This window comes from Haliotis cracherodii, unplaced genomic scaffold, assembly GCF_022045235.1.
Source record: "Haliotis cracherodii isolate W230 unplaced genomic scaffold, xgHalCrac1.p SCAF_20, whole genome shotgun sequence".
Taxonomy (NCBI): Eukaryota; Metazoa; Mollusca; class Gastropoda; order Lepetellida; family Haliotidae; genus Haliotis; species Haliotis cracherodii.
In genome coordinates, this window is record NW_027266276.1 from 4,638,759 (window position 1) to 4,912,500 (window position 273,742).

General features: G+C 42.2%; 4 protein-coding genes across 6 annotated transcripts; all 4 read left to right on the forward strand.

Annotated features, from left to right (window-relative positions):
• Positions 1–13,617: 13,617 nt before the first annotated feature.
• LOC139470160 (transmembrane protein 106B-like) lies at positions 13,618–29,093 on the forward strand. Its single transcript, XM_071252461.1, has 7 exons — positions 13,618–13,691; positions 15,718–15,879; positions 17,002–17,065; positions 19,420–19,585; positions 20,291–20,487; positions 27,866–27,919; positions 28,763–29,093. The coding sequence occupies exons 2-7, from the start codon at positions 15,720–15,722 to the stop codon at positions 28,854–28,856; spliced, it is 735 nt and encodes a 244-aa protein (XP_071108562.1). The 5' UTR covers positions 13,618–13,691; positions 15,718–15,719; the 3' UTR covers positions 28,857–29,093.
• An 8,381-nt stretch (positions 29,094–37,474) lies between these two features.
• Positions 37,475–203,076, forward strand: LOC139470235 (extracellular matrix-binding protein ebh-like). Of its 3 annotated transcripts, XM_071252558.1 has the most exons (62): positions 37,475–37,580; positions 45,199–45,327; positions 47,134–47,184; positions 47,805–47,960; positions 49,245–49,313; positions 49,819–49,983; positions 59,206–66,264; positions 66,905–69,328; positions 115,568–115,684; positions 117,165–117,284; positions 118,165–118,351; positions 119,190–119,260; positions 120,819–120,918; positions 122,796–123,008; positions 123,402–124,814; positions 125,888–125,991; positions 134,508–134,859; positions 136,241–136,434; positions 137,073–137,192; positions 137,349–137,576; positions 138,027–138,178; positions 138,833–139,077; positions 139,937–140,083; positions 140,778–141,008; positions 141,642–141,854; positions 147,872–147,913; positions 155,856–156,088; positions 156,666–156,785; positions 157,514–157,699; positions 157,984–158,172; positions 159,340–159,528; positions 159,811–159,966; positions 160,198–160,374; positions 161,958–162,122; positions 162,484–163,737; positions 169,318–169,446; positions 169,930–170,043; positions 170,435–171,853; positions 174,241–174,629; positions 176,549–176,717; positions 177,326–177,712; positions 178,183–178,459; positions 179,837–180,027; positions 180,782–181,000; positions 181,821–181,985; positions 182,974–183,169; positions 183,676–183,898; positions 185,171–185,191; positions 189,284–189,434; positions 190,340–190,551; positions 190,816–191,110; positions 191,373–191,582; positions 192,259–192,417; positions 192,648–192,902; positions 193,743–193,916; positions 194,509–194,700; positions 195,082–195,320; positions 195,825–195,907; positions 196,415–196,670; positions 199,145–199,293; positions 200,243–200,421; positions 200,470–203,076. In XM_071252558.1, exons 1-61 carry the CDS (start codon positions 37,533–37,535, stop codon positions 200,275–200,277), a joined length of 23,328 nt encoding a protein of 7,775 aa, XP_071108659.1. In that variant the 5' UTR covers positions 37,475–37,532; the 3' UTR covers positions 200,278–200,421; positions 200,470–203,076. The 3 variants fall into 3 exon arrangements, with proteins under 3 accessions (XP_071108659.1, XP_071108660.1, XP_071108661.1); XM_071252559.1 differs by lacking the exon at positions 147,872–147,913; XM_071252560.1 differs by lacking the exon at positions 47,134–47,184.
• Positions 203,077–210,704: 7,628 nt separating this feature from the next.
• On the forward strand, positions 210,705–223,031 carry LOC139470454 (uncharacterized). The gene is made up of 2 exons (XM_071252860.1): positions 210,705–210,710; positions 222,585–223,031. Exons 1-2 carry the CDS (start codon positions 210,705–210,707, stop codon positions 223,029–223,031), a joined length of 453 nt encoding a protein of 150 aa, XP_071108961.1.
• A 12,081-nt stretch (positions 223,032–235,112) lies between these two features.
• On the forward strand, positions 235,113–236,054 carry LOC139470455 (cGMP-specific 3',5'-cyclic phosphodiesterase alpha-like). The gene has a single exon (XM_071252861.1). It carries the CDS (start codon positions 235,113–235,115, stop codon positions 236,052–236,054), a length of 942 nt encoding a protein of 313 aa, XP_071108962.1.
• The last annotated feature ends 37,688 nt before the right edge of the window (positions 236,055–273,742 follow it).

A 273,742-nucleotide genomic window follows, 5' to 3' on the forward strand; every position in this document is an offset into this window, starting at 1 on the left:
ATTGAAAATGAAGTTAATGGATGATGATATATGCTCATTTTGTGTCTCTGAATCTGAAAACTTATACCTACCCGGGTATCCACTGTAGGTCTCATAAGATAGGTACAAAATGTCCGATTTGGAAAAGTCTGCCCTGGCAAAATATATTTAGATACACGTATCTGCAAACACTCGTTAATAAAAGTGGAAAAAAAATCCTCGGCAAACCTCGGAGTCTTTCCATTTTTATCAACTCGTGTTGATATATTTGATATCAAAAGACACTCGGGTGAGATTCTCTGTATAAAACTAATGCAATAATACTTGCTGTGTTGACATCCACAAACCACACACGCACCTCGATGTTTTGATGCCGAGCAGCCTATATTCCAATCCAGCTCTCGCCAACACGGGACACAATAGTGTCGTTTGATTGCGAAATATATTTTCTGTCGCGATTTAGTTGTGATATGATTTGTTTTGTCAGTAAATCATTCTGATGACATTGTGACAGCTGTCATCCGGCATGGATACTCTTTAGTATTTGTTTCCTTCTGATCAACTAATACAAAATACCCCTGAAAATGTACATTATTTTAATTAAACCCATAAATAACGAAGTATTTTAGCAATTTTGTGTTGAGGCAACAGAACATAGAATCATAAAATAATTTTAAAAATCCCTAACGTATTTTACATCTCCCATTAGAATAGGTCTCCAGCAACCCATGATTGCCGTAAGAGGCGATTATGCTTGTAAGAGGCGACTGACGGGATCGGGTCGTGATGCTCGCGGACGCGGTTGAAGCATGTCATCGTATTACGTGGATTGATGCTCATGATGTCAGTCACTGGATTGTCTGGTCGAGACTCGATTATTTACAGACCCGCTGTCATATAGCTGGAATATTGCTGAATACTAGTCGTGGATGTTGATTTTGTGAAACGTTCTCAGAATGCACTATTGATTTTTGCAATAACCTTCCAATCATATTTAGCACAGGGAAGTGGGCTTGATGTGGCAAGGGGGGGACACAAGACTTTGATAAAAACGCTAGTGGATGCTCTTAACTCGGGAAGATGCGGGCTGAGTTCACTTGGTCTGTTTCGTGGTTTTCTGTTCTATATACTGTTCTCGTTTGTTTGTCATTTTAGTTTTGGACGTAAAGTATTTGCAAATATATCCAGGGACAGGGGGTGGACTTTGTACCCATGTTTAGCTTAAGGCGTTTCCTCTGACAGTTTCTTCCGCTGAAAATGCGTGAATGTTTTATAGTCTCTTGTCATTAACCCTGGAAACCAACATCCACATTTATGACATAACATGATATAAGAGGCCAGGGGAAATGGGGTTGAATGTGTGTGTAAGAGATACAATGCTGCAGTTTATCACGAATACCCTACGCTGTCACCGCCAATCAGTCATTGTTTTATCCTCTTAACCCCGAGTGCCAGGCACGGCAGCAACAAGTACCATCATTTAACGTCTTTTGGTAGGACGCGACCCATAAGTTTCCGTTCTGCGGAAAGACACTCTATCCACTAGACCACGGAGGCGGTCTCAATGATATCAGATTTACTTACCCAAAAAACGATTATCCCAATAAAACTCTTTTCTTTTGTTTATTTTTTTCAAAATCAAGTCTCAGCTATGATAGAAAAATACTAGTTTGAATGTTAAACGCCTTAAAACGCAGATAATAGGTATTGTGTATGTAAGATGTTTTACCTGAATTTTTTTGCTTTGAACATCGGAGGCTTAACAATATTTATAGTGAGTGAGTGAGATAAAATTTAACGTCGCATCGGCATTATTTAAGCCATCTAGCGACAAGAACAAGTTGATATACAGAAAACTACGTTTATAACGAAGAACCGACGGATATAACGAACTTAAGTTCCAATTGCATAGATCGATGCTCATGGTGTTAATCACTGGATTGTCTGGTCCAGACTCGATTATTTACAGAACGCCGTCATATAGCTGGAATATTGCAACAACAAACAAGCAAACAAACAAACAAACAACAATAAGTTCACCTGTACGGTCAGTTGCACGTGTGTTCACAATGTCTTCATTCATAAGGCGGACTAGGTACTGACGTATTATGCCTCGACAGGACCGAGCGACGTAAGCCCCTTGTTTAGATAAAAGTTAAAGTGAGGAGACTGAGTGAGTAAGGTTTTACGCCGCTTTTAGCAATATTCCAGCAGTATCACGGCGGGGGACACCAGAAATGGGCTTCACACATTGTACCTTCGTTGGGAATCGAATCCGGGTCTTCGGCGTAGCGAGCGAACGCTTTAAACACTAGGCTACCCGACCGCCCCTAAAGTGTGGAGAAGGGTATTTTTCACGACGTATGGCATACAGTATCAGCCAGGTATGAATAGAGTTGAGAAAACAGTTCATGAAACTAAAATCTACTTAAGCACGTGTAAGCTCGATGGTTCTTCTGATTACTTTTAACAAGAAAAATCTTACATTTTTATCGAAATAGACCGAGTTGATTGGCTATATACGACTCAAGACTCGTGGTGATGGATAATTAATTTGTTTTCCTCGACAAGCTATACTCATTCACCATGGGGCGTCCACGTTCGCCTACAGTTCGTTCGAATGCAGTATAACCCAAACAAAGTTATGCACTGACCGTAGACGAAATAAACTGAAGTAGAAAGAAGGCTCCACCTTCTCCAGTGGGTCGCGCACCCGGTCGGTTAAAAAAGCGCCATTGTTAAATTCAGAGGCCAGACCAGTGCGCGGATCTTTCAAACTCCATTCATATCGGCGTCATAGTTCTTCCTTATATGGAATTAATTTCTATCCCTTGTTCTCGCTTCATCGAGGGTGGAACAAAAATGTCTAAACACATATACTTTGCAACAAAAAAGGAACGCAACAGTGATTTTATTTGTATATATTGTATATCATATAAATAATTTAAATTTGTCTTTGAAAGGCATTTAGAAGTGATACACATAAGGAGGAGAATATATGGATGTCAGCTTCTTTATTATGAGGAACACAACGTTTCGGAGTATATGCTTACTCCTTCATCAGGTGAATGGATGCCATGGGGCTTTGAACATATACATGTACATGTAAGGTCATGTAAGGACAACAAGCTTAATAAGATAACAAAAGGTGGAAAATAAGAAAGGGTATAGAAACTAACAAGGGAAGCCAATAGAAGCCAACACTTAACAGTAATAAGCGTTGATAGTATGGAAGCCAGTAAGTTATCATAGATAAGTAATAGGCAATGGACACTGGGCAAGCGGGAGGCCGGGGGTAATTAGCACTGATAAGTGAAAGAATGGACCTAACAAAGGGCAAATGGTAGCCAGGTAGGTAGTTAGCGCCGACAAAGATAAAAGCAATAAGTCCCAAGCACTAGGCAGTATCCTCAGCCCCACCCTCTTCAATATAATGATAAACGATCTATTCGACGGCCTATCCCCTAATGTAATCACATCAAAATTCGCGGATGATGGAGCCATCTGGATCCGCACTAAAAGCATGAAAATGGTCCAAAATTTACTCCAAAAATCTCTTAATAAAATACAACAATGGGCTGACAAATGGAGCTTCTCCCTTAACTCAGAAAAAACAACAGGAATAGTATTCAAACATAAAAACATGAAACCCGCCTCCCCAATCCTCCAGCTAAACAATCAAACAATCAAATTTCAAAAACAAACCAAATTCTTAGGACTTATTTTCGATGAAAATCTCACCTGGGATGCTCACATCCAAAACCTAACAACTAAATGCAGTAAAGACCTAAACACCCTAAGATGCCTAACTGGCTCTAACTGGGGAGCCTCCAAAGATACCCTCCTCTCTCTCTACATATCACTAATTAGATCAAAACTAGACTACGGCTGCGCCATATACAACACCCTAAACAACTCTCTATCTAAAAAACTTGACTCAATACAATATCAGGCTCTCAAACTAATTACACGCACCCAACATGGCACCTCCAACACCTCACTTCAGGCCTTAACAGGAGAGATGCCACTAAGTCTACGCAGGGAACAGCTAAGCTTAAATTTCTGGGCTGCGTCCCAATCAAACCCTCTCATCCAAAACTTAATAAACCAAAACATCAGCCCCAAAAACCAATCAAACCCTCTCATCCAAAACTTAATAAACCAAAACATCAGCCCCAAAAACCAAGCTCTAGCTCGTAAACACCCCTTACTTACCCCAATATCCCAAAGAATAACAAACTACCTAAATGAACACCAAATTAAAAATCTTAAACAAAACTGCAAACAATCAAATATCTTCACCCCTAAACTTAAAATATCCAAAATAGACACAACACTAGCTAGCCAAATAAATAAACAAACCGACCCAAACATAGCTAACACTACCACACTAGCATACATTTTGGCCAAATTGGTGTCACATTTACACGGACGAATCCTCAGATCCGACCTCCAAACACACAGGTTTCGGAGTCCATACCACACAACCAACTAAAACCACACAATCCTTCCGACTCCCAAACAACCAATCAATATTCACGGCAGAACTAATGGGCATGGCCTCAGCCTCCATAATCAAGCATCCAAAAACCACAAAACAAATACTTACCGACTTCCTAAGTGGACTGCAAGCCCTCCAAAACAAAAATACCAAAAACCGACCTAAATTAATAAATCAAATACTTAAAAGCTCCAACGACCTAACTAAGGCAGGCGAACAAATAACCTTCTTGTGGATACCCGCCCACGTAGGAATATATGGTAATGAAAACGCCGATAAAGCAGCTAAACTATCCCTCAAAATCCCAGAAATAAGCTTAAATTTACAATCTCAAAATCAGAAATTAAAAGTGTAAACAAGCAAAAAATCACAAAAATGGCATAACCTATATCTAAACTCAAATAGCCAAATCAAAAAAGTGCTCAGCAAACCACTAACCAAACCAAAAATTCTCCATCCATCAAAAAAAATCGACAGAGTAATCACTAAACTCCAAACAGGACACACCAACCTAAATAACCACCTAAAAAATTTAAAAAACACACTACAGGTAACTGCCCACACTGCAAGCAACCAGTAACCCCAGAACACGCACTCATCCACTGCACACACTACCTAACACATCGAACCGCATTACAAACCACCCTCAATCTAAACAAGGCTCTCACTCTAGAAGCAATACGAAACCCACAAAATAAACTACAAAACTTCATGCCTTAGGCGTATTCTTAATAAAAACGGAACTAATAAAACGCATCTAAAAACACAATAACCTACCAAATCAAAATCACATAAACAAACAAACATCCACCATACCCAGCTCCCTTAGTTCTCCTCCCCAACCCCATCGGCATCTATTCCAAATCTCAAAATTCCCAAATTCTATATAAGCAGCCCCAACACCCCCCTCTTGGGTTGCACAGACCACTTTCGCCCCTTTCGGAAACACATTAAATGGCCTGGCCGGGCCCGTGTGCGAAATACGCATCAGTCGGAAAGCGTAAGTAAGTAAGTAAGTAAGTAAGCAGATAGGTTCCCTGGTCACGGTTCATGGCTGGCTGGTGTCTCCTGATGTCAATGGTTTCTTGTAGTCTTCTTTGTCACCAGTTGTCGTTGTCGGTAGACACAACTTTGGTGGCTTCCCACATTATGTTATGCTTTTGGTTCTTCAGGATGTGTTCGGAAATTGCGGATTTCAGGTCGAGTTTGTCAACAGAGGTCCGATGTTCTTTGAATCTGGTGTTGAGGGGTCTGAGGGTTTCTCCAATGCACTGGTGGCCACAGTTGCAGGGGATCTGGTATCCTCGGGGGTTGAGACTTATCCTGCTTGTGCTTCTGCCCCTGGCTTGTAGATGGGTCTTGATGGACTTACCGCTGGAGAAAGTGACATCTATGTTGGCTGTGTTCTTGATGTAGTGATATGTGATCGACTGGGCCGGGAAAGGTCCCGTGGTGTCCCGTGCGTCTGATAATGGCTCCACAGTCATGTAATGGTACTTGGTGCTACGTGGGAAATCTAGATACAGCTGAAGATGATTCTCCTGTTTGCAGTCGACCGATGGCGTTGTAGCCTTGGGATTTCGTCGCTTTTCGCCTTCTGTAAGATTGTGATGGCTTGCAAATGAAAACCCAACGCGTTTATAACCCAACAAGTGATGTTACACGTGCATGTCATGTTAGTGCGTTTCGGCGCCAGGCTCTCACGTCGTTGTGTTTTGGGGATGTTTCCAATTTTTCACCAAATGTCTGCAGTACCGCATGTCCCCATCAAATTCAGTCCCAATCTATGCAGAAATGATCAATTATTTTTTTCATTTTGTATGAATGTCGGCAAGACTCTGTCAGATATTTACGATTTTACTACTTTTGCGCTTTTATTTTCGCAGAGTATACAACACAAATACCAGTCATTCACAAAATGGGGTAATCCCTGTTTCTATCTATGACGTCATCACTCTCGTGTTAGAGTAAATGAGTATTTATTGTGGTTTAGTGGTAGAGCGTCCGCCCGGAGAACGGAAGGTCCGGGGTTCGATCGCCGCCCGCTTCATACCAAAAGACGTTAAAAGATGGAACTTGTTGTTACCCTGTCTGGCGCTCGGCATTAAGGGGGCTAAAACAAGGACTGGTCGGCTCGACTGTGTCTGAGGTATACATGTTAAACTGCGGCATGGTATATCAGTGAGCTAGCACTATAAATCGGCATCAGTCCGGACTGGTACAAGCAGCCACACAAACACACACACGTACATGCACGTCGCTATATCAGTCCAATAATCTTTGACGCGACGTTAAACCCCATTTCACCTCACCTCACCTAATGATTTCTTATCGACGTATTAGCAATCCTGCACAATCTGACCACATTTAAACATAACAAAAGTGATGCTGAAAATCACTAAAACCTCAGTCAAATATCACATTCAACGGTGAAAATTGAACTTCATATATCTATACTTTGGTATGGACATTAGAAAGAATGATGTCTGACATGTGCAAAGTCAACACATTCAAGCAGCATGTGCTTCATAGTGATTGGACACTTGCAGGGGACGCATTGAGGTGGATCTTCCTTTAATAAAAATGAATGTGTAAAGTAAATATGTCGAAGAGTGAGTGAGCTTAATGTGGGAGGAAAGCCCGAAGTGATACAGGTCTCACATGTTTACCACTTCGGTGAAACCCACGAGCACGGGTATGGTGCTGACAAACCTAGAAACATAATCGGGGCGAACCGGGATTCGAACCCACAATCATAGGTTTCTGGCGTGACCAAGGGACGCAACTCTGCACAGCGAATCAGCATTTTTCTATGATTACCGTACGGCATGAACCCTTTTTATAACTATGCACCAAATAGTTGGGAGAATTTAATTACATAAAACACAGTCCCCGCGCCATTGCCCCTGGAGATACAGAACAAAAATACGTTGTTTAGTAAACTCAAACCTTTTCCCAAGTCTTATCTTAATAAATACATCAAGGGTTGCGTTGACACATAGCGGAACGTGACGCTCGGGTGGCTAAAGAAGAAATCAATTACAAGCAGCTGACATTCATGTTTCGAAGAAGTTTTCAGTTGTTGTTTTTAATAGAACAACAAATGGATGCATGTCCTTGTAAGTTGTGATGTGATGCAGATGACCCCAGGCGGGCGGGAACGCTGACGAGGGCGCATTACCGCCTCCACACTGTGAGCATGGGGAACGCTACACAGAGGTGGAACCCACGATGCAAATGTACAAGTAAGAATCGATATTTTCTTCTTTCTTTTTAATAACTTAAACATAACACTTAATGACTTAAACATAACTTGTTTGGACCTCTAACTAAACCGAGCCCCTGTCTCTATGTTAAGGCTCTATGAAAACATACATTCACCCCTCGTATATACCAGCACAGATTAGCCGTCATATAGCTGGAATATTGCATCGGTAAACGGCGGTAAACAACAAACAAACAAACAAACAAACCCACACAGATTAAGTCTTTAAAAAACAATCTTATTAATATCCGATCTTAGTGCTCGCTACCGCTGAGAAATATGATCTGATTGATGACATTAGTTATTCAAGAACACAGAGCTTAATAATAAGATAGACTTATATGGCAAGCATCCAGTGATAGTCCTGCGCCATGACTGTGGAATTTATACGCTAGTATATATATCTTTGTTTTAACTAAAAGCCAAGGAATGTCTAGATCAAACTAACATTCCACATACGAAAACAGCAGAAAAGGAAAGGTTCCTTTGAAAACAAAATACAATTATTTTAAAGAATTTTTTTCATTGTGACACCGCCATGCATGGGAGCTTCCCAGGCTACAATACAGGACGTAAGAAACGAGGCGACAACATGTCTCTTTGTGACATTGAGGTCAACAGAGAACGCGTGTTACGAGAACTATAACACAGTGATATATTTGAAACAAGTCGTGTTACGGCATACATTGTCACCGGGACATATATAGTCGCCAGCGACAGTATAAGCCAACGTTCACGGCACATGTTGTCAACAATCGCCAGTTATATTCGCCGGCGACGATATATCCCGGGGTTGCATTGATTTGAAATACAATTATGATAGATTTTAGATGACCCAGGATATCGTAAAAGCCGATACCATTATGAAGATGTTTTACATTATTTTTGATTTGCCTTCACTTCAGAAATAAAAATCAAGACTAACATGTTTTCTATAAACGTTATGATGATGATCATCATCAACATCGTCCGTTCGATCGTCACGCCGAAGACCCAGGTTCGATTCCCGACATGGGTACAGTGTGTGAAGCCCATTTCTGGTGCCCCCCGCCGTGATATTGCTGGAATATTGCTAAAAGCGGCGTAAAACCATACTCACTCACTCACTCAACATCGTCATCTCCAATAGGGGCACGGGTGGCCCAGTCGTCTAAGGCGCCGCGATTCGATATGCAGAGTTACGTCACTGGGGCACGCCAGAAACCTATGATTGTGGTTCTCCCCGATTATTTTTCTAGGTTTGTCAGCACCATACCTTGTCGTGGGTTTCATCGAAGTGGTAAACGTCTGAGACCTGCATCACTTCGGGCTTTCCTCCCACATTAAGCTGACACGCCGTGATATAACTGGAATAATGTTAACATCGGCGTTAAACCCAACTCACTCATTTCCAAAAATGTTTTGGTTTGCTCTGACGAATGCCGACAATGTGTACCGGATGACAATATATACCGTGATAAGCCGTCTCATAAGAATTGTGTTCACTGCGAGAAGTTGCAAGAATTCGGATTATAAATGACTACATTTCTCGCTATTATGGTAGGACACAAAAATATTGCCGAAAGTCAAGGTGTGTGTGTGTGCGTGCGTGCTTGCGTGCATGCTTGCGTGTGCGTGCTTTGAGTATAGATTGTTTTGATGTGGGACAACGACAATATGGGTCGTTACTGCATGATCAGGGACGTTGGTAGCCAAGTGGTTACAGCTGATACAGGGTTCGGCTCCCAAAATAGGTACAATTAGTGACACCAGTCCCTGGCGTCGTTCAACCCAACACCTTTTGAAACAAATACAAATAAATACACATGTAGGTCCCCACCCACATTCAGTGTGTCGCACCCAGGTACAAACCAGTTTTGTTTTGTTTGCTTGTTTGATGTTTAACGCCAAGTTCTGCAATTTTCCAGCTATATATGTACATAATCGGGCCTGGACCACACAATCCACTGATTGACATCATGAGCATCGATCTACGAAATTCACACACAATGACATGCATCAATCAAGTCAGTGAAACTGACCACCCGATCCCGCTAGTTGCCTCTTACCACAAGCATAGTCGACTTTTACGGCATGCATAAATTGCTAAAAACATATTCTGACACATATATTTTCAGGGGTATTTACCAACCAGTGATCTGGCTGGCCCGGGCTCTAACTTTGTTTTCCTTCCTTGGATCAATTATAAAATATGTATCGTAGAAATAATTGTGTGCGGCAATTATACACAAAATGGACTTTGCGGCTTCGTTCTAAATATTACTTTCCGTTGTCGCCCCTCTACCAGGCTTGCAAAGACTTAATTCTTAATTCTTTGCCTTTCAAAGACTTCTTACTAGCTATATTTTTTCTCACATGTGTAGGTCAAAATTTAGGTAGCTATTCGTCACGCAAAGCATGATGGGTCCCGGGGAGAAGTAAGTATGCACCCATGTTTGATGGTTGCTAAATGAAACAAAGAAGAAAGGGTTATTCGACTTAAATATATAACCCTACGGTGCTAATTGTTCAACTGAAGCATGACAAATATATACCCAAATAAATCAAACAGTAATCTTTTTCTAAAATATTAAAAACTTTAATACGTATAATTACCATACCTCCATGTATGAGATCTGATTGGTCCATGTGATCTTGACATAATACTATGTATCCCGCCTTGGAGAGAAATAACTTGCTCAGCGGGAGAATAAATCCCTTATACCCCACCACGAACAAGTCAGGCTGCACGTGGATTTCTGAGAGGCGGAATACATCCGTTATACCCGATTTAAAGCAAAAATCCGCACTCTTTTCCCCGAGACAATGAAAGCCACGTGACACAGTACAAGTTAACCTCAGCTCAATCCATCAGCTGTTTTCTATCAATTTTGGATTTGTTTTAATCCTTTACAACATCATATTAATACATGCCGATAAGATAAATTCGTTGTAACACTATAAATCGGGGGACATGGGGTTTTATGCGTCCCACGTTAGGTTTTATACCCCCAGTCGGGGGGGGGGGGGGGGGGGGGGGGGGGTAAAAAACCTAACGAGGAACACATAAAACCCCGTGTCCTCCTCGTAATATAGCTACAACGTATAGCGCACTTATACTCTGATGGTACATTTCTTGAACCCTCGGCACTGTTCGCTCAGCAAAGAGGCCCCTTCTTGTAACGCTTCAGAGCACGAGAGATTAAGAGGAGCCCCCACCATGTGACACCGTGCCCTCAGCTATTTTTAGTATATGTTGTTTGTTGTTTAACGCCGCACTCAACAATATTCCAGCCATATGACGGTTGTCTTTAAAAAATCGAGTCTGGACCAGACAATCCAGTGATTGACATCATGAGCATCGATCCACGCAATTGGGATACGATGACATGCATCAACCAAGTCAGCGAGCCTGACCACCCGATCATGTTAGTTATAAATCTCCCTCTGTTGTGTTGTATTTATGATAACAGAATTGATACGGACACCAAAAACTACCTTATATGCATCCGAAGTGTGAATGGAGGCAATTAATTTACCCTTCGACGCAACTAATTGTCTCTAATCCGAATTTTAAATTGCATGTGACATGTAAACGGCTGTACATAGTCCATGGTTTGGTAGCTGTGTTGGTTTTCCTTGGTTGGCCTGATGTAATTGATAACCCACAGAAACAAATTCAGGGTATCAGAGTCGTCGGTATAAAAGCATGAAGACACTACATGCAACTGAAGCGTGCACGTGTGTCCTTGACCTCATACATGACCCGTGGGGTTCCTGGCTAGAACTGACCCCTAGAAATCCATACACTTGTCGTTAGAGGCGACGAAATGGATCGGGATGTCAGGCTAATTGCCTTAGTTGATAAATGTCATCGTAACCCAACTGTGAAAATCAATGCTTGAGATATCAATCACCGGATTGTCTGATCAGACCAGATTAGTTATATAGCTGGAATATTTCTGAGTGAGTCGTTAACCAACAAACAAACTAACCTGTAGATGGACCCATTGTTCATGCCTTGCCTTGTGGTACAGAATATATATGGTAGGTGGAGGAAACTACCGGAAGCTGTCCACAATCTCCCCCACAAGCCATCAAATAGAGGTAGGATGCTGGTGATGGTTGTCTCCAAGGATAGTTAGGATGCTGGCATTGTTGATGTGCATAAGGGTGGAAGTCGTCGCATCAGCAACATATACTTTTATATAATATACAGCAGGCATCAGTCTTCTCCATTTTCACATCCATCGACCAAACATGGACATTCGCATTGGTGTCCACACGGACCTATATAACCGTTATACAAGTCCGGGGTGTCCATGGAAGTTTGTAGTGGATCTTTGATCGATTACATTTAAAATGTTGGGAATATATTTCATGAACACAAAACACTAGCAAACACAAGGAATATGCTGAATGCATTTAAAGAAACGATGCATCAAATTATATCTGGTGCAATGTGTGAATAAATCAATGAAGCAGAGATACTGGAGTTGTCCGTACAATAGTACATACAGGAGCAGATGTCGTTAGCCCATGTTTGCATGTAATTATCCAACACACTGAAGCAGTGAAATAAAATAATGTGTGCATCAATGAGTGAATAAATCATGGAAGCTCGGATAAGGATAATTTGAGTACAGGTGCAGAAACGTAAATCTCATATGTATGTCGCCATAAAAAACACTGACAACCAATGAATAAGTACAACTTAAGCAAACTGAATATGGTGAAGTGAGGTGAGGTGAGGTGAGGTGAAATGGGGTTTAACGTCTAAGATTATTGCACTTATATAGCGACGTACATCTACGTGTGTGTGTTTGTGTGGCTGCTTGTACTAGTCCGGACTGATGCCGATTTAAAGTGCTAGCTCACTGAGATACCATGCCGCAGTTTAACATGAATACCCCACTCAGACACAGTTTACTGACTCCGAGCCGACCAGTCCTTGTTTTAGCCCCTTAATGCCGAGCGCCAGACAGGGTAACAACAAGTACCATCTTTTAACGTCTTTTGGTATGACGCGGCCGGGGATCGAACCGGGCTCTCCGGGCGGACGCTCTACCACTAGACCGCGGAGGCGGTTCTGAATATAGTGAAGCCCCATTACAGTTTTGTCATAAACGTTCATAATGACTGCACGAAAAATCTGAGCAGATATTTGAGTATGAGGGTATATCTGTAGTGATTGAAAATAAGATGTGAATATAGAACATGGAAATTTAAAGAGATTTGATATTATGAATTGTGTACAAATATTGCGAGTGTTTATATGAGCAGGGGCTTTCTCACAATTTTATCTGTCATTTATTCCGGGCCTAATGAGCGATAACCAGGCAAGCTTTGCTATAACCCCTGATTTTGACACGAGCCAGCTGTGGCCTTTTCTGTGATCATGGAGTATCAAATTTCAAAAGTTTCCATCTAGCTTTTGGCTGATATAATGGGTCGGGAACAGATCCTGGCCCAAAAATGCTGAAGCAAGGGTATCATTGACTTGGTGCCGTCTAGAATGTAAACCCGAGCGACTGATTACTTGAGCGCACAGACACGAAACTAGTCTAACTTAAAACGGTGAAGGACAATATGCTGACCTTCGTGTCACATGCAACATTATCACAGCAATAAAAGTATCATTTACTAATTTATTACAGACATGAAGAGACAAGGGCTTTACTATATGCTTTAACGTGATGGGCCATTGGCACTACAGATATAAAACAAGTTTATTCAAATAATAGTTTAAAAGATGGCATATATAATACGAAGGTAACTATTTTTGTTGAACACCGGCATGTTTATTGGTTGACACCAAAGCTCCTAACAGTGATTATAAATACTAGAAAAAAGTTGCGGTGGCAGTAATTCATACACGTGCTGCTGTGGAGTACATTACATCCATCAGTCATGTCCAGAATGGGCGAGTCACTGCTGCGCTGACACGAGTTTGTTGTGTAAGATTTGGTAAGTTTTTTGGAGACTCCGACAATCTAGTTGCTGTGAAATGATTCTGAGACGAAAGCGAAATTACAAGAGTTGTCATAGTGACCGAAAATGTGCAATGTCACAGCAAGAGTTTGTTGACAAACACAGAGACACACGCTGTTGATCTCGTGACTCTTTCAAATTTGAGACCAAATTTGTAGAGAGTATTACAAACGCCCCAAACGGTACAAAGTCTTTCACGAGGATATATATCAGGAATTCCACATTCCTTTTGGTGTTATTGAAAACTATAACGTTAAGTTCCAATGTTTACATCTTGTCAGTAGCCCCAACACGGGGCACAGGGCCATGTCACACTACTGCTACTACTAGCCACCTATATCTACTTCTATAAATAAACAAACTCCCACAAAAATTTGTATAAGAGTCCTGTATTGTATATTTTCAGAGACTAAGCGTGAGTCTAGGGGTAATTCTGAAGCTGGGAATGTCTAGAAGTGACCTAACTTGTCAGTTCATACTGGTATAGGTGGGTATGCTGGCTAAAACAGACCCATTCATCTGCAGCTAAAACATCACCCTAACATTAATGACAACAAATATGATTTATATTATGAAAATTATATTCAACCCTGTCACTCTTAGTCTCTATATTTCAAACAGTTCCATGTGTCTGTTTTCATGCATGTACTGCTAGTCAGTCAATGCCTATATTGTTTCCAATATATTGTAGACTGGTAGACATTCTTATGCAAAGCTCGAAATCTGAGAGTTAATTCCCTTTGCTTCCCATCAAGCACTCATGCTGACATTACACAGAGATTTCGTGCATCAGGCTACGGGCATTCAAAAACTATAACTTATCGCTTCAGGGGAACGAACAGAAGGATCGATAACAAACTTGGTCAATGAAAATGTGAAAATTACCTTAAAACATCACTAGACCATTTCAGTTATTTTTCCTGTCCTGCTAGGCATTGTTTTCTATGCAGAGATTAAGATTACCGTGTGTATTTGTCATATAAACTAAGCCAGTAAGAGCAATCAGCTATACACACATTTTCTCCCGGATCTATCAGTGACTCGGTTGAAAGATACCCTATGATATAACTTGAAGATATTTTGATGCAGTGATCGGAACTAATTATAGCTGAAACTTCATTTTTCCAGCAGTGGTATGTTCCAATGTCGGTTACGTCGGTTGCAGCTTTATAAATTTAACAATATAAATTAATATTAACAGATGGCCCGTTAAGTGTAGCTCTTAATATACAGACGTGATTATTTTATGGAACAGTTTGGTGGGTCACCGATACAGCCTTCCTGTGTTTTTCTTATTCGATCACAAAAAGACTATGTTGACATGTAATAGTCAAACTACAACAATATGACTTTTAACAAGTCAAAATATGGCATTTATGACATATGTTTCCATTCTCTGTCAACTAGCGGCGTCGTGATTCGCTGTGCAGAGTTGCGTCCCTTGGGCACGCCAGGAACCTATGATTGTGGGTTCGAATCCTGGTTCAGCTTGACCACCTGATCCCGTTAGTCGCCTCTTACACGCCATTTTGTAATGTTGCGTACAACAACATCTTTATTTGCTCATAAATCATCACGAAATGAGGCAAATGGAAGCCATGATTTCACCCCAGGGTGCAGGAAAAAACATTATGGGGATGAGGCGTTCTAAAATGTTCAGAGCCCCGCTAGGTGGCTACGTGACCTCAGGTTCAGCAACTTTGCGGCTTCCACCATTCAGTTGTAGGCCAGTTAGTTTGGAGAAGGGCCAGTTACTTTTAAGAGAAACAAGCCCTGCTGGCTACATACAGATTTGTTGTTACATCTACCCCTGGTGAAAGGTTGCAAAGAAATAACTCCAGACTGAGAGGAGTACAGGTCATGAAAAAATATGACATGGTATAAAATAATATTTGAAAAATATGTATATTTGTACAATACATAAAACGACCAAATTTGTGATGTCGCACAAAGTGCTTGAGTTCGCAGTATAATGTGGAGTGTTTATGTTGATGGTTTCAAGGAATGGCGTTTAGTGATGATGAAAACACGCCCTTGAGGAGAAACGTTCATGGAATTGTGGGTAATGGAATCGTCAACTCAAGAGACACATCCACCTATGAGGAGCTGTTTAAGGACAGCGAGCCGTGCCCCACGTGTCGAGGCCTGGGGCGTGTCACAAAAGGTATGTTATCATTGTCAGCACTTCACCAGTTTGTGCCATGTTTTTACATCGTCCATGAATAGGTATGTCTTCTTTGCAGTGCAGTCAGTATTTGTAACCATGGCCTGGTACGTTATCATTGTCAGCACTTCACGAGTTTGTGCCATGTTTTTACATCGTCCATGAATAGGTATGTCTTCTTTGCAGTGCAGTCAGTATTTGTAACCATGGCCTGGTACGTTATCATTGTCAGCACTTCACGAGTTTGTGCCATGTTTTTACATCGTCCATGAATAGGTATGTGATTTAAATCACTGCATCATAACCTGAGGCGACAATGGATAATTTGACAGAAACGGGTACCATAGTCTAAGTTAAAGCCAAATTTTTTAGGATTTTCTGTTGTGGTGATACATTTAGTGAAGTCATATACAGTATATTTTGACTGAACATTATCCGGTAATTCATTCCACGTTCACACTGTGTTGAGCATGGACAAATAATTTATGGTAGTTAACTGTTCTAGCGCTATCACATTGCATAGAGTCTGTATGTTTGATTTGTTTGTTAGTTGTTTAATGCCATGCTCAGCAATATTCAAGCTATATGATGACAGTCTGTAAATAATCGGGTCTGGATCAGCCAATCCAGTGATTGACAACATGAGCAATATTGAGCATCGATCTACACAATTTGGATACAATGACATGCATCAACCAAGTCAGCGAGCCTGACCACCCGATCCAGTTTGTTGCCTCTTACAACAAGCATAGTCGCCTATTAAGGCAAGCATGGGTTGCTGAAGACCTATTCTACCCTGGATCTTCACAGGTCCTGTAAGGGGTGGTTGGGTAGCCTGGTGGTTAAAGCGTTCTCTTGTCATGCCGAAGACCCGGGTTCGATTTACCTTGATCTTTCAATTGATCCTGGATGATGACGATGATTTTAATGATGATGATGATGATGATGATGATGATGATGGTGGTGGCATGCAATTTGGAATTGATCTTATCTGTCTGCTTTAATTGTGCTGTTTCAGGGTTGTTTATCAAATGTGTCTGTTGATGTGGAGGGAATGATGATGATGATGATGATGATGACGATGATGATGATGATGATGATGATGACGATGATTCTTTTCAGAACAAAAAGGCGAGCTAGTGGCGTTAATTCCCCTCAAGGACAAAAGATTGAAGCCGAGACGAACGTAAGAAAACAAATTTCTCCTGAGTTGTTGAATATCTTGGCAGACTCTTATCTGACATAATTTACTTTCTATCAGAACAATCTGCCCGAATGGAAGGTATCTTTCAGCAAGTTAAGGTGTCCTTGTCGTAACACTAGTGTTCAAAATGAAAGCTTTAGGGGGCCCTAGATTCAAACACTGACAGAAAACCTCAACATGCTCAAGGTCACCATGACCCCTCTTTATTTCTAACACTATCAGGGCGATCGGGTAGCCTTGTGGTTAAAGTGTTCGCTTGTCATGCTAAGGCTGGGTTCGATTCCCAACATAGGTACAATGTGTCAAGCCCATATCGAGTGTCCTCCATCGTGATATTGCTGGAACATTGCTAAAAGCGACGTAAAACCAAACTCACTCTAACACTGCAATGTATCTGCAATCATTATTTGGCCAAGCGCAAGCTGTGTTTTCTCAGTAATTTGATATCTATCAGGAACAATTTTAATTGTTTTCATATTAATATGTAGCTTTCATTTTGATTTATGTGGTTTTGAACACAATATCATGCCTGCTGCAATATGGATCTCACGCCTGGCTGAGCATGGATATTAGTAAATTTGAATGAGTTTGGTCAGCACACCAGGTATCAGGAGCAGGTTCTGATGTCAGTTTGTAACCATGGTAACTATTGGTGTCTCTTTACTGAGACCTGTTAATTGCTAGCAGTGTCTGACTACAATCAGCAGAGATGATGGATGTGGAAGTCATGATGTTGAAGTCCTATAGATATGTTTAAGGAAGAAGGCAAAGCAGCCATGGGTGTGTCCTCAATGTTGTAGCCTGTTCTGGAAGTAGGAATCTGGGGCAGTGTGTCTTCGTGGCAGGTCACCAGTACCGCAATATACCATATTCTACGTAATAAGCGATCTTTCAACTCTGTTTTTTTTTTCACCAAAATTACATTCTAATAAGAGCCCCCTATTTCTAATTTTGAGAGCCCCCTGGGCGCTTATTACGTCGAACACAGTATGTAGTTCTTAGGCCACTGCAGAGAACATCATTGTATACTCGGACCCCATGGTACCACGGCATTCGTCATATCGAGGCATTTGTGATTTCCGGTAGTTCACGCAGGACACGCCTCTTAGCAGCTGTCTATTAATGAAAATCAGTAACCAGGACGTGCACACTTCTAAACAATTTCAATTTCCTCGGAATGTTCCGTCTGCTGTAAGTAAGGAGTTATTAATGCGTTGATACATATTTCTGGCATCTGTTGTAATATTGCCTTACCCCCATCTATCAATGGCCAATGATATAACCCGCAGGTCCCCAAGTAAACTTTCTCTATCGACCTGAACTAGATGATCTGCATATTCATGGCGACTAATAAGGTAACGGAAGTTACGTAGTCCGCACATTTTTTCCCGCTGTGTGCCCAGAATCTATTGGGAGATCATAAGGGCCATAATGCCAAACTTAGAAATACCTTCTTCACTAGTATCCAAAACATAAATACATACTTTGGGCATACTAGAAGTGTTTTTTATATATTTATTGTTAACGTTTAACAATTTTTCCATTATGTGACAAATTATTGTCATATAATTTTTTTTTATAAACAATCTTAGAATATCATTTCTGATATTTTGTTGTTGAATTTTAAAATATTTTTCTCTTACTTTTCTGTAAATATGCATTGAAAACCCATTACAGATAACACATTTAGAATTTTACTTGTGCTTTCTTTGCACTTGTCTGGTCATATCACTGATATCTGGCATGATCATACCAAGTGGTTGGTAGAATTATGTCCTCTTTTTGTCCAATTCCATACACATACACTTTTCTCTGTACCGAGATACGATGGAGTTCTCTCCCTTGTCAAACAGAGCGCAAGGCCGGGCTTTTACTCGGAGCTACTAATGTAAATAATGAACTTTTATCAGTAAAATATGCATTGTTTGATAACATGAATGATATCTGATACAGAGAACACGAATAATCAAAAAGGTTAGTGAGTGCATTTTGTTCCGTTCAGCGTACATGACAAGTACCACGATACCCCGAGGTTGCAGGCTATATCTGGTATTTTACCCCAAAATGAAACTTTTTCTGCTTTGAAAGAACAGAAATCAGTCTTGCTCGCTTCAATCAAATTTGAAGGTGTTCTTTTCAAAGTTTGAACTTCAAATTTAAGAGTTTTAGTACAGTGGCCAGATATTCCATGTTCTGTCTCCTTGTGTGGCTGGTCTGTATTTTCTATAATTATGTTATGTCTGCTTGTGTGGCTGGTCAGTATTTTCTATAATTATGTTCTGTCTGCTTGTGTGGCCGGTCTGTATTTTCTATAATCATGTTCTGTCTACTTCCAGGGTCCAGTATGTAGCACTGGCCATTCTGCTGTGTGCTATAACGGCAGGTCTCATACTGTTCTTCCTGTACCCACGGGACGTGAACGTCTGCAGCAGTAGGGGTCTCCTCAATCCAGTCAGTCTGTTTGTGGACCAAAAGAAGGTCTTTGCCAACCTCACGATACTGGTGAGTAGGGGCGGATTCTGCTGTAGGGGTGGATCCTGCTGTTGGTTGGGTAGAGGTTGGATCCTGCTGTGGGGGTGGATCCTGCTGTTGGTTGGGTAGGGATGGATCCTGCTGTTGGTTGGGTAGAGGTTGGATCCTGCTGTTGGGGTGGATCCTGCTGTGGGCGATGTGGAGGTGGATCCTGCTGTGGGGGTGGATCCTGCTTTAGGGGTGGATCCTGCTTTAGGGGTGGATCCTGCTTTAGGGGTGGATCCTTCTTTGGGTTGGGTAGGGATGGATCCTGCTGTTGGGGTGGATCCTGCTGTGGGTAAGGTAGGGGTGGATCCTGCTGTGGGTTGGGTAGTGGTGGATCCTGCTGTGGGTTGGGTAGGGGTGGATCCTGCTGTGGGTTGGGTAGGGGTGGATCCTGCTGTGGGTTGGGTAAGGATGGATCCTGCTGTGGGTTGGGTAAGGGTGGATCCTGCTGTGGGTTGGGTAGGGATTGATCCTGCTGTGGGGGATGTAGGGGTGGATCCTGCTGTGGGGATGGATTGTGCTGTGGGAGTTGGATCCTGCTGTGGGGGCTACTAAGTAAAAATGATTTGTAAAACAAGTCTGGAAGCAATGGTCATCATGCTGCCAAGTTACTTGGACCGTGCCTTGTCTGACACCGTTTGCCTTGACTGATTGTGTTAAAAAAGCCCACCATCTTTTCTTTGTTTTCAGAATTCTTACAACTTCACCAACAACAACTTTTTCCCTGTGGAAGTGACAGGAGCACTGATGGTGTCGCTGTATGACAACAAACAGATTGCCGTGGCAAAAAACAAGACCACTGTGGACCTCCCCACTCGCGGTGTCGGAAGATACGATGTGGTTATGAATTTGATATTTGAGAAGGAAAACGACTGGGATTTCCTGGTGTAAGTTTCTGTCATGTTTTATTTATGTCTGCGATGAGAGATTTCCATTTTAGTTTTGAGTTCGAAAGTTTTGGTGTAGATGAGAGACCTTTAGTATACAGCACATTGAAATTGTTGGAGTTCCCTCGCAAACAATTCATTGTTTCTTATCCTGATACAATCATTGCAAATTCCATCTCTATTCCATGCAGCAAGCACCGCCTCCGTGGTCTAATGATGGAGCGTCCGCCTGGAGAGCGAAAGGTCCAGGGTTCCATCCCCGGCCGCGTCATACCTTAAGATGTTAAAAGATGGTACTTGTTGTTACCCTGTCTGGCGCTCGGCATTAAGGGGCTAAAACAAGGACTGGTTGGCTCGGAGTCAGTATACTGTGTCTGAGTGTATTCATGTTAAACTGCGGCATGGTATCTCAGTGGGCTTGCACTATAAATCGGCATCAGTCCGGACTAGTACAAGCAGCCCCACAAACACACACACGTACATGCACGTCGCTATATAAGTGCAATAATCTTGGACGCGACGTTAAACCCAATTTCACCTCACCATGCAGCAAAACCCAGATTGTATCTCTCTGCCAGTGGGGCTGCCCCCAAGGTCACTGATGCAGGATTGGGGTTCTCTGTGTCCCCGAGGTCAATGATGCAGGATTGGGGTTCTGTGTGTCCTCGAGGTCACTGATGCAGGATTTGGGTTCTGTGTGTCCCTGAGGTCACTGATGCAGGATTGGGGTTCTGTGTTTCGGGTTTAAAGAGAGTGGAAACTTTCAATATGTTGTATCAGGATCAGTATATTATTATCATAAATATTTTATTTTATGTAATATTCAAATTATCACTTTAACGTAAATTCATGTTTAAATTTTGGATTTGACATTGAGAAGACATAATGGTGATAGTCATATTGGTCTCTAACACTGGGACTGGTTTCCTCACAGGCGCTACAGCAAGTGGTGCTGGACTGTTCTAGGATCAAATCTGTAGACAAGTAGACATGAGACTGTAGACAAGTAGACATGAAACTGTAGACAAGGAGATGTGAGACTGTAGATAAGTAGACGTGAGAAGTAGATTAGTAAACGTGAAACTAGACACGTTGACACGAGACTGTAGACAAGTAGACGTGAGACTGTAGACAATTAGACAGTAGATGTGAGACTAGACAAGTAGACAGTAGACGTGAGAATGTAGACAAGTTGACGTGAGACTGTAGACAAGTAGACTGTAGACAAGTAGACGTGAGACTGAAGACAAGTAGACGTGAGACTGTAGACAAGTAGACATGACACTGTAGACATGAGACTAGACAAGTTGACGCGAGACTGAAGACATGTAGACAGTAGATGTGAGACTGTAGACAAGTAGACAGTAGACGTGAGACTGTAGACAAGTTGATGTGAGACTGTAAACAAGTAGACGTTAGACTGTAAACAAGTAGATGTGAGACTATAGACAAGGACTCGTGAGACTCTAGACAAGTAGACAAGTAGACCTGAGACTGTAGATAAGTAGACGTGAGACTGTAGACAAGTAGACATGAGACCGTAGACAAGTAGACCTGAGACTGAAGGCAAGTAGACAGTAGACGTGAGACTGTAGACAAGTAGACGTGAGACTGTAGACAAGTAGACATGAGACTGTAGACAAGTTGATGTGAGACTGTAGACAAGTAGACATGAGACTGTAGACAAGTTGATGTGAGACTGTAGACAAGTAGACATGAGACTGTAGACAAGTAGATGTGAGACCGTAGACAAGAAGACGTGAATCTGTAGACAAGTAGACGTGAGACTGTAGACAAGTTGATGTGAGACTGTAGACAAGTTGACATGAGACTGAAGACAAGTAGACGTTATACTGTAGACAAGTAGACGTTATACTGTAGACAAGTAGACATGAGACTGTAGACAAGTTGATGTGAGACTGTAGACAAGTAGACATGAGACTGTAGACAAGTTGATGTGAGACTGTAGACAAGTAGACATGAGACTGTAGACAAGTAGATGTGAGACTGTAGACAAGTAGACGTGAGACTGTAGACAAGTAGACGTTATACTGTAGACAAGTAGACGTTATACTGTAGACAAGTAGACATGAGACTGTAGACAAGTAGACGTGAGACTGTAGACAAGTAGACATGAGACTGTAGACAAGTTGATGTGAGACTGTAGACAAGTAGACATGAGACTGAAGACAAGTAGATGTGAGACTGTAGACAAGTAGACGTGAGACTGTAGACAAGTAGACGTGAGACTGTAGACAAGTTGATGTGAGACTGTAGACAAGTAGACATGAGACTGTAGACAAGTAGACGTTATACTGTAGACAAGTAGACGTTATACTGTAGACAAGGAGACTTGAGACTATAGACAAGTAGACGTGAGACTGAAGACAAGTAGACGTGAGTCTGTAGACATTTGACGTGAGACTGTCGACAAGTTGATGTGAGACTGTAGACAAGTAGACGTGAGACTTTAGACAAGTAGATGTGAGACTGTAGACAAGGAGACGTGAGACCTCAGACAAGTAGACGTGAGACTGTAGACATGAGACTGTGGACAAGTAGACGTGAGACTGTAGACAAGTAGACGTGAGACCGTAGACAAGTCGATGTGAGACTGTAGACAAGTAGACGTGAGACTGTAGACAAGTAGACGTGAGACCTCAGACAAGTAGACGTGAGACTGTAGACAAGTAGACGTGAGACTGGAGACAAGTAGACGTGAGACTGTAGACAAGTAGACATGAGACTGTAGACAAGTAGACGTGAAACTGAAGACAGTAGACATGACTGTAGACAAGTAGACTTGAGACTGTAAACAAGTAGAAGTGAGACTGTAGACAAGTAGACGTGAGACTGTAGACAAGTAGATAGTAGATGTGAGACTGTAGACAAGTAGACGTGAGACTGTAGACAAGTAGACGTGAGACTGTAGACAAGTAGATGTGAGACTGTAGACAAGTAGACGTGAGACTGTAGACAAGTAGACGTGAGACTGTAGACAAGTAGACTTGAGACTGTAGACAAGAAGACGTGAGACTGTAGACAAGTAGACACGAAACTGTAGACAAGTAGATGTGAGACTGTAGACAAGAAGACGTGAGACTGAAGACAAGTGGAAGTGAGACTGTAGACAAGAAGACTTGAGACTGTAGACAAAAAGACTTGAGACTGTAGACAAGAAGACATGAGACTGTAGACAAGTAGACCTGAGACTGTAGACAAGTAGACAGTAGACACGAAACTGTAGACAAGTAGTAGTGAGACTGTAGACAAGTAGACGTGAGACTGTAGACAAGTAGACTGTAGTCTGTAGACAAGAAGACGTGAGACTGTAGACAAATAGACGTGAGACTGTAGACAAGTAGATGTGAGACTGTAGACAAGTAGATGTGAGACTGTAGACAAGTAGACAGTAGACACGAAACTGTAGACAAGTTGATGTGAGACTGTAGACAAGTAGATGTGAGACTGTAGACAAGTAGATGTGAGACTGTAGACAAGTAGATGTGAGACTGTAGACAAGAAGACGTGAGACTGTAGACAAGTGGACGTGAGACTGTAGACAAGTAGACTTGAGACTGTGGACAAGAAGACTTGAGACTGTAGACAAGTAGACTTGAGACTGTAGACAAGTGGACTTGTCACTGTTTCCTTACAGACACTACAGCAAGTAGTGCCGGACTGTTCTAGAATCTAAGCTGTAGACAAGTTGACACGAGACTGTAGATAAGTAGACGTGAGACTGTATACAAGTAGACTCTGTAAAGGACTGTACTGTATGTCGGACAATGTTTTATACAAAGATATTAAGGTTACATGTTTATTTGTCGGAAAGACGGAAATAGGAACCAGTTGTTCACACATTTACCGGTAGTTTGAAAAATACTTAATACTTAAAGGGGCACTGATCTAACGCAATTCCCGGGACTGGTTGTTGCCTTTGTTATTGGTTTTTCCCCAGTGAGTACCCGGATGATACGCAATGCAACTGAGCGTGACCAGAGACTGGGCTACCGTCTGCAAGGATAGCTAAATAAACTTGGAGGCTGGAGGCAATATTTGTTTTACGAATTTTTGCATAAACACTGATTGGTTAACTGTTATCTATAAAGATTTCGACAAAGGGGCCGTGTTAATTAATTTCTTCAGCCTAAACAAACAGACAAAAAGAACGGCGGAGCTCATTGGATGTCCTTATTTGGAAATACCCCAGATGGTTATAGTTTAATACTAAAAAAAGTATCTATGCAGTGAAAGCATTTTCGGATTTCGATAATACGATTACTAATCCCTTGTTGTCATCCACGTTTTCTCGTATAACCCTTCACTTGTGTATTTGTCGTCATTCACTTGATGCTCAGTTAATGAATTTATTACAGGTACAATTAGCGGTAGCACCACTTAGATTACCTGACAAAGGTTCCCATTTGGCATTTATTGTGTCTGGGGTAATTATTCAATCTAAATCCAGGTTTGAAGTGAGGTGAAATGTGTGTTATGTAATATGCACGTGGCAGACCAGCAAGAGGTGAATGATCAGTTGATTTACTTTTTTTGTAAATCAACGGATCGTTCCTAGTCATCAAAGGATTAACAGAAAATACGTTGATTGATTAATCACTCATATCATGGCGTGAAGTGCCGATGTAAAAACAACATACTTTGTTCAAAGGGTTAACTGATAATTCATTGATTGATTGCTCATTGTTATCTATCACTCAATAGATTTTTTAGGAACCGTGGACGTTATGAAAATAGTTGTCACGTGGGCTTTCTCAGCCGACCCTTGAGACTTGACACCTATGTGAAACACCTGCAACAATCCAAGTGATCAGTTGAGAAACGAACACGGGTTATAATATCCCGAAACGATATATATCTTTTAAAATATTTGATTGTTACAGAGACACGTGACATCAAATAAGTTTCTTTGTACAGCTGCAGACGAGTGGGATATTGTTCCTTTGTGTGGATATTCACGGATACATTCCTCGAACAAGGAAGCTCCTAAAATTTATACACATAAATTTTGTAGGTTGCAATTATGGTATTTGCATTTTGTTTTCATTCATTTGAACCGATTCGGTCTTGTTTCTCTCCGTCTTGGTTGGGAAATTCTTCAATGCGAGATAGACGTTGTTTTCACAGGTCTTTTCCTTTGTAAGCGTGTATATATTACCGTCAATATGTAAAATGTGATTCTCTCAGGCAATTTATAAAATGTGTAAATATTTCAGTCATTTTGACTAAAAAATCTGTCCAGATTGATTAAGATGATCAAAAGGGCCTACAAACATCACAACAGATTATTATGTAGGATTAGAAGCCAAACAACATAGACATGTACTTTTCAAGTAACATTTTCAGTCTCTTGGTGATGACATTAAACATCAAAATGTTTGGAATTCGTTATCATAATAATACAGATGGAAATGTTTTTCAGTCACTTTGTAAAATAACTCAATATTTAGACTTTAAATTAATTTGAAAATATTACACATTTTGACAGTAAAAACATATACACACTATAAAAAAAGCAATGCTCAGGTGAAATATTTACTTTGTGTTGCAAGTCAAAATCGTGTGAACGAAAATCGCAAAATTACCAAGCAAGTGACTTATCAAAACTTCGTCAACATTACCGATGCTACCCACAAAGATACCTACATTTCCGTATTATCTCGAGAACTGTATTTCATTTTGTCGATCAATGTGACCATACGTCCTTATTACTACCCATGAAAGTGACTGATGCGCTTACGAATTGCGCAGCAGAGGTCGCGAACTAGTCTAGGTTTCTGCTATACATCCGGGTACTCTCTGGGAAAAAACAATAACAAAGGCAACAACCAGTCCCGGGGAATTGCGTTAGATCAGTGCCCCTTTAAGGTGATTGTATAAGAGAGTATCGTTTTAGGTTTTCTCTTAAATGAATTACGTTACGGTCACATATGGTTATTTGTTCTTTAACTCGACTCGCCCATGCATGTTTTGGGGGGACATGAGAATAGGTGGTGTAGGTGTTTATATCATTATTGAGTTCATACTTGTTTACTAGTGAAAGCATGTGGTATAAGGGTGACATTTTACGTTTATCATCTTTTTCTTTAATTGTATCGAGTTCATACCGAACAAGTCTGTGCTGCAATAGTTTTTTAAATGCAAAGTTAATGTCACTATTACATAGTCTTCCAAGGAATAAGAGAGCTCGTTGATCAATGTACGCCTGGAGAGAAATTAAACCCAGACAATTTCTGGTGACGACGACGGAAGGAGTGTATCTAGAGAATCCTGAATCTTTTTACAAAAATAACGTTGAATGATTTCAAACATTTCACATTCCTTTGGTGACAGTTTACCAGCCAGCCAGCATAGTACCTCTGCCACAGGCCAGCGCCATGTGACGATTCGTCACATCTTTCACAGTCCATTCAAGATTGAATATGCTTTTCATCCGTTTCATGTTTGACAAGTCTACACATTTTCATAAACAAATGTCAAAGAATGGTTACGGTTCATTAAGAAAGTAGCCTAATACGTGAAAATCTACTTGTTTTTGCGTAGTTCTCCTTTGTCTACATTGGTTGTACAGCTCCACGTGCTGTCATCGGAGCCCAATGGAGTGCTAGCGATACGGTCACTTTGGTGTATAAATATATGTTGTCATGAAATTCACTGTCGCAGTTGTAGTAACATATCTTTATAATTATGCAGAACAATACGTTCAGTGCCCCCAAATACTTGCATTAGTCTGTTCAATACTGATTTGTTTGTTTACAAACAAGAGAAAAGACCGGTCACATGATATGCAAATAAGCTTGTGGCAGTGGTGTTATGCTGAGTCACCGCTGCGCCGGAGTGTGCCGACAAGTGATGATACTGATCTGCATGTGCTCCATGTGCAGTCCGTGATACTGGTGTCAGGACTACTCTTACCTTCTGTTGACAGCCTAACATGGTCGCACTCGTCAGTTCTATGAATGTTTTACTTGTCAAGTAAATAATATAGAATTAAAGTATTTTCAAGTAATTACAAGTACAACACCAAGTAGTAAGTGAGTTAAAATTTAACGTCGCATTGGCATTATTTCAGCCATATGGTGAAAAGACCAAGTTGATATATACACAATTTATTCATGAATACAAAGTTATATTTAAAAACAACATCATGAAGTAATATGGCCTGGTAGGTAATCATTTTGTTTCTGTGTCCAGTAGGATCAGAATTTATTCCCTGATCAAGTCATATTTATAACTTGCTAATGGCAACATATGTGACAGCGGCGAACTTGGATGTATCTGGACATGGTCGTTAACTTGAAGTCAGGTGATGTATCCAGGTATTGTGATTATTATGATTATTCTTTTGATGTTGCAGACATTTCTGTGAAGATCCAAGGCCATGGGTGCACAATCTCCCTATAACATTCCAGTAAGTTGTCATGGAAACCCATCAGTTCTCTTCCTTTTGGTTCTGCTATACAAATGAAAATGTCTGGTTTAATTGCCACAATTTATATTTAGTCCTCGTTCGCGGTTTCCTGCAGAAGATTGGTAGAGTTGTATTTATTATCCAACGCTGCTTTAACAAGAGATATCGCTCTGTGAGATCAAGTGATATCTCATAGGAGATATCGTTACCAAGGAGATACTGCTTCAGTAAAAACTTGCATCCCAAGTTGTGGTGCCGAGGTCTGCTATGAGTGGCTGGGGTCCGGATTCTCCCTGTTATGAATGTGGCACAGTTGGCTGTGCAGAGTTACTTCCCCCAACCGTGCCGGGATACTGTACTGATCGTGAGAGATTACCTTGATAATGGTCTGTCGGCACCTGATCTTGTGGGTTTAACCAAGCATAAAAAGTCAAAACCCGCATCACCCCCGGTTTTCCTCCCACATGGATGGAACTGACATACTTCTGAAGTGGCTTTAACTCTGCTCAGAAGTTCAACTTTTGCCACTCTAGAAATATGGCATCAGATCCTTCACCGTCAAGTCTCTTCCAGTTGTGGGGATTCCGAGTTGGACAGGATCCCTAACAACCTATGCTGGTTATAAGAGGCACCTTTGTGGATCGGGTGGTCAGACTGGCGACCTGCTTGATTGAAGGTCATCGTACCAGACGATTGTTGCTCATAACATCAATCACTGGACTGTCTGGTCCAGCCACTTGAACATACATGGATATTGATGATTTCAGCATTAAACAACAAACAAACAAACACTCTTCTAAAAATGTATTTGTTCAGCTAATTTACTTTCCTTTACTTTTCTAGATTAACAGCAAACTACAGCTATCTCGGCCACATCGAGCAGACGACGCTCACCACGTTCCAACCTGTTTCCTGCTCTAACGCCACAGAGGTCTGACCCACGGAGTCGGGATTTTCCACATGAAACATGTGACCACAGTGCTGGTGCATCCTGGGACACTGGAGCAGACGTCAATCTGTGGCTATGAACAAACTGAGTGAAGAACAAGTGTTGTCAGACAAGAGGCTCCATGTATTGAGTGATGTCTCTTCATCGAGTGTTTTCTTGCTGACTCATCGCATCTCTCTCTGTTGAATCTGTAAGGTCATGTATGCCTTGAAGACTTCAAACCAATTTGATAATTATTTTTAACGATACCATGTGAGACTGCTACATGAAGCATTATATTTTCAGTTGAAATATTGATCAAACAACCCAAAGCTTCTTGTATTTGGAGTAAAACAAAATTTGAGAGCATTCTTGTATAATTACTGGCAAAACAATGAACTCACGTAGATTATCAGTAACAGAGAAAAAAAGGAGGGAAATATGGTAAGGGAGGTAACTCTTTTGGCTTGTCATTTTTAGAATAAATATTTTCAACACATTATTGTAATTTTGACCCCGGCCCTTATATTTTGGAAACAAACTTTCACCAAGTAACAAAAATAGAATCCTTCCTTGGATATGACCGTAGATTTTTCACTGAGTTTTGGGATTGAGGCATCTTCCTGAGGCAAGGGCGTTAACTGACTATAAAAGTCCAGTTTGAACTTTTGCCTAACTGGGCTGGTAGCCTGGAGTTACAGAGTCTATGTATAGTCCAAACAAAATCACATAACCAACTAGACTAACCAGTTTCATTACAATATAGATCTTGATTATCAATCAGATCACCTTGACTGGGTGCCGCCATTTTGTTTGAAGCAAATGCATGTGACATGTGAGGTGGAATCTGACTGGTCAGTAGGAGGGACATAGAAGGGACATTACTGGTAATAGCCACTGGTGGCGCTACGAAAGAGTCTGACATAGAAGGGACATTACTGGTAATAGCCACTAGTGGCGCTACGATAGAGTCTAGAAATTCCAGCCTAGTTCAGCAAGGGTGGAAACTGGACTTGTACAGTCAGTTAACTCCCTTGCCTCAGGAAGATGGATTGAGGTGTCTCACTTTTTAATCATATAAAACCAATTTTAGAGGGAGTCAGTTGCTTGCTCAAAACAAGTTGGGCTTCACTGACTACGCTGTGTTTGGGATGTTGCCATGTTGTTCTTGTGAGATTTCATTGAATCAAGGAGCTCTAGAGATGGCAGCTGACTTCCTGTGTGTTCCTCACGTAAAGGAGAGATACAGATTGTGGTTGCTTAGCAACTGAAATAATTAGACTACAGTTTGAGCTCCTGCTTTCCTGCTTCCATTGACCGTTTACAACTAGGTACTCTGCATTAGATCAATTAAATAGAAAACGGTAATAGTTTCTTTTGTTTGGATTTCAGTAGTTTTATCTTGTTTGGATTTCTCATCCCTCAAAGATAGAGGGTCGTTAAAATAAGCATAACTTTATAAATCAGTCTCATCAGTAAACTAAGAAATCTTTAATTTCGCAGTTGAATTAGTCTCACTACAATTACTCCACAACACATTCTAACCTGAATCTCTCACTTTATCTCCCACATTATGCTGACTGTGATTTTACTGAAATACTGTTTGAAGCAGCATAAAACCAACTCACTCACTCACTCCCACATTGAACTGACACACTGTGATTTAACTGAAAAAACTGTTCAAAGCGGCATTAAACCCAACTCACTCACTCACTCCCACATTAAACTGACACACTGTGATATAACTGAAAAAAAATGTTCAAAGCGGCAATAACAACTTTCACTTCCACTTTTATTTCATACTTGTGATATTATTTGTTTTACTATCCTAATGTCCTGACAGATATATGTTCTCAATTTCATGTCATTAATATGTGTAACATTTGGAAGGAACATGGTCAGATTGAGATATCTATATTGCAAGTGATTCCATGGTGTTTGATTGGCGAACTAAGCAACTGTTTTGCGTTTGTGTTTCCATGAAGCTAAAAACAATTAGGTCAAGCCCACGAATGAACAACTGTTTCTGAGTACCGGTAGGGGGCATGGGTGGCTCAGTCGTCTAAGGCGCCGCGATTCGCTGTGCAGAGTTGCGTCCCTTGGGCACGCCTGAAACCTATGATTGTGGGTTCGGAACCCGGTTCGCCCCAATTATGTTTCTAGGTTTGTCAGCACCATACCCGTGCTCGTGGTTTTCACTGAAGTGGTAAACATGTGAGACCTGTATCACTTCGGGCTTTCCTCCCACATTAAGCTGACATGCCGTGATATAACTGGAATACTGTTAAAAGCAGCGTTAAACCCAACTCACTCACTCACTTACTGAGTACTGGTATCACTGTGGTTGCCTGTGGTGGCTTGTGGTGGCCTGTGGTGGCCTGTGGTGGCTTGTGGTGCAATATGGGCTGAACCATGTCACTGAGTTTTCGATTGTTGTCTTCAGTTGTTTTTTTGGTTAATGTTTCAGTAAACAGTCTGTGAAGTTATTATTGTGGACATGTTTATTTACATGAATTGACTTCAGTATGTTTTGTGTTCATGAAATTATGAAGTTAAAAACCAGTGTGCACACTTTACTTTAGTTCCACTTTATGGGCAGCTACACTGTAAGCTATATAACTATACCTCCATATACGCAAAAACATATTAAAGTCAATTCTTTATGTTACCATGAAATTGGAAAATACTTGACTATGATTGGTCAATCAGAGGTATCAAATCACAGTAAACCCCCTCTGATTGAAACAGTCAATGTGACATCCACATCACAGCAGAAGCTAGTATTTTTAGAATCTTGATTATCAGTCAGATCTCCTTGACTGGATGCGACCGTTTTGTTTGAAGCAAATGCATGTGATATGAGAGATGGAATATGATTGGTCAATTGGGGCAACATAGAAGGGACATAATTCTTAATAGCCACTGGTGGCACTACGACCAAGCCCAGAAATTCCAGCCTAGTTCGGCAAGGGTGGAAACTGGACTTTTACTGTTAGTTAACTCCCTTGCCTCATGAAGTTGGGGATTGCAGTCAAGATGATGTTGTGTACATAGTCAGAAAGAGTACGCACAATGTTGTGTACATGGTCTGATAGAGTACGTACAATGTTATGTACATTGTACGCTGTAAATAATCATGAAATTTTGCATTATTTGACACCATAATGGAAGTTCATGCACAATATTTTTTTCAAAATGAGATTGATAAATAAAAAAGATGACATGGGTTTTATTCTGTGTAGGGATATATGGGCCGAATAGTCTCCAGTCCCCATGCTGGATGTATGAGTTGACGATATAGGACAGGTTAAATTGAGACCTGGCTGATTGTCGTTGTTTGGTGCTCACGCTGTCGACCACTGGTTTGCACCACCATGACATGGTTTGTTTACAGATGGCCTCGATATAGCTGGAACATTGCTAACTGGCGGAAAACAACACTCGTTCTGTATCATATTTATTATTATTTATCAATATTTACCATTATCATGCGAGTTGTTTTCTCAATAGTGATGCTGAAATAATGTGGATGGATAATTGATGTCTTCAGATCTGTAGGAGTTTATTTCACTATTCAGGGGTTTATCTAGACTTCCTTAAAGGCCCCTATTTGGCCAATGTCATGAAAATTCCCAAATTGAAATTAAAAATAAATAAAATCATGTTACTGAATTATGTAACTTTATAGAGATAACTTACAACAGGGACAATAAAGTGGAAGGGGCATTAATGCCTCAATTTAAACTACCTCCAAATTTAGAAAAATGAACATGTTATAAAAGAATCAAATTTTGAACAAAATAATATTTTTTTTATAATTTGTCTGCCATGGACACTGAATTTAGCCTCCCAGATACATCCCTACTGTTTCCAGTACATATAGTTTTAACATCTGATTGTCCTCATGGTTCACAAGACACGTGAAGAGAGTAGCTGCGCATTCTACTTAGTAGGGCACCTGTTCATGACCACACCCAACACCATGCCGGCAGGGACATACCCCACTGTGTAAAATAGTTTGGCATAAAGCATCATTGTTAGTATTTACCTTTTTGGAAGACATTATCCAAATGTTGTTAAAATATTCATCTATATTTTAACATACATCATGAAATATTTGCTTTCGTTACCTGGCTAGTCATAGTTGTACATTAAAAGATGTTGACCCTGTTTAAGAACTGCTTGTTTTTAGACCTGATATGAACAATTATATATTTCTCTTTATCTTATATTCTCCTTCTACACCCACCTACGCAGGTATATATTATATACTACTCACAAGAAGTTAAAGAACAACATTACTATGAAAGTCTGGTGTTCTGTAACTTTTTAGCCCCCGCCACCAAGTGGAAGGGGGATATAGGAATGGGCTGTCCGTCCATCCGTCACATTTCGTTTCCGGAGCAGATCTTGAAAACCGTACCATATTTCTTCAACAAACTTGGCCCATAGATAGATCTAGTGGTGAACTGGTGACTTTTGATAGTTTGTGATTTTTAAAAACAATATTTTTCGAGTTTCCATGGCAACGACTTTGATTTAGACTGAAAATGGTAGTAGTCCTCGTTTCCGGAGCAGATCTTGAAAATCGTACCATATTTCTTCGTCATACTTGGCACATAGATAGGTCTAGTGGTGAACTGGTGTCTTTTGATAGTTTGTGATTTTTAGAAACAATATTTTTCGAGTTTCCATGGCAACGACTTTGATTTAGACTGAAAATGGTGGTAGTCCTCGTTTCCGGAGATCTTGAAAACCGTACCATTTTTCTTCACCATATTTTGCACATTGATAGGTCTAGTGGTGAACTGGTGCCTTTGATAGTTTTGGAATTTTTTTTAAAGTTAATTTTTCGTTTTTCGATGGCAACGACCTTTGATTTAGACTGAAAATGGAGGTAGTCCTCGTTTCCGGAGCAGATCTTGAAAAACATACTATATTTCTTTACAAAAAGGCCCAGTGAACATAGTTCACAGGAGCTAATGCATTGCACACACCCGACATGTCATACTGGCGGGGGATGTGAGTATTTCATGCTTGTTTTTATTAGGATACATTGCCTTATGTATATTTGTGTTTTATGTTCACTTGTATATTTATCCACAATGTTTTATGAAAATAAAGAATTTATTGCAAGGTCTGTCATTGGCTTCATTTTAAATGAGATGATAGGGACAAGAGGCTTATCTTCTCCTTTATCCACCTGATGCAACAGATGCCCTGAATAGTCACACATCAGAGGGCAAATAATCGAGTCTGGACCAGACAATCCAGTGATTGATATCATGAGCATCGATCCAGGCAATTGGGATCGATGACTTGCTTCAACCATGTCGCACTCAGCAATATTCCAGCTATATGACGGCGGTCTGTAAATAAGGAGTCTGGACCAGACAGTCCAGTGATTGATATCATGAGCATCGATCCAGGCAATTGGTATCGATGACTTGCTTCAACCATGTCGCACTCAGCAATATTCCAGCTATATGACGGCGGTCTGTAAATAATCGAGTCTGGACCAGACAATCCAGTGATTGATATCATGAGCATCGATCCAGGCAATTGGGATCGATGACTTGCTTCAACCATGTCGCACTCAGCAATATTCCAGCTATATGATGGCGGTCTGTAAATAATCGAGCAAACCCATTCTTGACGTAAAAGGCGACTATGCTTGTCGTAAGGGGCGACTAAGGGGATGGGGTGGTCAGGCTCGCCAACATGGTTGAAGCAAGTCATCGATCCCAGCTGCGTGGGTTGATGCTCATGATATCAATCACTGGATTGTCTGATCCAGACTCGATTATTTACAGACTGGCGACATATAGCTGGAATACTGCTGAGTGCAGCCTTAAACAACAAACAGTGGCACGGGTGGCCCAGTCGTCTAAGGCGCCGCGATTCGCTGTGCAGAGTTGCGTCCCTTGGGCACGCCAGAAACCTATGATTGTGGGTTTGAATCCCGGTTCGCCCCAATTATTATGTCTCTAGGTTTGTCAGCACCATACCCGTGCTCGTGGGTTTCACCGAAGTGGTAAACGTCTGAGACCTGCATCACTTCGGGCTTTCCTCCCACATTAAGCTGACACACCACGATATAACTGGAATACTGTTAAAAGCAGCGTTAAACCCAATTCACTCACTCACTCACTCACTAAACAACAAACAATCACTACAATCCCGACAGATTTCCATGTGTTCCTAAACAAGGAGAAAGCTCCAGTCGGAACTTGTTCCAGACGAACGATGACGTCATAGCAGCTGTGGGTAACTTTTCGGACAGCCAAGACAGGACTTCTAGGAAACTGGGATAAACACCTTCAGACATCGTTGTCAAAAGTATCAAGTGAAAGGGGAGAATGGTGAAAACAATATCGTTTTAATCTCTTTAGGCCAAGTCTATCTATGTGAGGCCCAGAACCCTCGTAGGCACAAGACCTCCTCCGTGGTCTAGTGGTATAGCGTCTTCCGGGAGAGCGGAAGGTCGGAGTTCGATCCCCGGCCGCGTCATACCAAAAGACGTTAAAAGATGGTACTTGTCATGACCCTGCCTAGTGCCCGGCGTTGAGGGGCTGAAACAAGGACTGGTCGACTCGGAGTCAGTATACTGTGTCTGAGTGGGGTATTCATGTTAAACTGCGGCATGGTATCTCAGTGGACTAGCACTATAAAATCGGCATCAGTCCGGACTAGTACAAGCAGCGAATCACCACGAACACGCGCATCTATATAAGTGCAATAATCTCGAACGCGACGTAAACCCCATTTCACCTCATTGTCTTCCCATGAAGAAAACATTGGTTTCTTTGGAACCGTTATTCCTTCAAAACACACACACACACACACACACACACAAAAACTTTACCTCTAATATTTAAATGATTTCTACTGGCTCTGTAAAATGTAACAAACACATCCACGTTAACCTAACTATAAGTTGGTTTTTTTTCACTTATAAATGAGGTGACAGGATATGAAACTTGGAAAATACACGTGTCACACCTTCCTCGGTGTAGTCTGGCGTATGGTCTGTGACAGGTCATAACCAACATTCATCTGATCTATGACCCGTGAAGATTCCGGGGTAGAATAGGTCTTAAGCAACCCATGCTTGCCGTAAAAGGTGACTATGCTTCTCGTAAAAGGCGACTAACGGGATCAGGTGCCCAGGCTCGCTGACCTGGTTGATGCATGCCATCGATCCCAATTGCGTGGATCGATGCTCATGATATCAATCACTGGATTGTCTGGCCCAGACTCGATTATTTACAGACCGCCGTCATATAGCTGGAATATTGCTGAGTGCGGCGTTAAACAACAAACCAACCAACAACCAAATCATCTGATCTATAATGACTTAAAAATGTTGAACAACAAATTTTGGTAGCAATTTTGAATTCTTTAACAATACCTCTTGGCTAAACATATGGAAATAAAAGATGAGTGGGAGTTGTTTATCGTACAATAAAACACCACAGGGAGAATAAACCATGAGGGGTGCAGTTTTATTGTACGATGAACAACGACCACAAGTCGCTTAATTATTTCCTATATATGCGATAACAACATTACGTACAGCCTCTTAAATAGTAGTGTTAGTAAAAAGTACACGCTTTAAATATATCTACCCGTATTAAAATAATTGACTTCCTGAAAAGAATCCGACCGCGACAATGCGGGAAAAGTCCATTTCATTCACAAGTTGGTATTTCCCGTATATTCTCACAATCCTCACGTCGATTACCTGTACCCTTACCGATTGTCATATCTCTCCCGCTTTTGGCCAATTACGTTTATCTGCGTTGCACAGCTACATCTATAGGGAACAACTCACGTGACACCCCCCTCTCAAAAACAGTGGTGAAATGTATACGACGTCATCAAGTTTCGAGGGCATGTTCGAATCTCCTGAAATGACGTCATGATAGGATAATGTTTTATCGTGAAATAAACCCCACTTCGTTCTCCATTGTTCTTTGCGATTTATCGAGCAGTTGTCTAATGTATATTTTTACTATCTTGGGCTTTACAATCAAAATATAGGCCAAACCTGTCTGAAATTATTGAAGTTGTCCCATCAGATACCTGGTATATACTGCCATGCTTAATATGTGTTTTGAACATTGAGTAGCAGCAATGGTACATCGTCTAGGGCTTTTACATCATGGAAAATAATGACCACCCATTTATCTTGTCTGCGATATCTCTTTACGCTTCGAACTTTTTCTGTGTATTTTCTGAAAGGGTATCCCCAAATCCCACTGCTAGTAGTAACTGTTTAAGAGAAATATCTTTCCTGCTGTCAAACAATGGCTAGCCAGGCCAAGACAAATATAAAGTACGTGTCACCGTGATTTAGCTGAGATGTATATTGTTCAAGAAACGATGCTGTTTGTGAACTATTTAATACGAACGTTTCACAAACTTGACATGATGTCGAAAAGAGCTATAATTCAGAGAAGTCAAAGTTCTAAATTCCAGGCAATGTACTAGTACACCCCCCCCCCCCCCCCCCCCCCCCCAACCCCCACACACACTCCCCCATCTATCAATTTTCCTAGAGACTCGGCGAGTCTAGACAAAGGGGGGTAACTCTATATATTTGTGTCACTTCTAAGCGACGCGATGGAAGAAAATGGCCGCAGATGTTTTTGTTGACAAAATCGCTACAATAAACCAATAAAGATGGAAGAAGAGCAAAGAAAGAAGAAACTAGAAGCGGGAAAAGAGAAGGTGATTAATTTATACACAATTTGCAATTGCTTGTATTGTTTCATGAGCGATATATTCGTTAAATGGCGTTCGAGACATGTTGGCACCGGTACGGCCAACGTGTCAAAGTAAGTGATTTGTGCATATGCTTGCGATAAAAGTTTACAAGAACGGCATCGAACAGAGAAAAGTCGCCAGGTTTGATATATTTTAGTATGTTGGTTTTATGTTTGTGAAATACGGACTGTAATGGAGAGAGTTCTGCCTGGAAACGAAAATAACGTGCATTTCCGGTTCGCCTGTTGATTTTGATTGACAGACTGTCATGCTTCATTTCACCGCTAGTCACGTTTGGCTTCGATCATCATGGCATCGTGCAGCCACAGCATCCCGGCTGTTGCACACAAAACTGAAATATGGACCTGTCAACATTAAATAAGATCTTGAAGATTTTACTTTCCCTTTCTGCAGCAGAATGGGGGGGGGGGGGGGGGGGGGGGGGGGGGATTGTTGTGTGTGTGTGTGTGTAGAAATGCCCCCTACAACCTTGAATGATAGCCTTATCTTGGAGGTCTGTAACTTGACACCCATTATCAGAGTTACAGCAGATGTGCTTCCTAATGTTGATACAGGTGTACATGTTGAGTTGCACCGGGGGGAGATTAGTTACAGATTACCCAAGAGTGCATCACAAAGACCAGTGGCCAGCTTGGCCTGAAACAGATTCGGAAGATTTGTATTTCTTCACTTTCATTTCGGTGCCTTCTTTTCTTTGAAATCTAAAAATAAAAATGAGTTAAATAAAGCTCACTTCATGTCATGCATCCATTCTGTTGCATGCTGAAGTCTGTGACTCAGACACTTTCAGGCTTGGATGATGTGGATTGCACTGTGTGAACTCTTCAAGGCATGGAATAGATAGTGGCGGAGAAGTGTAGAGCAAGAATCAAGATTGTTTTGTGATTATCTTGTGTATTTCATAATCAGCGTAAGTGGATACAAGTCTGGAATGTACTTAAAAATTTTTCTTTATTCTGTACATTTTGTACAAGTAAAATTTGGTACTTGTAAAAGTTACTGAAATATAATGTAGAGAATAAATGAGGGGTGTTGGGAGCTCCGCAAGAATGCCCTTTTGTTCTCTTCACCTTCATTAGATCTGAGACAACATGGCATTCATCATGTTCATCTTTGTTCTTCAGTTGGTTCGCGGATCAGATGAACATCTTTCTGTTATCTCCCGTCAACATCAAAAGCGCTAAAGATATAATGAATTTAAGGGACTGTTCAGAACATATTTGTTGCAATCACCTACAACTCTCATTGAACTCTCTCTTTGACCACTAGATTCATGCAAAAGCGCCTTTGAGCAGATCCAATCTGGGAATTGGCACTATTCAATTTAATGTATAATATTATCTCCCATCGTGGTCTCTGTCACTATGTTTATGGTGCCAGGGATTTACCTATGATTATAATGAAGTGCCCCTGGCAGGCAAATTAGGAAATTGTTATTTTGTTCAAAATTGGGATTTTAAAAAGTTAATATTTTCTTAAATTCAGAGATATTTTGAGATTGCTTTAAATGCAATGATATAATATACATTATCACATGACCGGAAAGTAAACAAACGCACATATTCTGAAATAAGAAGAGACGGGCCTAATGCATGCCTTTCGGTGCATACATATTGTTTTTCATAATTATAGGGATATCCTACTGCAACTGCAACAGTGAGGTGCATGACACTATATCTTTGCCAGTGGTCTGGTTTACCGGTAATATTAGGCTTGGACTGGTAATTCATGTGGTTGCCAGTCCATGTGGACTGGCAAATAAAGTATGTTATTAATCTTTGTTGTTGAACAAAACATTGACGATATTCATATTAGTATATTTTCTGAACGAAGTCAGCTTGTCTGTTACCATCAGGGTTTCCCCTTGTCTATTTTTTGTGCAAGGAAATAACATTTCGCTTTACTTCGTGGTTAAACGACCCGTTTTGAAATATTCAACAAGAAAAGAAGAGAAAATTGTGTCTGAAATTTGTGCGAATGACATGTAGATTTAACTAAGTTACTGAAGCGATGATGTCATTGCATTGAACATGATTTTCAAAGAATTAAGACCAGGTAATTTTCATTTCATTTTTCATTTTGTTGAAAGTTGATATTGGCACAATTTAGGGGGAACTGGTAATTATTAGAGTTGTCAGTCCTCGAGGACTGGCAGTTTCAAAAGCCAGCAGAAACACTGCTAATGGTGATATCTTTTGCGTATTTTAAACAAATATGCATCTAATCCGTTTCTTTGAATGGTAGATTTAGTAGTAGATATCGATCTTCTTATGGGAGGGAATGAAACGCCAACTCGTCAGATACACGCCGACACATGTTTCACCCTATGTCACCTGCTATCTTTAACATGTAGAACTTAGCTCCCAATGCAAAACACTCATCTGTGTGTACTTTAAGGAATCCTTGAGTATTGATCAGTCGTGACATGCAGGAATCAATGTGACTGTTCATGTCCTTTGTGTTAGTCCAGCATGTTGCACACATCAATAAGAAGGAATACATTTCACCACTGCAGTGATTGTGTGCTGGATAGGTGATGGAGTCTCCGAGCTGTTAGTCTCGTACAGCGAGCAGGATGGCGGATACAGTAGGTTACATTGGTTATGTTGTTACATGGGTTATGGTGTTACATAGGTCACTGTGTTACATTGGTTTCAGTGTTAAATTGGTTACCACATTACATCGGTTATGGTGTTACATCGGTCACAGTGTTACATGGGTTACAGTGTTACATGGCTTACAGTGTTACATCGGTTACAGTGTTACATCGGTTACAGTGTTACATTGGTTATGGTGTTACATGGGTTACTGTGTTACATGGGTTACGGTGTTACATCGGTTACGGTGTTACATCGGTTACGGTGTTACATGGGTTACGGTGTTACATCGGTTACGGTGTTACATCGGTTACAGTGTTACATGGATTACGGTGTTACATCGGTTACGGTGTTACATCGGTTACAGTGTTACATGGCTTACAGTGTTACATGGGTTACGGTGTTACATCGGTTACAGTGTTACATCGGTTACAGTGTTACATTGGTTACAGTGTTACATCAGTTACGGTGTTACATGGGTTACAGTGTTACATGGCTTACAGTGTTACATCGGTTACAGTGTTACATCTGTTACAGTGTTACATGGCTTACAGTGTTACATGGGTTACGGTGTTACATCGGTTACAGTGTTACATCGGTTACAGTGTTACATTGGTTACAGTGTTACATCAGTTACGGTGTTACATGGGTTACTGTGTTACATCGGTCACAGTGTTACATGGGTAACAGTGTTACATTGGTTATGGTGTTACATCAGTTACAGTGTTACATTGGTCACAGTGTTACATGGGTTATGGTGTTACATGGGTTATAGTGTTACATGGGTTATGGTGTTACATGGGTTACGTTGTTACATGGGTTACGGTGTTACATCGGTTACAGTGTTACATCAGTTACGGTGTAACATGGGTCACAGTGTTACATGGGTGACAGTGTTACATTGGTTACAGTGTGACATCGGTTACGGTGCTTAATTGGTTACAGTGTTACAGTGTTGATTGTGTGCTGGAGAGGATGATGTCTCTGAGCTGTTAGTCTTGCACAGCGAGTCCGGATGGCGGATGCAGTAGGTAACATTGGTTACGTTGTTACATGGGTTACAGTGTTACATGAGTTATAGTGTTACATTGGTTACAGTGTTACATCGGTCACATAGTTACATGGGTTACAGTGTCACATGGGTTACAGTGTTACATTGGTTACAGTGTTACATCGGTCACATAGTTACATGGGTTACAGTGTTACATCGGTTATGGTGTTACATCAGTTACAGTGTTACATCGGTCACAGTGTTACATGGGTTACGTTGTTACATGGGTTACAGTGTTACATGGGTTACAGTTTTACATGGGTTACAGTTTTACATCGGTTACGGTGTTACATTGGTTACAGTGTTACAACGGCTATGTTGTTATATCGGTTACGCTGTTACATTGGTCACAGTGTTACATGGGTTACAGTGTTACATCAGCTATGGTGTTAAATCGGTTACGCTGTTACATCGGTTACACTGTTACATCGGTTACACTGTTACATGGGTTACGTTGTTACATGGGTTACGCTGTTACATCGGTTACACTGTTACATGGGTTACAGTGTTACAGTAGCCGTCAGTGTACATGTGTTGACCCTATGCTGTGTCAGGGTGACTTGGACCTGTTTCAGAACTGAGAGCAACGTTGTGGAAATGGTAGGAGATTTCTGTGATAGGTTTCTGGTATTTGAAATTTAACACGAGAGTCAAGGGGTCCTTGTCATAACCCAACTGGGATTTCTTTGAATAAATATCATCAGAAGGAATTGAAACAATGTTTTACAGACAAGATGTTGTGGAAACTTCTGCATTGTTTAGCTCCTCCCTTCAGAGTAAAGTTTATGTGTCTTGATGCAATGGCAGCGTTAGAAATTGGCACTAGTCCTGTAGTCCTTGCCAAACTGCCCAATAGTTAAGGTATCTTAATGACTGATAGAAATTTGCCAGTACTGTATTAGACATAATAAGCGCCCAGAGCGCTCTCAAAATTAGAAATATGGGGCTCTTATTAGAATATTATTTTGGTGGAAAAAAACAGAGTTGAAAGATAAATTTTGTGGTTTATGCTGACAGCCTGAACTGTTAATATACGACAGATATATTTTTCCAGAATTTAATTGCCCATAATTAAGGGTGCATATAACACACGAGTGCATATTATACACGAATGAATAAGTCTTGTGTACTTTGATCAATCGGAAGGGGTGCTAATTGGGATTGTTCACTTGCCAATGTATTAGCAAATATCGCCGTGGGCTCTTATTAGAGCGGGGCGCTTATTACGGTATACGAATACTTCGAATACGGTATTAATGGTTTTGCTATATGTTATCATTATAAGGACCAGTGGACTAAAAATGTTACTTGTTACCACTGGATGTCTCATTAAATATTCTGTCTCCAGTTAAAGTCCCAGCCACCAAACAGTATTTGTTGTTCTCTTATCATGCTTATGATAGTCATCAATTATTGGTGGCCTTGATCCAATAACATGATTATAAGATCCAGTCTTGCCTCAAGTAGCTGTAAAATTGCTGATATGGCAGAAAGCAATATTTATTATTCATTATAGGACCCTGTGTCTTCAGAGGCTTGTCACGATTCAGTGATTATTTCATGATGCAGCTGTTATTCTCTCAATTCAGTTGTTATTGTCACAATTCTATGGTTATTCTCTCAATTCTGGGGTTATTGTCACAATTCAGTTGTTATCATCGCGATTCAGTTTTTATTGTCACAATTCAGTGGTTATTGTGAAGGCATGTCTATTGACAGTGTTTTCAGAATTTCCATGTTGTTAAGTAGGATGGCTCATTGCTTGGTGTGTTTCTTTCAGTGGATACTTCCTGGGTTCTATTTGACTCTACTTGTAACCAGAGGGCGTGTTTGATATTTTTTGGTAGACCCTAGAGAATATATTAAAAAAGGAATCCAACTCAAGTCTAGAATTAATTATTTTTTATTTTGTAGATTTCTGTGGCTGAATGTCTGTGTACATTCTTTGGCATTATATTAGTATGCCCCCTGTCTCTGGATGAAAATTGGTCCCAAGTAGCACATTCTTTAAAGGCTTTGTCACTTGGTTGTGTGTGTCATCGTACCCTCAATAACAGGCATTGTTGCTCATTATATCAATCACTGGTTTGTTCCATATCAATTGTTCCATGGTCTAGTGGTAGAGCATCTGCCCTGATGGTGGAAGGTCCGGGGTTTCGATCCCGGGTCACGTTATATCAAAAGATGTTAAAGGATGGTACTTGTTGTTATTCTGTCTGGTGCTCGGCATCAAGGGGCTAACAACACGTGTCGGTCTGACGTTGATTAATGAACAATTTGCATACTCGTATATGCAAGGGACCGACGTATGGTTCTCAGTAGGAAGTGACAACTTGGTGACGATGGCTTGCAGTATATACAGTTTTACTTTATACATGTAGATATATACATACAAATGACACTATGTGCCAAGTCAGCACATAGTTGTAGTGCTTGTTGTCTTGGTGCCCCGGAGCACCCAGCCTAACCCTAGCTAGGCTAAGGGTAAGACCTTTCTTCTTTCTCTTCTCTCTGGACCAAGGCTTATATAGCCAAGATCACCTGACATTTAGTAAGTAATAAATATAAATGTAAACAGTAAATCATCAGTGACATACTTGCACATCCTGTTCAGGATGGCAGAACATCCTGGTCGATGTACACAAAAATGGGGATTAACAAATAGGATTAGCATCTTATAAATAACAGCGATTAAGTGTTTCAAGGCATATAGATGTCATGGCTCCAGGGTAATGAGCCTTTGCAATCAAATGTTCTTCAGACAATGGGTGTCGTAAATCAGTCACCATGACAGGGCTAAAACAAGGACTGGCCGACTCGGAGTCAGTATACTGTGTCTGAGTGGGATATTCATGTTAAACTGCGACATGGTATCTCAAGCAGGCACACATGCACACACACACGCATGCACTCACATCGCTATAATCTTGGACGCAATGTTAAACCCCATTTTACCTTAACTGACGTCAGCTCCATATGAATTGATTAGCTAAAGTGTTTGATAGTGATTCACACTGATTGTAAAGTCAGATGCTATTTTCTACACACAATATCACTCAGTATGGTAAGTTCCTGCTATTTTGGGGGCGGTCGGGTAGCCTAGTGGTGAAAGCGTTTGCTCGTCACGCCGAAGAACGGTGTTCGATTCCCGACATGGGTACAATGTGTGAAGCCCATTTCTGGTGTCCCATGCCGTGATATTGCTGGAATATTGCTAAAAGCAGCGTAAAACCATACTCACTCACTCACTCACTCACTCACTCACTCCTGCCATTTTGTAGTCATGGATACAGGGGAGATAACAATGCACAAAAAATGAGAGAAAATTCCCTTTCCCATTTCTGCTTTTTTCTGTCAATCAAATTCAAAGGGAAAAATCATGTGTGAATGAATGAATGTCTGTGTAGATTTCTGGTGAAACGATACAAATGATATCAAAACTTGTTATATATTTTTAGCCCAATATACCATAATATACCAGAACAGAAAAAAATATTTCAATATGTATCGTTAGAAAAACGTATTTCAGAATACCGGTATACCCTGCAGTCCTAGTAGGCTGAGAGTCTCTGAAACAACTATGTACAAGACGTTCCCAGTAAAGTTGATACGTGGGTCGACACCAGTGGGCAACTCCAACTAGTCTGCATTTTGTTTCAGACTAGTGGTTTATGTATAGCTAGATTTTGTCTGAAAAGAACTAGTCCCTCTGGATTTTCACTATTTTCGGACGTATTATTGGTTGTGTATATCCTTGTCTAGATTCCTTCAGTTTCTGAAAATGAGGAGGTTATCTACACTTCTTTCCATTATAAATCAAATGACAATTTAAACCCCAAATCATTAAATATTTTACTTGACGGACTAAATGTGTGTGCAGCAGCTAATATGAGAATGTTTCTCTTTTCTACAGTTGGCTGCGTTCCGAAAGAAAAAAGCTAAGAAGAGACGGAAGCCGACAGACGACGATGCGAGCAGCCAGCGCAGCGGCAACATGGCTGATGCGTCGTCGTGTAGTGATGTGCAGTCCCTCACAGGAGATGTACGTGTTGCCATGGTTACACTCAACCGATGTGAAGTAGTTGCATGAATGTGTGCACTGTGGTGTATGCACGATGTTTTGTATGTTGAAGTTACTTTGATTTTGACATTTGTTTTTGATACTTATTTCTTTGTCCTATTTGTCATTTCACCCCAAATTGATGCAGGGCTGATTTCCAAGCTCATCAAGATGAGATCCTAGTGTTCGCCACCACTATGCCAAGAACTGAGAACATCCCATAACGGGTCATGTCGTGATGACCTCTCGTGAACTTATCGTGACTTTCATGACTGATCAAGACTAATGAGAAGTCAACATCACCCAACCAGAAAGCAGCCGTCTTGAGCTTCATGACACCGTCAACTTCCATCCCAGAAAAATATTATTTCTAAATTTGAAAACGTCTACAAGTATTTGAAAAGTTTGGAATGTCTAATAGATGGCCAATGTAAGGCAGTCCCTCCAACAGACTTTGGAGGGGCTCTTCCTTTTTAAATGTTTATCCCATTGAAGCGAGAAATAGAGGATGATTTTGATGGACTCAGTCGTACAATTCTGCAACTGTTGTTCGGAATATCCTGTGTTAACCTTTTCAAAGTTACATGATTAGAAACATATTCCAACTGTCACTTTCCTGATCTGGTCAGCGACTCGTTCTTCAGATCGTTGTTTAGCAGTAGTGAGAACTAAGGTCTGATTTTAATGATTTTAATTTTAAATTAAGGATTTTTATCCAAATATTAGGAAAATTAGAAAGTAGATAATTTAACTCTTATATCGTATTTTATTTATTTGAAACAAACTGTTCAACTTGCAAAGCCTCTCTGTGTATGAACAGTCACCAGGTGTGATTCACAGGAAGCAGGAATGTTAGATAGATGACGTATATGGTGTATTTCATCACATAAAGGGGGGCACGGGTGACCCAGTCGTCTGAGGCGGCACAATTCGCTGTGCAGAGTTGCGGCCACTGGGCACGCCAGAAATTGATTGTGGGTTCGAATCCCGGTTCACAGTGATCATGTTTTAGGTTTGTCAGCACCATACCCGTGCGCGTGGGTTTCATCTAGGTAAATGTCTCAGATCTGCACCACTTTCAGGCTTTCCTCCCCCAATAAGCTGACATGCCATGATATAACTGGAATACTGTTCAAAGCGGCATAACACTCACTCACTCATCACTTAAAGATAGACGGCAACACAAGTCCCGATTTACGTCATTTGTAGGTACTTGGGGACAATCAACGGATGTGAGGCTAGGTGTTTAGTATTAAGGCGGACAAGAAAGAAAGGTCTAATAATTTATTTGTAAATAACCCATGTTAAAAGTTGAATAACCTAAGTTATTTAACAATAATCCATGATCTTTCAGAATATTGCTGACTCCATCATTATATAATTTTTCACTCACAGTTTCCTTATTTGCATAAATGTTGGTCAGCTGTATATTCTCACTGTTGTTTTTACACTGTTGTTTTTCACTGTTGTTTTACTGTTGTTTAAAAGGGCATGGGTGGCCCAGTTGTCAAAGGCACCGTAATTTGTTGAACAGAGTTGCTGCCCTTGGGAACGCCAGAAACATATGGGTTCGAATCCTGGTTCATTATGTTTCTTGGTTTGTCAGCACCATACCATGCTTGTGGATTTCATCAAAGTGGTAAACGTCGGAGACCTGCATCACTTCGGGCTTTCCTCCCACACTAAGCTGCCAAGCCGGGCTATAGCTGGAATACCCACCTCACTCACTCACTCACTGTTGTTGTGTGGCATGTTTTGCATGTGCATGTTGTGTGTTGTTTATTGCAGAGTGACCAGGGCTCATTGGTCAGCTACAGCGGGGAGGAGTGGTCAGGAGAGGTAGGTCAGGAGGGGCACCTGCTCTGGGCACTAGCGGCATGGCACTGATCTGTCACTAACACATTATACAGCTTGAACACATTCTCACTTTATCTTATGTTAAATAGAGGCCAGAAGGGAGTTAAATGTCAGGCTTGTTGGGGGTGTTAAAGGGAGGAAACTGACTATAAGAGTCCTGTTTCCTCCCTTGTTGAATAATATGTGGAAAGAAAAGTCTTACCATGAGTGGCATATTAATACAGAAAACAAATTGTCTGTCTCATGCAAATTTTGTAATGTTGTGTACAACAACTTCTTTATTTGCGCATAAATCATCAAAATTTGTATGAATCACCATGAAAATTGAAATGAAGCAAATGGGAGTCAAGATTAAATCTCAGAGAACAGGAAAATACGTTTTGAGGGTTAGGAGTTCTAAAATTTTCAGAGACATACTCAGTGGCTACATGACCTAAGTTTCAGCCACTTCGCAGTCTCCACCATTTAGTTGTAGGTCAGTTAGTTTGGAGAAGGGCCAGTAACTTTTGAAAGGAGCAAGCTCTGCTGGCTACATATAGATTGGTTACATCTACCCCTGTGACACTGTGTGAGTGACACGCCCTGATGTTCTGGGGTTGCAGGAGGCGGACATGCACTCCTCCGTGTACTACCAGACGAAGCTGGTGGATGCCACGCGCCGAGTTGCTGAGCTTGAGGAGATGATGGAAGGGAAGCAGCTCGCTCTGGACAAGGTGGTGCAGGAGAACGACCAGCTCCGACAGCAGCCCAAACATCAGGTCAGGCTCCATGCCTCCAGGGAAACATGGAGAGAACAGGCCTCCATTTCCTTTCATTATAGCTGTTATCAGAAATGAGCGGGACACTGTAACTTGATGATGCCCTCAAATTGTTTGATGATGGGCCATTATCCCGCCCATTGTTAGGTGACGTCATCTGGTTTGTTCTAGGACGTTTCCATACATTTTCCATATATTTATAAAAGTGGGTCAGAGACATTCATTGTCTGGCAGTTAATGGAAGACCTTGGGCTTCTGCAACTGATAATTCCCTGAAAAATAGTGCTACCCTTATTATAACTACCAAATGCCCAAAATGTTTTGTATTTATTTTGAAAATGTGATTTCTTCCTTAAATCATACAAATAATATGCCAGTCTATCATGGAACTTATCACTAGGACTATATTGCACAAAATACGCCTTCAGAAGAATGAGATTGTGGGTTCGAATCCCGTTTCCCCCCGATTATGTTTCTAGGTTTGTCAGCACCATACCCGTGCTCGTGGGTTTCACTGAAGTAGTAAACGTCCGAGACCTGCATCACTTCGGGCTTTCCTCCCACATTAAAGTGACAAGCCCTGATATAACTGGAATACTGTTAAAAGCGGCGTTAACCCCAACTCACTCACTCACTCACTCAGAACCATGAATCATGCAGTGGGAGGGAGGAGCATTCTTCAATGAAGTCAAGCCCTGGTGTGTCTGACCCAGCTTATCAATTACAGGCCACTGGGATACAGCTGGAATAGTGCTACCATATTCCCCGTACTAAGCACCCTGATCCAATAGGCGCCACCTGACTGCCTCCCATACAAATCTTTACATGATTTTAACAAGCGCCCACTACTAAAACACAAAATGTACATGACAGTTGGTATTAGCTTGTGTATATTACAGATTTGTTACAGATTTGTTACAGACAACAGCAGTGTCGAATACATGTATGATTGCCTTGTATGCATTATTGTAAAATTATTTTCACTGACATTTGAACAAAATTCATTTGCTACCCCTCAAATTTTGACAAGTTTAACTGTTTAGGTTTAAATAAAAGCACATTCTCCTTTCCTATGGGATAGGAACTTGTCAATAAGTCAAACCTCTCTCTAGGATGTCAAGCAGATGTAGATGATATGGAAATGGAGAACATGTAACAGTTATATGTGTGTGATGCTTGAAGTTGACAATGAAATCGATAGTTTGTCAACCATTGTACGGATGTTACCATAGTTACATGTGTCTTTCTCTCTCTTACCTGTATGTAATCAATACATGTTCACAGCAAACACCGGACAATGTAGACAAGGAAAACAACATAGCAGAAGGCAGAGAGGGCGTCGCTGAACCAAGGGTAAGGAGTAGATTCACATTTTGATTACAAAGCATTCTCAAAGCAAACCTGACTCTGTTCTTGAATCCGGAATAGAGTTGTAAGCTGGCATATATTTGGTGTTTTTCAGATAGGTACCCAATCTGCACTTGGCAAGTAGATAAGACACAAGTCAGGTCCATAAATGCTTCAATTAGCCCTCACATTACTCTTATGTAGGTACAGCAAGCCTTCCAGAACAGTCCCATCCTTAAATCTTTTAATGATCAAATTTGTCATCCTTGTTTACATCGACCAAGGGAGGTAACTCCCAACAACCATCGACAGGGCTTCCATGATTTGCTGCCAATCAAACACTGCAAATACGCTAACAACAATCTTTTCTGCCATATAACAATATGTGATTTTTGTTTATAACATCCTCTTGGTCTGTGTTCAACTACATTCATCACTCAATACACAAGAATTGCTTGGGTTAGGACTAAGTCTATCACACTTTGTTAAAAGCATGAAATCCATTTTCCAGGTACATTTAGGTGATCTGCATTCAGCGTTGGCGCAGAGGGACCTCATCATTCAACAACTGACCTCCCGACTCAAAGCGACGGCTGAGAAGTCTTCACATGACTATACACAAGAAACGCAAACACTAGCCCACCAGGTGTCTCTGCTTCAGCAACAACTTCAGCAGGTAGGCCTCAAGGTTTGAAATGATTCTCGGTATCCAGATGTACCACAGATTGTCACTCGGTGCCATTTTGGATAATTGCCTGGCACTGTCTTGGATAGTTGCCTGGCGCTGTCTTGGAAAGTTGCCTGGCGCCGTTTTGGATAGTTGCCTGGCGCCATCTTGGATAGTTGCCTGGCGCCGTCTTGGATAGTTGCCTGGCGCTGTCTTGGATAGTTTCCAGGCGCTGTCTTTGATAGTTGCCTGGCGCTGTCTTTGATAGTTGCCTGGCGCTGTCTTGCATTATAACCTAGTGCCTTCTTGGATTGTGTTTATTGTTTCTGCTGTGATATTGAGTTCTGCTCCTGCTTATTCTTTTCTTTAGAGAAAATACTTTTTATACTTATCTGACTTTCTCTATGTCCAGGACATTATCTAGAATTTCTGCTTTGAACAGGTCATTAACGCTTTGCAATGAAACAGAATGCATTTTTCTAGTTGGATTTCTTTGTGGATTAGAATTCAGTTCAATTACTGAAACGGTTGTGAAGAGATTTTGCTACAGCTCATGTGATTGATGAAAACGGGGCACATTTAATTGGTGTGGTTGGTAAATAAAATTATTGATCTCCAATGGTTTCAATTTGTATCAAGACATAGTATACAAGTTTTGGGAACACTGATCTGCCAGTTTGATTCTAATGGGGCTGAAACTGATTCAAACCAGCAGCCAAGGGAGTTAACTCAGTGGCACTTCAGCTTACTCAGACACCACCCCTCTATTGTTGAATAACCATTATTTTATTGTACTGAAAACAATGTTTGCAAAGTGCCTTTATATGGTATTACCATAATCCATGATATCAGTCATTCCCAGTGTTCATGCACAACGTATTGGTTGTCGTGGTTACGGGGAAGTGCTGTCGGTGGAATGGTACATGTGGTTCAGCTTCGTAATTTGTGTATACTTTTTTCTGTCAAGGCACAGAAGACATAGGAACTGACTGAATCAGTTATTTTTTCAAACTTTGTTCATGAAGAGAAATTATACAATGATATCGTCTAACAAATATATCATGGGAGACTTAGGTTGATATGTCTCCAAATTTTTCTGTAGGATTTTAGAAGTAAGGTTTGGGAAATTTAAAAAAACACAAACATGCGTTATAACATTTATTTCCACTTTAAGCAAGAATACGACATGATAAAATATGGATATGAGCTGTGATTAGATTTTCATCAGAATTAGTTATATGTTTTGACAAGAAAACATGGACAATACCCTGTGTTCTGTGGTTTGTGTCCACCTTCCTCAGTTCTGTATGGCATGTCATCACACAAGCTGCCACTGATTCCCGTCATTTCCCATGGAGAAACCAATCCCCGTCATCACACAAGCTGCCACTGATTCCCGTCATTTCCCATGGAGAAACCAATCCCCGTCATCACACAAGCTGCCACTGATTCCCGTCATTTCCCAGGGTGAAACCAATCCCCGTCATCACACAAGCTGCCACTGATTCACGTCATTTCCCAGGGTGAAACCAATCCCCGTCATCACACAAGCTGCCACTGATTCCCGTCATTTCCCAGGGTGAAACCAATCCCCGTCATCACACAAGCTGCCACTGATTCACGTCATTTCCCAGGGTGAAACCAATCCCCGTCATCACACAAGCTGCCACTGATTCCCGTCATTTCCCAGGGTGAAACCAATCACCGTCATCACACAAGCTGCCACTGATTCACGTCATTTCCCAGGGTGAAACCAATCACCGTCATTTCCCATGGTGAAACCAATCCCCGTCATTTCCCATGGTGAAACCAATCCCCGTCATTTCCCAGGGTGAAACCAATCCCCGTCATTTCCCAGGGTGAAACCAATCACCGTCATTTCCCATGGTGAAACCAATCACTGTCATTTCCCAGGGTGAAACCAATCACCGTCATTTCCCATGGTGAAACCAATCACCGTCATTTCCCATAGTGAAACTAATCTCCATAATTTCACATCGTGAAACAAATCCCCATCATTTTCCAAGGTGAAACATTTCCGTCATTTCTCAAGGTGGAACAAATTCCCATCATTTCCCATGGTGAATGTTGTCGTCATTTCTCATCTTTTGTTTTTTTCGCGAATGTTTGTCGGGTGATATTTGAGTCGATTCCCTGCTGTTTCCAATGCAAAGATGGACTGTACCGAGCAACATGAACATTGAGGTGACTGGGTTTGTATACAGTGTCTAGTTCTAGTTTGCATTGAAATCCTACGTCATTTGAATATCAACCCTGTTTCAGATCGACTTTAGGCTAAAAAAAAAAGCCTTGGTTCTCAGGCATCGCCTGCTTCATCTTAAAGTTCGCCGCACGTTTCGTTTTACATGTATTTCCATTTTAAAAAATGAACAAAAATATCTTTAAATATTCCAAGTCCAACGGTGGTAAAATTCTGTATTCCAGTATTTTACACATCAAGGAATACATTTATGTCGGGAGGCCCTTTCCGAGGTAGTTTGTACACAACTATTTATTTGGTTACATAACTGTTTATTTGGTTACCTACTAATTTGAACAAAAAGAAAAAAGGAAATACAGGCACCACCCGCCCGCACTATAGTTTCAAAAAACGTTGCCTGAGAACCAATTCTTTTATTTTTTTAAGCCTTCTTGAAATATTTGTTTAACAGATTTGTGACTGTTTATGCACAATAATATTTTTCAGAAATCTCTGTGATACATTCCTTATCAATATTGATGTTTTCCAAAGTTTGATCAAATTTGTTTAGGATACCAGACGGATTGTATGTTTTATTACTTTTCACATCAAATTTGGCAGATTTAAAAGATGAAGCTTGTTTTGATCTTATTATTAACAAGATATCAATTACAGTTAAAAAACATCTTAATGTAATATTTTTTAAAAAGAGTTTGAAAAATTCAAAGTTTCACTTCAACAAAAATCTCTTAAAGCTGTGTTTTTATAAGTAAGTAAAGATTTCAAAGGGTTGCTATTCAAATAGTTCTTGTTATGACCAAGTGCAGTTACTTCCCCTTGTTTGTCACAATCAGACATTCTTCAGGTTCCCTGTAATGATGCTTGGAAATTACTACTGCGTGTTGCTCAGTCCAGTCTTTGCTTGGGTTCTAACACCACCTGGTGATGAGGATGCATATACTCCGGCACTCAACTGGGAGAAAGTTTGTCAAATAATTTGGGATACAATTTGCCAACTATCAAAAATACAAAATCAATGTCCCTTAATATGTGAGCCTAACCCCCTGGTTAAAATATTGTTGGCGTTCTCTTCTTCCGATTTGGCATTGCTTATAAAGTGAATTCTTGAAGAAAAACATTCTTGTCAAAAATATATTTTAAAAATTGAAGATTTAGGGCGTCTCTTGGTTCTATAATATGGCAGAATCCAGTGGCATCTTTTGTTTCTGGGACTGAATTTCCTGTGTGCAGAAAAGCTCCTTGATGGGTACCCGGGGGTACATGCTAGTCCTCATCATCATTATTCATCCTCCCCTGCTTCAGTGCCTGGCTGATACTTGCATGAGTTGCATCTAGACTGATATCAGTACATCCCTACTGCCCACATCACTTTGACTGTGGGAGAACAAGGATCAGTGACTAGGACGACCAGTTTGTAAAGATTTATTCATGAATGGACAGGCAAAAATATTTTTTTGAGATAATTTCAGTGTTAGGAATGATCAGTTTCAGACAAGATGAAAGGGAACAGGCTTCTGACTAAGTCAGGATAAGATATATGGATGAACAACTTCCTTATTACAATGGGGAGTGACGTTTCAGTGTAGGTTCTAACAAGTGATCGCTTGCTCGAACCTACATCGAAAGTGTACAATAAGTCGTATTGATCAGTAATCATATTGAACAGTAAGTCGTATTGATCAGTTAGTCATGTATTGGTCAGTAAGTCGTATTGATCAGAAAATCGTATTGAACAGTAAGATGTATTGATCAGTAAGTCATATTGAACAGTAAGTCGTATTGATAAGTAAGTCATGTATTAATCAGTAAGTCGTATTGATCAGTTATCATATTGAACAGTAAGTCGTATTGATAAGTAAGTCATATTGAACAGTAAATTGTATTGAACAGTAAGTCTTATTGAACAGTAAGTCCTATTGATCAGTAAGTCATGTATTGAACAGTAAGTCATGTATTGGTCAGTAACTCGTTTTGATCAGAAAATCGTATTGAACAGTAAGATGTATTGATCAGTAAGTCATATTGAACAGTAAGTCATATTGATCAGTAAGTCATGTATTAATCAGTAAGTCATGTATTGATCAGTAAGTCATATTGATCAGTTAGTCATGTATTGATCAGTAAGTCGCATTGAACAGTAAGTTGTATTGGTCAGTAAGTCATGTATTGATCAGTAAGTCATGCATCTCAGCTACCCATTGCCTGCTACATTGCACGCTTCATCAGTTTCATGTCAGTGACCTTCTGACTGATCTCTTACTCATTGCATGTTATTTGGCCTGTTACCATCTTTTGTGCTGTTTTCATTTCATTTTTGGTTGTGTCCTTTCTTTGCATGGTTTTCGTTTGGTGATGTGCAAGTTTCATTTCCTGTGCACACTGTTGGATGTTGTGATTCACTACATTTTCCGTGTCCTGTTGTTGCTGTATGTAGTTTCTGATTGTCCTTCATCCACAAATATCCTGGCGAGACTGCCTTCACAAAGTTCCAGTCAGGGACTTAACACACTTCTAGAAATGTCCTGGAAATGAGTTGTGTGTGAGTTGATTTATATGCAGTTTTTTGCAATATTCCAGCAGTATCATGACCCAAGTCGATAATCAAATGCAGGCCTTCAGTGTAACAAGTGAATGGTTAACCATCATGTTATCCACTTGACATTCAGGTCACGACCCCACTTGACATTCAGGTCATGACCCCACTTGACATTCAGGTTACGACCTCACTTGACATTCAGGTCACGACCTCACTTGATATTCAGGTCATGACCTCACTTGTCATTCAGGTCATGACCCCACTTGACATTCAGGTCACGACCTCACTTGACATTCAGGTCATGACCTCACTTGTCATTCAGGTCATGACCCAACGGGACATTCAGGTCACAACCCCACTTGACATTCAGGTGAAGTTCAGGTCATGACCTCACTTGACATTCAGGTGACATTCAGGTCATGACCGGGCTTGACATTCCGGTTATGACTCTGCTTGACATTCAGGTCACAACCCCGCTTGACATTCAGGTCACGACCTCACTTGTCATTCAGGTCACGACCCGACTTGACATTCAGGTCATGACCCTACTTGACATTCAGGTCATGACCCTGCTTGACATTCAGGTCATGACCTGACTTGACATTCAGGTCATGACCCGACTTGACATTCAGGTCATGACCCTGCTTGACATTCAGGTCATGACCCTGCTTGACACTCAGGTCATGACCTGACTTGACATTCAGGTCATGACCCTGCTTGACATTCAGGTCATGACCTGACTTGACATTCAGGTCATGACCCTGCTTGACATTCAGGTCATGACCCTGCTTGACATTCAGGTCATGACCTGACTTGACATTCAGGTCATGACCGGGCTTGACATTCAGGTCATGACCCTGCTTGACATTCAGGTCATGACCTGACTTGACGTTCAGGTCATGACCCTGCTTGAAATTCAGGACATGACCTCACTTGCCATTCAGGTCATGACCGGGCTTGACATTCAGGTTATGACCCTGCTTGACATTCAGGTCATGACCTGACTTGACGTTCAGGTCACATCCCCACTTGACATTCAGGTCATGACCTGACTTGACATTCAGGTCACAACCCCACTTGACATTCAGGTCATGACCCTGCTTGACATTCAGGTCACGACCCAGTTTGACATTCAGGACACCACCTCACTTGACATGCAGATCGCAACCTCTCTTGAGTCATTCAGGTCTTGACCCTGCTTGACATTCAGGGGCTGAAAGGTGGGGGTGGGGCTGTTAACCTAGAAGAAAAACATCAGCATCAATTTAACAAATGCTGCTGTGTTCATTTTCTAATAATTGCACAGCCAAGTAACAGTGGTAACACTGAAGGGTAGCCATAAGCAACATATAACACTAAAATTAATATTGTTATATTTTGCCTCAGGGAAAGTGCTTGCCTGTCTGAGGTATGTCAGGATCTGCTGATGATAGGTGTGACTCTCTGTATCTTTGGTCAGTCAGCAAGATGCTGGTGGTAGATGTCTGATGTTCCTCCTTCATAAGGGTGAAGGGGTAGCCTAGTGGTTAAAGAGTTAGCTCGTCACACAGAAGACCCGGGTTTGATTCCCTGCCATGGGTACAATGTGTGAAGCCCATTTCTGGTGTCCCCTGCCGTGATATTGCTGGAATATTGCTAACGCAGCGTAAAACCAAACTCACTCATTAGGGTGAAACACTGTGATGTGTGCTGAAACACTAATCCAAGTGCCATTTAACCAGAACCCCTTCTCTCGCTATGGCAGGTGGCTTGTACCTGGCCTGCATTACATGTTCCATGGTAGACATCGACTTCAGTGCCTAGTTTGCTATGAGGAAAGAAACCTTGCTGTTTGGTAGAATAAGAGACCAGTACCTCACAAGTGGGGATTCACAACAGAATAGGTACCCAATAGTTCACCAAGTGGGGATTCACAACAGAATAGGTATCCAATGGTTCACCCAGTGGTGATTCACAACAGAATAGGTACCCAATGGTTCACCAAGTGGGGATTCACAACAGAATAGGTACCCAATAGTTCACCAAGTGCGGATTCACAACCAGAATAGGTCCCCAATAGTTCACCCCGTGGGGATTCTCAAGAGAATAGGTATCCAGTAGTTCACCCAGTGGGGATTCACAACAGAATAGGTATCCAGTAGTTCACCCAGTGGGGATTCACAACAGAATAGGTATCCAATAGTTCACCCAGTGGGGATTCACAACAGAATAGGTCCCCAATAGTTCACCAAGTGGGGATTCACAAGAGAATAGGTATCCAGTAGTTCACCTAGTGAGGATTCACAACCAGAATAGGTACCCAATAGTCCACCTAGTTGGGATTCACAACCAGAATAGGTATCCAGTAGTTCACCTAGTGGGGATTCACAACAGAATAGGTCCCCAATAGTTCACCCAGTGGGGATTCACAACCAGAATAGGTACCCAATAGTTCACCAAGTGGGGATTCACAACAGAATAGGTCCCCAATAGTTCACCCAGTGGGAATTCACAACATAATAGGTACCCAGTAGTTCACCCAGTGGGGATTCACAACAGAATAGGTATCCAGTAGTTCACCCAGTGGGAATTCACAACAGAATAGGTCCCCAATAGTTCACCCAGTGGGGATTCACAACAGAATAGGTCCCCAATAGTTCACCCAGTGGGAATTCACAACATAATAGGTACCCAGTAGTTCACCCAGTGGGGATTCACAACAGAATAGGTAGCCAATAGTTCACCCAGTGGGGATTCACAACAGAATAGGTACCCAATAGTTCACCCAGTGGGGATTCACAACAGAATAGGTATCCAGTAGTTCACCTAGTGGGGATTCACAACCAGAATAGGTACCCAATAGTTCACCTAGTTGGGATTCACAACAGAATAGGTATCCAGTAGTTCACCTAGTGGGGATTCACAACCAGAATAGGTACCCAATAGTTCACCAAGTGGGGATTCACAACAGAATAGGTATCCAGTAGTTCACCTAGTGGGGATTCACAACAGAATAGGTACCCAATAGTTCACCCAATGGGGATTCACTACAGAATAGGTATCCAATAGTTCACCTAGTGGGGATTCACAACAGAATAGGTACCCAATAGTTCACCCAGTGGGGATTCACAACAGAATAGGTCCCCAATAGTTCACCCAGTGGGGATTACCATGCAGAATATGAACTTGTAGCTTGTATGCTTGTAGCATAAAGCTTGTATGTTAAGATGAAAAAGGGAATCCTGTCTCCCCCAACCGTTCTATGGTCCAGGTTTTGATAGTTTACAAGCCACCATGATTCCAAGGCAAAATGGTTTTCAATATTTCTCTTTGGTGATATTAGGGAATAATAGGTCCCCAGTAGGTCAGGCCTCCCTACAGGACCAAGAACTCAAGTGTTTTATTTTTTACAGGCCACATTGAAAGGGCTGTAAAAGTAGTCACTGTAATGTTGCATAAAACAACTCACTCACTCTCCCACTGTGTTTACTGACACTATCTCACATTGGTTAATTTAAATTATGCTACTCAACTTTTGAGAGGGATTGAGAGTATCCAGCACGTCCATGTTGGGTCTGAATGTGGGATGGTCAATAGCCTTGTGGATAAAGCGTTTGCTCAGCACGCCAGAGACCCAGTTTCGATTCCCGACATGGTTCCAATGTGTGAAGCCCATTTCTGGTGTCCCCCGCCCTGATATTGCTGGAATATTACTAAAAGCTCACTCACTGGGTCTGAATGTGACTGATTGCTTGGATATGTTGTCATGTGTATAGTATCTCAATATTGCCATGGAACTGAAGCACGTGCAACTTCATGTCCGGATGATTAAACATAACTATGCGTGTACACACTTCAATAAGTTGTCGTGTTGCATGAAATATGATAATAACTCAATATCCCTATCGAATGTTGAGTGGTATATTTTGGTCTATATCTGGCATGGTTGCACAGTTACAGACCACTAATTGTGAGATATGTCACTGACTGGAACGTTAGGAAGGCAAAGACGTTTGAACATTGTTCTGCCAGAAATAGTGCAAATGTCTCAGGAAAATTTTGGAAACTAAATCAAATGAATCTGATACTCTCAGATGACGGCTGCAGGCTGCAGTTGTAGGATTGCTTCATGTAGAAACCACAAAAGTAAAAAATTGTCAATTTGATATGTCTAAGCCTGAGATGTTTTGCAAAAAACATGGTTTGAAGTCCGTGGAATTAAAGGTCACGGTTTTGTTGAATTGTTATGCACATGAGTAATTTTCCATACAGTGTCAAAATTTCATATTGACTGTCAAACTTGAAAACAGCAGCTTCTACTTACATTGACTTACAACTAAACTAGAATCTTCTGAAACAAGTGCAAAGAATTTCAGAATGAAGGGAATTTTGCATGAAATTCCATTAGTCTGTAAATGTTCCTTTTTCTTTTTCATGTGAATTATGCTCTTAACCATTCTCTCTAACCTAAAATATATTTTTCTCTTCTTTCCAGGCTGGTGAAACGCTACGGACTCAGCTGAACCAACACAATGTCTCTGCACAAGCTTTGCAGGAAGCCAAGGCTGAGATCCTGGCACTGCAGAGCCTACTCCAGGAGAAGGAACAGGTGCTTGCTCAGCTCAGGCAGACCAAGATGGAAGATCCACAGAGACTTGAGCAGAGGGAGAAGGAACTGGAATCATCTGTCCACGGATTTGAATCAAAGACCAAGGAATTGGAAGCTTCAGTTAGTCAGTATGAAATAAGGACGCAGGAGCTTGTTGAAAGGTATGAATTGAGGGAGAAGGAGTTGGTGCTGTGTGTACAACAACATGAGGTCAGGGAGCAGGAGTTGGTTCTGTGTGTTCAGCAACATGAGGTCAGGGAGAAAGAGCTGGAGGTGTTTGTGCAGCAGTACGCAAGCAAAGAAGCCACTCTACAGGAGACCGTCACCATGCTTGAGACACAGCTAGCAACAGCAGTCAGTGAGAGGGAAGCTGTTATGTCCTCCCTAGAATCTGGTGAGCAGCAGAAGATTGCTGAGTTGACGTTACAGGTGCAGAATCTGAACCAAGAAAAGGACATGGTTGTTTCTGAGTTGGATCAAGTGAAAACAAGAAATGTTGAGCTTGAAGAGCTGTGTAAGCAATTGGAGGAGTTGCAGGAGGAATGTTTGTTGAAGCAGTCTGAGAATGATGAACTGAGGAACCGGATTAATGACCAGCAGGGTGAGACTATGGCTCTCAAGTCCCAGGTGGAGGTCCTGCTACAGGATGGGGACCAAAGCAGCCAGGATCTGGATGTGCTCCGGGATCTCCTGGAGAACAAGGAACAGGATCAGGAGATGGAACTCCAGGAAAAGAATGCATTCATTCTGCAGTTAGAGACAGACATTAAGAAGCTGCAAAATGAAAACAGCTCATATGTGTCCAATATTGAATCTCTGAATTCACAGATATTGCTGTTGCAAGCAGATCTCAATGCATCTGTGAGTGAGAGCAAATCGTTTAAGACTTTAGCAGAGAGGTTTAAAACTGAGTTGATGAAAGCTGGGAAGGATCCTGAAAGTGTTTCTGGAGATACTGTGGCTGAAGATGGGGATGATGAATTAGATGGGTCTGATGTGTTTGCTGTGGAGTCTGAACTGGAAGTACGAAGAATCTCTGCAAATGATCAGACAAATGTGGAACTCAAAGGTTTTGTTATGGAGTCGGTGACTCTGAGTGAAAGTGAAGTGAGAAAAGAATTTGTAACTGAAGTTTCCCAAAGGGTTTTAGATGAAGGAGTTGTAAGAACTGAAAATATACAGTCTTTGGGTTCAGCCTTCTATTCCATTGTTGGAGGAGGTAGTGTGACAAGGACTCCTGAGACTGATTCACAGATTGTGACTCTGAACAAAGAGATTGCCTTGTTGAAGGATGTGTGTAAGGGGCATGAGGAAAAAGTAACACATTTGCTGAATGATAATTCAGTATTAAAGACTGAAGTGAACAATTTCAAAACTCAGTCAGCAGCATTAGAGGCTAAGATGGGTGAAATAGAAAGTCAGAATGGTATCCTTGTGAATCAACAACAAGAATCATATTCAGTGTTACAAAGTCTTTCATCAGAGCTACAAATAACCTGTGATAAACTGAAGGAGAGCAAGCACAAGTATGAACATGTATCACAACAGCTATCAGATCATCTCGAGGAAAATGCCGCTCTTGTGGCCAAATTGAGTGAGACTGGAGAAGAAGTGAAGCTAATCCAACACAAACTGGATGAATCTGAAAAGAAGCTTACGGCCCTTGAATTGGAATCGAAACAGATCAAGGCAGAACTTGAAGGCAAATGTTTGGAGTATGAGAACCAGTTAAGTGAAATGCAGCAGACTAAGATTGTGCCTGAGTCTGCAGAGTCAAGGGAGCATGATGCAGAGATCCAGAGACTTCAGAAGGAGCTGGAGGAAGCAAAAGCTGGATTGGAAGAAGTGTGTCTTGGTGCTGAAAGGGGTGCCGAAGCCTTACAGAATCAATGTGATAGATATGCAGCTGAGGCTGCTGCACTGCAGACAGAGTTATCTCAGGCCAATAAAGACCTATCTCAGGCCAGGGAAGAACTATCTCAGGCCAGGGAAGACCTATCTCAGGCCAGGGAAGACCTATCTCAGGCCAGGGAAGAACTATCACAGGCCAGGGAAGAACAATCTCAGGCCAGGGAAGACCTATCTCAGGCCAATGAAGACTTATCTCAGGCCAATGAAGACCTATCTAAGGTCAGGGAAGAACTATCTCAGGCCAATGAAGAACTATCACAGAGTCAGGAAAGGATTGTGGCTTTTGAACATGAGCAAAAAGAGTTGTTAGCAAAAACAGAATCATTGCAGCAAGAGCTTACAACAACAAATGTTGAATTTTGTCATGTTAGAGACATGTTAGAGAAAGGTCAAGAAGAGTCTAAGAGTTTGGAGTCTGACAAAGATAGATATGACGATGAGGTACAGTCACTCAAACAAAAACTGGACATAGCTAGAGCAGAGCTGCAGCAAGAACAGGAAAAATCCATCAGTCTTCAATGTGAAGTTTCCAGCATGAAAAAGGAAATGGAAAATGTACATGAAGTTATGGCAAAGAATAAACAAGAAGTGACATCGTTAAGAGAACAATATGATTCACAGTCAGAAGGGTTTGAGAAAGAAAAGAAGCAAATTATTGAGACACTGGAAATGAATCTAAAAGAATCTGAATCTCAGAGAGACATTCTTAGTGAAGAAGTAGCCTCCACCACACAACGACTCCACAGCGCCTTGTCTGAGATTGGGAAAGTGAATCTGAGCCTACAACAAACTGAGGAACTGACAGAACAGAGTCTGAAAGAACTTCAGGACAAATGTAAATCATATGAAGAAACGATCAAAACACTTCAGACTGAGACTGAACATTTACATGAGTTAGAGAAGCAGGTTGTTGAACTGAAGAAGGAACAGGAATTAATGAAAACTGACTTGGATAGCAGGGAATTGCAGATATCCAACCTTAGAGGTGAAGTGGAACAAAGGGATGTGGAGTTGTGTTCTGTGAAGGAAATGTCCGAGTCCAAAGTGAGAGAGGATCAACTACAGATAACACAATTACAGGAAGAGCTTCAGAAGCTTCAAATCGAACTTGAAGAATCAGCTCTGAAGTTTGCAAGTACCCAAGACACCTCAGAGAAGGTATCCACTGAACTGAATGACACAAAATCTTTACTGTTGACCAAACAGAGTGAACTCGATCAAACTGTTGCTAAGCTGCAGGAGCTGACTTTTGGAGCTGAACAGAGCCAAGTGGAGCTGCAGATGAAGTGTGCAGACCAAGCTGCAGAGATTTCTAAACTTGGATTAGATAAGGAGAGAGTGATGAAGGAACTCGAGAAGGTTGTTGCTGAGGCTGAAACAACAAGAACTGCACTTGTGACGGACATTGAGAAGTTTAGGATGGAAGCAGGAAGTCTTCAAACTGAGCTTCAACAAGTGAAGTTGGAACATGACAATCGTCTCACTGAGGAGCGACATGTCAGATCTGAATTTAAGTCACAACTTGATGTTGCTTCAAGTGAAACTACCCAGTTGCAGACTGCTTTAGACAAGGCAAATAAGGAAGTGGAAGAGACCAAGTGTGAGATGCAGAAGTTGAGGTGTGAGTACGAGGTTCAGTTGGAACAATATGAAAAACATGTGGATGACCTCAAGAATCAAAATAGAGCAAATAAAACAGAGGTCGAGCATTTGCAAAGAAATTCCCAATGCGAAGAGGAAACGAAAATGGAATTGCAAAATCTTATCGAGCATTCTATGGCAGAAATTAAGAGCCTGCAGGATGACAAGAAATTAAGCAAAGAAGAACTGGAGGATGTTCAGACCAAGAATCAATCTTTGGAAGAGGCACTGTACATTGAGCAGGCTGCTAGGGTAGAAGTACAGTCTCAGTATGATAGCATATCATCTGAGTTTGACAGAGTAAATGCAAGTGAAAAGAAACTAAAAAAAGACTTTGTTAATTATGTTCAAAGAATTGAGTTTTTGATTACACTGACAAACTTGAACAACGAAAATATTCAACATGTTGATGTGTCAAATATTGGAACTGGTTTGGGTTTATTGGAAGAATATTTGAACAGGATGAAGGTTTATCTTGAAGAACAGACAGCAATCCAGGAAGGCTTGACAGAAAAGGTTACTTGTCTTGAAGCTAGCAACACTGAACTGAACCACTGGATATCATCACTGTCCGGTTCAGAAGAAGCTTTGAAGACGGCCGTGGAGGACCTGAAGGAACACCTGGAGCAGGCTGAGGTGCAGGGGTCATCGGCACTGGCGGAGATGAAGTCCTGTCAGCAGAGGGTGGAAACTCTGCAGGAAGAGAAAGAAATACTGAAAGCCAACTTTGACTCCTGCATGGTGGACATGCAGCAGAAATTATCTGAGCAGGATATGAGGACAAGAAAACTTCAAGGAGAGATGATGGAGACTGCCAAAGAAAAAGACCGAGATATCAATGAGACGAAAATGATGTATGATGCCCATATATCTCAGCTGGAAGAAAAACAGCTTGTGGTTGAGGCTGAGCTTGCTCGGGCAAAGAAGATCATCTCTGAATCTACAGACACTAAGAGCAGTGACCTGGAAACCTATGAGAACAAAGTTTCTGAGATGGAGGAAAGCATCAGTCGATTGGAGTTTGAGAAAACAAAACTACAGGACCAGCTGGCTAAATGCAGTGAAAACTTTCAACAAGAGAAGGAGGAGATCAAGAGTATTTTTGAGTCTCAGATTACCGAACTGGAAGAGAACTGCAAAGCACTGGAGTCTACAATGTTCAGACTCAAGGATCAGTTGTCTGATGCAGCTAAGGCTCATGAACAGGAGAAAGAAGACATAGAGAAGAACTTTGACATGCAGCTGTCAGAATGGGAAGACAGATGTAGAATATTCGAAATGGATAATGGAAAGTTAAAGAGACAGATGGATGAAATGGATAAAGATTTCAAATCTGAGAAAGAGGAAATGGAGAAGATGTATGAAAGACAACTTATTGATTTGGAGGACAGATGTAGTCAGAGTGAACTGACAGCCAACAAGTCAAAGCGGAATATGGCAGATATTTCCGTAGACTTTGATGATGCAAAAGTTTCTTATCAGATACAGGTTCAAGAACTGGAAGAAAGGTGTGTGGAGCTTGAGAAGAGCAGACTGGAAGTTCAAGAAAGACTTGAATTGGTGAGTGAAAGTGCCCAGCAAGAGAGGAAGAGTCTTCAGGGATCCATGTCTTCTCAAATCAGTGATATTCAGAAGCGTTATACCGTATTGGAAACAGAGTATGCAGCATTGAAAGATGTTTTTGAACAGACTCAGATTAGTCACAAAGATGAAGTAGATCAGCTGAAGCTTGATTGTCAGAGGAAGATGGCAGGTTTGGAACAGCCTTCGGTTCAGATGGTGCAAGAGAGTTTGCAAGTAGAAACTGCTTTCTCAGGAAAGGAAGAAATTCAGAGCCTGAGAACAAACACTGAAGTATACAAACTGGAGATTGATAGATTGAGAAAGGAAAAGGAGGATATTCAGACAGAGCTTGAAGTTGAGAGAGAGCATGTGAAAGAGGTAACTCAGAAACTTGAGAATTTGAACACCAATCACAAAAGAGAGACTGAAAATTATAGAATGCAGATTGAAAGTATGGCCTCAGGGGAAGGTTCAGAAGCAGTTAAGGAGAATATGGATAGAATGAGATCCGAAATAGACAAACTTACACTGGAAATTGCTTCTTCAAAACAGGACATGAAAAAAGAAAAGCAAAAATTGAAAGCAGCCAAACTTGCAGGTGAGAAGAGCAAGAAGGAAGCCCAAATGATGAAGGCATCATCTGATCAGGAGGTCCAGTCTCTGAAGCTGAGGCTAGAAGCCTGGGAGGTTGAGCTCATCCAGAGGAGGAAGTTTGTGGAACAGGACCAAACTGGGGTGGACAGTGAGGGAGCAGGGTCTGATGCCGGTTCTAAGAGACAAGCAGAGCTTGAGACACTTGTGAAGAATTATGAAAGAAAGGTTGATGATCTCACACGCAAACTGAAGCAGCATGAGACTGACCCAAGGCAGCTGAATGTTGTCCAAGGATCAACTGAACCAAGACAGGAAGGTTTTGAGGCTTTAGAAGAACCACCATTTACAGATGCCTTTGAACCTGAGCCTTTAACTCCAGATATGTTACAAAATCAACCTAGATTTCCTTCCGATGGAGGTTACATTCCTAAGGAAACAGTTGTTCCAATAATGCAAGGATTCCAGCCCGAACTTGAAGGTCATGGTGAAGGTTTTGTACCTGAGGCTGTTCATCCATTGAGTCACAACTTAACATTAAATATGCCCAAAGAACAGCAAGCCAATGTTCAAACTGAGTCACATTCTGCCCAGCCCAATGATAACCTCACCAGTGGAGATGGCTTCCAGCCAGAGGTGGATGATTCCAAAACTGACACATTCCAACCTGAAGCTGCTGGTGAATTTAAACCAGATCACATACAATCTAAAACCCACCTGACTCTCAGCACCCTTCCTCAATTGTCTACCCTTACAACTGAAGCAAAGTCGTCTGCCAATACAACTGGAACACAAACTGAGGCCTCCGATTTACTGTCGCCCAGTACCACAGAGCTTGACTTACACGGACCAACATTAACATCTTCTGCTAGTGATTCATCAATGTCTGAAGATCTCCAGCTGATGAAGAGGCAGCATGAACATGAGAAAGATCTTCTAGAGGAAGAGTATAGCAGGAAAATGAAGAGTCTTGAGGTGGAGCTGCAACACAAGCATCAGACTGCCATGGAGGAGTACCAAAAGTCTGTTGATCAGAAGATGCAGCAGGACTTATCAATTAGGACACAGAAGAAACATCAGGAATTCATCATGGAATTGAGGAAAGCAAGGAAGAAACTGGAGGCCAAACACAAGTCTGAAGTGGAGAAGGTGAAGCATGAGATGTCCTCCAGACTTGAGGCAGCAGTTGTAGAGCAGTCTGAGTCTGAGCTTCTCAAGCAACTCCACAAGGAGAACCAGGTAATGGCTTGATCTATTGTGTCTTTGCATTTTCCTTTTGAATGTCAGAAAAGAAAGTTCTCTAAAACTCATCTGTAATCAGTATGGACACTTCTGGATAGATGGAGGGGCAGTGTGTAATGTGCTGGTCACTCTGATTACCTGGAATTGATTCCCCTATAGTTACAATGTTTGAATCAAATCTTGTCCTCTGCTGTTATGTAGCTTAAATAATGCTTAAAGCAGTATTTAACTCAACTCACTCATTTGGAAGATGAAGCGTCCCAGGCAAAAGTTGTCACTTTAGCAAAGATTAGATCAAGAGCTTGTGTATGCATGAACTAAATTAAAATGATGGTGTTTGTAAGAATCATTACATCATTTTAGCCCTGTAATTTCCTTTGTTTTCCAAACAAGGAATTTTTTTGGAAATATTTCATTGATTGACATGATAACTTTCTGTTAAATGAGCTTAAAGAATGGGAATGGTTCATGTATAATTCATGGCTATAATGTCGGAAGCCCATATGTTATTGTCCCCTACTGATATGTTATTGGAATATTGCAGAAAGATGCATACAACCCAGCTCACTAACTGTTATGTATAATTTTCTGAGTGTGGTGTATGATGTGTATACACAACTCTTTGACTTTATTGCAGGAACTTGCTGAGGCAAGAGATGCTCTGCTGCAAGAGATCTCACAGAACCAGCAGAGTCGTGAGGAGCAGGAATCGTGGCAGACAAAGCCAGAAATTAAAACCTCCTCACCTAAAGCTGATCAATCGACTGATGAATCCCAGAGAGACAGCTCTGATCGACACCAATCAGACAGATTCCTTGAAGAGCTGGAGAGTTTGTCTCAGAGATCAGGTAGTGAATTGCCCCTTGAGTGGGAAATGGCCATGTCCGTAGAGGATGGAGTGTTTGACAGAGAACTGGATGGAGATGGATACTGTGCCAGGCATGAGTGCCTCGAGATGAAACAAAGGTATCAGAGACTTCTTGAATTGTACCAGCGGGCTCAAGGTGACACTGAGAGTGTTTTCATTGTGGAACATAGTCCAGAGAGGAACCCAAGCTCAAGTCTTGGAAGGAGAAGCCGTATTGATAGTAGTGAGCAAGGAAGTGAGAACACAGGATCTAGCTATCCAAGACATGAAGGTGTGGACACTTCACAAGAAGTCAGTGAGGGTGACTTTGAGGATAGCTTCAAGGATCGGATTCAGAAACTGGAAGCAGAGAATATTGCTTTGGAGAAGAAGCTGTGTGACCAGCTTGAGAAGTTCAGCGTGGAGAAACATCATTTGGAGAAGAGATGCGAACATCTTCAGATAAACTTGAACAACACAGCATTTTCTCGCCAGGAAGTTGAGGACAAGCTAGTGCAACAGAATGAAATACTCCAGAGCTCACTGTCCCAGCTTAGGACCGAGTTCAAGTCGCCTATTGATGAGGAAATATTGGAGGAAGTTGTTGATCAATCTACTTGTGCCTTTGGGATGGCTTCTGTTCAAACACAGACTGAAATAAGTGGGGACACTTTAGTGACAATATTGAACGAACAGATTGAGGCCAGTCAGGGATCCTTTGTAGGGGAAAATGACTCAGCTGATGACATACTGGAAAAGACTTTGTCAGCGAAGAAGGAAGGTGAAAGTTGTAACCCAGATGCAAGAATGAGCACACCGAAGAGTGAGAAGAAGAATGTACGAACTGAGCTCAGCTTCACTGACAGTGAAGCAGGAACGTCAGGATTTGAACAGCCTGGAATATCTTCTGCATCCTCACCAGGTGACAGTTTCCTTTTGCCAAGTATAGATCACATGGAAAGCATGATCTTCTCAGATTCACGGAGCTCGCTGAGTCCGACCAGCAGGGGGAGGAAGAAGAAGGAGCCCCCGATTGAGATCTCATTCAACACGACCTCGGTTGTCTCGATGAAAAGTACAGAAGGAGGGACGTCTGTAAACCAGGAACAGATAGAAATTACAGGGACTGTGAAGTCGGCTGGAACTATCGTACCAGAAGATTATGCCAAGGTTGCCCTGGAGATTCATCATACTGAGCTTGTAGAGGAGATCACACGACTGAAGCGTGATCTTCATGAAACTAAGGCCATGTATGCACGTGAGAATGCCTTGCTGCAAGAACAGGTTGAGAGGGAGAAGATAGCTCGACAGTTGTGGCTGGAAAAGAGGGTTCCCGATGACCAGCTCATCAAGGAGCTGCCTCTACAGACTGATGTGATAGAACTACGCCAAGAAGTGGCTTTGCTAAAGGAGAATAATAAGATGGTTATGAGTGACAACAAACATCTGATGGAGCAGGTAAGGGAGAAGGAGTGTGTCCTGTTGCATTTCCGGGATAAGTATGATCTGCAGGCTATCGAGCCAGAAGAGTTTTCTCATGGGTCTGACACCCAGCTGCTGATCATACAGAAGCAGAGGGATGAGTTGTTGGAGGAGCTCAAGGACTTCCATTCGGAACATGAAAGACTCTTGTCAGTTCTGGATGCTCGAACAATCATGGAAGAGACCCTGAGACGAGAGAAAGAGATGCTGCTGGAGAAGTTGGTCCAACATGAAGATGTTCAGAACATCTCCACGCAGAAGCACCTGGAACTGGAGTTCATTCGGGGAGAGCAGAGAAGGCTTGAGCAGCTTCTGCTCCTGAAGGATGAGAATGAGCAGCAACTGCTGAAACAGAAGCGAATCCTAGAAGGGGAGTTGTACGACATTGAAGGTAGATTGAGAGAAAGGGAAGCATTCCTGGAAGAAGAGAAGCACAGATTGTTGAGGGAAGTGAAAGAAAAGAACCTGACCATCATGAAGCTTGAGACAATGACCGGAGGATCCACAGATGGCCACAGTGGACATGGTGCACGACGAGCCTCGACAGGACACGTGCCCAGTGGTACCAAGTCAGGTGTGAGTTCCAGTCTGGTGGCATCGGACACTCCCTACGATGAGGCGATCGAGATTCTGAGAGAGAAGCTAAAGCTGGAGTATGAAGTCAAGGAGGCCGTGATTCAGGAACAACACGCCGGACAGACAGCAGCGTTCTGGCAGCAACAGAACAAGAAGGTGCCTTAGTGTTCTGCTCCTGTTGTTGTGTGGGGAGTGCAGAGTTCATTCAAGCCATGGGTCAGAACAAAAATAATGTCAAGTTCATCCATCCGTGATTCGTTCACCCATCTTGAATTAGTTCTGCAAGGGTAGAGCTGTGGTTAAGGCTTTTTTCTTTACCTCGTCTTTCTATAAAATATGTCTGAACCAGGAAAGATAAGGCCTTATTAGTTATGTTCTACTTGACAGCCAACAAATATCTAACAAAGAATGTAAATATTATAAAAACAAGAGTAAAACTATAAAAGGAATGATAATTATTTATATCTGTTGATACATTTCATGTAAGAAAACCACCTTTTTCATTTTGTTTTGAGCCTCATTTCATTGTACTTGATTACTGAAAATGTGATTTTAAACATAGCTGATGCCTCTTGCATGAATTAGAGAAACTGGTCACAGTTCTTCCAGCATGCTTTCCTGGTTCAAGTGGGATTTTTTGAATTTTTGAAACTTAATGACATGTACACTGAAACTCCACAATGAGGTTGATGTGTCTATCCTGTGCCCTGCGAAGTCCTCAGATCTCAGTTTCAGTTCACAGCTACTGCAGGTGGTGCTATCGTTTGCTTGGAAGCTCTGGAACTTGTCTATGCACATATTTATGGAGAAAATATTTTTGGATGATATGAATTTTTTCACAGAGATGTGAATGTATAGGATGTATTGTTCATAATGCTGTTGTTTACAGTGTTAGTTCCTACTATATGTTTTCTGGTATTGAGAATTTTTATTTTTGAATATTTTTTCATCATATGAATCAGTAACAGCTAAAATGCAGAACTAATACTTTTCTTGGTTATAGTGTTATTTTGTGATATATTTAACACAGTTTTTGCAGTAGTTGCTGAGCGCTGTAGACAGAGTGAATGCAGAGTTTTTTTATATTGTTTATTTCATCCAATAAGCTCACTGTGATAGTTGCATAGAGCATAGTTTTAATATTAGATGTTTTATCTTGATAGCTCTAACAATAGTTATAATTGTACATAGTTGATAACAAGCCCACAGCAGATGGGACATATTTTATTAATATGATATTTTGCTTAAACCACTTGTCTTGATGGAATAATTGTTGTGACAGTTACCATGGGTACTAAGATTATGACAATGACGCCACTGCTGATGCACAAGTCTGACAGTGACATCATCTGACCATTCTCTAGAATGTATTTTATTTGAAACATTTCTGAAAAGGAAATGACTCAAGTGAAAAGCCTAGTTGTACTTGCCTAAACAGTTGTCTAGTCTAACCAATCATTGTTTAGGACCCCTCATAGCCTTTGATAACCTAGATGTAGCCTCAATATGTTAATGTCAGTATCATGGTTACCTAATTATCATTGGGAGAAGGATTATAAATATGATTATTAACCAATAATACCAAACTTATTTTGTTCTTTTAAACCTCCCTCCTTACTATCGAGTAGTTTCTGCTGGAGTAATTAGCATACTCGGATGCTACAAATACAATACATTCAGTCATGTGACTAGGAAATAGTAGAATAGAAAGTAGTATCTATGTGGTATTTGTGCATTGAAAAACAACTAGTCAGTAACATTTCAAAAACTGATGCTGTCAAAACAGATTATCCTCATCATGTGTTACAGTTTATGGCAGCTTCTTTCAAGTCATGTTGAAGTCTAGAATTTCAGTTTATTCTCAGGGAAACAATTATGAAACTATTTCTTGTAGATACAGATTGATATGTAGGATCACAGTTTGTGAAAAAACACAACTCACGAACATCAGTAGTTACCTTGGTCACTGTAGGAGCAGAACAAGCAGAAATTCTTCAAACTTCGTAGAGTGAGAGACTCGCACATCTTTTTGTTATGTTAATATACATAAACTGATATGTTTTGTTTAATTCTTTGTCATTATTTCTGGTCTCTATATTGCACATAGTGTGCATCTATCTAACCCTCTAATCTGTGTGTATTGTGTGTTTCCACCTGCACGCTGTTGTAGGAGTGTTTGCACCATATACTTGCCATAACCCGGACCTCAATAATTACAGTACTGAAGCTCATCCTGTCCTCGGTCCTGGGTAATTACCGTCAGTTAGCAGCAGGTACTGAAGCTCACCGACCTCGGTCCTAGGTTATTACCATCAGTTAGTAGCAGGTACTGAAGCTCACCGACCTCGGTCCTAGGTTATTACCATCAGTTAGTGGCAGGTACTGAAGCTCACCTGACCTGGGTCCTAGGTTATTACCATCAATTTGTGGCAGGTACTGAAGCTCTCCTGACCTGGGTCCAAGTTTATTACCATCAATTTGTGGCAAGTACTAAAGCTTACCTAGACTAGGTAATTACCGTCAGATAGTAGCAGGTACTGAAGCTCACTGACCTCGGTCCTAGGTAATTACAGTCAAGTAATGAAGCTCACCTGACCTGGTCCTAGGTTATTACCATCAGTTAGTAGCAGGTACTGAAGCTCACCTGACCTGGGTCCTAGGTTATTACCATCAGTTAGTAGCAGGTACTGAAGCTCATCGACCTCGGTCCTAGGTAATTACAGTCAAGTAATGAAGCTCACCTGATATAGGTCCTAGGTTATTACCGTCAGGTAGTAGCAGGTACTGAAGCTCACTGACCTTGGTCCTAGGTAATTACAGTCAATTAATGAAGCTCACCTGACCTGGGTCCTAGGTAATTACCGTCAGTTAGTGGCAGGTACGGAAGCTCACCTTAACCCAATTATGGTCAGTTACAACAATGCTTCATAAATTCACATGGATGAATCTTGGATTTACACCAGATGACAGGCTACCCGTGATGAGCCTAATTATTTATTGTTTAATTCTGTATAATTTCAACAGTAATATTTTCTGAGGTGGTGGAATAACCTGACCTGATAATTAGGGCTGCAATGAATACACTATGAGGCGAATATGATTCGTATCACGAATATAGGGTAATGAATACAAATATTAAATCACGAATACAATAATAAGTCAGCAGTTGATTTATTATTTGTTATATTCAGTGAAACAATAACAACGTAAATTATTTTACATGGTTTGTTAATTATTAAAATATTATACATTTATATACTGCACTTATCAAGGTACTAGTATCTGCTCAAATGCGACAATGACCAGTGACCACAGTAATGTCAACATAAATATTATAAGAGTGTTGTCTTTGAAGAAATCTATGCATATAATATGTTCTTATGGATGTTTTAGGTAGAGGGTATGTAAATGCACATGATTGCATATTCATAAATATTCGATTCTAGTGGCCACTAATAACGAACTCAATTCATAATGGATACGGTTTGATTCACCGAATACGCTAGTGAATCGTAACAGCCCTACTGATAACACTAAGACTGACCTGACCTGAATGCCAATCACAGAGTGCTTAGTCTTGCTGCCTGCACTGTCCGAACAATCCCAAGATAAATGGTCAGGCAGCACTGACTGGATGATGGCAACGACCTCTTGGCAGCTGGGCAGGGTGGGCCAGGGAGAATTTCATGCAAATGAATCCACGTATCATGATACACACACATTGTAGGGTGGGACATTAGAGATCAGTTTTTGAAGTGCAGCTAAATGGGAGATAACTCTGGTTGCCTTATCACAAGAAATTCTTGCCACAAGCTGGAGATGAGTGGCATAGAGTAGAAATAGTATTTGCATTTATTTCATTTGAATATGTGTCAAAGTATATGTGAAATGATTATAAGGTTTGAATTTTTTTATTGTTAACTTGTTCAAAGAGAGTTTAAGTTGAACTCGATATTTACTAGAAAATACACTTATCCTCTATATCATTGTCCCTTTGCAGTGTTCAATAAGTGTTTTTGACGACCTGTTATAGTAGTGGTTATTGTGATTTGACCAATCAGGATCGGGTAATTTCCAAGTTTATGGTTGAATATCTAATAACTTTATGCATGGACTTTGTTTACATCAATTTGCGGCATCACCTGACTATGTGACAAGGTAGTTGTATCATTAATGTGTGAAGCCCATTTCTGGTGTTCCCTGCCATGATGTTGTTGAAATATTGCTAGAAGCGGCGTAAAACCATACTCACTCACTCACTCACTATAATGATAACATATAGCCAAACCCTTAAACATTGCAAATGTCTACTTGTCCTTATGATGCATTTACTATTGGGCAGTTTGGTTAGTCATTAGACAACCTGATAATGTCTGTCAATTTTTGTTTTGTACTTTCCTGAACACTGTTTTTTTCAACTGGGTTGGTATCAGCCAGTGATGACCAGTGTTAACGGCGCTAGTTGGCGCTGGTGTCAGTGCTGTTCAGGTCGGAGGTCAGTTGTTGACCACGATCATTTCGTGATGTGCTGCTTGTGTCAGTGAAATAACATGGGTGTTTGCATCATTGATGAATGGGTTCTCAGTTATTACCTGTTTTGTTTTGAATAAATATGACTTTGACTGGTTTTGTTGTAATAGGTATGAAGAAAATTTTGAACAATGAAAATATTGGGCTGGATGCTCTGCAAATCAATAGATCTACTTTCTGTTTTTCATATACAGTATTCGACGTAATAAGCACCTAGGGCGCTCTCAAAATTAGAATGGGCTCTTATCTGAATATAATTTTGATAAGAAGAAAAAACAGAGTTGAAAGATAGTAAATTTTATGGTTTATGCTGACAGCCTGAAATGATACAAAAGAAAAGTCTGCGTATTATACACGACAGATATATTTTCCAGAATTTACTTGCCCATACTTAAGGGTGCATATAACACAGGAGTGCATATTATGCACGAATAAATAAGTCATGTGCACATTGATCAATCGAAAGGGGTGCTAATTGGGATTGTTCAATAACCAGTATATTAGCAAATATCGCCATGGGCGCTTATTAGAGCGGGGTGCTTATTATGTCGAATACGGTAAGAGTTTATCATACCAGTATGGACCACTGGGTGAAATTCTGATGAGATTAGGGCTTTATGTCAAGTTGTGAGTGCAATAATCTAAATTCAAAGCTGGTGCAATATTTATATCGCTGTTGTCGCCAAACAGAATGTTGTTCTGAAGTCTTGCACCCGTTTCCCTGTCCCCTGCTTGTTTAGTCCTAGGATCATGGGATTCCAAAATGTGATCGTAAGTCTATCTTAAGGTTTGGGAGTTACGATCATTGCAGTGCTAAGATTGCTTTGTGGAAGTGGATCCTGGCTGATTGTGTCGTCGTACCCAACATGTGAGGACAGATGCTCAATCAGTCACTCACGGGTTTGCCCAAACTAATTAAAATTCTCTTTGTTTTGCTGGGATATTGCTGACTGCGGCAGAAAACAACATTCACTTTTTTTGCTTGCATGTGTTGGAGTTTGCACGTGACTTGAGTTTTAATTTAGCATTTTCCTTTATGGCTGATCTCAGGGCGTACTACCAGTGTGAATCTGCATTCTACTAACCAGTACCATCCTCTTCAGTCAGGGGTAGTTTATTGGCAGCATATTTAACCAACATGTTTGACACAAGTGGTAATCTATAGAGACAAATGAAATTGCGATAAAGCTTTTGAGATTAAATTGTGATCCCAATATTCCTGAAGTTAGTGTTATTCATAAGCTAAATTTATATTTATGATCATGATAATAAGTTGTGATATATTCAAAATAGGAGGATTAATTTCAGGTAATATTTCAGAATCACTTTGTCGAACGAATTTATAATCTGCTTGAGGTTTCCGCTCATATTCTGATCGTTGAATCAACATTAACACAAATGTGATATGTTTCACATGATGTATATTTCAGTATAAATCATTGGATGTGAAGGAAAAGCTTAATTGTTTTTGAAATGTACATTTCTATTTTCTATAATGTCAATCAATGAACGTTGGCTATTGTACATAACAATCATAGTCATAGTTCACAAACATTATTAATATTATTATTATTAAGTCATTGCTGTTTGTGCCTTTCATAAAGTTCTGTTTTCTACTTTGGTGTAAATATGTTTCCTTTTTGTATTCAACCCAAAGCATTGTTTTACAAGCAGTGTCACCTGATTTAGTAAACTTTGTCAAACACTCTTTTCTTTTGTTTTTATTTTGTCAGCTTGTACATCAGCTTTCATAATGTGCTTTTACTGACAATTTAAGGAAAGGTTCCCATGGTTACAACTTTGCTTATTTAGTTGAGATCTAACACCAGGGAGAAGGAATTGTTGCCATTATTTCAAACTTTGTCCCCAAATTCTAGAATTTCTGAAATTTCAGATTTGAATTTGACAGAAGTTATTGTTTTGGGGCTGTTTTTACCTACTGATTGCTTCTATTTGTCACTTCTTGGCACTTTTGTTTGTAGTGTTTCGGCAACGGCATGTTAATATGAATATTTTTATTCATGAGTTTTGCAGATTCACACTACATATAGTTGTCCCTTGTGTATCAGACACATCATGGCTTTCCACCCAATCAACACGTAGCAATGTAATCCATCCAATCAACAGCTAGCTAGGTATTCTACTCAATCAACAGGTAAACAAGGTAGTCCACCCAACCAACTGGTGACAATCCACAGACTGCTAATAGCTCCTTGTTAAAACTTTTCAGAAGTGCAGTTTGCTGTGCGGAGTTGCTTCCCTTACCCATGGCCTGGATACACTGATAATCATGGTCTGATTGTGATCCTTTGTCAGTATATTTATGCTACAGTGCAGTAGCTTCGTGGTGTTCTAATTATGATTCTATTTACAAAAGGGCGACCAGTGGCAACAAATGTGGTTGGTGATGTCTTCAACTACTTTGTCGCCAGGTACTGTGTTGATCTTGGAGAAGGGTCTCCCTCACTCCAGTTTACCTGATGCTAAACAGTGTTCAAAACTAACATGCATCAACTGTTTTAGTCCACTAGTCCTTAAAATGATGACATGTAGCAAAACCCTTAATAATGGCAAATTTCTACTAGTCCTTATTATACCTTAACTATTTGGCCATTTGCCCAAGGACAATAGGACTAGTGACAATTTCTAACGCTGGTTACTATAATTGAGGAAGGACTTATGACATTTCCTTGTGGACTGCCACTTTTACCATTTTGTTGATGGCAGCTGATGTAACAGATCAACTGATGAAAATATAAATACAATTCTCACCCTGTGAAATGTAAATTATGATGACACTGAATTTCACCCTCACCCTACTCAGTTCAAACACGAGCATCCTTATCACGCATTGCGCAGTTAATGATACTTCCCAGGGAGCTGAGAATGAGATATGAATGCACTGTGATTACCTTGGTAATATGACATATGCTTTAAACATCCTGTGTGGAGTTGAACGCTAGAGAAACTGACAACTGGGTTCATAGTATTTGTTATTTCCTTGATGGCCATTTAGCAACCTAATCTGTGTCCTCATTACCAGTAGGTGTCACTTTGGTCAGTTAAGCTTATGTAACCATGGTAACACAACGAAACTTGACCTATTCTTTTGCCAGTGGCCACAATTCATAACTGTGCACCTTTTCATTGTGTGACGTTGGCTCATTCAAGAACAACACTCAGACTCATTGATAATAAAAAATATTCTAAAACAAGAAATCATGAAAGTAACAGCAGGGAAAGTAATAGCATAAATTAAGAACAATTTGTACCGACTTGCTGCTACATCTAAAGTCTTAGAATTTCCTTTTTTAATTCATCTTATCCGAGTTTATACTTTTATAGCTTGTCAGGCTTACATGAGATCAAAATGTTATGTTACATTTCCTATCAGTGTGATACGGTTCCTATTTATAACACAATTGAAGCATTGAGAACTGGGTCAGAATTAGAACACTCAATGAGGATGACAATCGTTGGCTTTCTACTTGTCCTCAGCACTCTTTAGTGGTCTCGGGCTAGCAGACTAGTGTGCATTTTGAAGGCTGCATCTTGTATATTAGCATGTCACAGGGTTAGAACTAAACTCCAAACATTTTCTAGCTCGGATAAAGATAAGAAGCTCTTGTAATGTCAAAACAATGGGGAAATTTGTACTAGCCCACAGGTATTTGTGCTAGCCCCAGGCTAGCAGCCTAGTGCAAAGTTGGCACTAGTTCTGTAGTCCTTGCAAAACTGTCAAATAGTTGAGGTGTCCAAAGGACGAGTACAAATGTGTCCTTTTTAAGGGTTTTGCTATATGTTGTCATTATAAGGATTAGACGACAGAATCTGTTAGTTTCTGCCGCTACATGCATATCTATCAACATCCTTATCATCCTCAACATCAACATCCTCAACATCATCAACATCATCATTTAGTGGGCTACAAATGTTAGTATCTATCGCTGTAGTGTTAAGTTCTAACCCTGTGTCACTGTTGACATGGATCATCCCTGTCGGCTGCTTCTCTGGGTAATTTTTAATGTTGGTCATATTTTTAATATCAATACATGTAACAACTATATGTGCCTCAGTTGTTGCTTTGATGTTGAAATGCATGCTGTGTTCATGCGGGAACTACACTGGGTTCATGCACGGAATCTACGTACGTAGTGCATGTGTAATTGACACAATACTGCAATCAATCCGATTTTTCTCTGTGTGAGGCTGCAACCAATGAAAGATGTCTTTAGTTGTCTGACATGAACCTAGAACTTTTAGTTTGTAAATATTCAAGGCAGAACTATATTTCTTTGTGTGAGAATGTATTTTCCATAATTGCAGGGTTGATGATCACAGAAAACAAAATAAAAAATATAAGCATGGTATTTCTAAAATTCTTTTGGCAGGGGGGCGGTCGGGTAGCCTAGTGGTTAAAGCGTTCGCTCGTCACGCCGAAGACCCGGGTTCGATTCCCGACATGGGTACAATGTGTGAAGCCCATTTCTGGTGTCCCCCGCCATGATATTACTGGAATATTGCTAAAAGCGTCGTAAAACCATACCTTTAACTCACTCTTTTGGCAGGGTGAAAAAGTACAAAAAAATAATAATAAATAAGAGTTGTTTTAATGACCTTGATTACAAGTGAAAGGTTGTTTCCCTTTTGTCACTGACTCCTTTGACTATTTAGATGTCATTTGAGATTCATTAACAGCTAAGGGAAGACAAATTTGAAATTTAATCAGATTCGAGAAATTTTACATCCGTAAATCAAGTAAATATTTTGGATGTGAAATATTGGTCCATTTAAGAACTTTCAATCCATGTAAAATCTCCACTGAATTAAACGTTGAGAAAACTGACTTGTACTTTCCTCTTATCGTCATGCATGATTATACATGAAGCAGACACCAGGTCCGACAGATCGGTGACCTGCTTGCAGGTGCCCCTTGTCATTGATCTGTATTGATTGGTGATTGGAATGATTGATTTCCCCTGTATTGTCCCAGGCAGTCACAGGGCTCAGATAGTGTCATGTGATATACAGCCGGTAACAATGGGGGAATCTCCTGTGATCTTTTCATGGAATGGGAATTGAATACCTAGTGAAAGATATTTTATGTTATATGATTAAATGGTATGGTTGAAGTGAAATGTGAACTTTTTTCAGTCATGCAATATTGTAGATTAATCAGATTCAGTCGGAATTAAATGTGGTTATTTCTTGTTGTAGTGAACAAGGCATGCCCACTCACCTGCACTTTCAGGAAACATTTGTACCTACTAAATTAAATAACCAGGTGGCATTTGCATATTTTAGAAAATAGATGTTTGAAACCTTGCAGGACAAAAATATCCCCATCCTTAATGGTAAATAATATTATGCATTTGATTTGGAATGAAGTATTTATTACTTAAATTGTTTTGCAGGTTTAAAACTGATAAGGTCATAATTCCTTTGAATCCCCTCCCTCTATTACATCACAACAATAACTTCCCTATCTTGGCTGTCATCACACTATACAATCTTTCAGATTGTCAACAGATGGCTTCTTCACTGCCAAGCTATCTAATAGTAGTTTTCAAAACTCATGTTATGTTTTTGGCCGGAAGGAAAGTAGCATTTGTCTAGGAGAGGAAATAGCATTTGTCTCTGAGAGGGAAGTAGTATTTGTCATGGAGAGGGAAGTAGCATTTGTCTCTGAGGGGGATGTAGCATTTGTCTAGGAGAGGAAATAGCATTTGTCTCTAAAAGGGAAATAGCATTTGTCTCTGAGTGTTAAGTAGTATTTGTCTTGGAGAGGGAAGTAGCATTTGTCTCTGAGAGGGAAGTAGCATTTGTCTCTGAGAGGGAAGTAGCATTTGTCTCGGAGAGGGAAGTAGTATTTGTCTTAGAGAGGGAATAGTATTTGTGTTGGAGGGGGAAGTAGCATTTGTCTCTGAGAGGGAAGTAGTATTTGTCATGGAGAGGGAAGTAGCATTTGTCTCTGAGGGGGATGTAGCATTTGTCTTGGAGAGGAAATAGCATTTGTCTCTAAAAGGGAAGTAGCATTTGTCTCGGAGAGGGAAGTAGTAGTTGTCTTAGAGAGGGAATAGTATTTGTGTTGGAGAGGGAAGTAGCATTTGTCTCTGAGAGGGAAGTAGTATTTGTCATGGAGAGGGAAGTAGCATTTGTCTCTGAGGGGGATGTAGCATTTGTCTAGGAGAGGAAATAGCATTTGTCTCTAAAAGGGAAGTAGCATTTGTCTCTGAGTGTTAAGTAGTATTTGTCTTGGAGAGGGAAGTAGCATTTGTCTTTGAGAGGAAAGTAGCATTTGTCTCTGAGAGGGAAGTAGCATTTGTCTCTGAGAGGGAAGTAGCATTTGTCTCGGAGAGGGAAGTAGTATTTGTCTTAGAGAGGGAATAGTATTTGTGTTGGAGAGGGAAGTAGCATTTGTCTCTGAGAGGGAAGTAGTATTTGTCATGGAGAGGGAAGTAGCATTTGTCTCTGAGGGGGATGTAGCATTTGTTTTGGAGAGGGAAAGAGCATTTGTCTCAGAGAGGAAAGTAGTATTTGTCTCTGTCAGTCAAGTAGGGATGGAACATCAATGAGAAGTAGAGTTAGTGGCTGCTGGGAAAATAGTATCTGATTGCATGAAAAAAGAAAATTAACATTTGTTTCGGTTTTGGATTTGAAATTGACACTTGTGCTCATTGAAAAGCTGAAATGTCATTTTAAGAAAGAAGTATGTGTGTGGTATATGTGTAAAGTTAAGATGTGTTTGATATAAAATCAATAGCAGTATAAGCACAGTTTGGTACACGTCCTTGAATTTTATGCTCGTAAACATACATGAGTTGCCTTAACCAAAGTGCTAGTGCCGTGATATAACTGGAATAATGTTAAAAGCGGCATTAAATCCAACTCACTTACTCACTAATCAAAGTGCTTCATAAACAAACTGTATTACAAACCAAGCAGCTCAGCATATTTCCATCTTTAGTCAGTTGTACTGTACAAGAGCCACTTGGCTGACAAACATTGTACTGCAGATATTGAACACTGAAGTAGAAGACAGCCATATTGAGTGGTTGAGTCAACAAGAACCAAACTGACTTTGTGAACTGATCTATGCTTCTACCTAAGTGTCTGTGTCAACACAGACTGTCGGTGAGAGCTGAGGACTGTGTGAGACAGTAAGGCTTCATGATGTGTAAACTGTTGTTTAGAAATATAGGAACAGGACAGTATATTCTATGGGTTTAATTGAAAGCATTTGTAACTTACTCCACTGTGGTAAGACTGCCTCTGCACAATGTGACAGTCGTTGCCAGGGAAAGGGATATTCTTGACTCGTACATTGAAATTCTTACATGAACAAATAAAACTTTACTGAAAGTAGCCAAGTGCAATCTCAGATGTGCAAAGGGAATTCTTTGGCAGGCAAGTAAGGTCACGATGTTTTTCAGTGAGTGAACTTTCAAGCATCTCCCCAAACCTGTGAAACAAGTGTGTAGACCTTTGAGGCTCATTACATCCCTGAGTACTTCTCAGGGCACCTGCTGGAGGGGGAGAGGGGAGGGGGGATGTGGGATGTAGGAAAGGTACAAGTTAAAGGACACTGCGAGGGTATGTGTGTTTGTTGATGGGGTGAGGACACTGAATGTTGAGGGTTGGGGTCGGTGGGGTGGGGGTGGGGTGGGGTGGGGTTACACTGGAAGGAGGGAGAATCTGGAGCAGGATGAGGACAGTGACAGTGGAGGGGGCGGGGGCGGGGGCGGGGGAGGGGGCGGTGTAGTGAGGTAGTTTTATTGGAGGGGTCAGTGCAGGGTAGGGGTGAGACACTGTTACTAACTCTATGTTCTCAAGCCAGACAAAACAGAGTCACTTTGAAGTGTGGTCCAGTCTGGTACATATTTTGACTCAGGGCAGTGATATAGCTGGAGGCAATGGTCATCAGGACATTTTCATGATTTCAGCAAGGTTTGACAGGACATTCTCTGTATCATGTACGTCACTAGCAAAGTGTATAAGTATCTTCAGGACATTCAGAATGGCAGTCAGTGTCCCACTGATCTCGGGCCCAGCAGGGGGTCACCAGTTTTGTAATTAAAACAACACAAACATATATGTTTCAAAGAGATTGATGCCGGTGGTTATGGAGTTGTAGCACGAGTACAGTATAACTCTATCTCCAGGACGTGACTCTGGTTTAACTGAAACATAATAAACCTTCTTTGTGGTGAGAACCAAGCTGTTTCTCAAGTTCGGTCACACTGCAGTGGAGAGTGAGACTGATAGGGGATTAGTTGGTCTACATAGTTGGAGATTGGACGGTGTTCCAGTCATATCTAAGCTTGTCAGCTTAATGTAGACTTAGGCGAGTTTGGATAACACCTTTGAACAGTATTTCAGTTACATCACGGCATGGCAGCTTAAGGTGGGAGTGAGTGAGTGAGTGAGTTGGGTTTTAACTGCTTTGAACAGCAGTACAGTTGTATCACGGCATGTCAGCTTAAGGTGGGAGTGAGTGAGTGAGTTGGGTTTTAACTGCTTTGAACTGTAGTACAGTTGTATCGCGGCATGTCAGCTTAAGGTGGGAGTGAGTGAGTGAGTGAGTGAGTTGGGTTTTAACTGCTTTGAACTGTAGTACAGTTGTATCGCGGCATGTCAGCTTAAGGTGGGAGTGAGTGAGTGAGTGAGTTGGGTTTTAACTGCTTTGAACTGTAGTACAGTTGTATCGCGGCATGGCAGCTTAAGGTGGGAGTGAGTGAGTGAGTGAGTTGGGTTTTAACTGCTTTGAACTGTAGTACAGTTGTATCGTGGCATGTCAGCTTAAGGTGGGAGTGAGTGAGTGAGTGAGTTGGGTTTTAACTGCTTTGAACTGTAGTACAGTTGTATCGCGGCATGTCAGCTTAAGGTGGGAGTGAGTGAGTTGGGTTTTAACTGCTTTGAACAGTAGTACAGTTGTATCGCGGCATGTCAGCTTAAGGTGGGAGTGAGTGAGTGAGTGAGTGAGTTGGGTTTTAACTGCTTTGAACTGTAGTACAGTTGTATCACAGCATGTCAGCTTAAGGTGGGAGTGAGTGAGTGAGTGAGTTGGGTTTTAACTGCTTTGAACTGTAGTACAGTTGTATCGCGGCATGGCAGCTTAAGGTGGGAGTGAGTGAGTGAGTGAGTTGGGTTTTAACTGCTTTGAACTGTAGTACAGTTGTATCGCGGCATGTCAGCTTAAGGTGGGAGTGAGTGAGTGAGTGAGTTGGGTTTTAACTGCTTTGAACTGTAGTACAGTTGTATCGCGGCATGTCAGCTTAAGGTGGGAGTGAGTGAGTTGGGTTTTAACTGCTTTGAACAGTAGTACAGTTGTATCGCGGCATGTCAGCTTAAGGTGGGAGTGAGTGAGTGAGTGAGTGAGTTGGGTTTTAACTGCTTTGAACTGTAGTACAGTTGTATCACAGCATGTCAGCTCAAGGTTGGAGTGAGTGAGTGAGTTGGGGAGCTGGGGATTACAGCTTTAAACATTACAGGGTTGGCTGTATATGTGTGTCATTAGTTTAGGGAAGGGCAAGTGTAACAGGTTTTTGGTTTAACCTTTGGTTTTTTACATCAGGATTCCACAGATTCATCGCCTTGCATTCTAAAGTTCCAACACTGATTTGGCGTTCTTCAGGATTGAGGATGGAATTGGTAGTCTAGCGGTGAAGGCGTCTCTTCAAAGCAAGTCCTAGGTTTTAATCCCACATGATGCACTTTGTGAAGTCTGTGTGGAATAATGGTTATAGAGGGTTAAAAACTTGCTCACTCTCTCACTCACAGTTTTGAATCAGTCTTTATTTCCTTGTCCTACTTCATGGACGGTGAGGGGGTGGTCGGGTAGCCTAGTGGTTACAGCGTTCGCTCGTCATGCCGAAGACCCGGGTTCGATTCCCGACATGGGTACAATGTGTGAAGCCCATTTCTGGTGTCCCCCGCTGTGATATTGCTGGAATATTGCTAAAATCGGCATAAAACCATATTCACTCACTCATGGACAGTGGAAGAAGTAAAGAAATCCTTAGCGCATGGATGTTGAATTGTAGATGATTTGACTTTTCTGTTTGTTTCATGTGACAATATCGTGTTGCTGTCAGGCTTCATTTAAGAATTACTTGCAAGTGATTTCAGGGCATTGATTGAGTAACCATGTATTTTTGTTTGCAATTCCTTCCATAAACTGATATAAAGTTGGCCATGCCCTCTATCGGACCACTGTTTCCTGATTGGCTGAATATGGAATGGGTGGGGCTTGTCTTGCATTATTGGGTTCAACGATGCACTGATTTCATATTGTTGTCTAGAGGTTTTAGTGTGTGGGTGATTAAATAATCAGTCTTTGAAGTTTTTATTGTTGATAAGTATTGATATATCGTGTGAATGTATAGAAGTTAATACCTATGAACTGGTGTGCACACATTTTGTTACTTTTTAACTCTATAACTGGAAAAAATATATTGAAGTCAATTCTTAATTATTTTCTTTATTGGAAATCTGATTGTGACCATCTTTTCCTTATATCAAAAGACTTAAGAATAAATTTACAACTGTGTAATATGAAAATGAACTATATGAATTTCTCTTGTGAAAGTAAACATGTCACTTTTAGTAATGAATGTGACAATCTAACATAGCATGAGTTCCTGAACAATGAGCTTGGTATCTGAGATTGTCAAACATTGACATGGAGGAAATACATTAGAACAAAAACAACTTATATGTCCTTTATCCACTCAAACACACTTGTATTACCTGCGTGGCCGGCCACTGATCTCTGTCAACAGAACAATTACGGCCAGTATTTGTCACATGGACGTTCGCCAACTGGACAAATTGAAACTTCATGGACTAACAATAATACACACTCGCCTCCACGAACACTGTCCCTCGTAGATGACAGGCTGTAGACTCGGTGTGGGGAGACTGACACAGAATTAGAGAGGCCTAGAAGGCTTAGGTCGGTATTAGCAAGTCATGTTTAGGCAGGCTCGCAGTGGAGGGAAACCATGGCTTAGGATCACAGGAGTGAATTGTGGTGATTTCTACACGGCCTGTGTTGCAGTGTGTCCTGTTTTTAAACTCCAGCTGGACTTGAGGGAATTGGAGGATGGTTTGGAGGAGTTCCCAGCTGGGCATTGTGGTGATCTGCTCGTGGACGTGTGAAGATGTTTGATGATTACATTGTGTTTTTAAGTTTGGATGTTTAAAGAGAATATGATGATTTTCTGACTGTTCATGTTTTGAATAAGCTGGAGGTATTTTTGGTGTGTGAACTTTGATAGACCAATTTGAGATTGTTATCTGCTTCGTGGACTTACGGTGAATTGAAGGAACAAGATGTCTGGGATGTGGATTTGATTTGATTGTTGCGGTGTAATCTACACTGGATGATAAGTGACCAGGTGCTTTCTGACCAGTTGGTACCACCACACAAGGTAATTCTCCTACGTCTCAATTGTTGTACTCTTAGACCAGGATGGTATGCTTTGTCTTGTTCTTGTGTAACGTCACTCCAGCTATATGATTGTGGTCTGTAAATAATTGAGTTTGGGACAGACAATCTAGTGATTGATATTGTGAGCAACGATACCCGCTGAGTCTGACCACCCGGTCCATTAAGTTGCCTCTATGACCAACATAGGTTATTGGAAACCAATTCTAACCCGGAATCCCCACGGGGAGGCCAACACAGGTTATTGGCAACCAATTCTAACCTGGAATCCCCACATGGGTAAGGGATTGCATACTTTCTAAGGATAAATTTACTGTTGTTTTCAGATCCTTGATACAATCGTCTCATTTTGTATGACTGTATACAATCCAACACACTGTCTACTAATGTTATTGTCAATATTAGGACAGCTTTAAAAGTACTCCTTAAAAGTGTTTGTTTGTACATGTCAATACCCATTCACATTTCTTTAAGACTATGCACACATTCCTCCGGACTTTAATATGTTTGAGTAAAGATAAGGTTTCAGTCAACTTCAGTGTATGCATGATCAGATCATTTTTTATGTGTTTCTAATTATTTTTTGCCAGGGCTCAGGTGCAAAATGTCTGATTGGGAATTGTTTTACCAAACTCTTGAGACCTACAGCTGGTACCTGGGTGGGGTTGGGTAATTTATTATTGAAGAAACTGTTTCATTATTGTATTGATTGTATAATGTTGTATTGCAAGTAACCGCTTCATGGATACATCCCGACTTCTCCAGCTAAAAACACAATTAGTGTGCTACAAATGTGAATGGCCGTATTTACAGTAATAAGTGCCCTGGGCCCATAGAAAATAGACAAAGGGGGATGCGTGTTATCAGCATAAGAACGAGTTAATTTTGTTTTCAGTGATTGAGCGATGTCGAAGAAACTAAAACTTTAAAAAATAGTTACAAGGCTATTTTGAACTTCTTCTACGCTGCTCTTTTTTTTTGGTTAAAAATCTGTACTATGCACAGTAAAATATGCACTGTTATGTAATTTTTTGTTCTCATAATGGGGCACTTATCTGGAAGTTAGTTAAGGGTGCTCATTGGAGCAGGGTGCCTAATATGGTGACTACGGTAGTTCTACTACCAAGGTTAATCCCCCAGCTGGTTAGTGCACTAGTTGGCTAGGTGGTTATTAGCATCAGAATCTCTGGGACAACATTACATGGATAATCCTTTAAGCAGATTAGTCCAATCCCTCATTAAGCCAAGTGGAAGGTGACAATTGTTAATGTCTGTTGATCGTCAGTGGAGTGAGTCAGCCTTCAGTCACACAGCAGGGATCCAGGGCCCAGTTCAACTCCGTCATCGTAGCACTAGGGTGATCGTTACTCCCATATTTTAACATGGTTGGAGATCATCGTAACGCTAATGTGATTGTACCTGCCATTTTTTTACGTCAGCTTATGATCATCGTAGCCTTAAGGTGGTCGTAGCTCCCATACATTAACACGGCTTACGATCATCATAGTGGTAAGGTGATCGTAACTCCCATACTTTAACATCGGCTTATGATCATCGTAGCCCTAAGGTGGTTGTAGCTCCCATACATTAACAGGACTTACGATCATCATAGTGGTGAGGTGATCGTAACTCCCATACATTAACATCGGCTTATGATCATCGTAGCCCTAAGGTTGTTGCAGCTCCCATACATTAACAGGGCTTACGATCATCATAGTGGTGAGGTGATCGTAACTCCCATACATTAACATCGCCTTATGATCATCGTAGCCCTAAGGTGGTCGTAGCTCCTATACTTTTATATCGGCTTGCGATCGTCATACATACTTCAACATTGGCTTGCGAGCACCGTAGTGCTAGGATTGCTTTGTGGGACGGGTCCCAGGTTGATATTTCTAATACCACTTGTCACCAGACGCTATGGATTGTGTCCTGTACTCATTAATTCGAGAATTTAAACTGAGATTCTGCAGGACACAAAGAAATATGACCATTTAGATTCTTGAATTTTGTGTGTTACATATTACTGACAATTCATTTCTGGTAAGAAATACTCAGCATGTCAGTGGACGACTTTTATCAATCTAACTGGCTTCTGAGCTTCACTTGCATCTGAATTGGTCCTGATCAGAATAGGGCCCACTTGCACAAAGTGATCTTAGCGCTTAGATGATTGTAACTCCCATACTTTGACATAGACTTATGATAGTCTTAGTGCTAAGATCGCTTTGTGCAAGTGGGCCTTGGTCTCCATTGCTTGTTAAAAGAAAGTCAGTGAAGAAGATGATCAGCCTCGGTGTCGGACGTTGGTCATAATGTAGACATTGGTTTGCACTGTCTAGACTTGATTATGGACAGGCTGCCATGATGGAGCCAGAATAGTGCTGAGTGTGCATTAAACACCAATACTTTCCTTCTAAAGACAAACTGGCTGAAGAAAGCTAAATGCAATGTTAAATTGTCCTCGACTCAGAAATACACTTACAGTCTATCCTGAAGCCCGAGGCTAGTAAGCTCAGCTTGTGATGGTCTAACAATAACATCAACATGTCCACAATATGATACTTATAGCCAGGTGTCGGCGAGTAGTCTCAAAAGTTTAGGGCACAGACTGCATTTACAGACAAAAATCATTCCCATCTTCAGTATACCTCGTACCATTTGATGGATCAGTGTATGAGATAGTCTCCGAGAACATTCTTTCAGCCTTTGGTGCAGTACCATGTATTTAATAATCTTGATAATTGGAAGCCCTTGTCATAACATGTGTAAAATATTTAGGGGGTCTCTAGGTTCAAATCAAGCTGTAACAAACCTCAAGGACCCAAGGACACCCCAGGACACCCCAGTACACCCCAGGACACTTAGGACACCCTAGGATACCCCTGTACTTCCAGTACATCCCAGGACACCCCAGGACACCTAGGACACCCCAGTACACCCCAGGACACCTAGGGCACCCTAGGACACCCCCATACAGCCAGCACACCCTAGGACACCCTAGGACACCCCAGTACACCCAGTACACCCTAGGACACCCCACTACACCCAGTACACCCAATGACAACCCAGGACACCCCAGGACACCCTAGGACACCCCACTACACCCAGTACACCCTAGGACACCCAGGACACCCTAGGACACCCCTGTACACCCAGTACACCCTAGGACACCCCAGTACACCCAGTACACCCCAGTACACCCAGGACACCTTTCATTTCGAACACTACAAAACTATCTGTCACTTTTTGAGAAATGTTTACAATAACAAAACTTTCTATGTATCCTCTGGGAATAATATTGGAAAACAATTTGTTGTGAATGTATTGCATATTACATTGTCATGATAAGGGTTTGAGAGGAATTGTTGCAGCTTCAGTGACCTTGTAGATATTTCCATGCACAGTTGTTTACAGGCAGAAAACACCAGAAAACAGACTGACTGCGCCTTACAGATAGCTTCATTAAGAAAAATAGCTGCCTGTCCTTGGTGTGTGGATCATGTAGGAAGGCTGGAGGAGATTTCATCATTAATACGTAACTGGAGGCTATTCCTATGAAGCCTCCCTAGCTGTGAGGCTTACATGGACAGAAGGCCTTCACTGAATCTATATCTACGTGTACTTATCCTCACCTCTTCAACTTAGTGTCACCCCTTCAATAACATACCTAGTTTATATGCTTCCAATGTTGGTTGGCAGAATGAATATTGACCGACGTTATTTACTGTGTTCATTTCAACATGTTCGTGCTGCTCATATATTACTGCTTGCATGAAGGCAGTGTTAGATATTGGCACTAGTCCTATAGTCCTTGACAAACTGGTCAATAATTAAGGTATCATAAGTACTAGTAGAAATTTACTCTTTTTAAGGGTTTTGCTGTATGTTATTATCATAAGAACTAGTGGACTAAAACTGTTAGTTTCTATTGCTGGTAGGTGTTGTCAGATTGTCAGATATTCATGTACAGTATCTTTGGCATTGTAAAGTGGGTGAGACAATTCCAAATACCAGGTACTGTGTTTGCAGGATTGCAGGTTTTGTTTCTACAAGGACCCGAATATTTTTTAACTACACCGAACGTGTGTAGTGCATAACTGTCACTTCGCATGTGGGCCCGATCATGCTCAGCTCGCACTCCTTAGGGTTCTTCAACTTATGTTGCTTCTGCAACTACAGCTTCCTTGAATAAAAGGAGACGGGTCCAACTCAGTCAAAAAGTTTGTTCTGTAAACCGGTTGAAAAACCGTACGAAACTGCGCGTGTGTGCGTGCGTGCGTGCGTGCGTGCGTGCGTGCGTGCGTGCGTGCGTGGGTGTAATGACTGACTGTTTTTCTGCTCACCCTCACTCAAACTCCAATCATGTTACATCCCCCGCTCCATGATCACATGATCACTGGGTCTAATTATAACTTGACCATTTGGCTGCTACAAGGAGTACCACACGTCCACTGTTGAAGGTAACACACAGGCCTTCTTTGTACTTCAAGTATCTACAGCTCCACCACATTGAACCAAGTGGAAACTCTGTTGTTAAATAACTTAATAAGTACCTAGCCTAAAATATTTGTCTCCTTTGTTCAAGTACTTGGTCTTTGTATGAAGAAACTTGATGAGACTACTTATAATTATTGACCAAACATAGTTGAAACATTTGCACAGAAGTGGGTCTTTCTGGTTGGGATCTTGAAATACAAATGTACTAATGAATGAAATTGATGGATATTTTTGCTTGAGTGTTGCCTTGTAAACCAACCAACCAGCACACCAAATAATCAATGAATCCAATAAAATCAATCAGTCAGTAAGATCAATCAATGAAATCACATTGACAGACGTAAGAATACTGTCCATCTGTTATACTGTTAGTGGCTGTTTGTTCAACACAACAGAGGTACGCTACCTAGACGTATATCGCAATACCTACAAAAATATTTATTACAGTGTAGACCTTGCAATGAAAGATCAACGCTAGATATTGATTTCATTGCCAAAAGCGCCTAGGGAGTTTCCAGGATATACAGGGCTCGAACAATCTCTTAAACCCAACATGTCCTGCAGGGCAGGTAGGTCATATTTTGTGTTTGATGGTGCAATTAGTTTTCTCAACCACGATCTTATGACATAAGTTCTAGATGTCATGCCTGTTATACCTCCATATGCCCCTGGGGAATGTTCCTGACATTTGATTGGATGATACTGAAGGTCAAGGTCACATAGTGAGTTTGACATGAAATGTACACAATAAAACTGGAGTATTTTTTATTGGAATTTTTATGAAACTTGGTATACATGATTTCTAAGCTGAAATTTCGATTACCTCAACTTTTCAGTGTCATGGGTCAAAGTTAAAAAGATTATTTCATGAAAAGTTCTTATGATTATGTAGTCATTTAAGATGAAGTCAATATCTTGAGCATCTGTCACTGACATTTGACAAAACTGTATTTTCATCATACCTCTAGGTACTTCATGACTGACATTGTTAATGAGTAGGTACAGCATTAGGATTTTCTGCTTCAAAGTTCTGCTGTATTGGGTATGTGTGAGTCACCTGATTTGGTCAAGTCAAACTGGTTTTTGATCTATGTTCCTGCTGGGAAGGTTTTGGGACATTCAGGAACACAACCTCGTCAGGACCTATTCTGAGCAGAAACTCTCACAAGTGCTAACAGCTCTCCAGCTAGTATTATTTATCAATGTTTGTGATGTTATTGACACAGTTGTGAAACAATTGTAATAAACAAGTGAAAGTGTTGTGAGTACTTGTGTAGGTCAGCAGACTTGTTCACATATCTGACATTTTGTGTTCAGTTGACGACTGGGGAAGGTGTTGTGGAGTAAGGGAGGTAACTCTGATTATTTTATAGAGGTATATGGTACAATTACTGCTAGACATGCTAGTTATCAGTGTTTTACTTTCTTTATGTCTACTGTTACTATGGATATGATAGAATGGTTTTGATTTCACCTATTGTCAGCTGCTGACCAATTTGCCATTGTATTGGAATGTTAAACAAACTTTAATATTCTTCTGTGAACATAACAACTTTCAAAAACACTATTTTGAATGCAATAACAGTTTTCCCATTTTGCCTGCCAAGGTCACTTAGTTTGGAATTCTTGATTCTGTAGACTAAACTGTAAAAGACATACTGTATTCGACATAATAAGCGCCCAGGGCGCTCTCAAAATTATAAATAGGGGGCTCTTATTAGAATATTATGTTGGTGAAAAAGTTGAGTTGAAAGATAAATTTCGTGGTTTATGCTGAGAGCCTGAAATGTTTATGTATGACAGATATATTTTTCCAGAATTTAATTGCCCATAATTAAGGGTGCATATAACACACGAGTGTGTATCATACGCGAATAAATAAGTCTTGTGTACATTGATCAATCAGAAGGGGTGCTAATTGGGATTGTTCACTAGCCATTATATCAGCAAATATCGCCATGGGCGCTTATTAGAGCGGGGCGCTTATTACGTCGAATACGGTACATCAGGTAACTAATACAGGCTTCTACAGGGATTTATCTGGACCTGCTCCGGGTCCAATATTCAGACCCAAGTCTGCAGCAAATGTCATCACAAATTGTCCATTTGGAACTAAAACTTTTCCAATTCATGTTACAGTGCATCAAGATATAAAACTGATAACAATTTTGTAGTTCTGTAGAAGTAGTCTGTATTCACTAATAACAAGACCAATAAATAGGAACATTTTATAACATTTATAGTATTGCTTTAAATGCAATCTCAAACTACCTCTGAATTTATTGAATTATTAAGGAAAATATGAACTGCAAAATAACGATTTCCCTCTCTCCCCTAACCCCCCCCCCCCCCCTACACACACACACACACTCACACACACACACACACACAAATTGCCTGCAAGGGGCACTTACCGGTAGTTAGGAATGGCAGGTCAGTGGTTCAATCTCCGGCCCCATCATACCAAAAGACATTAAGAGATGGTTCTTGTAACCCTGCCTGCACTGTTTGTCATGGGCTGGCTAAAACAAGGACTGGTCGGCGAGGAGTCAGTAGAATGTGTCTGAGTGGGGTATCCATCTCAAAGTGCAGCATGTCTCTGAGGACTGTTGCTATCACCCGGGACCAGCAGTCACACACTTGCATGCATGTTGCAGCAATAGAAACTAACAGTTTTAGTCCACTAGTCCTTATCATGATAACATATAGCAAAACTCTTAAAAATGACAAATTTCTACTAGTCCTCATGATACCTTAACCATTGGGCAGTTTGGCAAGGACTACAGAACAAGTGCCAATTTCTATCTCTGTGTTGCTGAATAAGTACAATAATCTTTGAAATCGACATAACCCCATTTCACTTCACTTCAGACTTTTATTCTGAAACATTTACGGTAATCTCGCTGGGTCTTTCGTCAGGCTTTGACCAGCCAGGCATTTCTTGGTATAGCAGCTACCCAGGGGTTCTGACTTTGTACAAATCAGCTATTGACGAGCGATTGACGACTGAATGATCAGTGTTTATTTCACTGAAAGGTACGACGGGTAATACAGGCTTGTATTACATGGGAGCCTTTCTTCCTGGAGGCCTGGTGCTATAGCTCCTGGGTTGGGTTGGCGCGTTACAATGGGGAAGTGGGTAAAGAGTGTTTGCAATAGATTCCTGATTGACAATAGTCACACTTCATGCTGATAGGTTAAGTAGGGAAATTGACGAGAGATCTTGGGCAATGTGATAAGCTGGGTTGACGTTTCTGATTTATCTGTGTGGTGAGGATTTGTTCCAGGAGTAACTTTGGTATAAATGAAAGGTATTTCACTTTCACATTATGATGGAATACACATTATTCAGCCCATCGTTGATTCAGATAAATATGAACTTGTTGAATTTGCTATATATCTATATGTCACTATGTTGGATTGATCGTTGTGTTTTGCTTGTACCATGAAGTGTTCGGGGCTCTACTGTTGTAGTATTATTGCTGTGGTTCCAACTTACTAGTGCAACAGTTGTACCAGTATTGTGGCAGTACTGCTACAGTACTGATACAGTACTGATACAGTACTGATACTACACACTCAGTACCATCACATCCTGCAGATTCGTTGGTAGATTCAACATGGTGTCAAAGTGAAACATGTCTGCCATTGCTAAGGTTCTGTTGCTAAGGTTCCGTCGCTAGGGAACTTCATAGCTCTCTTTTTTGCCTGATATAAAAGTAAATGTTTTTGTATTTTGTTTAAATAAAGATGGGAGTGTATTTACTTGAGGTATTAAAGTCTGAATAGTTTGATAGACATTCCTTTGAAGTTGATGGATCACAAAGTAGACAAACGTTTATGGATAACAACATCTTTATTCTACAGAGATAGCGACATTTCTGTATACCATAATTTCTTGAGTATAGTGCACACTTTTTCTCTCCAAAAAACACAGCTGTGTAGAAGGTTGTGCGTATTATACACGCCATAATGAGTTTTGATGTGTTTATTTCCCCCAATGCAAAGACATTACCGTGAGCACGTATCACCGAAATACCATGTCAACAAATCCATACTGAAGTACGCAGATTAATCATGTAATTACACTGTCTGGTTATAAAAAGTGTTCTTTGTATGTCTGGACTTATGTTTTTAACTTATTTCATTAATTTTATTCCTAATTCATTTTGATATTGTTTTAATTAATTTCGGCGAAATCGTGTGTGAAACGATCGGAAAATCGCACAACTCACCGTTAATAACAGCAACACGGTCAGATATACAGCTATTGACGCATTGAAACGAACTTTAGTTGACAGAGAATGGGATACTTATATCATAAATGCCATACTTTGCCTCATTAAAAGTCATATTTGTTGTAGTTTGATGATTCTATGTCAACATGTAGTTCTCGCGATCACGTGCGCGGGAGCCTAGAAGGTGACTGGTCAAATTGTTCCATGTGAAAAAAATAACAGGCAATAGCGATCAGCTGCACCGAAGTGCTATGCTTAGGGTTATTATTATTTGAAATATATTTAGTAAAAGCCGCAACTAAAATTACAAGATATTGGAATATATTATTCATGATAAAGAAATAGTTTTCAGATACAATTTTTCCTTCAAAATCCTTTAAAGTTAAATTATACTATTGGGTAAGTTTTAACTGAATCACCAGTAGATTCCAAAAAATGTGTGTACAGCTGATTGCTGTTTCTGGCTTAGTTTATGAGGAAATACACAAGGTAATCTTAATCTGTGGATGTAAAACAATGCCTAGCAGAACAAAGATTACAATTTAAATGGTAAATCAACATGTCTGGTGATTTTTTATCTCAAATTTTAAAATTTATACTGACAAAGTTTATTATCACCTGTTCGTTTACCAGAATTCGCTGATGGGGTACGGTGTAATTTTTTTCTGCGCATAATATTCGAAATATCTAAAAAAATAAAATATATCTGAATCCGCTAGAGGGGTGTGTGCATTATACTTGGCTGCGCACTATACTCAAGAAAATACGGGAGATCCTTATACCAAAACAGTCTTATTCAGTCTTGGTTGACAATGGTACAAGGATCTGTACCAAACTGTTGCTATTGCAGTGTAATAAAGAAGTTGTTGTCCATAAACTTTGTCGACTTGAAATAGGTTCTAATTTCTTCCCATATAAGTATTAGCTACGTGGATCATTCTGTCTTGTTTGTTATAAATTCGTTGAAATCTGGTAAGTGGCAGTATGTCAGTGAAGCTTTCAGTGGGAGACAGTGACTAGAATGCCTGCAGTGTTTGTTTGTTTGTTGGTTAACGCCGCACTCAGCAATATTCCTGCTATATGACGGCAGTCTGTAAATAATTGAGTCTGGACCAGACAATCCAGTGATTGATATCATCAGCATTGACCCACGCAATTAGGATACGATGTCATGTATCAACCGAGTCTGCGAGCCTGACCACGTGATCCCATTAGTTGCCTCTTACGACAAGCAGTCGCCACTCACAGCAAGCATGGGTTGCTGAAGACCTAGTCTACCCTGGATCTTGTGGCATTAAGTACTGACAATGTTGGGGTGGTCATCACAGCTATGGTGCACTTTGAGTAAGACAGACAAAAGTTTTTGTGATGGGGCTCCAGTTTTGTCTTGCTTTGGAAAACTGAAACAGTATCATATTTCTCTAAGCACAGACACAGCGCTTATTACGTTGAATACAGTATTTGTTTTAGGTCTTACCATTGTGTCTGTGTTTTTTAATCGCTGCCTGCTAATCAATGAAGCATGATATCAACAAGGAATTCTGTGTGTTTATTGGACAAATAATAATTGGCCCCCTTCAGTTGTTTAATTTGCACAGCGTCTTGTTTCGGACAGGGTTCCGCTTGGTAGCAGTAGAAAAACTGTTTGTATTTGATTATGAGTAATTGTGATTGATCGATTCTTGGATTATCTCCATTAATCACAACACCTCTGACTGAAATTACCTGCATGGTTGCCAGTAACTTTCTGTATCAATGCAGTAATGGACAATCCCCCAGAAACAGTTATCAGTCAAAACTAGCTATGTGAGATGTGCTCAAGAAGTGATATGTGGACAACAGATTTGTAATAAACGTCCGATTATATTTTACATAAGAGTTTAATTTTACAAACATTTCAAACTGAAGTGATAGCATATACTTGCAGTGAAATGACAGAAATGGGATTGTGTCGAGATGATGTGTCAGCGATAGATATTGGCAAAAGTCCTGTAGTCCCTGCCAAACTGCCCAAGGATTAAGGTATCATAAGAACAAGTGGAGATTAGCCATTTTTAAGGGTTTTATTATATGTTATCATTATTTGGACCAGTGGACTGAAACAATGACTTTCTACAGCTGTGTGTGTGTGTGTGGTGTGGTGTGGTGTGGTGTGGTGTGGTGGTGTGGTGTGGTGTGGTGTGGTGTGGTGTGGTGTGGTGTGGTGTGGTGTGGCGTGGCATGTGTGGTGTGTGTGGTGTGTGTGTGTGGTGTGGTGTGGTGTGGTGTGGTGTGTGTGGCGTGGGGTGGCGTGGCGTGGTGTGTGTTTGTTTGTTTAACGCTCCCACCGTACAAGATGGTAGGAATGAATGACCATGGTTAGAGTTACTTCCCTTTCCTCTGGAGTTTTTGTTGTTGCTAAAGGGTGTTGGCAGACGTTTGAAGAAAAAATATCTTTGATCTATTTTCCATTTGTGATCCACAACAACCGTCTATACAAACATCCTCCACTGCTGGAACAATCATTTCGGTACTTAAGAAATAAATTGCAAGTGATTCTATGTACATGATTGGCTAACCAACATGAAAAAACGGTGTGCACACTTTGCGGAATGCCACTACGTAGATACTGATGTCAATTTTTAAATTCAAAATTCAAAACAAGTGTCAAATAAGAAGAAACATTAAATATTCGTAGGGCAAAGTTTAATCCAGTTTGATACATACTGACAACTGTGGTTTGTGCAACATTCTGAAGTATGGGATAAGAAGTCATTGAAGTGTAATAAGGGGCGGTCGGGTAGCCTAGTGGTTGAAGCGTTAGCTCGTCACGCCGAAGACCCGGGTTCGATTCCCGATGTGGGTACAATGTGTGAAGCCCATTACTGGTGTCCCCGGCCGTGATATTGCTGGAATATTGCTAAAAGCGGTGTAAAACCATACACACTCACTCACTCACTGAAGTGTAATACTGCTGATATGTTGTGCCAGGCATGAACGTGTTGTCCACAAGCAAGTAGAGCTGGCCTTGATCTTTACTAAATAGAAGCTGTTTGCTGTACAACTAATCCTATGTGTTGAGAGACCCTACAACAGCCGACGGTAGCCTGGGTATTGTGCAGGAACCTGTGAGTAATGTACGTGACCTGCACGCCATTGTCGGGTGTTACCCCGGATCACACCCCACGTAACACTAAGTTCCCTTGTAACACTCTACAGTCATGCCAAGGTGGGATGGACGTGCCCTTCATTTGGCCTCCTTGTGTTTGCTCTTCCTCTTATTGGGATTGAATTGTGTTTGATTTCTGTTACCATGGTTACAGTGTTGTCTTCAGTTACCATGACAACGCAGCATTAGAAATTGGCACTTCCTTGCCAAACTGCCCAATAGTTAAGGTATCATAAGGACCATTTTTAAGGGTTTTGCTCAAATTTATCATTATAAGGACTTATGGACCAAAAATGTTAATTTCTACCTGGTAAAGTGTCTCAAAGGATATAATGTACACGATGGACGTAGGTTAAGTTTCCCTTAATTGATGAAGATGTTCACACATTTCCTTCTCTTTAGCAAAAGGTTGTGTCATCAAAATATGATCAAATAATATTGTTTTGTTTTGAGTATGCTGCTAATCTGAAATTATTGTTTCATGGAAAGTCAGATGCATACCTTGGGATCTTATTCTAATAATGAGATTTAGTGCACTGTTGTATTTTATTTTGCAATGTTGATGCGTAATTTGAAGTAAAATATTTTTCACAGAACCTGCTTACAGTTTGGTTGGACTGTTCGTCATTGAAATATGCAATCATTCATTTCACTCACACTATACCTGATCACTGTAATGGGATAGACCCGTGAAGATCCGGGGTAGAATATGTCTTCAGCAACCCATTCTTGCTGTCAAAGGTGACTATGCTTGTCGTAAGAGGCGACTAACAGGATCGGGTGGTCAGACTCGCTTACTTGGTTGAAGCATGTCATCGATCCCAATTGCGTAGATCGATGCAGATGATATCAATTACTGGATTGTCTGGTCCAGACTCGATTATTTACAGACCGCCGTCATATAGCTGGAATATTGCTGGTGTAAAACAACAAACCAACCAACCATTGTAAGGGCTCGTGTAAATTAAAGACTAGCCCTGATCATGCATATTCAACTTCCACAATTTGGATCAACAGTAGGCCAGTGAAAGAAACAGACTTACTGCAATGTCTGTCTGTATTGTCCAATAATCACACAGTTTGGGCCCAAAGAGTTATTGACTCGCCCATATCATGTATAAATGCTTCATCATAAATTGGTTTGGCTGTAAACCAATGAAAGACACCAATCTAATTGCGGTGACATACATGTGCACAGTTCGGGCTCCTAAGTGTTATAGACTAGCCCCAATCAAAGGAAAGGTTCTTCCCAGGTTGGTATGACTATAGGTCATTGAAGCGTTGAGAGAGCGAGATCAATCTGTCAAACACTTTACTTACCCCACACCTACCTGTCGTCAGCCTCTCTGTTCACCATGTGGTAGCATGCTCGGACACTTTCACACATGGACTCGTTATGCAACATTCTTTTCGTGGTCATTTCGCCGTGATGTAAGTGTTGTGATACATTTTTCGTAACCTGTCTGATTTGTTGTTGCCTTGACATCACTGCTTTCATTGATTGCTGAACTGAAAAGGTTTGGGAGTGATGGATGCATACACTTGTAGTGACCATTGTTGACGTTGACAACTGATTTGTCGTACATTTCATGCTGTGTGATATGAATATGTTACATGTGGCAGTGTATATTTCATGATCTGCAGTGTGATATGGATGTATATCTGACATTGGGAGACTCAAGGTTGAAATGTCGGCAGCTGAGCGTGACCAGGGATAGTTTGCATCTCATGCTGTTCAAGTCACAAACAGAGCGTTTATTGTTTTTATAACTTTAGGCTATTGACACCTTTCTCTTTACTGCATCTGTTGAAGCTCAGAGTTGCACTAATTATGTTGTTTGGTTTGTCAGCCCAGAGTTGCCCTAATTATGTTGGTTAGTTTGTAAACCCACAGTTGCCCTAATTATGTTGGTTAGTTTCTCAGCCCACAGTTGCCCTAATTATGTTGGTAGGTTGTCAGCCCACAGTTGCCCTAATGATGTTGGTTAGTTTGTCAGCACCATGCTCATACTGTTGGGTTTGGCCAAAGAAGTAAATTCCTTGCACCTGCATCACTTCAAGATCTTCCTCCCACTTTAAGCCGACACGCCGTGATATAACTGTCACTTAAAGATCTTCCTCCAACGTTAAGCCGACACGCCGTGATATAACTGTCACTTAAAGATCTTCCTCCCACTTTAAGCCGACACAGCGTGATATAACTGTCACTTAAAGATCTTCCTCCAACGTTAAGCCAACACGCCGTGATATAACTGTCACTTAAAGATCTTCCTCCCACACCGTGATATAACTGTCACTTAAAGATCTTCTTCCAACGTTAAACATACACAGCGTGATATAACTGTCACTTAAAGATCTTCCTCCCACGTTAAGCCGACATGCCGTGATATAACTGGAATACCACATAGCATTAGACTCTCACCTTCTGATTACTGAATACTTGACAAGTTGTGTTATGATTTTTAATGATGGCTTATGATTATAGAACTGAAATACGATACCAAATTACAGAAATTGACATGAAGGACATCTTTTTTAACTAATAACTTAAAAAAATGTTGTCTTCATACATTATCTGCATTTTTTAATTAGGGAACAGTTCTTGTTGGCTCAAAACTTAAATTAGTGTTTGAAACAGTCACTTATAAATTTGACCAACAGAACAAGAAATAATAATACTGTCGACAGCTGAAAGCTGTGGAGCTTTGTGCAGTGTAGCCATGAACAGCTGAATACTTGGATGTATCAATCACTCAAGGGTCAAGGGAAATGTTGCAGTGGTTGGGACAGAGATGTAATAATTGGTATGTTATTTGTTTGTACATGGAACTGACACTATCAGTGTAATGAAGTCTGTGTGTCCACTTGATCTGGGTTAAAATTGGTCCCAAAGCTAGCTACCAATGGATCCAGTGGTCAGGCGCAGAGACTTAGTCGCCTGTGTCATTGTTCCCATACAGGGGGCATGGGTGGCCCCGTCGTCTAAGGCGCCGCGATTCGCTGTGCAGTGTTGCATCCCTTGGGCACGCCAGAAACCTATGATTGTGGGTTCGAATCCCGGTTCGCCCCAATTATGTTTCTAGGTTTGTCAGCACCATACCCGTGGTATGGTTTCGCCGAAGTGTTAAACGTCCGAGACCTGCATCGCTTTGGGCTTTCCTCCCACATTAAGCTGACACGCCATGATATAACTGGAATACTGTTAAAAGCGGCGTTAAAACCCAATTCACTCACTCACTCAAGTTCCCATACAATTGCTTTATTTCTTTTGTTATTTAATGTCACATTCAGCAATATTCCAGCTATATGACAGCGTTCTGTAATTAAGTTAGCCTGGACCAGACAGTCCAGTGATTGACATCATGAGCATCGATCCACGCAATTTGGATACGATGACATGCATCAACCAAGTCAGCGAGGCTGACCACCCGATCCTTGTAGCTACCTCTAAATGACAAGACTACGTTGCTGGGGACCTGTATTCTGACTTGGATCCCCCAATGGTTTGATCGCTTTGTGACGTTTCCCTGACTAAACCCCTACCCTACACACGCAGGTTATGTGGCCCCGGTCATATCAAGCCATTATTCGTACTACGTAATGATCTTAACAGTAAACATTGAGGTAAATGCCCTCTTGTTATTGGAGGTCAACAGTAAGACCAATCCTGGTTACAATTACAAGCCAATCTTGTTACTGGCAACTGATTGCACATGGGACAATTACGTAGATTTTGTAAAGTACGGACTCTGTGTTTTCATGATGTTAGATTGTCCAGAATAGACGTCATTACTGGACTTGATGTCATCATTGACAAGTACAATTACTACGTTAACAGTGAAGTAACACTACAGGAAAAGCTGTACTAAAAGAAATCTGGGAAGTTAATGTGATTGTGGTTCTTTGAGGGGCTGAGTGGTCTAAGGTTCTCCATGTAACATCCAGAGTTACATCCCTTTTGCGTGCCAGGATCCACTGTTTTCCCCCAAAATATTCCCTGATCATGATCCTTGGCCTTTTAGCACCATACACCTATGTGTAAGTTTTCGAGAAATATAAATTACCTCACTTTAGACTTTTCTCCGGTATTTAGCCAACATGCCCTGATCTGACTGACACACTGTGTCATTAGCGACTCATGTCTCATCCAGAGTTACTTCCCGTCTCCATGCCAGGATCCGCTGTATCCTTCCAAGAGACACTGAGACACCTTGGCATTATGAGGTTGCCCATCATTCATAAATCTGTTGACAGCTGCAGTTGTACATTGCTGCCTTGACACTGGGAAGATTACTTTGTCAGTAGCACACACTGTTTAAAAGAGGGGCGGTCGGGTAGCCTAGTGGTTTAAGCATTCGCTCGTCACGCCGAAGACCCGGGTTCGATTCCCGACATGGGTACAATGTGTGAAGCCAATTATTGGTGTCCCCCCGCCGTGATATTGCTGGAATATTGCTTAAAGTGGCGTAAAACCATACTCACTCACTGTTTAAAAGAATTTTGTTTTGACCAAGAATAACAGTTATTTCAAATTTGATGGGATAATATTGGAAAGGTTGAGTGACTGGTCATTAATTAACCTTGTATATGTATGGCTTGTAATCCTTTGCACTGCTTATAAAGTTTCACAAATATCTTCCACGGCACTATAATTACGGACGTCATCGTATATTGCGATACCAATCAGGTATTTAGGTAATTAAGTTAGCCTGGACCAGACAGTCCAGTGATTGACATCATGAGCATCGATCCACGCAATTTGGATACGATGACATGCATCAGCCAAGTCAGCTAGGCTGACTACCCGATCCTTGTAGCTACCTCTAAATGACAATACTACGTCGCTGGGGACCTGTATTCTGACCTGGATCCCCCAATGGTTTGATCGCTTTGTGACGTTTCCCTGACTAAACCCCCAACCTACACACACAGGTTATGTAGCCCCGGTCATATCAAGCCATTATTCGTAATACGTAATGATCTTAACAGTAAACATTGACGTAAATGCCCTCTTGTTATTGGAGGTCAACAGTAAGACCAATCCTGGTTACAGTTACAAGCCAATCTTGTTACTGGCAACTGATTGCACATGGGACAATTACGTAGATTTTGTAAAGTACGGACTCTGTGTTTTCATGATGTTAGATTGTCCAGAATAGACGTCATTACTGGACTTGATGTCATCATTGACAAGTACAATTACTACGTTAACAGTGAAGTAACACTACAGGAAAAGCTGTACTAAAAGAAATCTGGGAAGTTAATGTGATTGTGGTTCTTTGAGGGGCTGAGTGGTCTAAGGTTCTCCATGTAACATCCAGAGTTACATCCCTTTTGCGTGCCAGGATCCACTGTTTTCCCCCAAAATATTCCCTGATCATGATCCTTGGCCTTTTAGCACCATACACCTATGTGTAAGTTTTCGAGAAATATAAATTACCTCACTTTAGACTTTTCTCCGGTATTTAGCCAACATGCCCTGATCTGACTGACACACTGTGTCATTAGCGACTCATGTCTCATCCAGAGTTACTTCCCGTCTCCATGCCAGGATCCGCTGTATCCTTCCAAGAGACACTGAGACACCTTGGCATTATGAGGTTGCCCATCATTCATAAATCTGTTGACAGCTGCAGTTGTACATTGCTGCCTTGACACTGGGAAGATTACTTTGTCAGTAGCACACACTGTTTAAAAGAGGGGCGGTCGGGTAGCCTAGTGGTTTAAGCGTTCGCTCGTCACGCCGAAGACCCGGGTTCGATTCCCGACATGGGTACAATGTGTGAAGCCAATTATTGGTGTCCCCCCGCCGTGATATTGCTGGAATATTGCTTAAAGTGGCGTAAAACCATACTCACTCACTGTTTAAAAGAATTTTGTTTTGACCAAGAATAACAGTTATTTCAAATTTGATGGGATAATATTGGGAAGGTTGCGTGACTGGTCATTAATTAACCTTGTATATGTATGGCTTGTAATCCTTTGCACTGCTTATAAATTTTCACAAATATCTTCCACGGCACTATAATTAGGGACGTCATCGTATATTGCGATACCAATCAGAAACCACAGAAACGTTTACATTTGTTACCATGGTTCACAAGAACAGTAAGAAGGCAGATAACTCCATGTTGAACCAGTGATTAATTGCAGGTCCAGATAGGAATTATATGTGTACACAAACAGAACAATTGTTTTGTTTGTAATCTATATCGTCATACTTGTGAGACGATCGATCCATGCTAAGCTGTCCAATCAGCAACACTTCTAAGTATAATGCCATTGATCAGTGTGGAATAACTGCATTTTATTTGATAAATACACCATAACAGAAATAATAACATGGCAAGTGGGTTGACCACTGAAACAAGAAGAGAGGAATGTACAGTGTAATATTATAATTCATGGGTCGTAATGCCATTGTTCAAGAGGCCTGGCTCCATGTTTATCAATGCACACAGATAATACCTGGAGCATGCTGGCCGGCTCTGCCCAAACATGTCAATCAAAGCCTGTCAATGTACATTTCAATCACGGCATATCACTGACAAGATCAATGCACATTTCACAGTAGGAATTAAGCTGAGTGACAGTCACCTGGAGCTTGGCTTATGTATGGCTATGCATTGGTCAAAGGTTACAGTGTTGACTGGTGTGTACATTTCATTATAAGAATATTAGGGTTCTTTCAGTTGGGACTTGGGTTGAGGATGGATAACTGGGTAACTGGGTGTCGTGTTTGGATAAGGTTTAATACGTTCAAACACTGTCATTAGCTTCATATATGATCTGTTAACCTTTTTGGGTTGATCGTGTTATGTATAAATTAATATTGAACAATAGTTTGGTATATAGCAGAATATATTTCCATGGTTGATGCTAAATAATTTTAGAAATCTGAAGTTTTTGAACAATAGGATGAGCGTTTACTTAACATTTTACCCCGCATTACACACGTCCTGATGAGTAAATAGTTCTTAGTTAGGATAGTTTTCTATGTGTTATTATTTGGGTGAGTGCTTGAAATATGAGTTATTTATGGAACTTTGATGAAATTATCATCGACAATCAAAACTTAATAACATCAGTGTTGCTAATTACAATTTTTTTTCTTGTTTTGTGGTCAGGGTGGATTAGCATGATTACAGAATAATTTACTTTATGAGATTCTTTAAATAAACATTTTTACTACTACTGACATGTTTAAGTTAAATGAAGCAAAAAAATTTAAAAAATTACATAATAAAAAAGAAAATATATTGTCTCGCCTTGGAAAGCCAATACAACACTTGTCCCAGAGGTAACCTTGTAGTTAAGGTATCCACTCACTCACTCACTCACTCACTCACTCACTCAGCTATATAATGGTGCGTCAACACATTGTTTATCATACATACAAGACACCCTCAAGTGCCACAATACATAAGGTCCTCGTTGTGTACCATGTTATGCTTCTGGCCATGTCACCTCATGACGTCATGAGCAGGTCGAGCCAGTAATTACACCACCCATTGCTCCCGAGGACATGACGATTTTGATGCAAGCTGGGTCTAAATCTGTCGGTAAATCACCTTATCTTTTGTAAGATTACTATTTTGTCTTGTTTTTGTTTGTTTTTGTAAACAAAATCTTCCCATTTCTGTTCGTTTGGGGATACTGATTATGATTAATTTATAATGTTAGGTTCTTGGATCTCCACAAGACATTTGAGGTTTTCTCTTTATCAAAGGGGGCACGGGTGGCCCAGTGGCCCAGTCGTCTAAGGTGCTGCGATTCGCTGTGCAGAGTTGCGTCCCTTGGGCACGCCAGAAACCTATGATTGTGGGTTCGAATCCCGTTTCGCCCCAATTATGTTTCTAGGTTTGTCAGCACCATACCAGTGCTTGTGGGTTTCACCGAAGTGGTAAACGTCTGAGACCTGCATCACTTCGGGCTTTCCTCCCACATTAAGCTGACACGCCGTGATATAACTGGAATACTGTTAAAAGCGGCGTTAAACCGAACTCACTCACTCACTCTTTGTCCAAGATCTGCCTGATGCAGTGAGTGACTGTTGTTTTACGTCACTGCATTATGACGGCCTGAAAATGATCAATAATTCCTTGACAAATCCACTTTCGTCCCATGAACAAAAACATTGGTTTGAAAAGTGGCTCCTCTATTGCTTGGTCCTCTGGGGCATTGTGGGTAATTAATGTGACTGAATTGACAGGTGTGTGGATGGAATATTTATGAACAAAGGACTGATTGTCTACAACCTTGTATGGATCTTCCAGGAGTCCCAGGTAACAAATACTAGGTAGCAAGTTTAAGGAGTGAGTGAGTAAGTGAGTTGGTTCGTGGGTGGGTGGGTGGGTGGGTAAGTGAGTGAGAGAATTGAGGGACACTCACTCACTCACTCACTCACTCACTCACTCACTCACTCACTCACTCACTTACCAACCTACCCACTCACTGATAACTCACTGATAGAATTAAGACAAGATATCAAACAAGTTTATTTATGATGAAAATAGTTCAAAATGTCAGATCTGTGAAATGTGGGGATTCTGGGAAATATGGGGATCTTGGGAAATGTGGATGTGCACCTGGATGTGATAATCCTCAGGCGGCCATGATTCCTGACACTTATTTGGTAAAGATTGTCATTAGCATGGTGAAAGCACCTCAATAGGTGTGCATGTTGATTTCAGCCCTAATTAGATTCCATCTGGGCTGTTGTTTTGCCTTCTGAGACCAAGGTAGCCCACTACTGCTAATTTATTGAATATTTAATAAGGATTTCGCTGGAAGCCAGAACGATACAACATGGCTATTCTTGCTGGTGTTTCCCAGACATGAGAAGATTTCATTGGCTTGTCATTGGCACCATTGAATAAGAATTGGCATTGTAGACCAAGGTTCTCTGCCACATGTCAGCTGTTTGTCAGTGGTCAGTGCACGAGTTGACCGGAAGAACCAGGAGTCGGAAATGGGAATGATATGGAACACTTTGGGACTTTGAAGAATTCAATGTTTGATTTCGGATTCATGATCTTTAGATCATATGGATGATCATGACATGATTTGTCACAGCTTGTGTGTCAGCTTCTTAATTTGAAGAAACTACTTTTGGATATGTCATGTGATTTGATGTCAAGTTCTTGTATTTGTGAAGGAAACGATTATTGACCTTGACCTTGGGAGTGTCCTCGGAAGAAAGTGTTCACAGGTGTCGTGTGTTGTGTAACTGAGGACATCGTGGATTCACATGTTATGTTGTCTTCTTCAGAAATTTATGATGAAATCAATTTGATATTATCAAACATTTAATGCTGTTTATTTCAGTAGATGGTGTCATGGGTCTAAGAAATGTCCAGTTGAACAGAATTATTTTTTTAACTTGACTCAGAACCAATAGTTTGAAAGAAATTGGATTGCTTAAAGTAATTCCCGCTCAGTTTTGAATATTGAGAAGAGAAAAAGCTTCTTTGAAATTCTTTTATTAGAATGTTTTTCATGCAATGTCATTATGACCAAGATTACTTTGTGACCAGAACGTGACCTGATCGATGTCTAGCATGTTCCCTGTTTCATTCCTGCAGAATAATTGAGTTGTCTGGAGATTCAGGATGCATCATTGATAAATTCTTGAACTCTCATATGCTGAATTTGCTTGCCTCAGGTCTTAGTTAACGTTCTTTCCCCAAAAAGCTTGCAACGATTTTTCCTCCCGCAGTCCTTCCGAGAGACGTTGGTGGCAGTGTTATAAAATAAAAATGAAGAATCAATATCAGTTGTGTCTTCGATGAAGAATTCTGACAAAAAAAATAATTTTCAAGTTCGGCAAACTTGTGAGGATGAAAAACAATGATCATTATCATTAATCTATTTTTGGCAAAGACCCAGGAGGAATTGGTGAAAAATATTGATTGACAAATTTTTGTGAGTACGCACACATCCTACGTTTTCTACCTCATTCAATTGAAGAGTTCCGGTCTAGCCGAATCAATATTTCGGACATACAACATAGACACGTTATTACGTGGAATGGTCAACTAGGCTGTGAGTGACCGTTTGACAGAGGTTATGACTGGGCAGTGTTTCGGCTGGATGCTGCGGTCAAGCAAGACACATGGAGCTACTGGAACGTGCATGATTCTTGGAGACCATGTCAGGAGTTTGTGTGATGATATCCTTCATGGAGAGAGGCTGTAACAAGACCAGTAACAATCATTTTGGTATCTGTGAAATTTGAATTGTTCTGTCATAAATAGGGAGATTTTTAGAAATATGAAATCTTTTCTTCACATAGTGGCGTTAATTCAACAGCATCAACTCCAACAAATTTAGTTTAATTTATCGTTATGTTTTTTTCACATTGTCATTTGATTTTTTTCCAATTACGTCAAATATTTACTGAACTAATTATTTTGGGGGGGATAGTTTAATAAGGAATCATTATTGATTTGAATTTTGGACAGTAAAACATTTCCCCATTTTTATTAGTATCTCCACCAGGAAGCATTCAGTCGCTGTTTTTCGAGGACAGAAGTTTGTGCACTGCAGGCTCATGAAATTATGGGTATTTGTGGTTTATAAATAGCTCAGGCCTCACGTGGAGATCTTCAACGTCATACAAGGAAATAACAACTCATAATTTTGTCAAGAAATACGATCTTACCTCATCAGCTGGTCTATCATTCACAGGAAATTAATAAGATTTAAAAAAAAGCATGGATGTTTCTGCGTAGATGTAAAGAAACTTGTGAATGTTAATAGATCATGGTGGAATAATCAGGTGTATCTTTCTGATATTATTAATTATCAGGGTAGGACAGGAAGTAGTAATGCCAACATCTACTGGAGTGCTGATGAGATTGGTTGTTGAGCAGCAAGGTTGTAGCCTGTACAAGATATGATGTCGAGCGGCAAGGTTGTAGCCGGTGTGAGATTGGTTGTTGAGCAGCAAGGTTGTAGCCTGTACAAGATATGATGTCGAGCAGCAAGGTTGTAGCCGGTGTGAGATTGGTTGTTGAGCAGCAAGGTTGTAGCCTGTAGGAGATTGGTTGTTCAGCAGCAAGGTTGTAGCCTGTACGAGATTGGTTGTTGAGCAGCAAGGTTGTAGCCTGTAGGAGATTGGTTGTTCAGCAGCAAGGTTGTAGCCTGTACAAGATTGGTTGTTGAGGGGCAAGGTTGTAGCCGGTATGAGATCGGTTGTTGAGGGGCAAGGTTGTAGCCGGTATGAGGCTGATCATTGAGGGGCAAGGTTGTAGCCAGTATGAGATTGGTTGTTGAGGGGCAAGGTTGTAGCCGGTATTAGATTGGTTGTTGAGCAGCAAGGTTGTAGCCGGTATTAGGTTTGGATGTTGAGCAGCAAGGTTGTAGCCGGTATGAGGCTGGTCATTGAGGGGCAAGGTTGTAGCCAGTATGAGATTGGTTGTTGAGGGGCAAGGTTGTAGCCGGTATTAGGTTGGTTGTTGAGCAGCAAGGTTGTAGCCGGTATGAGGCTGATCATTGAGGGGCAAGGTTGTAGTCCGTACTGAGTGTGGACTGCCACCCTCTCATGTCAGTGAGGGACGTCAGGTCCGTGTTTAGTCAGTATGTAAATTTACATTGATTTTACAAGGAAATGACTCCCAAACACATGTTGGTTGGAAGATATGTTTTTGTTTCACATGACTGAGTTGTGTTTGAAATATTCATAGCACTGGCTGTAGCGTTGATTTGGAAACACCTGTTGTTACAACTGGGTACATATCTAGATTTATACGACTTTCAGAAAGTAGATAGTCGTTTCTTATGATCTCACTTTGTCCTTGTAGCTGATGACTAATTTCCTTATTCAGCACTGGTCAGTTTCAGTACCTGAGCTGACGGAAGATTCAATGAAATTAATGAGAGGGATACAGTTCAGAGGCCGCGATTTATTGATTAGCATTGAGATCAATAATTGATTGTTCACTGTGCTGGTCTGACCGAGCCCCTGATGCAACTTTGGGGGGGATGCACAGGAGCAACACTTGGTGCGTGTACTTCGTCATGACAAGTTGGTCTTAACACAACACTGGAGTTGATCTGTTTCGGTCAATCATGTGAAATAGATTTCGGATATTGACAATGGATGGATTATTGTCAATTTCACTGAGTCAAAATGAAGGATTGTTCGTGCGATGGATGCCAGAGGGGCTGGTCTTGGAGACTTCAGAACAAAAGGTATATTTACTTCGTGGCAATAGTGCCTCCATGTAGGGTAGTTGTAGTGGTTTAGCAACATAATAACAGCAGTATGAATTTCCCTTGGGATAATAAAGTCGTAACTTATCTCATAGGTCGTAGTTTTTGCTAACAATATTATGACAATTAAGTTTAAAAAATGATTGAAACAGACAAACCTATAAACATTTGTGTGAAGATCAGGGATAAATAATGTGAGATATTTCCAACTTGCAGGGTTAGAAATTGGCACTAGTCCTACAGTCCTTGCCAAACTGCTCAATAGTAAAGGTTAAAAGGACTAGTAGATATTTGCCATTTTTAAGGATTTTGCTATATATTATCATTATAAGGACTAGTGGACTAAAAATGTTAGTTTCTACTGCTGACTTGTACATTCATTTTAGACGCCTAGTTTTGTAATATTAATTTTTCTAATTTTGAGAGAAACTACTGATGATAAGCGGCGGGATGAAATAATTACTGACATTATATCTCCGGTGGACATTGTAGCAGAACGATACATGACATGACATACATGTCAGAACTTGACCTGTATTGTGGCTGTGGTCAACTGTGGTCAGTGGTGGTCAGTTTCAGTGTATTCAGGTGTTAGTCAGTGTTTACAAGTTTGTCGCCATGTTTGGTCAATTTCCACAAAACACGTGCACTATGAACTGAAACACTACGGGTGTAGGCCCATCACGTGACCAGACTTTTCTCTTGTTTGTAAACAGACACTCTTATTTTGAAATAAGAACAGATGGCTTTATGCAAACCTTTTGGTGTGCTTTACATATTGTTGTGCATAATTATATAGACATACCATACAACTGTGACAGTGAGGTGCATGACGATATAGCAATACACAAAGTGACCCTAGGCGTTAGATGACAGCACTTGGAGGATAAATACGCAAATGGATATATTTTTACACATTTTGGGATATTTTCACAATGAAAGTTAAACATTTCAGGGAATATGTTTTATTAATTGGTGCGCTGGTCAAAATGAAACTGATGAGAAACATATGAGTGGACTGTGTAAGATGTGACAATGTGACAGAGGGACTAACTGCCGTAGGGGCGGTCAGGTAGCCTCGTGATTAAAGCGTTCGCTCGTCACGCCAAAGACCCGGGTAGGATTCCCGACATGGGTACAATGTGTGAAGCCCAATTCTGGTGTCCCCCGCCGTGATATTGCTGGAATATTGCTAAAAGCGGCGTAAAACCATACTCACTCACTCACTCACTCACTAACTGCTGTAAGGTACCTTAACCCTGAAAGACCAGCGTGGTATGATACTGGCACTCGTGTCTCGGACTGAGTTGGAATAGTGGGAGTCAGTATGGTTTTACCTTCTTTTAGCAATATCCCAACAATATCACAATGGGGGCACCAGAAATAGGCTTGACACATTTAACCCATATGGGAAATCGAACCCAGGCCTTCGGTAAGATGAGCAAACGCTTTAACCACTCGGCTACTCCACAATCGCTTTGGATAAATGAACTTGATCAGTTTATTTGGACTTTTTATCATCAAGTATGAACAATATAAATTCAAATATCAAAGAATATTAATTTAGGTTCGTGATAACTTCATGAGTTAAATATTTGATATTTGTAAGAAATTGAGATGTATGTTGAAACTTATTGTTGCATATGTCAATATTAGGAGGAAATTGTATCACAGTGTCCAATTTAATTAGGTAATAGACATACCTTGCAATAACATATGTGCCTTACCTGGGAGAAAACGGACTACAGCTGAATTATTTAGTTGGCTGCAAATTAGATCCTTCCTAATCTAAATCACCAGTAGCGACTAGTGACAATACCTCATTATAACGCCAATATCAGTATCCTGTCTGCCATGCAGAAAATGTTATCTCAATGTGCAGAAAGGAACAGAGAGCTATCACCCCTCAAGTTAAAAGCTTGTCTGATCCTGATTGTGAGTGTTAAGTGGTGTAAGAGCTGTGACGAATAGGGCCGCGGTATAATGGGGTTTGTTTGGAAACATCACTGAGGTCGGCCATTCAAGCATGTATTTCAAGTTGAGCGGGAGACTGACTCCAATGTGATATTTAAACATGTCACCTGCAGGTAATCTACAGTGAATGTTCAGATATACACGACAGTGGTATTCTCTGTCGTCAAATCTGGATGTTTCCTTTGAAATATATGCCTAATTTTGCCCTACAATGAAATAGACGCGAGCTGGTTGGAGTGTGTGTGTTTCGTCCAGGTGGACATGATATTGATTGCATACCTGAGACCAGGCCACTATATGGCACCGTGAGATCACCCTGGTGTACATTGCGTGTATATCGGGAAGCTACAATGGTGGGACACATCGTTTGATTGGCAGTTTGCATGTAAATAACATCTGTCTGGTGCATGTCAGTGTCAGGAATGGGGGACGTGTCGACTCTCAACACACTGTCAACACAAAGGTAGTGCTACCCACGTCTACCACATAGAACCACCCCTCTCTCACTATACTCATGGTGTGAAATATAGGGTTGACTTTATTAAAATTGTGTGATGTTTCTTGAATATCAGCTGTCATGGTGATATTTTGGTATTAGATACTTGTTTGTGCATAGGAAATAATTCATATGAATGCAATTAATATTAGTCTTTTAATAGATTTTCACTGTATATACAGAGGGAATATTTTTACATTGAATGGGTTAATTTAAATAATGTATTTAGTAGCAGTTAAATAATGCTGAAATTATACGTGAACGATGTCGGTTGAAACATGATAATTACAACAGCAATATATAGGCATGTAATATTAACAATAAAACTACAGTAAACTACAGTTATAACAAACTCAAAGGGACCACTTAGTTTAGTTCATTATAGGCATGTATACATATTGTATACATCATATATACAGCAAAAGGCTGGGGCTGAAAGACCACTTCGTTATGTCTGTTGGTTCGTTATAAGCATGGTCGTTATGAACATACTGTAATAGTAATATTAACCATGAAACTAATAGTAATATTAACAATAAATGTAAGAATGGTATTGACAATAAGCAATGACAGTGTCCTAAGATTGCTTCAACGCCGACTTCAAATCTGTACATTGATACGAGGCATGAGAAGTGGTGACAACTTCCTGTCTCACAGGAAACCACGCCCTAACTACACAACAGCTTCATGAAGAAGGATTTTTAAAAAATCAATTAGCTCTCAATGACTTAAATAGGGCTTATGTTTTTGTTTATTGATTTCAAAACATTCTGGCCTAAAAGTCACTGTTGGTGGTTGAAAAAATAGATATTGATAATTCAACTTACAGATTGTTACTGCTACTAATTAATGAAAACAAGTTCTGACATAGCAAGTAACCAAGGTTATTATTTTTTTCTGTGTTTGTTAGAATGAAGATTGTTATACATATTGTTCAGTATTTTTTATATCGGTGTGTTTTTTTCATTTCATCTGATTATGGGTTCGAATCCCTGTTCGCTCTGATTATGTTTCTATGTTTGTCACCACCATACCTGTGCCCATTGGTTTCACCAAAGTAATAAATGTCCGAGAGCCAAGCTGGCACGGAAAGATATAACTGGAATACTGTTCAAAGTGGTGTTGAACCCAACTCAACCCCGCACTAGTCATAAAGCAGATTCCTAAAAAAAAATTATTTTGTCAAATATTATTTTGCTTTTTCTTCTAATTTTAGGAATTTTTTGTCAGTCATTCTCATAAGCCAACTGAAAAAAAAGATAAGGCCTTACAATGGGATGTGTAATGAAAACATTATCATAGAAACTCACTGTTTCAAATCACTTGTAAATTGACAGATGAACCTGGAAACAAAATTTCACATAAATTGAATAATGTTTTACATGTTTATATCAGCATTTAATAGTTTCCTGCCCGGAAAGTCCATCTCTGACGGTCAACTTCCAAGTCATATGTGTCCAGTGATGTTGTTGATTGATGTTTGAGATATCGTGAGTGGCATTAAGATGATGGTCAAGCAGAAAACTTGCCATCATTTTTCTACAAAGATGCAGGACCAGATGATGTACTGAGACCCGTGAAGATCCGGGGTAGAATAGGTCTTCAGCAACCCATGCTTCCCGTAAAAGGCGACTAGGCTTGTTGTAAGAGGCGATTAACGGGAATGGGTGGTCAGACCCGCTGACTTGGTTGATGTATGTCATCGTATCCCAAATGAGTAGATCGATGCTCATGATGTCAATCACTGGACTGTCTGGTCCACAATCGATTATTTACAGACTGTCATCATATGGCTGGAATATTGCTGAGTGCGGCATTAAACAACAAACAAACAAACATACAGTTTGTACTGAGGTTTGTTGGCCAACAGATAGCAATGTCTTCTCAAACAGTCAGAGATGATAAGATATGTGTTGCCGTAGTGTTAAGGTCAGCTGATGTCAGATATAGTTTAAATTGTGAAAAACATTGCGGCCTGCAACTGGAGGCAAGTGAGCTAGGCTATAGATAGACAGTCTCGAGCATTCACTGATAACTGTTTCAATTTCCATGTTGTATAATTATGTTAATCATGGTGTTGTTGCCATGTCCTTGTTTAATTCTTCTTCTCAAACATTTTACTTTATCTTGAGGTGAAATAAGTTTGAAATTTGGAATATATCTTTACAATATTATCAAAGCTTCAGCCGGAGTTAACATTGATGGAACTCTGATCCTTTAGACCATACGTGTTTAACTAACAGTTTAAGATTATTAACCTGAGGTAACACCTTGAAAACATTTTCAAATATTGAAAATATTTTTACATTTTTCCTGCAATACCGAAATGACATTCTAAGTACCATTGAAGGAACTTTTAGAAATCCATGTGTTTAAAGCTGGGAGGGTCGGGTTGGTACTGAGTAGGATCAAGGTACCCCAGGACTACCCGAACCCGTGGTTAGTCATGTGATATATTGTTGAAATGACAAAAATTATCTAGACCTCCATGGTTAGGTCATAGAGGGTTGGGTACCCGGATAGGGTTAGGTTATAGAGGGTTGGGTACCCGGGTAGGGTTAGGTTATAGAGGGTTGGGTACCCGGATAAGGTTAGGTTATAGAGGGTTGGGTACCTGGGTAGGGTTAAGTTATAGAGGGTTGGGTACCCGTGTAGGGTTAGGTCATAGAGGGTTGGGTACCCGGGTAGGGTTAGGTTATAGAGGGTTGGGTACCCGGGTAGGGTTAGGTTATAGAGGGTTGGGTACCTGGGTAGGGTTAGGTTATAGAGGGTTGGGTACCCGTGTAGGGTTAGGTCATAGAGGGTTGGGTACCTGGGTAGGGTTAGGTTATAGAGGGTTGGGTACCTCTATAACCTAGGGTTAGGTTATAGAGGGTTGGGTACCCGGATAGGGTTAGGTTATAGAGGGTTGGGTACCCAGGTAGGGTTAGGTTATAGAGGGTTGGGTACCCGGATAGGGTTAGGTTGGAAACCTGGGTAGGGTCAGGTTATAGAGGGTTGGGTACCTGGGTAGTACATCTGGACCCATCCCAGCCCTGGTCTCTGGGATGTTGGTACAGAAGGAGCAAACAGAAAATGTATCAGGTTTATGTTGGGTCTGTGATGTAGCAGATGGTGACAAGGGAATGATGAGGTACTGAGGTCCGAATTAATTAATGATGTCCCACCTGGAGCAGCCTTGACGTGGGATGAGTTTCCTGAGGTGAAGGAGACAGACATGACATGTATTGATTGACAGCATGTAGACATAATACAGATACATGTAATGTAAGCAGATTGATTCAGTGGCTGGTGGAGCATTATAAAGGCAACATCTACACTGTCTATACTGTGTTTGTGTGTTCGTGGAGTGTTTGTGGACATAATGGTGACGGACAAAGGTACTGAACGCTGTTGCTAATTCTCTGTGGTCCAGTAGGTAGAGTGTCTGCCCAGAGACCGTCTCCGTGGTCTAGTTGGCAGAGTGTCTGCTCGGAGACCGTCTCCGTGGTCACGACTTGACGTTAGGCCCCATTTTACGTCACTGTGCATCATACCCTGATGATGTAACTAGATACTTTTCTCGACTCCCTCCCTCATCAGGACACAAAGTGGATCTTCTTCAGCTCAGCTGCAGTTGGTTATACTTTGTACATTTCATTGGTGTATCTGGACCATTACTTCTTCAATGATATAGTTACTTTTGTTCACAATGAACTGTATGCAGGAAGCATGCAGCTTGAGCAGAATGCTTAGAATCCAGTGGTATCTATGATGAGTGAAACTTTATCAATGTGAATAATGCTGATCCCTTGGACTGTACCTTGTACTGATTCTTGGACTGACATCTGGTCGTCTGTTCCAGCTGGAGTCACTACGGGTCCAGCATGAATCTCAGATGGCGGCTTTACAAGGTGAACTGGATGCAGAGCGGGACCGTGGCTCCCAGCAGGACTTGCAGCTTCAGGAACAACACCAGCAGGTAACAAATGCCTGGACAGTGTCACTGTACGGAGTCCAGGGTAGACGAGGTCCCCAGTACCCCATGTTTATGTCACTGTGTGGATTCCAGGGTAGACGAGGTCCCCAGTACCCCATGTTTATGTCACTGTGTGGATTCCAGGGTAGACGAGGTCCCCAGTACCCCATGTTTATGTCACTGTGTGGATTCCAGGGTAGACGAGGTCCCCAGTACCCCATGTTTATGTCACTGTTTGGAGTCTAGGGTAGAGTAGGTCCCCCTGTTTATGTCACTGTGTGGAGTCGAGGGTAGAGTAGGTCCCCCTGTTTATGTCACTGTTTGGAGTCGAGGGTAGAGTAGGTCCCCCTGTTTATGTCACTGTTTGGAGTCTAGGGTAGAGTAGGTCCCCTTGTTTATGTCATTGTGTGGAGTCTAGGGTAGAGTAGGTCCCCCTGTTTATGTCACTGTGTGGAGTCGAGGGTAGAGTAGGTCCCCCTGTTTATGTCACTGTGTGGAGTCTAGGGTAGAGTAGGTCCCCTTGTTTATGTCACTGTGTGGAGTCTAGGGTAGAGTAGGTCCCCTTGTTTATGTCACTGTGTGGAGTCTAGGGTAGAGTAGGTCCCCCTGTTTATGTCACTGTGTGGAGTCTAGGGAAGAGTAGGTCCCCATGTTTATGTCACTGTGTGGAGTCTAGGGTAGAGTAGGTCCCCTTGTTTATGTCACTGTGTGGAGAAGGTTCCCTTGTTTATGTCACTGTGTGGAGTCGAGGGTAGAGTAGGTCTCCATGTTTATGTCACTGTGTGGAGTCGAGGGTAGAATAGGTTCCCTTGTTTATGTCACTGTGTGGAGTCTAGGCTAGAGTAGGTCCCCATGTTTATGTCACTGTGTGGAGTAGGTTCCCTTGTTTATGTCACTGTGTGGAGTCGAGGGTAGAGTAGGTCCCCCTGTTTATGTCACTGTGTGGAGTTGAGGGTAGAGTAGGTCCCCTTGTTTATGTCACTGTGTGGAGTCAAGGGTAGAGTAGGTCCCCCTCTTTATGTCACTGTGTGGAGTCGAGGGTAGAGTAGGTCCCCTTGTTTATGTCACTGTGTGGAGTCGAGGGTAGAGCAGGTCCCCCTGTTAATGTCACTGTGTGGAGTCTAGGGTAGAGTAGGTCCCCTTGTTTATGTCACTGTGTGGAGTCTAGGGTAGAGTAGGTCCCCACTACCCCATGTTTATCAAATTTATCCAATAGAATTATATCTAACTTTAAATCTGTTTTGAAACATATGCTTTTACAGTACAGCCGAATTAGGCTGATTTTGTTACATGATTTTGATTCGTCTGTGCATATATTCTTTTGTTATGACTCTTTCAGTTCCGCAAGCATGGAAACTGGACTTCTACAGTCAGTTACCTCGCTTTCCTCAGGAACATATCCAAAGAAAAATTATATGTGTTCGTTGCACCTGAAGCAAAATAACTTTTTTTAAATATGATGATCTTGCACTTGTTGGCACAGAGTGTTGCCCGGCTGCGAGGAGAGTTGGCGGAGGAGAAGGCGGCCTTGTTGGATACCGTGCTGACCCAGATCTCCGAACTCACACACCGCCAGATCCAACAGGCCAAACACGAGAACCAGGTCAGTGACGCATGGAAATAGACAGCAGCTAAGTGAATAGACATAGTTCTGTAACATACACACATCTTTCTACCTCTAACACGGCATTCTATGTCTGCTCAAGGTATATCAGACTGGAAGACTTTCATGTCTCTTGGGGGTTGATGTGCATTTCAGTCTTTGGAATCAGTAACTTGTTACTTCAGTTCAGGAGACCGAAAAACTTTTCACGTTTCACGCTCATATGGTGGCACTACCTCAATCTTCTCCACGAGAACTGAGTCAAACTGCACATCCACTGCTCCCTCATGGACCACCTCCTTGATCTGGTGGTTGAGCGTCCGCCCGGAGAGCGGAAGGTCCGGGGTTCGATCCCCGGCTGCATCATACCAAAAGACGTTAAAAGATGGTACTTGTTGTTACCCTGTCTGGCGCTCGGCATTAAGGGGCTGAAACAAGGACTGGTCAGCATGGAGTCAGTATACTGTGTCTGAGTGGGGTATTCATGTTAAACTGCGGCATGGTATCTCAGTGCGCTAGCACTATAAATCGGTGTCAGTCCGGACTAGTACAAGCAACCACACACACACGCACACGTACATGCACGTCGCTTTATAAGTGCAATTATCTTGGACACAACGTTAAACCCCATTTCACCTCACTTCTCCCTCATGAGTCGCCTCCCTTATTATGCCAGAATCCTGTGATCTTGGTTTTGTGTCCCAAATTCGACCTGATTATGATCCTGTGTTTGTGTGTTCCACCAAAGTTCTAAATGTGAAACTGCTCAGTTTGGTCTGACATGCTGGAATATGACTGAAATACTGTTTCACAACACAGTGATGTTAGAAATGTCCCACGCACCCACCTCCCTGACACACTTGCTCCCCCTCTTCTCCAGGATGAAGTAGAGCTGCAGGTGAAATCGATGAAGGTGGCGATGGAGCAGATCCACACAAGTCAGCTGAGCCTGGTGCGGTCGGAGCTGGAGGCGGAGCACGCCGCCCACATCACCTGTCTACGTAAAACACTTACCAAAGAGCAACTTGCCTCTGTGGAGACAACACTTCACAGCCATTCACAGTCTGGTAGGTGGAGATGATGATTGTGAAGTAGAACACGTTCTACAGAGCTTATGTATCAGTACTTCATGATTTTGTATGTATTATGTTCCTATATCATCTGTGAATACATGCAGCCTATTTTCAACCAACAAATCAAGTAAGGGCCTGGTTCTAGTGCAAGGAGGAGCGGTGGGGTAGCCTGGTGGTTAAAGCGTTCGTTCGTCACGCCAACGACCCAGGTTGCTCACTCACTCACTCACTCACTCACTCACTCAAGGAAGCTGGGTACTGCTGAAAATCAAAGCTTGCTGGACAGGGGGCACGGTTGGCACAAGTCGTCTAAGGCGCCGTGATTTGCTGTGCAGAGTCGTGTCCCTTGGGCACGCCAGAAACCTATGATTGTGGGTTTGAATCCCGGTTCGGCCTGATTATGTTTCTAAGTTTGTCAGCACCATACCTGTGCTCGTGGGTTTCACCTAAGTGGTAAACGTCTGAGACCTGCATCACTCTGGGCTTTCCTCCCACATTAAGCTGACACGCCGCGATATAACTGTAATAATGTTAAAAGCGGCATTAAACCCAACTCACTCACTCACTCACTCACTCACTCACTCTTGCTGGACAACAAGCTTTAATGTCAAAAATGGTTGCTAGAGTTCATACTCAGCTAATGCATGGATTGTCAGTTGATATCCATCACAACACAACCATATGTGTTCACAGGTGATGGAAGATTTAGAAAGAATGTGATGATCTCGAAACAAAATCAAACAATCCAAATCTGATCTTTGTTTAAGGTTGAATTTGAATAAAGTCTGTAATATATAGTTCATACAATGACCTCAGTGTTTTTATTCGACAGACCCGGGTGCTACGTCAGGTTTGGGTTCAGTGGATGAGCGACTCACCCAGAGATACGAACACCTGGTGCAGGTGAGTGGGCGGCATGCATGGGGGTCACCCCGACCCCAACCATACAATCATTTGGACATTCTAGAATTACCTGTGAAGATCTGGCTTTGAATAAGTTTTCAGCAACCCATGATTGCCGTAACAGACTACTGTGCTTGGTTGATGCATGTCATCGTATCCCAATTGTGTGGATTGATGTTCATGATATCAATCACTGGATTGTCTGGTCCTAACTCAATTATTTACAGACGCTGTCATATAGCTGGAATATTGCTGAATGCGGCATTAAACAAACAAACAAACAACATTCTCCAATTCAGGCAGCCCTGCATTTACTTGTTAAATAGCAAACTTTGTAAACTGTTGTCCGTTTGTGTGATTAAGGTGTACACACATGAACTGCTCAATGGTCTCTGTGTCCATTTGTTATGTTGGAGAACAAACTTCTCTTTTGTGACAAGAGGTCTGTGCTTTCTACCAGTTTATGTTATACTCACATTATTGGTTAATGAGGCGTATTCTAGTATTCTGCAGTCAGATAGACTATTATGTTTCATCAGGTGTAAAGTGCAGTGCAGTGATACATGAGTGAATCCTGACACCCTGGCTGATTTAGTGCAGTAGTTAGGTGTCGGGTGTCGAGTAACTGTAGAGAAGTAATTGTGTGCTACCCCTTGGAGGATTTGACAAGGGTGTCATGTTGGATTTTCACTGTAAATGCATACAAAGTCAGATTATAACTTTGTTGAACTGTTGATATATCGTCTGCTAAACTAGTCCCACTGCACATCTTGAAAGAGGGGCTTCTGGGAAAATCTTGTGTTGTGAGAAAGTGTGTGAGCATGTTTTTGTGTGGGTGATGAGAATCTAAAGAAGAATTAAGAAGCATAGTGTCTATGGCGGTTGGTTTGGTTATTTAGACTGGCAATAACACTATCTTCAGCATGCTACAAATTTGTAAAGGATGATAAAATCTTTGATACAAAATGTTTAGTCCGAAATTGAAGAAAATTTGCTTTTCATAACCTCATGTGATCATTATGATTATGTCGTACATGAAGTAGAGCAGATGGAAGGAAAAAAATCAATGTGCTTGAAAAGTGAAAATATTGACCCATCCTTGATAATCCAGTGTATCATATCTTCACTCTGTCTTCATCTCTAACTCTTGCACATGAGCTTGAGTTCACCAACTAATCAAATGCCTCTTCTGAACGTCAGTTCGGATAGATTTACATACAAAATGGCGGCCTCACATGAGAGCCCTTGATGTATTGAAAAGAATCACAAGATGGTGGATATGATACTAAGATGGGGGAGGGAGGTCCTTATGCTGCAAGACTTTCTACAATCTTTATGACAGCACGTAAAAGATGTGACGAGTACGTGTGACGTCACTGCTTGCTTTGATCTTGGAAGAACAGTGTCATTTGATTGGACGTCTATTTTTAGCATTGTGTGATTCAAACCGGCCTCAAAACGAAGCTATTTTAAGAATATGACCCGGATATTGATCATAATAGAATGGAGATACAAGAATAATTGAAGATAATATTGACCATCTTATGGTGTCTTCCAGAGAATCAATGAGCAGTTGGAACTGCAGGTGCTCCGTGACCTTGAAGAAGCTCCCCCTGGTGGTGACCCCCGTGATCTCAGTGACCCCAGCACTTCAGAAGGTAGCGTCAGTGTTCAAATACAAGATGTCTGCCTAAATTGTCATCAACACGCTGCAGAATTCTGCTGTGAAATAACTTCTGCAATAATTAGATGGATTTCATACGTTTTATTTGTTTGTTGTTTAATACTGTACTCGGTAATATTCCAGCTGTGTGACACCAGTCTGTAAATAAGTCTGGAACAGACAATGTGAGTGACATCATGTGCATCGATCTCTTCAATTGGGATATGATGACATACGTCAGCTACGTGGGTTGCTTAAAACCAATTCAGCCTGCATGCTAGTTTGACATTGTCCTTAAATATGGAACTCGTCACGCTGAAGACCCGGGTTCGATTCCCGACATGGGTACAATATGTGAAGCCCATTTCTGGTGTCCCCCGCCGTGATATTGCTGGAATATTGCTAAAAGCGGCGTAAAACCATACTCACTCACTCACTTAAATATGGAAACTGAAAGAGATACATTCATTGTTAAAGCTTTAAAAAGTAAAAGAATTGGTTCTCAGGCAATGGCTTTTGAAATATAGTGTGGGAAGGAGGGCGGCCCTATTTCTTTCTTTTTTTACGGTTGTTCGAACAAGTGTGTAACAAAATAAACGCTTGTGTACAATCAACTGGGAAATGGCCTCCCTTCACAGATGTCTTCCTTGATGAGTAAAATGCTGGAATACAGTATTTGACTTCTGTTGGACTACCAGTGTGTGCATAATACACATATACAATGTTCTTCGATTATATTTCACAATGTAAAGATGTTATCGTGAGCACGCGGGGGCACGGGTGGCCCAGTCGTCTAAGGCGCCGTGATTCGCTGTGCAGAGTTGCGTCCTTTGGGCACGCCAGAAATCTATGATTGTGGGTTCGAATCCCGGTTCGCCCCGATTCTAGGTTTGTCTGCACCATACCCGTGCTCGTGGGTTTCACCGAAGTGGTAAACGTCGGAGACATGCATCACTTCGGGCTTTCCTCCCACATTAAGCTGACACGCCGCGATATAACTGGAATACTGTTAAAAGCGGCGTTAAACCAAACTCACTCACTCACTATCGTGAGCACGCAACACTGGAACAAATTCTGTACTGAAGTTAGTCCTGTTATTTCACTATCTGGCTATTAAAGTGTTCATTATGTATCCATTATATTACTTTGATTTCATTCAATTTTGATTAAATTTAAACTTTAATTTTGCGAAATTGTGTATGAACTGATTAGCAAACTTACCATGAACTGGCCTTTAAAGAACATTAGTCGTTAGAAGTACAATGTCTTTGGGTTCCTATCACTGTAGTGAAATTTCTTTTCAGTTATGATATTGGCCATGATATTAAGTATTTGCCAAACTAAATCACCCACAGATATCCGGCTTATTCTATGAGACAAATACATATGTGATCTTCATCTCTGCGTATAAAACATTGTCTGGCATGCTGTACACAAATACCATTGAATTTGTAAATCATCATGTCTGGTGATGTTTTATCATAAATTGCATGGTTTCATTGACCAAATTTGCAAACTGCAAAATAAGCACACAGACTCCTATGTTTCTACCCTGACCATACACAAGAGAGCATGTAAAGGGAAGTAACTGCACCCTACATTGGAATGCATTTTATTTTTATTGCAGCATTTCACTGCCGGGGTTGTGTGTTCAAGACGCGAAATTTTTAAGGATTTTTTTGTTTTGAAAATGGAAATAAAAATGAAACCTGCGTAGGACTTTCTGCTAATGTGGCGGTGCCTGAGAACCAAGATTATTTTTTTTTTTAGCCTAAAATTGTATTGCATGATGCTAAAACCTGCTTTCTCTTTGTCTCTTACCAGGAAATGAACATGAATTATCTCCCTTCTACCCACTATGCTTTGTTTCAGCAATCCGGAATCTTCTTGAGAGTCAGCGAGAAGAGATCTCCCAGCTGAGGAGTCAGATGTTGTCGGAGTACGAGATGATGTTACAGGCCCGGACACAAGGTGTCACATCGCAGTCGGAGCAGGTGACGGTGTTGCAGCGGGAGATGGAGGCGCTGCAATCACAGTATGAGGACCAAGTTCGAACATTCCCGGAGAAGCTAGCCCTCACTTCTGGTGTGTAATATTTAGGGCATAGGGCATGTGTATATATATATATTGACAAAAAATAGGTATTGCAATCTATTGTGATAACGAGGACTGTTTGGCAAAACATATTGTGATATATTGGGAGGTAAAAGTATTGCGATATATTGGGAGCTTAACGTATCATCATATGTTAGGAACTAAAGTGTTTGACACATGCAGATCCAATTTATTTTGTACACAATGAAGTAAATTTTACAATATTGAAGATGGTCAGTCTTCGCCATTTTGTAGTCACGGATACTCACTCACTCACTCACTCACTCACCCACCCACCCACCCACCCACCCACTCACTCACTCACTCACCCACCCACCCACCCACTCACTCACTCACTCACTCACTCACTCTTTCTGTCCTCAGAGTCCGACAAGGAAAAGATTCGAACTCAAGAACAACAAACCAAAGAACTGGAAAGCTTGCGGACGTACTATGAAAAACATGTGCAGGATATTGAGAAAACATATTCCGACGAAATTACTGATTTGAGGACTAAATATGAAACCCAGATCAGCAACATGCTAACGAGCACCGATAGAGATTCTGAAAATTTATCTGATTCAAGAGAGTTTGAGAAACTTGCTAAAGAAAGAGAGTATGTTCAGAGGACAACCATGTTGACTGTCATCACTGATAGCGATGAGTCGTCTGCCACGGAATCACCACGCGGGGCCCATAAGTCTGTGTCAAGACTCTCAGATCTGGAGAGGCTGGTGCAAGAGCGTGACGTCAAGATCAGTGACTTGGAAAAATTCCTCGAAGAAGAGAAAGGAAGATCAAGAGAATCGGCTGAGGAAGTGAAATCTTTGAAAGATCAGTTAAATGAACAAGAAAAGAGAATTAGTGATCTGAATTCTGAACTTTCTGAAAAGGTGAAGGCTGTTTTGGAGCTCCAGAATGTTGTGTCTGATAAAGAGAAAGATATCTTGGAGCTCCAGTGTGTTGTGTCTGATAGGGAGAAGGATGTTGAGGATATTAAGACTGTTGTTTCAGACAAGGAGAAAGTTATTGAGGGGCTGGAAGGTGTTGTTGCAGAAAAGGAGAAATTGCTTCAAAATATTGAGGATGAAAAGGAGAAATATTTGAGTGAGTTGCAAGAAAAGGACATCCGGAGTGATGACTCGAGCAGTGTTGATTACTCTCAGGAAAAGCACGAGCTCATCACCAAGCTGGAGGAGCTGGAGCACTCTCACAAGCAAGAGCTGGAGTCCCTTCGACATGACCTTGAGCACGACACTCAAGTGGAAATCGAAACCCTACAGTCAGAGTTCAAAGTCCAACTTGAAATTGAACTTAAACGACAGGCTGCTGAATTACAAACAATTCATGAAGAAAATGTGAAAAATTTGGAATTTAGTCAACAAGTCAGTGGGTTTGGGCGTGTAGTATCAAGGGAGGTAACTTCTGTAGTAACAAGGGAGGTAACTTCTGTTGACACAAATGTTCAGCTGGAGCAGATAGTCTCAGTGGACACAGGCGACAGTGATTTGAGTTCCTCAGAGGGAATATCAAGTGGTGCAACAGCTGTTGCTGTTGATGTTGTTGATGCTGATCCTGTTGATGTTGATGTAGTTGATGCTGTTCCTGTGGAGGATACGGTTGATGCTGATGCTGAGGTTCGGATACAGCTTGAATCAAAGATTAAATCTTTGGAAGCCGAGTTGGAGAAATTACAATCAGAGCGAGATGAACTTTGCCAGAAGCATCACCAGGACATAGAGAGTCTTCAGTCACAGTTGGACGAAGAGAGAGAAAGATATGACAAGCTTGTTTCCGGTGAGTGATGTTTTGCACTTATATATTTAGTAGGGATGGGTATCGGAGGTTTAAAGTGCATCACAATATTTTGTGATGCACAAGGTCGTATTACGATATGTATCACGATGTATTGTATGATTCTAAATTTTGAATTCAGAATCAATCTGATGCATTAAGGTATGAATGGAAGTTCATAAATGGAACGAAACAAGATACTAGTACAACATGATGTTTACTCGGTCATTAAATACGCAGCCATCCGGGGCAGCGAAGGCATTTGGCAAGTATACAACATTAAACACATGATAAAAATCGCTATTTGAAATCACCCGATAATTGAGCATGAAGTTATATTGTGATACGTATCGTGGAAAGAATGAACCTCAACTTACCGATATACCGATAATACCGCACTCTCTTAATATTTAGCCTGATTACGTCTGATCTTTTGTGGACCCCTGTACCGTGTGCCGATTGGTGAGGATTGGGTGGCCTCCATGTTTGACCAGACTGATGGTTACCTGGTCAAATCCCAGGCCTCAGTTTGTTTCTAGGTTTGTCTGCTTCATACCCCGTAACCTGGCTCATAGGTTTCATCAAAGTGGTAAACTTCGGGCTTTCCTCCCACATTTCCTCCCACATTAAGTCATTATATGACTGAAATACTTTTCAAAGTGGAATTAGAGGGCACAGGTGGCCCTGTTGTCTAAGGCGCCACGATTCGCTGTGCAGTTTTGCGTTCCTTGGGCATGATTGTGGGTTCGAATCCAGGTTATGTTTCTAGGTTTGTCAGCACCATACCCGTGCTCGTGGGTTTCACCAAAGTGGTAAACGTCTGAGACCTGTATCACTTCAGGCTTTCCTCCCACATTAAGCGGCGTTAAACCCAACTCACTCACTCGCTCACTCAAAGTGGAATTAAACCCATGCCCCTCACTCCTTGTGCACTGATGATGTGGAGCGTTGCTCATTATGTCAGCCATTGGTTTGCCTGCCCCAGACTTGGCTATTTGTAAGATGTGATAATCCTGTAATATGTGCTGACTGCACAAGAAAATATTGCTCACTAACTGGTGCTGGTACTGTTATAGAAATGGATGACGAGGAGGTGCTGAAGGATAAATACGACCAGCAGCTCGAGTTGTCCAAGCAGCTCATGCAGCAGGAGTTCACCGAGACGCTGGAGTCCGAGAGGGTGAGTCAGTTTTGTGGTAGTGTAGATGATAGCTGGATAGCTTCCTCAGTCAGGGGTAGGGGTAGCCTCATTCACTAACCCAACACAAAGACATTACTGTGAGCACGTAACACTAGAAAAAACATGTCAACATGTTACACTTTCTGGTTATGAAACAGTTCATTGTATATCTTGACTTATGTTTGTCATCTGTTTTATTAATTTTTTTCAAAATTTCATTCAATATTGTTGACATTCATTTTGGCGAAATTGTATGTGAAGGGATAGGAAGATCGCACAACTTCCGGGTTAGTTTAAGAGACGATACACACAGTAATCTTAACCCCTGCATATAAAATAATGCCCAGCAGAACAGGAAATGCAATTTAACCGGCAAATCATCATGTCTAGTGGTGTTTTATCTCAAATTTCAAATTTGTATAGACCAAGTTTAATTGTTATGATCTGTTCTCTTCCCTGAATTCACTGAAGGGATACACTGTATTTCTTTTCTGCTAAGGGAAACATGTTTTCATTTAAATTGTAAGGATTGTGTATGTGCTGGTGACGTGTTTCATTTCGATTTGCTGTAGAGATATGGTATATAAATTAGCGCTGATCTTGAAGGCTTGTACAGGGGGGTCGTCTTATTGCGGGGTCATTTTAAGGACGGCGATATACCGAACTCAAAGGCAAAAGTAACTTACATGTATATATCAATAACTGATAATTAATGATAAGTGTAATTATATGGGCAATGCATGAGATCTGTACACACAACAATCAAACAGACAAGGGCAAAACTTAAATATTGGTACCTGCGGTATAAAACAAGATTCACTCACTTTTTTATGTCAATTCGAGCACATTATTACAATATTTCACTCACTCACTCACTCACTCACTGTTACGACCAGTACTGACAATTGACGCTCGGTATTAAGGGGCTAAAACAAGGGCTGATTGGCTCGGAGTCAGTCTACTGTGTCTGAGTGAGTTATTCTTGTGTAACTGTGGCATGGTATCTCAGTGAGCTAACGCTATAAATCGGCATCAGTCCTGACTAGCACAAGCAGTAACACACACACACACACTCACGTACATGTACATCGCTATATAAGTGCAATAATCTTGGACGCGATGTTAAACCCCATTTCACCTCGCCTCACCAATGCTGATAACTGAATGACAGATCCTAACAACCAATGCTTGTCTCATCAGGTGATTTTTTAGTCCACTAGTCCTTATAATGGTAACATACAGTAAAACCCTTAAAATGGCAAATTTCTACTGGTCCTTATGATACCTTAACTATTGGACACTTTGGCAAGGACTGTAGGACTAGTGCCAGTTTCTATCACTGATATGGGCTGTTGCTCTCAATATCAATCACGGGTTTATCTGGTCCAGAGTTGATTATTTACAGGCCGCTATCATACTGCTGAAATATTGGTAAGTGCGGCTTTAAACAACCACTAACAAAAAAGTCTTTGTGACATCTGATGTCTTGCTGATCTTGACACCCCTACAACACTAAACAGAAAGCAATGAACACAATTATGTCTACTTGGTATTAGAAATCTGATCTTCACCTAAACTGTGAAATTCTAACTTGTTAACCTTAAAGCTTATCGTGGACTTATCACCCGATCCATGTCTGGCCACGCATCATTGGTTTCCCATAATTCCAAGTGTCAGTCCCGATCAAAGGTAGACGGACGGTTTACTTCATGACGAGTGTAATCAGTGTTAGTCAGGAGCCATTCTGTCACTCAGTGCCGTGGACACTGTGGTGTGGTATAATTGTATCAGTAAGACCTTGTGGGAGATAGTTTAGGAATACATTAAGTGAAGCGTGTTTAGGTCTAGTTGACTTGTGTTGGTGATGGGAGGACCAGTGTTTGTGGTACTGTGGCAACGGTTATGAGTATTTTTTGGCAGTTTTTGTGAATATTAAAATAAACAAAAGTTAATTTGAATTTTGCTTGTTTATAGGACAGTTTTGACAAATTTAGGTCAGGATGGGTGCTATTCCCACATGAAAAGGTCAATGTGCTCGTAACCTGCGACATGCAGACAGAACTCTCAACTAGTGCAGTGGGTCAGGCCCGTGGTTACAATGTATGTCTGTGTGTTGAATCTCAAGTTCTGTTCTTCACATGGCTATAAGGGGGGCACGGGTGACCCAGTCGTCTAAGGCGCCGTAATTCGCTGTGCAGAGTTGCGTCCCTTGGGCACGCCAGAAACCTATGATTATGTTTCTAGGTTTGTAAGCACCATACCTGTGCTCGTTGGTTTCACCGAAGTGGTAAACGTGTGAGACCAGCATCACTTTGGGCTTTCCTCCCACATTAAGCTGACACAACGTGATATAACTGGAATAATATTAAAGCGGTGTTAAATCCAACTCACTCACTCACTCTAAAACAAGGCGGAGGCTTTAACGCTTCCATTTACGTTATTGCATTGAATGTAATTTTGAAATACCTCTGAATTTCAGAAAGCGGGAACAATAACCAAAAAACCCAAGGGTACTTAGTTTGTCATTCTAGCGTAATCCTCAAACCCCCATCATCCTTTACTTTTTACATTAGGGCGTGACAGCTCCCTTGATGTTCATGTTTAACTTTGTGTTTGATGTGGATGACAAATTTCATGTGTGTCAGAGCTCCAGATAAGCTTTTGGTGTTGTGGGTATTTTACCCATGCATTTTAAAATCATTGGGTATCAGTAATTCTATCTGGGTATTCAAATTTCTGTTACCCACTAGTTTTTACACATGTGGGTATTTAAGTTAAATATTTAAATACTATTCACCTAGTCCCAGCAAACTGGTGTCGTGTGGGTTCGAGAGCTTTATAGGACTCAAAAATACCACGATACTTCCACAAGAAAGTGTGATGGCAAATGATCATGATGTGACAGTCATCGTGGAGTTTGGCAAGGTTGACGGAATGCCCGTTTATAATTTCAAAATAAGTTGCTGATTTGCTAATCAAATACGCAGGGTTACTTCACAATATTTTGATGATACGCACAAGTTTTATTTTTGTAGCGTATCTGTAATGTTCGTTGCGTATTTAACACGCTTGGATTTTATTTTACTGCGTATTTCTGCATTTGTGATGCGTATTTTATGTAGATACGCAGCTTATCTGGAGCTCTGGTGTGTTTCTTAGGGGTAATTCCATACCTATACTGAAGTTTACCCATAATAGAATCATACGAGTCTTTCACTGACTTGGCCCTGTGTGGGTAGATCCTGTATTATGACCAATATGTGAGCAAACACACTGCTTGGCTGGAACTGTGTGGGTAGATCCTGTGTTATGACCAATATGTGAGCAAACACACTGCTTGGCTGGAACTGTGTGGGGAGCTCGCATGTCCGGGCAGGTTGTGTGGGGACGGACAAACAGATTTGATTGCTGAGGGGATTTAGGAGGAATGTCCTAATTGTTTCTTGTCCTGTATTGACACTGTATTGATATTTGTGTCTGTTGGTCAGTGGAGATGGTCAGTTGGAGGGCCTGTGTTGTAAGCTTGGTGGAATTAGCATGGCATGTTTCTAAAGGAGTTGAGATGGTCGCTGAAGGTTAGCATTGGGTGTTATTACATAATGGGGTGTGGGCCAGGGAGGGGTGGAGTGGGGGGTGTGGCGGGATGTGTGGCGGGAGGTGTGACAGGGGGCCGGCCTAGTGGTTAAAGCGGTCGCTTGTCACACCAAAGTCCTGGGTTTGATTCCCCAGGTGTCGCTGCCGTGATATTGCTGGAATATTACTAAAAGTGGCGTAAAACCCCACTCACTCACTCACTATTATATAATGTTTATATAATGATTCTTAAACATAAACTATAATTTTGTTCAGAAAAAATGTGTGAGGTGCATGTGGGTTACACATACTTACATTGTTAATGCATCATCGTACATACTGCAGTATCTATACAATGTACTTTATGCAGGTAAGCTACATGGCGGAAGGTCGGGGTTCGATCCCCAACCGTGTCATACCAAAAGACGTTAAAAGATGGTACTTGTTGTTTCTTTGTCTGTGCTCAGTATTAAGGGGCTTAAACAAGGACTGCTCAGGTCGGAGTCTGTGTGGGGTATCCATGTTAAAGTGTGGCATGGTGTCTTAGTGGGCTAGCACTTCAAAACTGGCATTAGTCCAGACTAGTACAAGCAGCCACACACACACATTGCAATATAAGTACAATAATCTTGAACGCAACTGTAAACCCCATTTAACCTCATGGTAAGATCAGTCAGTTTGTTTTTATGACCTCTTCTAGGAAAGGTGTGACAGTGTGATCACTGGATCAAGGCTTACCGGTATATGACCAAGGTCACATGACAAGGATTAGCTCTTGTAGATACACAATAGTTGTAACGAAGTATAGCACTGCCCGTTTAATGGCCAACAATACTTGCCGTCTTGGGATTAGCATCTTTTTGTAATTAATAGCAATTGAGTGATTGTGATTAACATGGCCACATGGCTATTAGTCCTCTGAGTAGGACGTTAATGAGGACAAGTGTTGTCACAATCAGGTCACTGTGACATAACATTCTTGTGGTGGTGGTCGGCTGTGGGCATGGCATGTTCCTTACGCAGTGGAGATGGTCACAGAAGGTTGGTGTGAGATATGTTGTGTTAGGATGATACTTGTCATAATGATAATCATGATCGTGGTGTTATTGATGTAAAAGTAGCTGACAGTGATAATGATGTCAATACATCATATGATCTGCAGATTTTCCTGGTGAACACTTATAATAATGATAATCATTCAGTAATGAAAACATCAATAGTTGTAAGATGAGGGATGCTGATGTTGATGCTGATGTTGATGCTGATGTTGATGATGATGTTGATGATGATGATGATGATGTTGATGTTGATGATGTTGATGTTGAGGATGATAAAGATGATAAGGGTCATAAGGATGTTGATAGATATGCATGCAGCGGCAGAAACTAACAAATTTTGTCCAGTAGTCCTTATAATGATGACATATAGCAAACCCCTTAAAATGGCAAATTTCTACTTGTCCTTATGATACCTTTACTACAGGGCAGTTTGGCAAGGACTACAGGACTAGTGCCAATTTCTAACACTGTGCATGAGTTTTCGTAGTTTGGAATATCAATATATGGCTCGAAGAAATACATGAACAATTGACTAGAATGTCCTCAAAATATGGTAATTTGCAAAAGCTGTTTACAGGTAAACTATATATATGATATACTTAATGTGATCATGTGGGATTATCCAAAACATGCAGTTCATTGGTTAATGGAGCAGACACAGGGTGCTAGTTGACAAATCAATTATTCAGTGGTCACCTATATACAATATACAGATAAGGAGTTGAGTTGACCACATCACATGTAACTGACACCACTGTCAAAAATCATGTTCACATGCTGCTGGCTGTTTTTCTCTACAATTTCATTTTTTTTCTTTGAAGCTTGACTTCATTAAAAAGTCGACATAAGAACAGATTCATCAAAACAGCATGTTGCTCGAATTTCCACTCAGAAACACTGATCGTTTATATGTATTCATCATGTTTTAAACAGGTCATATTCACATAATGAACTCTAGCTTAGAGTTCATCCAGACAGAACAATATCCTCGTTACCTGACTCCGGAGTGTCCAGCAATAGTAATAGGCTAATGCTGAGTCTCTGACTATATACAATTTTGATACAAACATGTGTCTACTTTTAATTAATAATTGACCTTCACTTTGTGTGAGTTCATTGGAGTATGAACCTTCATAGAGTGAGGGTCAAACTGTATGAACGTCGGAGCTTGCGATTTCTTACCTCAAGGGATGTTTAGCGCCACACTCAGCAATATTGCAGCTATATGATGGCTGGACCAGACAATCCAGTGATTGACATCATGAGCATCAATCCACGCAATTGGGATTGATGACATGCTTTAACAAAGTCAGCAAGCCCGACCACCCGATCCCGTTAGTCGCCTCTTAGGACAAGCATTGTCACCTTTTAAGACAAGCATGGGTTGCTGAAGACCTATTCTTCCCCGGATCTTCACGGGTCCATTACAGAATGGGCTTAGCGGAAGGCAAAATATTATGGTTCAGGGGTTGTGAGACAGTCTACTATTGATTAAGATTCACGATGAGATCAAGTTGATTAATTCTGGTCTGCCTGTCATTTACTGTTTACCAAGGCTACTCATTGTCCAGCTAAAAAATAATCATGACCATGCTACTGTACAGCAACTGGAAATGTCAAAACCAAAACTGCTACAAATAAAAAAAGTTCTAAAAAGTAAAGTTGTTGAAATGATTACCGTATTCAACGTAATAAGCGCCCCGCTCTAATAAGCGCCCACGGCATTATTTGCTAATATATTGGCTAGTGAACAATCCCAATAAGCGACCCTTCCGATTTATCAAAGTACACAAGACTTATTTATTCGTGTGTATTACACACTCGTTTGTTATATGCACCCTTAATTATGGGCAATTAAATTCTCGAACATATATCTATCGTGTATAATACACAGAGATTCTTCTTTTATATCATTTCAGGCTGACCCCAAAATTTACAATCTCACCAAAATTATATTCTAATAAGAGCCCCCATTTCTAATTTTGAGAGCGCCCTGAGTGCTTATTACGTCGAATACGGTATGTGTTTGTAAAGTTTAAAATCTTGTCACTTTGTAAGAATATCAGTCAAACTCACTTTTATGAGGATCAGAAACAAGTCAACTGCTGAATCCAGCTTCTGGAAGCAATGGTGGTGTAGCCCTGTGGTTAAAGCGTTTGCTCTTCAAGCTGGAGGCCTGGGTTTGATTCCCGACATGGGTTCACACTCATTCATGGTTCCCCCTGCCATAATGGGGCAGGAATATTACCAAGAGCGGCATAAAATTATACTCCTGTACTAAACATTTCTAGAAATATACGCTCATGAAGTATACAATATTTAAGATTGCTCTGGAGATGCTGGCAGTATTGATCGAGGACTGTCAATCTAAATATGGTAGTTTTGAAATGAAGCATTAGACTAAGACTGGGGACGGGCCATGTTGACTTGGAGCTGCTAGTTATATAAACTTGCCAAGTGTACTTCTCTCACAGATATATATCTCCACGCCCACCCTGACTCTTGTCTATAAGATCAGATTTAATGTCCGGTGTAGTATACAGCTTTGCGTGACCTTCACTGGGTGGAGGGTTTATGTGTGTACCTACTCCCCTCCCCTCCTTGAGACTTGAGACCTGTGTCCAATGTGAAGTGTTACTCTGTCAGATTGTGTATCTGTTCAAGAGTTGCTGTTTGAGAGGGTCATGATCTTGCATTAGTCATGTTTGGGTTGAACTTTTCTAGGGATTGTTTTGTGTGGGTATTACTTGGTTGGTAGTATTTGTTGTAACTTTGGTGATGTTTTGTGGTAACTAGGGTGATGTTTTGTGGTAACTGTGGGGATGTTTTGTGGTAACTTTGGTGATGTTTTGTGATAACTATGGTGATGTTTTATGGTAACTATGGTGATGTTTATGACATGTTATATTCTAATGCTTTGTTTTAATAAAAGTGCAAGGGACCTCTCACACTGTTGAACTAGAATAATATGGATATACAAACATTTATAATTTGAGCAAAACCATGATGACAATGTGACTTTCTTCATTACTTTAGAATGTTACAAGGAATGGCCTCTGATAAATAAATACCTTATGCCATGCAACTGGCATAAGGAGCAATGGAATAGCTCAGTGGGGAGAGCCAGGTTTAAATCTCTACATGGGTACAATGTGTGAAGTCCATTCTTGGTCTACCCTGATGTGCTATGACTGGGCAATTTAACAAATTTTGATTCAATTTCTTCTATAACTTCACCAATACTGAAAAATATCTAAAAGACATTTTGGATGACAGGAGATGTCGTAGAATATGAACCAATGTGAAACCCTGTAGACTCACTCACTGAGAAGTCATAAGAGTTACCTGCCCTTGTCTTTTATAAAATTGATGTGAATTAACCACCAGCCTCACTCTATTGGCTGTCTGTCTTGGTGTTACTTTTGACCCAAGTTGTTTGCCTACTGCACGTATGTGACCTACACCACCTTTTCGAAAAGAGGGAGTTTTGACAGTTGTTGATATTTAACATATTGTGTTTGCATGATTGCTAGATTGAGAATACTGGTTATATTAAAGACATTGATTTTTGTCGAGTTGTCTTAGCAACAATCAAGCAACTAAACTTTGTTGAGAAGGATTCTAGAATGAAATGGTCAATGATGACACGGGTGGTCTGTCGTCTAAGATGTTGCAACTCACTGTGCAGAGTTGTGTCCCTTAGGCATGCCTGGAACCTATGATTGTGGGTTCGAATCTTGGTTTGCCCTGATTATGTTTCCTGGTTTGATATCACCAAGCATCATACTCTGGTTTCCCCCTACATCAAGTTTACAAGCTGTAAATATCTGAAATTCATTTCAAATTTGCATTGAACCAAACTCACTCACTCACTCACTGTTTCAGACTCGGTTCATGGAGCGTCACCGTAAGATGATGGACAACTTCATGGCCGACCGGACCCAGGAGGCCGAGGAGCTCAAGGCCAAGCAGGAGGCCGAGCTTCAGCAGCTAAAGGACCAACTCATCTCACGGGATGCTGAAGTTGCTCGACTCACAAGTCAACATGCCGAGGAGCTTGAGACAGTCGAACGCTTACAGACAGAGGCGGATGCTGAGAACAGTGATGATGAAAGGAAGAGACGGGATGGAGAGAAGGATGAGAGTGATGGAGAGAAGGAGAGACAAACTGAATTGATAGAGAGACACAAGGGAGAGATGGAGGAAGTGGAAAACAAGTGGAAAAAACAACTTGAAGGTGGGTTGTGTTATGTTGTAGTTTATTTATCGTAAGTCAGTTGTAGAAACTCGTTTGAATCTCTTGCTTTTGAGTGAAGATGTTTGAATATTTTTGGTCTTATTGTGAGTTCTTGATAAGGTGTGGGGAGGTGGGGTAGCCTAGTGGTTAAAGTGTTCGCTCGTCACGCCGAAGACCTGGGATTCCCCACGTGGGCAAAATGTGTGAAACCCATATATGGTGTTCCCCGCCATGATATTGCTGGAATAGTGCCAAAAGCAGCGTAAAAACATACTCACTCACTCACTTACTGACTCTTGATTGGGTGTAATAGATAATTCCTGAGCAGAATCGATGCCATGTGCATCAAGAGGATTGCGCACCTCTTGCCCGAAGACGGGGATAGATGCTCATACTATCAGCCACTAGTTTGGCCATTACTTGAGTATTTACATGCTACATGTTGTCATATTGTTGTACTATTGCTGACTGAGGCATACTATGTTTGGCAAGCAGAATTCCTGGTGGGGCTTTGGTCCTTCGACACAGTGGCCAGTGACTGTGTTTAAATATGCTACTGTTAACCCAGCAGTGAATGGGTACCCGGTAGGATGAGATGGTAGTCAGACTGTTAACCTTCAATTTCTAACCATTGTCTGACAGTCATGTGAGATTACCTAACTGTGGCCACTGAATTAAATATTTCCTAATATATTACCTCTATTACATTACTGCCATAAATCCTTTAATTTGGCTATCATCTCACTGAATAGAAGTATTCTTCTCTGTCAACTATCCGTAAGCAGTTGTGTAGAAAATAGTGTCCATCTCAAAAGCGGGACACCAACATCTTTCCTCTGTGTGTTTGCAATATTTGAATTTTGTCTCACTCATTGTTTCACACTGTTGTCTTGATGTTGATGGTTGTCCTTGGGTGTCCTTGGAATGTTGACGTGTGTATATGTCCTGTGCACAGCGCACAGGTCACAAACTGGTGAAGTTAAACAATGTTGGTTGAGGATAGTCCTTGGATGGGTGACCACATTTTGGCAGCTTGGCTCCTGAGAGTTTCTGGGGCTCTACACTGAAGCACATGTAACACATGTGGTGTCTCCTTGGGTAAGTGACTTTGTTCAAAATGTGCCCCTGTTCACCCAGCAGTGAATGGGTACCCGGTAGGATGAGATGGCAGGATGGTTGTTACCCTTATAGTGCCTTACAGGCAGCTATGGTTGGATACTCCCTAGGGAGCTGAGAATGATTGCTGAGTGCACACTGATCCAGTGACCGGGGTAATAATAGCACTTTGAGCATGCCCCCGAGTAGAGTGGAAATAGGGCAATATAAATGGCCTATCATTATTATTATTATTGTTTATTATCTGATGTCATGTTCTGCTCAGAGCTGAAGGCTGCCCACGAGGATGAGTTGTCCGCGGCTGCCCTGGACACGGAGGCGGTCAAGGCTGAGTTGGAGACCGCCCACCAGAGGGAGCTTCAAGATCTGGAGACACGTCTGTCTCGGTCCCACCAGACGGAGATGGAAGACCTCTGTTCTGAGCACCAGCACAAGATGGACCAGCTCCTCAGACAACAGGTAGCGTGTTAGCTTTAATTTTGTGACCAACCTTGAAATAAGTGACCTTATGGGTGAAAAATCGCATTTTGATTTTTCATTACATTTAAAAACTGCAGCATCTTTAGAACACAAAAATACAATTCTCAAGCTTCAATTCATATTTATTACAGAGATACATGACATCACACATGGCTATGGTTGACATCTTTATGATGTCATAGCACAGTAGTATCCTAGCACCCATAAGGTCCATTTTCTCCTGGTGGGTCACATTTATGAAACTTGGAACATTTATCTTTTAAATACCCTAAATTGAAATCCAAGATTTTTTACAAGATTATTAAGAAAATGTTAATGAAAAGAATATTAAGCAACCTATGCCATCGTCCAAGGTGCTGCAGTTCATTATGCAGACTTGCCTCCCTTGACCGGCACATTTTCAGTTCAGGTCTAGATGTTGTACTTTGTGACTTCCGAGACAGAAGATTGTCTTTGTGTGATTGGTGGATGATAAGTGCTTGATTTATAAACATGAGAAAGGGAGCTTGACTCCAACTGAGCGGATCCATCATTGCCTGACACACCATGATAGGACTGAGCCTGGTCGAAGCGACGTTATTTCCATATCCCTCATCAATGGCCTTGTTTTTCCTCAGAATGACCAGAGCCGTGTCCAGCACCAGGAATCTCTTGACCAGGATGACCATGATGAGGGGCTGAGGGAGGCGATGCGAGAAGTGTCTGAGGTGGTTCTGCCGGCACAGACGACGCCACTCGTGAGTTGAATCATGTTGGTTCTTGTTTAATGCATTGAGTCAGCTCTGTCCAAGACCAGAAATGTTGAAGGCTCAGAAGGACTTGTGTCTCCCTTTGTAACAGGCCTCAGCTGGGCGGAAGTGTTTTTTGTGACACTGTGCTTCTCATTTCCACAGCTGAGTGCGACTGATCTGGACTCAACCCTGGAGAGTGAGGTGTCTGGGGCTGAAGGGGACCACCTCATGAAGAGCACCCCCCGGGACCTGGGGTCTGAGGCTGGGGGGAGCAGGGGCAGCACCCCGGACGAGATGCTGGCCACGCGGTCCTTCGCTGAAGTTGTGCGAGGGATTCCCCCGATTGTGTCCGAGGAAGAGATGAGGGAGAAAGAGGAAAGGATCCATCAGGTGAGGAGAAGAATCAATGTACAGAGAAATCCTGATAGTCTGAGCCCTGTTATCGCAGACTCTATTGTTTGGCTCCAAATTTCCAATCCAGTATGGTCCTTGCAACAAGCAATAGAATATAATGATTGGTCCCCAAGAGTCAGGGTGTATTGTGCTTTGTGTATTGTGTATTGTATATTGTATATTGTGTATTGTTCATTGTTCATTGTGCATTGTTCATTGTTCTTTGTGTATTGTCCATTGTGTATTGTCCTGCTTCAGCGGTAGGAGATGGTGAGGACATTGCGAGCCCGGCTGGAGAGTGGAAAGCGAGTGTATTGTGTATTGTGTATTGTGCATTGTCCTGCTTCAGCTGGAGGAGGAGGTGAGGACGTTGCGAGCCCGGCTGGAGAGTGGAGAGCGAGTGTATTGTGTATTGTGTATTGTGTATTGTTCATTGTCCTGCTTCAGCTGGAGGAGGAGGTGAGGACGTTGCGAACCCGGCTGGAGAGTGAGGAGAGTGAGGAGCAGCTGCTGACGGGGAGGAGAGCTCGAGAGGCGGAGGAGGAGGGCAACCTGGTGATGATGCTCCGGGGCGACCTGGACAGGATCAGTGCTGAAAGGTTCGCCAGCTTCTTCCTCAGATGATTCGTATTTTTGCCTGTAACTACTGTGATTTGTCTGAAAACAAATGGTATTTTGATGATAATGTTTTGGTCATTATCAAATATGAACAAAATCTTTAGGAGAGTTTTGATGCCAATATGTTAATGTCAGTAAGTTGATCTGAAAGCCTGAACTATCCTGTTTTCACTTGAGCTAATGTATTCTTGAGTTTCCCCTTCATTATTTATCAGCAATGTCAGCAGTGCCACTGAGCAATTTAAACCCACAACTTTGGGATAAGTCCCGTGAAGATCCGGGGTAGAATAGGTCTTCAGCAACCTATGCTTGTCGTAACAGGCGACTGAAAGGATCGGGTGGTCAGGCTCGATGACTTGGTTGATGCATGTCATCGTATCCCAAATGTATAGATCGATGCTCATGATATCAATCACTGGATTGCGTGGTCCAGACTTGATTATTTACATACCGCCTTCATATAGCTGGAATATTGCTTAGAGCAACGTTAAACAACAAACAAACAAACACACAAATTTTGGAATAAGATGCTTTAGGTTTTTTTATGATCACACTGATGCTCCCATGTTGGTGCAGCCGATTCCCCTCATTTGCTTGTTAACTGGATACGTGAACGTAGGGATGCTTCTCTTCAGGGATGCTGTGCAGAATGCCAATGACCGTCTGCTCCAAGTACTGACGGATTCTGTCAAGAACTACGTGTCAGTGGAAGACATCATCAACAAGAAACTGACACGCCTGGTCAACCAGTCAGGGTCAAGGTCAAGGCCGTCCAGCGGAACGTCCCGGGAGGATGGGCGTGGGACGGATGCTGATGGGCACAGGGAGAGTCGAGGACATGAATTTGGAGCCAGAGCTCCCTCACCGAGAAGTGACAGAGGTGAGTTTCACAGCCCCGCCCTAAGTCAGCTCCAAACTTAGTGCTCGCATTATTTTTCTCAAAGTGATCTTAGCAATCTCTTGGGATGGCTAAGACGGTCGATAATCGGAATTATCGTTGATGGGAAGAAATAATATTGATACGAGATTTTTTCATCGATAATAACTTAGAGAAACTATTGTAATGAAATAAAGTTTAGATTTACCGACTTGTAATTGCCAATCATGTCAATTGTCGAAGACAGGAAGCAACTGTTTTTGTTATATCTCAAATGTCCACAAAGTAATCCATGTATAAATGTGTCACTGCTCACCAGTGACCTGAGACATGTTGATGTCTTTTGGGACTTCCTGGCACATTTGCTTATGGATACTTCTCCGATATTTATCAATAATTGATCAATATTTTGTAAGTGATTATTGATCTCCATGATCTATGTTGATAGCCAGCCCATCCAATCTCTCAATGTGATCTTAGCACTGACAATGTTATAACTGAGACATTTTGGTACATTTTGGACTTATGATGATGTAGCACTATCACGCATCTGTTTTGTATCCGCCTCGGTGGTCTTGTGGTAGAGCGTCCGGAAAAAACAGAGTTGAAAGATAAATTTCGTGGTTTATGCTGACGTCCTGACTGTTTATGACTAGATATATTTTTCCAGAATTTAATTGCCCATAATTCAGAGTGCATAACACACGAGTGCATATTATACACGAATAAATAGGTCTTGTGTACATTGATCAATCGGAAGGGGTGCTAATTTGGATTGTTCACTTGCCAATAAATTATCAAATATCGCCGTGGGCGCTTATTACGTCGAATACGGTATATATATATTGGTGATATTCCTCAGCTGACACAAGCCAGGACAGCACGGCTCTGGAGGAGACGAGTATTCTGTCCAACAACACGGATGAGGGACTCGACCTGTCCCAGAGACTCACAGAGAGCATCTTCACAGGACCGGAACTCGATGCCGAGGGAGAGGAGATTCTTTCAGGTTTGTCTCCCTTGTATTCTGAGTAGTGGAACAATGCAGTCTTGTGTTACAGATACCCATTTCATAACTGCCATCTTGCTTATATAGGAATGGTTGGGTAGCCTTGTATAAGCGACCGTTGTCACTACAAGACCTGAGTTCTTTTCACCAAAGAATACTGTCTCCACTGTGATCTAGCTGGAATATTACTATAGCAACATATGACCACACTCTGAGATTTTAGCCACTACTTACTAGTCTGAGTCTTGTAAAAGTTTGTTCATTCTTGCATTATATCACTATAATCTACTTAAAACATGGATGAAATTCTCGTATCTCATATCCAATACCACCATTTTCAGTCTATGTCAAAGTCTTTGCCATGGAAACTCCAAAAAATAAATTTTTGAATAATCCCAAACTATCAAAAGGCACCAGTTCACCACTAGACCTATCGATGTGCCAAGTTTGGTTAAGATATCGCTCGTTGTTTTTGAGTTCTGCTGTGGAAATGAAACTTGACGGGCAGACAAAATGTGGACGGACAGCACCATTTCCTTTTTCCCCCTTCCACATTGTGGCGGGGAATAACAATGCCAAGAGCCAGGTTGGGACTTGTGGTCTCAAATGTTTTTGGCATGGACTGTAACCGCAACTCATTTACTGACTGGAGCAGAACCCCCTAGTCCTCACTACTGTTGTCCCTGTCTCCCAGATGCCCGGGGCAGACTGCAGACCTCGGTGAACAGCCTGCTGGAGATGATTGAGAAGACTACGCAGCAGCTGATGGAGGCCAAGCACACGCAGCAGGAGCTGGTCGAAACGCTGGCCTCCCGCAGCACCGAGGCCGAGGTGCTGCAGGCGCGCTGCACCGACATTGATGACCGACTGCGCGAGGAGGTCGCCGCCAAGGAGTACCTGTCACTGGAGCTACACAAGGCAGAAGGTACGGGGCAGGGCAGCATGTGGTTGGATGGGGTGTGGTGGGGAAGGGTGGGGTTGTGTGGGGTTGTGTGTTACGTGGAGGGGTGTGGTGTGGTGGCGTTGGGGTTTTGGTGTGGTGGGGTTGGTGTGTGGTGGGGCACAGTAGGGTGGGGTATGTGGAGGGATGTGGTGGGGTTGGGGTATGGTGGGGCACGGTAGGGTGTGGTATGTGAAGGGTTGTGGTAGGGTTGAGGTATGGTGGGGCACAGTAGGGTGGGGTATGTGGTGGGGTGTGGTGGGGTTGGGGTGCAGTAGAGTGGGATGGGGTGTGGTGGTGTAGGGTGGGGGTGGGTTGGGGATTGGATGTTTGGTGAGGTAACTGTCCTTGGACCAAGATAAAAGCTAAGGAGAAGGGGTTGGATGTTGTCTAGGGGTGGAGGTAGAGTGGGATGTTGGGGAGTATTTGTGTCATCACTCTTCCAAGTAAATGAAGAATTGGATGGTCAACTGAGTTAATTACAAGGGTGACCGAACTAAGGCAGCAGATGGGTCCAAGATGAGTTCCTAATGTAGGCTGGCATCCTATTCTCACGATCAGTTGGCCAAGATTTCCACTGAAACTCTGTATTTGTACATGTGAGATTCTTTTGTCCAGGCTTGATATCAGGATACGCCACGGAGAGGGACGGCCTGGAGCAGAGGCTTGAGTGTCTTGAGGAACAACGGCAAGGACTGGCCCTTGACCTCGAGACAACACGCAACAAGCTACAGGAGTTCCAGAATGCCCACCACGAGATCCAGTCCCGGCAGGAGTCGGTCGATCGGCAGGAACAGATCCTGAGGGAAAACGTCGGCCAGGAGACACAAGGTTTCCGTGACTACCAATTCCTTCTTGTGCCGTTTGGTGTCTTTGTTGGTGCTTACCTCTTACGTGATTGGCTGCAAATGGCCAATAACCTCTGAACTTGTGAACTTTGAACTTTTGGTGTGAAGAGCCTGATTGATGATGCTGAGACGTTTATGTACACCTTTTTACATAATATATCATTCAGGATCTCGTCACCAAAATTTGGTTGACTGGCTATAATTGCAAAAGCAGATTTATTTTATTTTATTTTCATTTGTTGTGTAAAAAGTGAGTACTTGGTAGCTAAAGGTGCATTTGTAATAGTTTTATTGCTGAACATATCCTTGTTGACTATACACATTCATGTAGATAAACAATCTTTGCGGGTTTTAGTTCAATCAGATTTAACTTGCCGCCTCATTGGTCAATATTTAGGCATTTGTTGCATACAGACGGTTGTTTGTGACATTATATTTTATGACATTTTATTGCAATATGTGTTATATTTTTGATGACTATTTATCATTTACTACTGTTGACGATATTTAATGTTGGAAAGCTTTACACAGCATTGCATCTGTTTACAATGTTGTTATTTGTTATTTTGTTCATTGTAATGCATAGTCTACAAGTGAGTGATATTTATGAATCAAAATAGAGAAAAGTTTCAGTTACACTTACAACGGAACCGTATTCCTGTTTCCATGGTGACTGTAGAACTTCACTTTCATGGTGTTGGAGAGGTCAATAAAGTTTAAAATGGCGAATATTTTGTGTGATTTCTGAAGGAAAGTAAGATATAAGATTTGGCTAGAAAGTACGAACCAAGTTATCAGTTGAAAGGAACCTTGAAGACCACAGTGTAATACCTGACATAAAGAGCTAGGAAAACCTAGAGATGCAAAGTAAATAACACGGAGCTCAACACTGAAAGGGGTACAACTCTGTTAGAAATATATAAGTTGTATTGACATTACAATTGTTTGGGCAACCCTTTAGAAGTATTTTGTGTTTTGGTTCAAGATAACCAGTATTTCAAATCAGACTGTTTGAAAGACATTGATGATTTTTTCCAGAATGTCCTTGCCATTATTAACCCAACAATTAACACGTGAAGGGGAGGGTTACCATGGTTTGTGATGGCCCTGTTACAGCATGAACAATTTACTTGAAGGCTTTATGAGCCTGTAGCAGGGACATTAGCTTGCCTTGACAAATTTGCCATGACAAACTTGCCCCGACGAACTTGCCCTGATAAACTTGCCCCGACAAATTTGCCCTGATGAACTTGCCCTGGTGAACTTGCCCTGATGAACTTGCCCTGACAAACTTGCCCTGTTGAATTTGCCCTGATGAAATTCCCCTGGTGAACTTGCCGCGACGAACTTGCCCTGACAAACTTGCCCTGGTGAACTTGCCCTGATGAACTTGCCCTGATGAACTTGCCCTGATGAACTTCCCCTGGTGAACTTGCCCTGACAAACTTGCCCTGATGAACTTGCCCTGATGATCTTGCCGCGACGAACTTGCCCTGACAAACTTGCCCTAATGAACTAGCCCAGACGAAATTGCCCCGACGAAATTGCCCTGACGAATTTGCCCAGACTGTTGTTGTAGTGTGATAACTGTTTGATCATGACAGGGCACTTACTGAATATAGAGGGTTTAGGGTGTGCATCACATGATACTACATTCAGGACTATCAACAATAGCCCTGAAATATTGTCAATCAGGAGAATGTAGTTCTCTGATATTTCACTTGCCAGAAGAGTCAGTGACCTTCTGCATTCTCGTATCCCTCTGGGAACTTTGCCTGCCTTCGTCTTGCAGGCTCCACTTATATCTAACACTGCTGTTACTGATGGCTTGGAAGTTCCGATGTGACAGGCTCTGATTCTAACGAGGGAGTGTTGTTGTTGCCTCCCAGATCTTTCTGAGGACAAGTGGAAGAGCTTGTGTCCTGTAATTAAGTTTGTAGACTTTTGTTTTTAGAATTTTAGAAACTTTCAGTCGAGTTCATTGGTTGCTGTGGTGATGTCAGGATCAAAGGTCAGAGGTAAGGGTTGAGGGTCATTTCAAGGTCACTACGGCATGGCTAAGACAAATCTTTCCTCCTTTCTCTCCAGATTAAGATCGGGATTTACTGGGTTTACTCTCTTGAAAATGAAGTCTGGTGTATCTCACAGAACTGTTTTAGTAACTCAGATTACATAAGTGAACCATGACCTCGGCACTGAACCTGACTAAGCCCGCTGAGCACGCTGTGTGGAAGATGCACTATACAAGTGAAATTAACATTATCATCGCCCAGTGTTGGAAGCATACGACTTTAAGTAACAAATCAGCGAGGCTCTTATTCTAAGTATACGCCCAAAGGTGATTGATTTTGAATGATCTGTGGTTCCTGTATGGAGAGAGAGTCAGTGAAAGGTTTGAGGAAACCATGCAGGTTTATATTTACTGCTTGTAAGGCAATTAGCTGCTGCACTAGTTAATGCAAAACATACATTTGCTTTTAGCTGCTCTTTTGGTTTTATGTCCATCTCATCATGCAGAACCCATTCTTCATGTAGACTGCACTTCCTGTCCATTATGACCCTTACATAGAATTGAACTTTTAAATAATCTAAAAACTTGTAATAAGCATGAACCCTTTGCACAGTAAGACAGGATTTGATAAAATGGTTTGTATAATTTGTAAACTTAAGTTTAAAATTGATTTGGAGATCATACTTTAACCCAGCAATAGCCAGTGTAGTCAGCTCTTTGCCTTGTGCCCTTCTCCTCATATACCTGCCCCATCTAATGGTGACGGTTCACTTGGCTACCTCCCATGTTTTTCAACATACCAGGCTCTGAAATGTTCAGATTGTTTCTCGCTTTTTGCCAAAAAATATATACAGTTATTGAAGCATCAAATGTCTTATATTCTCATCTATTTTGCATTAGTACAGAGAATAGGAATTATGTTGAATTCACAAGAAATTCATAATAGCAATGCAAGTGAAATGTTAGAGTTACCTACCCTTCCTGAAAAATGAAATCTTTGTTATATTTGTCCTGGGTGTTTAAGACATTGGATCTGAATCCTAATGTTTAATATGACCGAGGAGACCTTTGGTTATTGGAAGTCAGAGGAAATGGTAATCAGAAGAATGTTCAGTAGTTCACCTTCTGTTTGAAATGTCAAGTCCAACATGTTTGATTCTTTGGAGGATATACCCTAGGCTGTGGTTGCCTGATTGCAGACTGCTTCATGAGATATTCTTGAGTTCTTCAAGTCTGTCTCTTGTTGAGTGCTTTGCAAGAAGGTCAGGTTTATCTGAGCTTGATGTGTGGATGAAGTAGTGTTGAAGTAAATGGTTGACATACACAGTTCTCACCACTACCAGATGCTTTGGGTCACTGTACTTATACATGCATGAAACATTAGCCTTTTTGAACTGTATGAATGTTTCAGAATGGTTCAGAATTGTTCAGAATGGTTCATAAATAATAGTTTTAGGTTTTGTTTGTAGGGCAGTTGTAGGTCAGAGTAGTCTGTTTATTCATCTTGCACAGGGTTCAAATTATGAAAACTAATTTTGTTTTCCTTGTTGGTTTTTTCAAATGAGGTGTCAAATGTATGCACTTACGTTTTAATTTTTGTGACCTTATTTACATGGTGGATTTTTGTCCATAATAAAGGTTGATGATTTTTAGTTTGTTTTTGTGTACGAGACAACACATTGTGTGTCTGGTGATGCAGTGGATTCTGTTGCAAGGTGGGATGGTGATGGGTTACTATTACAATGCACCTTTAGTTAATCTGATCACTACAAACACACAGTGTTAAAGTGTCTACAGTGATTGTACATTGTTAACACTTTCGAGTATATCATTTCAAGGGGTAAGCACCAACATTTATATTGTATTGTATTTTATATTATACATACATTGTATATATATGTGCATTGTTATTTTGAATTTATTTGTTGAAATTTTAGCATGGCAATGTTGTTACATTTTGGAATTATTGTTATTGGAAAAAATAATATTTGAACAATTTGGGAATGGGGCCTTATGTTTGATTGAGCAGTTTTTCTGGTTGCTTGGGGAAAAGAACTCAACTTTGCTTGTCATTTTAATATTAAAAAATGCCATTGAATTTTATGATATTTTCTAAAGTGCAAATGCAATTGATGTTTTGTCAATCTTGAGGTAAACTGGACTGTTATAATGAAATTATATGCCTTTATATGTAATGCAAAATTATTATTATTTCCATATATTCCGCTCAATAACCTACAGCATATACCATCCTAAGACATTGTGTGTTTTGGGAAGCAGCGTTAACCCTTGTCCCTCCTATGTTCTTGATGCCTGTTATAAATATTCACTTTAATATGAAACATAGACTAAACTCCCTGCCCTGTTCACTGAAGCACTAGCACACCCTTATATGATGCCATAGAGCTATCTCTGGCACCTTGCATGCTTTAACTCAGATTGTCTGCATTTTGTATTAATAAATGAAGACTTAGTACATCCCCTTGTTTAACTCAAGTAGTGATCCCGGCATTAATAGTTTTGCTTGCTTTGCATGAAATGTATCAGCTTTTGGTTGCATGTAATGCTTGATAAAATTGCATATAACTCTTTTGCATGATTCATACTTAATAATGTCTTTGCATGTTTATGATTCTATATCATATTATCTTTCCTTTAGATTAGAATTATAAAGTTATTTAATAAATAATTTAGCATACACAATAGTAAAATACTAATAACGTGCAGAAAATATTTTAGTTATATACAGATTTAGTATTGTATTTATTTTATATATGATATGTTTCTATGAAGTGATCAGATAAGTTATGAACTTAATGATAATCTTGGTATGAAGTTAATTTTAAACTTTTCATTATGTTATCAAATTTGCTTTTTAAAAAAATAATCTCTGATAGAAAGATTGTATAAATTGCGTACTATGTGACTTGTGAATCACAGAGACTTCCCTCTTCACAATATGGCTGAAATATTGCCGATGTGACGTAAAGCATTAACTCACTCACTCACTCACAGAGACTTCCTGGAATCTCCCTGATGTTATGTTCACTTTGGGCATCAATTTTAACTTTGTTGTCATTGGATTGATGTTACCCTCCTGACTTTCAGTACAACTCATTGAGGTGGGAGGGGTCGTTGTCACGGGTACTGTAGATATGTGCCCCAGGTGCATTTAAGTAAACAGAGATGTACCCTAGCCAAAATCAGAATACAGAACAGTTCCCGGTACCCTAAACAGCGGACAAGTCCATATTCCTCAACTAATCATGTGCACCTGATTACAAATGCATGGTGGATGATGCAGTGGAATAAGAGTACTGTTACGTAATGCACTGTATGTGCTTGTTATTTATATAGCACCGTGGAACGCATCCCATTAACAATATGACAGTTCCGATCCAGAAACTGGAGAAAATCTTCCATGTTCAGAGTTGAGAAACCGGTTAAGCGCTGTGCGGAATGGACTCATCCTTGGGTACCGTTCTGGCTTCTGATTTTGGCTAGGGTACATTTCTGTTTACCAAAAAGTACCTGAGGTACATGTCTGAAGTACCCGTGCTGACAACATCCCATTCATCCTCAGTCAGGGATACTACTTTCAGTACAACTTGTTAAGGGATACTACTTTCAGTTCAACTTGTTAAAGGATACTACTTTCAGTACAACTTGTTAAGTGATACTACTTTCAGTACAACTTGTTAAGGATACTGCTTTCAGTACAACTTTAGGGGTGCTACTTTCAGTACAACTTGTTAAGGGATACTACTTTAAGTACAACTTATTAAGGGATACTACTTTCAACACATCTCATTCAGGGATACTACTTTCAGTACAACTTATAAAGGGATACTACTTTCAGTACATCTCATTAAGGGATACTACTTTCAGTACAAGTCATCAAGGGATACTCATCTGATCACTTCTGGCGCATTCTTAGTGGCACAGTTTATTTCTGATTGTCTTCATGCATGATTGCTTTTCAAATACAGCGACAGTCTCGATGCCCACCGAGTTGTCCACCACACCTCCAGGTGGGTTTACAAATAGGTCATCGTTATTTTTGTGTTTCATGTAGCCATTATGCTCAGAAATGTAGTCATACAGTTCCCCAAGAATAAGAAAGACATTAAACCCAATTAAATTTACCAAAAGATTTGCAAATGATTTTCACCTTTATTATTGAGTCAAGAAGTTGATTTTGGCATTTTATTGGAGATAACTCACAATTCTTGATATTATTTTGTTCATCACTTTTAACAAAATTGGGAGGAGTTAGGGAGATATTGTTTTTGGTCAGTAGTCTTTTTGTACAAATAATGATTTCGGTGACGAGAAACATGAAGATAACAATCCATACCCTTGTTATGAATGTGGGTTTCTACAACAGGTGGGGTAGGGGTTGGGGTGGGTGGGGTTCAATTGCCTCTTGCATAGTGTTTGGGAACTGATTGAATAATTTTTCAGGTCACTAAATTTAAGGGAATTCTTTTTTATATGAATTTGTAATTTATTAAAGAACAGGGTGCAAAATATTGAACTTGACATGTGAATATGCAGATGAAGAAAAATGGCATTGAACATTTTTGAGTAAATCTTTTGAATTAAAGCATCAGTGAATATTAAGTCTTATGTCCATCCATCCATCCATCCATCCATTCATCCATCCATCCATCATCCATCCATTTGTTCTGTCTTTCCCCATTGTCTGCCAGCATGTCATGTCTGTGCAAGCTTTTTTAACACCAGCAGTTGGCTTTATAACAGCTATTTATAGATAGGTAGACCAGGTGCTATAGCTTTGTATACATTTATCTCTAGACAGGTAGGCCAGGTGCTCTAAACATTATCAATGCACAGGTACACCAGGTGCTATAGCTTTGTATACATTTATCTCTAGACAGATAGACCAGGTGCTCTAAACATTATCAATAGACAGGTAGACCAGGTGCTATAGCTTTGTATACATTTATCTATAGACAGGTAGGCCAGGTGCTCTAAACATTATCAATAGACAGGTAGACCAGGTGCTATAGCTTTGCATACATTTATCTATGGACAGATAGGCCAGGTGCTATGGTGTTGAATACTCCCATCTATATACTCGTTATTGAGGCCTTGATAAGACACATGCTTTGTACTCATGTAGATGTAGCTTAGTTCTGCACCTGATCAGGAGCTGTTCATAATTTGAGAAACATTTTTTTGAATATCGCAATATGATTTTTTTTTTCAGAATAATAAACATATTCTTAATATGACATATTTAAAAAAAGATATGTTGCTATGCTTTTTAGTATATTTTATGTATGTAATTTCAAAATTGGTTTGAAACTTGTAGCGAGTATGACTTAGATTTATCCTGTTTTGTGCAGTTTGAGTTGAAAGTTTGTTGATGTAGAGATAGATATAGAGTTTTCAGCTACTAGGGTGTAGACCTAGACCTAGAGATAGATATAGAGTGTTCAGCTACTAGGGTGTAGACCTAGAGATAGATATAGAGTTTTCAGCTACTAGGAGGTAGACCTAGAGATAGATATAGAGTGTTCAGCTACTAGGGTGTAGACGTAGAGATAGATATAGTGTTCAGCTACTAGGGTGTAGACGTAGAGATAGATATAGATTTTTCAGCTACTAGGGTGTAGACGTAGAAATAGATATAGAGTGTTCAGCTACTAGGGTGTAGACCTAGAGATAGATATAGAGTGTTCAGCTACTAGGGTGTAGACCTAGAGATAGATATAGATTTTTCAGCTACTAGGGTGTAGACGTAGAGATAGATACAGAGTGTTCAGCGGGTGGTAATTTTGCATGCTGCCTGTGTGCTGTGAGTTGTCGTGTTGTGTTACTCCCCAATCTGCACCCACCCCCATCTGCACATTGTCTTGAATCTCAGTGTCACATACTTACTTTGTACCTCAGTCCACAGAGCTCCAGCACTCACGGCATATGAAGTGAATAGTACAGTCCTTAGTGTGGTCTCACATGTGAGAGCTCCCTAGACTTGACAGGGCTGTTGTGACATCACACATGTGAGCTCCCTAGACTTGACAAGGCTGTTGTGACATCAGACATGTAAGAGTTCCCTAGACTTGACAAGGCTGTTGTGACATCACACATGTGAGAGCTCCCTAGACTTGACAGGGCTGTTGTGACATCACACATGTGAGCTCCCTAGACTTGACAAGGCTGTTGTGACATCAGACATGTAAGAGTTCCCTAGACTTGACGAGGCTGTTGTGACATCACACATGTGAGCTCCCTAGACTTGACAGGGCTGTTGTGACATCACACATGTGAGCTCCCTAGACATGACGAGGCTGTTGTGACATCACACATGTAAGAGCTCCCTAGACTTGATGAGGCTGTTGTGACATCAGACATGTGAGAGTTCCCTAGACTTGACAGGGCTGTTATGACATCACACATGTGAGCTCCCTAGACTTGACAGGGCTGTTGTGACATCACACATATGAGAGTTCCCTAGACTTGACAGGGCTGTTGTGACATCACACATGTGAGCTCCCTAGACTTGACAGGGCTGTTGGGACATCACACATGTGAGCTCCCTAGACTTGACAGGGCTGTTGTGACATCACACATGTGAGCTCCCTAGATTTGACAAGGCTGTTGTGACATCAGACATGTGAGAGTTCCCTAGACTTGACAGGGCTGTTATGACATCACACATGTGAGCTCCCTAGACTTGACAGGGCTGTTGTGACATCACACATGTAAGAGCTCCCTAGACTTGACAAAACTGTTGTGACATCACACATGTGAGCTCCCTAGACTTGACAAGGCTGTTGTGGCATCAGACATGTACCGTATATCGCTGTGTATAAGGCGACCCCACGTATAAAACGACCCCCCTGTACACGCCTTAAAAATCAACCCAAAATCCTATACTCCGTGTATAAGGCGACCTGGAATGAAACACATCACAAGTCTGACTGATATACCGGTAGAAGATTTAACGTGCTCTTTCCGACTGTAGAGTATTTCGCACACGGACATCACAAATTAGTTAGTTAGTTACTTCGGAGATTTAATGTGCTCTTTCCGACTGATGCGTATTTCGCACACATCACAAGAGTTGACAAGTTGACTGTTGTGAAACTAAGTATCAAAGCACTGTTGACTTGTGTGCGTGTTTCACACTTTCACTCTATACTCATGATCCAGCTGGAACTGTAAGGGTTCTGGACAGCTGCAGACTTCAACATTACCTTCACTGCTTCATAAAGGTCGTTGATAGACATGGGTCTAAATTCATGATTTAATCACAATCTTCATTTCATTGGTTGACTTAGATATAGCATTACCACTACAACCCACATTAGCCATATTTATTCTGGGGTGATTGAGGAAAGTAGTGTATAGAAACCCAGGGAGATGTTTCAGATCACATTAGTTTGACACAGCCACAGGCCTGACACAGGCCTCACACAGGCCTGACACACCAACAGCCCTGACACAGCCCTGACACAGTCCTGACATACCAACAGCCCTGACACATGCCTGACATACCCACAGCCCTGACACAGGCCTGATACACCAACAGCGCTGACACAGGCCTGACACAGGCCCGACATACCCACAGCCCTGACACAGGCCTGATACACCAACAGCCCTGACACAGCCCTGACACATGCCTGACATACCCACAGCCCTGACACAGGCCTGACACAGGCCTGACATACCAACAGCCCTGACACAGGCCTGATACACCAACAGCCCTGACACAGCCCTGACACATGCCTGACATACCCACAGCCCTGACACAGGCCTGATACACCAACAGCACTGACACAGCCCTGACACATGCCTGACATACCCACAGTCCTGACACAGGCCTGACACACCAACAGCCCTGACACAGCCCTGACACAGTCCTGACATACCAACAGCCCTGACACATGCCTGACATACCCACAGCCCTGACACAGGCCTGATACACCAACAGCCCTGACACAGCCCTGACACAGCCCTGACACATGCCTGACATACCCACAGCCCTGACACAGGCCTGATACACCAACAGCACTGACACAGCCCTGACACATGCCTGACATACCCACAGTCCTGACACATGCCTGACATACCCACAGCCCTGACACAGGCCTGACACAGGCCTGACATACCAACAGCCCTGACACAGGCCTGATACACCAACAGCCCTGACACAGCCCTGACACATGCCTGACATACCCACAGCCCTGACACAGGCCTGATACACCAACAGCACTGACACAGCCCTGACACATGCCTGACATACCCACAGTCCTGACACAGGCCTGACACACCAACAGCCCTGACACAGGCCTGACACAGGCCCGACATACCCACAGCCCTGACACAGGCCTGACACAGTCCCGACATACCCACAGCCCTGACACAGGCCTGACACACCAAATGCCCTGACACAGCCCTGACACAGTCCTGACATACCAACAGCCCTGACACATGCCTGACATACCCACAGCCCTGACACAGGCCTGACACAGCCACAGCCCTGACACAGCCCTGACACAGCCACAGCCCTGACACAGGCCTGACACAGCCCTGACACAGGCCTAACACAGCCCTGACACAGCCCTGACACAGTCCTGACATACCCACAGCCCTGACACATGCCTGACATACCCGCAGCCCTGACACAGGCCTGACACAGCCACAGCCCTGACACAGCCACAGCCCTGACACAGCCCTGACACAGACCTGACACAGCCACGGCCCTGACACAGCCACAGCCCTGACACAGCCCTGACACAGCCACGGCCCTGACACAGGCCTGACACAGCCCTGACACAGCCACAGCCCCGACACAGGCCTGACACAGGCCTGACACAGCCACAGCCCTGACACAGCCACAGCCCTGACACAGCCCTGACACAGGCCTGACACAGCCACAGCCCTGACACAGCCACAGGCCTGACACAGCCCTGACACAGCCACAGCCCCGACACAGGCCTGACACAGGCCTGACACAGCCACAGCCCTGACACAGGCCTGACACAGCCACAGCCCTGACACAGCCACAGGCCTGACACAGCCCTGACACAGCCACAGCCCCGACACAGGCCTGACACAGGCCTGACACAGCCCTGACACAGCCACAGCCCTGACACAGCCACAGCCCTGACACAGGCCTGACATACCTTCAGCCCTGACACAGGCCAGATACACCAACAACCCTGACACAGGCTGGACAAACCAACAGCCCTGACACAGCCCTGACACAGCCGTGACACAGCCACATCCCTGACACAGCCCTGATGAATTAACAGCCCTGACACACCAACAGCCCTGACACAGCCCTGACACGGGCCTGACACAGCTACAGCCCTGACACAGCCACAGCCCTGACACAGCCCTGATACACCAACAGCCCTGACACAGCCACAGCCCTGACACACCAACAGCCCTGACACACCAACAGCCCTGACACACCCACAGCTCTGACACAGCCCTGACACACCAACAGCCCTGACACGCCCACAGCCCTGAATTAGCCCTAACACACCAACAGCCCTGACACGCCCACAGCCCTGACACACCAACAGCCCTGACACAGCCCTGACACACCAACAGAGCTGACACGCCCACAGCCCTGACACACCAACAGCCCTGACACAGCCCTGACACACCAACAGCCCTGACACGCCCACAGCCCTGACACACCAACAGCCCCGACACACTCACAGTTCTGACACGCCCACAGCCCTTTTTCAACTTTTCCATCTGTGACAACACAGCATACTTCTTACCAAGCCCCAGTCAGTTTGTGTTTCCAGCATCTTTCCGAGGCAAGCGTGTCCATTAGCCTATATCAAAGCCTAGTTTCTTCATCGTCCCAATGCATGTGTGTCCACTAGTCTATATCAAAGCCTAGTTTCCAGCATCTTCCCGAGGCAAGTGTGTCCACTAGCCTATATCAAAGCCTTGTTTCTATATGTAATGAAACGTGGTATACAATCAGATCGCTATCTTATCTCTTAAAGCTTTACAAAAACTGTGACTACCATAGGCGATGGCCTCATCCATCATCTATTTCATCCAAGACCCAAAAACACTGGCAATCATAGGGGGGTTTAAATGATGAAAAAAATTTGTGTCAACAAAGACATTTAGTTCCCTCACTGGTGCATGTTTCGGTAAGATGTCAAACAACAAATATTGTAATTCATATACTTTAATAGGCATCAGCCTTAGGACAAGACAACCTTAGCACATGACAACCTTAGCACAAAGATGTCTATAGGAACACGGCCTTGCTCTCTGACATGACCACACTGATGACATCTCAATCACTATATAGATTTTGACAGGCTTAAGATGTTTTTTGGAACATGGACGTACTCCAAGAGGTCGACATTCTGACGATGATCATGACTCAATTAGTTTATTTAGACTCCTGATGGTCTTAAATCTAATATATCTTTATGAACATGGCCGTGCTCCATGAGGTCGACATTCTGACGATGATCATGACTCAATTAGTTTATTTAGACTCCTGATGGTCTTAAATCTAATATATCTTTGTGAACATGGCGGTACTCCATGAGGTCGACATTCTGACAATGATCATGACTCAATTAGTTTATTTAGACTCCTGATGGTCTTAAATCTAATATATCTTTATGAACATGGCCGTGCTCCATGAGGTCGACATTCTGACGATGATCATGACTCAATTAGTTTATTTAGACTTCTAATGGTCTTAAATCTAATATATCTTTGGAAACATGGCCGTGCTCCATGAGGTCGACATTCTGACGATGATCATGACTCAATAAAATTATTGATCCTTGAGGTGACCGGTCTGATGACGACTACTCATTTTGTATTATATAGACTTACGACTGATGACAACCATTATACACTTACGTCTGATGACGACCATTACTATATTTTGTATTATATAGACTTATGACTGATGACAACCGTTATACACTTACGTCTGATGACGACCGTTACTATATTTTGTATAATATAGACTTACATCTGATGACGACAGTTAATCATTTTGTATTATATAGACTTACGACTGATGACAACCGTTATACACTTACGTCTGATGACGACCGTTACTCATTTTGTATAATATAGACTTACGACTGATAACAAACGTTATACACTTACGTCTGATGACGACTGTTGCTATATTTTGTATAATATAGACTTATGACTGATGACAACCGTTATACACTTACGTCTGATGACGACCGTTACTATATTCTGTATTATATAGACTTACGTCTGATGACGACCGTTACTCATTTTGTATCATATAGACTTACGACTGATAACAACCATTATACACTTACGTCTGATGATGACTGTTGCTATATTTTGTATAATATAGACTTATGACTGATGACAACCGTTATACACTTACGTCTGATGACGACCGTTACTATATTCTGTATAATATAGACTTATGACTGATAACAACCGTTATACACTTACGTCTGATGACGACTGTTGCTATATTTTGTATAATATAGACTTACGACTGATGACAACCGTTATACACTTATGTCTGATAATGACCGTTACTATATTTTGTTTAATATAGACTTATGACTGATGACAACCGTTGTACACTTATGTCTGATGACGACCGTTACTATATTTTGTATAATATAGACTTACGACTGATGACAACCGTTATACACTTACGTCTGATGACGACCGTTACTCATTTTGTATTATATAGACTTACGACTGATGACAACCGTTATACACTTACGTCTGATGACAACCGATACTATATTTTGTATAATATAGACTTATGACTGATGACAACCGTTATACACTTACGTCTGATGACGACCATTACTATATTTTGTATAATATAGACTTAAGTCTGATGACGACCGTTGCTATATTATGTATAATATAGACTTACGACAGTGTGAAGTGTAAGCTGTCTTTGTGAACATAGCTCTGATCTGTGGTATCTGCTGCCAGCGCTGCTTCTTGAGGTGACGAGTCTGACCGTGGACAAACAGGAGCTAGAGAAGCAAACCAAACACCAGTTGGACCGGAGCCAGTCTCGTATCAATGAGTTGGAGCATGGTGTGGAGGAGATGGAGCGGCTCCATGAACAGGGCCTGGAGCGCAAACGGGAAGAAATAGAGGACCTTCGCCTCCAGCTGGACAGCGTGGAGAGACAGCTGAAGGCCTCCAAACAGTTTCTGGCTGTAAGTTTTGTTTGTTTGTTGTTTAACGCCGCACTCAGCAATATTCCAGCTATATGACGATGGTCTGTAAATAATCGAGTCTGGACCAGACAATCCAGTGATTGATATCATGAGCATCGATCCACGCCATTGGGATACGATTACATGCTTCAACCAAGTCAGCGAGCCTGACCACTCCATCCCGTTAGTCGCCTCTTACGACAACACAGTCGCCTTTGACGGCAATGATGGGTTGCTGAAGACCTATTCTACCCCAGATCTTCACGGGTCCTGGGTGTATGTGGACGTGAATATTGAGTTGTGTCTGCTGTTGTAGAGTTTAAATCATTATATCGTCCCATTCACAATCTTAGCGTTACGACGATCATCCCACAGTCGTAGCTATTATTGGTTTGGTTGGTACAAAACCACCTCTGTTGTCTGGTGGATAAAGTAGCTGGAGAGGGGAAGGGGTTTGGTTTGATCCCAGGATTGGTCATACCAAAAGACTGTAAAAGACAGTACTTTTTGTTGCCCTGTCTGGCGCTGGACGTAAAGGGGTAAAACAAAGAGTGAGTGTTGGTGTTTGTGTGTTCAGGAGCAGTCTGGGGAGCGGGAACAGGAGCGGGAGGACTACCAGCGAGAGGTGGAGCGGCTCCAGGAGATGCTGCAGGATCGAGACAAAAGGCAGAGTGCCCAGGGCCGGCTCCAGAGGGAGGTAGGAGCTTGTACATTCACCATCTTTCTCTGTGCTGTGTTGTGTGTCTGACTTGTGCTGTGTTGTGTGTCTGACTGGTGCTGTGTGGTGTGTGGTGTGTGGTGTGTCTGACTGGGAACAGAGTGTCCAGGGCCGGCCTCAAAGGGAGGTAGGGACATTCACAATCTTTCTGTTTGTGTTGTGTGGTGTGTCTGACTGGGAACAGAGTGGCCAGGGCCGGCCTCAAAGGGAGGTAGGGACATTCACAATCTTTCTGTTTGTGTTGTGTGGTGTGTCTGACTGGGAACAGAGTGGCCAGGGCCGGCCTCAAAGGGAGGTAGTGACATTCACAATCTTTCTGTTTGTGTTGTGTGGTGTGTCTGACAGGGAACAGAGTGGCCAGGGCCACCTTCAAAGGGAGGTAGGGACATTCACAATCTTTCTGTTTGTGGTGTGTGGTGTGTCTGACTGGTGCTGTGTGGTGTGTGGTGTGTGGTGTGTGGTGTGTCTGACTGGGAACAGAGTGTCCAGGGCCGGCCTCAAAGGGAGGTAGGGACATTCACAATCTTTCTGTTTGTGTTGTGTGGTGTGTCTGACTGTAAACAGAGTGGCCAGGGCCGGCCTCAAAGGGAGGAAGGGTCTTGTACATTCACCATCTTTTTAGGACTTCCCAACTCAATCCATTTGGTACGGAAGAAAATCTGTGTGGTGTGTTGTGCGTCTGACTAGTGTTGTGGTGTATGTTGCAGGTGCAGGACTTGTCCGAGCAGCTTCAGGACCGTCTGGCTGTGGAGGGGGAGCTCGACGAGCAGACTCGCAGATTACGCCTGGTCCTTCAGGACAAGGAGCTGACAGCCTCTGAGCTGAAGGAGTGGGTGACGCAGCTCGAGAAGGAAGTGGATGAGAGAGCTGCCTTGGAGCATGTGCTGAAGCAGGTGGGTCTTCGTCATGAATTTGTTTGCAAATGTAGAAAATATTTGTATTACCCAATTCTTGTTTCACCAGGAGATACTGCATGCGTGAGATGAAATGATATCTCCACGGAGGTTCTGTTTTCCTAGTCATGCATTGGTAGACTAGCATTTGATGAAGTTGAGGTTTAATGTTCAAATTGATTCTATATTCAAAATTCCGAAAATTCCTTGTGAAGGTGGTATATTTCTATGAGCAATTACATAGATGTTTCATCACACATTTATGTCACTCTTGGTGTTTCCAGAAAATTGTGAGACTAGAGAAGCAGTTGTCCTTGAGGCCGGTGCCCGATGAAACGTCAGACAGCTCGCTCAACTCCACAGCCGAGCAGCCACTCCCTAAACCCGACCTGATGTCTCCAGACCGGAGGAGTCCGCTGAGGAGACAGATCACCCTGGAGGAAGAACTGGAGAAGACGAGGAAGACTGGAGAGGTAGGATTGTCACTATGGTTTTGTCTTCTGTTTGATAAAACTTGACATACTTTGAAAGCTGATTTCATGGAAGTAATGAGAGGTCAGGAAAGCAGGGACTGTTTGTGTCACATGTTTCTGGTGTTTTTGGAGTTCACAGCCGAAGGATGAAAGGGTCTGCTGAAAAACCCAGTTTCAAATATCGCTCTCAAAGTTAGAAATAGGGATGCTCATTAGAGCGGGGCACTAATTATGTCGAATACGACAATCACATAGGTACACTATGTGAAGCCCATTCCTATCATCCTTTAATGCCTGGAATCTGAGTTCAAATCCAGTATTGGGCTGAGTGTTATTTTTTATTTGTGAGCTTCTGTCTGTTTTCATTGAACAGGCCTCAGAGAACAGCTCACTCTGTGTACCTGTCATGTCAGAGATCCAGGTTTGATTCACCACATGGTGCACTGTGATGTAACAGATATACTGGGGAAGGCTGTGTTTGACTGACTGGCTGTAATGTTTGTCCTGGACTGCAGGAACTGGCCCTGTGGAATGTTCCTGATACGCTGTCATGTAACAAATATATTGTTCAAGGCAGTGATGTAACTGTTATGCTGTCCAAGGCTGTGATATAACTGTTATACTGTCCAAGGCTGTGATATACTGTCCAAGGCTGTGGTATAGCTGCTATACTGTCCAAGGCTGTGCTATATCTGCTATACTGTCCAAGGCTGTGATATAGCTGCTATACTGTCCAAGGCTGTGATATATCTGCTATGCTGTCCAAGGCTGTGATATATCTGCTATACTGTCCAAGGCTGTGCTATACTGTCCAGGGCTGTGCTAAACTGTCCAAGGCTGTGATATAGCTGCTATACTGTTCAAGGCTGTGATATAACTGTTATACTGTCCAAGGCTGTGCTATAGCTGCTATACTGTTCAAGGCTGTGCTATATCTGCTGTACTGTCCAAGGCTGTAATATAGCTGCTATACTGTCCAAGGCTGTGATATAGCTGCTATACTGTTCAAGGCTGTGATATATCTGCTATACTGTCCAAGTCTGTGATATAGCTGCTATACTGTCCAAGGCTGTGCTATACTGTCCAAAGCTGTGCTACACTGTCCAAGGCTGTGATGTATCTGATATACTGTCCAAGGCTGTGATACTGACTGTGTATTGCCTTCAGGAACTGGCCCTGGAGAAGGACGTCCTCCAGCAGCAGGTGAGAGAGCAGCTCCTGCAGATCTCAGCGCTGAGGAACCAGCTGGATGACATGCGGCACTACGGAGGGGAGGCGCCCACGGCAACCCACGCATCACAGCTGAGGGAGAGGCTGGCGGTGGAGAGGGAGTCACTGGAGATGAAAGAGGAGGAGGTGGGTGAAGGAGATGAAGGAGATGGAGAGATAGATGGAGGGAGGAGATGTGTACTGATGTCATGTGTACAATATACTGTACTGACAGGCGGTGGAGAACCGTTGTGGTTAAGGCGTTTGTTTGTCACGCTTAAGGCCTGGGTTCAATTCCCCTCATGGGTACAATCTGTGAAGCGTATTTCTGGTGTCTCACGCCGTGATATTGCTGAAATATTATTTAAAGAGAATTCTAAAAAATACCATATTCACTCACTTATTCCACTGTACTGTATGATAATACAGGTGACCAGCCTCCAGGAGCAGAAGGATGGGCTGAAGCAGAAGCTGCAGGAGAAGGAGACGGAGCTCCAGAGACTCCGGGCGGAGCTGGATGAGAGCAACCACCACGCTTCTGTCGACCCTGCTCTCAAGGCCAGGGAGGAGAATGCTCATCTCAAGGTATGTCAGTGGCTTTTACACCAGACATGATATAATATATCTGGCACTGGTTCATCCAATTAACACTTACTGCGTTATGACAGAGTTCCAGTTTTGTACAGTTTCAAACTAAGTCCCTGTGCAAGTCTGTTGAATGACTCTGGTTTTGAAGTGGGGAGGGGGGTGGTAGGTATGGGGCACCAGTTAAGCCAGTATCAATGACTCACTCACTCACTAACTCACTCTGTGCAGGCGGAGGTGGAGAAGCTTCTTGGACACCAGGAAGATTCAGTCGAGGTCGGACTGCCACGCTTGACACAGGACCTGCTGGATGAGAAGAACCGGGAAATCGATGATCTGTCAGAGCAGATCAGTCAACTTCAGATGGCACTAGAGGCAACCTCTATCATTGATGACAGTGTCAGAGAGGTGGGTGACAGGGCTGGGAGAAGTCTGAGCTGTATGGTGTGTGGGAGGTGTGTTGGAGGGAGTGAGCAAAGAGAGGAGAGGGTAGGGAGCTTGGAGTGAGTGAGAAATGCAGGTGTGTGGGAAGGAAAGAGCAAGGAGACGGAGGGAGGTAGGTGTGAGAGAAATGCAGGTGTGTGGGAGGGAGATAGGAGTGAGAGAGAAATGCAGGTGTGTGGGAGGGAGGATACGGAGGGAGGTAGGAGCGAGAGAGAAATGCAGGTGTGTGGGAGGGAGGAGATGGAGTGAGGTAGGAGTGAGAGAGAAATGCAGGTGTGTGGGAGGGAGGAGATGGAGTGAGGTAGGAGTGAGAGAGAAATGCAGGTGTGTGGGAGGGAGGATACGGAGGGAGATAGGAGTGAGAGAGAAATGCAGGTGTGTGGGAGGGAGGAGATGGAGTGAGGTAGGAGTGAGAGAGAAATGCAGGTGTGTGGGAGGGAGGAGATGGAGTGAGGTAGGAGTGAGAGAGAAATGCAGGTGTGTGGGAGGGAGGAGATGGAGTGAGGTAGGAGTGAGAGAAATGCAGGTGTGTGGGAGGGAGGATACGGAGGGAGATAGGAGCGAGAGAGAAATGCAGGTGTGTGGGAGGGAGGAGATGGAGTGAGAGAGAAATGCAGGTGTGTGGGAGGGAGGAGATGGAGTGAGGTAGGAGTGAGAGAGAAATGCAGGTGTGTGGGAGGGAGGAGATGGAGTGAGGTAGGTATGAGTGAGAAATGCAGGTGTGTGGGAAGGAAAGAGCAAGGAGACGGAGGGAGGTGGGTGTGAGAGAAATGCAGGTGTGTGGGAGGGAGGAGATGGAGCGAGGTAGGAGCGAGATAGAAATGCAGGTGTGTGGGAGGGAGATAGGAGTGTGAGAGAAATGCAGGTGTGTGGGAGGGAGGAGATGGAGCGAGGTAGGAGCGAGATAGAAATGCAGGTGTGTGGGAGGGAGATAGGAGTGAGAGAGAAATGCAGGTGTGTGGGAGGGAGGAGATGGAGGGAGATAGGAGCGAGAGAGAAATGCAGGTGTGTGTGAGGAGATAGGAGCGAGAGAGAAATGCAGGTGTGTGGGAGGAGGGAGGAGATGGAGTGAGGTAGGAGTGAGACAGAAATGCAGGTGTGAGGGAGGGAGGAGATGGAGGGAGATAGGAGCAAGAGAGAAATGCAGGTGTGTGTGAGGGAGATAGGAGCGAGAGAGAAATGCAGGTGTGTGGGAGGAGATGGAGTGAGGTAGGAGTGAGAGAGAAATGCAGGTGTGTGGGAGGGAGGAGATGGAGTGAGGTAGAAGTGAGAGAGAAATGCAGGTGTGTGGGAGGGAGGAGATGGAGTGACGTAGGAGTGAGAGAGAAATGCAAAGATAATAAAGATAATAATCAAGAAGAATCCCATCTGAAACCCTTTTCTTGAAGTGAATACAGACACATGCATTGAAGGAGAGGAAAACATATTTCCACTGATTTCTGTAACATTTAACATAATTGTTTGTGACAGAAACTGAAAATGTAAAATGAAGGAAACAGGTGATTGTTTTGTAAATTAGATATTTTCATTAATCAAATGTCATTTAGAATGATGAAATGGAACTACTTCGAGAAGAGCTACGCCAGAAAGCTGAAACAATCTCCGAGTTACAGGAGAAACTGTCATCGGTCAACCGTGGCAGTCAGTTTTTCGGAGACATGTCTCTGACAGATGCTGACCGAAGTCTACTGGAGTCTTCTTTCACAGAGAAGGTGAGACTGTCCTCTGCTTGGTGGTGGTGGTTGCCTGATCTAATTCAGCGTAGAATTTTCACCCTCTAGATTGGTGTGTGGGAAAACCTAGCCTTCATGTGGTTTATTTTAGAATTATCTCCCCCTTGGATGTTTGGTTAAGCTTGGTTTTAGAAATGGATGTCAAGCAGATATTTTCCTGAAACATTGAATATCCAGCTTACAAAATATGAACTGTTTAATTATCATTTTGGAAAGGGAGTTTAGGAATAAGAGATTAGAGGGGAGAATTGCATGAACGTTTGCTGCTATTGGTAGCACCATTATGTGAAAGACTTTTCTATTAGAGGTATGTCTTGGTCAACAACTGACTTGATTTCAGACCAACTTCCAACAGGAGTTAGAGGAGACCATAGCTCAGAAAGAGGATGAAATGTCTGATCTGAGGAAGGAGCTTGAAACATCACAGTTAGCTCTGACGGAAGTGGAGGCAGAGAAAATCAGTTTGAAAACTGAAATGGAGCAAAGAGTGAAGAAGCTTGAGATGGAACTGGAATCAGCTCGGACGGCTCTTACAGATGCTGAGCAGAACCAGGAACAGAGTCCTGAAGAGATCCAGGAACAAAGTCCTGAGGAGAACCAGGAACAGAGTCCTGAAGAGATTCCTGAGGACAAAGTCGAGATGTCTCATGAGAAGGACCAGATGGAGATTCTCCAGACAGAACTGGAGCAAGCACAGCAGGCTCTCAAGGAGGCTCAGGAACAACTGAAAGCTCAGGAGCAGATTGATGAGATGCAAAAGGAGCTGCAGAAGGTGCAGGGGGCTTTGAAAGAAACTGATGCTCGGAATAGTGACCTCCAGAAAGAACTGAAGGAATCAAAGGAGGCTTTGAAGGAAGCAGAAGAAAAGTTAACAGATAAGGATGATGTGAATGTTGATGAGCTGAGGAAAGAACTTGAAGAGGCTCAGCAAGCTCTGAAAGTTGCTGAGGAGAAATTACAATCTGGGGACAGTGACAGTTACTCTGAGCTTCAGAAACAGCTAGAAGATGTCCATATATCTTTGAAAGAAGCGGAAGAGAAGCTTACAACTCAGGACAGTGAACTTCAGCAGACAGTTGAGGAAAGTCATCAAGCTCTGAAGGATGCTAAGGAGAAATTACATGCTGAACACAGTGAGAAGATGTCTGTTCTTCAGAAAGAGCTAGAAGAAACCAGAGTTTCTCTGAAAGAAGCTGAAGAGAAGGTTATTGCTCAGGACAGTGAACTTCAACAGAAGCTGGAGGAGGTTCAGCAGGCTCTGAATGATGCTCAGGAGAAGCTACAGCTTCAACCAAACCCTGATCATCAAACACAACTGGAGGAGGCTCAAAAAGCTCTGAAAGAGGCTGAAGAGAAACTTCACCTTCAAAGCAACAACGACAGCAATGAGTTGCAGAGACAGCTCAAGGAGGTTCGAGTTGCTCTGGCTGAGGCGAATGAAGCGAGGGAGAGTCTGGAGGGTCATCTGAGTGAGCGGGAGTCAGAGCTGAATCACCTTCAAGAGGAACGAGACCACAAACAGCTCGCTCTGGAGCAGGTGAACGTCCAAGTGGATGCATTCCAGGAGGAGATCAAGTCACTCACCGGCTTCCAGGTACTGGTGTCTGTGTGGATGTCTGTCCCTCTCTCCAGCTTTTGAGATGACCCCTTTTCATCTCCAGATGAACCAAAATATTGGCAGTTTAAGGAAATATAGGTCTTATGAGCAATAGCAGTTATAATTTTGAAGTCAAAATCAAAACATATTTTATTTTATTTTTTTATGAAAAAATTATGAAACAAAACAACACTTTTATGGCCCCTAAAATGCAGAAAATGCACATTGAAGGATGGCATCCACCCTGGTAGTCTTCAGTGATGCCTCAACAACATTTCTAGCATGGAGGCCATATTGCACTTTTCGCCACCCCACTACCACTTGTAGGGGTTCAGTCCCTGTTAAAAGATGGTACTTGTTGTTACCCTGCCTGGCACTTGTCATTTAGGGGCTAAAACAAGAACTGGTCAGCTCAGAGTCAGTATACTGTGTCTGAGTTGGGCATTCACATGAAGATCCAGGGTAGAATAGATCTTCAGCAACCCATGCTTGCCATAAAAAGTGACTATGCTTGTCGTAACAGGTGACTCGAGTGGTCAGGCTCGCTAACTTGGTTGATGCATGTCATCGATATCCAATTGCATGGATCGATGCTCATGATGTCAATCACTGGATTGTCTGGTCAAGACTTGATTATTTACAGACCGCCGTCATATAGCTGGAATATTGCTGAATGCAGCGTTAAAGAACAAACCAAACCAACCAACCATTCATGTTAAACTGCAGCGTGGTATCTCATAGGCTAGCTATATAAAATCAGCATTAGTCCGGCTAGTACAAGCAGCCACTCACACATACGTGAATGCATGTTGCTATATAAGTTCAATAATCTTGGACACAACGTTAAAACCCCATTTCACCTCACCCCATGTCTCCGCTGTACAGGGGATAGTGTCACTACTGGACACTCGTGTCAGTGAAGGACTGCTTGACATTTGTTCAGGGGCTGGTATAGCAGGAACCTCATTTTATAGACTTACAATATAGAAATCCTAGATTATTTTCTTCAACAGGACTGTGAGCTCAGCACCCACAAGCACAGAGGCTTGTGTCAGTGTCAGCTCTAATTGCTTTATCCAGCGTATTAGTGAAGCAATCCCCTAATGCATTGCAATTTCCTGTGCAGAATTGCCTCCCCTAGTATGCTAAATTGTTTTTTCGAATTTAAAATTTGCACTATTATGATTCTTGGTTTGTGAAGCAAAATCTGGCCTGTGTGTAAGACCTACATCTCTTCTGGCTTTCTTCTCATGTTACGCAGACATGCCGTGGTATAACTGAAAACTGTTGTATTCTTTGTATGTTAAAGACGTTAATGGTAGCTATAGCACTTGGATCACTCTGAGCATGTTGGTTTGTTAAGATTTAGAATCTGCTTGGCCATACCAGTTTTAGGATGACCAATTATCTTGGTCAATCTGACCAGAGACAGGAAGGCAAAAGTGAAAAATATTGCCAGTGATGGTATGATGTTAATTTTTCAACAAAATCTTGAAATAAAAAAACAACCAAAAAACATACAAGTGATGTTAAGAAAGAAAAACAGAATTTGTATTTATCTTTTTAAGACTTTTTCAAGCTTCATGAATGACTTGTCCATAACACAACAATGCTGGCTGATCAAGCCATAGAAACGTTTAGCAGGGAAATACTTAATGGGCAAATAGAAAATAAAGTGACTGGTTTGTTTTACTGTGTTGGTAGTTAGTCTGTATTTACTGGTAGAGTATGAATACAAATGTCTTAACTTTAAATACTGCCTTATGACCAATAATAACCTGAATTCTGATGAGGTGTTTTATAGACAGAACTTTAGCCTCACAAAAGCATTGATACTGAAGAACTATGAAATGGCTTTGATATAACTGGTTAAAATGTCAGTTGCTTAACTAGTAAGTCATATCTATATCCAGTTTAGGTTGTAAGTGAATAATCCTTGAGTGTCACATAACCTGTCATGGAAGATATGTTAAAAATAGAAATCACATGTTTGCAAAGCCATGAAATTATTTTTTATGTTAACATATAATCATAGGAGACTATTACCTTGGTGTTGCAGTCAGGTAGCCTAGTGGTTAAAACGTTCGCTCGTCACGCCGAAGAGGCAAGTTCGATTCCCGATATGGGTACAATGTGTGAAGCCCATTTCTGGTGTCCCCCAGTCGTGATATTGCTGGAATATTGCTAAAAGCGGGGTAAAACCATTCTCACTCACACACTCACTACTACCATGGTACACAGAGGTAGACTTGCAATTAATCTGTGTGTAACCACTGCCTCTGTGATGTCAGCTGATTATACAACAGCTGGGTATTACAGCTATATCACCATGCCCTGGTGTACATATCACTCACTGGGAAATATACGTGCAATATACAACCCAGATGTGTGATACAGCTATATCACTATGCCCTGGTGTACATATTGCTGGTGAAATATACATGCAATATACAAGCCAGATGTAGCTAATCAGTGATCTCTAGCTGTGTTATGCTGTGTTAAGTAGCAGCATCTATCATCACAGATGTTCAGGAAGTACAGTATGTATGTTTAGTGTTTGAGTTGTTTTCCACAAAGCGATATACATTTCTTCGTTGCTTCGGGAGCTTGATGCATCTCTTTGAATGGTTGATTATATGTGTCAGACATCATCATATCTAAATCGAATACATCTTGTGAAAAAAAATCATAGTTGTATTTTCAATGAATAAAATAACAAAACCCTTTGATATTAAGTTTTCAAACAAACATTTTAATAAAAGAATTTATTGCGAACCAAAGTATTGAATATTGTCAAGTTGTTTGTTATATGCCACATGATCTATCATGATTAAACTCTAAATAATTTTAACATAATGATCTTTAATCAAATGAATAAACACTGGGTCAAGATATACCCAACTTCAATTAATAATAATGATAATAAAAATAATGATAATAATAATACCCAACTTCCATTATTAATAATAATGATAAAAATAATAATAATGATAATAATGATAATAATAATATTAATATTAATAATAATAACACCCAACTTCAAATAATAATAATAATAATAATAATAATTCAGATGCATAAAAAATGTTTGCACGCTAAAGCTAAATCAAAGATACATGTAATTTCAATGTATGACATATAATTATTACCTTCCTCAAATAAAATCCAACCAGATGCATGTGATGCTAGAAACCTGAAGATGTAGACGTGTAGCAATCCTGCAGTAGCCCCGCCCACAAGGTGCCCCCCAAGGGGATGTTTGCATGGTCATCTGGTCAGTCTCTCTCCAGTCCCTCCTCCTCTGCCCCTCGCTGTCTGCGTCTGTCTGCTTCTGTCTGCATGTTGGCATCACTTTCTTGTGAGGATGGCCTCTTGGAATATTCCTTGGCAGTTTTTTCGTTCAACTTGGGAAGTTAGAAAGTTAAAATCGTGTGAGGTATGTTGTTTTAAATGAATCTTGTTCTTTTGTGAATTTTGGAACGTTAACTGATTTTCCTGTTAATTATTATTCATTTCCTGGGTTCTTATGTCCTGAAAATAAAAATTACAATCTCTATGTGAAGTGGGGGCATTTGATGAGTTGTGTGAGGGTAGGTGGTACATTATTTAAAGAGTTGTTGAATATTGCACAAATTTAATAACTTGTTAGGAGTGAGTATTGTTTTACGCCGCTTTTAGCAATATTCCAGCAATATCACGGCGGGTAACTTGTTAGGAAGAACAAATATTTGTTATTAAAGACATGATACTTGGCATCATAGTAAATACTTGATTCTAAAGTAATCTGTACCTATGTAGACTCAGCCTGTGATTGCATGGAGCTACACACACAGTTGACATGTACATGACGCCTCCTAGTCAACCCACAAACTGCTGAATTAATTTGAAAAGAGTCAAGAAGTGAAGTACAGCAGTTATTTACAATAGAGTTCTTTCCTCATTAGCTGAATTTTTGAAAATAATTTTGAAATCCCAAACTTCTTTAAACACTAAAACCCATCTGAATTTTACAAATTTGAATTATATGTACAAGATTTACCTGTAGTCTTCAGCTTCATGCTTGTCATACACTTACTGCTTGTCACTAAAACCTGCTTCAAGAACAAGTGTATTATACAAGTTGCCTGCATTTTGTATGTATGACAGTTGACTCTCTCTAAACGGGACTTGATTGCGACTGTGTTTGAATCTGTATTAGATTCCAGCAAGAATCTGTCCTCTGTACACTGAGAGATATATGAATGTTGATTCCTTCTGAAAAAATTACAATTGTTACTTTCTCTATTTTCACAGATTAGTTGGTAAAATCTGAGCTCAAAATGATGAGAACGGGTGCTTGATATGTTTTTGATTTCTAAGGCAGTTGTTTTTGGCATTGATGTAAAGTTTGGAGCTTTTTAGTTATTAGTGATGCAGGAATAATATCAGCAATACACATCAGAGTATGCTCAATAACAATTCAAACTTTCACCATAATGTACTGGGTACTGGGTAGCCATGATTGTGATCAAAATCAGTTTTCACAGACTCAGAAATATTTCTCCCAGTATCAGCACCTTTGCTTGCAGTGGCAACACATGCTGAGGTGTGCTTAGAATAATAATTATAATAATTCTAAAACTTGCTTGTACATCTTATCAGGGCACTGCAGCAGCAGATAAGGAAATGAAACCAGTCTAGCATATGACAGCAGGCTGGGGGGTATACTCCCTAGGGAGTTGAGAATGTAACTCAATGCACACTGATTTATTGACTGGGATGCTATGCTATGGATGTGTTCTGTTCGTTAAGCCTAATGCTGTATCAATGGACAATTATTATTTAATGTGTAAACTTATCCAGGTTGCTTCTGCCAGCTTTTTAACCACTGTATCATAGTTTTCTATATTGTACCAAGCTAACTTTTGCCTGTTGGTGGCAAGACCATCTCCAACTTGACATGGCCGCTTCCCTGTGCTTGTCCCTAGATGTTACTGTGATCCACATGGGTCTTGTCCAGCTGCGTCATGACCCTTGATGTTGTTCAGCTACCAGTCAGGGCATCGGGTGGCCCAGTCGTCTCAAGTCCCTGAGATGCATCCATTGGGCACACCGGAAACCATTGATTGTGGGTTCAAATCCCGGTTATGTTTCTAGGTTTGTCAGCACCATACCTGTGCTTGTGGGTTCCGCCAAAGTGGTAAATGTCTGAGACCCGCATCACTTCAGGCTTTCCCCTCACATTAAACTGACACACTGTGATATAACTAGAATACTGTTCAAAATGTCGTTGAACCCAACTCACTCACTCACTCATCTGCCAGTCAAAGAGTCAGTTTGCCGCATTATCTTATACTGTTTTTAAAATCTTATTTGTATATATAAATGTATGATGTCCCATCTCTTCTCAGAACCATGTGAAATTATTTCTGTTTTTTTCCACATCACCAGATACATTAATAGTTGAAAAAAGTGCAAAAACCTTTTAGAAAAATGAAAATGCTTCATATTTTATGCTGAGTATCCATTACACTTATACAATAAACAAACAGTGATAAACTGATTCGTGCATGTGTTCAACTAACATGGCACTTTCAGACTGAGCTGCAGAAGGACTTCGACACTGTCCAGTCTATGCTAGAAGAGAAGGAGAGGGAGATCGAGACACTCACACGAGAGCTGACCGAATCCCGCATACCACCAGAGGGAGCCACCTCTGAACTACAGGTACTCTGATGTAGAAGTCAGCCAGAAATGTTTACCAACCAACGGGGCGGTCGGGTAGCCTAGTGGTTATAGCGCTCGCTCGTTACATGAAGACCTCGGTTTGATTCAAGACATGGGTACAATGTGTGAAGCTCAATTCTGGTGCCCCTGCCGTGATATTGCTGGAATATTGCTAAAAGGGGCGAAAATCCATACTCATTCACTCATACTGGTTCTGAATTCCAAATAAGGACTTTTTGGGCATCCTTGAGATTAAATAACCCGTGCTAGTGAGCAAGTGCATATATCTTTCCTTGGTACTTCCTACTCTACAACTTGCTAAAAAATATATAAAAAATGTCAGAAATAATCAGATCTGAGCTATTTTGAAGGATCGGGCAGATTGTCCCAAACAATGTGTGTCTGTGGCCTGATTGATTTTTTAGCCTAAATCGAAGTGTTGCAGCAGCATGTATCTAAGATTAATGTTGTGCTGGTTTTCAGGATAAATATGACGCTGAGCTTCTGAGTCTCAAGAAGACAATCCAGGCCAAGGTGAACATCATTGAGGAGAAGGAGGAGGAGCTGTACGTCCTGAATGAGAAACTTGAGTTACAGGTAACACATGTCTCAACATCAACACACGACTCACATATTGCTAAGATCAGTGTAAAACACTCGCACACACACACATACACACTCCAACAAAACTCCCAAACATATGTAGAGAGAAACACACATCATAAGACATTAAATGGTCGGTTTCTTGGGCATGTCCATGTTTGGTTAGATTTGAATGTTGTGAAGTAATTTGTTTCTACATAGTAGTACCCTGATGATGTTTAACGATCCTTATACTCCTGATTACTAATTTGCCTACTCCAACATGTCCAAGGATGCAGCAAATCAGGCAGCAGTCTTGGCTTAATAACCGTGCTTATAACATTGGTAGTGTGACAAATTGCAACCTTGTGTCAGATTATAACCGGGATTTTCTCTTTCTAACCAGGATACCATCGGTGGCGAGCTGTCCACAGTTCGTCAACAGCTAGCTGACACTGAAGTGACCCTGGATGATGTACGGCTTGCCAAACAGAACTTGGAAGAAGAGGTCAAACTTCTTCAACAGAAGCTAGAGAGTTCATCAGTGGAGTTCAGTCATGAAGATGGGCAGGAAAAGGAGTCCAGCTCGGTCAGCATCAGTCAACTCCAGGAAGAGCTTTCTCAGAAAGAAGAGAAGCTGGACAGTGTCCGAGCTGAAGTGGAGGAGCTGAAAGAGAGACTGAGTGAACAGCAGAAGGAGCTGAATGATGTTCGGGGTAAACTCCAAGAGAAGGAGGTCTGGCTTGAGGAGCAGCAGGCTGGCCAAGAGGAGGGGGGACAGGTGGAGAGGCTCCAGAGGAGGATTGTTGAATTGGAGGAAGAGAAGAAAAGCATTGAAGAAGGGCAGGTTGAAGAACTAAGGCAGAAGATTGAGGACCTTGAGACAAGACTGAGAGGAAGGGATGCATCAGGGATTGATGGTGGAGAGGTTGTGGAAGAAGATGCGATTGTTGTTGATCTCATCGATGAAGTTGAAGGTGTCCCAGCTGAAAGAGATTGCAGCATTGAAGGAGATGTGGACATTGCCAATGAGACCAGGAATATCATGGAAGAGTTGAATATGAAAATAAGTGAGCTTGAAGAAGCTTTACATGAGAAAGAAGAATTGTTGGCCAGATTGAGTTTAGAGAATTCTGAAGCTACTCCTGCAAAGTCAGATCTCAGTAAACAGTTGAGTGAGAAGACACAGCTGTATGACCAACTCCTTACTGATAAGATCATGCTGGAGCAGACTGTCATAGATTTGGAAACAAAGCTGGAGGAAAAGCAAGAATATTTAGAAAACTTAGATTATGATAAGAATGAACTCTCAGAGAAAGAAGAACTCATCGCAAAACTGAAACAAGAACTGAAAGACAAGGAAACCGACACAAGTTCAGGACAGATTGATTCAGAGGAAAGTGAACGTTTGAGAAACCTTCAGAAGGAGATAGAGGAGAAGGAATTGAAGATCATAGAACTGAAATCACAATGTGCAGAACAGAAGCAGCAGCTAGAGACGGGGGGTCTCCACATCCTTCAGCAGCAGGTCCAGGAGAAGAACCTGAGAATAGAAGAACTGGAGGCCAAGTACGAAGACCTGAAACAACAGATGCGAGAGGAGGCTGGGAAGCTGGAGGAGGAGATCCAGAAGATCCACCAGATCCAGGAGAGGCAGCCCGACATGGGAGTCCTGGCCGAGACCCAGCAGAAGGTGAAGGAGGTCACGGCAGAGCTAGGCAAGACCAGGGAGAAGCTGCTGGCTGCGGAGACGAGCTTGGAGCAGACCCTTGTGCAGCTGGCCGAGAGAGACGAACAAATCAAGGCTCTCTTTGAAAAGGGACAGGTAAGCTGCACTTTGGATTGAGTTTCATTTTTAAAAAAATTAAAGAGCATTTGCTGTTCAGAATGTTGGCACAAAACTTTAAGCTTGATAACTTGGGAACTGAAATCCTCAAAGCAATCTTACCACTGAGATGATTGTAACTCTATACTTCAACAGGCTTATGACAGGGGTAGTGCTACGATCTCTTTCTGGAACTGGACCCTGGGTGTGAGTTGGTCCCCAGCATTGCTTTCTTGACTAACTTGGATCAGGTGGTCATGCAAGGTGGCCTGGCACAGACCAATTTACAGGCTGAAATATTGTGTGTAAAACAAAAACTGATGCCTGGGTACTGTTTCACAAAGAAAGTGTATTGCTGTGACCATCTTCACTCCCGCTGTTTGACATTGGCTCTCAACAGTTGTAGCCCTGAAGATAATGAAGACATTGTTAGGGTGTGGTTATATTACATATGAAACCTTAATTCATTATTTTGTTGATTATGGGAATATGTAAACGGTTTGATGAGAAATGGAAATATAATGATATGAGATGTATTTTATAATATGGACCAGTTTTTTGTTTTGCAAAGTTACCTCTCTGGGAAAAACACTTCCATCTCTAGCTTCCAAAAGAGAAAAAAATAATTCTGCTGATAAGTTTGTTTTTTTAATGAAGTTGGGCATTTAGTTGGAAATTTAATATATGCTTGCTCCTCCAATTTAATATTTTTAACAAGTAAATAGTTTGTGGTTTTATTTAGTACTTTCTGACCAATAATTAGTTTTCCAGAAAATTTATGCAGGGCATGCTTTGCTAAATAAGATGGAAAAATGAAATAAGAATAAAGCTGAAAAATGTAAATTAACTGTTGCTGGAACTATTGTCAAGTTTATTATTGAAACTTTGAAACATGAATAATATTTCATAATGACACTATCATATTATTATTCAAAATTATTCATTTTCAAAATTCAACCGACAATTTGATCAATTATCCAAACAATTTCCTCATCACATTTGACATTTCACATGCTATAATGAGGGAGTGATGGCATTCTTACCACTGCTGCTTTACAGTGAGGTGTGATTCAGAGTCTGTGTATATAAATAGCTTTGAAGGAGACACAGAACATCCACATTCTGGGTCACAGTTACAGCAGCCACCAAGTCTGTGGTATCTCAGAGACCGCGTCCTCGTCTCCTGGCTGTGACCAGTGTTTCTAGTGTCTGAACATTGGAATGTTTTTACGTCACAAGTTTGTCTCGGGTTGGTTGTTTTCCTGTGTGTTGAGTTTTTGAATTTTTGAAGTGATTTCAGGGTTTGTGTGGAAAGTTGTGTTAAACTAAACCATGTCTTTTGATTGAGCTAATTTCAAGTCCAGAAAATTTGAGTTGATGTTGTGGTGATCTCTGTCTGTGTCTGTGGTGGTAGGAGTGGGGCTGGGCTAGGGGTGAGGGTGGGATGGGCTGTGGGTGGGGCAGGCTGTGGGTGGGGCTTGGGGTTGGGTGTACCTTGTTGATGGGATATGTATATAGTTTGACAAAGATTCATTCAAGCAACTGCCATATTGCTGAATATGAATTTTTATATGAATTTTTTTTAATGTCATAAAGTATTGTATATGCTGTTATTTAACAGTTTTTTTATGAATTTGTTTGTTCAGGTAAAGTAGGATTAAAATTTATTCATTCATCATGTGACAACAGCTATGTATGATTGTGCCATTAAGGATACAACATTTAGTAGTAAGTATGATTTAGTGTGTGCTTTCCTGTCAGTCTTTTTACCTGTTCAGGGGAGATCACTCTAATGTTTCTGGATGTTTATGAAGATATATGCATGTTGTTGCATCTTTCTACATTGTGCCACTTGAGTTGAGGAACTTATTTCTTTTCTTTTGGAAAAGCCAGGCCACATAGCCTGTCTGTGACTTAAAATGGACGTCTGAATTGTGTTACAGCTAGTTGCAGGGGCACTGCTGGTTGTTTACTGTTGTATGGTGTCGCTAAAGTTCAGTAGGAATTAGGTTGCAATTGTTTGCAAAGACACGATTGAGCTCATTCAAGTTCCCTTAGATGGATTCAGGTTCACAATTATTTGTCTGCTATCTCAAATTTCATGATAAATTTCAGTGTGTCAGTCAGTGATTACACCATTACGTTAGTTGTTTATTGACTTAATCTGAAAATGGACATCACACCACATTTTAGAGTAAAAATGTTGAAAAGAGATTTTAATTTTTTTTGTAGGGTCATATGCATTCCAAACTGATGTGCATATTGCATTAGTGGTTATGAATGACACCCAACTTCATCTGAACAATATTAATACCCTTGAACCAGATCCAACTTAATCTGACAATGAGGTTTTGTAACGAACGTTGACGTAATATTTAAACTTTCAGCCTCGGCTTGACACAAGCAGTCAGTCACAAGAGGAAGTGAATCGAGCTCTGGAGGACTCACAACAGGAAGTGTATGAACTCTCGCTAGAGTTGCGGGAAAAAGACGAGGATCTTGAACGCCTGTCTACAGCACTCACAGCAACGGAAGAGGAACTTGAGATCAAGTCATCTCGTCTTCGGACTGTGGAAGAAGACCATGAGAAAATACTGAAGGACTTACGCGAGACGGAGGAGAAGCTGAAGCAGACCTCGTTTGAACTGACCAATGCGCAGCGAGATCAACTGTCAACCTCTCTGCCATTGGACTTGGATGAGGATCATCAGCTGATGACACGATCGGAGTCGGAACCGGCACTGAATAACTGGAGACGGGAGAGTCATCTGTTTAGGTAATATACACAACTCTGATGACAGTAATTTCTACATCTTTAAAGTTCATGAAATTCTTTACAAGTTACATCTTGTTTTCCTGATTTTGAACATTTTGAAAATGTTAATGTTGTTGAACGAGGAATGTGTTGTAATGAGTTGTCAGCATTGGTTGTCATTCAATTGGGTGGGGTGGCCTAGTGGGGAAAGCGTTCACTTGTCACACAGAAGGCCCAGGTTTGATTCCCCTGCTGTTATATTGTTGGAATATGGCTAAAGACAGCATAAAACCCAACTCACAAGTTGTTGTCACTGTCGTCACAGGTATTTGTGTGTCAGGCTGTGTGAGGGATGTTGTCCTTCCCTGGTGTTAGGTGGAGTAACACTGAGATTGTCTGTGAGACATTGCAGATAAACACAGTCATGTCGGTATCAATGCATTAGGGTAACCATGGTAACACATGTGATGGCTATTGATAACCATGTTGATGTTTATGTACTGGGATAAATACATTGATGTTGACGATAAACAGTAGATATTTTAAAAAGAATGTTTATGATTATATTGATGTTGGAAACATTGATATTGATTCATTGAGAATAACAACATTGATATTGAAATTGATATTACTGATATTTATAACAATGTTGAAATAACATATGTTCTTAACAACATTGATATACATTTTCATAGCATTAATATAAATATTCATAAAAAACATTGACATACATACATACATACATACATACATACATACATACATACATACATACATACATACATACTCATGATAACAATGACGTAAATATTGATAACATGGATACAAATATTAACAACAACATTGATATAAATATTCATAAACAGATTGAGGTTGATATTGATAACATTGATTTAAATATTAACAACATTGATATAAATATTCATAACAACAACATAAATATTGATAACATCGATATAAATATTAACAACATTGATGTAAATATTCATAACAATAACATAAATAATGATAACATTGATATAAATATTAACATTGATATAAATATTCATAACAACAACATAAATATTGATAACATCGATATAAATATTGACAACAACATTGACATTGATATTGATAACATTGATGGTAATAGTGATGCAGTGAGATGAACAACATTCCCTGATATAAGCTGTTGATGACACCCTTTGCATTACAACATTGAGAACAACAACGTAGGTGTTGTTTGTATGGGGCAATGGAAATAATCCAGTATTACCTTGCATATTCGACCGCCTCACTGGTCTATTTGATAGTGTCTGCCTGGAAAGCGGAAAATGGGTGGTTCAATCCATGAATGGGTAGTTCCAAAAGTCACTTAAAGATGGTACTTGTTGTTACCCTGCCTGGCACTCACCATTGATGAGATAAAGGGACTGAGCAGCTGGAGTCAGCATAATTCCTAGTCACTTAAAGATGGTACTTGTTGTTACCCTGCCTGGCACTCACCATTGATGAGATAAAGGGACTGAGAAGCTGGAGTCAGCATAATTCCTAAATTCACTTAAAGATGGTACTTGTTGTTACCTTGCCTGGCACTCACCATTGATGAGATAAAAGGACTGAGCAGCTGGAGTCAGCATAATTCCTAGTCACTTAAAGATGGTACTTGTTGTTACCCTGCCTGGCACTCACCATTGATGAGATAAAGGGACTGAGCAGATGGAGTCAACATAATTCCAAAAGTCACTTAAAGATGGTACTTGTTGTTACCCTGCCTGGCGCTCACCATTGATGAGATAAAGGGACTGAGCAGATGGAGTCAGCATAATGTGTGTGAGTGGGGTATCCAGAATGGTACCTCAGTGGGGCACTAGAAAACCAGCATGTTTTATGTATAAGTTAAATCATCTTGAACTTGACATCACCCTACCTCACCTCACTGCGTATTCCTTGTTAATCAGGTCACGTTTACACGAGGTGGAGAGTCTTGTGCGTCAACAGAAGCAGGAACTCGGCTCCAAGAACAAAGAGTTGTCGGTCGTTCGTAAACAGCTGGAGCAATGGCTGTCCCAGGGCCACGGAGACGGAGACGTCAAGACACATATAACATCACTCCAACAAGAGATTCAGGTCAGTAGCAAGTATTTGGTACCTAGTATTCAAGTATTATCCAGTATCCAATACTGTATCAAGTATTCAGTTTTTTATAACCATTTCGAAAGACCTGATTAACCTGATGAAGAGGCAAGCAGTGGTAGAAACTATTATTATTTAGTCCACTAGTCCTTCTAATGATAACATATAGCAAAACACTTAAAAATGGCAAATTTCTACTAGTCCTTATGATAACTATTGAGCAGTTTGGGAAGGACTTTTGGCGGTAGTGCTCGTTTCTGGAGCAGATCTTGAAAACAGTACTGAATTTCTTGCTTTGCACACAACCAGACATGTCATATGAGATTTAGGGGCGGTCGGGTAGCCTAGTGGTTAAAGTGTTCGCTCGTCACGCCGAAGACCCGGGTTCGATTCCCGACATGGGTACAATGTGTGAAGCCCATTTCTGGTGTCCCCCGCCGTGATATTGCTGGAATATTGCTAAAAGCGGCGTTAAACCATACTCACTCACTCACTCATATGAGATTTTCATGCTTGTTTAGGATGATGTAAGACTAACCCCTTGCTTATTTCTTTAAAAAAATCTTTTTAAATTTTTATAAAATATATTTTCTTTTTGTCAGGAACGTGATAAGAAGAACCAACTTCTTCAAGCAGAAATCGATGAATTAAACGAAACTCTCCTTATAAGGGACACTGAAATTCATGCAGTCCGTGCATCCGAGTCTCAGCGGTATTCTAGTGCAAGGGAGGCAACTCCTCCTGAAAGTGAACATCAAATACGCCACCTGAGACACGAACTACGGAAAGCCAAATCGGCACTTGCAGAAATTCATCATAACGGTGACTTCCTTGATCGAACACCTGAGGGCAGTGCTACGGAGGATGACCAATCACCTCTGAGATTGGGAGAAGATGCTCGTAATCTTCGGCGGGAGGTAGCCCAACTGAAAGAAGAGCTTCAAATATTTAAGACAACAGCTTCTATGTCATCGAGAGATTTTGTTAAGGTGAGCAGCTGTAGGAATTGTGTTGGAAAGTGGACATGATATAATGTTGTCGTTTCAATGTAATGTCAGCTTTGCACTGAAACAGGAGGAATATCAATCCTTATCAGAATTTGTTGTATGAATTCTGATGGAAGTATGTACTTTAACAGACTTGAATGATGTGCTGACCTGCACCCGAGGGTAGCCTACTGGTCTAAGTGTTTGCTCTTCACATTAGAGACCTGTGTTTGATTCCCAATTGTTGGAAGCTTTCCTCCCCCACAAACTGACATACTGTGATATGACTTGAATACTGTTCAAAGCAGCATTGTACCGAAGACCTGGGTTTGATTCCTTACATTGGTATAATGTGTAAAGCCCATTTCTGGTGTCCCCTGCCGTGATACTGCTGGAAAATTGCTTAAAGCGGCGTACTCACTAACTCACTCACTCAAAGCAGCATTGAACCCAACTCGTTTTCTCTCTTGCAGAAGGTGATGGAGCTGAGGCAGGAGCTATCCGAGGAACACAAGAACCACATCCGGGACATCCAGGAGCGACTCAAGATGGACGCCGAGTCCCAGCTCACCACGCTGCAGCTCCGACATGAAGATGAGATCAAGCAGCTCCGTCAGCTCCATGACCGCAAGATGCAGGCCGTCCTTGCCGAGCAGAGGCAGGACCTGGAGAAGCAACATAAGACGGAGATCAACAGACTGATAGCGGAACACAAGCAGGAGGTGGACCTGGTCCGGGATGAGGGCATCGGTGAGTAGAACGGGGAGGACGGATGGTGGGTGCTACGGATGTGGAGGAATGGTGGGTGCGACAGATGTGGAGGGATGTGCACTGTGAGGTGGGATGGGGTGAGGTAGGACAGGGTGAGGTAGGATGGGGTGAGGTAGGACAGGGTGAGGTAGGACAGGGTGAGGTAGAAGGGTGTGAGGTAGGATGGGTGATGTAGGACAGGGTGAGGTAGGATGGGGTGAGGTAGGACAGGGAGAGGTAGAAGGGGGTGAGGTAGGATGGGGTGATGAAGGACAGGGTGAGGTAGGACGGGGTGAGGTAGGACAGGGAGAGGTAGAAGGGGGTGAGGTAGGACAGGGTGATGTAGAAGGGGGTGAGATAGGACAGGGTGAGGTAGAAAAGCTCGAGGTAGGTCTTGGTGAGGTTGAAGAGGTGAGGTAGGATGGGATTGGACAGGGTGAGGTAGGTTGATGTGAGGGTGGGGTAAGGTAGTACAGGGTGAGTTAGGATGGGATGAGGTGGGGGTAAAATAGGTCAGGTTGGGGTGAGGTAGGATGGGGTGAGGTACAAGGTGAAGTAGGTCATGGTGTAGTAGGATGGGGTGAGGTAGGTCAGGATGAGGTGAGGCAGGTCGGGATTGGGTGAGGTAGGTCATAGTGAGGTAGGACCGGTTGAGGTAGGCCAAGGTGAGATAGGTCAGGGTGTAGTAGGACAGGTTGAGGTGGAATGGGTCAGGTAGGAGGGGGTGAAGTTCGAGGGGTCGAGGTAGGAGGGGGTGAGGTAGGATGGGTGAGGTAGGTCGGGGTGAGGTAGGCCGAGGTGAGGTAGGTCAGGGTGAGATGGAATTGGTGAGGTAGGAGGGGGTGAAGTATGAGGGGTCGAGGTAGGAGGGGGTGAGGTAGGATGGGTGAGATTGGAAGGGAGTGAGCAGCGGTAGAAACTAACAGTTTTAGTCCACTAGTCCTTATAATGGTAACATATAGCAAAACCCTTTAAAAGGACAAATTTCTACTAGTCCTTATGATACTTTAACTATTGGGCAGTTTAGCAAGGACTATAGGAGTGCCAATTTCTAACGCTGAGTGAGGTAGGGGGTGAAGTAGGACAGTCTAAGGCTGGATTGGGTGAGGTTGGAGGGGATGAGGTAAGACAGGGTGAGGTAGGAAGGGGGATGGTTGGTGTGGTAGGCCAGGATTGGTAGAGGAGCGATATTGGAGGTTGATTAAGGGATGTGTTGCTTGAAGAGGATAAAGAGACATTTTGAACACAGCACAATATATGATTGCAGGTTAAATTGAATGAGATATCTTTTATCCTGAGAAGTATAATTTCCACTGCTAAACCAATAGACTTTTTACGTAGTATCCAGATGAATGGTGGATCATTGTCTTCTTCCAGTGCGAGATGATGCATCTGTGACAGACCTGAGGCAGAGTCTAATCTCCGACATCCAGCAGACAGAACTGATGGACAACCGTCTCATGGAGCAGCTGGACGGACCGGGCGGAGAAGACTCGGACACCACAAGCATCACCGACACGGCAAGCATTGAGGCAGCGCCACCTGGTGCTATATCCACAAAGCTACAGGTAGGATGGCATGCCGAGTTGTGGTGGTACCATGTTAGAATGTCCACGTTCTGGATTTATGAGGCTACTTAATGAAGCGGGTGGTCCGACTAGGTGACTTGGTAGATGGCGTGTCATCATACCCTGACAGCTTTGATCGTCACTGGATTGTCTGGTCCAGACTTGACTATTGACAGGCCGCCGTTATATAGCTGGAAATGAATGCAGCGTTAAACAAAAACAACTAAACATAACAAACATATAAATCTGTGTTGGTTTGTCAGACCTTTAAGTTCGTTTTTTTAGTTAAGAATATTAAACATGAATATTTAGGGAGCCAACATATATCTTGATTCAGTCCTTGGCCTCACAGCACTGTCCATCCAACCATCTTTATGACACCCTTTCTACGACACCGTCTATATGACACCATCTGTATGACACCATCTGTATGACACCGTCTGTATGACACCATCTGTATGACACCGTCTGTACGACACAGTCTGTATGACACCATCTATATGACACCATCTATATGACACCGTCTGTATGACACCGTCTGTACGACACAGTCTGTATGACACCATCTATATGACACCGTCTGTATGACACCATCTGTATGACACCGTCTGTATGACACTGTCTGTATGACACCATCTGTATGACACCGTCTGTATGACACCATCTATATGACACCATCTGTATGACACAGTCTGTATGACACCATCTGTATGACACTGTCTGTATAACATCGTCAATGTGGCCATTGTTTCAGGTGTTGTTGAGCCGGCTACACAAGAAGGGCGTCCATGTGCTTACACTCTCCGAGCTCCAGTTCCTTCAACGCCACATGTCTCATGACCATCTGAAGGGCGATATTGATATTGATGCCGTGCGACAGGCCTGGGAGAGAGAACGTGAGACATTGCTGTCCACCATCAACTCACTCAAGGACCTCCTGGCTAGGGTGCACAAAGCCAACAATGTGGACAGGGTAGGTGTCTGTGTGACAGGGTAGGTGTCTGTATGACAGGGTAGGTGTCTGTGTGATACTGACAGGGTAGGTGTCTGTGTGACAGGGTAGGTGTCTGTGTGACACTGACAGGGTTGGTGTCTGTGTGACAGGGTAGGTGTCTGTGTGACAGTTTAGGGGTCTGTGTGACAGGGTAGGAGTCTGTATGACACTGACAGGGTTGGTGTCTGTGTGACAGGTAGGTGTCTGTGTGACAGGGTAGGTGTCTGTACGACACTGACAGGGTAGGTGTCTGTATGACACTGACAGGGTAGGTGTCTGTGTGACAGGGTAGGTGTCAGTGTGACACTGATAGAGTTGGTGTCTGTGTGACAGGGTTGGTGTCAGTTTGACAGGGTAGGTGTCTGTGTGACACTGAGAGTTGGTGTCTGTGTGACAGGGTAGGTGTCTGCATGACACTGACAGAGTTGGTGTCTGTGTGACAGGGTAGGTGTCTGTGTGACACTGACAGAGTTGGTGTCTGTGTGACAGGGTAGGTGTCAGTGTGACAGGGTAGATGTCAGTGTGAAAGGGTAGGTGTCTGTGTGACAGGGTAGGTGTGTGTGTGACAGGGTAGGTGTCTGTGTGACAGGGTAGGTCTCTGTGTGACACTGTTGCTAGACAACCGAGATGCAGCTTCAAGATAAACAAGAAGAACTCTCTCAATTACTAGAGTGATTTTTGCTATATGCAATCAGCTATTTGCAGAATGTTCACGACAATCTGAAGTTAGTTTTAGATCATAGACAGATATGACTACCTCTGACACCAGTGTCTGAGACTGCTTGTCCCCGTGTTGCAGTGTGAGGGGGAGGAGGACTGGCGTGGAGACCTGCTGGCGGCCGTGTGCGGGCTGTTTGACAAGGAACGTGAGGTTGTATTGGCAGAACTGCGGACATATGTGGTCACTCACGCCCCTGACGCTGACCCCAGCACCAGGAGGCTCGAACAGAGAATCTCCGATCAGGTAACCAATTCACTGTCAGTCAACTAATTTGAAATAATTTTATCAAAGACAAAAACCCAGGCAAACTTATTTCATGGGAAAGAGAATTTATGGATGGCAACTTCTTCATTGTGAGGAACACAACATTTCGGAAAATATACTTACTCCTACAGCAGGTAAATTGATTTGTTGTGTTTCTCATAATAAAGAAGTTGACATCCATAAATTCTCTTTCTAATGTGTATCACTTCGAAATGCCTTTCAAAGACTTGAAATTATTTCACCTCCTTAACTTTAGGACCGATATATTGTTGCATTCCTGCATCAGTGTGTTTGCCATCCATACACAAACACCATCTTGATGACAGGCTGCAGATAATTACCTTTTCAGTCCCAAGCTTGATTCTAGGTCGTCTCTCGTCAGACAAACAGTGTGACTGACAACCTATTGACTCAGCCTGGCGTATTATTAGGCATACCCTTAATTTTAAACAGACAGACTCGTAGTATAGTTGATAGAGTCTTTCCTGAAGGTCAGTTCAATCCCCTGATGTGTCACACGAAAAAATGTTAAAAGATGGTACTTGTTGTTGTCCTGCCTGGATATAACAAGGACTGGTCGGCACAGTCAGCAAAGTGTGTCTGAGTGGGGTATCTCATTTAAGCTGCAGCATGGTATCTCAGTGGGCTGGCACTATAAAACCGGCATCACTCTGGACGGGTACAGACAGATGCTCACACACACGCACACATGTGCTGCTATATAAGTGCAATAATCTTGAATGCGCTGTTAAACCCCTTTTCACTTCACTAATTAATTTTGCATGTGACAGTTTTGTTTGGCTTCCTGCTTCTTGGAATATTGGTGAAGGAATTTTTAAAACAATTATTTTTGCCTGAATTAACATTATGAAGGAAGGAACCACTCCAGTAGAACTTCATAGGATTCACTGTCTTTCACACAATGTCTGTTATTTACTCGCATTAGCATCTGTTCTTGGTGTTCCAGGAGGTCCTCCACCGGTCAGCACTGGACCAGCTCCGCCACTCGGACCGTCAGTCCATGCTGTCGGAGATGGAGGCGCTGCGGAAGAAGGCGAGTGAGACGCGGCGGCAGACGGATGAGCAGCAGCGGGAGTACAGCACCACCCTCTCCTCCCTGGAGGACCACAACGCCAAGAGGGAGCGGCAGCAGCAGCGGCAGAGTAGGTGGTGAACAGAGGGGAAGGTGGGAACAGAGGGAAGGTGGTCCTGGAGAACAGGGGAATGTGGTCCTGGGGAACAGAGGGGAAGGTGGGAACAGAGGGGAAGTTGGTCCTGGGGAGCAGAGGGGAAGGTGGTCCTGGAGAACAGAGGGGAAGTTGGTCCTGGGGAACAGAAGGGGAAGGTGGTCCTGGGGAACAGAGGGGAAGGTAGGAACAGAGGGGAAGGTGGGAACAGAGGGGAAGGTGGTCCTGGAGAACAGAGGGGAAGTTGGTCCTGGGGAACAGAAGGGGAAGGTGGTCCTGGGGAACAGAGGGGAAGGTAGGAACAGAGGGGAAGGTGGGAACAGAGGGGAAGGTGGTCCTGGAGAACAGAGGGGAAGTTGGTCCTGATGAACATAGGAGAACTGAGTGGTCCCAGGGAACAGAATTGCTACAGATGTTGAACAATTGTTGAAGTGCTGATGTGAAGTGAAGTCCCCACTGACAAGTTCTTCTGTTCCCGACAGTCCAAGTCCTGGAGTACAAGCTGCAGCAGGAGAAGGTCATCCAGGACGACCTGAAGACCAGCCTTGACCTGGAGCGGCAGCGGGTCCGTGAAGTGTCTGGCGAGCTGTCCCGCGAGAAGAACACCAGCCTGGAGATTCAGGGAGAACTCTCCACTGTGCAGATACAGCTGTCTAAAGCTCGGGATGCTCTAGAGCGGGAGCACAACAGATTCATCTCAGTCACGTATGTAGAAACTTTGTGTGATTTGTTGGGCAAGAAACATTCTCAGGACTTGAGTGTTCTGGGTCCATTTGTACGAAATTACCATAGAGTACGACTGTCGTAAACAGTCTCACACATTTTAATTTGCGGGGGATCCTTGAAGCTTTCTGCTATAATGTCTTGATCCTGGGCGGGGGCGGTGGCAATGGGGTACCTTAGTGGTTAAAGGGTTGGCTCGTCACACCGAAGACCTGGGTTTGGTTCCCAACATCGGTACAATTGTGAAGCCCATTTACTGTATGCCCCCGCCATTATAATTCTTGAATATTGCTAAAAGTGGCGTCAAACCATACACACTCACTCAGTCTTGATCCTGGGAGCTGAGCTTTTATTTTTCAACCGCTGGGTTCTGACCCCTTGACTTTTATGTTTCCTTTTTAAATCTGGAATTTGTGTTTAAGAAGGTGTGTTATGAAAGTTTCATTGTTAAGTTCGCTTTATTACTTTGGCCCCGAGATCCGCCCCAACATCCAGGAGATGAATTTGTCTCCTGGCTACATCCTTGATGTTGTCCTTGGTTGCATCATCCAACAGAGGTCGGAGGTCATGCGTGACAATTGTTTAGGAAACTCATTTACTTGTACTTGTACACAAGCACATATGTATGGTGCCATCAGCTGTAATTCTTTTACCATATATGGAGGTAATCTGCAGAGAATGGCAGAAATTCCATTTGCTATATTCTTTCCTTTTTTCCTTGATTCTGTCACTGTGACCCAGTCGTCTAAGGTACCGTGATTCTCTGTGCAGAGTTGCGTTCCTTGGGCACGCCAGAAACCTATGATTGTGGGTTCGAATCCCGGTACACCCTGATTATGTTTCTAGGTTTGTCAGCACCATACCCGTGCTCGTGGGTTTCACCGAAGTGGTAAACATCTGAGACCTGCATCACTTCTGACTTTCCTACCACATGAAGCTGACACGCCGTGATATAACTGGAATACTGTTAAAAGCGGCGTTAAACCACTCACTCTGAGCGAAATCCCCATTACTCCGTTTCTTGCTTTGATTACTTTACTGGTTTCCTATAGCAGGTTTGTTCAGCTGAAAGTTTATTTTTGCTCAAATTTAGGTAGTTATACATACTTCATTGATGAAATATATTTGACTGAAATTTGTGCAAGTAGGAATACAACAAGCTGGAGTATTATTCCCTTGACTGGGCTCTGTACTGTATTTCACAATGTTGTTTCTGTTGTGTTCTCATTCTCCCAACCCATCTTCTCCACACAGGGAGATATGGAACACCGTGATGTAAGTTGCCTGCCTACCAACCTTGCATGCCACCAGGTGTCCTGTCTTGATCATAACCTGTCCGCGTTGGACGTGCTAGTCAGCTAGTTGGCTAGTTGGCTAGTTGGCTAGTGACACAGGGGAATAGTTCCAGCACATGGTTGTACTTGGGGGATAGTTCTTTCAGACTGTTTGTTGTTCAGAGTGTGAAATTATACTGATTTTAGTTTTTGGAAAATATTGAGAAGTTTCACCATAGTACTGGGACTTCATCTCGGGGAATAATCACAGAGATCCTGGGGGGGATTCCAGGTTACAATAGAACCCCACCGATGCTGGTTGCTAGAGATTATTTGCTTGATTACGTGTTGTCATACCTTGACATCAAGCATTGTTGCTCATTATATCAATCACTGGAGCATCCGGTCCAGAAAAGATTTTTTAGTCTACCGTCATATAGATGGAACAGTGTTATAGTGGAACTTTTACAACAAACAAAGAACTAGTGTTGAGGAATCAGGATTTCAGTCAGTAAGCAGTTTAAAAGATTACCGGGCTCATATAGTCTTGAAGATTTATTTTTTTCATTATGTTAAAGATGTGAAAATATACTAAACAAATAACTCTTGAAGGTTAAGGTCAAATGCAGTGTCAAGGGAAGATGGATCAATGTTTGTGAATCCCCAGAACAGTGATGACCCCCCCTCCCAAAACTAACATCCCCCTAAGCACATGACTAAACTGACCACACACTCTTTGCTGATTGCCATTCAGCTGGCCCCTGGGTATTCCAGTCAAGAAACCGTGCTAACCGTACCAGGCCACTTATTGGACAGGGTGGTCACGTGACTTTTTGGACAGTTTGGACCGTCACCAGATTGACTCAATTTAGCTGCAGGCTGTTGTCATATAGCTGGAATATTGGCCAGTGTGGCGTAACACAACAAACTGAGATTACATGGAGTCATGGTCTTAGAGAAGTTATGCACCAGGGTGCCGTTGTACAAAACAATCTTAGCGCTAAGGAGATCGTAACTCACATACATTAACATAAACTTACGACTGTCGTAGTGCTAAGGTTGTTTTGTACAACGGCACCCAAGTCTATAGGAGATCTTGTCACACGTATTTCACAATCATCGACGTAAGCCACTTGGACAAAGTCTGAGTTGAGTAAATTTAATTTCTTTCAGTCTGACAAGAACAGCCGATTCTAGTCCATATTTTGAGACTGAAATCATTGAAAAATGGTGCCAAAATAATACACAATCAAGACTTTGTTTAATAGGCATTCTTATAAATCTGAACCGCCATGTTGGTTTGGGTAAAACATTTCCGATCAGTTGTAAGATGTGGAATTAACGACATGGGGATAGAGTACTACACCAGGTGACACCAGTCCTAGTGGTTAAAGCCTCTGGTTGATGGATACATCTGAAGATATTAGCATCCCATATGCTGACGATGTGTTGACAATGTATATGATTCATAATCACGCCATGGAACTTGACCTTTATCAACAGCTCCTTGAACAAAGGACATATCCTCAATCAGATATATATCAACAAAAGACTATACTCCGTGTATACGATATATAGGTATATATATTCCATGTTAATGATATAATGATATATATACTCCATGTATGTGGTTCAGTCTATTTATGCTTCAGCCATCACATGCACCTATATGCATTAAATTAAGGGAAACTGGAGTCCTTGAGGGTTGCTGCAGAGGTTTTAGAATCAAGGAACCCTAAATCTTAAGGTTTAACTTGAGGGCTCAGACAAGGAACCCTTGACTTCATGATGTACAGAGTCAAGCATGCCCTGATTGCCCTGATTGCCCTGAATTACAGATTGAGGTCGCCCTGGATTCAGTGACCATAGGAGCAAACCTCCAGGACCCCAGGACTACCCTTAATTGTACTGATACGTTATACTCCAAGGCTTTAGGGTACATAGGCTCAATACGCATGGGTTATAAACTTGATGATAAGATGTATGTATAGTGTTATGACCCCCTATGGGCTGTAGGGTGACGTAATGAGTACTACACATCTTCCCGAGGCAAGGGAGTTAACTGACATAAAAGTCCAGTTTCTACCCTTGCCTAACTGGGATTGAATTTCATGGCTCGATCGTAGTGGCTATTACGAGTTATGACCCTTCTATGTCCATCCTAATGACCCATCAAATTCCACGTCTAGTATCGCTTGCCTTTGGTGCAAACAAGATGGCGGCACCCAGTCGGGACGATCTGATCGATAGTCAAGACCTCTTTTGTAATAAGGCGGGTCTTACCTCGCGAAGTGCATCGGATAATTTGAGTACCTTGATAAAAAAAATGAAAATATTTGGAAAATATCTGTCGATGCCTAGTTGGAGGTACACATGCTTTGCAAATCCTGCAGTTTTCCGAAATCTACACATTGAAATCCATGTTGTTTATGAACCGTATGTCTAGTTTGTTACGAGGTTTTGATCGGACTAGGCATAGACTCGTTAGTCCAGCAAAATTGTAATGGAATTCCAGCTGAGTGTGGCAAGGGTGGAAACTGGACTTTCAGTCAGTGAACTCAGGTGGTCTAGTGGTAGAGCGTCTGCCTGGACAGCGGAAGGTTCGAGATTCGATCTCCTTCCGCGTCATACCAAAAAGATGGTACTTGTTGTTACCCTGTCTGGTGCTCGACATTAAGGGGCTACAACAAGGACTGGTCGGCTCGGAGTTAGTATACTGTGTCTGAGTGGGGTATTTATGTTAAACTGCGGCATGGTATCTCGGTGGGCTAGCACTATAAACTGGCATCAGTCCGGACTAGTACAAGCAGCTGCACACATGTGCATGCACGTTGCTATATAAGTGCAATAATCTTGGACGTGACATTAAACCCCATTTCACCTCACCTCACCCTTGCCTCGGGGGGGGGGGCATGCATGGGTGGCCATGGGTGGCCAAGTTGCCTAATGCTCTGCATTTCGATGTGCAGAATTGCGTCCCTTGGGCACGCCAGAAACCCATGATTGTATGTTTGAATCCTGGTTTGCCCAGATTATGTTTCTAGGTTTGTCAGCACCATACCAGTGGTATGGTTTCACCGAAGTGGTAAACGTCTAAGACCTGCATCACTCCGGGCTTTCCTCCCACATTAAGCTGACATGCTGTGATATAACTGGAATACTGTTAAAAGCGGCGTTAAACCCAACTCACTCACTCACTCCCTTTCCTCGGGAAGCTTTTCTACATGGTCACACATGGCTGCTAATCTGCTCCATGCTCAGACTGTATACATGAACACTGGAAGAGCCCCTTAAACGCGATGTTACACTCCCTCGATTGACACTATTCCCCATAACCCACATCCCATCACATAACAAGCATGTTGATACAAACTGTTTCTCCCTTGTTTGGTTATGTATTTGTCGGGTGAATATTTGTGACATTTATGTTCAACTAACAAGGGATTGGTGTTTTCTTGTTTCATAGATCTATATGGTATGAAGTTTCAGTTGTATGGTCTATATTTGAATGTGTGATTTGAAGGTTTGTGTGATGTCATGAAATAATTGCCAGGTTGCATGGATATCTCGTGTTTTCTTCGTCATTATCCGCGTGTTAAGCATGCAAGTTCTGATGTCGTGAAATCTTTTATTTCAACTTGTAATACTCCACAAGGTTATTGATGACTGTTTGTCAGGTTTTTGTGTAGTACTATGGCCTGGGAGTAACTGTCTGATCTAGACGATGTCATTAGCAGTGATGCAGCTGTTTGCAGTGATGTTGCTAGGAGATGTTATAATTAGTTGTGAAATCTCTGTAACTGTGTGATGATGTGTGATGTATTCTCAATATATTTCAATATCCGAGTATTTGTGTGCTCAGTAGGGGATTTGTAGCAGTTGGAGATATTACACAACTTCTCAAGAAAGACTATGTAATAGTTGAAATGATATGTTAGATTAAGTAACTGCAATGTTGGGGATGCTGAGTTTAGGAGTCCGGTTACATATTTATGATAACTTCCTGAAAATTGCTGATGAAGCAACTTTGCAAGGTGATATGTTTACAGAGTAAATTATGAATAGATTTGCATATGTTGCCCTGTATTTCCAGAGATGCTCTGGAAGAAGAGAGAACCAAGAACAGTCGGCTGTCGGAGCTCCTGGAGTCAGAGAGGAGGAAGTGTGTGCTGCTGAACTCGCAGGTCATTGACCTCCGCTCTCACAACAAGGACTACTTGGAGAAGGAGAGCAGATTTGTGGAGGTAACTTTCTCCGATACCCTACTAGTTTACTGCAGCAAGGAGAGCAGATTTGTGGAGGTAGCGATCTCCGATACCCTACTAGTTTACTGCAGCAAGGAGAGCAGATTTGTGGAGGTAACTATCTCTGATACCCTACTAGTTTACTGCAGCAAGGAGAGCAGATTTGTTGAGGTAGCGATCTCCGATACCCTACTAGTTTACTGCAGCAAGGAGAGCAGATTTGTTGAGGTAGCGATCTCTGATACCCTACTAGTTTACTGCAGCAAGGAGAGCAGATTTGTGGAGGTAGCGATCTCCGATACCCTACTAGTTTACTGCAGCAAGGAGAGCAGATTTGTGGAGGTAGCGATCTCCGATACCCTACTAGTTTACTGCAGCAAGGAGAGCAGATTTGTTGAGGTAGCGATCTCCAATACCCTACTAGTTTACTGCAGCAAGGAGAGCAGATTTGTTGAGGTAGCGATCTCCGATACCCTACTAGTTTACTGCAGCAAGGAGAGCAGATTTGTTGAGGTAGCGATCTCTGATACCCTTCTAGGTTACTGACACCAGAAGGAGAGCAGATTTGTTGAGGTAGCGATCTCCGATACCCTACTAGTTTACTGCAGCAAGGAGAGCAGATTTGTTGAGGTAGCGATCTCTGATACCCTACTAGTTTACTGCAGCAAGGAGAGCATGCACACACACAAGAATGTGTGAACAACGCATCCTTTCAAATGACACTACAGAAAAACATCACATGCAAAGTTTGAAGAGTGTATATGAATAGTATTTGACTAGATTGTACAAACTCCACAACACAAAGTTACCTTCCACACTAAAGATGATGATGATGATGATGCCATGATTTTCTCTCTGTGTTCTCATTGATATGACCTACTTCATCCTTACTGTCCCTGCTTCAGCAACTACGTATTGAACTAGAGCGCGAGAGGGAGAAACGCGTGGAGTGTTCCAGACAGACGGAACAAGAACGATCCGCCAAACATGGCGTGCAGCAGGAGCTGGAAGGAGAGCGGCGGAAGATGCGCTCTGTGCAGACAGACTGTGACGCACTGGTGGCACAGCTCAAGTTGTCCCTGGAAGCTGAGAGGGGCAAAGTCGAGGATCTTACTCAGTAAGTTCATGACTCCTGAGTTGATGTTTGAGTACCTTGTTCCTTAAGCGATCTTAGTACTGCGACTGTCATACGTCTGTGTTAAGGTATGGGAGATACGATAACCTTAGCTCTAAGATCGCTTTGTGGAACAGACCCCAGATCTGTTTATGCAATGTATTTCAGATCTGATACATTTTGTTGAAGTCCCATGGTTGTATTGTTGGACGTTGCTATTTTTTTGTTCTTTGTACGTAAAGTAAGATGTTTTTGTTGCCTGATCAGAAACATGGATGAGGAACGACAAACGACCACCCGATTGAGGACGGCTCTCGAGTTGGAGAGGACAAATCACCAGGAGGCCGCCAGTCAGGACCGAGGTACGATCGAGGACATGGAGGCGCGGCTGAGGTCGGACCAGGCGCAGGTGGAGGACCTCCATCGCTCGCTGGCCCGAGAGAAGCAGAAGGTGGTGAGTGTGAGCGAGATGCTGGAGACCGAGCGGGAGAACACGAGGCAGACGCTGGAGCACGAGAGAGCAGTCAACCGGCAGCTGAAGAGGGATGCTGAGGACTTGCAGGTCAGTTGATGGAGGAGATAAGAAGTTGATGGATACGATGTAGTGTTTGAGGGTGAATGTTGAGATATGGGTGTTGTGTGGTGTAAAACATTTTCTAGCTTTTCATAACACAGCAGTGATTAGAGGGAGAATCGTTACTTTAAGGCTCAGTGATTACGGAGAATGCAACACCACCCACTGAATCAGAAACTGTTTGAAATCAGTTGACAGAATGGAAAACTTGAAAGGAATATCTTGTTTTTATTCCATCCTTGTTTCCAAGGTTGAGAAGACGGAGCTGAAACGACAAGTTGAGTTTGAGGGCGAGACAATAAAAACCTATCAGAACCAGACGGAACAGCTCCACGAGGAGGTGAAGGTCCTCAAGCAGAGGGAGAACGAGTTCCAGATGCGGACAGACAGCCAACAGGCTGCAGTACGCAAAACTGTCCGAGATCTGGAGCGGGAGAGGGACGAACTGAAGATCAAACTGGTAAGAGGGTTGTCTCCCCTTGTCTGGAATGTTGTCATATTTGGAGTATTTTGTACACAATGGTTGCATTACACTGTTGTTTACAAAGTCGCGCAAGAATAGGCTAAATTTTTGTAATAAATTTGTTTACTGTTAAATCTCAGAAACAATGGGTGGTTTGCAGTGTCACAACCATTAGAGTCTTGGTCAGAATACTTGAGTTGCTGTAGATAGGAATACTTGAGCTGCTGTTCCAGCAAGAGCTGTCATTGGAGTCCAGATAGAAATACTTAAGTTGCGGTAGAAAGGAATACTTGAGTTGCTGTAGATAGGAATACTTGAGCTGCTGTTCCAGCAAGAGCTGTCATTGGAGTCCAGATAGAGATACTTAAGTTGCGGTAGAAAGGAATACTTGAGTTGCTGTAGATAGGAATAGTTGAGTTGCTGTTTCAGCATGAGCTGTCATTGGAGTCCAGATAGAAATACTTGAGTTGCGGTAGATAGGAAAACTTGAGTTGCTGTAGATAGGAATAGTTGAGTTGCTGTTTCAGCATGAGCTGCCATTTGAGTCCAGATGGAAATACTTGAGTTGCGGTAGATAGGAATACTTGAGTTGTGGTAGATAGGAATACTTGTGTTGCGGTAGGTAGGAAAACTTGAGTTGTGGTAGATAGGAATACTTGAGTTGCTGTTTCAGCATGAGCTGGAGCTGGAGACAGACAGGCTGACGGACAAGGTGCAGGACACACAGCTGCAGCTGGATGACGTCCGCGGGCGGGAGCTCCAGACCCGGCACGAGCTGGACAGACTGAGACTCACCACCACAACTCACCACACCACCACCTCAAGTGACAGGGTAGGGAGCTCATCATGTAGCTATTGTCAATGATATTGATGCTGTCACTAATCAATCAATCAATCAATCAAGGGGTGATGCCGCCAATCAATCAATCAATCAATCAATCAATGGGTGATGTCAGCATCAATCAATCAATCGATCAATGGGTGATGTCATCACTAATTAATCAATCAATCAATCAATCAGTGTACGATGTTGTCACTCTTCTCTCCTTCAATCTTCCTCAGCCACCAGCTGCAGCAGTCAATGTTAGGACCAGTGTTGATGGCAGGCCAACATTGAGGAAAGACAACTTTGATAACCTGGTACAGAGGCTGGAGTTCCTGGCCCTGCGTATGCAGGATGATGTGACCTTGACCCCACGACAGTCCAGAGGGGATGAAGTGGACGCCCAGGTTGATACGACATCGAACTACGTGGCAGACATCCAGGCAGTACTCGTGGACATGAAACAACTACAACAACCACTTGAGTCTAGTGAGGTGGGTGGCACAAACACTGATTAACTAATCGCCTTTAGACTCTACCCTCAGAGACTCATGGTCAGCCATCTGACAAAGGCCAGCTAAACGGGAGTAATCATCACATGTTGCCACACAGTTACAGAGAGTTCTCATCCATCTTGCTTCGGAATAGATTGCTCATCTGGATCAGTTGTGCCATGGAATGATTTGTTACTTTGAGAAACAGGTTTCAGTAAAAAGGTGATTCTGGTCTGGTCATGCGATATGCGAATTAGCTTGTGACATTGGTGTGTAAAGCTAAGTCAGCTCTGTTTTTTAAAGGTTTTGCATAGATATGTCCAATATTAAAAGCATGTAGTATATTGTCACTAGAAGTGGCGTAAAACCATAATCACTCCGTCAATCAATACATCAATCAAAACAGCATTCAATCAATACATCATTCGATACATAAATCAGTACATCAATAAATACATTGATACATCAATCAATCGATACATGAATCCATTGATACATCGATACATTGGTGAATCACAATTTTTGACTCCTTGATACAAGTATTGGTCACATCCAATGCACCATATTTGACACTGCCAACTGTAAATCATCAGTGTACCAGGTATTTGGCCATCCTGTCTATGAAAAAGATGGCTTACGACCACAGATAAGAGCACATTCAAGTATCGTGATATGTATCGGATCTTAGGCAAGGTATTGTGATATGTATTGGAACGCACAGGTAGTGTATTGTCCCACCCCTAATTGTCATGCAGGGTTAATTCTATGGTGCATTGACCCGATTGAATTGTGACGCCCTCAATCAGTACCAGTGATGATTGTATATGTTTTGTCATGCAGGTCTGTGCCAGTGCATCAGCTGGTCAGCTGGCCAACGAGCGCATCGTGCAGCACAATGCAGAGTTGACGTTGTTCCTGAAGCGGGTGTGTCAGGAGAAGGAAGAGCTCCGAGTGACTCTGGACGCCATGGAGGAGGATGTAGCTAGGCTGCGGAGACAGGGCATACACACACAGGTAGTTTACTCCTGCCTCTTGGTCTGGGTGGGGATCTATGTCCCAGGGTCAGGTAGTTTATTCAGTTGTCTGGTGGCTGATGCTAGTATCTGGGTCAAGGTCAGGATCTTGGTAGCAGGGTCAGGTAGCTGACTCCTGTTTCAAGGTCAAGGTCGGGTCTGGGTTAGGAGGCTGATGCTTGATCTGGGTCAAGGTCATGATCTAGGTACCAGAGTCAGATATCAGACTGATGCATCTGGCTCAAGGTCAGGATCTAGATACAAGGGTCAGGTTCTTGACTCCTGCATCAGGGTCAAGGTTGGGATCTATTTTCCTGGGTCAAAGTCAGGATCTGGGTACAAGTATCAGATAGCTTACATATGCATCTGAATCATGGTAGGGATCTAAGTACGAGTGTCAGATACCTCATACCTCTGGGTCAAGGCAGGGATTGTGATACCAAAGTCAGGTTGCTTTCACCTCCATCTGGGTCAAGGTCAGAACTGATATAAATGGGTCAAGTTTGGGAGACTGGAAATCATAACATTCCTTAAACCTATGTAGACAGGAGTGTAACTGGAGTAATCAATACTGCTTATTCCTGGTGTATCAGGTTCGGAGGAATGAGGAGGAGGAAGAGGATCGGTACCTCCAGGACAGGATGTCCTGGGCCAGTGAGAGGCTGTCGCTGCAGATGACCCTGGACACTGCCGAGCATGAGGTGGAGAGACTGCAGTCAGAGATCCGTCACGTCAGAGGTCAGCTGGACTCGGAGGGGTATCTCACAGAGGCAGATAGAGACAAGGTGAGAATCAGTGGAACCAATACATGAAGATCCGGGGTAGAGGAGGTCATCAGCAACCCATGCTTGCTGTAAAAGGCGACTATGCTTGTTGTAAGAGGCAACTGACGGGATCAGGTGGTCAGGCTCGCTGACTTGGTTGATGCATGTCATCGTTTCCCGATTGCATGGATCGATGCTCATGACATCAATCCGCGCTTATTTACAGACCGCCATGATATAGCTGGAATGTTGCTGAGTGCGGTGTTACACAATAAACAAACAAACAAGTCAGTGGAAACTTTTAAATGTTAACTAGTGATAATTGCTTTCATTTTAATTTAGTAAAAGAATCGATATAGTATACCTTGAGATGTTTCCTGAATAATGTGGTTTCCATGACAGATGCAAAGACTGTATGGCAAGTTCCTGAGATCGGAGAGTTTCCGCAAGGCTCTGGTGTATCAGAAACGCTACCTGCTGATGCTGCTCGGGGGATACCAGGACTGTGAGCAGGAGACGTTGATGCTGATAGCACAGATGGGGGGCTACCCCTCCGACATCGACGCGCGGCGACGCAGCAGACACTCCCGCTTGTTCGGCCTCTTCCGGAGTGCCGCCCGAGTCATCATCGCTATAGCTAGGTAGGTGTCTAGTGTGCCTAGAGCACAGCCACAGCCAATAACTTTTAAAATGATCAGTTCTTAAAAATAGCATATTCCAATTAAGGCCAACAAAGCCACAGTCATGACGACAGATGATGTTTAGCGCTTAGAAAATTGTCATTTTATTTGAAAAGTGCACTTTGCATTTACTGTCATTTCTGTGAGTAATGTTCGTTATCGGTGGAATGGATTGTTTTCACAGTGCACACACACATGTGCACATACACACATGTACACATACACACACGAACACATACACACATGTACATACACATACACACACGTACACATACACACGTGCACATACACACACATACACATACACACACGTACATATAAACACACGTACACACATGTGCAATAATCTTGAATGCAATGAAAACCCATTTCACCTCACCTTGCCTGTGACAGAATGAAGCTGTGGTCTTTTTTCTGAGATGAGTCAAGTCCTGGATCTGCTTACGATGTTGTGTTATGTTTCAGAATGAGGTTCATGGTCCGCAAGTGGCGTCGTGCAATCAGAGTGGGCTCCCCTGTCGTTAGTGGGCGTGTCAACATGAATGTCGGTAGGTTGCAGCATCGGGGTACATCAGTCACAGCAGCATCTTGTTAACATGACTCAAATAATCTTCAAATTTTGGCAACCCAGTTGAACCTCAGACACATTTGCTTAATTTTGCGTAATTTAGAACAAAACAGGCAATATATTTTTTAGAGAAAAGGTTTTTGTTGCCTCTGACTCCAAACTTTCAACCCATTAGAAAATGTAGTGTTGTAGAAAACAAAACAAATGTTTTAGAGTTAAGTCTTTGTGAAATATTGACCACAACACAATCTTTGTGCTAAGATGATTGTAACTCCCTACTTTAACATTGTTCACAGATTTCCAGGTCATGTGTGAAGAAACTTGGCAACCATGTGACTTCAAAATGTTTTGTGAATTGTCAGGTTTGTGGTAGTTTCAGATTGCCGTGCTGTGTTGAACCACCTAGTTCTGTACAGTGTTGTCAGTATCATGAGCAGTTGTAGTGTAATATGTAACAAAAGAAAATACTTATTACAACTACTTTCAGGTTACATGCCGTCGACCTACACACATCCTCAACCCGCGACCTCCCCACGCTACTTCCCATCAATGTCAAGAATTCCCGATCTCCCGAGATCATCAACCTCCGAACCCCTCTTGGTGTTAAATGGCGATGTAGCCAACCCATACCGCCTGACCTCCAGTGCCGGAGCTACAAGACGCCAGTTTACAACACCCCCCACAAAAGACACCAGTGCTAGTCACACATCTTGTGATAGAACTCCTTCCTCCAGTGCTAGAAGGTGAGATTGCATGCATGCGTGCGTGAGAGTCTCTGGGTGAGTGTGTCTGTGTTTGTGTCTGAGAGAGGTGGTTGTGTCTGAGAGAGGTTGTTGTGTCTGAGAGTGGTGGTTGTGTCTGAGAGAGGTTGTTGTGTCTGAGAGAGGTTGTTGTGTCTGAGAGAGGTGGTTGTGTCTGAGAGAGGTTGTTGTGTCTGAGAGTGGTGGTTGTGTCTGAGAGAGGTTGTTGTGTCTGAGAGTGGTGGTTGTGTCTGAGAGAGGTTGTGTCTGAGAGTGGTGGTTGTGTCTGAGAGAGGTTGTTGTGTCTGAGAGTGGTGGTTGTGTCTGAGAGAGGTGGTTGTGTCTGAGAGATGTGGTTGTTTCTGAGAGAGGTGGTTGTGTCAGAGAGAGATTGTTGTGTCTGAGAGAGGTGGTTGTGTCAGAGAGAGGTGGTTGTGTCAGAAAGAGGTTGCTGTGTCAGAGAGAGGTGGTGTTGTGTCAGAGAGAGGTGGTTGTGTCAGAGAGAGGTGGTTGTGTCTGAGAGAGGTGGTTGTGTCTGAGGGAGGTGGGTGTGTCTGAGAGAGGTGCTGGTTGTGTCAGAGAGAGACGGTTGTGTCTGAGAGAGAGGGTTGTGTCTGAGAGAGGTGATTGTGTCTGAGAGAGGTGGTTGTGTCAGAGAGGTGGTTGTGTCTGAGAGAGGTGGTTGTGTCAGAGAGAGGTGGTTGTGTCAGAGAGAGGTGGTGGTTGTGTCAGAGAGAGATGGTTGTGTCTGAGAGAGAGGGTTGTGTCAGAGAGAGGTGGTTGTGTCTGAGAGAGGTGGTTGTGTCCGAGAGAGGTGGTTTTGTCAGAGAGAGGTGGTGGTTGTGTCAGAGAGGTGGTTGTGTCTGAGAGAGGTGGTTGTGTCTGAGAGGTGGTTGTGTCTGAGAGAGGTGGTTGTGTCAGAGAGAGGTGGTTGTGTCTGAGAGAGATGGTTATGTCAGAGAGAGGTGTTTGTGTCAGAGAGAGGTGGTTGTGTCTGAGAGAGGTGGTTGTGTCTGAGAGGTGTTTGTGTCAGAGAGAGATGGTTGTGTCTGAGAGAGGTGGTTGTGTCAGAGAGAGGTGGTTGTGTCTGAGAGAGGTTGTGTCTGAGAGTGTAGGTTGTGTCTGAGAGTGGTGGTTGTGTCTGAGAGTGGTGGTTGTGTCTGAGAGAGGTGGTTGTGTCTGAGAGAGGTGGTTGTGTCAGAGAGAGGTGGTTGTGTCTGAGAGAGAGGGTTGTGTCAGAGAGAGGTGGTTGTGTCAGAGAGAGGTGGTTGTGTCAGAGAGAGGTGGTTGTGTCTGAGAGAGGTGGTTGTGTCGGAGAGAGGTGGTTGTGTCAGAGAGAGGTGGTTGTGTCTGAGAGAGGTGGTTGTGTCTGAGAGAGGTGGTTGTGTCAGAGAGAGATGGTTGTGCCTGAGAGAGGTGGTTGTGTCTGAGAGAGGAGGTTGTGTCAGAGAAAGGTGGTTGAGGTGAGGGGTGGATGGGTGAGGTAGGAAGTAATGTGTGTTTGGGTGGTGTGGTGTTGGGTGGATACAACTAAGATTGGCTAGGCTCAATGGGTGGGAGTGGTTGTGGTAAGGATTGTGTGGATGGGGTGAAAAGGGTGGTGGAAGGCGTGTCTGGCTGGGTGTGGTATGGTGAAAAGGGTGGTGGTAGGCGTGTCAGTGTGGGTGTGGTATGGTGAAAAGGGTGGTGGTAGGCGTGTCTGGCTGGGTGTGGTATGGTGAAAAGGGTGGTGGTAGGCATGTCTGGCTGGGTGTGGTATGGTGAAAAGGGTGGTGGTGGGTGTGTCAGTGTGGGTGTGGTATGGTGAAAAGGGTGATGGTGGGTGTGTCTGGCTGGGTGTGGTATGGTGAAAAGGGTGATGGCGGGTGTATCTGGCTGGGTTTGGTATAGTGAAAGGGGTGGTGGTGGGTGTGTCTGTCTGGGTTTTGTATGGTGAAAAGGGTGGTGGTAGGCGTGTCTGGCTGGGTGTGGTATGGTGAAAAGGGTGATGGCGGGTGTATCTGGCTGGGTTTGGTATGGTGAAAAGGGTGGTGGTGGGTATGTCAGTGTATAACAGTTTGGTATCTGTTAGTACTAAGATTGACCCATAATGGAGATAAGCATCGCTAAGAACAATTTGTGGAACTGATCCACTTCTCGTTCCCCCCAAAAGATCTCTTCACTTCGACTGTCGTAACAACCCATAGTATAACATACGCTCCTAGCTGGATAGTTATGTTACTTTATGCTTTTATGATTTGCCCTTTCTACTTTTACACAGAAGTAATTTTCACATGATAAAATTAACATCAAATATCATCAAAATTCAGTCAGCAGTATCCTCATCAACATATTACATCATGAGACCCTCTTCAGTTGTGCTTGCAGAGTTGTCTACCTTTGCCAAGCCAGCATATGCTGATCATGGGTTCGAGTCCCAAGTTCACTCTAGTTGTGACCATTGGTCAGTGTATTAACAGTAAATATTTGTCCCACAGACGTCTGCTTCAAACTAATACCAGTGGGACCATGAGCACGTATGGTCGAAGTCACCCCATGACGCGAGCTACGACTGCCGACGAATCTACAGACGACTTCCTTCACCGACTAGAGAATCTTCAAACCCGCCTTGGAAGTTACACCACTGGTAGGTTACCATGCCAACAGTTACTTGAATTTAAATGATGGCTAAATGGGTTGAATGTTCCTAAAAGTACAAGGTAGAACCTTTTTGCATTATTTGAGTACTTAGCAAAACGATTCAAAATTCTCATAAGTTAACAGATTTGTTCGTGGTCATCTGAACACAAGCCATGTGTTTAGAATGTGAAAAATCTCTGCTTGAATATTGAAGCATGTGTCTAGAATGTGCAAAATCTCTGCTTGAATATTGAAGCATGCCTCTAGAATGTGCCAAATCTCTGCTTGAATATTGAAGCATGTCTCTAGAATGTGCCAAATCTCTGCTTGAATATTGAAGCATGTGTCTAGAATGTGCCAAATCTCTGCTTTAATTTAGAAGCAAGTGTCTAGAATGTGCAAAATCTCTGCTTGAATATTGAAGCATGTGTCTAGAATGTACCAAATCTCTGCTTGAATATTGAAGCATGTGTCTAGAATGTGCCAAATCTCTGCTTTAATTTAGAAGCATGTGTCTAGAATGTGCCAAATCTCTGCTTAAATATTGAAGCATGTGTCTAGAATGTACCAAATCTCTGCTTGAATATTGAAGCATGTGTCTAGAATGTGCCAAATCTCTGCTTTAATTTAGAAGCAAGTGTCTAGAATTTGCCAAATATGTGCTTGAATATGGAAGCATATGTCTAGAATGTGCAAAATCTCTGCTTTAGTTTTGAAGCAAGTGTTGAGAATGTGCAAAATCTCTGCTTGAATATTGAAGCATGTGTCTAGAATGTGCCAAATCTCTGCTTAAATATTGAAGCATGTGTCTAGAATGTGCACAATCTCTGCTTTAATGTTGCAGCATGTTTCTAGAATGTGCCAAATCTCTTCTTGAATGTGGCAGGATGTGTCTAGAATGTGCAAAATCTCTGCTTGAATGTTGAAGGACTCACAATCCCTTTCCATCTCCCCAGGTTCAAGTCCCACCAGGACAAGTGCCTGGAGATAACGGCAGCATCAACAACATCAGCATTGCCAACACCAGAGTCATTGTGGACTACACCCTGATTCCACTTTACATCTACTTCATGTCATCATCCAGTACGGAGATTGAACCATCAAGATTGGGGCAGTCATTGCCATCAAGATGGAGGCAGTCATAGCCATCAATATAGGGGCAGTCATTACCATCAAGATGGAGGCAGTCATAGCCATCAAGATGGAGGCAGTCATTGCCCATCAAGCTGGAGGCAGTCTTTGCCATAAAGATGGAGGCAGTCATTGCCATCAAGATGGAGGCAGTCATTGCCATCAATATAGAAGCAGTCATTGACCATCAAGATTGAGGCAGTCACTGCTCTCATCACTGAGTGTATGACGACCTGGAGAGTATTTGGAGTTACTGCACTATGTCTGAGTGAGATATCAGTATTTGGAATAAAATGATGATCAACGTTTGTTGCAAGTATCGGAAATTTTATGGCAGGAGAAATATTCGGCAATTACGCCTTGACAAAACGAAACCATGCTACAGGTTTCCGTGGCCAAGTGACACTTCTTGCCTTCGTCTCATCATCATTGATGTGATGAGTGCTAGAATATACGAGTCATTATTTCCCAGTTGTTCAACTGAACTGACTAGAAAACTCAATTGTTTGGATAAAATGAGAGGAGATATTTTTACAATGAGAAACTTGAAGTGTTAAGACTGTCAGTTACATTTGTTGTTGTCAAGATCGCTGAGCTGGAAAGACTTGATTTTAGTAATCCACAAATAATGTGAATCACTCATGTATCAATGAAACCCATCGCTGTTTTAGAAGTAATGTAATTTAAAGTGTACAGTTGACACATTTTGTTGATAATTCCTTTTAATCAGGACACTGTTTAAGTTTTTTAAATGTACATCAGGGTGTATTTGTTACAGTCAACATTTAATGTTTAACGATTTCACCGAGTCAGCTTGGCCTGAGGTTTGAGTGAGAGGAAGATTTAGATCTGAGACGTTGACACATGTCTGAAATTACAAGTCAGATTCCTTGTGTTCATCCAGTGTTTTATTCATGGGAAATGCTGCTTTTATGTACATTGCACTTCTACCATTCAACTCCTAACACCTTCTGTATCTTCCTTGAAGTGATGCTGTCCTCATGAAGCTTGTTTTGCTTTTGCATGTTTAAATTCGTCAACTAACGAAAACGCACTGTTTTTAATACTAAGAGTTTTCGAAAGATGCAAATGTATGTTTCATAATGTTTGTTGTATATTTCATAATAAAAGCCATAGTCATTTGTTAATATCCTTGTAAAAATATGTATTTTAATTTATTTTTTGTTCGTAAGAAGTAATGCGTTTGTTCATTGCTGGAGAAACTGTATGTCGTGTTTGTGACAAGTGTTAGACAGTTTACAGTTTTAGTTGGGACCTCCTCCTCATGAGGAAGTCGGGTTTATTTGTGCCAAAAACGGTGAATGGCTGCCAAAATGTAGAGGATTTCAGATTGTGTTGATAGTTTTTAGAATTTTGGATATGGCATTTGTTGTAGTTGGTCATAGCAGGGAAAACCTAACACAGCAAACCGACAGTTGTCTGGGGATCTATTAACGGTCCTTCAGGACCAGGCTTACACAAGCTGTGAACACTAGGAGCACTACATGTCTGCCTGACATTCTGTGTCAAAGACTGGAGACATTGTCCTATTTCTAAGACTGGTCAAGATGCCAAGTCAAGCATCTGTCATTAAAGTTAAACGTCTGTAAATAAACTTAAGCAGCTGTTAGCCTCTGTAAGTAAAGTTAAGCAGCTGTTAGCCTCTGTGAGTAAAGTTAAGCAGCTGTTAGCCTCTGTGAGTAAAGTTAAGCAGCTGTAAGCCTCTGTAAGTAAAGTTAAGCAGCTGTAAGCCTCTGTAAGTAAAGTTAAGCAGCTGTAAACCTCTGTGAGTAAAATTAAGCAGCTGTTAGCCTCTGTAAGTAAAGTTAAGCAGCTGTAAGCCTCTGTAAGTAAAGTTAAGCAGCTGTAAGCCTCTGTAAGTGAAGTTAAGCAGCTGTAAGCCTCTGTAACTAAAGTTAAGCAGCTGTTAGCCTCTGTGAGTAAAGTTAACTCTGTTAAGCATTGTTAAGTGTTCATGTCAGATACTGATTATCCTTTTTGTCAAAATATGTATTCTTGATGAACTTTATGCTGATGAGGCAGGTTTAATATCATGACCTATTTTTAGAATGGATCTGAATTGTACATTGTCAAAGTGGAATATAAAACCAGTGCACTGTTGATGGTTTATGCCAGTGGAAGATTTGAGGGAAGATATGTTTTAGTAAATGCCCTCAAATTTTCAATTGTGTATAATAGAGTTTTCCCCAAAGAATGTTTATTCCGTTGATTTTGTTACAAGTACGTATTTAGATGTTGTTTGGAAATAGGGAAACACGTGCCACTGCAATAACCATCTCTAGGCACACTTCACAAAGATTGTTTCAGTGTTAAATATCTTTTGTACTAAATATTAGTAGTTTCAAATGATATGTAGGAGTAGCTTGTAAATTTCCTTACAAATGTAAAAGGAATTTCAGGTGCTTTTAGTGATAATTGACAATCTTATATATGTCACTTTCACAAAAACAGTGTTATCACAAATTTCAATCCAATCCGTCGCACTACTTTCTGTGATATGTGTTTATACGCCCACTGTACCTTGTATTCATACGCCATAGCTTCCTAATCACTGGAGGACTTGTTTCTCTGTTGTGAGATGGCATTTCTTGTATAGTACATAACATGCCTATTAAATAAACTATTATTTTCACAGTTACATGTGGTTCTGTTTGGTTATCTGTAGTGTGATGTCGCCCTTCTATAATGATACAGACCCTGGACCCTGGCCGCGATATTCATCTCACTTACCTTGATGGTATGGTATTTATAGTGTTGTGTCTTGAACTGGACTCCAAACACAGCTATGGTAGGAATGGGTCCAGGTGTTTTCATGGAATTGAAGTGTAATACATTGGAGGAGCAAGGTTATTGTTCATGTGTAATGTAGTTTATGAGTCGGTACACAGTCTGTGTTGGATAAGTGTTGTCAACGATTGATAGAAAACACTTTACACAGATAGCAGTTGCTTGGAAAAACAGCAGCAAAAGGTTGCCTTTGATGGATAACAAACAGCAAAAAGTTTCTCTAGATGGATAAACAGCAACAAAGAGTTGCCTCCCATGGATAAACAGCAGCAAAGAGTTGCCTCCCATGGATAAACAGCAGCAAAGAGTTGCCTCCCATGTATAAACAGCAGCAAAGTGTTGCTCCCATGGATAAACAGCAGCAAAGAGTTTCCCTCGATGGATAAACAGCAGCAAAGAGTTGCCTCCCATGGATAAACAGCAGCAAAGAGTTGCCTCCCATGGATAAACAGCAGCAAAAACATTCCGTCTATGGATAAACAGCAGCAAAAGGTTGCCTCCCATGGATAAACAACAGCAAAACATATGGTCGACCGTATGGGCAAAATTAATTTTTTAGATTTCCTCTCTACCCACCTTTTGTTAGCCGCCTCCAAATACCCACAGACGAAGAAACCCGCTATGTCAGTACCCTTATCCCTTTACGGCCGGCGTGGTCTAGTGGATAGAGCATCTGTCTGGCGAGAGGAAAGTTTGTGGTTCGATCCCTGACTGCGTCATACGTAAAAAGTTGAAAGATGGCACCCGGGCATGATATTCCGGGGGGCTAGCCCTATCAGCCCGACATAGGCCAGGGTACGTGCAAACAGCCAATATGTGTATTGGAACCTGTTCGCTCCAGTGGGATTCTGAGAAAGACAAGGCGCCTAGCAACACATGCTGATCGAAAGAGGGATCTTATAAAACGGGGAGCACGGGTGGCCCAGTCGCCAAAGGCGCCGCGATTCACTGTGCAGAGTTGCGTCCCTTGGGCACGCCAGAAACCTACGATTGTGGGATCGAATCCTGGTTCGCCCCGACATAGCGCTGGATTTGTAAAACAGTAAAGTTTTGTTTGTTGTTTGCACTCAGCAATATTCCAGCTATATGACGGTGGTCTGTAAATAATCGAGTCTGGACCAGACAATCCAGTGATGGACATTATGAGCATCGATCCACGCAGTTGGTGGCGAGTTGAAATAGGGTAAAACGTCGCGTCCAAGATAATTGCACTTATATAGCGATGTGCATGCAGGTTTGTGTGTGTGGCTGCTTGTACTAGTCCGGACTGATGCCGATTTATAGTGCTAGTCCACTGAGATACCATGCGACAGTTTAACATGAATACCCCACTCAGACACAGTATACTGACTCCGAACCGACCAGTCCTTGTTTTGGAGACAATGACATACATCAACCAAGTCAGCGAGCCTGATCACCTGACTAGTCGCCTCTTACGACATGCATAGTCGCCTTTTACGCACGCATGGGTTGCTGGAGACCTAATCTACCCCGGACCTTCACCGGTTAAAAAGTAAAGAATATATTAACACAGCTCAAGGGGTCATCGGGGTCATAAAAAATAACTTAACAGAAAAAGAAACGCCAGTCGCATCCATATGTCGAGATGGTGGTAGTAATCATGTATGGGAACAGTCTTCTGCTGTTCTGTATATTCAATTGAATTTTCGGGAGGGTCATAATTACTGGTATACTTTTAATTCAAAGTATCAAAAGCTGTTTTTTTTAACGCGAGACAAGTACATGGAGAGTCAACCCCCTCCCCCTCCCACTATTTCCTGGCTGAAATATGCGCTAACCCTTGAGGGCACGGACACCGGCGAAGTTAGTCTCCTACCGCATCTGTATCCCCATCGTATCAGCAACGGGTTTCCCCTCAGTATTTGCACACGTCCGACCCTTGAGTTGATTTGAATCAATGTCTTCTTATATAGCACGTCCGGCCATTGGTTTTAATGTATTTAATGCCCTTTTTAGTTATTGATTTTATTTTTTAAAACTATTTATGTATTGATTTTTTTTTATGTGTCCCATGGGCCATTTTGTCCGGATATCTCACCGTCTATATTCAGATTTCTAATATATACAAGTATATGTATTATTGTATGTAAATGATTACGGCGTGTTGTGTGACACAGTAATGAACTGTGTTCCTATCTTATTTAGTTATTTTCACTGAGCATTGTAACAGTTGGTTGAGTGGTTTCAGTGTTTGCGGTCTTTGTGAGTTTTGGGTTGTCGTTCCAGCAATAGTGTAGCAGCGTTGATGTCTCTACGTGAGTTCCATAGTATTTCTGTACTTTCTCGGAATAGGAGGATGGGTAATACCCTCCTCGTGGACTGACGGAGTATCTGTCCCTGCCATTAATGCTGAACAATTAAAAATCAAGTCAATCCGTAGTTTCGAGTTGTGAGTATCGGTTATTCTCCTATACTTTACAGTGTAAAGACTTTATTTTGTGTGTTAGGGGTGATGCAGCAGATTTACAATGTTCAGAAGCGTAAAGATTGCACCATCTTTTTCTGGACGACATATTCATGCAACAACAATGAGGACAGATGTGAGTGAGTGAGTGAGTGAGTGAGTGAGTGAGTGAGTATATTTTTCACCGTTTTAAGCAATAGTCCAGCAATTTCACGGTGGGGGACACCAGAATTGGGGTTCACGTGTACCTTGTGGGGAATCGAACCTGGGTCTCCGGCCTGACGAACGAACGCTTTGACCACTAGACTACACTACCGCCCCGCCAGATAAGATATGTTATTTATTTTATTTGGGTTTATTAAACTAGTATCGCTCTGTAACAGTGAAAATGAATAACACCCATCCCAGGTGCCAGCAGGCTTGAACATACATTTACATGGAGGCACGGAATAGAGGAAACGCAAAGTATCTGGAGTAGTCTCCCTTACACTGTTTGCCCATTGCCGTCTGTGAAGGGACCCAAGAGCGGAAGGTGAAGGCTATGGAAAAAAGTGTGCACAGCATCTTATATTTGTTAAATGGTATACTTCAACGTGACTATGATGCTTCAGAAGCGTCCCCGATCCTTCGTTCTTTCATTGTCACTAAGTAAGATTATTGCACCCCCCCTCTCTCTCTCTCTGTGTCTCTCTGTGTCTCTCTGTGTCTCTCTCTGTCTCTCTCTCTCTCTCTCTCTCTCTCTCTCTCAGGGTGGTGTTGAATAGAAGGACAGGTTTGAAGGTTGTTTCTTCAGGTAAAGCGACACAGAAGGGATGTTCAAGGGGATATCAAACTACGAGAATATTATTCCCTGACATCGCCTGTACAAGAATCAACAGGTAAAGATACCACATATTGTCTCGTTCATCTCCAGTTTGTTTGTTGTTAAATGCCACACTCCGTAATATCTCAGCCAGACAATCCAGTGACTGACATCATGAGCATCGATTGAGAAATAGGGATACCATGCATCAACCAGGTCAGCGAGCCTGACCATCCGTTCCGTGTTCATATAGGTACATACTATATGTGTAAGGACATCCCGATAGAGAAGACTATTACACATCTTACAGGTATATCAACCACCTTACCAGGTACCAACCATCTTACCAGGTATCAACCACTTTACCAGGTACCAACCATTTTATCAGGTATCAACCATCTTACAGGTATCAACCACTTTACCAGGTACCAACCACTTAACCAGGTATCAACAACCTTACCAGGTACCAACCACTTTACCAGGTACCAACCACTTTACCAGGTATCAACGACCTTACCAGGTACCAACCACTTTACCAGGTATCAACGACCGTACCAGGTACCAACTACTTTACCAGGTATCAACCACCTTACCAGGTATCAACCACTTTACCAGGTATCAACCATCTTACCAGGTATCAACCATCTTACCAGGTACCAACCACTTTACCAGGTATCAACCACTTTACCAGGTATCAACGACCTTACCAGGTACCAACCACTTTACCAGGTATCAACGACCTTACCTGGTATCAACCATCTTACCAGGCATCAACCACTTAACCAGGTATCAACCACCTAATCAGGCATCAACCATCTTACCAGGTATCAACCACTTTACCAGGTATCAACCATCTTACCAGGTATCAACCATCTTACCAGGTATCAACCACTTTACCAGGTACCAACGACCTTACCAGGTATCAAGCACTTTACCAGGTATCAACGACCTTACCAGGTACCAACCACTTTAGCAGGTATGAAAAGACCTTACCAGGTATCAACCACTTTACCAGGTATCAACCATCTTACCAGGTATCAACGACCTTACCAGGTACCAACCACTTTACTAGGTACCAACCATCTCACCAGGTATCAACCATTTTATCAGGTATCAACCATTTTATCAGGTATCAACCATTTTACCGGGTACTAACTACCTAAGTAGAGCGACATATTAGTCGTGGAGATATTTCTTGGAGGAAATAAGGTTTTGGCGTTCGAATCACACACAAGAACATTCTGCTGCTGCGTGAGTTTGTCCTTTCGTCTGAATGTATAAGTACATTGTTGTGGTGTCAACAGGCGTCTCGAGTTCCATGCCAAGACATATAGCTTTCATCAAGTCGGATTTGGAGAGATGTATAATGGAGTCTTTGGACGATCTTCCTGTGGAGATTGTATAGTGTTGTCCCAGTGGGATTACTGTGATCTTCCTGTGGAGATTGTATAGTGTTGTCCCAATGGGATTACTTCAATCTTCCTGTGGAGATTTGATAGTGTTGTCCCAGTTGGATTACTGTGATCTTCTTGTGGAGATTGTATAGTGTTGTCCAAATGGGATTACTCCGATCTTCCTGTGGAGATTTGATAGTTTGGGCCAATTGGATAACTCCGATCTTCCTGCGGATATTGTATAGTGTTGTCCCAATGGGATTACTGCGATTTTCCTGTGGAGATTTGATAGTGTTGTCCCAGTGGGATAATTCCGATCTTCCTTAGGTAGATTGTATAGTGTTGTCCCAATGGGATTACTCTGATCTTCCTGTGGAGATTGTATAGTGTTGTCCCAATGGGATTACTCCGATCTTCCTGTGGAGATTGTATAGTGTTGTCCCAATGGGATTTCTCTGATCTTCTTGTGGAGATTGTATAGTGTTGTTCCAATGGGATAACTCCGATTTTTCTGCGGAGATTGTATAGTGTTGTCCCAATGGGATTACTGCGATCTTCCTGTGGAGATTTGATAGTCTTGTCCCAATGGGATTTCTGTGATCTTCCTGTGGAGATTGTATGGTGTTGTCCCAATGGGATTACTCTGATCTTCCTGTGGAGATTGTATAGTGTTGTCCCAATGGGATTACTCTGATCTTCTTGTGGAGATTGTATATTGTTGTCCCAATGGGATTACTCTGATCTTCTTGTGGAGATTGTATAGTGTTGTCTCAATGGGATAACTCCGATCTTCCTGCGGAGATTGTATTGTGTTGTCTCAATGGGATTACTGTGATCTTCCTGTGGAGATTTGATAGTGTCGTCCCAATGGGATTACTCTGATCTTCTTGTGGAGATTGTATATTGTTGTCCCAATGGGATTACTCTGATCTTCTTGTGGAGATTGTATAGTGTTGTCTCAATGGGATAACTCCGATCTTCCTGCGGAGATTGTATTGTGTTGTCTCAATGGGATTACTGTGATCTTCCTGTGGAGATTTGATAGTGTCGTCCCAATGGGATTTCTCTGATCTTCTTGTGGAGATTGTATAGTGTTGTCCAAATGGGATTACTCCGATCTTCCTGTGGAGATTTGATAGTTTGGGCCAATTGGATAACTCCGATCTTCCTGCGGATATTGTATAGTGTTGTCCCAATGGGATTACTGCGATTTTCCTGTGGAGATTTGATAGTGTTGTCCCAGTGGGATAATTCCGATCTTCCTTAGGTAGATTGTATAGTGTTGTCCCAATGGGATTACTCTGATCTTCCTGTGGAGATTGTATAGTGTTGTCCCAATGGGATTACTCCAATCTTCCTGTGGAGATTGTATAGTGTTGTCCCAATGGGATTACTCTGATCTTCTTGTGGAGATTTGATAGTGTCGTCCCAATGGGATTTCTCTGATCTTCTTGTGGAGATTGTATAGTGTTGTCCCAATGGGATTACTCCGATCTTCCTGCTGAGATTGTATAGTGTTGTCCCAATGGGATTATTCTGATCTTCCTGTGGAGATTGTATAGTGTTGTCCCAATGGGATTACTCTGATCTTCTTGTGGAGATTGTTTGTTGTTGTCCCCGAGGGATTACTCTGATCTTCCTGTGGAGATTGTATGGTGTTGTCCCAATGGGATTTCTCTGATCTTCTTGTGGAGATTGTATTGTGTTGTCCTAATGAGACTACTCTGATCTTCTTGTGGAGATTGTATAGTGTTGTCCCAATGGGATTTCTCTGATCTTCTTGTGGAGATTGTATAGTGTCGTCCCAATGGGATTACTCTGATCTTCCTGTGGAGATTGTATAGTGTTTTTCCAATGGGATTACTCTGATCTTCTTGTGGAGATTGTATAGTGTTGTCCCAATGGGATTACTCTGATCTTCTTGTGGAGATTGTATAGTGTTGTCCCAATGGGATTACTCTGATCTTCTTGTGGAGATTGTATAGTGTTGTCCCAATGGGATTACTCTGATCTTCTTGTGGAGATTGTATAGTGTTGTCCCAATGGGATTACATTAACCTTCGGCATGGTATCTCAGTGGACTAGACTGAAAAGAGGTATAAACCAGGACTCGTACAATCACACACGCGCATACATACAGACACACACGCTCAGACACATACATACACACACAGACACACATGCACGCAAAGACACACACACGTGCGTTCACGTTGCTATATAAGTGAAACGATCTTGAACGCGACGTCAAACCTCATTTCACCCACAGACAGGGCAAGTCACAACAGCGCCAAATGAATTAATTTACCACAGTAGCATACGAGTAAGTGTATGACAGTGTGACCTATGTGGTCATGGCATTATACTTATGTCACACAAGGCGTTGGTGACAGGCATCTTATACCATTGGAAACACTTGTGAACATAACTGTGCCAGCTTTTTGAAATTTTGACGATTAATTTAAATGAAATTTAATTTTGGTCGAGATAAGTTTACTCTATCTGTAGGCCGAATTTAGTCTGCTATTGACACTAAGTCGACCTTTATCGTTAAATTGCTCGTAACTGTGGCAATAATCATAGCTTCTCGACACCGTGATTGACACGTGACACGTGATATTTTCGGAAATTTGTAACAAACGAATGTATTTTAAAAAAAATACTTACCGTGGTGTCACTGTAATTCATGGAGTTATATTTTGACGTCGATACGTACATCCGGGACACCACTGAGGTGAAGGTGAAGGCCACAGTTGTATTCGGGAACCTGCTGACATTTGAACATTTTTGTCGTTAGGTGGCATGACGAAGGTCATGAACCCCATGACAAGGTCGAACATTATAAACCATTGACGCCAATGGAGGTCAGTAGCACGTGCAGGATTGCTGGAGTGAGGATGCAGTGCGCCGGAGGTAGTTTCTTCATCTGCAGTGAGGCACAGCGCGATGATAATTCGGTTGATAGATGCTTGGGAGAAGCTGTGTGGTGGTTTTCTTTAAGAGGCAAATTCATCATGAAATTAATAAGTTCAAATGTATACGAACAGGTATAGCAACATATAAGTCACTGTGTGAACTCCACACACCCCGTATACCTCTAGTCACTGTGTGAACTCCACACCCCTCGTATACCTCTAGTCACTGTGTGAACTCCACACACCTCGTATACCTCGTATACCTCTAGTCACTGTGTGAACTCCACACACCTCGTATACCTCTAGTCACACGTCACTGTATGAACTCCACACACCTCGTATACCTCTAGTCACTGTGTGAACTCGATCCACACCCCTCGTATACCTCTAGTCACACGTCACTGTGTGAACTCCACACACCTCGTATACCTCTAGTCACTGTGTGAACTCCACACACCTCGTATACCTCTAGTCACTGAGTGAGCTCCACACACCTCGTATACCTCTAGTCACTGCGTGAACTCCACACACCTCTAGTCACTGTGTGAGCTCCGTACACCTCGTATACCTCTAGTCACTGCGTGAACTCCACACACCTCTATCACTGTGTGAGCTTCCCGACACCTCTTATACCTCTCGTTACTAGTCAATGTGTGAGCTCCACACACCTCGTATACCTCTCGTCACTAGTCACTGTGACTATACGTGGGCTTACACAGCACGTACAACTCTATCAAATCAGCTGTTTGAGTTGACGATATGTTATTTTTGGCGATATGTTATTGTTGGCGATATGTTATTGTTGGCGATATGTTATTGTTGGAGATATGTTATTGTTGGAGATATGTTATTGTTGGCGATATGTTAATTATTGCTGGAGATATGTTATTGTTGGCGATATGTTATTGTTGGCGATATGTTATTGTTGGAGATATGTTATTGTTGGAGATATGTTATTGACGGCGATATGTTATTGTTGGAGATATGTTATTGTTGGCGATATGTTATTGTTGGCGATATATTATTGTTGGCGATATGTTATTGTTGGAGATATGTTATTGTTGGAGACATGTTATTGTTGGCGATATGTTATTGTTGGAGATATGTTATTGTTGGAGATATGCTTGTGAAGCAAATGACTGACCAAGATCAAAATCGTGTTCTCCTCCGCCATGGAACAATAGTTCTATGTGATACGTTGACAAAGTCGTTCTATATTTCTTTTAATCTTAAAAGATACACAGTCACCAATGGCTATAAAAGACAAAAGTGTTGTCATGTGTTTTGACGGATTTTCGTTGACTTCCTTCTAACCACCGCTGTTTACGACGTCGGGTGCACCATGATGTGTGCAGCACCTGCTTTGAACCGAATAACGCTTAACAAGAACGCCTCGCTGACGCCTTCTCTTCGAGAGTTTCAAAACTAGAAATATAACATGGTATTTCCTAAACCTACGATTGGATCACGCAGGGAAAAGGAAGTGCTTATTTGTGACGTCACATCTATTTAATTAATTTGGACCACCCACTGACGGTGGGCACTATTGAGAAGATCACTAAAGGAAATATTTTTTGTTCGAGGGGATGATTTCCATTAGCTTGTAACAACAATGTTTATCTGGTACGGAAATAATAGACCGCGCGTTAAAGAATATTGTCTGGCGGGCAATTTATACAGTGATGAATCGATGTTGATTATTTGAAAAAAAACAACCCTTCATATTTAAACTAAAGTAGCCCGCATCATCCGGAATACGGACCTTTTATTTCAGCTCGGACGTCCTACGGATATTGTTTCACAGGACACTGTGAATGTCTTCACCGGCGTACACGTTTCGGCGGTGTGGTAGGGTAGTGTCACCTGCTTCTTGCTGTTAGGGCTTGTTTTCTCGCTTCCCGCCAGCACGCGTGTAAAACTCACGCTCTTTCAACTAATTAGCAAAAAGTAAAATTAATTAATTCTGCGACTCACGTGCAGGAAGACACAAGGCAGTTCCACTCTATGGCTGAAGGGAATTGACGATCTTCACACCTGGCCTAAATTGTATTGTCAGTTGACGGACAATTTTCCACTACTTTTGATAACATCCGTGGCGTGATGACCCTTGACCCGAATTCATTATGACCAGTTAAGACGCTTTGTATGGTGAGAGAAATGAGATTGATTTTATCGTTGCGACGGTTTCCGATTTCAAACGGGAAGTTTTTTCAACATCTGATTTTGTTTCTGATGAATAAGGCCGGGTGGACCTTCGAGGGGGTTTGGGGAAGAGTTACGGGAGTTTAGAAAAACAATGAAATTAGTTTTTGATCACCCAGAAACAATAGCATCCAGCCAACACGCGGTACTCAAATGGACCAACTCCGAAAGTGCCCGTATGTTGGCTCCGTTGGCTGTCTGGAAACTTGCCACTCCACCCTTTCGATCTACCCATGGCCACCTCTCCTAAAACTCCACCCCTCCTATTCACAGACGCACACAATTACGCTCCGTGGTCCTCGTTCGTCCTGTTAAATACCACTCTGTGAGTTTAACAAGTGCGTGTGTGTCACTGTGTGCGTGCGTATGTGTGTCAGTGTGTGTGTGTGTCTGTCTGCGTGTATGTGTGCGCGCGTGCGTGTGTGCGTCAGTGTGTGTGCGTGTGTGCGTCAGTGTGTGTGTGTGTGTGTGCGTCAGTGTGTGTGTGTGTGTGTGCGCGTGCGTGCGTGTGTGTGTGTGTGTGTGTGTGTGTGTGTGTGTGTGTGTGTGTGTGTGTGTGTGTGTGTGTGTGTGTGTGTGTGTGTGCCGAAATGTCGCAGGTCGAAAACGGCGACTTTTACTGTCACACCGCCGACCACGACGCACACGTGCTGACAGACCAGTTGGTTTCATCAGGGCACGTCTGAAGCGGCTAAGGGACGTAACTCTGCAGAACGACTGGGAGAGAACGCCGGAGTCGTCGCCATAACAAATATTCAAACCCTGACCATGCATAAAAAATAGACGTATGTGCACTGTTGACACCTCCACATAGCATAAAGTCGTTTCCGATCCAAAGAAGCCCGCTTTAACTGGGAACGGACGCTTTGTCCTGGGAATCGTTCCAAGAAGCCATCTCTGGGGGTAAGACGATCGTTTGTTTGTTGTTTAACGCCGCACTCAGCAATATTCCAGCTATATGACGGCGGTCTGTAAATAATCGAGTCAGGACCACATTAACCATTGATTGACATCATGAGCATCGATCCACGCAATTGGGATCGATGACATAAATCAACAAAGTCAGCGAGCCTGACCACCCGATCCCGTTAGTCGACTCTTATGACAAGCATAGTCGCCTTTTACGGCAGGCATGGGTTGCTGAAGACCTATTCTACCCCGGATCTTCACGGGTCGTAAGACGATCGAAACTCCAGCTATGTAACGTACACCTACTATCGTCGAATAGACTTTTATCACATAATGCCGTAGGTTTCTCAACAGATAGAACGGTATCCACTGGCGTCATTTTCGTATAAATATACAACTAAAAGATGTTAGGTAGGATCATATCAGTAATTATGTTAAGCGTTATAAATATCGCCACCCGGAAAACGCTAGAAGAGATTATTTCTCTTTTATTTTGCCTGTACTCGATGTCAACTCCAGTATATGGGATAAGTATACAACACAACAGGAATTACTCCCAGAGAAGCTTCACCTTGATGTCTTGCAACAGGTGGTGTGAGCTAGAATAAGTTATATAAAGAATCTGGTCTACAGCCCCTCAAGAGTGAGTGAGTGAGTTGGGTTTAACGTCGCTTTTAACAGTATTCCAGTCATATCACGGCGTTTCAGCTTATAGTGGGAGGAAAGCCCGAAGTGATGCAGGTCTTAGACGTTTACCACTTCGGTGAAACCATACCACGGGTGTGGTGCTGACAAACCTAGAAACATAATCAGGGCGAACCGGGATTCAAACCCACAATCATAGGTTTCTGGCGTGCCCAAGGGACGCAACTCTGCACAGCAAATCGCGGCGCCTTAGACGACTGGTCCACCCGTGCCCCCCAGCCCCTCAAGAAGACTAGGGAAGTCAAGAAACTATGTTTCTTTTATAAAATGAAAAACAGTATTGCTCCAGAATATCTTTGTAATGTCGTTTCGCGTCGGATAAAAATGGATAATCATTCTAAATTGAGATATGGTATGCTGTTACAAGAAATATTTTCAAGATTTTTGAGTAAGCCCCCCAGATCTGGGATCTGTTACCAGATGATGTTAAGTCCTCTAGCACGTGCGCTGGTTTTAAAAAGGCATTGGTTACTGCTGGAAATTGTGTATATTTTTTACTTAAATTACGGTACTCGATATAGTCAAATTATCCATGCTCGTTTAAGAACTTGATGTAGTGATCTTAATAGTCACGAGGGTGAAAGACGTATTTCAAATATTGCAGCATGTCGGTACGGCTTTTACTTGGAGTCTCCACTTCAGTTCCTCTGTACTTGACCGATCTATCGTGACATTAGAAGCACTATGTGCCGGTAAACAAAGGGGTTGGTTCTAAGTGTTTGTTTGTTGTTTAACGCCGCACTCACAAATATTCCAGCTATATGACGGTGGTCTGTAATCCAGACAATCCAGTGATTGACATCATGGGCTACGATGGGATACGATGACATGCCTCAACTAAATCAGCGAGCCTGACCACCCGATCCCGTTAGTCGCCTCTTACGACAAGCATGGGTTGTTGAAGATCTATTCTAGCCCGGATCTTCACGGATTGGTTTGGGTCTGAAAACAGTATAGTCTGGTGACAGGACGCTAATACACTTAAATCAACTACATCTGACTTATGTCTGTCGATGATTTCATAGAAAGCTGTGGTAGTTGTTCTTGAGTATCAATATACACTCTCCAAAAAGGAAACGCACAGGTAGATTTTTAGTAAAGTTATTGTACCCAATAAAGTCGATATTAAATTTAATATCATATTAAAGAGAGAGAGAGAGAGAATCTAAATACATGTGCTTGTTCATTAACAGCCATTACATCTCGTTATTTAAGAACATCCAGGGTTATCTACCCTTATAGCCAAATAAAAACCATCTATCAAAGATAAATCTTATACGGTACTCTGATAGAAAAACATTTTTTTTCTATCTGTGATAAAAAAGCGTATCCCAAACCGACAAACAAAAGAATAACACAAAGGTTAATTACAACCCATGTTAATGAGGAAGTAAACGCTAAACAGTGGACGATCAGCAGGGACGCTTTGTTATTAATAATGAAATCATTTTAGAGCTTAACCTGGGCTTAATTTTGACATAATGAGATCTCGGACGGTACGTACTCACTGCGAGACAAATCGTTTTATTGCGAGAGTAGTGGCGAACCTTGGCGGCGTGACAATGGCAGTCGGGGACATCAAAGAGTCAGGTATATCTAGGTTAGATTAATGTATGTAACCTCACTCCGCCCACCTGCACGCAAGTCCACCTACACTATCAATGACCAGTTCCTAGTTTAAGGTCAAATTTATTAACACGGGCAGAAATGGTAGATTTATGATCGGGCCGTTAATGTGTGGGGTTGAGTCCCACCTAATTGTATGCAGGTGGCTTTTGATATAAAAAAACACCATGGCTTTGATTTAGATTTGATGTGAGGATATATCAAAAACAAAATTAATATTCCTTCATTATACTAGTATATCATTTACGCTGGCGGGTATCGCTTTTCTTAGCATGACTAGACACGGCGTTCGGTGTGATAAAGTTGAAATAAAACGATGTCCAACGTACAAGCATAACAGAGTTGCGTTTCATAACAGAAATAAACCTACGTTTATACACACGCATTCGCCGCTAACATCACATAGACTAAACCAACATTTACACAGCACAGAAACATAACAATGCTCCCACATCGCCACGCTGAAAAAACTGCAACTCAGCAAAACGCAAGCACAAAGCATTTTGCGTGTGACAAGGTCACCCGGTGCATGCCTCTATTGCCTCCTTCATGCGGGACAAACATGAGACGACGCCCCACGACGCCCCACAACGCCCCACAACGCCCTGATGCACAACACACCGTTACACAACACGAGGTGACATCGTCTTGTGACACAATGAAACCCGAAGAAGCGATCGAGATTCAGGACACAAGCGATATCGTTGTCTAAGGCGCCGCATTCACTGTGCAGAACTTGGCCCCTGAGGCGTACCAAAAGAAACTGTGCTCGTGTGTTCGAATCTCAAATTTGTTTTGTCAGCACCCTATCCCAGGTTGAGGGCTTCTCAAACAGGGGTTCATATAGGTACAATGTGTGAAGCCCATTTCGGGTGTCCCCCGTGATATAGCTACAATATTGCTAAACGCGGCGTAAAACCATACTCACACCTGCATCGCTTCGGGCTTTCCTCCCACATTAAGCAGACACGCTATAGCTACAATATTGCTAGAAGAGGCGTAAAACCATTCTCACTCTCAAACAGGGGTTCATATGGGTACAATGTGTGAAGCCCATTTCGGGTGTCGCCCGTGCTATAGCTTCAATATTGCTAAAAGCGGCGTAAAACCATACTCACACCTGCATCGCTTTGGGCTTTCCTCCCACATTAAGCAGACACGCTATAGCTACAATATTGCTAAAAGCGGCGTAAAACCATACTCACACCTGCATCGCTTCGGGCTTTCCTCCCAAATTAAGCAGACACGCTGTTATATAACTGGAATACGGTTCAAATTGTTTCACCAAACTCACTCACACACTATAGGGGTTACCGTTACTCCTGAAGGATAGGCCATTTAACGCTTACTGATAGATCACATTCATCTGCTTGCTTACACTCTCATCTGTATCTGACATTCATCAGCAACATCCCGGGTAGATTACGGAGGCCCGAACACCGTCGGGCACTACACGGAACCAGCGTCCTTCTGATTCCCCCACAAGCAATGTAGAGACAGTAGGTGAGCGTTTGATGTTTAACGCCGCTAGGAACCTATATTCCTACCCGTAACCCCCACGGTACGACCAGCGTACGTTGCTGCGACCTATATTCCTACCCGTAACCCCCACGGTACGACCAGCGTACGTTGCTGCGACCTATATTCCTACCCGTAACCCCCGCGGTACGACCAGCGTACGTTGCTGCGACCTATATTCCTACCCGTAACCCCCGCGGTACGACCAGCGTACGTTGCTGCGACCTATATTCCTACCCGTAACCCCCGCGGTACGACCAGCGTACGTTGCTGCGACCTATATTCCTACCCGTAATCCCCATGAAGGAGTGAATGAATAGGTGAGTTTGTTTATCGCGAATGAGAGTAAATATCTATAATTGTGTATGTATATGTTGCCGTGTGGCCATAGGCGTGTCGTGGTATATGTGACAAAGGCGTGTCGTGGTATATGTGACATAGGCGTGTCGTGGTATATTTGACATAGGCGTGTCGTGGTATATGTGACATAGGCGTGTCGTGGTATGTGTGACATAGGCGTGTCGTGGTATATGTGACAGGCGTGTCGTGGTATATGTGACATAGGCGTGTCGTGGTATATGTGACATAGGCGTGTCGTGGTATATGTGACATAGGCGTGTCGTGGTATGTGTGACATAGGCGTGTCGTGGTGTATGTGACATAGGCGTGTCGTGGTATATGTGACATAGGCGTGTCGTGGTATATGTGACAGGCGTGTCGTGGTATATGTGACATAGGCGTGGTGTGTATATATGACATTGGCGTGGCGTGGTATGTGTGACATGGATGAATCGTATTAATCAGGGAGTACTTTGTTATAATTTATTTCAACCTGTGTTGATGTCGGCATTATCATCTCTACTTCAACTACCATGTACGATATACATGTTTAAAAGTGTCTCGAAAGCCAAAATGCCTGGGTGCGCATTTTTGTTTTCAAAGTATGAAATGACGCTTGATCTTCATGTGTGTAGCACGTGACGCTATAATAAACTATTCTTGTTCTTTTTTAACGCCGCTTTTAAAATCTTTCACTTATATCGTGGCGTGTCAGTATTTCAGTTATATAATGGCGTGTCAACATTTCAGTTACATCATGGCGTGTCAATATTTCAGTTATATCATGGCGTGTCAACATTTCAGTTATATCATGGTGTGTCAGTATTTCAGTTATATCATGGCGTGTCAATATTTCAGTTACATCATGGCGTTTCCGTATTTCAGTTATATGATGGCGTGTCAATAATTCAGTTATATGATGGCGTGTCAGTTTTTCAGTTATATCATGGCGTGTCAATATTTCATTTACATCATGGCGTGTCAATATTTCAGTTATATCATGGTGTGTCAACATTTCAGTTATAACGTGGCGTGTCAGTATTTCAGTTATATCATGGCGTGACAATATTTCAGTTATATCATGGCGTGTCAATATTTCAGTTATATGATGGCGTGTCAGTTTTTCAGTTATATCATGGCGTGTCAATATTTCAGTTATATCATGGCGTGTCGGTTTTCAGTTATATATTTGTGTGTCAGTATTTCAGTTACATTATGGCGTGTCCGTATTTCAGTTATTTCATGACGTGTCAGTATTTCAGTTATATCATGGTGTGTCAGTATTCAGTTATATCATGGCGTTTCAGTATTTCAGTTAGATCATGGCGTGTCAATATTTCAGTTATATCATGGCGTGTCAAGATTTTAGTTATATTCATGGCGTGTCAATATTTCAGTTACATCATGGCGTGTCAATATTTCAGTTATATTATGGCGTGTCAATATTTCAGTTATATCATGGCGTGTCAATATTTCAGTTACATCATGGCGTGTCCGTATTTCAGTTATATTGTGGAAACAAGCACAAGAGTACAAAGGAACTATTCAAACTCGATCAGCTCGACCTTTCAACTGGAGCTATCAGTTGGAGCTATCAGTTGGACCCGTGGAGAGAAACGTCGGCATAATCACTGGTCGTCAATTAAACCCGAGTGATTAAATGTACAGTTTACTAACGGAACATCAAAGCGATGTTCGCAACAGATTATAACCAGGTTCACATTAACTTTAAGCGTAAAGAATAAAAAAAAACACCTTTGCTGTTGTTGTTCTTTTGAAGAAATCGATTAGGGAAGCAAACATGAAAGTGACATGTCGATGTACGCCAATGAATTTCAGTATCTTCAAGTGGATCTAATTGAACAATTACCGGAAGCGGAATCACAGAAACATACTCAGAGCGTCGAATAGACTCAAACTCATTCAAAGAAAAAACAATTTACCAATTTGTCAGTTTTTGCTGATGTGTTCATGGACATAAAGCCAATGGGCCAATTCCGATTGTACCATAGCGGCCATAAACGACTCTCCGCCGCTTGGCCATTTACCATGGAACACATTATCTCGATGTATAAAAATGAATCGGTCTGCGACACGAATGAGTGATTTTAATGTTCTGGTCGCATGGACGGTTTCAGTTAGGTTGTTTTACGACTGCTCCTGCGGCGATATAGGCAAATTTACTACCCGGTTTTATCGAAGATGAAAGGAATTTGAAAATGAAGAAACCTTGTCCTGTTCAAGCTGAGCGAGGGGTTACCGTCCTCACACCAGCACGTGGCGCGCGAGATGTTTACATCCGGTCAACGCGGTCATTATTTAGCCTTTTTTTCAGCGGAGAATCCACGTGAGGAGATTGGCGGGCAGGTGGGAAGGCTTAGGTGCAGCTCGGCTCCAGTAGGAGAGGGCCTGGAGGAAACACTGGTGTACTGTCTGATTGTCGTTTGTTTCACGCATGGTGTTGGGAGAAAGGGATCGAACTGATCGCCCGATAGCATCACTTAAGAGTGATGAAGATAACAATAACCCCATTATAACGTGTTGCTGCGCGCGTTTGGTAGGAAATTGGCCTCTTTTTGTAATCACTTGTTCCCTGTTTTGGAGTAAAAATATAAATTAATATTTCAAAACTTGTATCTCTTAGTGATATCTCACTACCTGTCGGTTGAATTTATACATGTAGAGGTTTGAAACTATTGTATAGAAGTACAATTATTTAACAGACTCGGTTGGATTGAAACAGGTGAGGTGAAGATTATTGCACTTATATAGCGACATATGTGTATGTGTGTGTGAATGTGTATGTGTGTGGCTGCTTGAACTAGTCCTGATGCTAGCACACTGATACCATGTCGCAGTTTAACATGAATACCCCACTCAGACACAGTATGCTGACTCCCAGCCGACCCGTCCTCGTTTTAGCCCCTTAATCCCAAGCGCCAGACAGGGTAACAACAAGTACCATCTTTTAACGTCTATTGGTATGACGCGTCCTTCCGCTCTCCGGCGGACGCTCTATCACTAGAGCACGGAGGCGGTCGAATTAAAATAGAACGCTATGCATTTATTAAGGTCATGTTCAAATTCTTCACGACACTACATGCTCTTTTGAGGCCATGTCAGAGTCCTTCATGACATTATGCCAGTTTCTCGAACTACTGATATCTCGACTTCGAGTTAAAGGGGCCTCACTATATATGTATGGTGAGACTCGATTAATTATAGGTCGTCATATAGCTGGAATATTGCCGAGTGCGGCGTTAAACAAACATTTTGTGGGGAAAGCCTCAAGTAACACATGAGCAAGGGCTCACAGTTACAGGGTGAATCTTTGATTTGCCACGTGGAATGCCACATCCCGCCCGAGTGTAGTGCCCCTTTAAGGCGTGGTTAAAATAAACTGTATGAATCTTCAATGGAATCAGTTCGTGTGGGTACATTATGAGAAAATGCTTCTATGACAGGTACAAGAGATTATACTCTATAGCAAGGCTTAGGACTTGTTGAGTTTGGAGAAATGTCTGAAGTGTGCAATAGTTTAAATGAATGCTTCGTCGTCAATAAGTAGTTTCCTGTCCATTGTGTCTGTCTGTCAATAACGCTAGCTCCGTCTCCTCTCGTGCCTGACAGCGACCAAACCCCACAGCAAACCCCAATCTCTTAGTCCCCACCCCACCCCACAACAAATCCATCCCTCCCCACAGCAAACCCACCCTCCCCTCAGATGCAAGTCACTCGACCAGCATCGCATAAACAATTCCCCACCACGCATAAACCCCTCCCCTACAGAACCTTTCTACTCCTCACCCATCAGCACCCCTCCCAACAGTTAAAGTCACGCACTCTCATCCACTCCCGTGCTCACGTGCTGTCGTCTTGTGCAACCTGCCGTCACCAGAAAATATAAACCCTCAATAGTTAACTGACGAATCAAAGCCCGTCAGGTGACCCGACAACCCTATATAATTCTGATTCATCCGATGCTCCATTTCAAGAGTTTATTTACTCCACTTAATCGAAAGTTCTTCAAGTTACAGCCACCTCTATCTCGCCGATATGCAGCCGCCCGAATCATTGCCAAACACATGAATATTCCTATTGGGTTATTCCTGTGGGAGAGAGCCGCGCCTCCATTATATAATCTCATCACCCGCATTCACAGCAATGGGGTTTATGTTCATAATCTATCAAACGTAAACTTTGATTAATTAATTTCCGATAAAGGCGTGTGATGTAGACATTTCACTACAATCATATATTGATGTCCCGACACTAAACGTCTAGAGATTTACTACCAGGATCAGGACACCATCATACCCCCGACCCCACGTCCTTCCTCAACCCACCAGACCTCGCCATCCCCACCCCACCAGACCTCGCAATTCCCACCCCCTTCCTCACCCCACCAGACCTCGCCATCCCCACCCCCCTTCCTCACCCCACCAGACCTCGCCATCAATCCATGCCGTGTGTCTATTGTAAACTTGCCTTGCTTGGATAATCGTTTCCTTAACACCCCTTTAGCAACAGAGCAAGTTTTCCGAAAGAAAATATGTAAAAATACCACCCAAACATACCTCGACTAGAGATTTACTACCAGGATCAGGACACCATCATACCCCCGACCCCACGTCCTTCCTCAACCCACCAGACCTCGTCATCCCCATCCCCTTCCTCACCCCACCAGACCTCGCCATCCCCACCCCAACCCCCTTCCTCACCCTACCAGACCTCGCCATCCCCACCCCCTTCCTCACCCCACCAGACCTCGCCATCCCCACCCCCTTCCTCACCCCACCAGACCTCGCCATCCCCACCCCACCCCCTTCCTCACCCCACCAGACCTCGCCACCCCCCACCCCCTTCCTCACCCCACCAGACCTCGCCATCCCCACCCCCCTTCCTCACCCCACCAGACCTCGCCATCAATCCATGCCGTGTGTCTATTGTAAACTTGCCTTGCTTGGATAATCGTTTCCTTAACACCCCTTTAGCAACAGAGCAAGTTTTCCGAAAGAAAATATGTAAAAATACCACCCAAACATACCTCGAACCCCCCCCCCCCCCACCCCCCCACCCCCCCACCCCTCCCAATACGCACACCCTACACGACCAATCAACCACCCTCACCCCCACCCCCACCTACCCGATATAGGCCATGTAGAGAGGAGGTCAAGGTGACTGTGACAAGCTCACGGTGCCCACGTTCGGAAGCGTGTGGGCCGCGCGAGCCAGACACGAGCCCACAACACTACCTCAACCCCCCACCCCACCCCGCCTCCTCACCACATACCACGTGACCACGTGCACACACTGTCACCGAGTCTCTCCTCTAACGTGTGACACAAGGAAGTTTTACAAGCAGTCCGTAAAATTAAACAGACAACGGTAATATCAGATGCAGTTTACGCGTGCGCGGTGACCTCGGGTGTACTTCCTGTTGGATAGCTTAGATCAGCGTCGCTGAGAAATTAAGCCGAGCAACGACATCCCCGTTAACGGCGACAAATCTTATCACATCATCTCTAAATATTGGCTTTCCTGTGGTTTATCGTATTTCTGACTGATGGCTGAGGCCGGTGTTTGCTTTGTTTGTGAACGGAATACATAGAATAGATAGCAATCATACAATGTGTCAATTTAAAATGTAGACAAATGACACAAAAGGATTGGAGAGTGTGCGTGTGGGGGTGAGTGAGTGGGAAGATGAGTGAGTGAGTGAGTGAGTGAGTGGGAGAGTGGATGGGTATATGAGTGAGTGAGTTGTATGAAGCTATCTGTTGAGACGACTGCGATTCACAATACGTACCTCTGTGGAAAATCAAGCACCTGTTTTCAGCGATATGATGGGACACTGCATTACTAGACTACACAACACACCATCTATGTGATATCGATGCTTGTTTTATGCATCAACCTGTTTTCCCTGCTATAAGTGCAAGGTGGGTTGTCCAAACCACACCTTTAAGAACCGAACCATCTATCGTTTCCACAAGACGCCAATCTCGTCGGTTGTAATATGTAAATTTTATTTTCCTAGCAACTGACGTGGCAAGATGTGAAGATAGGCAATGTCATATGTAAAACATCGGTACCATCAGTACCCATACCAGCTATTTCTTTAGAGGAACATATTATGGGGAACAAGACATCTAAGTTCATCTAACATATTCTAAAACCATGTTTTGTTTTGTTTGTAAAATTGCTTTTCCTGCATTTTTTGAAACATAAAACTTTTGGTATCAAGCTATTTTTGCTACGAGTTGCTTTTTCTTCCAACTTGACACACTGTGATGTACACGGGAATGACATACTGCGGCGTTAAACAATACTCACTCACTAATGTAATAGTGCCGTCCTTAAAGACGACACCTTATGACAGTCTCATTAAAAACATATTTTTTACGCTGCGACTCATCTCTGCCTTTCTCAATTGCGTGGATCGATGCTCATGATGTCAATCACTGGATTGTCTGGATTTGATTTTTTACAGACCGGCTGGATATACTACCCACATTATAACCATCTTCATGATGTATATTCGGGAAATGTCGTTGAAGATCGTTTTCGAGATACAGAAATCAGATATGCTGGTCTGAATGCTTCGTTCACTCGCATGGAGAATTTAGTAGCACCAACGCTGATTGGCTGATAAGAAAGGTCACCTGACGTGACCTTCTATGGCGGGGTCCTCCAAACTTCATGCAGATGAAGATGAGATTTCCTGTGATTACATCGCACATGTTACCCAGTTTGTTCAGAGAAAATTGAGATTGTTGAATGTTTTGTCTGTTTGTTTGTTCTTTAAAGCCGCACTCTGCAAGATTCAAGCTACTAGTATATGACGGCGGTCTGTAAATAATCTAGTCTGGACCCGACAATCCAGTGGTTGATATCATGAGCATCGATCTTCGTATTTGGGATACGATGACATGCATCAACCCCTCGATCCCGTTAGTCACCTCTTACGATAAGCACAGTTGCCTCTTTTACTCTTTGTTAAATGTTCTTAGAGGAAAGAACGAATTATACTTTAATTCGAAATCTTGTCTTAATTGAATATATTAATAACTTGGCAGTATTTGTCTGACCAAGTAGTCTCATGTTCACCTACCTTTTGAGCCCGTCTGTAAAAATATGAAGACCATAACATATTCCTTCACATCAATTCCGTCAGCTGGTTAGATTTTGACATTTGGAAAAAGAAAGATGAGTTATTTAGTTAGTTAAGTTTTCGAAATATTACACTTAAGAATCAAAGTTGTGTCTTTCACCTAAATAAACAACAAATAATTGACTTGTTGTGGCCTTATAAATTTTATTTCTTTTTCATGGGTTTCCGCAAACATGCCCCCGTGTCAGGGATATAGTAAGACTCCATTATGTTCATCAAACCCTTTCAGCTCCCATGGGTCGACACAATGTTGGGTATGTCATGTCTGCCATGGCGGCCATTTTGAAATCGGTTTACACTATTGTGTAAGATTTTGGTGTGTGTATTAAAGAACATGCGTACAAAGGAGCACTTTCATCGGAGCTGTTGTCTCTCAGGCGATGTGTTCGTGCCTTGACAGACAACCCTTTAGAGGTGCAGGGGGTTCAGTGACTGTGTGCAGCCATTGTGCGTGCACAGTCAAGATGCTCCGATGACTGACGCGTCAATGGCGGAGGGTGGGCGCGTTCGGCCTTTAACCAAACATTCAAGCACTTCATAGTTGAAAAAAAATCCTTTAAAAGTGAGTGCGTGGACGGACTGTTTCTTTATCTTAGGCTGTAGAATGAAATTGCGTTTCTTCTGTACACCTGATCTTGCGCCATCAGTGTTGTAAACTAATATTTGGCTTTGGCCCAGGTGAGCTAAAATCAGATGGAAAATTGTGCTGAATGTACAAATATTCTTTTCAAAATGTGAAAGTCGAATCTTTATGTTCTTAACCAAAGTGTCGAAGACAGCTGACTCGAACTGTGCAGCGGGCAAATAAACATTGTCCCTCATTGTTAAAGGAGGTCCCCCCTCGGGTAAACTGTTAGTTTTAGGAAGCTCCAGTCCAATCGTTCCTCTGGGGGTGGCTGGGTGTTTGTGGTCTCGAAAATGCTTGAAATGAATCGTTTGTCCTCAGAGGTTCAACAAACAAAACTATACCTTTCTCTAGACCTCTTCCTAAATGATGTATTGTGCATTGTTGATGTGAGTCGTGACTTTACTTCAGGGACACGATCACACACATCACAGATCGATACCCTTGAGTATAAGGGTGTTATTACACACAGATCAAAGATCGACAGCCTTGAGGATAGGGGCACGATCACATACATCACAGATCGATACCCTTGAGGATAGGGGCACCGTCACACAGATCACAGATCGATACCCTTGAGTGTTGAGGCACCGTCACACAGATCACAGATCGACACCCTTGAGTGTTGAGGCACGATCACATACATCACAGATCGACACCCTTGAGTGTAGGGGCACGATCACACACATCACAGATCGACACCCTTGAGTGTAGGGGCACGATCACAGATCGACATCCTTGAGTGTAGGGGCACGATCACACACATCACAGATCGATACCCTTGAGTGTAGGGGCACGATCACACACATCACAGATCGACACCCTTGAGTGTAGGGGCACGATCACAGATCGATACCCTTGAGTGTAGGGGAACGATCACACACATCACAGATGGACACCCTTGAGGATAGAGGAACGATCAAACACATCACTGATCGATACCCTTGAGGATAGGGGCACGATCGCATACATCACAGATCGACACCCTTGAGGATAGGGGCACGATCACACACATCACAGATCGATAGCCTTGAGTGTAGGGGCACGATCACACACATCACAGATCGACGCCCTTGAGGATAGAGGCACGATCACACACATCACTGATCGACACCCTTGAGTGTAGGGGCACGATCACACACATCACAGATCGACAGCTTTGAGTGTAGGGGAACGATCACACACATCACAGATGGACACCCTTGAGGATAGGGGCACGATCAAACACATCACTGATCGACACCCTTGAGGATAGGGGCACGATCGCACACATCACAGATCGACAGCCTTGAGTGTAGGGGCACGATCGCACACATCAAAGATCGACAGCCTTGGGTGTAGGGGCACGATCACACACATCAAAGACCGACACCCTTGAGGATAGGGGCACAATCACACACATCAAAGATCGACACCCTTGAGTGTATTGGCACGATCACACACATCACAGATCGACAGCCTTGAGTGTAGGGGCACGATCGCACACATCAAAGATCGATAGCCTTGAGGATAGGGGCACGATCACACACATCACAGATTGACACCCTTGAGGATAGAGGCACGATCACACACATCAGAGATCGACACCCTTGAGGATAGGGGCACGATCACACACATCACAGATCGACACCCTTGAGGATAGGGGCACGATCACACACATCACAGATCGATAGCCTTGAGCGTAGGGGCACGATCACACACATCACAGATCGACACCCTTGAGTGTAGGGGCACGATCACAGATCGACATCCTTGAGTGTAGGGGAACGATCACACACATCACAGATGGACACCCTTGAGGATAGGGGCACGATCAAACACATCACTGATCGACACCCTTGAGGATAGGGGCACGATCGCATACATCACAGATCGACAGCCTTGAGTGTAGGGGCACGATCGCACACATCACAGATCGACAGCCTTGGGTGTAGGGGCACGATCACACACATCAAAGATCGATAGCCTTGAGGATAGGGGCACAATCACACACATCACAGATCGACAGCCTTGAGTGTAAGGACACGATCACACACATCAAAGATCGACACCCTTGAGTGTATTGGCACGATCACACACATCAAAGATCGATAGCCTTGAGTGTAGGGGCACGATCACACACATCACAGATCGACACCCTTGAGTGTAGGGACACGATCACACACATCACACATCGATAGCCTTGAGTGTAGGGGCACGATCACACACATCACAGATCGACACCCTTGAGGATAGAGGCACGATCACACACATCAAAGATTGATAGCCTTGAGTGTAGGGGCACGATCACACACATCACAGATCGATACCCTTGGGTGTAGGGCACGACCACACACATCACAGATCGACACCCTTGAGTGTAGGGGCACGATCACACACATCACAGATCGACACCCTTGAGTGTATGGGCACGATCACACACATCACAGATCGATACCCTTGAGGATAGGGGCACAATCACACACATCAAAGATCGACACCCTTGAGTGTATTGGCACGATCACACACATCACAGATCGACACCCTTGAGTGTAGGGGCACGATCGCACACATCAAAGATCGATAGCCTTGAGGATAGGGGCACGATCACACACATCACAGATTGACACCCTTGAGGATAGAGGCACGATCACACACATCAAAGATCGACACCCTTGAGGATAGGGGCACGATCACACACATCACAGATCGACACCCTTGAGGATAGGGGCACGATCACACACATCACAGATCGACACCCTTGAGTGTAGGGGCACGATCACAGATCGATACCCTTGAGTGTAGGGGAACGATCACACACATCACAGATGGACACCCTTGAGGATAGGGGCACGATCAAACACATCACTGATCGACACCCTTGAGGATAGGGGCACGATCGCATACATCACAGATCGACAGCCTTGAGTGTAGGGGCACGATCGCACACATCACAGATCGACAGCCTTGGGTGTAGGGGCACGATCACACACATCAAAGATCGATAGCCTTGAGGATAGGGGCACAATCACACACATCACAGATCGACACCCTTGAGTGTAAGGACACGATCACACACATCAAAGATCGACACCCTTGAGTGTAGGGCACGATCACACACATCAAAGATCGATAGCCTTGAGTGTAGGGGCACGATCACACACATCACAGATCGACACCCTTGAGTGTAGGGACACGATCACACACATCACACATCGATAGCCTTGAGTGTAGGGGCACGATCACACACATTACAGATCGACACCCTTGAGGATAGAGGCACGATCACACACATCAAAGATTGATAGCCTTGAGTGTAGGGGCACGATCACACATCACAGATCGATACCCTTGGGTGTAGGGCACGACCACACACATCACAGATCGACACCCTTGAGTGTATTGGCACGATCACACACATCACAGATCGACACCCTTGAGTGTATTGGCACGACCACACACATCACAGATCGACACCCTTGAGTGTATGGGCACGATCACACACATCACAGATCGATACCCTTGAGGATAGGGGCACGATCACACACATCACAGATCGACACCCTTGAGTGTATTGGCACGATCACACACATCACAGATCGACACCCTTGAGTGTAGGGGCACGATCACAGATCGATACCCTTGAGTGTAGGGGAACGATCACACACATCACAGATCGACACCCTTGAGTGTAGGGGCACGATCACACACATCACAGATCGACACCCTTGAGTGTAAGGGCACGATCACAGATCGATACCCTTGAGTGTAGGGGAACGATCACACACATCACAGATCGACACCCTTGAGTGTAGGGGCACGATCACACACATCACAGATCGACACCCTTGGGGATAGATTCACATTTAACGCGTCTTCATTGACTGTATCGGACAACCGTTGTGAATGCCCTTCAACCACAATATTAAACTAGGTAATTGAGATCCTTATGCACCCGCCCACAAAGTGGCAAGCAATGTCTTTCAATTGAATATTAATTGTTGATAAAAGCGAGTGATCACATGACCACCCGACTTCCCTTAGTGTTAAAAGCGTGAATTTGCGAGTCGCGTTCTGCTTCCTCGGTCAAACTGCTCCAATGGAAGGTTTGTTCGCCACACGAAGTTTTAATTTCGCCGATTACCACGCTATAGTGCCTGTGAATTAGTCCAACATAAACGCCGACAATACGTAACAAGTAAAATGTTACAACTTTAATTCGATTTTCATTCAAAAGATTCGAAAAAAGAAACACTTTGCTGAAAAGGCCTTTCACCCTTCGCTGATCTGACGAAATGAAATCGCCATGAAGCAGGGCCATCTATTGACAACGCACTGCAATAGTTCTTAATTTGCATAAACGACGACGCAGTAGACTGACAAATACTACCAAATGCAGATAAATTCAAACTATTAAGTGACTATAGTCAAAACACGTCAAAGACTTTGAATTTGGGGATAAATGGCTTCTTCAAAAAGCAAATCTTACGATGCGAAAGAAATGTGACTTTTTAGAAATTTAGTTTTTTTGTCGTTCTGTGTCCATGTAGAAATGTTGCACATCTGGCAATGGTGGTTAGTACAAACATGTAGGAGCTGTGTACTTTTACGCGTTACGACGGAGAAAACTTTCAATTGTCCCCGATCCATTATGACTGCCCCTTGTAGTTTGATTGTTCCGCGCGTGGGGATTCCGCGTTACAAGTCGATTCTGCATGGAGTGGGTGGGTATGGTTTTACGTCGCTTTTAGCAATATTCCAGCAAAACACGGCGGGGGTGAATGGATGTGGAGGCTTTGTCACGTGGTTGCTTGCCTGTCATTACTGACCGACGGGGTCTTTCTTTCGTTGCTCACTATATCAATCACTGGATTGTCGTTATATAGCTTGAATATCTTGTGGACAACAGCAGCAGCAGCAGCAACAACAACAACATCAACAACACACTAACAACGCCAGTGGTATTCCCAGTTCACTCACTCACTCATCCAGCCACCCACGCTCATACTCACCCCCCCACACACCCCCCCCCCCACACACACACACACCCGAACACTCACACACACACACACACACACACACACACACACACACACACACACACACACACACACACACACACACACACACACACACACACACACACACACACACACCCGAACACTCACACACACACACACACACACACACACACACACACACACACACACACACACACACACACACACACACACACACACACACACACACACACACACACACACACACACAAAACACACACAAAACACAAACACACACTCACACCTCCACCCACTCACTCACCCACCCACTCACTCACTCAACCACACCCAAACACACACACACACACTCACTCACTGACTTCACCCCTCACTCACTCACCCACAAACCCAACTCACTCACTCACTCACTAATACTTGTGGCATGACGATGAGAATGTTCCCTCAGTGTGAATGCAATCTCTACGTGTGTACCTTGAAAGGTTTATGTTATATTCAACATGTTCGCTATCTCATATGAATATGAGTCTCAAGTATGAATAGTGTCGATGTGTGTCTTTATTCCACTGAACTTCATGTGGCACGCCAGAATCCCCAGAATCCCCATGGGGAGACAAGCATAGGTTGCTGGGGACCTACATTCTACCAGGAATCCCCACGGGGAGACAAGCATAGGTTGCTGGGGACCTATATACATACCCAGAATCCCCATGGGGAGACAAGCATAGGTTGCTGGGGACCTATATTCTACCCGGAATCCCCATGGAGAGACAAGCACAGGTTGCTGGGGACCTATATTCTACCCGGAATCCCCACGGCGAGACAAGCATAGGTTGCTGGGGACCTATATTCTACCCGGAATCCCCACTGGGAGACAGGCGTAGGTTTCTTGGGATCTATATTCTACCCGGAATCCCCATGGGGAGACAAGCACAGGTTGCTGGGGACCTATATTCTACCCGTAATCCCCACGGGGAGACAAGCATGAGTTTCTTGGGACCTATATTCTACCCGGAATCCCCACTGGGAGACAAGCATAGGTTGCTGGGGACCTATATTCTACCAGGAATCCCCACGGGGAGACAAGCATAGGATTCTGGGGACCTATATTCTACCCGGAATCCCCACGGGGAGACAAGCACAGGCTGCTGGGGACCTATATTCTACTTGGAATCCCCACGGGGAGAAGTAGTGGAATATAAAGATATACCGATATAAAGCTCTGTGTAGATACAAGTCAAAATCTAAGTAGTTTACAGAGCTGCAGTCGGCAGCTATAATCCTCAGTAACATATTTCCGACAAAAGTACAGTGTCGAAGTACCGCAGCTTATCGTTATCGATTATTACGTGATATTAAGTGAGGGGAAGGTATAATTTAAAAACATATTAAAAGATAAAACCATTCCAAACAAGAGAATTTGAATATGTTTGATATTGAAAGAAGCCCTCATAATATGTTAGAACGATTTTATAACATTAACATAAACTGAAGTTTTTAATTGAATTAAGCATTTTTCAAATCCAATTTCATGATTAGAAATTTAAGAAGTGTCAAGATTGTTCAAGATTTTCTTATAACACTTTACATCTTGTAACTGAGGTGTTTAATAATTAAGTGCAGGTGAGCTATAAGCCCTGTGGGTCGTCGTTTTCTTATCACTATAACGATATGGGTCATATTCTATCTTATGTCGTAGCATTTGACATCAAAAGCATCATGTCCACAAAAAATCTCAACCGCTCTGCCCTGATCCGCATTCGTATTTGTTCCTACCGGAAAGAGCCGAGCCTTTCCGAGTTGTCTATTCCCATGTTTTTTGCCACAACCTAACTCAAATATGTCTGTATGATGTGTTTCCCCTTGATTTGTCTTCAAAACAAATTGTACCTTTGTTTACCTCTTTTCTGTCGAGCACAGAATATTATGTCTTCAGAAACGGACCGCCTCCGTGGTCTAGTGGTAGAACGTCCGCCCGAAGAGAGGAAGGTCCGGGGTTCGTTCCCCGGCCGCTTCATACCAAAATACGTTAAAAGATGGTACTTGTTGTTTCCCTGTCTATCGCTCGGCATTAAGAGGATAAAACAAGGACTGGTCGGCTCGGAGTCAGTATACTGTGTCTAAGTGGGGTATTCATGTTAAACTGCGGCATGGTATCTTATTGGGTCAGCACTATGAAAGGGACGAGTACGAACAGCCACGCACACACGTGCATGTACGTCGCTATGTAGGTGCAATAGTTTTGAACGCGACGTTAAACCCCATTTCACCTCACCTCTTCAAAAACCGAGTTCGTGTTAAGGGGGGATCTGCCATGCCACGGCGAGTGAAATCACGCAATATCACTACTCCACTGCGTATGTAGATATCGGAATAAGTCGCGCAGACACGACTGATTCATACTTTGATGTTTATTTTTGACTTTTGATGCCCTGCCATCGGCAATCTCCGAAATTTCCCGAAACCTTCCGAATAAACATGACCTTTCACCTATCTGGAATCGAGTGAGTGAGTGAGTATGGTTTTAAGCCGCTTTTAGCAATATTCCAGCAATATCACGGCGGGGGACACCAGAAATGGGCTTCACACATTGTACCCATGTCGGGAATCGAATCCGGGTTTGTTTGGTTGATTGCTGTTTTTCGAGGTTCACATTTATATTACAGCGTTAAGGTGTTTGTCTGTACGTAATCGAGTCTGGACCAGACAATCCTGTGATTGACATCATGAACATCAATCTATGCAATTGTGATACAATGACACACACACTTGAGAACACAATGTGCGCGTGTGTGTTTGGTGGTGGGGTGTGGCATTTTGTGTGGAAACCAACGCATTTCTTATTTCTTAGATAGCGCTGTGATCTGTTTCTACTGTTTATTATAACATGTATTTTATTCTGAATGTTATTATTTCACCCTCGTAATCGTGACGGACGTATCAAAATCTTTTTTTTAATTTTCGAATTGAGGCATTGTTTACAAAAAAACATCACTTGACATAATGCGTATAATCACACTTTACTTGCCAAAATGTTTGTGAAAGAAGCAATACGATTCTTGATATCAGCCAATTCAGGAATAAAGGGCGTGACTTAATCTAGTACAACAACAACTGAGCACGATCGCTGGGATGTCGTGTTCCAGCGCTGCTGCATACATCATTAGCAGGAGAAATAGCAGGCGTATTGTGAGGGCCACAACATTCACAGAACGCGGGGGTGGGTGGTTTGATTGTGTGGGGCAAGGTGTTCCAGGAGAAAGCGCTTTTTGTGCTCGGTTACGTTGAACGCTGAACGCGAACACCTAAACATCTGTAAATTTGTGTTGCAAGTTCGTATTCTTTGTAGTGTTCCGACCAGCTTCACAAGAACACGTTATGGCTGTCTCCATGGCGGATACACTGCCCGTCACTGACATAGGTGTGCCCGACCTCCCGTTAACCTGCAGTTGTCTAGCATCCTCTACCGGCTACTACATCTTCTACCGTCTACTACATCTTCTACCGTCTACTACATATTCTACTACCACGTCCACTACATTTTCTACTACCACGCCTATTACATCTTCTGCCACGCCCATTAAATCTTCTACTACCACATCTTCTTCTACCACGTCCACTCCATCTTCTACCACGCCCACTACATCTTCTACTACCCACCTTCTACTACCACGCCTACATCTTTTATTCTTACGCCTTCTACATCTTCTATTACCACGTTTACTACATCTTTTACTACTACGACTATTACATCTTCTCCTACCACATCTTCTACAACCACGCCTACTACAGCAACGATAACTAAAGCTACATATTAGGGCTGGGGCGAGTCCAAATTTACTACCCTGGTACCCGCCCCCTATTACCCTGCCCTACCCGGGTATCCACTGTAGGTCTCAGGAGATGTCTCAAAATGTCCGATTGGGAACTCTTTCAGGATAGCCCTGGCAAAACGTATTTAGATGCATGTATTAACAATCTGGTCACGCATACACTGAATTTGAATTAAGTTATGTCTTTATTCAGCCATATGAAACATCGGACGGACTGGGTGCATAGTCAGAAAGAAAAGCGAACATTAATGACGTGTAGTGTAACCACAGATTTCCAGATAATTGTAGTCATTAGACAATATATCACGTGACTAACCACGGGTCCAGGTAGTCCTGTGGGTACCCAGAACCTACTCAGTACCCACCCCACCCGGGTACCCGAGTTACACATCCCAGCCCTACTAAATATCAACATCTTCCACAATGACGCCTACATCTTTGTATAACTACGCCTTCTACATCTTTTACTACCACGCCTTCTACATCTTCTACTACCACGCCTTCTACTACCATGTCTACTACATCTTCTACTACCACGTCTACTACATCTTCTTCTACCACGTCTACTACATCTTCTACTACCAAATCTTCTACTACTACGTCTGCTACATATTCTACTACCACACCTTCTACTACCACGTCTACTACATCTTCTACTACTACGTCTACTACATCTTCTACTACCACGTCTACTTCATCTTTCACTACCTCGTCTGCTACATCTTCTACTACCACGCCTGCTACATCTTCTACTACCACGCCTTCTACTACTACGTCTACTACATCTTCTACAACCACGTCTACTTCATCTTCCACTGCCACGTCTACTACATCTTCTACAACCACGTCTACTACATCTTCTACTGCTACGTCTTCTACATCTTCTACTACTGCGTCTACTACATCTTCTACTACCACGCCTACTACATATTCTACTACCACGTCTACTTCATCTTTTACTACCACGCCTTCTACTACTACGTCTACTACATCTTCTACAACCACGTCTACTACATCTTCTACCACCACGTCTACTACATCTTTTACCACCACGTCTACTACATCTTCTACTACTACGTCTACTACATCTTCTACTACCACGCCTTCTACTACCACCTCTACTACATCTTCTACTGCTACGTCTACTTCATCTTCTACTACCACGCGTTCTACTACTACGTCTACTACATCTTCTACTACCACGCCTACTACATCTTCTACTACCACGTCCACTTTATCTTCCACTACCGCGTCTGCTACATCTTCTACTACATCTACTACGTCTACTACATCTACTACTACCAAGCCTTCTACTACCACCTCTACTACATCTTCTACTACCACATCTTCTACTATTACGCCTGACCGCCTCCGGGATCAAGTGGTAGAGCGTCCGTCCGGAGAGCGGAAGGTCCGGGGTTCGATCCCCAGCCGCGTCATACCAAAAGACGTTAAAAGATGGTACTTGTTGTTACCCTGTCTGGCGCTCGGCATACGGAGTCAGTATACTGTGTCTGAGTAGGGTATTCATGTTAAACTGCGGCATGGTATCTCAGTGAGCTAGCACTATAAATCGGCATCAGTCCAGACTAGTACAAGCAGCCACACACACATACATACACACACACACACACGTCTACTTCATCTTTGACTGCCACGTCTACTACATCTTCTACAACCACGTCTACTACATCTTCTACTGCTACGTCTACTACATCTTCTACTACCACGTCTACTACATCTTCTACTGTTACGTCTACTACATCTTCTACTGCTACGTCTACTACATATTCTACAACCACGTCTACTACATCTTCTAAAACCACGTCTACTGCATCTTCTACTGGGGCGGTCAGGTAGCCTAGTGGTTTAAGCGTTCGTTCGTCACGCCGAAGACCCGGGTTCGATTCCCGACATGGGTACAATGTGTGAAGCCCATTTCTGATGTCCCCCGCCGTGATATTGCTGGAATATTGCTAAAAACGGCGTAAAACCATACTCACTCACTCTTTCTACTGCTACGTCTACTACATCTTCTACTACGTCTACTACATCTTCTACTACCACGTCTACTTCATCTTTCACTACCGCGTCTGCTACATCTTCTACTACCACGTCAGCTACATCTTCTACCACCACGCCTTCTACATCTTCTACAACCACGTCTACTACATCTTCTACTACTACGTCTACTACATCTTCTACTCCTAGGACTTCTACAACTTCTACTACTACGTCTACTACATCTTCTATTCCTAGGACTTCTACTTCTTCTACTGCTACGTCTACTACATCTTCAACTACCACGCCTTCTACTACATCTTCTACTACCACATCTTCTACTATTACGCCTGACCGCCTCCGTGGTCTAGTGGTAGAGCATCCGCCCGGGGTTCGATCCGCGTCATACCAAAAGACGTTAAACTGCGGCATGGTATCTCAGTGAGCTAGCACTATAAATCGGCATCAGTCCAGACTAGTACAAGCACACACACACACACACGCACACGCACACACACACACACACACACACACACACACACACACGTGCATGCACGTCGCTATATATGTGCAACAATCGACGTTTAACGCGACGTTAAACCCCATTTCACCTCACCTACTATTACGTCTGCTACATCTTCTACTACCACGTCTACTGCATCTTCCATGCCCACATCTACTACATCGTCTACTACCACGCCTACAAACAGCAACGATAACTAAAGCAATACTTCATATCAACTGCCATTGGGATGTCGTTTCCGTACAACAGTGTGCTTGACTGCACCACGTGACTCAAGCCCTTGGCCGCCATGTTGGAAGTTCGGTTTTGGACGCTCCAGGTCAGCTTCCCACGTGGACTGTTTGATATACGGGGGGTGGTGGATTATTTTCGAAAAAAATCAACTGTCCCTGATAAGTCGTGAAAACACTCATTATGCTTCAAATTCTTGGGAACATAAAGACATCGTCTGCCATGAAACTACATTGCTGCAATGTGTTATTTAAAAGGAACTATTTGGGCTAACAGTTTTTATTATATATTTTGCAGCTGTGTGTCTCATTACAAAATTCCCCAAATGATGCAGGTCTTAGACTTTTACCTCGTTGGCGGAACTCACGAGCACTGGTATGTTGCTGACAAACCAAGGATCATAATCAGATCCAATCCGTGATTCGAACCCGAGATTATCGGTTCCAGGCGCGCCAAGGGGACGTAACTCTGCACAGCGAATTGCAGCGCTTTTGAGGTCTGGGCAAGCCGTGCTCCGAATAGAGATCAGATAGCTGTGACTGAAAATGTACTGCTATAAGTGTTGAGGACAACTCGATTCTTCCATATTACTATCGTAATCTGTGTAGTGACATGGTAGTATGTGCTCAACGCTTGCATGCACCACTTTCATTTTATATGGGGAGGCGTCATTATATGACCAAGGCTTTTTAACTCTACCCGAACGCCACCTAGCGTTAAGTGGCCATAGAGAGGGGTCGACTTAAGAGTGACTGGCGCCGACGTTCCACTCGTCTAACATTGTAACAACGGTACATTGATTGACGTTAACAAACAATTTTCAGCTTGTCATTGAAATGAAAACTATGCAATGTATTCCTACATCAAGATTTCATTCGCGAAATATAAGCCCGTTATTCCATGAATATTATTATGAAATATAACAATTATCATGCTAATCATTCAATCTGTTTCAAATTAAATATATTTCACACCGTTTTGTCAATTTTCAAGTGTGTGTACAGTTTTCGCTCTCTCAAAACCGTTATAGAAATGGCAAGTCCGTTGAGGTGGTCTTCACTGTTATGGCCCTATACAAGTTTCGCCAGCTGGACCTCTTGTAAAGGGGCGTAACTCTAATATTATCTCATGTCAGGGTATTACAGTGTTGAAGAACTGACGCACCTTTGTTGCTGACGACTCAAGTGCGCTGTAAGTATCACTTTCGTTGCGCAGAGTTGACATTAGCAATTTACATAAGTTCTTTTATGCCACGTTACGTGTTTGTTCTTGATAGTATAGGAAATGTCCGGAAACAAAGCAGTGTGTATGATGTGCACATGCGTCGCATGCATTATGGGTGTCTGCAAGTTGAAAAAACGAACTAAAAACGAAAAGAAACATATGCTCTCTTGCGATAAGAAAGACAGAAAGTTTTCAATGGTCGCATGTTTGTGTCCAATGACGACTGCTGTTTGCGATGACGTATTCTGGAATAAGATTTATGCCATCGACACAGACTGATCTAACAGTTAAACGTTGCTACAATTCGTTTTGGCAGATTATGTGGACGTGTTTACACAACACAGTTACACATGTCATCAGACAGATGTGGGCCTTCAACAAGATGGTTTTCTCTTAAAGAGGCATGTTTGGTTCTCGTGATCATGCATTAACTAAACTCTACGAGTTTCCGAAAGCTGTCTTTTCTGTGAAGCCGTCAAGGTGCTTGTAGCCCTCGAATAGACGTATTATTTTATTAGCATATTTCAATTTAGTCAAATTCGATTCTCAGCTGTAGCTAAGGAAAAAGTCAGGAATTATTGTGAAAAACTTGGACAAGCATCGGAGCGAAATGGTTAATCTCTATTCTCATGTGGAAATTATAATCGTTTGTTTGACGTGTCATTTGATCTGACGATGTTGGGAGACGCATAAAATTAGAATTCAGCTGTTGAACACATAAAAAACAACATTTTAGAAGAAATCATACCATGAAAAGTAGTCCCTTTGCGAGTGACGCCCTCTTCATGCTAAAAGAAATGTTGGATAGTATGGTAAAATCTTTCCCTTTCATAAATTTATGCATGACATTTTTTACGCCTCACAATCGGTAAAAACAACCTTTTAACTCCCCTTCTAAAGCAGGCTTTGTTAGTATAGGGTTGAATTCGACAAGGTGTTCAAAGAGGGTTATTTTTTTGGGTTTAATATCAGAAATCGCGGCATTATCAATTGGCTGCAGAGAGTTGAGTTTTAAGGTAATTGTAGCGGTTTGAATGAAATGAGAAAAAAATAGCCTCAGCTGCCCATTCCATTATCTTTGGGTAAATTTACAGCAACTGAAAGTTTCGTACATTTTTTAAAGAGCCGCCGAGTTATAACGCGGAGCTTTCAAGCTTGCCAAGTGCGGCCGAAGTTTTATAAAGTTTTGAATTTGCCGCCAGGCTGCCGAGCTCTGGGGATGACTAAGCGGGAATTGCTGTTTGGAGTGTTTTGGCGCTGCATTTAAGAATGGAACGGTGCCTTTTCAACTGTCGTGCTAAAAGCGTACTAGAGTTTAAGTTTATTATGGATAGCTATTAACATCGCGGATTTGAGATTACCGTTATTCTGGATGCTGTGCCGGATGTTCCTTTTGATTAAGGCTGTGCTGGAGATGTGTGGCCTGACTGATGTGAAGCATATCTCGTACATCGGACGTTTGAAGAAAGCAGTACGTGTATGTTAGATGATGATGTTTTACATTTTATTACCTTATTTTTATAATAGTTTGCATCCTGAAATGCCATTTCAATCCAACTGGTCCTAAATGAGAGTTGTTTTATGGGAGTTACAACGTTGTAACTCCCTATCACGTGTGTCGCGTTGATGTCGTTACCCTAATACAAATTTGGAAGGACGCATGGTTAGATTACTTCGTAAGCCGTCATATTTCACATCGTTTGCTTGTATTGAAAGACAGAATATCACCCATGAAGTAAACTATGAAATACTAGCTGGGAAAACTTAACAGCAAATATTTTTGTTAGAGCGGTATTAACATTCAAACAAACCTATATTGTACAATATCGTTTTAATATGTTTTGATTATTGTTGTTTCGTTTCGTTTTTAGTTTGACGGGCTTTGTTTTAGTTAAGCCCAACGTATGTAGGTATTGTGATAACTGTATATAAGAGATACAAGCCGGGATTACCGTTTCTACATAATCCGGTTTTATTAAGACTTCAACTTTACGTCTGTTGATATATCTAATTCTACATACGGACAATAATGAGACATGTTCATTTTTTTTGTCACGTACAAGTGAAGATTGTCAACATAATGTTTTTCTATGCAAGACGCATTTTCATTTTTATTGGTAAATTTTATTCATCACTCATTAGTTTGATGACAACTCAGTTTAACACCTAGGCGCGTGTATCTGTAAGTGCGTTTGTTTTGTGTTTGTTGTTTAACGCCGTGCTCAACATTCGACATATACGACGTTGGCCTGTAAATATTCACGTCTGGACCAGACAAACCAGTGATTCACTTTAGTAACTGGGTGTGTTCACACCACGCCACACACTGGTTGACTCGTCTCATGGTTAATTGTTGTTGACGCCGCATGCGGCAACATTCCAGCTATATGATGGCGGCCTGTAAATATTCACGTCTGGACCAGAAAAACCAGTGATTCACTTTAGTAACTGGGTGTGTTCACACCACGCCAAACACTGGTTGACTCGTCTCATGGTTAATTGTTGTTGACGCCGCATGCGGCAACATTCCAGCTATATGATGGCGGCCTGTAAATATTCACGCCTGGGCCAGACAAACCAGTGATTCACGTTTGTAGTATCTGGGTGTGTTCACATCCGTCACACACTGGTTGACTTGTCTCATGGTTAATTGTTGTTGACGCCGCATGCGGCAACATTCCAGCTATATGATGGCGGCCTGTAAATATTCACGTCTGGACCAGACAAACCAGTGATTCACTTTAGTAACTGGGTGTGTTCACACCACGCCAAACACTGGTTGACTCGTCTCATGGTTAATTGTTGTTGACGCCGCATGCGGCAACATTCCAGCTATATGATGGCGGCCTGTAAATATTCACGCCTGGGCCAGATAAACCAGTGATTCACGTTTGTAGTAACTGGGTGTGTTCACATCCGTCACACACTGGTTGACTTGTTTCATGGTTAATTGTTGTCTGCACCAGACAATCCCGTGATTGATGTTGTGACGACCCATGATGGGTACGACACCCCCCCCCCCCCCCCCCCCCCCCCGCCTTCCGATCCAGTATGTTACCTCTTACATCCATCATACGTTGCTAACCCAAAATTCCCTCCGGTTTTCTAAACGTAAGACTTCAAAGGAGCCGAGTTTTACAACTATATTCAGCCAGAAACATAGAGCTCCTGTGAAGATCCGGGTTAGAATAGGACTTCAGCCATTCATGCTTGTCTCCCCCCATGAAGATCGGGTTAGAAGATGTCTTTAGCCATTCATGCTTGTCTTCCACCCGTGAAGATCCGGGTTAGAATTGTTTTTTCAGCAACTCATGTTTGTCTCCTTCTGTGAAGATCCGGGTGAGGATAGTTCTTCAGTAACCATTGCTTGTCGTAAGAAGCAACTCACGGAATCGGGCGGTCAGGCTCGTTGACTTGACGGATGCATGTCATCATATCCCAAATGCCTGCTCGTTCCTCACAATATCAGTCACTGGATTGTCTTGTCCAGGCTCGATTATTTACAGACTTGATCGAGAGCTGTTGTGTATCGATATATGGTTGTTGGATGTGCTTAAAGATGTAGTGGTGGAAACCTGTGACATTTTTTTCCGGTTCGATTTAATGGTCTGTTGTTCAATTTAATGGTCTGTTGTTCGACTTAATGGTCTGTTGTTCGATTTAAAGGTCTGTTGTTCGACTTAATGGTCTGTTATTCGATGTCATGGTCTGTTGTTCGATTTAATGGTCTGTTGTTCGACTTAATGGTCTGTTGTTCGACTTAATGGTCTGTTGTTCGATTTAATGGTCTGTTGTTCGACTTAATGGTCTGTTATTCGATGTAATGGTCTGTTGTTCGATTTAATGGTCTGTTGTTCGACTTAATGGTCTGTTGTTCGATTTAATGGTCTGTTGTTCGATTTAATGGTCTGTTGTTCGACTTAATGGTCTGTTGTTCGATTTAATGATCTGTTGTTCGACTTAATGGACTGTTGGTTTATGTGTGCTAAAGTAATTTCTGCTTCAATAATGTACTTCCCAACAGATACATCCCCCCCCCCCCCCCCCCCCCCCCCCTCCCCTCCAATCATCCTCCACGTCTGTCTTAAGTGGTCACTAAGCGGTGGTAGGTGTAGAATAAGTGTTGTTTTATGCCGCAATAAGCAATAACCCACCTATAGTGACGCTCGGACTAGAAATGTACCCCTTTTATGAACCCAAGTCGCCATCTTTGTGCAGCTATACGAGATAAGAACAGCGACCTGATTGGATTACATTGTTCATTACAAGGGGCACAACTCGTGGTCTAGGCGAGGTGGCGCCAGGGTCGAGCCAAGAAAAGTGCCAGGCTCGAACATTTTATTACCGACTTCGCCATGCTTGTGGTTTTCTCATAGAGGTCCATCCATGGTACGACCCGTAATATGTTGAGGGCGTTATGGAAAATGATAAATACAAAATTCTTTGGAATAGGCCCGTATACAGCCTAAGACGTATCCAGGCAAACAAACTTGATCTTGTGCGTTTTGATAAATCCAACGAAATCATATATTATTGAATTTTTGTGTGTCCCTTTTGACTCTAGTGTTATTGGCAACTTTCAGGAAAAACATGGTAAATATGAATACCTCGCTTTCGAAATGTCACGCTTGAATCCCAAGTACCAAGTTGTCCAACTCCCCACTGTTCTCGGTGCCTTAGGTTTGGTACCTCCCAATCTGTTGACTGACATTGGGCTGCGTGTAGAGGGGGCAAGGACCCTGAGCTGATGATGAGCCTAACCAGCCTGACCGTGCCAGGATCCCCCAAACCCTCTTTTCTGCATTTTTTTATTTACGTCTGTAATAATAATAATAATAATAATAATAATAATAATAATGATAATGATGATAATAATGTGTTCAGTGTGGATTGTCGGCTCTGTTTGAAGTATTCTGTACACAAGCGTTTCTAATGATGAATCCTTGATGTAAAATGTGTTAAATACCCGAATGTCTGTATAAAACCGCTTCATTTTATCAAAATGTTTCACGAATTTAAAGGAACTAAAAGCAAAGTGAATAGAACATTGATGCCGCATCGTTAAGAACCCAGCTCCAAGAAAGCGGAATCTCACACACAAACCGTCTCTTCCTGAAAGTCAAATTCCCCCCAAAATGAAGAAAGCATATTGTGACGATCTAAACAAACTCGGTGCGATATTTTCAAGCCAATCTCGCACAAATGCACTTTTAGCACATTGTCCGTCCGTCTTAAGCCCCCTCAGAGGCCGCAACACCGGTAATTAATTCTCCCCCGGGGAGCAGGTGTCTGTTACCCACCTCTCCGCCCCTCCCCGCCCCTCGGCTCCTCCCTGCTGTGCGTGTAAGCACTGTTAGAGACGGTATACCGTAGCCCACCTAAAATACAACACTTTTTATTAACTGAGATTTTAAGAAATGGTTCTTTGGGCCTTTATAGACTAATATCAAAAGGATGTGTTGGTAATTTGCTGAAATAAGGAACATCGTCATAACGAATATTCGGTTATAACGAAGTGAATCGTAAACACGCCCGAGGGGCGATATAATATTATTGCTCCTGTGCATAACGAACGGAGCGGCCGTGTAGCTTCGTGGGTGAAATATTCGATAGTCTCACCGACGGACCGGGTTCGATTCCCTACAAGGGTACAATGCGTTCCCCACTAGGGTACAATACGTGAAGCCCATTTGTGGTGTACCCCGGTGTGATATTGTTAAAAGCGGATGAAAACCATTCTCTCACTCACTCACTCACACACGTACTCACTCACTTTGGATGTGGAGTGCTGTATTTGACGACTCTCACTGAGTGTCACTATTTGCCACTGAGTGAGTGAGTATGGTTTTACTCCGCTTTTAGCAATAATCCAGCAATTATAACGGCGGGGGACACCAGAAATAGGCTTCACGCATTGCACCCATGTCGGGAATCGAGCCCGGGTCTTCGGCGTGACGAGCGACAGCTTTAACCACTGGGCTACCCGACCGCCTCACATCATGAGCAGATGCAGCTTATACAGATATACCGGGTGCAGTGATGCTAGTTTCTCGGTCCATTGTACAAGTCCAAGGTACAAGTAGATCATTTAAACATTCTGAAAATAATTTAGAAGTTATTTCTTGAAAATTCTGGAAAAAATGCTACTCCCGTTTTACACCGCAAATGTGGAATATATGTGTTGTGAAAATATAATTGTTCGGCTCTGCATTGAGGATGTCTTGAAGCAGTGATCGAGACAACATTATTTCTGGGTGTGGTCGAGGAAGTCATATGTTGGGGGTGCGGTTGGGGTTTGGTGATATCTGTTGGGTGCATGTAGGGGTGGGGGTGATGTTTGTTGGATGTAGGTAGGGGTGGGGTGATATCTGTGTTATGTAGGTAGGGGTGGGGTGATATATGTAGGATGTAGGAAGGGGTGGTGTGATATCTGTGGGATGTAGGTAGGGGTGGGGTTATATGTGTGGGGTGTAGTTAGGGGTGGGGTGATATCTGTGTTATGTAGGTAGGGGTGGGGTGATATCTGTGGGATGTAGGTAGGGGTGGGTGATATCTGTAGGATGTAGGTAGGGGTGGGGTGATATCTATGTTATGTAGGTAGGGGTGGGGTGATATGTGTGGAGTGTAGGTAGGGGTGGGGTGATATGTATGGGATGTAGATAGGGTTGGGGTGATATCTGTGGGATGTAGGTAGGGGTGGGTGATATCTGTGGGATGTAGGTAGGGGTGGGGTGATATCTGTTGGATGTAGGTAGGGGTGGGGTGATATCTGTGGGATGTAGGTAGGGGTGGGGTGATATCTGTGGGATGTAGGTAGGGGTGGGTGATATCTGTGGGATGTAGGTAGGGGTGGGGTGATATCTGTGGGATGTAGGTAGGGGTGGATGATATCTGTGGGATGTAGGTAGGGGTGGATGATATCTGTGGGATGTAGGTAGGGGTGGGGTGATATCTATGTTATGTAGGTAGGGGTGGATGATATCTGTGGGATGTAGGTAGGGGTGGATGATATCTGTGGGATGTAGGTAGGGGTGGGTGATATCTGTGGGATGTAGGTAGGGGTGGGGTGATATCTATGTTATGTAGGTAGGGGTGGGGTGATATCTGTTGGATGTAGGTAGGGGTGGGTGATATCTGTGGGATGTAGGTAGGGGTGGGTGATATCTGTGGGATGTAGGTAGGGGTGGATGATATCTGTGGGATGTAGGTAGGGGTGGGTGATATCTGTGGGATGTAGGTAGGGGTGGGGTGATATCTGTTGGATGTAGGTAGGGGTGGATGATATCTGTGGGATGTAGGTAGGGGTGGGTGATATATGTGGGATGTAGGTAGGGGTGGGGTGATATCTGTTGGATGTAGGTAGGGATGGGTGATATCTGTGGGATGTAGGTAGGGGTGGGGTGATATCTATGTTATGTAGGTAGGGGTGGGGTGATGTCTTTGGGATGTAGGTAGGGGTGGGGTGATATCTGTGGGATGTAGGTAGGGGTGGGTGATATCTGTGGGATGTACATGTAGGTAGGGGTGGGGTGATATCTATGTTATCTAGGTAGGGGTGGGGTGATGTCTGTGGGATGTAGGTAGGGGTGGGGTGATATCTGTGGGATGTAGGTAGGGGTGGGTGATATCTGTGGGGTGTAGGTAGGGGTGGGGTGATATCTATGTTATGTAGGTAGGGGTGGGGTGATATCTGTGGGATGTAGGTAGGGGTGGGGTGATATCTATGTTATGTAGGTAGGGGTGGGGTGATGTCTTTGGGATGTAGGTAGGGGTGGGTAATATCTGTGGGATGTAGGTAGGGGTGGGGTGATATCTATGTTATGTAGGTAGGGGTGGGTGATATCTATGTTATGTAGGTAGGGGTGGGGTGATATCTGTGGGATGTAGGTAGGGGTGGGTAATATCTGTGGGATGTAGGTAGGGGTGGGGTGATATCTATGTTATGTAGGTAGGGGTGGGGTGATGTCTTTGGGATGTAGGTAGGGGTGGGTGATATCTGTGGGATGTAGGTAGGGGTGGGGTGATATCTATGTTATGTAGGTAGGGGTGGGTGATGTCTGTGGGATGTAGGTAGGGGTGGGTGATATCTGTGGGATGTAGGTAGGGGTGGGTGATATCTGTTGGATGTAGGTAGGGGTGGCTTGATGTCTGTGTTATGTAGGTAGGGGTGGGGTGATATCTGTTGGATGTAGGTAGGGGTGGGGTGATGTCTTTGGGATGTAGGTAGGGGTGGGTGATATCTATGTTATGTAGGTAGGGGTGGGGTGATATCTGTGGGATGTAGGTAGGGGTGGATGATATCTGTGGGATGTAGGTAGGGGTGGATGATATCTGTGGGATGTAGGTAGGGGTGGGGTGATATCTATGTTATGTAGGTAGGGGTGGATGATATCTGTGGGATGTAGGTAGGGGTGGATGATATCTGTGGGATGTAGGTAGGGGTGGGTGATATCTGTGGGATGTAGGTAGGGGTGGGGTGATATCTATGTTATGTAGGTAGGGGTGGGGTGATATCTGTTGGATGTAGGTAGGGGTGGGTGATATCTGTGGGATGTAGGTAGGGGTGGGTGATATCTGTGGGATGTAGGTAGGGGTGGATGATATCTGTGGGATGTAGGTAGGGGTGGGTGATATCTGTGGGATGTAGGTAGGGGTGGGGTGATATCTGTTGGATGTAGGTAGGGGTGGATGATATCTGTGGGATGTAGGTAGGGGTGGGTGATATATGTGGGATGTAGGTAGGGGTGGGGTGATATCTGTTGGATGTAGGTAGGGATGGGTGATATCTGTGGGATGTAGGTAGGGGTGGGGTGATATCTATGTTATGTAGGTAGGGGTGGGGTGATGTCTTTGGGATGTAGGTAGGGGTGGGGTGATATCTGTGGGATGTAGGTAGGGGTGGGTGATATCTGTGGGATGTACATGTAGGTAGGGGTGGGGTGATATCTATGTTATCTAGGTAGGGGTGGGGTGATGTCTGTGGGATGTAGGTAGGGGTGGGGTGATATCTGTGGGATGTAGGTAGGGGTGGGTGATATCTGTGGGGTGTAGGTAGGGGTGGGGTGATATCTATGTTATGTAGGTAGGGGTGGGGTGATATCTGTGGGATGTAGGTAGGGGTGGGGTGATATCTATGTTATGTAGGTAGGGGTGGGGTGATGTCTTTGGGATGTAGGTAGGGGTGGGTAATATCTGTGGGATGTAGGTAGGGGTGGGGTGATATCTATGTTATGTAGGTAGGGGTGGGTGATATCTATGTTATGTAGGTAGGGGTGGGGTGATATCTGTGGGATGTAGGTAGGGGTGGGTAATATCTGTGGGATGTAGGTAGGGGTGGGGTGATATCTATGTTATGTAGGTAGGGGTGGGGTGATGTCTTTGGGATGTAGGTAGGGGTGGGTGATATCTGTGGGATGTAGGTAGGGGTGGGGTGATATCTATGTTATGTAGGTAGGGGTGGGTGATGTCTGTGGGATGTAGGTAGGGGTGGGTGATATCTGTGGGATGTAGGTAGGGGTGGGTGATATCTGTTGGATGTAGGTAGGGGTGGCTTGATGTCTGTGTTATGTAGGTAGGGGTGGGGTGATATCTGTTGGATGTAGGTAGGGGTGGGTGATATCTGTGGGATGTAGGTAGGGGTGGGTGATATCTGTAGGATGTAGGTAGGGGTGGGGTGATATCTATGTTATGTAGGTAAGGGTGGGGTGATGTCTGTGGGATGTAGGTAGGGGTGGGTGATATCTGTGGGATGTAGGTAGGGGTGGGGTGATGTCTGTGGGATGTAGGTAGGGGTGGGTGATATCTGTGGGATGTAGGTAGGGGTGGGTGATATCTGTGGGATGTACATGTAGGTAGGGGTGGGGTGATATCTATGTTATCTAGGTAGGGGTGGGGTGATGTCTGTGGGATGTAGGTAGGGGTGGGGTGATATCTGTGGGATGTAGGTAGGGGTGGGTGATATCTGTGGGATGTACATGTAGGTAGGGGTGGGGTGATATCTATGTTATCTAGGTAGGGGTGGGGTGATGTCTGTGGGATGTAGGTAGGGGTGGGGTGATATCTGTGGGATGTAGGTAGGGGTGGGTGATATCTGTGGGGTGTAGGTAGGGGTGGGGTGATATCTATGTTATGTAGGTAGGGGTGGGGTGATATCTGTGGGATGTAGGTAGGGGTGGGGTGATATCTATGTTATGTAGGTAGGGGTGGGGTGATGTCTTTGGGATGTAGGTAGGGGTGGGTAATATCTGTGGGATGTAGGTAGGGGTGGGGTGATATCTATGTTATGTAGGTAGCGGTGGGGTGATGTCTTTGGGATGTAGGTAGGGGTGGGTGATATCTATGTTATGTAGGTAGGGGTGGGGTGATATCTGTGGGATGTAGGTAGGGGTGGGTAATATCTGTGGGATGTAGGTAGGGGTGGGGTGATATCTATGTTATGTAGGTAGGGGTGGGGTGATGTCTTTGGGATGTAGGTAGGGGTGGGTGATATCTGTGGGATGTAGGTAGGGGTGGGGTGATATCTATGTTATGTAGGTAGGGGTGGGTGATGTCTGTGGGATGTAGGTAGGGGTGGGTGATATCTGTGGGATGTAGGTAGGGGTGGGGTGATATCTATGTTATGTAGGTAGGGGTGGGTGATGTCTGTGGGATGTAGGTAGGGGTGGGTGATATCTGTGGGGTGTAGGTAGGGGTGGGGTGATGTCTTCGGGGTGTAGGTAGGGGTGGGGTGATATCTGTGAGATGTGGGTAGGAGTGGGGTGATATACACCCCACAGATAACTACGAAGGATGTATAGTACACCCTCAACACTCCCGAGGCAAGAGAGTTAACTGACTATAAAAGTCCCGTTTCCACCCTTGCCGAACTAGGCTGGTATTATGGAGTTACATTTTGGCTGGATTATGCAAAGTCCATTCGAAATCGCGCAACGAAATCGAGAACCGGTTCGTAAACTGTCGTGCAGATTTCGGTCGATTCTATGATTTGCAAAGCATGTGCACCGTCAACAGATATTTTTCAAATTATTTCATGTTTTTAATCAAGGTGCTCACGTGATTTGATGCACTTCACGATGTAAAACCCGTTTTATCACACTGTAGATCTTCATTATCAATCAGATCATCTTGACTGGGCGCCGCAATTTCGTTTGAAACAAATGCAAGTGATACGAGAGGTGGAATCTGATTGGTCCATAGGAGAGGTTTGGATGGGACATAACTGGTAATAACCACTGGTGGCGCTACGATTGAGCCGAGGGATTCCAGCCTAGTTCGGCAAGGGTGGAAACTGGACTTTTAAAGTCAGTTAACTCTCTTGCCTCGGGAAGACGCAGGTTTTGTGATTCCAGAGGAATCCTAGTGGTGAAAAGAATCACACCATTAATGGCCAATAATAGGCTAATCTGCTTGGGCAACTGCGTGAGAATATCAAGGCTAGACTTCGTGAAACATTCACTAAGGTGTGATGTTCCACCAGGACAATGCACCTCGAGTCTGTCGTCGCCATGAATGTTATGCATGACTGTGGCTTTGAAAATCATTGGACATCCTCTGTGGTCATCAGATTTGACACCGTCAGATTTCCACCGCTCCCTCTTGACGAAAGAACTGTCTGGCAAGCGTTATGCAAATGATGACGACGTCACTTTTGCTTTGGGGGACTGCATAGTGAGACGCAGTCACTTCAGCTTCGGTGCCAGAAGTATATGGACCTCGAAGCGATTATGTTGAGAAATAATCAGCAACCAAGTCCACCAACGCAGTCCATCACAGTTAGGCTCAGAAGTTTTCAGCCAGCCGTCTAATAACGCCGTTGGCACTCATTTCTCTATGTACACAGCCCTGTTTCGGTGTATTTCATAGGAAACGCTGCCCGACTCGTGCATTATATACGGTACACTTGAGCTGGGCCCCCTCGTCGTCGCTTGCATTTACAGGGTTAGCCCAGCGCAAGGATCAGCTAAGGGGCAGGTAATCCGACAGGTCTGTTTGTGTCCCTGTAATCACAAAGTCAAAGGCTTGGGTCGGCCACCTGAGTTTTGTCAATGGGAGATCATGATTGAAATTCATTTTGGGGACAGGTTTTGGGGAGCAAACAGGATCTTGTTCTAGACAATTTAGTGGCCCTCGACAAGGCATGTTCTCGACACTGACTCGACCACTTGGGGACCCGTGACGTGTCGCTCTGCACTGGGGATACTGTGGGGTGGGGGTGGGGGTCGGGGTGGGGTGGGGTGGGGTGGGGTGGGGTCGGTGCGGGGCTTAGAGGTGGAGGGTGGGTGTTGTTTGAAATTAAGAGGGTGGGCGTCGGTTGCGACCGGGGGTATCCAGAGGAGGTTGGTATTGAGGTGGGTGGGCGTATGATGTAGAATAAGTACAATTTGGAACGTGCCACAGAAGGACGTGTTTGCTTTGATTCCGATTACAGATTTTGATAATTTTTTACACTCCTGATCTTAAACCATGTTTATCTTGTGTCGTTGAGTAAGAGCTTAAGGACATGTTACCTGGCGGAGACAACAGCCAGCAAGACAAGCTGGTGACGCTGTCAAGTTAACGTACACGTCTCTTTGTTAAGTCATACACCCGGAATATCTGACTTCGGGTGAAAATAGTATCCGTATCTAGTTCCACGGAAGTCTTAAAAGCTGAAGGCGTCTTCTTGTCCTCAGATAAAGGAGAATATTTAGGTCTTGTGACTTTCTTGTATATTCTTGGTTTATCAGCACTTAAACTACTCCGGCTTTTACCCCGGCAGAAGGCTGACGCACAACTGAAATGTTGTTCAAAGCGGCGTTAAACTCAGTTCACTCCCTAACTCACTCATATTGAGGGGGCAGTGGGGAAGCCCAGTGGTTCAAGCGTTCGCTCGTCACGCCGCAGAACCGGGCTCGATTCCCGACATGGTTGTTATACGTGAAGCTCATTTCTGGTGTCCCCCGCCGTTATAATTGCTGGAATATTGCTAAAAGCGGCGTAAAACCAAACTCACTCACTCATTCTCAGCTTATAGGACATACAGAACATGTGGCTGTACGGCCGTACACTGGAGGATAGCCTCCTTGACTTAGATTACACACTGGTAGATATTATTTGATCCAGTAGTAACCATATTTATAACCTTATGTTATTTTCAGTCCTGGGAATATGTTTCAGGCAAGTTAAAACATATTATGTGATTACTAAAATTGAAAGCTTAGAGCTTGAATATTCTCTCGCTTTGGTATGCATATTTTTAGATTAAACAATATGTTTATTACTACCGAAAACACACTTCATAATGGTATCTTTTCAATGTGTTCTTGTACATGTTGTAGGTTATCACGGATGCAAAAAGAAAAAAAAACTCAGAAAAAAACATAGAAATGACATAGACATGTATCCAGTGATACATACTTTATGTTAGACATGTATCCAATGATACATACTTTATGGTAGACATGTATTCAATGATACATACTTTATGGTAGACATGTATTCAATGATACATACTTTATGGTAGACATGTATCCAATGATATTACTTAATGGTAGACATGTATCCAATGATACTACTTAAAGGTAGACATGTATCCAATGATACATACTTTATGGTAGACATGTATTCAATGATACATACTTTATGGTAGACATGTATCCAATGATATTACTTAATGGTAGACATGTATCCAATTATATTACTTAATGTTAGACATGTATCCAATGATACATACTTTATGGTAGACATGTATCCAATGATACATACTTAATGGTAGACATGTATCCAATGATACATACTTTATGGTAGACATGTATTCAATGATACATGCTTTATGGTAGACAGGTATCCAATGATATTACTTAATGGTAGACATGTATCCAATGATATTACTTAATGGTAGGCTGTGGTAGACATTTCCAAATTTGACAAACGTCACTGACAAAATGATGCCTGCTGTAATTCCCTACTTTGACTTGTACCATACGTTCTCGTGTTATGTTTAGGTGAACAATTGACTTGCCTTTACGTGTGTTTGTGATAGGTACCACCGATGGGGCAGGATACGCTCATTTTTTCGCGAACACCTGGTATCATCACTGTTTGATAGTGATTCATAAACACACGTTCATGGTACAGTTGGAATCGTAAAGCGACTCTGTTTGGAGGAGAGATTCCTCATGAATATGGAAAAGGTTCTGTCGTTCTCATTATAAGAACTCATGGATTTGCATGGATGTTAAACATCATCATTATATATCAGCATTATATAACAGACCACATCAGCATTATATACCAGACCACATCATCAGTATATACCAGACCACATCATCATTATATATCACTCCAAATCATCATCATATACCAGACCACATCATCATTATATACCAGACCACATCATCATTATATAACAGACTATATCATCATTATATACCAGACCATATCATCATTATATACCAGACCATATCATCATTATATACCAGACCATATCATCATTATATACCAGACCATATCATCATTATATACCAGACCACATCATCATCATATACCAGACCACATCATCATTATATAACAGACCATATCATCATTATATACCAGACCATATCATCATTATATACCAGACCATATCATCATTATATACCAGACTACATCATCATTATATACCAGACCACATCATCATTATATACCAGACCACATCATCATTATATAACAGACCATATCATCATTATATACCAGACCATATCATCATTATATACCAGACCATATCATCAATATATACCAGACCACTTCATAATGATATACCAGACCGCATCTTTATCATATATCACTCCATATCAACATTATGTACCAGATCGCATCATCATCATATACCACATCGCTTCATCATTATATACCAGACCATATCATCATTATATACCAGACCATATCATCATTATAATATCACTCCATATCATCATTATATACCAGACCATATCATCATTATATACCAGACCATATCATCATTATATACCAGACCATATCATCATTATATACCAGACCATATCAGAATGATATACCGGACCGCATCATTATTATATACCAGACCACATCATCATTATAATATCACTCCATATCATCATTATATACCAGACCATATCATCATTATATACCAGACCATATCATCATTATATACCAGACCACATCAGAATGATATACCGGACCGCATCATTATTATATATCACTCCATGTCAACATTATAAACCAGACCATATCTTCATTATATATCATTCCCTATCATCACTAACCTCTCTTTACATTAAAAACACAGTAGGTTTATCTCCATTCTACCATAACTAAACAAAACACGAACTCTTTGGTGTTATTAAATATACTGAGTGAAGCGGCATGAGTTGAGTCCAGTGTGTGGAGTCGGTTGTCGATCTACACTACGGATCACCGACAACAAACTTTGGCACTCTGTATGCTTACGCTGTTTGTTGACACTGTGATACTTCACTCGAACATTTGTTAGGCATTGAAAGCATATATATAAGCACGGCAATTTCATAAGCTAACATGAGATCGGCACCCCTTAAGAAAGCTAAGCAAGCCTTGCGAAGCTTTCGTTCTACACCTCACGTCACCATATTGACGTCACATATCTCATTGTCACGCAAAAGACATGACGTCGCAGTCGTATATTAAATAGCTTCAAATTTTAGGCTCTCTGTTGTCCCCTAAACTTCAATGACATTTTCTTTGAAGATGTATTTTCATGTTTTCTGCACGAAATGTACCCTTTGAATATTGTAGTAACCGCAATTTTGCATCTTGTAACATATAATTATAGATATAACTATTTAAATATGCCTACCGAGAATGACTGAAAAAAGTACTATTTTTGTGTCAGCTTTCGCAGTAATGCGACCGTACAAAAACATCGACCAAACGTGTTTAAATATATGCTAGACAAATTTCCAATTAGACAATTTCCAAAAGGCCAAATAGTTCAGTAATTTTATAATTATTTTCCCATCAGATTGACTAAACGTTATTAAGAAGTTTAAAAGGGCTTAGAAATAACACAATAGACTAATTATGCTAGGATTTGAAGCCCAGAACACACAATAAAACATATTGACTTCGTTTTCTTTTAACCAGTTACTGGGTAATGAAATTGAGGACAAAAATAATTGTAAAATGAGCTATTCTGGCGTTTTGTAAATTGCCAATGTGGAAATTTCAGTCAAATTACTGACCGATTCTCCACATTGACTGTAACATACATATGATCCGCGGATAGATAGCATCTCTTTATTCCGAAAATGCGAAGTATACATGAAAAAGAAAATTGCTTTCCACTGTTATTATTAGACACATTATATCCGAGAGGGAAACAACCGTTCGCAACAGAAAGTGTACCGTGGCTGTATCCAGAACACAAAACGCGTTTAGCGTTTTAAGAACACACACAAGTCCGTAAACATTAATAATATTTTAGTAATTGAAAAAGAAAACAAACTACCACCTCATTCTCAAAACTGATTTAATTAAGATTCCTTTCAATATGGCGGATGTGCATACATGTCTGGTCAAACTCTGGAACAATCTGTGTGTGGGCGCATGTTGATTGAATAATTACACTGCATTGTAGCGTTAATTCAGAGGTGATACAAAGTCTATCAAAATGCAACATGTGTACGATCGTGGCGATTAGAATCGACTTTGATCCTTATCGCCTTGATTAATAAATTAAATTTCAAAAGTGGTTTTAATAAATGCAGGTACTTTTAACCTTTGGAATTTGCTGATCTTGAAGCGACGCATGAACTCACGAAAATGCTGAATGCTGAAACAGGGTGGAGATTACCTGTCTGCCTTCCATTTCTCACTAAGTCTCGTGGTTCTATACCCGAGTTGATAGGAGACACACATACAACAGCGCGCTCTATAAAGCCATTTCCCCCAACACAGTGTAGGGTAATAACACATGTACCACAAGAATGGGCCGAATAACCTGCGTTTGTTTTGCATATTCACGAAGATGACTATAGCGTTATTTGCAGTGCGGATTTCGTGCGAGACGCAATCACCACACGCATTGTGTGGCTTGTTCATACATCAGAAGGCGAGCTTCAATATATCCCTGCTCTTGGACACCTTCGTCTGAGTCAATAGGTCATTCGTGCTCCATTTGAAGCCAAAGTGACCTCAGAAGTCGCGGTGGGTCTGTTAAAATGTAGGATACATTAACGAATACGGACAGAGGAGTCAACCTTGCCGCAGACCTACTTCACAAAAGAACGACTGGGCTAACCTCCGAAACGAAAAGTTAATCCGGCACGTGGCAGTAGCTGAACTTGATTCTATAGTTAAGCCCCTTAGATGGACTACAATTCGGGTTTGCTTTCATGAATTATTTTTTAAACCAACGGGGTCGAGGTCCCCATAAAGCTGAACTAAAGCACACAGATGATCGTAAACTGACTGAGCAATTGCTCGCACCTGCTGAACGCAAGGCTTCTGTATATGGCCTGCCGTAACTACAGGGTCAGTTTCATTTCGGACATTAAGGTCGGGCGCTGTGATTTATGTCCGTGACTTGAGACCAAACAAGGTGTCATTGGACGATACAACTTTAGTAATCGTATATCTATCTTTGTTCTGAATCGTCAACGGTTTCTATACATCTGTGCAGAACGAAGGTTCATATTCAACCCAGTTTGATAAGATGTTTAAATGAATAGCTGATGTTACTCCCTATTCAATGTATATTATGACTTAGCCTCACGTGGGCAAGAACGTTTGCAAGCAATGGTTGAATGGGCGCACCGTCGTGGTCGTAACATTGACATAAATAAAAACATTATAATTATCCCCATAAAAGGGCTGTTATTTAGATCAAATGTGAAATTTATTTGATCCAATATTTATCACAAAAGAACAAATGACGTACACAATCCTTTACGATAAACAGTTCCTCGATAACCAAGACTCCTGCAATCGGGACACTTCGTATTACGGATCTCCCAATATAACACCCTGATGTAAGGTCACGTAGCTTTAGAATAAATGAATGGTGGGTTTTACTGCAATCGTTCACCTGGCCTCAAAGTGAGCGAGTCGGGTTTCCACTGCATTTCAATTTACAGTCTTATGTGTCTTTGACGGCTAACATTTCCGTGAATACCACTAGCTACCAAACCGACTCGTCAAGAGGACGAACATGTTCGAACGAAAGTAATGCGGGCCTGGCCTGGCACATGGACGTAACTCACTGAATGGCAGGGTTACAGACATCGCCTCGCACCCCTTTTTACCAAAGGGAATGACTTTGCAGTCAACTTGAGTTTGACCACCGTGTTTATTGATCTAGGCGTCATGCAGACACACCACGTCAAATATAATGAGCCGCCATATCTGAGAGCTGCGGGGGGAGATTGCTGTTTCCCTTTCTCATCAAATTCACCTTTTCAACCCTATTTCATGGCAAATTCCTCTTTTGTATTTCCACGTAACCTGGCAACAGATAAGTGAGTTTCATGTCGTTTTCCCTTTTTTCCCCAAATTTACCTGTTGAAAGGTCATCTCACTAGGGGTGCTGTGAGAATTCCGTGTCCAGGCGTACCCGTGTGCATAGCAACATATAAAATACATACTGTACTAGACATGATCAGCCAGTTGGTAAACGTTCTGTGGATAGTTTAGTTACTGAAATCCCGGGGGTGCGGGCACCATACTTATGTTAGCGGGCACCATATTTACTGATGTTAGCGAGCACCATACTTATGTTAGCGGGCACCATACTTAAGTTAGCGGGCACCATATTTACTGATGTAAGCGAGCACCATACCTATGTTAGCGGGCACTATATTTACTGATGTTAGCGAGCACCATACTTATGTAAGCGGGCACCACATTTACTGATGTTAGTGAGCACCATACTTATGTTAGCGGGCACCATATTAACTGATGTTAGTGTGCACCATACTTATGTAAGCGGGCACCATATTTACTGATGTTAGTGAGCACCATACTTATGTTAGCGGGCACCATATTTACTGATGTTAGCGGGCACCTTATTTACTGATGTTAGCGAGCACCATACTTATGTTAGGGGGCACCATATTTACTGATGTTGGCGAGCACCATATTTACTGATGTTAGTGAGCACCATACTTATGTTAGCGGGCACCATATTAACTGATGTTAGTGAGCACCATACTTATGTAAGCGGGCACTATATTTACTGATGTTAGTGAGCACCATACTTATGTAAGCGGGCACCATATTTACTGATGTTAGTGAGCACCATACTTATGTTAGCGGGCACCATATTTACTGATATTAGCCGGCTTCACCAAGGTTGTAAACGTGTACTCAATTAAGGCTTTCCCCCCAAACACGAACATGCTGTGATATAACTAAAAATACGAAGTGGAGTGTCGAAAGTAGCCTTGAACCAATCCAATCACTCCCGTGAACACACATTTCATGCACACACGTCTCTCATCACCGATTGATTAAATTCCTGATTTTGTATCAACAAATGAACTCGTATATAGTGGAACCTCTTCACACTGGACTGTACCGTTCCATTGAACTCGTCTGGATTAACGAATCATTGATAAAATGAGTGAGTCAGTATACAGTAAACTACGTTTATAACGAATACGCTTATAACGAACTGACGGATATAACGAACTGTTTTTTTGGTCCCGTCCATTTGCTGTATATATGTTGTAAATAAGCTTATAACGAACTACGGTTATAACGAACTAAATTTAGTGGTCCCTTTGAGTTCGTTATAACCGTAGTTTACTGTAGTTCTGCGACGCTTTAAGCAATGCATGTACTCGAGAAATATCACGGCGAGGGATACTTAAATGGGTTACACACATTGTGCCCATGTGTGAAATCGACCCCGGGTCTTCAGCGTGACGAGCGAACGCTTCAACCACTAGGCTACCCCACCAACCCTCATCGATATACTGTTATAGGGAAAACACATTTATATGATAATGGACTAACGGTACTTCTGAAATCCACGACCACAAGTATGGTGCTGACAAACCTAGAAACATAATTGTGGCGAACCTGGATTAGAACCGACGATCATAGGTTTATTGAATGCCCAAGGTGAGAGACTTTGCACGGCGACTCGGCGCCATAAGCGACTGGGTCACCCGTGCCCCCGGTACGTTGAAGCAAACGGCAAAAACGGTATCCGTTTGGGTCATATACGGGTACATATGAAAATATGAAAGGTCACGTAGGTACTGAGAAAAAATACTCCAGCTTGATAAAGGTGCAAGAATTTACATCGAAGTGTCGCTATATGCAAAAGACCAGAATTTGTTGTCCATTAAGTTGTACGTGTTTTATTACTTATTTGCCAACTTCTAGAAAGCCAATCACACACGTGGGTACTACCTTCAGTGTTTACAAACAAACATGGCGCCGACCTTTTCTGTCGGCGGTGATCTGGACAAATTACAGGGATTATTGTTATCATAATCAAACTAATCTAAGATAACGAAAACCAGTGTCTGACAGGGGCATAACTGTGGCATTTCCCAAGATTTAGCGACGCCAAGAGCGGGATCCACATGTGTCATGTTTACACATGTGTTTTTGTAGACATTTAGCTCTGGTATTCTGTATCGAGATAAGATACGCCCCATCAGCTACAGCTGCAAAACCGGATATTTTACTATTTCAAACTATAAGCCTGAATTTGGTTTTACGAAAACAGCCTTGCAGGCTAAAAATATTTTCAAGAATTTTCGGGGACAATTTCTTTTTTTCGATAAAATCCTAGCTCAGAAAAAACTTCCACCTTTCAGGGATTTTATCATTCACGTCGCTTACACAAAAGGATGTCAGTCGGTTTCGATCAGTCTCAGATGTTCTGGAGACGGGGGATGCTGCAGGTACAATCTGATTGGTTGAAACATACGCCGCGTGCGCATTTAATCTCGTGCACTTGTTTGCATCCATCCGGGTAACGTAATGCTTCTCCTTTGACTATTAAAATAATTTTTCTTCAGTTCAGGATAATAGATCCGCTTGGATGTTACAATATGTTCAGTGGTTTATGACAAAGGGGAAGACGAATATTATTTCACTAAGCGTCCCAGAGCAACACCTGTCGTACATCTATGGAGTATATATGATAATTGAATTGTATTGTGCACTTTTACACACATTTATTTGCCTGATGATCCTCTTGTGAAGCATTTCAAGACTCATGATGAAAACAAGGCATTCCACAGTTTTCCCAAACAAGCCAAGAATGTGGGACATAATCTCAATGCCATTGTTGATTAGGTTGATGGTTCTGTACTGCTGGACGGTACAGAAATGAGTGTCAACCAAGCGAAGTGCCATATCAAATCGGCTATCTGAACGAGGCTATCTGAACGACCACTGCACCGAGTTCATGTGCAGTGTGTTGAGAAGAGTCCTTCGCTTGGATGAAGTCGTCTGGCCTGAAATGTGAAACAGAAGGCTTTCTGTTTGCTGCTCAGGACCAGTCCCTTCCAACTCGAAACAGTCATTAGTGATTTTGCATCAAAATGTAAATATGAAATGTAGATTACGCAATGAACTTAATGAGACTGTCCAACACATTGTCAGTGGATGGCCAGCTTTGACACAAACACAATATATTAAGCGACATAATGGACTGGCTCGATCCATTTAATAATAATAATTATGTGCATATCTGTAATACGCCAAATCAACACCATAAAGTATTCCCAAGACATTATTACCCGTCATTCTCAACTCACTGGGGAGAGTACAGACCAGGCGGCCCCTGAGTCTGTAGAAGGGTAACATTACCATTTCTTTCTACCGAGAACCCTGTCACGTATGCTCACACAGTGGCCATGGGATAGCTTTGAGGTCAAAGAGTTCAATTGCCACACCGATGTCCCGGGTTCGATTCCCAAATTGGTAAAAATGTGGGATATTTTGGAAGAAGCATAAACCCACATTCGCTCACTCACGCAATCACTCATAATCCAACTCATATACCAACTGGATGGTTTCACGGTCAAGTTGTATTTATGTCGAATTGCAACCGTTGCAAACCGTATGTTTAAACAACCACCCTAGTGGGTTTAAAATGGTTTGTTATCCAGCATAAAATATTTATTCTCTTGTTTTGTCATGCTGGGTAATTTATTAAAATATATTTTAACTTGTAATACACAAGTCCTTGACACAATGGCATTGAAATATAGTTAAAAAATAAAACAAAGTAAAGTGAAGTGAAGCGATGATGCAAACACAAGGCCATTCGGACAAACATAAACAGCAGTCACCCAACGAAGACACCCGACGAGTGGCAGTCAAAGTATTTTTAAAGTTTGACAAGTTCGACAAAGCAGCACGCAATATGACGCCAAAACAATTATTGTATGGAATAATTGAATACAATTAAAATGAATGCACAGACAGTAAATCCCAAGTTACGTGGAGCCTGTACGCATGTGAAGACGGCAGAACGACGATACGGGGACGGCACTGTGGTGTCTATTTCAGCCACGTGTCAATAACACGAATGTGCGCGAGCGATGAGTGAAATCTACCTAATATTGAATGTTGGTAGGAAGAATGATAAGGTGGATGTTCTATTGTTCAGCGGAACAGTGCAGGTGAACTTGATCACCAGACATTCACAGAAACCGCTTCACTGAACATGCGGGATACTTTTTCACTTAATCGCCAATATGGAGAATATCGCGAGATGGCGCAGCCTGGGTTTGGTTCGCCCAAATAAAGCACGGCGATTTTTATCGCCTACAGCAGTTCGTATATCCTAACTGAATATCCCACTTCTCTGAAACAATTGATCCACGCTTCCCTTATTGGTGTGGAGGCAGGACAAAAGAGGAGTCTAGTTAATTTCACATAAAAAACTGTGAATTGACAATAACGCCATCGCATCTCCTCGAGAAATTCAACAGATGAAAGGGTTAGGAATGAAGTCTGGCACAACTCCTCCATCGTTGCTGGAGGCGGGTCAAGCAGTCATCGTGATAAAAGCTAAGCCCTCTTCAGGTGGGGGTTAGTTCATAACACCATGGCTGTCTCCTGTCGGGAAATTATCGGAAACTCCCAATTCGTCCATCATCGGATACCTCGGTGTTCATTCATGGAACGATGATTTAATTTCGACCTGTGTTTGCCGGTGGATGGATACTCCATGATAAGCACAAGGTCAAGGTCCCCGAGGGTTGACGTCAATGATTTAGTGTGACGTGAGGCTTGAATCGATATTTTGTCAATGTAGTAATTACCTGTAACCTAGCTATGTAAATCTATCTAGATTCAAAATGGTAACGCCAGAGAATAGTTAGTCTGCTGAAACAGATTCCATAGGTCGTACAAGGCGAAATGTATTTCAATGTAAATATACATGTATGTAAATTCATGTTAATCTATGTCAAAGTACATGTAAGAGGATATATTTAAATCCACGCGTATCTGTTTAAATGTAAATTTACATTTATGTGAATTTATTTAAATCTATATAAATCTACGTGAATCTATTTAAATCTATGTAAATCTACGTGAAGCTATTTAAATCCATGTCAATATACATTTATGTGTAGATTTCAATGACGATTGGTGGACGCCAAGGATGGACCGTTTTGAGGGAAATGAGTTACATGCACCCGTGTCTAGCCTGCTGACTTTTTAGTTCACGCCATCATCCACTGGTTGTCAATATGTTGTTCACGCCATCATCCACTGGTTGCCAATATGCTGTTCACGCCCTCATCAACTGGTTGTCAATATGTTGTTCACGCCATCATCCACTGGTTGACAATATGCTGTTCACGCCCTCATCCACTGGTTGCCAATATGCTGTTCACATCATCATCCACTGGTTGCCAATATGCTGTTCACATCATCACCCACTGGTCGCCAATATGCTGTTCACGCCATCATCTACTGGTTGTTACTGTGCGGTGCATATTAATAATCATTCACGTGATTGCAAAAAAACACCTTATCGAATTCTTGTTGCTGTGTTTATTTAATGTTGTTTAATATCGCTGAAAGTTTAAATAAATCTATTTGTACTGAACACAGTTCATATTCTCATGTTAGCCTTTATAGGATGTGATGAGTTCTAAAAATGTGCAGTACGCGTGTACTTTAATAGTTGTCGTACACGCTAGACATCCTTTTCACCTTAAATCACCTTCCTAGTCTTAATGAATATTGGCCTATTTTTCGAACTAGCTTCTTTCTTACGAACACATCCGGGATCTGGTGAAGTACAACAGCCGCCGGCGAAGCAGAGGAAGTCTTTGTTTCGATCAGATGATATCACGAGTGGAGGCGAACCCGGACCTTCGCAAGTGTGGAAGTATTTTTACCTACTGGACCATGTCACCTCGGGACTTAGTTCCGTCTTCCCTCGATGTAAACGTGGGGAGGGTCATGCTAACTGTGGATTCAAATGCCATTAAACAGCAATAAATAACAATACATAAACATCAAATAATAATCTTCACACAAAAATAACTAAATGCAAGTAACACATAGTAAAGTGGAATACTAGTGTGGTCTTTCTGTTTTATAGTTTCCAAATGACGTAGTCTTAAAATACTGGACAACTTTCTATGTAGAGCTATGGGCTATTTTCCGATATCACGTGATCAACTTGAAAAAATAGGCGAGAAAACAAAATTTCTCAAACACAAATCGTTCGCCGAAAATGCTTTTAAGCGCTGACAAAACACATGTAGTCTGACCCCGCCACCCCCCCCCACCCCCACCCCCACCCCCCACAGACACTTCTCTCTCTCCCCTACCCCTTCTCAGTTCGAAATGTACTATTCGTGTTAGAGATTACAATTGCTGAAACTAAAATCTTATTTAAATCTTTTTGTAGATTTACCCTAAACAGCAGCCGCTTTTCAACAAACACACAAGTAATAGCCAGCATGTGATTATATATATGTACTCGCCGAAAAAAGAAACGCAAAAGTGATTTTAGATGTATATCTAATAAATGATATAAATAATCAACAGATTGTAATCAAGTCTTTGAAAGGCATTTAGAAGTGAGAGACTAGAGGAAGAGAAGTTATGGAACCATGCATTCTCTTCCTCTGATTGTAATCTATCGCTTGATATTGCCATAGACCCATGTTCCATATGGCACACGCGGAACAGAAGATTCTCTACTACTTTTATCTGTGTTTTATTGTTTCTGCTGAGATTCAGTAGAAGTTCATTGCATTGTATCGGACAATGATTAGTTGTTACGAACGTAGTACTATTTAATGTAAGCAGTGGTGAGGAAGTCGTTATGTTTATATGCTCGAATTATCTGTAAACTTCCGGAATAGCATGAATGAATGTCAAGCGTTATGGTAACATGTGGAATATTATGAGATGTTCAAGTGCCACTGGACTGGTCTGGCACTGTGTAGAAAGTGCTGGAGACTTGTGAGACTATATAAGTGGAGCTGGCGAGTCCCTGTCTCATCTGACATTTCATCTGACATTGCATCAATACCAGCTTTCTTGTGAAGATCACTTTTCACCACTGATCTCCTACCTAGGCCCATCTCAGGAGCTTAACCATACTGAATATACTTTATTATCAATCATTATGACTTTTGCTATCACCACTGTTTTTGTATTTGACACTGACCACTGTTATCGTATTTTATAGAGGCACTGAATATTGTACTTCCATTCTATTGTGTACGGTCATTGTAATTGCTGCGCAGTCATTTGTATTGATATGTAAACCAAGTTAATTTTGTGATACCATTTACGTGTATTGTTTGTTTACGTACATTTTTCTGGATTAACATATTGTTTCAATTTGGGAATGGACACATAACAGTATATTTGTCATCATATGGTGTCATCTCTGTTTAAGAAATGCAGGACGAGTTGAAGTTCTTTACAAAAAAAACACTACAAGGAGAGGCACAGCACAGTGAGTGAGTATGGTTTTACGCCGCTTTAAGCATCATTCCAGCAATATCACGGCGGGGCCACCAGAAATGGGCTTCACACATTGTACCCATGTCGGGAATCGAACCCGGGTCTTCGGCGTGACGAGCGAACGCTTTAACCACTTGGCTACCCGACAGCCCCTTGCAGAAAGATGAACATACTGGCGTAAAACTAATATGAACAATGTAAACAATGCATGTTTTAGGCCGGTGTCAGTAAAAACTACAAGTCGCTGTACAACAGACGCTTCACTCCCACGAGTATGAATTAGGAGGATGTGAATGAAGTGAATGAGTATTGTTTTACGCCACTTTTAGGAACATTCCAGCAATATCATGGCGGGGGACACCAGAAATGGGCTTCACACATTGTACCCATGTGGGGAATCGAACCCGGGTCTTCGGCGTGACAAGCGAACGTTCTAACCACTAGGGTACCCCACCGCTCCTGAAAATGAAGTACGTGTAAAAATAGTACTGAATACGTGCATGTGCCCCTGCAATATATGGGAGTAATGCCATCTATGGATCCCTGAAAAGACATTCAAACATAAAATGTATTTATTAAGAAATTCCTACATTTTGTTATGTTTACGTATGATGAAACATTTTTGTAATTGCTGCTCTTCCCCTAATTGTGTATAATAACATATTGTCGCATGTAACATTTTACTTTCCTATTAAAGGCTGAGAATATGGTGTCTCCCCCCAAAGTTTTCTCAGAGTAGGGCAGACGGTGTCCACTGGACTGGACCGCGACAGACACCGTGACGCCTTGAAGGAGTTTCCTCTTGAACAGTTTGCAGAGAACCTTGTCCAGAGAATGACTACTTCCCACAAGAAAGCGAAGCAGTTTGTTTCAGACTCAACCCGGCAATGAATAAACGAACCACCGTATTTAGCACTGGTTTTTGGGGGAGACTACAAGATGAAAGAAAGCGACACTGGCTGCACCTGGACTTGCACAGGATTGTTTGATTGTTTGTTTGTTGTTTACCGCCGCACTCATCAATATTACTGCTATATGTCGAAGGTCTGTAAATAATCGTGTCTGGACCAGATTATCCAGTGATTGACATCATGAGTATTAATCCACGCAATTGGGATACGATGACATGCATCAAACAAGACAGCGAGCCTGACCACCCGATCCAGTAAGTCGCTTTTTACGACAAGCATAGTCGCCCTTTACGGCAAGCATGGGTTGCTGAAGACCTATTCTACCCCGGATCTTCACGGGTCGATTTGCACAGGAAGCAGACACGGAGAGGGCGTATATAAAAGAACGAAATGACAACTTGATGACAATTGTACATCAAATGTTGGATACGTTTATGTAAATACACGTCTATGAATAATAAATGTTTGATTAACTTTCTGATGTTCTTCATACACGAAGAGGGGGGCACGGGTGGCCCAGTCGTCTAAGGCACCGCGATTCGCTGTGCAGAGTTGCGTCCCTTGGGCACGCCAGAAACCTATGATTGTGGGTTCGAATCCCGGTTCGCCCCGATTATGTTTCTAGGTTTGTCAGCACCATACCCGTGCTCGTGGGTTTCACCGAAGTGGTAAACGTCTGAGACCTGCATCACTTCGGGCTTTCCTTCCACATTAAGCTGACACGCCGTGATATAACTGGAATACTGTTAAAAGCGGCGTTAAACCCAACTCACTCACTCATACACGAAGAAGACCCACATATAGTGCATACACCCTGACTCGTTCCCTCTTCCTGGGTTTCATGAAACAAGAGAATGATGGTGATGACCACACGAGTTTAGCGCTGACGAAATTGCACATAATGATTTTTCCTGATAATAGATCCATATATATTTAAGAATAGACTTCACTTAGTGTGAGTTCATTAGAGTATGAACCTTCATAGACTGCGGGCCAAACTGTATGAACGTCGGAGCTTGCGGTTCATACTCCAATGAACCCACACAAAGTGAAAGCCAATTCTTATAATTGTTTATATCACTATTGTATTCCTCGAAGGATGTAGATCTAGATCTATAAACAATTTAGTACGTGGGACTTTATCTTGAAACAACCTGCTGCATCGCGGAATATAATAGTTCCTCAAAAAGAGAGGTGACATGAGCGCATATATGCTCAACTTGCAGGAGCTTCACAGGAACATAATTATGTTGTAGTCGGTTTTACAACATATGTATTTAAATAATATCATCATTAGATAAGAAAGGTCTGTTAAGAACTACCTCAGAAAGTCAGTCACCATGACCGTGCGTCGTAATATATTTACATGAAGTACAAGACGTCAAAATGGCCGACATGACGTGACGGGAGAGATTCCCGTAGTTGTCCATGAACCTGTGGCCTGTGAACCTAATGAACCAATATATTTATATATATATATATATATATATATATATATATATATATATATATATATATATATATATATATATATATATATATATATATATATATATAAATCGAAAATGGGAACAATGTGTGAAGCCCATTTGTGGTGTCCCCCGCCGTGATATTGGTGGAATATTGCTAAAAGCGGCGTAAAATCAAACTCACTCACTCACTCACTCACTCACTGTAAATCGAAAGTGTTAGTGCACGAGAACAACTAGTCTTGATTTCCCCCCGACACAGACTCCATTTGGCGTGTATGGCAAATTAGCTGTGAAAATTATACCAATGGATCACTGAAAATCGGTGATGACACCAGGTGTTCGCGAAAATGGTAAGCGTGTCGTGTCCTACCAGTAGCACCCGCCATTCACACAACTCGCCAAGAAAAGTAAGTATTTGTTGCCTGACGTCATACGACAGTGCTCTGTAGTTCTCCATGCCACAGCGGCCTGTAAATATACCTGTCCGAAGTTGAGTGCCGTATGTTAACAAATGTAAACATATGTAAACATGTACTGTGTAATACACACTGCATCTAGCTATCAACATACTTACATGTTACGTCACAATTTCATCGTTCACGTCTTTATGTATATAATAATAATTGAAAGTCTCGGGGTTGACTCACGTCATGGTTTAAACAGGCTTATAGTGAATAAATAAAATCCGGATTGGTGAAAAAATTACACAATTACACTTCAAATTAGGGGCACGGCTTGCCCAGTCGTCTAAGGCGCCGCGTATCGCTGTGCAGACTTGCGTCCCTTAGACAAGCCAGAAACCTATGATTGTGGGTTCGAATTCCGATTGTCTACACTATGAAACCTGTCTACACTATGAAACCTGTCTACACTATGAAACCTGTCTATACTATGAAACCTCTCTCAGCTAAAAAACCTGCCTCTACTATGAAACTCGTTCTACACTATTAAACCGGTCTATGCTGTGAAACCTGTCTACGCTATGAAACCTGTCTCTGCTATGAAACCTGTCTCCACTATGAAACCTGTCTCCACTATGAAACCTGTCTCCACTATGAAACCTGTCTACAGTATGAAACCTGTCTCTAAAGTTACTAGGAAACCTGTATACGCTATGAAACCAGCCTCTACTATGAAACCTGCCTCTACTATGAAACGTGTCTCTACCATGAAACTTGCCTCTACTATGAAACCTTTCTACACTATTGAACCTGTCTACGCTATGAAGCCTGTCTATGCTATAAAACCTGCCTCCAGTAGGAAGAAGAAGTCTTTATTTGTACTATTTGTACCACTGGCCCATATACTAATACATACATTTGAAATAGCGTGGTACATGAAAAAAAGGTAATGTCAGGTACAAATTAACAGATTTACAGGCTTTTCATAATTACGTCTTCTTTCATAGCTGTAATACAGGTATTTACATAGTTTTCCAAGTAATTGTTTACATGAAGATGACAGCAGCGTTTTAAATTTATGCATATTTGGATTATGGCAAAAAGTTGTTGGTAAATACAGTTGTCTAATATCGTTGTAATATTCACGTTCTAAAGTAAAATGATATTCATTCTCTCTACTTGTTTCACATATGGGGCAGAGTCGTAAACGTAAGTCAATATCAGCCCATCTACCTTCGTTTACCTTAAGTCTTAGTAGCCCGGCTCTAAGCCTTATCATAACATTTCGATACTTTATTTCAGTAATAATGGAAAGGTATTTTTCTGGTTCCAGGAGACTTTTAAATTCTTTATACAGAATGTACCTAGAACTAGCTTTGATAGTACTATTCCATGATTGGTAGAACATATTTATCAAAACGTTTTTAAAACTATTCAAGAATGATGGTTTGTCGCCAACAGCTTGACTGAGCCAAACTACTCCAAATCCGTGAGAAAATAATATGGAGAGGAATAGAAAAAGCATAGTTATGATGACCACACTGGTCGTTATATACAAGCATATTATAAGATTTTCTTGGTATCCCATCTTCGTCCATTTCAATCACTTTTTGCCAATACTTTACAGAACGACACATAGCATTTACATGTAGCGGGTACCTACCGTATTCCCCATACACAGTAACATTTGTAGTTTGCAAACCAAAGTTAAGAAACTTCTTACAAGCCATAATATACACTTGTTCTATATTTTTAAATCTGTCTACACCCCATATTTCCGCACCATATAAAAGAATAGGTTGAATCTGCGTATCAAATATTTTAAAGAAAACTGAAGTGTCAACAAAACCAATCTTCCGTAGATTGCGAAATATTTCCATTAAAGCTCGTTTACCCCTTGATGCTAGATCTGAAACACATTGGTTCATCTTTGATATATATGAGAATACAAACCCAAGATATCTATAGGAGTTGGCGGTTGAAACACGTTTGCCTTTATAGAACCATTTCTCATGAACAGATAACCGCCCTCCTCGTCTAAATACAACAACACTCGTTTTATCTAAATTAACGTTAATCCATGTGAATCTGCAAACTTTTCAAGAATATTAAGTTGGTTCTGTAAACCAGTTACTGTGCCAGAGACAAGAATAACATCATCGGCAAACAATAATAATAATATTTCAAACAAGTCTGGAAATAATTGTACGCCGTGTTTCCCATGTGATGAAACATCATTTGACAGTTCATTGATGAAAAAGGAAAATAATAGAGGGCTTAATATACAGCCTTGTTTAACTCCGTTAGGACAATCAAAATATTCTGTATAAATGTTATCATTACATCTCACACACGCTTTCACGGAGGCATAGATTCCCTTAAGTGCTCTCATCATCTTTCCACCCAAGCCTACATCGTGCAGACACTCCCTTAGCTTAAGGCGATTTACTGAATCAAACGCTTTTTTAAAATCCACAAAAGCAACGTATAATTTCCCTTTTCTTTTCGATAAACATTTGTTAACAATTGCATTCAACGTGAATATGTGATCAGCAGGAGAATATCCATGTCTAAAGCCTGCTTGTGTCTCGGGTAGTTTACTTCTTATATTAGCCCAGTTTGTAAGTCTAGAATTTAAGACACTTGTGTAAACCTTACTAATTGTACACAATAGAGATATCCCTCTAAAGTTATCTGGATTATGTTTGTTTCCTTCTTATGAAGTGGAAGGATGATAGCTTTCATCCAGTTCTCAGGAAATAATCCGGAATCAAATAACTTTAGTTATTGAACAAATTTCGTAGAAAAGGAGTTATTACATTATCACAACATTTTAACATTTCAATGACCACGTCATCAACACCAGGGGATTTGCCATTCTTTAAACAATTTATAGCCTTGTGGATTTCTGAGTCGGTAATGGGCGACTCCAAAATACACTGGTCAATCTCATCAAGTATAAAATCCTCATGACATTGACATTCGACTTCATCATGTAATACATCTGTGCACTGAAAAACGTTTGTAAAATGATCAAACCAGCACTCTTTACTTATGTTATTCTTTCTTTCCCTACGACCTGATATACTCCGTAACTCTTTCCTAAATGTGGTTGAATCAGATAGAGATAGCTTTAGTTTTGTTCGTGTCATAAATTGATAGTTTGATGTTGCTGTTCTGCAAACATGTTTATACTTGTTTCTCATTTTACAAAAGATTGACTTATTTTCGTTAGATTTCTTCTCTTTCAATTTCCTCATGTATCGCCTTGCTTCCCGTTTTGCTCGTCTGCATTCACTATTATAAAACCCCGTATTTCGGGATGAACTTTTAACACAAGTAACCTTCATAAAGTCAGCGGCACAAAGAACAACATTAACAATTTTTCGAGGGCAAGATTGAAATCAAAAGTTAAAAGATCGATAAGCTCGTTGAAGGATGGACATAGATTTGTTAAACTTCCTATAAAAACATCACGCTTGCGAGGGTTCCATTTATAGTTGTGTGTTTTGGTGGAAAGATAATCATCACTTGTAGATACTTTAGGGAGAAATATGTCCAAATGTAGACATACAGGCATATGTTTTGACTCAACTCTTGTATCCACAAACATAGATTGACAACAATTGTGAACATTAACGGAACCAGTAAAAAAAATTGATTACGCTACATCCTTGATCTGCTATGTAAGTGAAACTACACTCTTTGTCTCCAGTTGTCCTGCCGTTGAAGATATATAAACCATGAGTGAAACACAGTTCCAGTAGCTTACGACCAAAAGCGTTTACAAAACTATCACATGACTGTCTCTTTTCTACTGGAACGGGTGGTTCATCGGGGAATGCTGCATTGTTGAGGCCACGTTGAATTAGTGTCTCAGGTGGGTTGTTTCCCCCGCCTACACGGGCATTCAGGTCCCCACAGATGATGACCTCCTAAGTCCCTATGCTCAATCAACCACTGGTCAACCAATTCAATGGCGGTATGAAACCTGTATCCAGTATGAAACCTGTCTGCGCTATGAAAACTGTTTTCATTATGAAACCCGTGTACACTATGAAACCTGTCTACGCTCTGAAACCTGCCTTTACTATGAAATCTGTCCCTGCTATGAAACCTGTCAACACTATGAAACCTGTCTTCACTATGAAACTTGTCTACGCTATGAAACCTGTCAACACTATGAAACCTATCTCCAGTATGAAACCTGTCTACACTATGAAACCTGAGACACTATGAAAAATCTCTCTCCAGTATAAAACTTGTCTAGGCTCCGAAACCTGTTTCTACTAAAATGCTTGTCTCCACTATGAAACCTGTCTACGCTATGAAACCTGTTTCTACTATGAAACCTGTGTACACTATGAAACCTGTCTACGATATGAAACCTGTCTCAACTATGAAGCCTGTGTCAACTATAAAACCTGTCTCCATTATGAAACCTTTGTACACTATGAAACCTGTCTATGCGCTGAAACCTGTTTCCACTATGAAACCTGTCTCCAGTATGAAATCTGTTTATGCTATGAAACCTGCCTCTACTATGAAACCTGTTTCTTCGGTGAAATCTATCTCCACTATGTGACCTGTCTACGATATGAATCATGTCTCCAATATGAAACCTGTCTACGCTATTAAACCTGTATCTACTATGAAACCAGTCCACGCTATGAAACCCGTCCATGCTATGACACCTGTCTCAAGTATGAAACCTGTCTCCATTATTTAACCTGTCTACGCTATGAAACCTGTCTTCGTTATGCAACCTGTGTACACTGTGAAACCTGTCTACGATATGAAACCTGTATACACTATGAAACCTGTCTATGCTTCGAAACCTGTCTACTCCATGAAACCTGATCCACTAGACCTATGGCTTATCACGTCACGGCAATATGTGCACGTTTCGCTTCTCGTGACGTCACGCTCACACATGACCAATCAGAACAATGTTTCATACATCCGGGTTCTGTTCGTTGGTAACCTCCGGCTGTGAAAGTATAGCCTTATTCTACTTTCGTTTCTCTGTTTGATTGTGTTGTTTGTGCAGACGCCTCCTTAAGCTGCGGGTAGTGTTTGTTTATCTCACACAACAAAGCAAATGCATATTATTTTTTCAACTTTTATTTTGAGAAATTACTAGCTGAATGTGTTTCCGTTTGCTAAATATTATATATTAGGATTATTATGAGAGAGTATGGTGTTTAAGACATAATTTACTTTAGTAGCCGAGTAAAATACTTGGTTTGAGTGTCGACTATGTCTGAGTGAAACGCCCCTTTTGACACATAATGCCAAATGATTTGCAGCCGTGATTGTCGACCGACACAAACACGGTGACATGTGGGGAAACCCCTTTCTAAACTGAGTTTGAACCTTGCTGACCAGATTTCCATATTGTACGGGTTGTGATACGATTGTGTATCTTATAGCATTATCCACTGGTTGATAAATAAGTGCATTATTTGATTATGTTGGCCCGATTTGATAATTCATCATGATCAGTAAGCAGAAGAAATACCCGCGCGACTGTGTTCACCAAGGTGGTGTACTGTCTGTACTACGTTTGGCCCTCATTCAGTCGTGGTATAACCGACCACGTTCTCAGAAATGTTTAATTTGGTAGCTACATATAACATCTATATCTTGTAACTGTAATATAGCAGGTGACGTCAATTCTTAAGACTTTGTGTGTTTTTTCAGGACTATTTTTCTTAACAGTGAGCGTGGCCCATGGTCCTGAGAACCACAATTTTGAGCCGCATCCGCTTATGTTGTGTTTGAATCTCAAAGTTATGTGTATGTATGTGCATGTGTGTGTGTGTGTGTGGTTGTGTGTGTGTGTGTAAGTGTGTGTGTGTGTGTGTGTGTGCGTGTCTATGTGCATGCGCGCGCGTATGTGTGTGTGCGTGCGTATGTGTGCGCGCGTGTGTATATGTGTGTGTACATGTGTGGGTATATGTGTATGCGTGTATGCGTGTATGCGTGTGTGCGTGTGTGTGTGTGTGTGTGTGTGTGTGTGTGTGTGTGTTCGTATTAAAATCAGTCAATAGATATACAATGTAAGTTGTGTCGAAAATGAGAATACACTGGATTGCACCCTAAAACCGTAAATGATATGATTGATAAGGGTGCACATGTGGTGTACTTGAACGTAAATCGGGACAGTTTATGGTACGGCGGAGTAGTTCGAGTTCCATATTGGGAGTGCAGCAAGGATGGATACTCAGCCCGTTCTATATAAATGAACGAGTGCGAGAAACTGCAACTAATTGCGTTTAGCTTTACCTGGGATTTTTGTGTCTATCTCTGAAACATTTTATTTTTGTAATACGAATACGAACTTTAA

Excerpts from the sequence above, each read along its gene's own strand:
- LOC139470455 (XM_071252861.1), top strand. The coding sequence starts at position 235,113 with ATGACGCCTACATCTTTGTATAACTACGCCTTCTACATCTTTTACTAC.
- LOC139470160 (XM_071252461.1), top strand. The coding sequence starts at position 15,720 with ATGGCGTTTAGTGATGATGAAAACACGCCCTTGAGGAGAAACGTTCAT. Across the intron at positions 15,880-17,001 it reads CCTGGGGCGTGTCACAAAAG|AACAAAAAGGCGAGCTAGTG; the intron begins GTATGTTATCAT and ends GATTCTTTTCAG. Across the intron at positions 27,920-28,762 it reads AATCTCCCTATAACATTCCA|ATTAACAGCAAACTACAGCT; the intron begins GTAAGTTGTCAT and ends TTACTTTTCTAG.
- LOC139470235 (XM_071252558.1), top strand. The coding sequence starts at position 37,533 with ATGGAAGAAGAGCAAAGAAAGAAGAAACTAGAAGCGGGAAAAGAGAAG. Across the intron at positions 118,352-119,189 it reads TCACAGCCATTCACAGTCTG|ACCCGGGTGCTACGTCAGGT; the intron begins GTAGGTGGAGAT and ends TTTATTCGACAG. Across the intron at positions 141,855-147,871 it reads CGTCGGCCAGGAGACACAAG|CGACAGTCTCGATGCCCACC; the intron begins GTTTCCGTGACT and ends TTTCAAATACAG.